The sequence below is a fragment of the Amia ocellicauda genome, chromosome 10 (genome assembly GCF_036373705.1).
Source record: "Amia ocellicauda isolate fAmiCal2 chromosome 10, fAmiCal2.hap1, whole genome shotgun sequence".
NCBI lineage: Eukaryota > Metazoa > Chordata > Actinopteri > Amiiformes > Amiidae > Amia > Amia ocellicauda.
The window spans coordinates 37,497,786-37,786,143 of record NC_089859.1 but is presented as its reverse complement, the minus strand read 5'-3'; the positions used below and the strand labels follow the sequence as shown (position 1 = coordinate 37,786,143).

Sequence of the window (288,358 nt, the reverse complement as noted above, 5' to 3'; positions counted from 1 at the left end):
ATAGGCATGGTGGGTGGTTTCAGATTTGTTGATTGGGGAGGAAGAGCTTTTGAGCGGATTGTCGACCGTGGGGTGGAAGCTGCAGCAAATGACAGTGAGGGGTTGGCGAATGGGAGGGGGTGTTGGAGCATGAGCAAGTGTGATTGTGTTTCAAAAGTATTTGAATATAGCTGCAGGAAACCCTGAAATGTTACGGTTTTTATTTTACTAAATTCAGTTTGTAGAATGTAATCATTATGTAATTATATGTGGATAATTACTGAGTTTCAGATGTTGATATGTAAATAATATACATACTTCTCATTTTTTATGGAGAAATCTCAATTCCCAGCAAACCAAAACTGCAACGTAGTTCACTCCTCTGCCACAGATCAAAGAGGTTACAGGCAGGCAGGATGCCCATCTGCAGAGGTGCTGAACAGGACCATCGCATCTCAGCAGGAGCCTGCCCCAACAAATCAAAGAGGATCTTGTAAACATTTGTCCCTTGGACAGATGGTAAAACAACAAAGCACCACTCTCCAGACACCCTTGGAATGCAGGAAGCACAGCCATTTAGCAGAGACCAGGATGAGGCTCACCAGGCAAGCCATTGACAACCAGCACAACCTTGTCTCATACCAACTATTACCTTAGAAACAAAGAATGGACAACATAATAGTTAGTAGCAAAAGTACCAGTTTAATACAGGTTCTCCCCCCTAAATTAATATTAAACAGGACAAGGGACCAAGGCACTCAGACCTCAATTCAAAACTAAAATAATGAAGACGACAAGAGTCAATCAATATTCAAACACATCTATATACAGTGGGGGGAAAAAAGTATTTGATCCCCTGCTGATTTTGTACGTTTGCCCACTGACAAAGAAATGATCAGTCTATAATTTTAATGGTAGGTGTATTTTAGCAGTGAGAGACAGAATAACAACAAAAAAATCCAGAAAAACGCATTTAAAAAAAGTTATAAATTGATTTGCATGTTAATGAGTGAAATAAGTATTTGATCCCCTATCAATCAGCAAGATTTCTGGCTCCCAGGTGTCTTTTATACAGGTAACGAGCTGAGATTAGGAGCACTCTCTTAAAGGTAGTGCTCCTAATCTCAGCTCGTTACCTGTATACAAGACACCTGTCCACAGAAGCAATCAATCAATCAGATTCTCAACTCTCCACCACGGCCAAGACCTAAGAGCTGTCCAAGGATGTCAGGGACAAGATTGTAGACCTACACAAGGCTGGAATGGGCTACAAGACCATCGCCAAGCAGCTTGGTGAGAAGGTGACAACAGTTGGTGCGATTATTCGCAAATGGAAGAAACACAAAATAACTGTCAGTCTCCCTCGGTCTGGGGCTGCATGCAAGATCTCACCTCGTGGAGTTTCAATGATCATGAGAACGGTGAGGAATCAGCCCAGAACTACACGGGAGGATCTTGTTAATGATCTCAAGGCAGCTGGGACCATAGTCACCAAGAAAACAATTGGTAACACACTATGCCGTGAAAGACTGAAATCCTGCAGCGCCCGCAAGGTCCCCCTGCTCAAGAAAGCACATGTACTGGCCCATCTGAAGTTTGCCAACATCTGAATGATTCAGAGGAGAACTGGGTGAAAGTGTTGTGGTCAGATGAGACCAAAATCAAGCTCTTTGGCATCAACTCAACTCGCCGTGTTTGGAGGAGGAGGAATGACCCCAAGAACACCATCCCCATCGTCAAACATGGAGGTGGAAACATTATGCTTTGGGGGTGTTTTTCTGCTAAGGAGACAGGACAACTGCACCGCATCAAAGGGATGATGGACGGGGCCATGTACCGTCAAATCTTGGGTGAGAACCTCCTTCCCTCAGCCAGGGCATTGAAAATGGGTCGTGGATGGGTATTCCAGCATGACAATGACCCAAAACACACAGCCAAAGCAACAAAGGAGTGGCTCAAGAAGAAGCACATTAAGGTCCTGGAGTGGCCTAGCCAGTCTCCAGACCTTAATCCCATAGAAAATTTGAGGAGGGAGCTGAAGGTTTGAGTTGCCAAACGTCAGCCTCGAAACCTTAATGACTTGGAGAGGATCTGCAAAGAGGAGTGGGACAAAATCCCTCCTGAGATGTGTGCAAACCTGGTGGCCAACTACAAGAAATGTCTGACCTCTGTAATTGCCAACAAGGGCATTGCCACCAAGTACTAAGTCGAAGGGGTCAAATGCTTATTTCCCTCATTAACATGCAAATCAATGTATAACTTTTTTGAAATGCATTTTTCTGGATTTTTTTGTTGTTATTCTGTCTCTCACTGCTAAAATACACCTACCATTAAAATTATAGACTGATCATTTCTTTGTCAGTGGGCAAACGTACAAAATCAGCAGGGGATCAAATACTTTTTTCCCTCACTGTATGTCATGTTTAGTCTCGATTGAAAAGGCATTCAACCAAACGAATGACTAAGTAACAGAAAACTAGCTCTGACTTTTTTTTACCTCAAACTATCTCCTAAATAAGGGACTAATCAAGTAAAAACAAACCCTAATCATCATTGATGCCAAAATGAAACATAGGTGCTCCCTTTTTTTGAGGACTAAAGTAACCCCTAGTGCCCAAGAGAAGAAGGACACGGCGACAGTCCTTAAATGGATACAAACGGACATTCTTATTAAATTCACAAATTATAAATGACTAAGATTGGAACCCTGCTCAGCACGTATACATCTGAGGATTCATGAGGATTCTAAAAGTTAACAATCCATCACAATTAAACTAGCACAGCAGCTGGAGACTAAAACTAAACCCCTAAGATGACAAAACAAGCCACCTTGTTTAATATCAAATTAAAGGGGATTACTTAAGGATCTCATAAACGTGAATACTAACCCTGCCATACTTATATGCAGAAAGTTATCCATGAAAAAACGATTTAGTGAAACTTTCTAAAACTCATGGAAGCTGCAACTTTCCAATACACATTATAGCAAAGGGGGCAGCAGACAACCCATCAACAGGACATTTGGATTTTATGAAACACGAACCAACCAATCAGAATCTGGAGGCAAAAAGATTAGAATCTCTTTGTCTATAACATATAATAACCATGGTTAGAAACTAGCAATTTGGAGAAGAAATCCAGGAACATTTGAGGAACCCAGGAAAAATTCTCAAATAACCTGGAAGCTTGGCAACCAAGTCCTCAAGTTGACGCAGTCTGCCAGCCCTCCCCGTTATTGAACATCTGCATAACTGAACCTCAGTAAACCACACAGGTAGTACATTTTGTGTACTATTAATTATTAGGTAAGTCACAATTACATAAAACCTAGTTGTGTATGGGCTTTAAATTGTAGGAACTGGTAGCATTATGCTTTTATATTATTTTACTTGCTTTGTGCCTCAAGTCAAAACTCATGTGATTGATCTCTCTCTCTTAATCTTATCCACCCTTCATTTCTCTATCCGATCTTTCAAGGTACATGTTGTCCATTTACATTTTATTAATAAACATATATCCTATTTGAAACTAAACAGCCTCAAGGTTAATTCTTGCAGAACAACCTCACAGCTAACCTGAGTTCATATTAGTAAAGTATTGTGGTAACTTGTGTATCAACCTGGTCTTGTTTTCAAAGGACTTGACCACAGTGTGTTATATGCAGGGTTGGGATTTAAAAAGACATTTTTAAAAAGTATTCTGTTACAGAATACGGATTACCTTGTTTTGGAAATAATCTGTAACCTAATCCAATATATTACTCCAAATCAGTAATGTAATCAGAATACTTTTAGATTACTTTTGTAATACTTTTTTTCCCTTTATTAGAAAAAAAAGCAGCCAAGTTCAAGAAGTGAAACAGAATGTACTAAACATTCTAATATAGATGACTGATTTAAATTGTTTATTTTTATCCACAGTACAAACAATTAAAATGGTAATTAAGATTTGAGTCAGTTTAATTTTCTTGCATATTTATACTTTGCCTTTTGTAGTAGTGTATGCATTTTTAAACAAGTGAAACTTCATTTTGATACCCTTATTTTTTTACAAACCAACATAAATCAGCCATATCAATAATGTGTTAATGTCAAAGAAGGTGCATCACATTCACACCATCATTTTAATGCAGGTGTTGGTTTCAGTTTTCTGCTAAACTTTCATTGTTCTATCCATGATTCAATTCACCAGCACCAAAAACACAAATTGAAATCAATTCAATTAGGGTGTTATTTTCAAGTATCAATGCGTAAGGAATGGTATGCATATCGGTAATCAGAATATAGTCTGACAGATACATGAGCAAGACGCACAACACATGATCAAGACAGCCTCATGTTTAGCTTATTAGTTTATGAATAGTTGCTACTATATTGCGGCAGGTAACAAATCATGTCATTCAAGTCACTTTAAGTTTTATATTTGTTATTTTTTTTAGTTATGTGTCAATATTATTGGGTCGAATTTGAGCCATCTCCTTGGATGGCATAACTGTACCTAAGTAAAGTTCAGCATTTGTCCTGTTACTATTAAGGAAGAACATCTGACATTTTAAAATAAGTAAGTACTGTGAAAACATACATCTTTAACATTGTTTTTTCAGTGTTGGTTGCAAAAATATCAGTATGTAATTTCCTTTCTTTACTTTTGCTTTTATGTGTGAATAAAGCTATTTTTGGATGTATTATTATTATACATTCTTTTACATATTATACATATCATTTTGGCAATTCTGGTTCAAATTAGCGATTAACAAAACAGAAGTCCTTTGAGTGAGCATTAAACAATCTGTTGAATGCAACTCTAAGAGCTAGTGTGTGTGAAGTTAGTTTGGCTGAAATATCACAAAGCAACACAATTTAGAAAGAGAAGATGTTTCATAACTTGTTCATAATGAATCACAGAATGTATTTTTTTTTCATGATGCCAACATTTAGAAGATAGTCTTAGTTACATGTATTAATCAATTATGGTACAGGTGTGTACAGCACAATTAAATATAGACAACTGTTGTAACTAAACTTATTTTGCTTTATTGTGAGAAACTGCAAAACTGCATTCTTAGTAATAGTCCTGAGTTTGTTTTTTGCCTTTGGATTTATACAACTCAATTTTCTCTCCTTATTCTGCCCCCCTTTATAGCAGCACTCTCACAAATCACTGCTTTTTCACTTTTTAAAAGTTGTGTGCTAGTTTACCAATGCCAGCCTTGCTTACTGACAATTTCAATGACTGTCTCAGGATTGGCTGCATAATGAGGGAGGACTGTACATGTTTTCAAATTGAAAATACATTTTCTTTGTCAAAACAAATTGTAGATCACAGATGTTCATCTCATGTGATTAAAAAAAAATGAGTAGATACAGTTCCATATTTGATCAAATTTCTTCAGCTAGGTTCTGCATAGTTATTATTAAAGTTAACATGACTTTAATAGGCCCAGAGAGACTGATAAAAAATATGTTGGTGCCAGGTATTGTAGCCTGGGAAGCCTGGGCTGCAAGCCTCTAATTCAGACAGGCTGTGTAACCAAGCATGAGCTAAATAATAAACAGATGTGAGTCACCAAATATAGCATGCTTAAGTCCAGACTACAAAGGGACACAAACTGAAATGATAGGGTATTAGCAGGAAGATACAATTTACAGGTCAACATGTAATAGTAACCTTTCACTGTGCAAATTGAAAATTAACCTTTGGAGTATTGAATCATTTGCAGCTGATACTGCACACAGGGCAGAAATGTATCTTGTGCAGCAAATGAAGGGATGAAATAATATAATCTTTAATGATAAACTTGGCTAATGGGTATAGCTTGGTGGGTCTTTTGTATACAAACTTTAACATTTATTTGATGAATATAATACATTAAAACGAATCATATAAATTGTACTCAGCAGAGAGTGGAAGATTCTGAGTCATAGTTACTGTTTTCTTTATCTGTCATGTGGGTTTACAGTACCACGGTTTATTAAAAGATAAGTAGCAAAAGGCATGACGGTTTTCATAACGTAAATAATGTGACTATTGACTTGAAGTGTTTTTTAAATGTTTTTAAAATGTGAAAATAGTTGTTTGAGTTAAATGCAGCCACAGCCAAAAGACCATTAGTTCATAGAAGTATTATGTGCACAAAATAAAATATTTACCTTTTCCCTTGATAAATATGGGTATACAAAATGTTAGTTTAGACCTACTGGAGACTAATGAATGATTACATTCTTAACAAGTCTTATAATTCTAACCTTGTCATATTTAGTGGCCGTCAGCAAAAATACCGCTTTATGAGGGGAGACACATAAAGTGCCCCATTCATTATGCTAATCTCATTAGTTAAGATCTGTTAAGTAGAGAGCAGTTTTAATGCATTCTTTACCGTTTTAATTATTGACCATAAATACGTTTTAGTACATTAGAAACCCAAGCGCAACACTGAGCATTTAAATAGATTAGGAGGCAAACACATTATCTAAATGTACATATTTATCTAATCTTGCATTTTAAGGATATACATGTAGACAAGACATAAATTGCAGTTTGCCATTTGACCCCAGCATTACCCTTCAAACTTCCTTTGTCAAAAAAGAGGTTTCATCATTACTGTCTGGGTCAGTGCCACATAAAAAAATTTAATACAGTATTTATGTATAATATATTGATGGGGAGGCTTAATCCAGCAGTAGGTCGATAAAGGCTGATGATGATGATGACTGATAATTATATATATACTGAGCAAATACAGTGAAGCTTTTCACATAATTATTTTTATTGGTATGTCCAACTAGAATTTTTTTGACACACTTACGGTTTCCATATAAAATATGGTGCATTGTGAAATATTTTGAAAGGGTTTGCATTCGTGATATAATGATACTTAAAATGAACCTGTTGAATTCAAGTTACAGTTTATCATATCCCTCCACTTTCTGTGGGTGAGTCACTTTACAGTTACTTCTTTTGTGTTGTAGTAGTTGTTCATAAAGGAAATGTACTGATGAAGGCATGAGTAATGCTATAATTCTTTGGATAATAAGGGATGGGTGGGTGACATCTGACCTTTCAGATTATGTATTTGGAAGCACGAAACCCTGACCCCGTCGGCAGTGTGACTTGCGACAGGAGTGTGTCTGACCTCTGACACTGTGTAATTGATGTTCTTCAGGTGGCACTAGTGCAGTGGACAGAAAGTGTGGGCCTGACGCTGGTTAACAGAGACCTGACCTCCATGCAGCTGAAGACCCCTGGTGGACAAATCCTCACATTTTATATCCTGCAGATTTTCCCATTTACGTCAGAGAGCAAGAGAATGGGGATCATTGTTAGGGTAAGGGATTTGTATAATCTAATGAAAAATAGAAAACCAAAGCAAATCTCTTGGTGTTTGTTTGTTTGTTTGTTTGTGTCCTTAGTTTAGTTTTTAGTTTTTTCACCCTTAAGAAAAACAAAATATCAGCTGTTGAGCAGTTGAGTAGGATTTAATAACTTAGAATGCTTCTGTGCATCCTGCTAATCATTCATTCAATCAGTTGTTGTAACCTGTGGATGGAAAACTAGTTCCAATTATTAAGCATGTACATTGATTTGCATGTCTGCAAAAGAAGACAGTCAAACAGATTAAATTGAGCTCAGCCACCCTTTACAGGTGTTTTTTGTTTGTTTGTTTTAGTTTTAATGGACTCATGTGAAGTTCCGAAGAAAATATTAAATAAGAAATGTTTTTATGAATAACATTTCATGAAAAGCAGAAATTCAAGCTGCATGTTAGGAAAAAATAATGAAACTGTTATGCCATGTTAATGCCCAAAATGTGGCAATATACTTCCCCATGTCTTGTTGTTTAAGTATCAAACCCATACTTTTAATTCCATAATTTATATATCCAATGCATACTACCAAGGCTCACTAATTACTTTATCACTAAATGCAAAAATGCAACTGCAGATGACAGAAACATGTATGCTTAGAATAACAAGAAGAGAGAAAAACATTATAATAAATAGATCCCAGAACAAACAAATATATGTGATAATTGAAAGAGTGAAACTGTTAAAATGTGTCCGGACACATTGCAAGAAAAACAGATCAAAGATGGGCAAAATAAGTGATTGCATAGATCCCAAGAGATGAAGAAATACCTAGATCCCATAAAGGATGGAAATAAATAATAATAATAAATAATAAACTCAAAAAGCAGGTGTGACATGGTAGAAGTTATAGGTCAAAGCAGGTGGAAATATCTTGAGGAAGCCTTCATCCAGCAGTGAATCATTATATCAAGGAGGAGAGCCAATAATTGAGCAGCAGCACGTCAGGTAGATATAGAAAATTGATTATCTTCTAATGGAAGAAGCATTCAAGGAAAAGATGGACAGCAGCTCCCATCTATAAACAGTCCACTATCATCAATGTAGTAAAAACATTCTTAATTTATTAGAGAATAGTGAACAATATGATGCCTATGCTTTTCGAGCATGCTCTGAGGAAGATATTAAAGTCGAAACACGTAGGCATCATATTTTTTGAAAATCGAAATAGATATTTTTAAAAACAGTAAGAGTGTGAAGTCTTTCTTTATGTATTTTCTTTTTCAGTGAGTTTTCTAATATTTGACTGGCATAATACCAGCACTGTCTGATTTCCTTCTGATATAATCTCACTCTTTAGGAAGAGGATACTGGTGACATCACATTTTATATGAAAGGGGCTGATGTAGCAATGGCAAGTATTGTACAATACAACGACTGGCTGGAAGAAGAGGTAAGCAAATTGTATTGCTTGAAATTTGCACCCACCGCTTTCTTTGTTTGAGAAGAAAATCATTATAGATGTATGACAAGATGCAATACACTGCAAGTGTATTTTATAACATAATTATATGGATCTATAGCTATTAAGTAGTTTAAGAGATTAAGCATTTCAGCATAATTGCATGCAGCACAGAAACATTATTTGATAAAATTATGTACTGTACATACTAATGAACACATCAGTAGTCTCTGGCTAGGGAAAGGCACATAATTGAGGATTTTAAATAATTATGCTAACAGAAGGCAAAGAATGATTCCCGGGTAGATAACATAAAGCATTATGTATGTATGCTTCACAATGTGGTACTTCACCCATTTCCTATATTGTTATATAGTGCAATGATTTTTCAACACCATGTAATTGTCTGTGTATGGTATATAAAATGAACCCATACTAAGCAAATGCAATCATCTAAACATTAATAATGGAAGCCAAGGAAAATCGAAAGATCTGTGTGCATATGTTCATAATTGTATTGGCAATATTTCAGAGTCAATAACTGCTGGAGGGCAATTTTATTTAATTAGTGACCTGAATAAACTTAGTTCCCAGGAGGCTGAATTAAATGTCATAACCATAACTGTGGTGTTAATGATGTACAATTAACTGTAATATCCGAGTTACAATTCAGTGGGGATATAAGGACGTGTCAATAAACACTGTGCTGCAGATTCACTTAATCCGATTTTTATATAAAACATAAACTGAAGACCACCTTTTATTGTATATTTATTTATATTACAGTACGATTTCAGTCACAGAGGCTGTGGTTAATTGGAATTTTGAAAATGTTTAGTTCAGTCCTCAGTTCTGAAACAGTCTATACTGAATCATAGACAAACAATTATTTTATTTTTTTTGCAGATGTCCTTACCCCAGGGTGACTTAGTTATCACAAAATGTATATTTTCTTGCATATTACAATAATAGCAAACTTAATACAATATACAAAATAATTTCTAATTAAAGTAAAATCATGTCAAAACAAATAGTGCAGACATTTTATATTAAATTATTACCAGCAGGACAGAAACATTTACATTAAGAGGATTCAATGTGCAAGACTATTTACAATAAGGAGCAATAGAGGAATCATCAATGTGGATAGATCAGTATGGTAGAGGTAGAGTTTGAGTGACAGATTGCCCAGGAAGCAGGGCAGGCTGAGGTGAGTCTGGAGACTTTAGCTACACATTCAGCTTCATGGTGTGGTGTCTTACTGCGCTGCCCGACATCAACAGGCAGGTGCTTTTTTTATTCTAAGATGTCATGGGCTCATTATTGTGTCATGCTGCCATCGTTTTCTCTTTTTTTAAGTGTGGAAACATGGCAAGAGAAGGGCTACGCACTCTAGTGGTAGCAAAAAAGCACTTATCAGAAGAACAGTACCAGGACTTTGAGGTAAACGCTTTTATATTCTCTTAAAATTAGTAATAAGTCTGATTTATTCTTACACACTTTGCCTCTTTGTACTGAACGTTCCAAGAGACAAGAGAACAATGAATTGAAATTTTAAATATTTATTCTAAATTTCATCAAAATGGTCTCGTGGACATTTTTGTGCTTAGTGTGTGTGTTTGTATGCATGTGTGTGTCAGACGCTGTCTTTCAGTATAATAATATACATAAAAAAAAAAAAAAGATATTGTTGGTTTCTCTTAGCATTGCCCCACTATAAATAAAAGGATGTTTCCCATTTGTCACTGTTTTAATAATGTATGTTTTGTTTGCACTTTTTTTTTATGTTTTTTTTTTTAATGTATTACCAGAATCGGTATAACCAGGCTAAGCTGAGCATACATGACCGTAGTCTGAAAGTGGCAGCTGTTGTGGAGAGTTTAGAGCGAGAGATGGAACTTTTGTGTCTAACTGGAGTGGAGGACCAGTTACAGGCTGATGTGAGGCCTACCCTGGAACTGCTCAGAAATGCAGGAATAAAGGTCTGTAAAATCAATATGATTAATTACATTTGAATGTTGTTGATAGACCGACCTGGTACTGGTATTTTAATAATCTGAAATTAAGATATCTTAATGTTTATTTATAGCTACCAATTAATATTTCATAGACTTTCTTTTAAATAAAAAATATAAATCTTATAAAGACTGGCTTACTGGCCCTTACTGGCTAATAGAACAGAAAACAAGCTACAAAATAAACACATAAGTTTTTTAAACAAGAAAAACACTACAACAAAAAGCTTTAATACTAATATGGGATTGTAAACCAAACCAAACAGAAACTCTAAATTAAGACTGAACTACCAGTCCTTGGCCTGGCATAAATAAGAGATGTCCCCCATGTGTCTGATCAACTGATTGCCTGACCAATAAGAGCACCATATGCAACCACATTCTCATGCCCGTCAATCGTCCAATTAGACCTTCGGAGACAACACTCCAGGCCTCAAATTTTGCTGCACAATGTCTCTTTGCCATGTATGTTAGCAGCTTTATTTTCCTCATAATAATTTTAACATTACAAAGTTGTTGTTTTTTTCCCCTATGCTCCCTTTACTCTAAGGTCAGGCCTATTGGTATATTGTTTACTGTTTTTGTTAAACAAACAAAAAATGAACAGTCTGTCATATTGACATTAAATTTCATGCAGAACCCCTGCAGTTCAGCTCAGCTTCAACACAAAACACTCCTGTACAGTGCTTTCTTAATTGCATTTTTAAGTAGTTAAAGCTAAAAGATTTGCACTTATATGCAGAATTTTCCATACCAATATCCTATGTCCTGTTTACTCCATATTTCAAAGAGGTTAATATTGGTTTGTCAGCTTTTCATAAAGCTTTTCCACAGAGAGCTCAAATTACTAGTTAAAGGAGATAACATTCTATTCATAATGCATTTACAGTAAGTGCAGTGTTGTAGGTTAGGCTGTTCGTGGTGCCTGTTTCATGACATTATGAATTGGCTTTCTTTCTTGCATTTTCTCACTGTCTTTCAAGAAAAATCTCTTCAGCTCTCTGTTGGACTTGGATTTCTGTATTTTATTCATGATATTGCAGGATACATTTTAACAGAATTAGGAGGTTGTATTGGAAGCAGATCTTAATTCACTCCACTCTCCATGTTGTTGCTCGTTGTGTACATAGTTTATATTACAGTTTCAGTCAGTAAGAGAATTTAGTTTTTACTCATGTATTGTTACATGCTTTTGTGACACATTTGTGAATTTTAATGCATTTCACTTGTCTTTGTCTCAGATATGGATGTTAACAGGAGATAAACTGGAAACTGCGACTTGCATTGCAAAAAGCTCACATTTGGTATCCAGAAGCCAGGATATTCATATCTTCAGACCGGTACTTTTGCATTTATTTTATTTTATTGTTTTACAAAATAAAATGATTGTTTCCATAAATAATTTAATGGCAGAAAACAGTTTATAAAATTCCAATTAGATTGTGGGCAAACGTGACATTTAGCCTTTTCACATTGTATTTTTCATCTTAGAACAGGGAGTGCAAGTATGTTCAAACAAGCTCTGAACCAGTGTATATTATAAAAGCCTTATCCATTTACCAACATAATTATTTAGATATAATTTACATATAAATGTGGTTTCTTATAAAATAAAAGGAAATAAATAAGATATATAAATAAACGAAATCAGAATAATAAATGACACCCTCCAGACTGCAATTTACAATTGAAATGTTAAAACCACTGATTATATTGTAGTAACATTTCTTCTTGACCTTTTGTGCTTGAGGAAGGAGAAATGAAGAAAATAAAATCCTTTCATGCATTAATTATTGAATAAAGCTAAGAAATAGTAGTTTTTTAATTTATTTTCCCTTTACAATATTTGTTTTTTCATTGCTTTATATGATTAAACTGCCATTTGAGGTCATGTTGCAGCAAAGGTGACACGTGTATTCATACTTATGTGGGTTTATACCAAACCAAAGAAAGATATAGTTGATTTAAGACTATACAGAATATGAGATGTACTGTATTTGGTACTCCCATATGCTGGATAAAGAGTATATATCTAATCATCTTTAGAAAAAATAGCTTGTATACACCATGTTTTTTAATTATACATTTGTATCCCTCTTCAATAGTCTCAATGTATATTTCAAACCATAAATCTGACTAGTGCTCAGACCAAATTAAAATGGTTTCTAATTAATGCAATGTACTCTGATATTTTATTTTGGGATGTTTGGGAGTTGTGATTTGGCTCAGTCCTAGATAAGCGTTAGTCCTGAAAAAATAAAACAATGATTTAAAAATATATAATGTATAAAAAGCTGAGTACAAAAATAGCTGAGTACAATTCATGCTGATAGAACTGAGTGAAAGCTGAAAGAGAGCCATAAGCACCATTCACACTGAAATGCCAGCAAAATTGCACCCCCATTCATACTGGCTTTGAAAGTTGGCAAAATGTTGGCTTGTACCCTTTCACACAGAAAAGAGAGAAAACTGTCATTAGCGTTGTAGCCTTGGGAACAAGATGCCACAGAAGCATGTGGATTCGGGAGAGGAGACACGGACCGATATTCTGGACGTGTTTGTAAAAGTTCGATAATTTCCCTGTTTTCCCAGTTACTTTCCGTTGTGTTAATGGGTTATTGGTTCTAAGCAGGGCGCTGGTTTGGTTCATACTCACTACCAAGAACAAATAGTGATGACGGAAACGCAAATGAGACGTCAATCTAGGGTGCATTTTCGTGCAATGACCAGGCCATCAGGTTGTAGGATTGTGTGTTTTTTGCAGTGTGGTTACAGATCATTTGAACCAGTGAACTCCGTTCATGGTCACGTAATGAGAGTCATTGTGTGGTGTCTAGACATATAAAAAAAAAACATGACATTACATTCTGTGTATATATCTACACCAAAAGTCTGGGTGTGCAGATCTGCAGTTGATTGATTGATCAAAACAACTTACGATTTTATTTTTTTAAGTTTGATATTACTGCCTTAAAATGTAATTAAATAATACAAAACTAACTACCATCAGTGTTCACTGTAATGTAATCGAACATGTTTGTCTATATAAAGAGAGATTATATGTACATTATTTATTGGTATATAACTTCTGACATATATTTGACAATTAGCATTATACAAATCACCAACCTGTTGGTTCATCAATAACACACAGAATTGCTGCGACTACACTGCGACTTTAACGATCCGGTAAATTTTTCGTCAGGATCACGGTCACAAGTACTTGGTCAAAGGTGGATTAACATGGTTATGTTGTGGTCAAAATGCCAAAAACCCACCCCTATTCTGATTGGTTACGCCAGTTAGCTAACGTACTGCGTCGACAACACAAGTACATGATGCATCATATGCCGGCATTCGTTTTCCTGCTCCATTCACACAGACCTGTTGCAGAATAAATGCTGGCAGTTAGACTGCTGGCATAAACCCTTTTACACAGACCTTGCTGGCAACATAATGCCATTAAAAAGCCGACATAACTTTCTCTGTGAATGGGGTAATAAGCAAAAAGAAATGCACAAACTATACAAAATAACATGCAGGCAAGACAATGGAGTCAGAAATCACTTTAATACCGTTAATTAAATATAAACTGCCTTTTTAGTGAATTATTTAATTGTGTTAATGCTTTCACCTATGCATTGAACTAGTTTCTGTAAGGTATTATACTTTACAGAAACTGCTATGCATGAGCAGAACTTTTTACAAAATTAAATGCTTCACTTCTATAAATTGTGAAAATTATATTTTGCTATGCAAATCATAATTGAAATATATAATGTTATATTTCTGTAATTTTTTTGAATTAAGTATATTTTAACTGTGTGGAGGGCAGATACTTGAGTCTTTCACAATATGTATGGTAACTGGGTTCCCCTGCATCATTAAAATTAATTAAATTACAAAGTATTTTTTGAAGGCCCTTAAAAGTAACTAAAATGAATGTCGTTGTCATTCAAAGTAATTTTTTATAAGCTACAATGTTAAAGTCTGTTTCTCCCTCTCATCTGCGCTCTGACTACCGCTCTCTGCACTTAGCCTTATCAGCTAAGAGTTCCAGGACTGAGAGAAGTCCTTTGGATTGGCTAGATATGAATAGACTCACGGTCTGTGATTGGGTAAATAAATATAACATCTCTAGGGATGATGACAGACCATAGTAACATCCTTTCCATTTGTCAATACCATGCCTATGTTCTGCAGTTGTGTAAATGCCAGCAAAGACACAATGTAAACAAACCACACATGGTCGTTTTCAGCAGAATCTCAGCTATGCAGCTAAAAAAAAGACACACAGACAAATTGTTTCCCATAAATTAATATTTTGTAATTTATGTTATTGATGAATACTTATCTAACACAATAACTTTGTTAAATAAATATTAGTCTATGTAAAAATACCTTCATATTAGAAGACATATGGAAATGGCATAATAATGGCAGCAATAAACAGACCTATCAACTCTCAAGCATCTCTTGTCAGACTCTCATATTATTATTGTTTCCTGATATTATCACAATTTTTTATGGTCATATTTTCAAATTAACTATAAAGGTTGGGACTTTTTGTATAAAGGAATATTTTGCAATTATAGCTGTAACTGACCGACGATACGTTTTTATAAAAAAAAAAAAAAAAAACGTATAATAGTTTAGCGATGTGAGTGCAACACAAATGCCCTAACATTAGCATCCTTGTGGCAATGTTTTCCAGTCATAACAGCGAAATACAAAATGTATTAGACCTCTCTATCTAGCTCATTTATACAGTCTACTTATTACTTATTACTCAGTTATTTACTTTTCCATGTTTCCAAACCACACTCACCACACAGACTGGTGGTGTACATTCAGAAACATACCTGTGCGTTCCAGTTCCAGTGAATAAAAAATAAATAGCAAAAGCTGGCTGTGTATGCAGTAGGGCTTGGTAAAAAGATTAATTTGGATTCTTGTTTGGATGTTCTGATATGGATTCTTAAAATCCTAGTTTTGTCAGTTAATTTCCATGGATAACTTCTCTGTGAGGAAGCCATTTCTAGTGTTCTTGTAGCACAGATTAACTTTGCCAATGCAACTGTTATACTTCTAAAACCAGGTCATTAAAAAGTCAGTAATTATGACTATGAAAAGTCATTAAAAGTCATTATTTTTCCATATCCTTAGCCTACAGGAACCTTGAGTCCATATCTGTCCATATCTGACCTTGCCTATATCACTTAAGTATTGGGCCTAACTAAAGATCTGTATCTACTATACATACATACATACATACATACATAATTTAAGTAACATTGCCATCTAGTGGAAAGAAAAACATAACCAAAGCTTTGGTGGCTGCAATACATTATTTCATAATGCTTGAATAAGCATAAATGTTTTTTTTTAATGCCTGTCATGTATTTCTAGTCTGTTCTTCCCTGCCTTATACAGTCTATCTCCACTCCCTAAGATGATGACCACACTGAAGTTTTGTTGTGCTGTTCTGAAAAATTAAAAATAAAACATAAAGAATTAGCAGGAGATTTGTATTATTTTTGTGTCTGTTAAGTAAAGCTTATTTTTTTAATCCTGTGAAACCCAAATCAATTCTAGTGGTGAATTACAAATATAATATTTTTTCTCTACAAGTATGCAATACCACTAGTGTGCTAATGAATGATTGGATTTATGTTTATGGTTTTGGGCTTTTTATAGCCAGAGCCAGAGGGTTGTAAAACTAAAGTGAAATGTCTGTTATAACCTGCTTTTATGTTGCTTTACTAACAATTACCTACAATATAAGGTTTAATAATAATGATTTGCCCCACTTATTACAAATAATACATTATTCAGTGCTTAACTTGACACATTCTGTTCAGGTCAATGACATGAGAACATAGTGCATGTTTGTTTCTCTCATGTGCTTACTTCTGTATCCTCTAGGAAGCAGGCAGATTGCATTAAAGCAACAATTCAAAGTGTTTTTGACCATAAAACATTAATAATCTCACTTACAGTAAACTATTGAAATGGGTTGTGGAATTTGATTACTTCGTTAGAAGCTTTGCTGATGACTGGGAAAAAAGTACTAAAGACTAAAGAATCTGTCAAAAAATTATAAATTATAAACAAATTATAAAGTTGTTGTAAAATGGCCTTTCTGACCTATTTAATGGCATTCTGTTTGTTTTCCATGCTTTCTGATTTATAGATTCTCAACTACTATTTCAATAGTGTTTTGAACTCAGCTGAAGTCTGAATAAACTTTTTCCCATCTAACTTTCAGTAGAGTCCCCTTTGCAAATATAAAGCTTTTTTGCTGTGTCTCTGCCATGTTGCAGGTATCAAACAGAGGGGAGGCCCATCTGGAGTTGAATGCCTTCAGAAGAAAACACGATTGTGCGCTCGTTATTTCAGGAGACTCGCTCGAGGTAAAGTGGAAAAAATAGATACAAATATGGTGGTTCACTACTGTGAACTCCACTGTTGTCTCACTATCAGTTCAGTCTGACATTAATAGCTGCATTATCATGTAAATCAACATGAATATCCAACATGTTTGGATATTGTAGTTCTCATGGTATGGACTAAGTGTTGGAATTTGTTATTGTTATTGTTTTTATGTGTAATTGGATTCTGTTTGCAATTACTTAAATCCTAATACTGCATATTAATACAAATAAAAGATGTTTTGGAAAATAAAATCACTGCTTAGCCTCCTATTGATATACATTAAAATGATAGAATGTTTTAGTTTTTTTGTCTACATTTCTAAAAGTGACTTGCTAGTAATATCTGAAATAAATAGATCTCTCAAAATTGACTATATCATGTACATATTTTATTTCACTGTATTTAAATAATGATATATAGTCTACCATTCTACAAAATGTAAGTTTTGCACTGTTACATTTTACAGTGTGTTTTTGTATGTGGGTTACATTAACCAAATAACTTAATTGTAATTGTGATTTTTCCAATGTAATGTATAGCCTTTCCATTTTCACAATATATTTTTGTTTATAGTGCATTTCTACTGAAAAGGACAGTGAATGGTTTGCCAGGTCCTAATTTGATTACTGTGCTTCCAAAAGCATGTTAAGTGACTGGCTTTGGCTTGGTCCTGTGTTTTTGTAGGTCTGCCTAAAGTACTATGAGCATGAGTTTGTGGAGTTGGCATGCCAGTGCCCAGCTGTGGTGTGCTGCCGCTGCTCTCCTACACAGAAAGCCCAGATAGTGAAGCTGCTGCAGCAGCACACAGGCAAGCGCACCTGTGCCATAGGTGAGCATGAAAATAGCTGAAAGTTAGGGAAAACATTTCTAGTTAATATTGTTTAATGTGTAATTTAGTATGCCATTGAAGGTTAGTCTTCAAGCCTGCAGTGAATTATATATTTATATTGTTATGTAATTCATATGGTAACTTTCTGTAATTGAGAAAACTCAATGATAAGGTACTTTAGAAAGAAAATATTTAATTTGACACTGTAATAACTGCAGTAGTCTTTGACTTTTCATAACCTTTAATATACTGTTTCTGGTAATATGACACAGATTGATTCCTATCTTACAGGTGACGGAGGAAATGATGTTAGTATGATCCAAGCTGCTGACTGTGGGATTGGGATTGAAGGAAAGGTAAAGAGACAGCAAAAATACAATTGTGCCCAAAATGCTTTAATTGGGACTACTTTTTAAAGCCTCTGCATTTATTAGTCATGGTTTAGTCTGTCAGTGACTGTGGGTTTGATTTAGGCAGTTGCTTATTACCCTTTACCTCTGCTCGAGAAATGCTGTCTGAACTTTGAATAATCAATTTAACCATGACTAAGTTTGATTATTCAGAAGCTATATCTAATTTATGTTAAACCAAATTAAGCTTTCCCCCCCACCCCGCTCCCCCCGATCATTTATTTATTTATTTATTTATTTATTTGTTTTTAGAATGTGGTCATTCATAGTAGGTCAGGCTTAGGTTCTGAAAATATTTCTATTAGGCTGCACTTTCAGATTAAGAATTAACTCCTTTATGATTTATAGATATTTTGTAAATGTCAAATCTCTAAATTGCAAAGCATTCATTTTATTTTAATGAATGTTATAATTTCAACACCACCATGAATTGCCATGCATTTTATAAGCTCCCATCCCATCATATCTTATGAAGAACTACTACTAAAGGTCTACAGGACAAAACATATAATATCTTTACTACAGGTATGTGAAAACTAGACTACCTATACTCAATAAAAAATAAAACATCCTTTGAACAATATGGAACAATATTTCAGAATAGCCTTACAAAAGCTAAAATGGTGGCTTAGATGCACTTGGTCCCAATGCCTGATACTAGACCACAGAATGGGTGTCATGAGCTTCAGCTTGCAAAATACTGGTTAAGTCAAATATGACAAGAATCGCCTTCAAAAAAAAAAAAAAAAAAAAAAAAATCATCTTCTCTGGCTCATGGGAGGACGATGCTGTGTGAGCAAGAAGACTCGAAATGATAATGGTACAGCAAAATTTTAGAGAAATTATAAGAGAAGAACAAAACACCTCAAAGGAAATCAATGAAAGAAAACGATCAGGTCAAACAAATATCACACATCCTCCATGCAAAAAACATTCCTCACACAAATCATGCTGTACAGCCACGTGTGAACCCACAACCACAGTTAATGGAGATTAATCAAAATGTGGTCATCATCAACAACAATCTACATCCATTACCACAAGCATCTTGCTGAAGAGAAGAAACATTAATTTCCCAAGAATTTGCATAAATGCTTTTGCCATCATTAGTCTGTTTTCAACCTTGTTTTTTGAAAGATGCACCTTTCTTGTTCAACCAGTTAAACAGATAGCATAATTCTCAAAAACATTGTGTCAGCATTTTTGTCTTAATTTTGGGTGAGAACAAGTATAGAGCAAGTGGTCAGACCCCAGATTTGAAACTCTTATCTCAGGAACACTTACAAGGGCCAGATTCGCAAGATCAGACAAGTGATAAAGCCACGACACCAAATGAGTATTGTGCACTGGGGGCTTTTCTCAGACTCTAGGGGAGTGACGTCACTGTAAGAGGCTTATGTACACATTATGCAATTTTACACTGCCATTTGATCAGGATCAACTTTCAGCCGCCACAGAGGTCTTCACATGGGCACTGACATGTAAGTCCAAACTTAGTCCTTTAGAACACGGCTATTTAAAAAACTGTTGTTTTATCTCACTACAAGTTAGTCTAACAAGTAAAACCAACGCACTTGCATATTTTTTCAAACAAAGCATTTCAAATAAATATGCAAACATTGTTGGCTAATTAAATTACTTTTCGCAGCCGAAATATTTTAAATACAAATACAGTTATATATTTTTGCTATCATAAAATAACAAGCCATTTATTGTTAGTTTTAACAATAGATTATTTATAATACAGGCAGTAGGGAAGTGTTCTCCTATCTACTCCACTAATGCCCCTAACACAAACACCGCAGTGCATGCCAGAACTTGAGCTGGTCATGCATGTACACTGCCAGGTTCAAATGCTGCCAATGTATTTGATCCGGATCTGTTCCATCTCCCTGAGAAGTGCATTTGATCCGATCACTGAGCATTTACACTGCCATTTTTGAGCAGGATCAAATGCTACCAATGCATCAGAAATGGCAGTGTAAAAGTGCTTAATGAGCCCAATAACACAAGCACAATACCAGAACTGTTGGGCATAGGGGTCAGAGTCTGTTTAACATCCTTTATTCACAGCATGTTAGAGCAGTGTATAATTTTCTTTGGTAAATAAAAATGAAAAAATTATGTCTGATACTGAGATACATTTTTGGTTTTCTTTCTTTTTTATAGGAAGGAAAACAAGCCTCACTGGCAGCAGATTTTTCTATCTCACAGTTCAAGCACATTGGCAGATTGCTGATGGTTCATGGACGCAACAGTTACAAGCGCTCAGCGGCCCTTGGGCAGTTTGTCATGCACAGGGGCCTGATCATTTCCACAATGCAGGTAGCTCCTCTGAAGCACAGATCTCTTAAAGGGATCAAGGGATTTAAAAGGATTGTATTGAGAAAAGTCACTATTTAGCCCTGTTGTATTTTTGATGGTCTTTCATCATTTTATTTCAACATCACCATCACTTGGAACCAAAGCAAATACATATACCTACCAAGAAATGCCACATCATGTTACATCCATAAATAAGTAAATACATACATTATAATTGTCAGTTCACTCTGAATTATGAATTGTTTTAACTATGACCCTCATGGATGTTTAACCTATTTTTGGTTTTGTTTTTCATTCCAGGCAGTGTTTTCATCTGTATTTTATTTTGCCTCAGTCCCCTTGTATCAGGGGTTCCTCATGGTGGGGTATGTGCCACTTTCCCTATTAAAATAAAACTTAGTTTGCTCTTCATTAAAAAAATGCTAGAAAAGGCTAAAGCCAAACAAATCTAAGAAATGTATTTTATAAAGGTCTGACAACATTGAAATGTTTGATTATTTCATAATTTATTTAATTACATAATGTAGTAATTTTGTTTAATAACTTGTGCATATATTTAGGTCTTAGATGGCAGACATTACTGTTCCATGACATTTAACTTATTTCTGGTTTCCTAGATATGCAACGATATACACCATGTTCCCAGTATTTTCCTTGGTTTTAGACCAGGATGTCAAGCCAGAGACTGCACTTTTATACCCTGAACTTTACAAGGATCTCACAAAGGTACACAACTTTTAAAAACCTTAAATGAAAGGGGTAGGGTCTGTGTGTTTTCATTGTGGAATACTAATTGTTTTATTAAGCATTATTTTTTTGTTTTGTAAAACTGCATTTTTGGAAACTATTTACTATGTCTAAAGGTGCTTTCACACCGGACGTGACATGCAATAACTGTGCAATTATATCAGGAATGGAGGAGAGCCAAATCTTAATTTTACACAAAACCCCACCTCCAATACTACTATCATAATCCCCCACACAATAACCTAAAATTACTCCATGCTCCATAGCCACACTATTGTGTGTTTGTTTTTATAATTGTTATTTTTATACATTATTAATATACAGTTAGGTCATCATTTGCCATCATCAGTTGTCATCAGTTTTGCTCTGTACGCCACCACAATGGATTTGAAAGGAAACAACTAAGATGTTGTTTAAGTGTAAACTTTCATCTTTAATTTGAGGGTAGTTACATCCAAATTGGGGGAACAGTCTAGGAATTACACCCATTTTGTGGGGCTCAAAATTAATTTGACAGACTTAACATAATAATGAATTAAATTGTGATTTTCAATACTTGGTTGCAAATCCTTTGCAATCTATGAAGTCTGGAACCCATAGACATCACCAGATGCTGTGTTTCGTCCCTGGTGATGCTCTGCCAGGCCTGTACTGCAGCCGTCTTTTGTTTCTGCTTGTTCTTGGGGCATTTTGCCTTCAGTTTTGCCTTAGAATGAAAACAAACCAATCAGAGAGAGAACAAAATCAATTTAATTACAGCTGTTTTATAATTAAACATATGCGGGTACATAATACTTTTTTATTATTATTTTATTATATTGTTTACATTATAATATCAAGCTAAAGTTTCTTGAACTCTTTCATTATCGAGGCAAACTGCGATCCTGAAAAGCTTCCTTATCAACCTGCTGCTTAATAGCACATCACTTTCTGGATTATATTGGCTTCTTTCATTGTATTGTCAGTTATCATTTAAATATAAAAATAATCGCTGATAAGTTTCTCCTCCATTTTAATTGTTTCAATATCTCCACTGAACCTCATACTTTTCCCGATTGACTGATGACTGTTTACGTCATGTCATGCCGCAAAAGTTGAAAATAGTTTATCTCTTGCATGCTGTTCCGCTTTGCCGCTTCTTAACTTGGCCCCTCTGCCGCACCACATCCTGTGTGAAAATTCCTCCAGTCCATCTAGCACTCCATCCAGATGAACTGTTGTACTCTTGGCTTGATGAACACTACAGAAATTATTATCAAATGAACTGTGGCTCTATCTGTGAAAAATAATGTAGCTTCTCATTAGGTCAAATTAATATAAAGAAAAGTTGTTAACATCATTCCAGAATATCTTGAAGAAAGGCTTAACTTTCTTTTTATTTTCAATACCTGTTGATGATTTGTAATCCCCATTTTAAGGGGAACTATAGCAGTCCCTACAGTTATAGTTTTGTATGTACTCATGTGTTAGTAGGTAAGTAAGTAAAGTATCAGTTTTTGTTCTGTTCCATTCTATCAATTTAGTAACTTTGAACTTTGGCGAATGCATTACACTTCAGCACTACAGCTGTCTCACACAAATGAAGCACATGTATAGTGCAGCAAATTGCTCAATTTTACATTTAAAAATTATAATGATCCTATAAAACCTATATATCACAAGAAATGTAAAACATTGAAGTTTTTCATTTTTTTCTATTAATTTATTTTGGGGAATGAATACAGAAATTAGCAAAGAAATGTATGTTATACAGACGTCATTTTTATTCTCGAAACAACGTTTATTAACAACCAGCTTATTAACACTTAAAAAAATCATGTATAAGAAATCACCAGCATGTTCTTTTTAAAATATAAAAAACACAGATGTTTACAAATAACTATTCAACAGATATAATCAGTTTTGCAAGGAGAGCAACTACACAGCAACAAAAACATTGTTACCTTCAAAAGTAATTTCTTCATATAAATATGTATACCAACACAACCATATATAATATATTATAATAAGTTCATGTTTATTCCTTAGTGAAAATAATAGTTTAATATAAAGTCTATACGTGTACATCTAAAAGCATCTTCAAATGTAATTATTATTGTTGTTATTACTACAAATAATAATTAGTTATAACAATAATACATTTATATTTTCATTGATTTTTATTTTCGTTTGCTCGGCTCGTTGCTGATGTGTTTTTATTTTTGCTGAGATATTGGCAGGTCAGGTTGTGCTGTGTTCAATAAAGGCCACCACACACTAGACCGACACGTTAAAGCACCAACACGATTTTGTCATGTCTGTGTCGTGTTGGTGTAGTGTGCACATTAATCCGACACTGACGTGATTTTGCTTGTCCGCACTCCTCAGCAGGTTTTCAAATATGTCGTGCCCATGTCCTATTGCGTCGTATAGTGTGCACGGCTTGGCGACAAGTTGAAGACACGATGGGTCACCTTACGTATACAACCAACCAATGAGGATGGTTGATGAAATGACATAACAGAATACAAATAGATCAACATGGCAGAAGGGTGTGTGTGGACCAGCGAGTTATTTTGAAGGCTTGAACACAAATGTTGTATAATGATGTTTTATATTGTGTAAAGCTATTTTATCTCTAGCATTAGGGAGAAAACTAAATAATATGTTTGTGTCTGTGTGTATAGATATATATATATCAGAGAGAGAGTGTTTAAAATTATTCTATACTAACACTAGCACTGTCATAGCCACATTTTGACTCTGCATATGTGAATTTCTTGCACATTTCCGTTCTTATGTGTTACTAAGTATTTGAATACCTGTATGGTGTTTCAGCTGTTTATTCATCAAAATGAACAAGTTTATGCAGTAGGTTATATTGAATATAATATAGTTGACAATCTTTGGGCTTTGTAATCAAATCAGTCATTGTGAAATAATTATAATTTTGTTGAGTGCTGAAACACATGAATTTCTACACATCATATATTAATATACTGTTATCATTATTTATTTTATTAACAGATATAATATACAAAATATAATTCAAGAATTGCAGGTGATATGGCTCTCATCTCCCTGTCCTCTGAGTCACTTCTACAAGTTTCTATCTTTCCTTTGGAATTCAATCTTGATCACGCTGCAAACCCAGGTCTTTGGATCAGTGCCTTGATCACTCACCTGTTTGATCATGTATGCAAATTAATTTGTATTATTAATACTATTACACTGGCATGAATGAAAGACAATGCCAGGTTTTTAAATGCAACAGCCTTGTTGATGTTTCATGGCATGTAAAGGCAGTTTGTGGCAAATGCACTGTAGTGTTGAAAAGTCAGTTTTCTGCAGTGATATACGTAGCTGTAATAATAGACCGTTCCATTTCAAAGAGCTATTGCAAAATTTGTCATGCTATTTTTATAACTGGTTATTTATGTTTTATAGTTGTGCATACAGATTTCTACACCTGTTTACACAGTTTACTGCATAAAGTTTATTTTATTCATTTTTTCAGGTATATTTATATGTGCTCGTTTGAAGAAAAAAAAATCCTTGAATTTTCAATGTAAAGCAGTTTTTCTGCATTGAAAATGTTATGCATGATGTTCATAATTAAAGCTTTATCCAAATGTTTGTTTTTTGTTTTCGTCTCAAAGCTGTTTTATAAAGGAGAAGTGTATGTTGCAGGTGTGCAGTGGCGCCTCCAGGATTTTTTTTATGGGGTGGCCAAATGGGGGCAGTAAACATTTTGGGGTGGCACACCACAAAGCTATGTATGCCTGAATCAAACGGCAACCAGTGATTTATTTGGCATTGTCATTAACACTGTGAGCATATAAAGTTATAGGATTCAAAACAATACTCAAATTCACTGTATAGAGCCAAATAGAAAAAACAGTGACTCCACAATTTATTTGGAGTGTAAATACACATGAAATTTCTCATTGACTTTTTTTTCAAGAAAAATAAAAAATAAAATAAAAATAATAATACTATACATGAACTCATGGATGTACAATTCATGCCATTTTTAGTGAGTGCAGCTCAGCAGTCAGTCCTACCTGATGGTTCAAAGTCTGTGAGAGCAGCTGACTCATCTATCTCCTGCCTGTCTGTCTCTTCCCTGCTTTGCTTGTTTATACTCTCTGTTTTCTCTGTGTAACTGTCTTGCTCTTCTTGCCCTCGGTCCTCCATCCTAACTGTGTCATGATCATCATCAGCCTCAGAGCATACTGCTCTTTTGCTGAAGAACGTGGAAATATCAACTGCTTTCCTCTTCATTTCTGTGTGTAAATATATTGTCAATGTGTAATCTAACTTACTATACACGATTACTGTTCTACAGTCATGTGACTACTTTAAGAGCAAATGAGAACAGCAGGGCCAACTAGTGATCGATCAACATGTAAACTACAACAGAAAGAGCTAAATTAATCTACTAAAACAAATATTGATCGATCAACTCGTGAACTACAAAAAGAGCTAAGCTAACATTAAATTAAAGCAGATATTGCTTTAATGTGACTAGCCAAAATTCAGTGCGAATTACCTGATTAATGACAAAACAGCAGATGAGACATACAATGAACTACGTTTTACTTACTTTTTGAAGTTTGTCTCTGTTAAATTGTTGCTCCTCTGACGAACACGTACACTCGAACAGGAATGCAATCAGTATCAATAGTGCAGCGGCTGCGCGTGCGCATATTCGCGGGTAAAGAGGGGGAGGAGGTGAGAGAATTTTACACATTATGCATGTTTAATTATTTTTTGATAAATGATTACTGTAATGTTGTCTTTCGTCAATGTGCATGTTTAAAAGATAAAATTATTCAACAAATAAATATGTACAGTGGGGGAGAAAAGTATTTGATCCCCTGCTGATTTTGTACGTTTGCCCACTGACAAAGAAATGATCAGTCTATAATTTTAATGGTAGGTGTATTTTAGCAGTGAGAGACAGAATAACAACAACAAAATCCAGAAAAATGCATTTCAAAAAAGTTATACATTGATTTGCATGTTAATGAGGGAAATAAACATTTGACCCCTTCGACTTAGTACTTGGTGGCAAAACCCTTGTTGGCAATCACAGAGGTCAGATGTTTCTTGTAGTTGGCCACCAGGTTTGCACACATCTCAGGAGGGATTTTGTCCCACTCCTCTTTGCAGATGCTCTCCAAGTCATTAAGGTTTCGAGGCTGACGTTTGGCAACTCGAACCTTCAGCTCCCTCCACAGATTTTCTATGGGATTAAGGTCTGGAGACTGGCTAGGCCACTCCAGGACCTTAATGTGCTTCTTCTTGAGCCACTCCTTTGTTGCCTTGGCTGTGTGTTTTGGGTCATTGTCATGCTGGAATACCCATCCACGACCCATTTTCAATGCCCTGGCTGAGGGAAGGAGGTTCTCACCCAAGATTTGACGGTACATGGCCCCGTCCATCATCCCTTTGATGCGGTGCAGTTGTCCTGTCCCCTTAGCAGAAAAACACCCCCAAAGCATAATGTTTCCACCTCCATGTTTGACGGTGGGGATGGTGTTCTTGGGGTCATTCCTCCTCCTCCAAACACGGCGAGTTGAGTTGATGCCAAAGAGCTTGATTTTGGTCTCATCTGACCACAACACTTTCACCCAGTTCTCCTCTGAATCATTCAGATGTTGGCAAACTTCAGACGGGCCTGTACATGTGCTTTCTTGAGCAGGGGGACCTTGCGGGCGCTGCAGGATTTCAGTCTTTCACGGCATAGTGTGTTACCAATTGTTTTCTTGGTGACTATGGTCCCAGCTGCCTTGAGATCATTAACAAGATCCTCCTGTGTAGTTCTGGGCTGATTCCTCACCGTTCTCATGATCATTGAAACTCCACGAGGTGAGATCTTGCATGGAGCCCCAGACCGAGGGAGACTGACAGTTATTTTGTGTTTCTTCCATTTGCGAATAATCGCACCAACTGTTGTCACCTTCTCACCAAGCTGCTTGGCGATGGTCTTGTAGCCCATTCCAGCCTTGTGTAGGTCTACAATCTTGTCCCTGACATCCTTGGACAGCTCTTTGGTCTTGGCCATGGTGGAGAGTTTGGAATCTGATTGATTGATTGCTTCTGTGGACTGGTGTCTTTTATACAGGTAACGAGCTGAGATTAGGAGCACTCCCTTTAAGAGAGTGCTCCTAATCTCTGCTCGTTACCTGTATAAAAGACACCTGGGAGCCAGAAATCTTGCTGATTGATAGGGGATCAAATGCTTATTTCCCTCATTAACATGCAAATCAATTTATAACTTTTTTGAAATGCGTTTTTCTGGATTTTTTTGTTGTTATTCTGTCTCTCACTGTTAAAATACACCTTCCATTAAAATTATAGACTGATCATTTCTTTGTCAGTGGGCAAACATACAAAATCAGCAGGGGATCAAATACTTTTTTCCCTCACTGTATGTAGTTGGAAATCTCAGCAGTTATAGTGCTAAGCATGTAATTATGCTAATTAAGAACTAATAAGCTGAAACCAACAATTGATTTTGAAAATGTATCAATCGAGAAATTACTTTAATACAGCATTCAATACAGGCTGTATCATTGGAATTAATATTGCCTTCTAATGTCGAAAAGAATGCTGCAAACCAATGTCATCTCATGTTGGAGGCTTATCACGTCGGTTCAGCGTGTTGGGTATAGCCACGACAGTACAAATCTCCCCACCGATAGGTCCCGATGACCCTGTCCTTTCATGTCGGGTCAGTGTCTTATCGGATCGGCCTAGTGAGCGCGGCCTTAAATCTCGGACTACTAACTTGTGTATTTCTTAATCTTAACTGTTGAAAAGGGGATTCTGACATTTAGTTTGACCAGCTGAATTACACTAGACGACATCTTCATCTGTAGTGTTACCTCCCCTTGCATCTACATCATCCTCATTTTCTTTTTTAACCCCCTTTTCCAAAAGTAGTCATCACTGTCTACAGTACTGATAATGTGCCCAATTAAAAGTTTACAATCCTCTAGGACAGTGTTTCTCAATCCTGCTCCTGGCAGAACACCGACCCTGCTAGTTTTTGTTCCAAACTGAGCTCCCAATTACTTAATTGAACCCTTAATTGAAGCAATAATTTCCTAAATCAGAGCCTTTTAATTATTTTATCAGTAGGGGTTTTAAGTTAATTATAAAATTGTATAAGGAAATTATCATCTTATTAAAGAGACAACTTTTTATCAGTTACACAATTTAAAGATTCAAAATAAGGGTTCAATTAAGTAATTGAGAGGTCAGTTGGAACAAAAACCAGCATGGTTGGTGTTCACCAGGACCAGGATTGCGAAACACTGCTCCAGGAGATGGTATTTTTCCCAATACAGTAAAAAAAAGGGAATAATTACATCTTAAAAGAATCATCAGACTCTTCAAACCCTGTGTCTCTTTGTTTACAGTTCTTTGCAGTCTTTTTGTTTTTTTTAACACCTTTTCTCATTTGTTCTTCTAGGGTCGTTCATTATCTTTTAAGACATTCCTGATATGGGTTCTGATAAGTGTGTACCAAGGTAAAAACATTTATACATCTAAATGTGTTTATTTTCCAATGTATTATTATTATTTTAACTACATTGTTTCCCAGTAGTTTCCTAATGTCATCAGCAGTTACATGCTGTTTTTGTCTATTTTAGTAAATCGATATTTCAGTAAGCAGGGCCGGCCCTTGACGTTTTGCTACCCTAGGCCCTGGTGCTGACGGTGCTTTGTCCGTGGTTCCAACCGGGGTGCAGGGGGGGGGGGGGGGGGGGTGCTGATGGTGTTTCTTTCTCGCTAGTGGGGGGTGCTGACGGTGTTCGTTGAAAAAAAAAAAAAAACAATTTGGGTGCCACTATGGGTGGACGGCGCCCCTAGCATTTGCCTATTCCACCTATGTCACGGGCCGGCCCTGTCAGTAAGCGCCGGGCTGTGCCATGTGCTGTAAGAATTGGTATTTTTATTGATGCATGACATCTCAACAGTTCTGTTTTTAATTAAGATCTAATAATAATGAAAAAAGACTGCTCAATTATCATGTTTCATGTATTACACATGAGTTTGTCGTGTGGACTATGTACAATGTTAGAAAATGTAATTATGTGATCAGTTAGAGGCCATTAAGCACAGTTTATGCAATGTTATAAAAAAATGAAAGATGATCAAAATACAGTAAATATTATACAGCTTCATTCTGTGGGACGATTTGGGGCTGCATTTCTTTTCTTTAAATCTGTAATTGTTAGTCTCGTGTTTCCACAATTTCCTGTATCCTTTTACCTCCTGCCAGATTTGAAGGCAGCCAGTAGTAGGAAATATAGTAGAGTCCTGACCACCACACATGTATTTACAATAGTGTGAGGTTGCCATCTTAGTGTAAAGAGAGAAGCTAAAAGGTGAATGCTTATTAAAATTAACTCTGTTTTTAAACATTTATTCATTGCAGTCCTTTTGAATCCTGCATGATGTCACTGTATTGTTTTTGACAATCAACGTTATATTCAAAAACTCCACCTTTGCATTTAGTTTTTTAATAATTGAAAGGATTGGATATTGAAGTTTCCTTGAAAGCAGGGGATTTGGATTGAATGTCACAAAAGTCTTGAGTTCATTTTTTTTTTTTTTTTTTTATGAAGACCTAACAATGTGCAGTCTTTAATACTGCAGTGGATAACATGACCCCAAAAAAATCAGATTTTAAGCATTTTTGTTTGTTTTCATGCTATTAGCATTAACAAAATTAACAAACAGCTAATAGTAACAGTACAGCTTCAAACTACAGTGCCAGAGACTGTTCGACATATTTTGATTGCAGTATTGACTCACCTCATACGGCTAGTACAGCAAAGCTTTATACCAGTAATATAATTCCATCAGCAGGAACTCTTATACACGCCTGTGTTAAACCTCCTATGGCTTACAAACGAGTGGATACTGAATGTTTTTCTGGGTGGTAGCACTTTTCATTCAGAAGGTTCTTGTTCCACACAGGGTGTACTGAAATGCGTTCTTCCTTATTCAGCTGGTAATTGCTTCGTAACGTTTCCCAGGTTTGACCAGTTTTTAAAAGCTGAACGCAGCTTGCAGAATTAAAGCTTCCCCTCATTGCAGCTTCAATAAACAGATGTTTATAAGGAGTGTTTTTGTATTATTATTATTATTATTATTATTATTATTATTATTATTATTGTGTATGTATTTTTAATCTAAGCAGCAGAAGCCTTCTAGGTTTCAGTGCACACAGATGGTGTGTATATAACTGTTTCTCCAGCTGGAATTCTATCCTGAAGCATGTACACAACAAAATAGAAATAAAACTACTCTCTTTCACATACACAGCTATAATCAGTTTCAGGAATACAATTAGACATGATTTTGCAAAATGAGAAATTATTAAAACAAATATCTGTAAAAGTTATATGTATTATTATTATTAGTAGTAGTAGTAGTAGTATATTTGGAATTGACTTATTGTTTTCTTTCATACCCTCCCAATTTTAAATCAACCATAGTTAATCTACTCAGCTTTGCAAAGCCTTTCTTTCAAGCTGTGTATTTGTATGTGTTTGTATTAGTGTTATAAGTGTTATAAGTTTTAGCAATTCAATAAATTGGAGGTGATGAAAAGCTTCACTGCCCTATCTTTAAAACAGATGTGGTGCTGGGAACAAATGTATCTGGGAAGTGATTAAATAAATGTTTTAAAACATGTAAGCTTATTTATGCTTCTCTCTCTTTGCAGGTGGTATTCTAATGTATGGTGCTCTGGTTCTCTTTGAGTCAGAGTTTGTGCATGTGGTAGCCATCTCCTTCACAGCGCTCATTCTGACAGAGCTGCTGATGGTTGCACTGACTATCAGGACGTGGCACTGGTTGATGATTGTGGGTGAATTCCTCAGTCTTGGCTGCTATGTGGCCTCCCTTGCCTTTCTTAATGAGTATTTTGGTAAGTGCTGTTGATTTGTCTCCTAAACTTTTATCATAACCTGTATGTAAACCTTGCTCTAGGCTTCCACACAACAGTGCATGTATGTGTGTGTTTGTGTGTATATATATATATATATATATATATATATATACACACACCATACATACATACATATATACATACATTTTTGCACAGTACTGTGCAAAAGTTTTAGACAGGCCTGGAACAGAGCCCTGATCTCAACATCATCAAGTCTGTCTGGGACTACATGAAAAGAAAGGTCTAGTGGAGTCCATGCCTCGACGGGTCAGGACTGTTTTGGCGGTTAAAGGGGGACCTACACAATATTAGGCAGGTGGTCATAATGTCATAGCTGATCGGTGTATAATCTATTAACATGTCTATTTTAGAAAGCATTCTTACTTTACAGCATTTTTTCACACCTGCCTAAAACTTTTGCACAGTATTGTGTATATATATTCTAAAAAAAAAAAAAAAAAAAAAGTTTTGAACTAGCCAGATCTCATATTTTTTTGGAATCACTGCTTTTTCCTGCCTGCTATTTCCTGGCTTCTTGCTTTATTTTGTGTGTACACTACTAGAAATTCTACACTAGAGGTCACTGCAAAGCTGTGTTTCCGTAAAATTAGGAAAAAGTAAAGAATGTGTTGGCTTTAGAAGAAAGGAGGGCATGTAAAATATGAATTGAGTATATTACATCACCCTCCAAAAAGCCAAAGTCTAATTATATTATTATTGCAACAATAAACTTTAGTCCACATTAAAAACAAAAACAAAAAACAAAACAAAAAATGCTCATTTTGGAACCTGTTTGAATATTCTCTGAACTGAGGAAAACAATTGGTTTGTTACTGTAGCTCAGAAACTACAGTTTAAATTCCCTCTGTACAGTAAATAGCATGTGGTTAAGATAATCAAAACCAGCTAAGTATAATGGACCCCCTAAAGCTGAGCTGCTGAGCAGGTGCATAAACAAAAATAAACTACTCGTATTCCCTGATTTCATCAGGCTCCAACACTCTTGCATGTGGAGTCTGATCAATGAAATTGTTATGAGGGGAGTTAACTTGGTATGGATCAGGCTGATTGAGTGTGTGCAGTAAGCTGCTATTGCATTTGAGTTTCCCCTGATTTTGTTTTAACTTCGCACAGGTTTCCCCCAGAAAATAAAAAAAAAAACATTTTCCAGTCAAGTTTACATCTCTTAATTGATTTGTGGTGTTCCCTTTGACCTATTCCAGAAAAATAAATACATAGGGATTCAAATAGTCATAGGGAACTTTTATTTTCTTTATTTTCATCAGTGTTCCCAAAAGATAGAGAACACAAGAGGGGATATGTCACATCATAGAACTCAATATAGTGATAACCTGTTTTTTTGTGAAAATGTAAAATTACACACAGTCCACATTTTCTAAATCCACTACAGAGATGTTATGTTAGATTATAGTTACTAACAGTATGAAAACAAGAACATATAGAAAGTTTACAAATGAGAGGAGGCCATTCGACCCATCGTGCTTGCTTGGTGTCCATTAATAACAAAGTGATCCAAGGATCCTATCCAGTCTATTTTTAAATGTTCCCAAATGTTCCCACCTAGTTCGTTTTTAACTAGCTGTCAAATAATATGCTTAATCTTGTTAAGATTCCAATCTTCTTTTTACTTTGGAAATAGCTTTACTGCTTTAATTATCCATCATTTCATAGTTTTTCGTATAATAAACAATTGCACATCTGCATGTGTCACCAATTTGATGATTCGTTTTTTAACCTATAAAGAATTGTACTTTCAGATTCAATGTGTACTGCTCTGGGCTCTCTGCTTGTGTTTGCATTTATTTTCCTCCTGCAGTAGCTCTTAAAATGTCTTTCTTTTCCATGCTTTTCCTTGCCATTTTGCCATTGAACAGGTATAGGCAGAGTGTCATTTGGAGCTTTCTTAGGTAGGTGTTTTACACTGCAGGAATGATATTCTCTTCTATTTCAATAATTTACATACATCAGTATGTATAAGGAATTATACAATGTCCACAGTTTGTGCTTTAAATAGTATACATGTGTTTGGATATTTATTGATTTGATCTTTATAGTGAGGTGCAAAAATAATAATAATACTAACTGAGTGACAAAAGTGAGTAGTTGTTAACGAGGGTTGTGTCAAGTCCAGGTGTTCAGAGTAATGTTCCTTTATTCCTTTCTCTAAACTGACAGATTTCAATTGAAGGTTACATTTTTAAATCAGTCATTCATGTTCTGCTGTGTGTAACATCTCTTGTGTGCTTTTGATTAATTCTAGAACTGCTGGACTTACAACCGGCATACCTACAACCATCATGAGCCCTCAATGTGGCACTATATTTAAAACAACAAACATTACATTGAAATATCAAACAATTCACAGCATTAATCTCCCCCCGGACACAAAACTACAAGCCTATACTTCGTAGCGGTTACAAATATTAGTAGAAGAAAAAATGATAAAGCTGTGTAATTATTATTATTATTATTGTCAGACGCCCTTACCTAGGCGTTATCTATTAGCGGGTGAATCAATAATCAATGTAAATATTTTATTCAGCGTCCACTTCCCAGCTAACACACGTTGCCACGATGCTGAATTCAAGCAACATGGTTGCAAAGTTGTGTTAGCTGGGTTATGTGTAGTGGTGCAGATGTGAGGCATCGGCTACAAAACTCATAGTGGTTACATTTATCATTGGAAGAAACTAGCAACTAAAAATAAGCCACAACTGTTCATTGGAAATCATCTGTTTGCGCCGCTATGCTGGAGTTTCTGTGCGAATTCATCAATAACATCAACAGACATTAGTGTGAGTCCTTGTGTACAGGTGCGCGGCCCATAAACACTTTCTTCTGTCATAGTGGAGCGCAAACATGTTTTAAGTAGTTTTAGCTCACTGAACATCACTTGTAATACGAGCACATTACAAGTGACATAACCCTCCGAATAAATAAGTACAGTGTTAAGCCGCCTGTTTCAATATATCTACCAGATTGGCCTGGCGGGTGTGACACAGTGTCGGAGCTCTGAGTGTCTGAGCTGCGGGTCCGCGTTTATTATTTTAAAAATTGCCATGGCACCGTGCCCCCCCCCCCTCTCCTAAATACGCCACTGCTGGACACGATGTGATATAAACGCCTATTGGAATTTGTATTATCATCACTTGAAAATGAACAGTGTACATCATTTTAATATCACTCGATGCCATCTACTGTACAAAGCAATAAGTACAAACTTTACGCTCGTTGTCTCAAGGTGCAGTACTGACAGTACAATCTGCGGTGCGGCGCGCCTGCGCACTCGCCATATCTCTCCAAAGAATGTGTGCACTGCGGCTACACTGATAAAATATGTAATGAAGAAACCAGTGTTCAATGTTTACACATACATGTTAAATATATGATCCTGTTACACAGATATATTTTCACTTGGTCCATTGTCTAAATTGCATGTCCATACATAAATACTTTGTACAGTACACCTTTGTAATATGTCCATCTGTCTCTGTGTGTCAATGTAACGTATAGTTATCACTTCCACTTCGTATAATGTGCCTGGGATGAAGGCAAAACGTTGACCACCCCCTTAAAAGATTATCTGTTCAGATTATTTTTCTAAGATGATATTTGTTTCCAGACCACTACATTGTGCAAGTTTGACTTTAACGGATTATTTATTTATGTATTTATTAATTTAATGTGCAGTGCACAAACCTCATACACTGGATGTGTACTGGCTTGCAAGTTACACAACCATATATGCCTGTACATATTCCATAAATATCATCCAGACGTCTCCATGCTTTACCTATTCGTGTAAATATTAATAATAGCAATTATACTGTGTTCACGCTACAGCCGCTTTGACAGCAGTGTCACTCGATGCAGTGTTGGTCTCTTAAAAGTTGTGTTCAGTCCATATAGAGATGCATGAATTATTGAAAACCTGATTTGTACTAACTTTGATTACAAAATGCATAAACTAGATACACATTCAATCCGCGGTGAGTGCGTTACTGTACGTGATTCTAGGTACAGATGCACTGTAAGAAAGGAGACTGATTTCTAGGCGGATTTCTAGCGGTATCTGGATGTGAGTGACTGAACTGCTGTAATGCTGATATATTTTAACAACAATATGTCAGCTAACCTAATATAAACGGATACTGGCCGCATTACCTTTGCCCTTGTGTTGGATATACCCGTCTGGAATAAACTGTTTTTCACTGGTGAGTGCATTTTCTCATTTTAAAATTGAAAGGAACACAGCCCACCTTTAGGTTTAAAACTTTAAACTAATGCCAAATGATTCATGCATGGAAACACCCCCCTTATATAGGATATAGTAGGGTGAATATACATAACGTTGTAGTGAGTACGAGTGATTATTAATATTTACACCCACGAAAGATGTGTTGAGGGAAACCATTTTTAACACATCAAATAGTTTTCATAACAAAGAACAAAGCAACACCAGATTAAATGAACGAGTGAATTAAACAAATAAGTCATGAAAAAATACGTAAAAAAACATAATCGAAACACTGACACATTGCTGAACAAAATATCATATAAAATGACATTCAGTAACAACATATTTTCCCTCTGTGCACGGACAATAGGCAACATTTCGTGTGTGTGGATGTTGGGCACAAGATGTCATTTGTTACCCGCACTGTACACCTGGATTTTAGTTACTGCAGCAATAAGCAGTTATTTCCACTGAACACAGAGCCGCGGAGACTGGGAATAAACCCGGAGCTGCGCCTGCGCAATCCTGTGCCGGACGGGCTTTCTTTCCACTTTGCCTTAACTGCGAGAGTTAGACAACTAGTGTCTAAAACTGGAGGAGCTGCGAGAGCATTTTCAGGTTGATATTTTATTGGTTTAATACAGCGAAAATGTAACCACTTCCACTGTATTGTTGGGCAGGATTAACTACAACTTTAACCAGACGCTAATGGAAAACGACACAACTGTACATCATGGGCTTTACATTAAAAAACATCTAACTAAAAATGAAAGCGCGACTGAGTACAGTGTGTAGTGTTGTAGTAGCGGCTGTGAAAGCTGTTTTATTCTCTCACGTTGTGCCAGAAAGGAGCTGCGAGTAGGTCGTTTTGCGGCGCAAATGGGCTCAGATTTAATACCGCGATAGTTCAGCAGCGCGATTTCCACTCGCAGACATGTGCTAATGCTTCTGCCAGCGACTCACAGCGCCAACATTTGTGATTTTAATCTGGCCCCAAGTTTGTAAAGTAAGACTAATATTTAGTTTTAGTTTAACAGAAATTAAAGAGGAAAAAGAAACCCAAACACTATTACAAACTAATATCCATGTAAACGTCACCCCTTCTGATTTTTATTTCACATTTCTTTTGGACAGGTTAAGGTTCATTACCAATTATATTACCATTAACATTGTTTACATTATTATTTCAAACTGATTCCCCTTAGCTTTTTACCATGCAGTACTTTAGTAATTAAGGTTTGTTCATCACTTGGTTGGATGGTCACTGTGCCACCAATTTAACAACAACAAAAATCTGAATGACAAGGTAGTGATATCCATAGTTTATAAATCTCTTTTAATTATGCTAGATTTAAACCCAGCAATTCCATCTGTTTAATTAAACCAGACTAAATTCACAGCCTTATTTACCTTTTGCTCAACTACTTTCCAATAACCGATCCTTGGCAACTGCATTTAGTTAATCAGTAACAGGTTAACCAAAACATTCTGCTTAGTCCTTAGTTTCTGGCCTCATGTTTATCTTTCTAATGCCACTTTCCTGTTCTAGATCCAAAATATAATCTTTGATGCTTCTGTCGTCACTTAAAACCGAAAATGTTGTCTGTGTCAAAGGGGAGTCAAGTTCAGAGGAAATCATGATAACACACCAGAAGTGAAAAAAAAAAAAAAGAAAAAAAAAACAATGACCATTAACAAAAGTACCAAATTACATTAATCAATTGAGTATGAACTGTATAGAAATCTTTTAAGTGGGATAAACCACAGTAAGTGTTGAATCAAGCAAAAATAATCCAGTGTCTTGTGCCCAACAGCAGTCGAAATGGTGGATTATTTTGCTGAATCAACACTTACCGTGGTTTATTCCTTACATAAACAGAGAAAGATCTCCCTCTTATTCCTCGATAGTCTCTTTCTATTGGGTTGTGCAATGAGATGAGATGTATGATATTAAAATAAATGGCCAGTAAAATGTTGTCAATTCCTTTTGAACAGAAAGCACACTGGGCACTATACAAGTCTGTCATTTTAGAGCAGAATTGCATTAAAATTAAATGTTTGGGTTCGAATAAGAATTTATTAAAAGGAAACTTATTAAAAATAGCTGGTCTTGGCACAGACCAATTTTTAACCTTTGGTGAAAGCATTTGCTTTGAACATCTTGCTTTGTGACACAACTCATGCTTTTTTATTTTATCTTTTTTAGATGTTGCCTTTATCGCAACCGTGGCATTCCTATGGAAAGTGTCAGCGATAACTGTTGTGAGCTGTCTTCCACTTTACATTATCAAATACTTGAAACGCAAGTTCTCCCCGCCGAGTTACTCCAAGCTTACCTCATGAATGTGATTTTTTTTTGTTTGTTGTTTTGTGTTTTTGTAATTCTCCTTCTTGTGCCAACTGTGGTGGAAACGTGCCTCAGATGCACATGGCCCGAAGACTACAGAAAAGAAAGTGGACTTTGTGTCAGGACATTAGGAATGCTGAAGTACTTTTGGAACACAGCACAAGCGAGGGAGAGAGGGGATAGGCTACAAAAAGGACAAACGTCCACTCCAGGTTCAGGTTAGGGTTCAGGAGGATTGTATTCCGATATGTATCATGCTACCACAGTTCTACCCTTTCTAACCAGTCCTTTTCTTTTTTCCCCACTTGAATTCATATGTAAACGAATACTTTGTTTGACTCATCTGGAAATGTGGATTTCTTCCTTGCATAGGATTGTTTTTTGTTTTGTTTTCTGCAAGGTTCTCAATTTTTTTTTGGTTCATTCTTTTAATCTGGGAACTCAGTCCATGTCACTGTAAATAAGGGTTAATATGTGCAGCATTTTAATGTCTTTAGACTGCATCTCCTGTACAGTACTTTGCTGCTGACATAATTCTATTTGTAATATACTAACAAATTATAATGACTCACTAATAGAATTTAGTGCAGCTGCTGTTGTAGTACAGTATTTGTTCTGGGAACAATTTACTTAGATTGCTTTTTCCAATTATTATTTGTTTCAGCACTGTTATGAACATCAACAGAAGCCAAATTGACAAAATTCCTTTGTACAATGAAACACTCATAATGCCCAGTATTACTCCATAATAAAACCTGGTTGTGTTGGGGGTTATATGTTGCCCTCTTCTGTATACAGTGTTTATCAGTTTTTCAAACTGGTTCAGAGCACCACACATAAGACTATTATATGGAAGTATCCTTATGTTGCATTTTTGTATTTCCTCATATACTGTACTAGCTTCCTAAAAAAGAAATGATGTGAATCTGGCTAATGAAATAGTTCCCTTCAAGGTTTCACCAAGTGTTCCTGCCCTCCCCCAAAATCTCCTTAAATAGGATTATGAAACAGGTTTTGACAAAACAAAGAACAAATTATAATTTTATCATCAGTTGACTTATGGGGATTTATGGGGATAACCAATTTTGTGTCTGTAGGAGCAACCCATGGCACATAAGACACAGTTCAGAGCTGTTTTTAAGTTTCATTTTTAGTTTTTTGAAGTCCTTTTTATTTATTTCAGTTTTTATGTGAAATAACCAGGAATACAGATTGCATGAACATTCTAGTGCTGTGTTCATACAGGTTACAAAATTAATAACATCTAGGAACACTTGTGTTGCTCCAAAGATAGGACACAACTTGAAATGTTAATTTGCTTTTGTTTTTTCAATACCAATTGAATAACATTCAATATTTTGGGGGAAACAAACAAACAACTTTAATATATGTGTGTGGGGGGGGCATTCTGAGCTCAATCACATAACTGAATCCTATTTAAAGCAGACTATAGATACTATAGATACCTACATATGTATGTGTGTGTATACATGTCGCTGCAGAAACGTATACAATTATTCAGACTCATGATGAAGTGTAACCTAAAAGTCAGTGTTTGTCTGTGTCTCAAAAGTAAACATTTTGATTAATCTGACTGATAAACTTGGCATTCCCAGTCAAGAAACTATAGCTTGTTGCATATAGATATTCCAAAAAGATAGTGATCTGCAACCCACCTCCGAGTCTACAATCAAATGGTTTAAGCACAAAATCATTGTTCTTCGTGAGCTGACCTCATTCCCTTAGAAAGTTGGTGGTACGAAATAAAAAAGGCCGTCCACAAGCACAAGACATGCTGCCGAGACCCTGGAGGACCTGGAGTGGTTCTGCATAAAGGAGTGATGGAATATCCCTCCTGAGGAGTCTACAGGCTCCATGTCTCAAAGCCAGAATGGATTGCCTGATTCTGAATTAATCTTAACATCATGCATTTAGACATAAGTATCATTTTCTGAAAATTATTCCTCTGATGCATACAGAATTGAACCAATACTCTACTTTTTTGTTTTAATACTGAGTAACTGAGTAGTTGCATATCATCAAGGGTCTGAATAAAAATGGAGGACACTACACTTTGTGTATAATAAATTGGAACTTTATTCAAGCTACTCACATTTATGAGCCAATGACCTTTAGGCAAAATGCTTTTGATGACATAACCTTTGTTTTTATATACAGTGTTATACAGTGTGTGCTCTGTAGAAGTTGAAATTGCTTAAGACCTAAAATAAAATTGCAAGGAAAGGAGAAATCACTGCAGTTATGTACAGTATACCTTTCTTTCCAGCATATTTATAGAGCAGCCTCAATATTAACATATCAGCATACACAGTTCACTATGACCTTTAGCAATCTATCTGACCTCTAGCAATTATTGTGAACACTCCAGTTCCACTGTAAAGATTTTTTACTTTTTATTCTTATTTTGTTTACACTCTTGGTTTGGTATACAGTAAATTCCATAAGCTTCCAATGTAATGTGCTCCACATTTCTAACACATATTCATTAAAAAGCAATAAATAATTTTTAATAAATAAATAAAGGTCTTGAAATAAGTGGACTGTTGATTGTACATTTGCACATTTCTTTGCTCTTCAAATTTCAATTCCATTGATGTGCCACAAGGAGGTATACTTTCCCTCCATTAAGATATATATATACACACACACACACACAATGGTACTTGAAACTATGAACACTAAAAAAACAATGTGACTCTTATATATTTAATAAAAAATGTTCTTCAAAGTATAATTGTATAATCAATTATATATTTTTTTCTGAGTTTAACAATGATTCATTAAATTACATTAAGATGGATTATACACATTTTAGTCAGCCACTGCATAGACATTAGTAATACATATCATACCTAATTATCACGCAACTTATTTAAATAAATAAATAAGACAACAGGCTGGATTAAATCAAAACTTGACCCACCCACTAATAGCAAACTAAAAACCTGTACATCATAGCAGTTACATTTCTGATTAGAAGAAAGTGGCATCTAACTAAAAATGATGCCGCAACTGAGTACAGTTCTGTAGTTTTCTATTAGCGGCTAGGTCAAAGTTTTGATGTTATTTTACATTTCAAAAGCAAATGATTGGATCATGTGGAATCAAATGGTTCTAGTGTCACTGATGTTTGTGGATCAATGAAATTAAAAATAAAATATTGCTGGTAAGGAAATGAGACCTCTCTTCTGTTGAATTGCTAGGGCTGCAAGATGTATGTTTAGTTTCCAGTCCTTCTGTGTTTACACTCTCCAAATTCAGTTGACCTTGATTTTGGACCAAGATGGCAAGAGGAAAGGATCTAAGTGAATTTGAAAGAGGGGTCATTACTGGGCAATGAATTGCAGGAGTTTCACTCACAAAGTCTGCTTAACTGGCTAGTGTTTCAATAGGAACAGTGACTAAAGTTACACCTGCATTTAGATCTATGGGAAAGACATCAGTAAATAGGGTTGGAAATTGTGGTTAAAACGCACATTTGATGAACGTGACGCAATATGTAAGGAAAAACAGAAGAGCAACTCTTTCCCAGGTGACTGAGAATGTCAATGCAGGACGTGATCAGACTGTGTCAGCAAGAACAGTCCGTCAAGAACGACACAGAGAGATATTGTAGTGGGGTGCAGTGCATAAACCCCTCATTACAAAGACAAATGCACATTTGAGAGTTCAGTGGTGCAAAACTCATAGGCACTGGTCTACAGAGATGTGGATAAAAGTGATATGGTCAGATAAGTCATCCTTTACCATATTCTCAACAAGTGGGTGCATGGTGTGGTGACAGTGAAGGGGTCCGGAGGCTCTTTTATGCTGTGGGGGAATTTTCCTGGCATAGTTTGGGTCCACTTGTCCCCTTAGAGGGAAGGGTCACTGCAAATCATTACAAAGTTATTCTGAGTGATCATCTTTATCCTGTGGTGACACATTTCTATCCTGATGGGAGTGGTCTCTTGCAGGATGCCAATGCCCCCATCCACAGGGTACGAGGGTCACTGAATGGTTTGATGAGTATGAAAATGATGTGAATCATGTACTATGGCTATTGCAGTCACCAGATCTCAACCCAGTTGAACCTGATTGAGATTTTGGACCAACGTGTTGGACAGCGCTCTTCACCACCATCATCAAAACACCAAATGATGGAATATCTTTTGGAAGAATGGTTTTCCATCCCTCCAGTAGAGTTCCAGTAACTCATACAATCTATGCCAAGGTGCATTGAAGCTGTTCTGGTGGCTCGTGGTGGCCCAACACCTTACTGAGACACTTTATGATGTTTTGTCCTTTAATTTGTCACTCGTCTGTGTGTATATATATATATATATATATATATATATATATATATATATATATATATAGTGACTCTGCACTGGGCGAACCGCACAGGCACCACCCTGAACTGCCCTGGACTACCACGGGGAAAGGAAGTTTCACCGGAATACCTGACCTGCTATTCCCTCCTCTATTGGCTCCCCTAATCCATAAATCCAGGCAGTGCACAGCTTCTGGGGTTTGGGAAGGCAGGAGGCAAGCCTTGAGGTGGGTGTGCGGGAGAGAGAGAGAGAGGTATTCTTGAGAGGAAGAGCGGGTGATATAGGATTTCTGGATAACGAACTTTGCTTATGGACAGTGATTACGACTTTGCTTAGCTCCTCCCAGCTCATCCCACAGATGTTCAATTGGATTCAGATCTGGTGAATGGCAGGCTACTGCAGTAAGTTGAATTCACTGTCATGTTTGTGAAGCCATTCCTGGACAATCCTTGCCTTGGGGCACTGCCCTGCTGAAAACATCCATTAGCAGATGGATAGCAGGAACTGTGATTGATCAGACCAGGCAATGTTTTTCCAATTCTCCAGTGTCCAGTGTTTTCATTCTTTTTCCTAATACAGCTGCAGTTTCTTGTGTTTTGTTGAAAGAAATGGAACTCAGTCAAGGTACGACAAGTTGTGCATTCTTTTATGGGTCTTTTGGCACCAATGTGGTACTAGACTGGCAGTTGACTAACTGTAGCCTGTCTGTTGCTCTGCACAATTCATGTCAGCCTCCTTTGGCCTCTTTCATCAGTGAGATGTTTTCAACCACTGGCCTGCTATTGGCTGGATGTCCTTTGGGTGGCAGACCATCCTTGATACACATGAGAAACCCCCCAAATCCTCTAACCTGTCTCCTCCCCTTTATCTACACTGATTGAAGTGGATTTAACAGGTTATATGAATAAGGGATCATAGCTTTCACCTGGATTCACCTTGTCAGTCTATTTAATGGAAAGAGTAGTTGTTCCTAATGTTTTGTACACTCAGTGTGTAGTTTAAGTAATTTAATTAATGCTTCATTAGGTCTGTGTTATAAAGGTCTGATTTTGCTTTCCCATAACAGGAAGGCATGAGGTGATGCTGTGCAAAATACACAATCCATTGGGTAATATTTTCCAAGCCATACTTCATTTTGGACTGCAGGTGGCGCCACAATCCCATTTTATTTTATAGAATCAAATGTATAAATATTTTGTTTCTGAAAACAGTAACCTGGACACTTTAATTTTATATTAACTATCTTTATAACCTACATAAAATAAAATTAAGGATAGCTAAGCAGTAAGCCTTTGATTTGTTTTGTGAGAACCCAAGACTTGCAGTGAAATGTACCATACTATAAATCCCAATCATATGGATAAAACAGAATTATCTGTTCAAATATTTAAGTATTTATGTACACTTAGTAAGTACACAAGAACCATATTTATTATTTGTTATGCCTTCAGTACCATATAGGAAAGCAAACTGCTGCTAAAAGTCATCTTTAATTATTAATAAAAACAAAATCTGTTATTTTCTCCTTTCCTTTTTTATTTAATGTTTTGAAGTCAAGGAAGAAAGAGACGTTTAATGAGTTAGTCACCTTCTAAAGAGTAACTTAATTAGCTCTTGACTGTATAGATTTAATGTGCCTCCAAGAATATGAGTTTAGTAGTACTGATGACTCTCCATGGGCATGATAAGTGGTGAACCTCCTTAGGGAGACAGAAACGGAAAATGTAGACAAGAGCCAGAGGTGTTCATATTTTTGTAGACTTGTGGTTGACCCCATACGGCCCTTTAGATATATAAATCACAACCACTGTGGGATGCCAGCAATTGTGAGATTAAGAAAATATTTAGACCAGCGGTCCCCAATCCTGGTCTTGGAGGGACAGAGTGTTTAATTCCACCAGAGCTCTAAATGTTTGTCTTCATAGAACCAATTCACCTCACCTATTTACTAAATATGTTTGACACATTTGGACTCATAAATTGAATTTAAAAAAATTAAGTAAAAGTGAGTAAAATATTATTTTGTTATTACTACAAGCAGTATATTGCAAAATGTAATATAAGGTATATCATGTATTCATTATATATTATATAATATATCCTTAATAACTTATTTAATGCCATTACTCGAACAATGCTACATGCTACAATTCAGATGCAACTAATATTACAAAGCCTAAGCAATTAATTCTGACCTGTTTTTGATTGCTTGTTTTTTTAATTTAATTTAATTACATAATTTGCATTTCGAGGATATGCACACCAATGCTTCACAGGTACAGTACAAAATCACTGAAAATGTGTTCAAAACAATCAATCTTACACACCAGATACAAGGTACACACTACTCAACTACTCAACCCAACTTTTGTGCTGACCAGCCAGGATTATGCTGTGAGTGAAAATCCATATGGCATGTGCCACTGGCACAGCCTGAATCTGAACCTGCAATCTCCTGCTCTTATACAGACAATTCTGTTATTTAGTCACCAGGGCTGTGTTTATTGAGTGTTTTCAGCTTTGAACAATGGAACCTAAAATGGAAATAATACATTTAGATATTGTAGGGCTTTAAGTTTATTGGTTTCGGATTGTCTTTAGCAATAGTTTGAGATGATTTGCTTTCTTACCAAAAAAAATACAAAAAAGCTTTAAATGACCAAACAAACTTGCTTGTTTGCCTTCACAAGTTGCTCATTTGAACACAGGAGCCAATCACCCCTGATCGTATTTTAACATTTTGTTTTAAAATGTTCTCCTGTGTTGTTTCTCATAATTAGGATGGATTAAGATACATTATTAAGATATATAAACAAGTAGTGATCAGAAAAACATTAGTTTAATCATTAGATATGAATGAGGCAGTTTAAGATGCTTTTCTCGATTTTTAAGCTGTGTGCCAACCTGTGAGATTGGCCTTTTTGGATTGATTTTATTTTTGTTGGTGGTGATGTTTTTATTCTTATTATTCTTATTATTATTTTACTTAATATTGTATTATACTTGATTTTCTATTTAACTTGTAGAGGATATGATATTTTCTCCCTAAATGCTAAATACAATTGTTTTTATTATTATCAAAGAATTACGTATTGATGTATTTCCAGCATGCTTCAAAACTTTCAGAAGGTCACAGAATGGCAAGAATTCAAAAGCTAATTTGATGTCAGACAAATGATGTCCAACATACCAGATAACCAAAGGGTGTGAGTGACTTCTCCACAATGAGCCATATTCTTAAAATTCCCTAGGCATTTTAAATGATTATTTCTCATTTATTTGAGCTGAAATAATTTTCATAAATATAGTAAATAATGCTTACAACATATACATTTATTTTGTGGTTTGTTTTTTGGTGCATTTGAAAGGTAGCGCAGTCAGACATTCAGCTGCCAATGTTAGTAGCATGCATGTGAATCACTGTGGCGCCACTGGCCTTTTCCAGTGACTGGAAGTCAGGTAGGTGATGCGTAAAAGGATTGTTCCATTTTTGGAAGGCCTGCGGTGGGTGACATGCTCTCCATTGTACCACAGCAATCAGTGTTGCTACCACAAGGTTCTGTACAACTCAGATCAGGCAGAAATATCAACCAAACTGTTTAACTCTTTTTATTAATACTATTTCAGTAAGAGATCACTTTAACCTGCCTAGCACTGCCTTTTGAATGTCTTTTTATTAATATCTCTGCTGAGTAAAAAAAAAACACTATTCTATGATTCTAATATTTTTCTAAGGAAGGCGAAGATATGTTGGTGAGATCATTCAGCATAAAAATCAACATTGATATTAATTTATCTGCACAGCAGTGTTTGAGGAATATGTGGATTAAGGTAACTGAGAAATTTTTCTGATGGTCTAATGGTTTTGGAAGTTAGACTAAAACACTAACCGATTTTATTAAGGTTCACAGGGACCAAGTAGTTTAATACCATCTCTTACTTAATTTTCACAAAATACATGATAATGGGTGACACATTATTATCACCTCAGCCATTTAATTATTACAATGTGGCACAGTGCTTATTAATGGCTTTGAGTCAGTAAATGTCTGTCCCATACTAATATGTTTTGTAAGCTGTGTCTAAATATTTGTCAATGCCAAAATGCTTCTGTGAGGCACAACATCCAGTATTTCCAGTGATGTCTGCTCAAAACTTTTCAGAAAAATACCCCAGATTAGGAAAGAAGGCCACTTTTTAAGATCTTAAGTACTAGTCTTGGTTAAAGTCTTGGGGCAATTACAATTTAAGAAGTGGGAAAGAAAGATTTTTGAATATCCAAAACAGCTGCTAGAGCCCTAGTGTGGTTTAAAATTCTCACTACATGAAGACATTTCTGTAAATGAAAGAAAACCCCTTTTTTTTTCTTATTGCTTGAAAAGCAGGTAGCGTCTCTCAGTCTGCCAGCCACTCCTGGGCACTAATGAATATTAAGAATCGTGTTCATTCCGTCCTTCCCTTTCCACTCTCCCAGCCCAGTCTTGTGTTTGCTCAGTAAATCAGCAGATTTTTGACTGTCAAATCTGCTTTCCCAGAATTCTGCACGCATTGTCCACACAGCACTAGCATCCTGCATTTCAGTAGCTATGCCTGTTTTTCCTGTTTGTGCTTGAGCACCAGAAACTTTATTTGCCTTTAGCATACAAAGAACAGACAGCACAATGGGTTCAGAGCTAATTTACATTCGTCCTAATATTTTAAGGATAGCCCTTATTAAGCCGCTGATTTGAATCTTCCTGAGCATAAGCTTTGCCTACATTTAGGCAGCTGTGAAAGGTAGTACATGAGTAGATGTCACCAATAATTTATTCATTCAATTCAGAAGAGGAAAAATCTTTTTTTTCATGTCTTTTAATTTAATCATATGGCTCTCTTAGGCCTGTTTTCAACTCCTCAGTCTGGGATAAATCAAAGTATCTACGCCCAGCAGTGACTGTGCAAATATGCTTTCTTACTTTGAGTAATATAAATGTTATAATCTGATGCACTTGTCTGTATATATGAGAATCTTATGTTGGTTGACAGAGCTGGTGGGGTATTCTGTGAACAAGCAGGATGTCTAGATTAACCACAGTTGTTGACCAGCCCACTTGTTTCTTGTCATCCTAAATTAGATCATTGCTCACAGTTTTGCAAGTGTCATTCATTTGATTAATTGCAGTATTGCACTGGGGGGTTGTACTAAAAACATTATCAGTCTGTTCATGCTGTTGTGTCTAAATCCACCCTTAAAATGTATGTTGGCATTTTTGACAATAATAATAAATCTTTGTATCAAATTATGGAAGAAAACACTGAAAAGCACTGAATTGTTAAACAGACCATGCTGAATTAATTTGGGTATTTGTTGTAATTGAACAAAAGTATTCATGCAATGACATGATATAATGGATAGGTAATTATACATTTTCAAGTCATATAATTAGTGAGTTAATTTGTGGGTTAAGAAGATTTGTATAATAAAGTAATACTTTAATAAAAGGCAAGACTACAGAATATAACTATTTCCACAGTTGGAACCAAAAGCAAAAAATATGCTAAATTACCTAACTTACTACCTAAGTCAAACCAGATCTATTAATGGCAAGTAAAAGCAAACTGATACTATCACCACCCTACCCAGATCTGGTGAAATATCTGTAAAAGCAGAAAATAGAAAAAGTTTAATTTAAAAAAAATGAAAATTGGAAGGCATGGTACAAGTTAGGTGTTTCCACTAGTGGCTTTAAAACTGGCACAATAACTTTGTTCTATCTGTGCATCAGTTTCTAAAAAGGCTCAGTTAATTTGCAGTGCAAAAATATTTGAGCATGTTTACAGTTTCCAACTTTCTCTTTTGTTTCAATTAACTAATCACATTGTTTTGAAGGTAGTTAAAAAATTACATAGCATGTTCTTAATTTGGACATGGTTTATTTTGGAGGGTGAATGCCATTGTCTTTGACTGCCTGTATATTTGTGGTGGGCCTCTCGTCTTCCAAAATCACATTTCTTTCCTGGAACCATGGAACCTGAGTCACCAATTTTAAAGCACGGGTCGACTCATCCACCCCAAACCACACTAAACACGTCACAAAGCAGGAGTGTCTATCTTCAGCACAGCTCTGAAGATTCCTTTTGACAGCACATAAGCCCAGCTGATGTGTGTGTGTGTGTGTGTGTGGCGGAGGAGGGGGGGAGGTGGCGTAGCAGTTTTTCAGGCTCTCCCTAAGTAAAACCATCTGAGGCAACCCATTCTCCGTTATTGCCTGATTGGATGTCTGGTCCTATATGTCAAGACAAATGGCTGGCTTCAAACCAGCTGTGGACCTTTCAAGCAGATCTCAAGACTACAGACAGAGGTTGGGAGCTACCAGGATTCCCTGTAGGCTGCTGCCAGGTGGACTGGCAGACCTACCATGCAGTTTACACAGTAGTCTGATGAGGAGGGTCCAGAGGCCATTAGGTTTCCCAGAAGCTCGATAGTTTGCAGACGGCTGGTAATTCATGACACATCCTGCTTCCTAGTAAAAGGCATGCACTACCAGACCTAAGAGGGGAAAAAAAATATATATATATATTTAAGTTGGAATAGGTTGATATTGTAACTGCTTTCAATACCTTTCAAATTTGTGTCCATATTTCCTCTGATAATTGGTTGCAGTTCCAATAAACCCATCACCCATTTTGGTTAACAAAAGTAGGTAAGAATGCCCCAACATTATATACTTTAGCATTATGTGTCCTTCATCGTTTATTAGTAGAGAAGAGATAAACTGGGCATTTAGCTTGCTCAATACCATGTGATCCCAAAGGACACAACTGTTACGTAGTGTACATTCCATTTCTATGATAAATTGTTACCTGATGCATGCCTGAGAAATTTTGAATATTTATTGCTGTTCATACATATACAAATGGATAATGGGTCATGTGTATTTTTCACAAATACAAGAAGGGGTGTCTCTTGCAAGTATTATATTGTATGTTGTCAGATCCAATTCATCTTGTCAAATATACTTGTATAACTATTGTTCTTGTTTCAATTATCTTTAGTTCAGATGTGAAACAATAATTTTGGCATTGCTAAATACACAATAATTAATTGTCATACAGTAAAAAAAAGTATTCAAAGTAAGATTATATTTTGTTTCTTCAACTATTTTATAATGTTCAAGAAAACACCAAGAAAATGAACCAGGGACATGCCATACCTAGTGTGGCTGTTTTTTTTTTTTTTTTTTTTAGAATGCTGTTCGGTTGCCTAAATATAGAGCTCCTTTGGTTAAGTATACTGTTCTCCTGACTCCATTAAATAAATCCACCCAGCTCTGAACTACCTATTTATTCTCAAACACAACAAATTGAATGTTGTATTAAACCTGACTGTAAGCTGTTTGACATGGTATGGAGAGATAGCATATCCTGTTTACTATAGAACTACTTTTGCACTCCTTCAACCTTTAAATCCTTGTTGATTACTTCCTTCTAGATATTTGCAATTAAGATGGCTTAAATCTAATCTGAGTCATGTTATGTCCTCAAATAAAAAAATAAAACTACAAAAAATATAAATATTCTATACATGATGTTTCCAAAGTAACTCTCATAATAATGGCACAGGCTATGTGTACAAGAAGAGAAGAACATAAGAATGGTTACTAAAGAGATGGGCGCCATTTGGTCATTCACCTTATCTTGGTTGGTTGGTTTTAGTAGTAAATTGACCCCAAATTTGCATTTGAAGGAACCAAACAACACAGCTTCAACTACATGGATGACTCCCATGTTTTTGTGTATGGATGTGCTTCCTTTTCTCAGTCTTATCAGATCAGTTAAATTATTTGATCTATCCACAAATACTAAATTAGAAAGTTGTACAAGGTTTAATTTATTATCAAGAACCTCCTTCTACTATTTGTGAATCCAAGGGAAACCACTGAAAACCAAGGTAAAACTACAGTAATAAAAGGTTAAAATTGTCAAATTCACCAGGGCAGGTTTGATGACCTTCACACAAATGTGACCCACTTTACAAACTGTCAATAATATACACAGTGGGCTAGCCAGGACATAGTTGTATACAGAGTTGGCAGCAGGAGAACACTCATGCCGCTTCTGTGCAGCACAGGAGCAAACTGAAAGTAAAGAGCGGCCAGCTCCACTGTGCTTGTCACAAACAGCTCATGCACCTCTCGCACAACACAAGGAGCAGTTGTCACCTGCCAACTTAGCACAGATAACGCAGGGCAATGGCAGCTCTACAATGTTGTAACAAAAAAACAATGTACACAGCAGGTCAATGAGAGCCAGCTTGGGTGCCCTTGGGTGCCCGTGGACTTCAGCGACAATAGCTTGAGGTCAGCTGATTGCAGTGGTTCAAATCGGGCCTTGGAAAGTGTGTCCAGCACCACATCTAGGTGCCATGCGGGCAGTGAAGGGGCACGAGGAGGCCACAACCTATGAGCTCCCTTCAGAAACTGAGCAGCCAGGAAATAGGACCTAGGGGGCTCGCCATCAATCTGGACATGGCATGTGGAGATGGCTGCCGGATACACTTTGAGTGTGGATGGGGACTTGCCGTGGTTCAACAGCTCTTGTAAAAATTGCTGGGCCAAGAAGAGGGCCAGTAGGCTTTCGGTATTCAGGAGGTGAGCCGCTTGGGCTCCAGCCTCGTAGGCCTTTCGGAGCAGTGTGGGGGCAGGGAGACAAGCACAACAATGGTGGAGTCTACACAGAGAAAGTCCACCAATCCCACACCTTGGGTCCTGCTGTAGACCTCCCCTGCCCGAGCCTGGGCAGAGGTCATCGCTGGGTGATCCCAGGTGGCTCACAGTTCGGCCAGGAGGTCCGGAAGCAGCGGGAAGCGGGAAGCTCATGGAATTACCGTAATTACACATCTCAATTACTGTATTTGACAGAAAAAGCTGCACTCATATAAGTTTTAAATATTTTGTAATATGTTGAATATTAAGAAGGAGCCCCACATAGTTTTTTGTATTGCAAATGGATGTTTTAGAAAATGGCAACATAATAGAATCATGGGAGAGATTATAAGACTATTAGAAGAAAAAAAAGCAGCTTGGTAACTGTACTGGCAGCCAACACATAATGGCCCTTAGTAATGACTGATGGGCATCTTGTGGTCCTGTGACCCTGATTTTGAGCTATTTCTACTCACTGTGATTGAAGCACCATAGTTGACTGCAGCCATATAGTGTCCTCAAACAGGTCCACTCAGCTGTGAATAACCTGACAAACACCCATTACAATGTCCCCCGCCAGCTTGCGCCTGCACTACAGCTCGACGCAGAGTCTGTAGGAGATCTCACTCTCTCAGCTTGCTGGGATTTAGTGGGTGGGATATATTAAGCAGTAAGTGAACATTTTGTCCTCAAAGTTGTCCTCAAAGCAGGAAAAATGGGCAAGCATAAGGATCTGAGCGACTTTGACAAGGGCCAAATTGTGATGGCTAGACCACTGGGTCAGAGCATCTCCAAAACTGCAGCACTTGTGGGGTGTTCCCGATCTGCAGTGGTCAGTACCTATCAAAAGTGGTCCAAGGAAGGAAAAGCGGTGAACCAGCGACATGAGGGTCATGAGCGGCCAAGGCTCATTGATGCACGTGGGGAGCGATGCCCATGCCTGTCCACTGCCGAAAGTGCCTACAATGGGCATGTGAGCATCAGAACTGGACCACGGAGCAATGGAAGAAGGTGGCCTGGTCTGATGAATCATGAGAGTAGAATGGGGGGCACCACAGGCATTTCCAGATATTTTATGGCATGTTACGTCACTTGTTTATTATACCTACGTCATATCCGGACGGAAGTGTACACCCATAGCGCCCTAACCCCCCACGATGACCCCGATGACCTCCCTTATCCTACTGTCCTTCTCTCACCCCTAGCCCCCCTCCCTCCACCCACACTGCTTAGTTCTGCAGGCCTTTGTTCTTGCCGGAGAGTGTGAATGTTCAGAGTGTGAATGTTTCAGGTCCTGGGGGGTTGTGAACCCCCCTAATAAGTTAGAATAGTTCAATTGTTTCAGTAATAGTTATCTATCTATCTCTCTCTTTCTCTCTCTCTTTATTTATCTTGTAGTGAATTCATTCTTTTTTTAGTTAAACACCTTCTAGTAAAGGCCTTCTAACTGTCTTAAAAGTTCATAAGATTTAAACTTAAGATATTGTTCAATTTCTTAACAGTCCTTTATCCTGGCTTACAAATGTTACGATATACCACATTATTTTCTTACATTCTTAATCTTTAGAACTCATTAAATTACTCTAGCCCTCTAAGTAAAGTGCTTAGAGGGAAAGTTTTTTTAAATTAATTTTAGCTCTCTCTCGCTCTCCCTCTCTCTCTCTCACGAAATGCATAACGTGAAGTCTGAGATTAAAATGAATGCTTGTGGGGATTGAGGTCTGTGTGATGTCACTCAATGTGACGTGGCTCACAATGAGGGGAGTGTATGTGTGTGTGTGAGTGGGTTGGGGGTTTTATGCTAATAGTCCCCTAGAGACAGGGTCTGACAGCTTGTTGAAATCAAAATAGTCTAATCCTTCTAACCGATATAATTTATCAAACGTGTATCAAAAGTCCAAATAACTCTTTTGTTTGATCTAAATGCTTTCTGATTAGTTGCTACACATTTTGATACCAAACACGCCTGTGTCCCATCAATAACCTCGGATGGACCAGGAAGTCATTTTAAACATCCTGAGGCTTAGATAAAGCTGTTGTTGAAATAATGATTTTAAAATGCTAAACATCCTAGGCTCTGTCTTTAGACTTAAAAGATAAAACAGGTTCCCTAAAACAGTGATGAGAAATACAACGGTTAGCTAGAAGTCTGGTGTATATAGTATTATAGTACTTTTCTTTGAGCTTGGGTTAATCGCTAGCTCGAATAAACTGTTGAAATAATCTTAGATCGAGTTTCTATAGGTCTAGCTGATTTATTTAATTAATTTTAAAAGTTTTTTTTTTTTTTTTTACTTAGTCGCCGACATAAAATCTTTTTTTTTGTTTTTTTGGCCATTGAGTCAGGGGAGGCACCATCTTGGCGCTCATTTGAATTATGCCACTGAGAGAGCTGATTGGTTGTGAGGGGTGTTTAACAAGGCGACTGAAAGTCTGGGGGGGTGCCCCAGAAATTTGACCCCCACCACAGATTCATAGGCATAAATATGTGGTTAGGTCTCTGTCTTGATGCATTATCCGCACCTCCCGAGTGAAGTGAAGTGAAGACCTCTGTTACTGAGGAACTACAATGGCCGGAAACAGCATCACAGACTTCGACTTGAACTAATTTTTCGGTAAGTCTTCAGATTCATTTCATTGTTACGGGATGTGTTATACACATGTTTTGTAAATAAGGCTTTAAGAACTGTAACCTTATTTTACAGTCAACAATCTTTAATACCCAATGCGGAGGCCATAATTTGGAACGTCTCTGTGATTAACGAAGGTAAGCTTTAATTGTTTGTATAGGAGCTCGTTTGTGTGTGTGTGTGTGTGTGTGTGTGCGTGCGTTGCTCTGCTTGTGCTTTAATTTAGCTGTTATATATATGTTTCTTAATGTTTTGAATTAATTACACAGAGGTTGCCGAAAGGATCAATGTTATCGAGATACTGAGAGAAGCTACCGTACCTATACGAGAGATCTACAGGCTACGTAAGAACTATATTATCTTACATCACATTATCGGTACTTATTTGTACCCATTTATACATAGTTTCATAGTTGTAATTTTTAAAACATATTCTTTTTTAAGAGCTGTAAGAAACGTGGTCCTAGACAACAAGAGACCATCCACTTCCAGAACGTGTTTGGTTTTACCATCAAGAGCCTGAAAAACAAAAGAAAAGACTATTCGCTGAGGGTCAGTAATGTCCTTCAAACTTTAAGTCTTAAAACAGGTTTGTTTGTTTGTACCGCTGAGGTACCGCTTTTTTTTTTTTGGGTGGGAGGGTGTGTTAGTCTGTTTCGTGGGTGGGTGGGGAGAGTCTTGTAGATGACATGCTGGGGCATGTAGCATGGCATTGTTTAGAAATGTTTGTTTGAACACTCAGTTGATTGTGAAGTTAAGCTTACCGTCACAGATGTTTTAGTGAGTTGTTTGTAATATCTCCCGTTATTTTGATAGTTTAAGATGTATAGAGATGTTTGTGATTGTATTTTATAGTGTTTGGGTTGATTGTAAATGACTACATGTTCATTTTTTTTCTTAATTTTTTTATATGTGTTATTATTATTTTTTTAGATGGTGAAAACGCTCCCGAACCAGGAATCTCCGGGGTCAGATGACGTTTAAACTTGGAAGGTTCGTTTAAAAGCTAATTGTTGTTAGTGGTCTATAAACCTGTGTTATGATAATATTAATATTACCGTTTATTATAACTTTATTTACGGTTTGTATTTTCTGTAGTTTTTACATGGTTCATAAGTTGTATAGCGAGCTGTATTTTATTAAGTGTTTGTATGTCTATTGTTTGTAATTAATAGCATCAATGTGTTTTGTTTGTTCCTAAGGCTAATTTTCAAAGGTCTAAAATGACCCTAGCATAGCGTTTAAATCATTTGATTTAAATTAAGAGTTTGGCTGTTTCTGTTGCCTTAATGTTTAAAGATCTATATATGATACTTTTTTTTTCTCCCCTCCCCAGACTCGTGGGACAGTGATTCCGTCGATGATCTTTTGGGTGCGATTACTCCGTCTAACTGGGGGCAAACCCCGACGACAACTAGAACCCTACCGATACATCCGGAGACACCTCCCCACCAGTGTAGATCACCGCATCCGCTGATAAACGCGGAGACCCCTCCCAACCAGCGTGGATCACCGCTAACCGAGGCTGATTCACCCTGCAACGCCAGGCGGGATTCAACAGTGTTCAGTCCGACCCATTACCGATCACCGAGAGGTACCCCCCGGCCCGTCCTGGAGACACCGCAACACCAGCTTGGACCGCCGCTAGTCAGAGGTGATTCACCCCTCAACGCCAGGCTGGTTTCAACCGCGTTCAGTCCACGCCGTTACCGAGCGCCGAGAGGTACCCCACGGCCGGTCCTGGAGAGTCCTCGACACCCGTTTGGACCACCGCGAGTCGGAGCTGCTACACCACCCAACGCCAGTCCAATTTCATGGTTCTCTTGAATTGCCGCTGAATCCTGACCTGTTGCAAATTGTTAATGATATAAATAACCTACCCCTACCAATGTCTCCTATAGAGCCCCGGCCCCCAATACATCCTGATTTACTAGAAATGGTTGATGCTTTGAATGCGATACCCTGTCTAAATTCTGTCCCTGTTACAAATGAATTGTGACCATTAGAACACCAGGGTTCTGCTGAAGCAGCCAGCGCTATAGAGCAGGATCTTGACATTAACCGGTTTGATATCTTTGAAGGTCTTTTACAGGCTTTAAATGAGACTCGTCAAAATGGTGGCTTTGCGGGTTGTGGGAGTGATGTGGAGGGTTGTGATACTGATAAAGTGGTAGGGGGCAGGCTCGGTGAGAACAAGGGTAGTGAGGGTTTTGGGCAAACTGTGGACAATCCTAAGAGGTTCGTTGATCCAGTGATTATAGATAGACCGGCCTATAACAATTTTGAAATTATGCAGCGTTTTAATTTTGCAGAACTTTTCAATTGCGATAATTATGCTGAAATATTCGTCAACATACACGATGCCTTGCAAAGCATGATTGAGCGGGTGGCTGATAGGGTTAGACCTCGAGATGTTGTCCTTTTAGAACTGAGGGGTGATGATTTGTTTAGCAACCTGTCTGTAATGCTGAGGGGATCCAGCTTAGATGTTGAGGATTTTTTGACAAAAATTGAAGCCTTGTTACAGAGTAACGATTCCATCTTAGCCGATGAAAGTTTGACCCTGGTTCTAAATGTGGTGTGTGACCCTGAGGGAGGGGCTCGTAGAAGACAGTTGTCAAAATGTTTGAAGAATGATATAATCCGGAATAAGATCAGACAGTTAGTGGTGAGCTCCGATGGGGAAAACAAAATCTGTTTTGCGTACAGTTTAATAAAACTGCTCAAGCCCGACACCCCGGAACCCCAAGCTCTGCAACAGGCCTTAATGCTTCATCAGAGTGTCGGATTGACCGACCAACAGATGGTTGCCTTTTCAGACACCTTCAAGTTTGAGGAGAAATTGTCTTTAAAAATTGTGGTGTGGTACCGGTGTGCGATAAATTATAAATTTCAGACGCATTCTGACCCCCACGAACAGACACTGTTTCTCTTCCTTAATGATAGTCATTACTTTGGAATAAAGAGTTTGATGGCTTTTTTGGGTTGTTCGTATGTTTGCCCCTTCTGTTATGCGGCGTTCAACGATAAGCTTAAATGCACCGGTTACTGCAATGTTTGTTTCAGCTCCCAGTGTCGTAAGGGGTTGTCCCCCACCATCCGCTGTAAAGATTGTTTAAGGATTTGTCTCTCAGCGTTCTGTTTTTCTGAGCATAAGGTGTCGAGGGTTAACAGCGAGGGTGTTGAACTGAGCGCCTGTGATCAAACAAAATATTGCCCCAAATGTTGTTTCCAATACCGGTTTCATAAGGGCAAGACCCACAAATGTTCGAAACAGCAGTGTCAGCTGTGTAAGGCCGACCTGACCCTAGAGGCCGAACACCAATGTTTTATTGAGTCTGTTAAAAAGGAGCCACTGCATAAAATGTATGTCTTTTTTGATTTTGAATGTCGCCAGGAAAAAGGGGTCCATGTGGCTAATTATATACACTGTATAGACATGATGGATTGCGAGTGGTTGGCCAGTGGTGAGGATTGTGTCAGTGCTTTCTTTATAAAATACCGTAGTCCGAAATACCTCAATTACACGTTTATTGCACACAATGCTAAGGGTTATGATTCTTACCTTTTGATGAAGTATCTGGTGGAGAACGGGGTGACCCCTATAATTATTGCTCAGGGGAGCAAGATAACGTGTTTCACTGATGAAACTTTCAACAAAGGTACATAGATTCGCTGAATTTCCTACCCATGAAATTGAGCGCTTTGCCTAAAGCTCTGGGTTTTGCATGTCAGAAGAAAGGTTGGTTCTGTCATTTTTTCAACACTCAGGCCACTCAAAATTATCGGGGACCCTATCCGCCCGCCTATTATTATGGGGTTCACACTATGTCTCATGAACGGGTAGATTTCTTTAAATGGTACAATGCTGTTAAGGGGTGTTTTTGACTTCAGGGAGGAGATGGGTGCCTATTGCAAAAATGATTTGGTGATCCTTAAAGAAGCATGTGTACGTTTTCGAGCCGAGGGTATCAAGACCTCTGGGCTTGACCCTTTACAATGTGTGACTATAGCATCTCTCTGTATGAAAATGTATCGAGCCAATTTCTTGCAGAAAAATACTATAGCTGTCACCACTTCGGACAACTATCGGACTAGACAAAAAAACTTTTCGACTGTCTCCATACAGTGGTTGGAATACCTGACTTCCCGGGATGACATCATGATCAGTCACGCTTTAAACCGTAGGGAGGTCAAAATGGGTTCGCTACCACTTAGATGGTTTTAGCGAGGTGGCTGGGGTGCGTACCGCTTACGAGTTTGCCGGTTGTATTTTCCACGGGTGTCCGCAATGTTTCGATCCAAACACCTTTAATCCTGTAACTCAAAAACTCTGTGGTGATATGCACTATTATTTTCAGGAACTAATTGGAATGTTAAAAAACACCTTTGGTTTGAACGTGGTGGTGATTTGGGAACACGAGTGGACCGCCCTGAAGCAGCAGGATAAAGGGGGTGTGGGTCTTCATGGAAACCTTTGACTTTCCAGAACGTCTTGAACCCCGGGAGGCATTATTTGGGGGTCGGACAAACGCCATCTGTTTACATTATGAGGTACAGTCGGGGGAGAGAGTAGATTACTATGACTTCACTAGCTTGTACCCGTTTGTCAACAAAACTAAAATGTATGCCTTGGGACATCCAAACATTATTTATCGTGACTTTCTCGACATCAGTCATTACTTTGGCTTGATCAAATTGACCATATACCCGCCCCGAGGTCTATTCTTGCCCGTGTTGCCTTACAGGTGCTCTGGAAAATTGAACTTACGTCTGTGTAGAACATGTGTGGAAACTGAAAATCAGACGCCCTCTTGTCCGCACAACGATGAAGAGAGAGCTCTGACAGGGGTCTGGTGTAGCGTTGAGCTTGACAAGGCGGTGGAAAAAGGTTACAGAATCGGTAAGGTGTATGAGGTTTGGCATTTTTCTGAAAAATCTGATAGTCTTTTTGCCGAAAAGGGAAGCAGGAGGCCTCCGGCTACCCCTCATGGTGTGCTCATGACGCGGACAAAGAGCGTTACGTTCAGCAATATTATGAAAGGGAAAGGATTCGGCTGGATCCGTGTAATATAACGGTAAACCCGGCTAAAAGACAGATGTCCAAACTGATACTGAACAGTCTGTGGGATAAGTTTGGGGAGAGAAATAATCGTCTAAATACCACCTTAAAATCCCTGAACAGTTTATAGAATTCTTGTTTTCCAAAGAGCACGATGTAGCCAACTTTCAATTCATAAATGACCGAGTGGCCCAGGTGCAATGGTGGACCCCGAAAGATTTCCCCACCCGCCAGGGTAACGTTAATGTGTTTATTGCGATTTTTACCACGGCTTATGCCCGGCTTGAACTGTACAACTTAATGGACCAACTACAGGAGCGCACGCTCTATCACGATACTGACTCTGTGATCTTTGTCACCAGGCCGGGGGATTGAGTCCTGCCCCTCGGGGACTACCTTGGGGAGTTAACAAGCGAGCTAGATCCTCAGGACCACATAGTGGAGTTTGTTTCAGGGGGGCCAAAGACTTACGCGTACAGAACAGCTGCTGGTAAGACATGTATGAAAGTTAAGGGGATCACTCTGAACCATTGTAACAACAAAATCATTAACATTAAGTCTCTGATGACCCTGGTCCAAAGTTTTGTAACCGAAAAAGACACGCCTCCTTGTGAGATTATTACTTCCGGAAACCGAATCTATCGGAATAAAAAGGGTTACATGTTGGAAAATAGATCACTAAACAAATGGTTTAGGGTGGTGTACAATAAAAGAGTGTTGATGCCCGACTATAACACTCTTATGGATATTAGCGGTGGTTTTGATAACAGACTTCAACATCCTTTTTCATGTATTATAGCCGGTCCCTCCAACTCGGGTAAGAGCTATCTTATAAAGAACGTCATAGAAAATGCGGAAGCGACCGTGTCCCAAAATCTCGACAACATAGTGTGGTGCTGCTCTTGCTGGCAGCCGCTCTACGATGCTTTGGCGGCGAAAATAAAAAATCTGAAATTTGTACAGGGAGTCCCCGACTCGCTGTGCGACGATGAGTTGTTCCCCCCAAGTCAAACTAATCTAGTGGTCCTTGACGACCTGATGGAACTGGCCAGTGACAATAGCGAGGTGGAAAAAGCCTTCACAAAGTACACTCATCATCGGAATTTAAGCATTATTTATTTAGTTCAATTTTTTTTTTTTCAAGGTAAAAAAAGTCGCATTATTAATTTAAACGCTAATTATATAATTCTCTTTAAAAATCCCAGAGATAAACTACAGGTTACCGTCTTGGCTCGTCAAATGTACCCCAAACAGACAAAGTTCTTTTTGGAGGCTTTTGAGGACGCTACCAAAAAACCCTACGGGTACTTGCTCGCCAACTTAAAAGCACAAACCCCGGAAGACTTTCGTCTCCCCTCCAGATTGGCCGGCCGTGTATGTGCTAAAGAAAAGGAAATAAATAAGCATGTCTGTTCGGATTAAAATAAATCTACCGCTTTTGCGGATGTTATTTGAAGGGAACCCGCGCCAGAGGAAAGCTGTGCTCTCCGCGGCCCCTTTGATAGAGTCCCTGTGCGTAATAGCTTTAAACATCTTGCGTGGAAACATCCCCCTAACCCCTTCTCAACATTCTAAACTCAAAAAACAAAAAGCTGTTATCAAGATCATCGATAATAAGAAGTATTCTATTAAAAGAAAAAGAAAGAAGATTAATCAAACCAGGGGTTTTATTGGACCGCTCTTGAGCATAGCTGTGCCTTTCCTTACCGATTTTCTGGCTTCGAGCTCGGTTTAATAATGGAACATGCTCGGAAAATGTTTTAGGTCCCTCAGGATCATCTTGAAAAACTGAGAAAGAATGTTGCCGGTCCAGAAACCCTCTGACAAACTGTTGAAAATAACTTGGACTCTGAAATGAAAGCTATATTAGCCAGGGTTGATTTAAATCAGCATTCCAAAGCCCAATTGTATAGTGCCACGTTACAACGATATCTCCGGCTGGTTCGGCAGGGGGAAAAAGATTACAACACTTTAACATTAAACATGGCCTCTCAAGAAAATGGGATTGCGGATAAGGGGACTATGGCTGATAAGGGTTTTGATGAGGTAGATGTTGTAACCGATGTTTTGAGAAACATGCCTTCCAGAAGCAAAAGAAATACTGAATATATCCTGCACAAAATGGTTCAGAAACCACGGGTAACGGCTTGGAATGTACAGGGTGAAATAGTTTTTAAAGGACAATTGATCAAAGGATCACATATGTTTGATCTGTTGAAAAGTTTCACTAGCACTAATAAGATCCCTGCTAGCCGCAGACCTATAGGCTGGAATTATTTCCTACATGCGATGGCCTGTCTGAACATCCCCCAATCAACAGTGCCTAACCAGGAGACATGCCAAAAAATACACATGTGTAAAGAGGGGGAGGCTGAATGGGAAGCTAAAACCCCAACTGCTCATTACTTACCCAGTGTTAAGCGAAGGATCTCAGGATCTAGTACACATTGGTTTGCTTATTAATAGCCTGTTATTATTGTTTGTAAAACAGTGAATGAAGACTGACAACCGATTGTAATTATTTATTTTATCTTTTATTTTTCGAATGTTGTACAAATGTGTTCTTTATAACATGCCCCGTGTCTTGTATAATAAGTGTGTTAAATAAATGATTTGCTTCAAAGACTGATTCCTGTTTTTCTCCTTAACATGAGTGACATCTTTTAAAATCCTCACAAGAGCAGCCAGTCTGTGTACAAGGGTTGTTAGCACCATACGTTACAGGTATATAAGGGTTCATATACATTGTCCTGACAAACTCTGTCACTTTTTCATCATTCTGTTCTAAATCATCACTGTACAGAGTCATAATGTCTGGATATGTTCGACCTTTAGCTCTATGATATAAGAAAAACACACAATGTTGGCCACAAGTGGTGGTCTGTAGACTCTGTACTTGACGCCCGTTGTAAAGGGTTGTAAAGAGCAAAAAGTTATGGATACTCCGGGGGAAAGGTCTGAAATCTGGGGGGTGACCGTAGGAATTAAAAAATTCACCACGTTGATCCTCCCTTAGATAAATAGCCAACCAGTGTTCTCCAGGCATATTTTTAGGGTGAGTATTGATTATGTACATCGCCGGTAAATCCTTGATCGTAAATTTAGGCAGCTGGTCACAAGCATAGACCCCTTGAAACAGTTTGCGGGTACATGATGTAGCCGTCATTATGTTGTTGAGCTCTATGGTATTTATTTTAATAATAATCATACAGAACGTTTCTTCTCTGATTCACCTCAATAATGTTGTCAAACACAACGTACACAATCATATTTACTGTGCGGGATAGAGGCTGCTTAAAACTAATCTCCAGACGCATGTTACTCGTTTTCACCAGTGAAAAATGTTGTCCACACTCTTCGTCGGGGGTCAGGTTGAATCCGTACAGCGTGTAGCCGCTGCAGTATTCCTGGCGATTGATCATCAGAGGTTGATCCTTGAGATGACGACCCGTAGCTAATACTAGACTGTAATATTCCCGAACAGCATTGCTGTTTTCAAAGTCCGGTTGAAAAGGCTTGGACGGCACCTGCACTCCGTCAACGTACAACGCTATAAATTCTGCGTTATAATGTTTAAAGTTAAAGGGGTTCTTGTTGTAAACCCCGGTAAAGGCATCATTATCCACTAGACCTATAATAACCTGTTTTGGGAGCTGCCCTAGAAAAAGTTTTTCTTGGTTCATCACACATGTCCCCGCGGGGATACTGTGGAATTTCATATAGACTCTTTCTATCGGGTACTTGGCGTTTGCCGTCATTAACACCTGGGCGTGTCCTAGTTTAACCGCTGGGGATACGGACACTTTTTTCATGAACAGCGAGGCCGATAATATATTCAGTTTATATTTTTCAGTATCGGGAGTCATCAGACAGAAAGCATTTTTGCTCCGTATAATTTTAATTTTAATGTCTACACCATTGAGCATGAGTTTTTCTTGAAAAAATATGTCCACATGAATATGACCCATTAGCTCAAAGGTCCGGCCTTCGACTGAAAAGGCTGCTCTTTTTTGCAAACCCTCATTGAGCCCATCTGTATCCCTGTCATCCATAGCTTCTGGGGTGTCTTTGAAGAACAGGCCAGGACTGAACTGCTTGCTTAGAGTCTCCTCACTATAATTAAGGATACACTCCATCATGGCTCTATAAGGGTAGGTATTGCTGCTTTGACTAATGAGTTGATCACCCAGGGTCACGTCCACTTGCGAAACCATGGTGGCCACAGGGTAATTGATGACACCAACGTTGGCTGCCTTCACTGTTGCATCCCCATCCTCCTCATCCACTCTGCAGTTGATTAAAATGACAGTGTTGTTCAAATCAATATAATCTTCCCCATTTCCTGCTATGAAAAACTCCAGAGGGGCCGTATCTGAAATTGTGGAAAGAGGCGGAATCTCTACATAGATGCTTTTATCTATACTCGTTAGGGTATATGGGACTGTAAACAGGTCCAGTTCTGATTTAACGCATTCTTCCGATAGGCTATGGACAAAAGACATGTTTAAAAGATGTAACCTGAGGTTCTATTGGTCTTTCTTTGAGACTTTCTTTTTGCAGGTTTTCTCTTCTGTTGCTTCCTTCTCCAAGGGTTTCTGTGGTGTGTTGGAGAATGAGTGAGTCTTCGCTGCGTTGTTGGGTGTCTGCTGCTTCTTCTTTTACCCCCGCCCCTTGACATCACCATGAGGCCCGAACCCTCCTGATGCTCATGGCTAGCCGAGCAATTCATAACATTGGCGAACACGTCACTAACAATGTTTTTAGACGCTGATTTCAAGTGGGGTCTGGCTATAGCAAAGCCTCTCTTGAGCAGGGGTACGGCCATTCTAAAAAGACCATGAAAGAGTCCACCTAGCCCGGCCCCATACATAGTGGGGGCTCCTACAAACTCGGGCAAGCCATTCCCGGCTTGCAATTTGTAATAATCAACATAGGCCCAAGGATCAACATAACCCCTCGAGATTTTAATAATGTACACACTGTTTCACAGGTCGAAAATGTAGTTTAACTATAACTTTACCGAAACGGAATGGTACGTTGACATTCTGATCTGATTTTACTTTGATTGTGATGTTGTCAAAGTGTGTCTTTGAGACTGGTACGTAGTGCGGCTTGTCATAAGTAATTGTGATCATGTCATTGCTTTTACCTTTAATAAGTACATTTCTCAAAAGAGGCACATAACTATCACCGACTCTCTTGTGGGCAATGATGTCCATATAGATGTAAAGAGTGTAAAAACCACCCCTGATATCGTCCGGGAAGGGGGCCACCAAGTCTGAGAATGAGTTCTCCGTGTCAGTATAGAAGCCTAATATATGTCCCAGGGCCCCGCTGGTTTGAATACTAAGGCCAGGTTTTGACACAATGTACACTCAGTTTTTAATAGGATTGTAATATAACTTGAGGGAGCGGTTCCCATCTGAGAACTGCTTATTCATCTCATCTAATATTTTATCCACGCTGTCGTAACAACCCCCTTGGATCGTGAATGACCTTTGACTCTTTTTAACATGATCAAAACCTGAGAAGTTGGCATCCTTATCTTGTAAAATAGACCAAGTGTAAGGATACTGTATTTCCACCAAACCCACTTCCCACGAACCCCTTAGATCTATAGATTTTCTAAATTGCACTGTGTAACTGGATATTTCATTTTTAGGATATATATCGAGAGAGGAGTTACTGGGTAGAGTCACGTAGAAGCCGCCTGATTCCATCTTGAAAAACGAAAGTAATGCAACACAGCACAACCACGGGCATCTTGTTATAAGGCTTGAATATCACAAACCTGTTGCTCCAGGACCCAACTATTGAACTTTTCAGGCCAACCTCTCCATTGCACTAACACACCTGGGGCGGTTCACAGCTCATTGGGTCACTCGGCGGGCTGTGGGTTGTTTCTACAGCCGCTGGAACGCCCCCTTCCTGAGACGAGTCCGCGATAGACAGTGCAGCAAACGCTGAACCGTTCAGGATCTCCTGAGCCTGTACACCACAGAGACCAGCTTCGACATCCATCGCAAAGCGTCCTGTTTCATCTTGCGGAATCGGGGGTTTAGGGCCCGGAGGGAGGCCGCAGTCAGAGGTTTCGGGCATGTATACAAAATCGGGTGAATAGAACCAAGGTAGATCCCGGGGTTGGAGAGGATTGTAGAGCCTGTCGACATCCATAGCTTTCGGGTAAGACATTCTCTTTAAACATTGATCGGGGGTCATGCGCTTTTTATACTGTCTCTTCACTACGTCACGATAACCCGCCCTCTTAGAAGAGAGTGTCCTTGGCAGCTCCGGGCCCACTACAAACCCCCCCCCCCCCCCCAGCATTCATTTTAAACTCAGACTTCACGTTATGCGTTTCGTGAGAGAGAGAGAGGGAGAGCGAGAGAGAGCTAAAATAAATTTTAAAAAACTTTCCCCCTAAGCACTTTACTTAGAGGGCTAGAGTAATTTAATGAGTTCTAAAGATTAAGAATGTAAGAAAATAATGTGGTATATCGTAACATTTGTAAGCCAGGATAAGGGACTGTTAAGAAATTGAACAATATCTTAAGTTTAAATCTTATGAACTTTTAAGACAGTTAGAAGGCCTTTACTAGAAGGTGTTTAACTAAAAAAAAGAATGAATTCACTACAAGATAAATAAAGAGATAGATAGATAGATAGATAGATAGATAGATAGATAGATAGATAGATAACTATTACTGAAACAATGGAGCTATTCTAACTTAATAGGAGGGGGGTCACTACCCCCCAGGACCTGAAACATTCACACTCTGAACCTTCACAATCTCTGGCAAGAACAAAGGCCTGCAGAACTAAGCAGTGTGGGTGGAGGGAGGGGGGCTAGGGGCAAGAGAAGGACAGTAGGATAAGGGAGGTCATCGGGGTCATCGTGGGGGGTTAGGGCGCTATGGGTGTACACTTCCGTCCGGATATGACGTAGGTATAATAAACAAGTGACTTAACATGCAATACAATATCTGGAAACTCTTATGGCGCTCCCCATTCTACTCACGAGTTCAAGGTGTTGACTTGGCCTCCAAATACCCCAGATCTGAATCCAATCAAGCATCTGTGGGATGTGCTGGACAAAAAAGTCTGTTCCATGGAGGCCCCAACTCGCAACTTACAGGACTTAAAGGATCTGCTGCTAACGTCTTGGTGCCACATACCACAGCACACCTTCAGAGGTCTAGTGGAGTCCATGCCTCGACGGGTCAAGGCTGTTTTGGCGGCAAAAGGGGACCTACACAATATTAGGCAGGTAGTCATAATGTTATGGCTGATCGGTGTACATTTAGGCATTTATTTTCTTATTATATTAATCTTATTTTTATCATTCTAGGCTATATTAATTTTGCCTTAATATTTAGTATTGTTATGAAAGGACCGGATGCTTTTTTGGGCTCCAACGCTTTGATAATGTGATCGGGTATTAGGCTACCATTGAAGAATTGTTGCGATCATTGTTAAAGGCGGACAAAGTCAATATGTTGGTATTTTTGGCACGGAACCTCAATACACAACTTAACTGAAAGCACATGTTTCTAAAACAATGCAATTTAATATTTTACACAGTTTAAAACCTGTATTTCAAATGTTCCTTTTAAAGTTGTAATTTTAAGTCAGAAACACTTGAAACAAACAATTTGCAATGGAGTCACATTGTTATTTTAAATGTTTATTGTATTCTGTTTGTTTGTATTTGTTAATATGACTTTTATTAAAGTTTGGTACAACCCCCCTCCCCCTCTCCCAGACGGTAATACTGGCCACTGAGGTAAATTCTACAATAGTATATCCATACTAAAAACCAGCACAGCCCTATGTAAGATTTTTATTTTAGATTTAACAGGCTGCATTGCAAGATCTGTTTAACATAAATATTCTTCATATAAAGATACTACCTATTACAAAAGGTTTATTGTGTAGAATCATTTAAGTGAATTAGTATTGTTATCCAACTGTTTATGAGTTTTGCTACTGTATGTACAGCATCTTATTCAAATATTACACATACACATATGTTCATTTTCCATAGTTTGTGTGTTAGTTGCAGAATTTACGTTTTTTCATTTAAACGTGACTTTATTAATACATATTTTTTTCCACACTCCAATAAATAAATAAACAAACAAATAAATAAATAAGTAATCCTGCTGTATTTATAGAAAGCTACAGACAAAATGTTGAAATGTAGCCCAAAGCAATGTTAAAGCATTTAAGAAGTATATTCTTCTGCACGTTCCACTGGGATACATTTGTATCATGGTTTTGTGTCCCCCCCTAAGTACATACATACATACATACATACATACATACATATAATTATGTCATGTAAACTCTTTCAGGGTTTCAGGATGTGTTCCTGGATAGCAAAAACAGCAGGAAAACTGGTGTAATCCATTCAGCACACTGTTAATTTATGTGCTCTACAGTCGCATACTGCATGCCATGCACTACATTTCTGGATTTTTTTCTTACCTATAAATACAGCATACTTGATTCAGTAATTGTATTTATTTTACCAAAGCTCTCAAGTTTTCAAAACGTGAATGCGTGAGATGGATCCTGCGTGTGAGACACACCCAATGCATGTTTTTCATGTATTTAAACTAATATAAAGAAACATGCAATTCATATAATCCAGTAAGAAAGTGATAAAAGTAGGGGATATTGAAACACTGCATTTTTTGTCATTCAAATTGATTAACAGAAAGTAAAGACCGTAGGGCAAAGACATTTTACTAAAATATGTATTGAAAGCCTGAGAGAAATCAATGGGATACATTTATGTCTTTATAGAAAACAAAACAAAAATGGTTTTGTAAATCTCTGATTCAGATAATTGTCTTTTTCCTGTTTTCTGTAGGTATTTCATCATGCTATTATACTATTTGGTTTCGATGAGGGGTAAACTGCTGGTACAGTGGTTTTCAACTTGATTAGATTCACTGTAGAATTGTAAAGCACCCTGTTTAAATTAAAGCAAAATAGCCTGATACAGATGGAATTACTAGCAATTATGGACCAGATTTTGGCAGTACTGAACAAGACATCAAAGTAGAATTTTTCTTGTGTTTTCTGAGGATATATCCCTCAGCATCTGATGATTATGCCCCTGTGAACTGGGAAATTACCAAGTTATTCATCTCATGAATTTCAAAGAAATTGTTTTGTACATTGTACACATGTGAATTTCTTTCTTTTTTGTTGCAACAATTGTAGTTTTTTTCAGAATACGTTCTGTCTAGGTTGTTTCTGAGGGAAGAATGCTGTTGTGGCATCTTTCAGATGTCAATGTGCTTTTAAGTGTATAGTTTAATTAAAAGAAAATGTAGGTCTTTTATTTATTTATTTATTTATTTATTTATTTATTTATTTATTATACTTCTTACTGTGGTGTGAGCTAATTTGGTCATTTTCCAGACATTTCCTCTAACCCGTCGTTAATAACTTAAAATGAGAAATTAAAAGTTAAAGGTCAAATCATGGATCCAAATCCATATTCAGATATTCAGAGCTCAGGTTTGCAAATTGTAATCAAATTAGCTGCAACCATGCTCTTCTGTAAGAGGCAATATATATATATACACTCACCTAAAGGATTATTAGGAACACCTGTTCAATTTCTCATTAATGCAATTATCTAACCAACCAATCACATGGCAGTTGCTTCAATGCATTTAGGGGTGTGGTCCTGGTCAAGACAATCTCCTGAACTCCAAACTGAATGTCTGAATGGGAAAGAAAGGTGATTTAAGCAATTTTGAGCGTGGCATGGTTGTTGGTGCCAGACGGGCCGGTCTGAGTATTTCACAATCTGCTCAGTTACTGGGATTTTCACGAATGGTGTGAAAAGGGAAAAACATCCAGTATGCGGCAGTCCTGTGGGCGAAAATGCCTTGTTGATGCTAGAGGTCAGAGGAGAATGGGCCGACTGATTCAAGCTGATAGAAGAGCAACTTTGACTGAAATAACCACTCGTTACAACCGAGGTATGCAGCAAAGCATTTGTGAAGCCACAACACGTACAACCTTGAGGCGGATGGGCTACAACAGCAGAAGACCCCACCGGGTACCACTCATCTCCACTACAAATAGGAAAAAGAGGCTACAATTTGCACAAGCTCACCAAAATTGGACAGTTGAAGACTGGAAAAATGTTGCCTGGTCTGATGAGTCTCGATTTCTGTTGAGACATTCAGATGGTAGAGTCAGAATTTGGCGTAAACAGAATGAGAACATGGATCCATCATGCCTTGTTACCACTGTGCAGGCTGGTGGTGGTGGTGTAATGGTGTGGGGGATGTTTTCTTGGCACACTTTAGGCCCCTTAGTGCCAATTGGGCATCGTTTAAATGCCACGGCCTAACTGAGCATTGTTTCTGACCATGTCCATCCCTTTATGACCACCATGTACCCATCCTCTGATGGCTACTACCAGCAGGATAATGCACCATGTCACAAAGGTCAAATCATTTCAAATTGGTTTCTTGAACATGACAATGAGTTCACTGTACTAAACTGGCCCCCACAGTCACCAGATCTCAACCCAATAGAGCATCTTTGGGATGTGGTGGAACGGGAGCTTCGTGCCCTGGATGTGCATCCCACAAATCTCCATCAACTGCAAGATGCTATCCTATCAATATGGGCCAACATTTCTAAAGAATGCTTTCAGCACCTTGTTGAATCAATGCCACGTAGAATTAAGGCAGTTCTGAAGGCGAAAGGGGGTCAAACACAGTATTAGTATGGTGTTCCTAATAATCCTTTAGGTGAGTGTATATATATACAGTGGGGAAAAAAAGTATTTGATCCCCTGTTGATGTTGTACGTTTTCCCACTGACAAAGAAATGATCAGTCTATAATTTTAATGGTAGGTGTATTTTAACAGTGAGAGACAGAATAACAAAAAACAGGATGGGTATTCCAGCATGACAATGACCCAAAACATACAGCCAAGGCAACAAAGGAGTGGCTCAAGAAGAAGCACATTAAGGTCCTGGAGTGGCCTAGCCAGTCTCCAGACCTTAATCCCATAGAAAAGCTGTGGAGGGAGCTGAAGGTTCGAGTTTCCAAACGTCAGCCTCGAAACCTTAATGACTTGGAGAGGATCTGCAAAGAGGAGTGGGACAAAATCCCTCCTGAGATGTGTGCAAACCTGGTGCCCAACTACAAGAAACGTCTGACTTCTGTGATTGCCAACAAGAGTTTTGCCACCAAGTACTAAGTAGAAGGGGTCAAATACTTATTTCCCTCATTAACATGCAAATCAATTCATAACTTTTTTGAAATGCATTTTTCTGGATTTTTTTGTTGTTATTCTGTCTCTCACTGTTAAAATACACCTACCATTAAAATTATAGACTGATAATTTCTTTGTCAGTGGGCAAACGTACAAAATCAGCAGGGGATCAAATACTTTTTTCCTCCACTGTATGTATATATATATATATATACATACATATATTCTTAAAAAAAAAATAGAGACCACTGCAATATATCAGTTTCTCTGGTTTTACTATCTTATAGGTATGTGTTTGGGTAAAATTAAATGTTGTGTTTTGTTCTATAAACTACAGACAACATTTCTCCCAAATTCCAAATAAAAATATGAATGGAATGGCTGCCATACATGTAGAGATGCTGATTTAAGAAAAATGTGCGGTGGTCTCTATATTATTTCCAGAGCTGTATATACACAGTACTGTGCAAACGTATAAGGGAGGTGTGAAAAAGTGCTGTAAAGTAAGAATGCTGTCAAAAATGGACATGTTAATAGATTATATTTATCAATTAACAAAATGCAAAGTGAGTGAACAGAAGAAAAAATTAAATCATATCCATATTTGGTTTGACCACCCTTTGCATTCAAAACAGCATCAATTCTTCTAGGTACACTTGCACACAGTTCTTGAAGGAACTCGGCAGGTAGGTTGGCCCAAACATTTTGGTGAACTAACCACAGTTCTTCTGTGGATTTAGGCAGCCTCAGTTGCTTCTCTCTCTTCATGTAATTCCAGACAGACTGCATGATGTTGAGATCAGGGCTCTGTGGGGGCCATACCATCACTTCCAGGACTCCTTGTTCTTCATTACGGTGAAGATAGTTCTTAATGTCTTTCATTGTATGTTTGGGGTTGTTGTCATGCTGCAGAATACATTTTGGGGCCTGTTCCGTGAATACACTAATTCGTGTATCACTGTCCAGCCCTTTGGTGAACAAACTGCCTTCTGCTACAGCCAAATATTTCAAATTGTTACTCATCATTTCAGAGCACCTGCTGCCATTTTTCTGTACCCCAGTTCCTGTGTTTTCATGCATAGTTGAGTCGCTTGGCCTTATTTCCACATCGGAGGTATGGCTTTTTGACCGCAAGTCTTCCATGAAGGCCATTTCTGCCCACACGTCTCCGGACAGTAGATGGGTGTACCAGGGTCCCACTGTTTTCTGCCAATTATGAGTTGATGGCACTGCTGGACATCTCCACAGGAAGGGAAGTAAGCATGATGTGTCTTTCATCTGCTGCATTAAGTTTCCTTGGCCGACCACTGTGTCTACAGTCCTCAACATTGCCCGTTTCTTTGTGCTTCTTCAAAAGAGCTTGGACAGCACATCTGGAAACCCCTGTCTGCCTTGAAATTTCTGCCTGGGAGAGACCTTGCTGATACACACTACCTTGTGTCTTGTTGCTGTGCTCAGTCTTGCCATGGTGTATGACGTTTGACAGTAAACTACTTAATTTCCTCTTAATTTCCATAAGTAAGCTTGTTTTTATCTTTTGAAAATATGTTACTTACACTGCACAAAGGGATGATTTGTTTATTTATGTTACTTAAGCATTGTTATTAAATTCAGTGCATATTTGGATGTCCTGTTATTATTATTATGATTATTAGTATTACTATTATGATTATTAAGTTATTGTTTTTGATTTCTTACATTTGATTAATGATCAACTCTAACTGGATATCAATGAGTTAATTTTCCTTGCATTGCCAACATTTGCTAGGAGTTAACGTTCCCTCATTGTTAACTGTGTACAATAAATATATTTGTATTATACCCTTCTGAGTCAGTGGTGTATGTCCTGAGATCCAGCCGAACCTGCACGGGGGAAAAGTGGGTGAAAGTGAGCTTAATAATATAATAAACGCCATAAAACACGTGGGGTGGTGTAGTCAATTCGTTAGTTGGCTCAGTTGTCACCATCACCCATGACATGTATATACAGGCATGTGCACGGTGGGGGTGAAAGAGGCGATGGCCTCTGCCCCTTTACCCTGCCACTCAGAAAGTGCACTCCTGTAGTGCTGCAGTGCCTCCCGGCCAACAATTAATCAGATCGTCTGCCCCCCCTGGGAAACACATCAGCAACACCAACTAACCCCACCATCCCGTCGACAAATCAACAGCACCCATCCCCTAACCCCCTCCCTCTTCAGTAGTGCCACTTTTTACAATTTTGCACCTACCCTCCCTTGGGAGCCAAAAACTCTTACCGAGTTATAGTTGAAACCGCGTTATATCGATCTTGCTTTTGCCTTGAGCATTTCCGATGTTAATAGTCAGCATATCATTTTTGTTACAACTAACATGGTATATGCAGTAAATAAATCTGCTTTTTTAATTACAATACTGATACTGGTGAAGAAAAGAACCAAGGGCTACTTCATTCAGCTGGGGAAACGGAAAGCTCGTGAGAGGCGGGCGAGATATTCCCATCTAAACGCCCGCCTCCAGCGCCTGAGTCTTTTACAGCTCAGAGGCTTCGACCTAGCTGAGGAGGTGGCCCGGGTCAAACTGAGTCTCTCCGCCCTCTATCGGGAGGAGCAAGAGAAGATCAAGGTCCTTTCCAGGGTCCGCATCATGGAGGACGATGAGAAATGCAGCCGCTTCTTCTTCAAGAAAACGAAGGAGAGGCGGCCTGCAATGTCCTCCATGATCGACTCCTCGGGGCAAGAGGTGGAGGGCAGAGAGGCTGTTGAGACAGTGGTGCGGGATTTCTACAGGGAGTTGTACGATCAGAAGGTGGTGGATCAAAATCTGATCCATCACATTCTGTCCCTGTTGGAGTCCCGCAATGAGGGGGACGAGGAGGAGGAGGAGGATCCAGAGATCACCACCACTGAACTCTCCCAGGTGATAAAGAGTCTTAACTCTGGAAGGACACCGGGTCCCGACGGGATCCCTGCTGAGTTCTATAAGATCTTTTGGGAGGTGCTTAAAGAAGATCTGGCCCAGGTCTTGGGGTCGATGTACAGAGAGGGCAGATTGGCCCCTTCTATGAAGAAGAGTATCCTCTCCCTTCTTCACAAGAAGGGAGACCAAAAAGATCTGAGGAACTGGCGGCCAGTCAGCCTCCTGTGCACCGACTACAAGATACTGGCCAAAGCACTGACGCTCTGGCTGCAGCGGCCACTCCCTCAAGTCGTGGGTCCCGACCAGGTCTGTGGTGCCCGGGGGAGATCGGCGGCCGACAACGCCATGCTGCTCAGGGATGTCGTGGCCTACTCGAACGAGAGAGGGCTTCCCCTGGTCCTAATCAGCTTGGACCAGGAGAAAGCCTTCGACAGAGTGGGCCACGAATACCTGCAGCTCGTCATGGAGAGGATGGGTCTCGCTCTTGGCCTGAGGAAGTGGGTTAAGATCATCTACAGCGGCCTAAGCAGCAGGGTCCTTGTGAACCGCCACCTGACCGAACCATTTCCGGTCAGGTCGGGGGTCCGGCAGGGTTGTCCCCTGTCGGCCCTGCTGTACGTCCTCTGCTTGGAGCCGTTCATGCAGGCGATCCGCCGGGACGTCCGGGTGACAGGTTTCCATCTCCCGGGTTCCGGCGGAGACCAACTGAAGGCCCTGGCCTATATGGACGACGTGGCCGTGGTTTGCACGGACGCTCCGTCCGTGGCCAGGGTCGAGGAACTGCTGGACGGCTTCTGCAGGGCGACGGGGGCCGCTGTCAACAAGGCCAAGAGCGAGGTCTACCTCTCCAGGGCATGGCCTGTCGGCCGGGGCCCGCCGACCGTGTTCCCTGTGAAGCCGTCTATCAAGGTCCTGGGAATCACGATCGACGGGACCAACACGGGCACCCGGAGCTGGGAGGAGGCCATAGCGAAGGTCCAAAGGAAGATCCACGGCTGGAGCACAAGGACCTTGACGATGGCTGGTAAGGTGCTGGTCGTAAAGGCCATCCTCTTCCCGATACTCCTCTACGTAGGAATGATCTTCCCCCCAGACAAGGTCATCGCAAAATTAGTGACCCGAATTATATTTCGGTTTGTCTGGGGGAGCAAAATGGAGAGGCTGAAAAGAGTGCAGATGGTGAAAGGTACCCTGGATGGAGGCAGGGGGGTCCCGGACGTTGTGCGGCTGATAAAGGCGCAGGGGCTGGCCTATGTGGTCAAGAACATCCAGGCTGCTGGCAAGAAAGTGAGTTTCATGAACCGCTTTTATTTTGCCAGCAGCCTGAGACCATTCGGCCTCTGCGCCATGGATAACACCAGGCCGCACTCGTGGGATCCCCCGCCATTCTACAGGGCGCTCCGAGCCTTTGCGCTCGAAGTAGGCCTCCATAAAGTCGTGCTGGCCTCCTGGGATTATAAGACCATCTGTAGCCAGATGAGATCTACCCAGGAGACCAGCCGGATAGAAGATTTCCCTCCCGAAACCTGCCGGTTTATCTGGGCTAACGCTACACACGTTTGCCTCACGAATACGCAGAAAGATGTCTCCTGGATGGCTGTGAGTCGGTGTCTCCCCACCCGAGTGTTCATGCACAGAAGGGGCATAGCTCCTTATGACACCTGCCCCTATAAGGGTTGCCTGGGGAAGGAGACGGAGGCTCACATCTTTAGTGAGTGCCCCTCCGCCCACAGGGTCTGGCTCCTGTTTTCTCCGTTCCTCCACAGGTTTGCCGTTCCTGCGCGGGCGACCGCCCAGCAGATCCTGTACGGTCCGGCCAGGGGATTATCATCATCTACCCTGAGGTGCTGGTGGCGTGTCGTCTGCGCAGTGAAGCAGGCACTGTGGGAGGGACGGAACATCTGTCTATTCAACAAGCAGGAGCTGGACCCGATTGTCATTGCGCGGAGGGGCATGGTGTTCGTAAGGGACTATGTCAATCTGGAGGTCCATCAGAGGGGCAAGGAGGAAGCCTATAAGAACTGGCACATACAAGATCTGGGGGAGCTCAGGATCCCATGATGGGACCCACCTCCGGGGACGGTCAGTTCCCCCTGCTGGAGCCCGAGTCCAAGATCTTTTAAATATTTTATGGATGATTGTTTTTAAAACGATTTTAAAAAAGAATCTTAATTGTTTTTAAAGATTTAGTTGCTTTTAAACCACTAATTGTTTAGGGTTTTTTTGGTTTAGTTTTGTTATATTCTTTTGTCAAATACATTGACCGTTTTGGATTTAATTTTAAATGCATTGGACCTTTTTTGTTTGTTTTTTACTTTTTACCTTTTTAATTGTTTCTTTATTTTGTCCAATGCATTTTCAGTTATTTTCAATGTATTTTACTTTTATGTTGGTGAGCAGTTTTTGCTTTAATCACGTTTGTTTTGTTGTTTTGGGCACGTTTATTTTGAAGTTAATTGTTTTGTTTTTTGTTAAAATCACAGATTTTAAAATTTTTAAGTGATTTTAAGAATTGGTTTTTAAAGATTTTAATCATAAGTATTAAAAAATTGAATTGTTTTTATTCATGAAATGTAAAATACTACACCAAATAAAACAGTATTTTACAATTTTGCACCTACCCTCCCTTGGGAGCCAAAAACTCTTACCGAGTTATAGTTGAAACCGCGTTATATCGATCTTGCTTTTGCCTTGAGCATTTCCGATGTTAATAGTCAGCATATCATTTTTGTTACAACTAACATGGTATATGCAGTAAATAAATCTGCTTTTTTAATTACAATACTGATTTTATAAGATTTCTTAAAAGATAGTGTATTAACAACACAGGTACTAAACACTGATAAATGAAACCATATGGGCTAGGTTCAATGATGTATGATACAAAACCCATGAATGAAGTTTCAAAACTACTAATAGAATTAATAACTTATTGGCAATGCAGGCCAGAGAGTAGAAATTATCATATATGTTCCATTGATAATTCTTAGTTCACTATATTGGATAAAGTGGTAAAACAGGCATATTCCCTTAAAATGTGTACTATAATTTCTGTTACTTGTGAATTACTTTATTCCAGTGATCTTCAAGCCTAATTTCTTGATTGAGTGGAATGACAGGTTTTAACGAAGCTCATAGTTGAGTATCTATTTTTACATATTGGGTACATGCCTTTGCATGAAAAAGCAATGACAGAACTTTTCTGGAATGTATATATTGTGAATGCAAGACTCAGAGCATTACCATAGAAAAATGTGCACTCTTCACACAGAGATGCACAGTTTGATTATAGGTGTGGCACAAAATGAAGCACATAAGTAATAATAATAATAATAATAATAATAATAATAATAATAATAATAATAATAGTTTAAACATTTTATATGTTAAAGAACATCACATTTTGAACAAATTGTAGACCAGGGCTTACGAATGAGAAATGCCTATGAAACCTTCAGAATTTAATTTATCCAGGACCAGGGTGAACTAACTCTGCAATACTTTAAAGTTAAACATGATCAGTGAAAGGCAAAAACACATTCAGGGGTGATTTGGGCTTTCAGTTCCTTATTTTCTGAACTGGTAAAACTTTAAAGGTGTAATTCCCTACTTCTAAATGCTAGAGCAAATTTCAACTGAAGCTAAAAAGAAAAAAAAGGAGATAAAATTAGAATTTCTTTAAATGTTGTCTAAAGTCTATACAGTCAAGTGATTAGTGGTTTTCACTGAGGAGAGAGGTGGCACTTGTAAATGAGGTGAAAGGTTGGCTTGGGTTACAGCAAAAACAAATAAGCTTTTAAATCACTGAACTGGCAGTAGTAACTTAGCCCAGGAGAAAAGCATTTGCTGTAGGTGTCCTTTGAGGACCCAGTGTAAGCAGTGATGTGTGTACAAAAACAGAAGGATTACAAGGAGCATGTCTCTAAATCTGCATTGATGTTAAACTCTAGGTTGTTAACTAGGAATCTAATATATTGCATGATATGAAAACATCAAAGAATACATAGTAGTTTGTCTATTTTTGCACCTATGTCACAGTAAGTAAAGTAAGAACATTATTAAAAACGGTTGTAAACAAAGCTTATCAGACTTTTACCATAACCAAAGACCATCATTTTAAAAGTGAGATTACAGTTGACAATTGTTATTGTTTTGTACTGTAGTGTTACTTTTAAACACCATAGTATGTCATAGTAAATAGCACAAAACACATACAGTGAGGGAAAAAAGTATTTGATCCCCTGCTGATTTTGTACATTTGCCCACTGACAAAGAAATGATCAGTCTATCATTTTAATGGTAGGTGTATTTTAACAGTGAGAGACAGAATAACAACAAAAAAATCCAGAAAAACGCATTTCCAAAAAGTTATAAATTGATTTGCATGTTAATGAGGGAAATAAGTATTTGATCCCCTATCAATCAGCAAGATTTCTGGCTCCCAGGTGTCTTTAATACAGGTAACGAGCTGAGATTAGACACCTGTCCACAGAAGCAATCAGTCAATCAGATTCCAAACTCTCCACCATGGCCAAGACCAAAGAGCTGTCCAAGGATGTCGGGGACAACATTGTAGACCTACACAAGGCTGGAATGGGCTACAAGACCATCGCCAAGCAGCTTGGTGAGAAGGTGACAACAGTTGGTGTGATTATTTGCAAATGGAAGAAACACAAAATAACTGTCAGTCTCCCTCGGTCTGGGGCTCCATGCTAGATCTCACCTCGTGGAGTTTCAATGATCATGAGAACGGTGAAGAATCAGCCCAGAACTACACGGGAGGATCTTGTTAATGATCTCAAGGCAGCTGGGACCATAGTCACCAAGAAAACAATTGGTAACACACTACGCCGTGAAGGACTGAAATCCTGCAGCGCCCGCAAGGTCCCCCTGCTCAAGAAAGCACATGTACAGGCCCATCTGAAGTTTGCCAATGAACATCTGAATGATTCAGAGGAGAACTAGGTGAAAGTGTTGTGGGCAGATGAGACCAAAATTGAGCTCTTTGGCATCAACTCAAATCGCCGTGTTTGGAGGAGGAGGAATGACCCCAAGAACACCATCCCCACCGTCAAACATGGAGGTGGAAACATTATGCTTTGGGGGTGTTTTTCTGCTAAGGGGACAGGACAACTGCACTGAATCAAAGGGATGATTGGGTGAGAACCTCCTTCCCTCAGCCAGGGCATTGAAAATGGGTCGTGGATGGGTATTCCAGCATGACAATGACCCAAAACACACAGCCAAGGCAACAAAGGAGTGGCTCAAGAAGAAGCACATTAAGGTCCTGGAGTGGCCTAGCCAGTCTCCAGACCTTAATCCCATAGAAAATCTGTGGAGGGAGCTGAAGGTTCGAGTTGTCAAACGTCAGCCTCGAAACCTTAATGACTTGGAGAGGATCTGCAAAGAGGAGACAAAATCCCTCCTGAGATGTGTGCAAACCTGGTGGCTGACTACAAGAAACGTCTGACCTCTGTGATTGCCAACAAGGGCCACCAAGTACTAAGTCGAAGGGGTCAAATACTTATTCCTTCATTAACATGCAAATTAATTTATAAAATTTTTGAAATGCATTTTTCTGGATTTTTTTGTTGTTATTCTGTCTCTCACTGTTAAAATACACCTACCATTAAAATTATAGACTGATCATTTCTTTGTCAGTGGACAAATGTACAGAATCAGCAGGGGATCAAATACCTTTTTCCCTCACTGTATAATGTATAGAAAAATAAGGCATTAACTTTTCTTGCACTTAATTTTGGACACATTTACAGAAGATACTCAAATCACAGTTTAGAACCAACAATTGCTTAATATGCAATAAGTTAATAATGTTAGTTTTCAGAGAAAAACTAAACCAGGCTATTATTCTTATTATTATTCTTATGTACATATGTTAATGAATCTATTTCTCTATATGTTTTAATTTAAACTATACTCAAAGCTGATGTATACACTCTTATCTTCTGCAGCAATCTTCAAGGAAATCAGAAAAAGCAGAATTAAAAAGGCTAATTTGTATGTCAGAAGCTATTGTCCTAAATAACAACATCTGGGGCTGTGCTGCAGAGAAAATGTACGGAGGCCTGTGCAATGTGGCCTTTGGGAATTGCTTCCTTAGAAAACTCCCTCAGAGCTGGAAGAATGCCACTGTGTCCAGGCAACAGCATTAAACACCAGGAAACAGACTGGGGGATTCCGTCATTTCACTGGAGAAAAAGGGAAGCATTGAAGAAGGAAAGGAAAGGAAAGGAAAATGAGAACAGGCCCTCCTCCCTGACCTCCTCCTTGAGGGAGAAATAAATAAATATGGACATATCATGTACTTCTGGATGAAATGCAGTCTAAAAATGAACTATAGCTCTTTAAAAGTGCTATAAAAAAGTAGTGTGACTCCTGTTTTCAACTGAGACTATACTGTACTAATATTGCATTGCTTTACTGGAGAGCTCCTGGGCATCCCAGGTGTGAGGACTGCAGTCACGCTCTTACCGGGAACTGTCTAGAATCAGCATATACAAAGTGGGGCTACAAAGGTCAGATCTTACGCCCTCCGCTTACCATAGCAAGGCCGGCTGCTCTACTAGTGCAGCTAGGAGCGAGGCCGTAATCTACTTACACAATATGGTGGCTCAAATGGGTCTTGGGAAAGTGCGTCCAGCACTACATCAAGGTGCCATTGATATACACAACCACCGCTGTGTTGTCTGTCCAAACCAGCACGTCTGTCCCATAAGACTGGCAGGAAATGACACAGTCTGAGAAGCACTGCTTATAACTCCATGACGTTGTTATGGAGGGCCCGTGCGGGCTCCGTCCATCTGCCTTGGTCCATCGCTGACTGTTCCCCAACCTTGTTTAGAGGTGCCTGTCGTCATGACTGCTTGGTGGCAAACTGGCCCCAGGGGCACACCAAGGGTCAAATTGTGAGGGCTCCGCCACAGAGTTACTGTCACTTGGCGTGCTCGATTGCCGCAAGAGTGCATCCTGAGAGACCTGAACCACCACTGCAGTGGCCTCAATTGGAGGAAGCCGAAGGGGAGGGTCTGTGATTATTATTATTATTATTTTTATTTCTTGGCAGACGCCCTTATCCAGGGCGACTTACAACATAAGTGCAAAACAAAGTACAAAAATACAGTTCGGTAAAGGCATCAATCATTACAAATTAAATTTACATATAACATAGCAATTCAAAATATAATACATTTTACAACTTCCAATTTACAATTTAAACAGGCAAGTAAGTGGACAGTAAGTGAGGTCCTACATCCTGGACGGTAAAAGCTAAGTGCTGTCAAGATGTAGGGTCACAGTCAATGGCTACGGGAAAGTGAGCAAGGAGGAAACAATCAAAAAACGCAAGAAGCATAATAAAACTCTGCAAAGTGCTATCTAACCGGGATTAAAAGGACTATTATTATAAGTACTGTCTGTAAAGATGTGTCTTGAGTAAGCGCCGGAATGAGGTCAAGGACTCTGCTGTTTTGACTTCGGTGGGAAGGTCATTCCACCATTTAGGGGCCAGGGATGAGAAGGAGCGGGCTCTGGAGGAAGGGGAGCGGAGAGGAGGTAGAGTGAGTCTTCTGGCACTGGATGAGTGTAGTGGTCTGGAGGGGATGTATGGAGAGACAAGTGTCTGAAGGTAACTTGGTGAAGTGTGGTTGAGACAGCGGTAGGTGAGGGGCAATGTCTTGAACTGAATGCGTGCCGGTATCGGGAGCCAGTGGAGGGAGCGGAGCAGTGGAGTAGCGTGTGCGAATCAGGGCAGAGAGAATACCAGATGAGCTGCAGTTCTGGATGAGCTGGAGTGGGTGGGTAGTAGTTGCAGGCAGGCCGGCCAGGAGGGAGTTGCAGTAGTCCAGGCGGGAGAGGACCAGTGACTGGACGAGCAGCTGAGTCGAGTAGTCGGTGAGGAAGGGACGGATTCGGCGTATATGTTGCTCAGGAAGAATCTACAGGTGCGTGTCATCGTGTTGATGTGCTGGGTGTAGGAGAGTGCAGGATCGAGGGTGACTCCTAGATTTTTAGCAGAAGAGGAAGGAGAGAGTGTGGTGGATTCCAAGGGGATCGAGATGGGGAAGTCAGCAGAAGGTGAGGAAGAGTGGGGGAAAAACAGGAGATCCGATTTGGAGAGGTTGAGCTTGAGGTGGTGTGAGTGCATCCAGGTGGAGATAGCAGACAAGCAGGAAGAGATGCGAGAGGGGATGAGAGGGTCAGAAGAGGGAAAAGACTGGAAAATCTGTGCATCATCAGTGTAGAAGTGGTAGGAGAAACCATGGGATGCAATGAGGGGGCCCAGGGAGCAAGTGTAGAGAGAGAACAGGAGTGGGCCCAGGACGGAGCCTTGGGGAACGTGAGGAGAGGTTGGGGGGTGGATGAGGAACCTCGCCATGTCACTTGGTAGGTCCGGTCGCTGAGGTAGGAGGAGAACCAGGTGAGAGCAGTCCCAGAGATTCCAAGGTCAGCGAGGCAGGAGAGGAGGATGGAGTGATTGACTGTGTCAAATGCTGTGGAGAGGTCAAGGAGGATAAGGACTGAGGAGAGGGAGGCTGCCCGGGCACAGCTGATGGAGTTAGTGACTACCAGGAGAGCTGTCTCAGTGGAGTGAGCTGTGCGGAAGCCGGATTGCAGAGCAACAAGGAGTGAGTATTGGGACAGAAAGTCAGAGAGCTGACGGTGGACTGCCCCCTCGAGAGTCTTGGTGAGGAAGGGGAGTAGGGAGCGGAAGTTCTGAGGAGAGGTGGCATCAAGGGTTGGTTTCTTGAGCAGTGGGATGACAGCAGCTTGTTTAAAAGCAGAGGGGAAACAGCCAGAGAGGAGGGAGGAATTGAGGAGGGAGGAGATGAAAGGGAGAAAATCAGGATTGGTCGCTTGGAGGAGGCGAGAAGGGAGAGGGTCCAGGGCACACGTTGTAGGTTTGTGATGTAGGAGGAGAGCGGAAACTTCAGCATCTGAGAGAGGTGAGAATGAAGAAAAGGAAGCTTGATCAGAGGGAGGTTTGGGTGTAATGGGAGAGGAGAGGGGAATGTTGAAGAGCCTGCAGATGTCTGCAATCTTGGAGGAGATGAAGGAGGCGAAATCATCAGCAGTGAGAGATGAGGGAGCAGGAGGGGGAGGGGGGGCAAGGAGGGAGGAGAAGGTGGAGAAGAGTTTGCAGGGGTTGTTGACAGTGGATTTGAAGAGTGATTGGAAGTAAGACTTCTTGGCTGAGGTGAGTTAAGAGGAGAATGTAGACAGTAGAGAGCGGTAGACTTCGAGGGCAGCTGGGAGTTTGGTCCTTTTCCACTTCTGTTCGGCGGCACGCAGACTAGTTCGGGTTGAGCGGAGAACAGCAGAGAGCCAAGGCTGAGGAGGGGAGGGACGGGCAGGATAATATCTGAATACAGACAAAGACAGTGCTAGACACACGTAGTTACATTGAAAAATAGCTCGTAGTAATGCTAAATAAATGCTAAATAATCACAGCCTACAGTGTAACGCTTCTGATTACAGACAGGGCGTGTCGAGTGCTGCTCCTGTGATGCAACAGCTAGGAGGCCCAGCAGCCTCTGGCAAAGGGACACCCCAAAACGACCTCTTAGTCGGAAGAGGGAGAGACACATGCATATGGAGGCAACTTTCTCTGGTGCCAGCGTAGCGAGCATGGCAACGGAATCGAGGTGTAGTCCGAGGAACTGTGCCTGTTAAGTTGGCCTGCTAAGTTCTCTTGATTGACCCGTGGGGGCTAACATGACATCCATGCACTTGGAAAAAGTGTATGGGGCTAGCGACAGGCAGAATGGGAGAACAGCAAACTCAAACGCTTGGCCCACGAAGGCGAAGCAGAGAAACTTCCAGTGCGCCTGCACAATGGGGATGTGAAAGTAAGCATTGAGGCCTGCACACACGGACGAGGAGGCGTAGCAAAGCTCGATCCCAGCAAGCTGAAAGCTAGGTCTCCTACAGCCATGGGCTGTAGTGTGGGGGCAATCTGGTAGAGGAGCCCCTCATGCAGGCGAGATCTCTTACAACACAGCGAGGCTTAGGCCGGCAGCCGGGCCTCGGATTTTAGTGCCACTGCTAGTGCTCCTGGTGTGGAGGAAAAAGCCCCGTGGACAAAGCACTATATAAACATGACTATTATTTTTAAAAGTGCTCTATTTGAAACGAAACTGTAACCGAAAGAGCAGCCAGAGCCCTAGTGTGTGGACAGAACAGAATCGGATTAGCTATCAATAAATAACTAATATAAAACAAATAGAGACACACACGGTAGTAAGACGGTGGTGACCAACACAGCTGTGAAGCCAACCAACTGAAAAACACAATAATAATAATAATAAGAAGGTATAGAGCATAGACAAGACACAGAGAGCTCACGTTCTCGGGTCCAGCGAAATGGCAAATGAGGACGAACTTGTGCAGACGTGAAGTTTTACAGAACAGGAAGTGGGAAGGGTCCTGTTTTGAGTGACATGTACTCTGTGGCAGCTTTGATAGGGTGACATTTTTGATTGGGTTCCTATGGAAGTGCACAGAAACCCCTCCCCCTTGGGCAGTGCTTCCGACTTGAAAGATAACTGAGAAATACAATTGACACTTGGCAAACAATCACCTGTAGTTTGCTATCCTCCTTGTCAGACTGTATAGCCTGTGCAGTTTGTCCCATTTACCATCTGTAGCTTGCTGGCACTGATGTTGCATGATCTTCCATCTCTGACCTTGCCATGCAGTGTACCGCTTTAGTCATGGACTTTCTGGACCTCCAGGAAGGCATTGGACATGCCAGCCATTTCTGTCAAAGCTGGATCACTGTTACAGCCTTGCTCTTGCATCCGAGCTTGTTCTGTCTAATAAGCCCCTTCATCAAGGTCATCGGGTTTCTCCTCCCTGGTTCTCTTTGAATTTCCAATTTGAAGCAAATATATTGGAGCGCCCCCTACTGGCCACTGGATCCCACTTCTCACACCATTTGTAAAGGTGTTCGGGTTGTCAGTGTAAGACTCCAAACAAATAGATTGCAATTGCAAAAAACTATTTTATTTAACAAAACAAAAACAAAACTAACAAACAAAACACTTTTCTTTATAGTAAATAATCATATGAATAGGATCTTTGTGCAATATAATTTCTCTAATCATTAAATACCCCCCACTCTCTCCCTCTCTCTCTCAGAACAGAGTTTATAGCTCCTACCATTCGGTTATACCATTGCTAGAATGTCATAGGTAAACATAATAAATAAGGATACAAATAAATCATTTATATTCAATTATACTACACTTGCATTTATAAAGGTAAAAAACATGCATACCAAAACATTTATGGGGCTAACAAAGTGCTTGAATACATATAAATGTATATTCACATATGAAATTCTATTATATACATTTACCCTCTGTTCTTTTACTCATCTGCTACTGGGAAGCTTCTACTCTGCAAGGACTGGAAAACTTCTCAGGATTGAAGGAAACATGGATGGTAGCAAAATACAGGCAAATACTAGAGGAGAACCTGTTTCAGTCTGCTATTGACTTCAAACTGGGGTGAATATTCATCATTCAGTAGCACCATAGGTGACATGACATTTCTGATCTGGATCAAATGCATCAGTACATTTGATCAGGATCAGTGGTATCACGTTTACACTGCCATTTGATCAGGATCAACTTTCAGCAACCACAGGGTTCCTCACATACGCACTACCCCGCAAGTCCAAACTTAATTATATGCATATATTAAATTGGTCCTTTAGAACACGGCTATATCAAAAACATTTTTTCTCTTTATAAATTATTCAACCAATGCGCTTGCATATTTTTTTCGCAGCCGAAGCATTTTAAATAAAAATACAAATGTAGCACCCTTTGGAATTACATACACAGAACCAACTACACAATTCCTATTAACAGGAATAATTAACAGTTTATCAAATTATCCACCATCACAGATCCATGGTAATTAGAAATGGGTCTTAATTTGCTCATTACCAAACACCACACCAACCATATGCAATCAAATATTTATTTATTGTCAATAAACTTAAAATCAAGCAAGAATAGATAGACAATTTTAAAGGCATCAACAAGTTCTAAAAAAATCAATTTAATTAGCACATAGAAATCAAGCATCAATTAATTATCAGCTCTGTCAATCACAGTACATCTCCTGTCATAGGGGTGAGGAACCTAAATGAATCAGTGGGCTGCAAGTCCGGATGTCAAATAAGTGTTTGGGCCGCAAGAACCATTTGTACCACCAATACAAGCCACAAATGCTACATTTTAATTTAAAAATAGCAATATAATGCAATAAATACATATCAACAATGTAATACATGAGTAACATGTTGATGCAAAATATACTACTTTATTGTAATTTTGTATTATTGTTGAGTGGTCATGTGCCGCATTTTGGGCCAGTCTATGTCCAAAATCCCAATACATGATTGCTTCAGTACTAATCTTACAAAACCCTTACAACCCAAGGAAACCCAACTATATCAGTGAGAACCGGTTTAATTAAATATTTTGCATCCCCTGGAATCCTGCATCCCCTGACTGAATGTGCATGCACATTTGAAGGAGAATTGCAAGTTCATTACTTTTTGCACTACTGTGCATGATTTATTACATAAAAAAGCTATATTATTTGCATCAATTTACAGGTAGTTTAAATATAAATCATACACATTTTGCCAATTGAAAATAAAGCTATGTACATTGTGAGTTCAAATCTATTTTAAAGTGAAAACTTCTCATTGCAGACTGTTGTATAAAGCCATATAACATGTCAAGTCAGTCGTATAATGATTTAAAAAAGTATTTTAATTATTGTTCACAGTAGTAGATGCACAATCATTCAGGGGATGCAGGATTCCAGGGGATGCAAAATATGTCATAACACGTGTTTCTATCACTCTAATGAGTGCCAAAGTCAATTTAACCCACCCAACCTGAAAATATGCTCAAACAGCTTCTTTACACAGCTGCTCTCTCGTAAATGGAATAACTCCGTGCCTTCCTTATGCAGCCACCCTGATTACAGTCAGATCATTATCTTTATTCAGCTGCAATAATCCTGAAGCTATGAAAAGGGGGTCTATGTCTTTTCATCACACACTTTTCATCATGCACTTTTCATCACGGGCATTTCATCACGCCCATGTAATGATGAGGTACATTTCATCACCAGTGTCAGCTCATCGCCAATTTGCATATTCATTAGCATTTTGCATATTCAGTTACAAACTACACACTCTTTTGATTTTGATCAAATATTCTTTAATGATTCCAAAACAGACTTTTATCAAATCATACAATTATGGCAGTTGTAGTCTGTTTTTCAACTCTTTAAATTAGTTATTAGCTAATGTTTTTCAACACATCAAAACTAATAATAATAACTTGTCGAGAGAGAGAGATGGGGGGTGTCTATAGCACAATTATTAGCACATTATATTTTACGATTTAAAACAGCTTATCCATATTATTTTATTAAGTCGAAATCTGAAATACATGTTTTACTTTTGTGAAGTGTCTATTACAGCTGTGTACATCAATGAAGAAAACGCACTTTTCAACATGGCTGTTTGTGTTGCATTAGTAATCTGGCAGTGTCTTAATCCTGTATGCCCATGGATAGCTGGCTGAAATGCGAGGGGCACCTTCAGTCCTGTATAGATGCTGAATTGCAGTGCCAACAGTAGTCTAATGCCAACACAAGCAAGCCTGCCCTACACCTAATATCAAAAATTGAATTCAAAAGGAAAGTTAGAAACTTGCTGAGTCGAAACCTACACTCACCTAAAGGATTATTAGGAACACCATACTAATACTGTGTTAGACCCCCTTTCGCCTTCAGAACTGCCTTAATTCTACGTGGCATTGATTCAACAAGGTGCTGAAAGCATTCTTTAGAAATGTTGGCCCATATTGATAGGATAGCATCTTGCAGTTGATGGAGATTTGTGGGATGCACATCCAGGGCACGAAGCTCCCGTTCCACCACATCCCAAAGATGCTCTATTGGGTTGAGATCTGGTGACTGTGGGGGCCAGTTTAGTATAGTGAACTCATTGTCATGTTCAAGAAACCAATATGAAATGATTTGACCTTTGTGACATGGTGCATTATCCTGTTGGAAGTAGCCATCAGAGGATGGGTACATGGTGGTCATAAAGGGATGGACATGGTCAGAAACAATGCTCAGGTAGGCCGTGGCATTTAAACGATGCCCAATTGGCACTAAGGGGCCTAAAGTGTGCCAAGAAAACATCCCCCACACCATTACACCACCACCACCAGCCTGCACAGTGGTAACAAGGCATGATGGAACCATGTTCTCATTCTGTTTACGCCAAATTCTGACTCTTTTTTCCAGTCTTCAACTGTCCGATTTTGGTGAGCTTGTGCAAATTGTAGCCTCTTTTTCCTATTTGTAGTGGAGATGAGTGGTACCAGTGGGGTCTTCTGCTGTTGTAGCCCATCCGCCTCAAGGTTGTACGTGTTGTGGCTTCACAAATGCTTTGCTGCATACCTCGGTTGTAACGAGTGGTTATTTCAGTCAAAGTTGCTCTTCTATCAGCTTGAATCAGTCGGCCCATTCTCCTCTGACCTCTAGCGTCAACAAGGCATTTTCGCCCACAGGACTGCCGCATACTGGATGTTTTTCCCTTTTCACACCATTCTTTGTAAACCCTAGAAATGGTTGTGCATGAAAATCCCAGTAACTGAGCAGATTGTGAAATGCTCAGACCGGCCCTTCTGGCACCAAAAACCATGCCACGCTCAAAATTGCTTAAATCACCTTTCTTTCCCATTCAGACATTCAGTTTGGAGTTCAGGAGATTGTCTTGACCAGGACCACACCCCTAAATGCATTGAAGCAACTGCCATGTGATTGGTTGGTTAGATAATTGCATTAATGAGAAATTGAACAGGTGTTCCTAATAATCCTTTAGGTGAGTGTATATCACCTGTGATTCTTCAGTTGTTTATCAAAATGTGCAGATATAGGCTACATAAAGAAGAAAAAATAATAATAATAAAATTTACTTTTCGCAATAAACTGTGTAAACTGTAATCAGTATGCACATATCTTAGCAGATATTCTGCCTTTAAAACAAACACTGCCGCAGTGGAACTTGAGCCAGAGTATTTACACTGCCAGGATCAAATTCATATGATCCGGATCAGAAAAGGTGTAAAAGCGCATAATGATCCAAAGCACAAGGCTGTACTGGAGCAGCTAAAAAATAAGAAAGTGAATGTACTTGAGCGGCCCAGTCTAAAAACGCATTTACATTGCCATTTCTGATCCGGATCAAATGGCAGTATAAACGCTCAGTGATCAGAATCAAATGTACAGTGAGGGAAAAAAGTATTTGATCCCCTGCTGATTTTGTACGTTTGCCCACTGACAAAGAAATGATCAGTCTATAATTTTAATGGTAGGTGTATTTTAACAGTGAGAGACAGAATAACAACAACAAATTCCAGAAAAACGCATTTCAAAACAGTTATAAATTGATTTGCATGTTAATGAGGGAAATAAGTATTTGATCCCCTATCAATCAGCTAGATTTCTGGCTCCCAAGTGTCTTTTATACAGGTAACGAGCTGAGATTAGGAGCACTCTCTTAAAGGTTACCTGTATAAAAGACACCTGTCCACAGAAGCAATCAATCAATCAGATTCCAAACTCTCCACCATGGCCAAGACCAAAGAGCTGTCCAAGGATGTCAGTGACAAGATTGTAGACCTACACAAGGCTGAAATGGGCTACAAACCATCGCCAAGCAGCTTGGTGAGAAGGTGACAACAGTTGGTGCGATTATTCGCAAATGGAAGAAACACAAAATAACTGTCAGTCTCCCTCGGTCTGGGGCTCCATGCAAGATCTCACCTCGTGGAGTTTCAATGATCATGAGAACGGTGAGGAATGAGCCCAGAACTACACGGGAGGATCTTGTTAATGATCTCAAGGCAGCTGGAACCATAGTCACCAAGAAAACAATTGGTAACACACTACGCCATGAAGGACTGAAATCCTGCAGCGCCCGCAAGGTCCCCCTGCTCAAGAAAGCACATGTACAGGCCCGTCTGAAGTTTGCCAATGAACAGCTGAATGATTCAGAGGAGAACTGGATGAAAGTGTTGTGGGCAGATGAGACCAAAATCGAGCTCTTTGGCATCAACTCAACTTGCCGTGTTTGGAGGAGGAGGAATGACCCCAAGAACACCATCCCCACCGTCAAACATGGAGGTGGAAACATTATGCTTTGGGGGTGTTTTTCTGCTAAGGGGACAGGACAACTGCACCGCATCAAAGGGACGATGGACGGAGCCATGTACTGTCAAATCTTGGGTGAGAACCTCCTTCCCTCAGCCAGGGCATTGAAAATGGGTCATGGATGGGTATTCCAGCATGACAATGACCCAAAACACACAGCCAAGGCAACAAAGGAGTGGCTCAAGAAGAAGCACATTAAGGTCCTGGAGTGGCCTAGCCAGTCTCCAGACCTTAATCCCATAGAAAATCTGTGGAGGGAGCTGAAGGTTCGAGTTGCCAAATGTCAGCCTTGAAACCTTAATGACTTGGAGAGGATCTGCAAAGAAGAGTGGGACAAAATCCCTCCTGAGATGTGTGCAAACCGGGTGGCCAACTACAAGAAATGTCTGACCACCAAGTACTAAGTCGAAGAGGTCAAATACTTATTTCCCTCATTAACATGCAAATCAATTTATAACTTTTTTGAAAAGCGTTTTTCTGGATTTTTGTGTTGTTTTTCTGTCTCTTACTGTTAAAATACACCTACCATTAAAATTATAGACTGATCATTTCTTTGTCAGTGGGCAAACTTACAAAATCAGCAGGGGATCAAATACTTTTTTCCCTCACTGTACCTCTTGGGGAGATGGTACAGATCTGGATCAAATGCATCTGTAGCATTTGATACTGGCAATTTGGACGCTTGAATGGCTCAAGTTCTGGCTCGCACTGTGGCGGCACCAGTGGAGCAGATAAGAGAACACTTCCCTACTTCTCATATTATAAATTAAATATTATTAAAATGAACATTAAATGGCTTATTTTATGTTAGCAAAAATATATAATTGTATTTTTATTTTAAATGCTTTGGTTATGAAAATGTACTTATTTTATGTTAGCAAGAAATATTTGTATTTTTATTTAAAATGCTTTGGTTGCAAAAAAAATATGGAAGTGTGTTCATTATCTTTCAAGTCGGAAGCACTGTCCAAGGGGGATGGGTTTCTGCGTACTTCCGTATGAACCTGATCAAAAACATCACTCTCTCAAAGCTGCCATTGGCCCATGCACATGTCACTCAAGCAGCTCCCTTCCACTTCCTGTTTGTATAAAAGGTGACTTCTGCGTAGGTTCGGCTGCTTTCAGTTTCGTTTCAAATAGAGCACTTTAAAAATAGTCGTGTTTATATAGTGCCTTATATATTCCAACTGCTTGCTGTGTTGGTTTTTTGTCCACAGGGCTTTTTCCGCCACAGCAGGAGTGCTAGCAGCGGCAGTAAAATCCAAGGTCCGGCTACCCAGCCTAAGCTTCGGTGTGTCGTAAAAGATCTCACCCATGTGAGGGGCTCCTCTGCCGGCTTGTGCCAGCACTGCAGCCCGCAGCTGCAGCTGTAGGAGAAATCGCTCAGCTTGCTGGGATCGAGCTCTGCTACACCTCGTCCCTGTGTGCAGGCCTTGGATTTAGGCCCGCCCCCCTACACCATAACACTCCACTGCCGACCCAAACTGCACTGCTGGAGTCTGAGGGGAGTCTCTCTGCCCCATCCCCAGATGAGGGTAGCAGACAGGCCACCTGGGAGGAGGACCACCTGTCTCTGGGTCCGCACCTTACAGTTTCAAACACGCCCATGCCCCTTCTGAGGCGTGGTGTGGACGTGAGTGAGGGACCTGTTGCAGTGTGCTGCGCTTCGCGTCGAAATCGCCGCTCTCCTGGAGAAGCGAGCAATCCGTGAAGTGCCCCCTCCGGGGCAGCACGAGGGATTCTATTCCCCATACTTTCTAGTGCCCAAGAAAGATGGCGGTTTCTGCCCCATCTTGGATCTGAGGCGCCTGAACCGCCACCTCAAGGTTTTGCGCTTCAAGTTGCTCAACCTGCTCAGCATATCCCAGGCCATCAAGCCCGGCGACTGGTTCACTGTAGTGGATGTGAAAGAAGCTTACTTTCACATCCCCATTGTGAAATGTATTATATTTTGAATTGCTATGTTTTATGTAAATTTAATTTGTAATGATTGATGCCTTTATTGAAATGTATTTTTGCACTTTGTTTTGCACTTATGTTATGCCCTGGATAAGGGCGTCTGCTAAGAAATAAAAATAATAATAATAATAATAATTGTGCAGGTGCACAGGAAGTTTCTGCACTTCGCCTTTGAGGGCCAAGCCTTTGAGTTCTCCCCTTCAGCCTGTCGTTAGCCACACACGTATTTTTTCAAGTGCATGGACATCGTGTTAGCCCCCTTGCATTGCCTCAATTATGTAGACGACTGGCTGGTTTGTTCTCACTCGAGGGAGCAGGTTCAGAGCCACACATACCTGATTTATTCGTCCCTTTCCGAATTGGGCCTCCAGGTCAATTGAGAGAAGAGCCTGATGCCAACTCTTGGCAGTTCCTTGGACCGCGCCTCGATTCCGTTGCCATGCTCGCCACGCTGGCACGAGAGAGAGTTGCCTCCATACACACGTGTCCCTCTTCCGACTGAGAGCTCATGTATGGGTGTCCCTTTGCCAGAGGCTGCTGGGCCTCCTAGCAGCTACATCACAGACCCTCCCCCTCGGCCTCCTCTAATTGAGGCCCCTGCAGTGGTGGTTCAAGTCTCTCAGGATGCACCCTTGCTGCGATCAAGCACACCCAGTGACAGTAACTCAGGCGTGCTGGACGGCACTCCATTGGTGGCGGAGCCCTTACAATTTGATCCTCGATCTGCCACCGAGCAGTCATGATGACAGACGCCTCCAAACAAGGTTGGGGAGCAGTCTGCGATGGACGCTGTGTCCAAGGCAGGTGGACAGAGCCTGCACGGGCCCTCCATATCAACATCCTGGAGTTATGAGCAGTGCTCCTCGAACTGTGTCATTTCCTGCCAGTCCTACGGGACAGACGTGCTGGTTCGGACAGACAACACAGTTAAGGTTGCCTATATCAACAGGCAAGGAGGTCTCTGGTCGCGCAGACGTTACTGTCTAGCACGCCATCTGCTTCTGTGGGCGCAGCCATGGCTCCACTCCATCAGAGCAGTTCACTTCCTCAGCCTATGCAACACAGAGGCGGACCTCCTTTCTCGCGGAGGCCCCCCAGTTTCGGAATGGCACCTCCACCTTCTTGTGATACATTAACTGTGGAGCCGGTTCGGCAGAGCGGAAGTGGATCTCTTTGCCTCGGCAGAGTCCACCCACTGCCCACTATGGTTCTCCGTCCAAGGTCGCTCAGGAACCCTAGGAATCGACACGTTAGCGGGACCACGCTTGGGCTTTCTCTTTTATGCATTCCCAACATTCCCTCTTCTCCTAGTGGTCCAGGAGAAGGTCAGGAGAGAACAAGTGACAATTCTGCTGATAGCCCCATGGTGGCCTCGCAGATTCTGGTTTGCAGACCTGATTGTCCTCCTCAATGGAGAGCTTTGGCAATTCCCAGTGAGAGCAGACTTGTTGTCCCAGGTGCAGGGCAAGCTTTGGCACCCCAATCCAGGACTCCTCCAGCTCTGGGCCTGGCGAGCGAGAGCGTTTGATTGCCTGGGGTCTGTCAGATGTGGTAGTAGCCACTATTCAGTTGGCTAGAGCTCTCTCTACGAGGTCGCAGTATTCCTACCGCTGGCCGACATTTAGCACCTGGTGCCAAGATGGCGGTCAAGACCCAATTAATTGCCCCATTGGGGTCATATTACAATTTTTACAAGAGCAGTTGGACCAGGGTTAGTCCCCATCCACGCTCAAAGTGATCTGGCAGCCATCTCCGCATGTCATGTCCGGATTGATGGCGAGCCCCCTGGGTCTCATTTCCTGGCTGCGCAGTTTGTGAAGGGAGCTCAACGGCTAAGTCCTCCTCGCTCCCCTTTACTGCCCGCATGGCACCTTGATGTAGTGCTGGACGCACTTTTCCAAGCCCCATTTGAGCCACTGAACTCAGCTGAGCTGAAGCTAATGTCATTTAGAACTGCGTTCTTGCTGGCAATCACCTCTGCAAAATGTGTGAGCGAGTTACACGCCCTGTCCATACACCCATCATGTGGCCGTTTTATGGGACATGGCTCCAGGGTTATGCTTCGGTCTAACCCTGCATTCCTCCCGAAAGTGCCATCTCCATTTCATGTCAAGAGGCCCATTGAGTTGATGGCTTTTCATCCTCCTCCCTTCTCTTCGGCGCAAGAGAGTCAGCTTCACCTGCTCTGCCCTTTGTGGGCCCTCAGGTGCTATTTGTAATGCACTAAGGACATTAGGCACTCAAACCAACTGTGACTGAACACCTGGTGGCCCATTCAACTCGAGGCGTTGCCACATCGTGGGCCCTTTTTCAAGGCGCCCCCTTGGCAGACATCTGTGTGGCTGTAGCTTGGCCCTGTTAAGCGCATCCTGGATGGAGCTATTTGAACTGCGTCTTTCGCTTCCACCGGACTATGCCTTTCAGTCAAGCACCGATGCAAGCTACTCTTGGATTTGCTGACAGCCCTATCAATATGTTCCCAGAGTCTGTCATGCAGCCTCCGGGTACATTGCCTTATGAGGCCACCCTGTATATAGTTCATTCATTATTGCATTGTGTTGCAGTGGTGCATGCTTCTGGCCTGTACCCCGCTATGTGTATATAATATGTGTAAACAGCAGGACTGTGGCTCCTTTCTAGCTTGTGTAGATTGGAGCTCACTGCTGCTGTTCCCAGCTGATGGCACTAGAGCTGTTCTTTCTGCCTCGCTGAGTATATAGTTCCTTGGTCAGCAGGTCTGTGGCCCACTCTGGTTGTGTGCCATAGAGCAAGAGCTGTCCTGCTGCTGTCCTCAGCGGTAAACTCTTGAGTTGGCTCTCATGTTCCGCTGTGTACATAGTTCATTATATTGTGCAAGTAGATTACAGCCTCGCTCCTAGCTGCACTAGTAGAGCAGCTGGCCTTGATATGGTACGTGGAGGACGTAAGATCTGACCTCTGTAGCACTGCTTTGTATATGCTGATTCTAGACAGTTCCCAGTAAGAGCATGACTGAGGTCCCTAAGGTGCCCCTGGGATTACTGCCTGGAGTTGTGTCCCCTAGCGGTCACCTCAGGGCAGGCTCCTTTATCAGCTCACTGCCTCCTCCCTTGCGACAGTTTTGTTATACAGTAACCGCTCCCCCTTGGGCAGTGCTTCCGGCTTTAAAGATAATGATAGGTTGCGAATGAAAAAAGAGGGGGTTTTAAAATGAAAAAAGAAGCACTGCCCAAGGGTTGCAAGGTTGCGTGGAAGACAAACCTGTGCAGATGTCACCTTTTATATAAACAGGAAGTGGAAGGGAGCTGCTTGAGTGACATGCACAGGGGCCAATGGGAGCTTTGATAGAGTGATGTTTTCGATCGGGTTCCTATGGAAGTGTGCAGAAATCCCTCACCCTTGGGCAATGCTTCTTTTTTCAGATAACGGGGGTTAAACCAGCTTAAAGGTCTGTTTTTCTTTTTTTCAAACCTATAGCACATTATCTGCAATTTTTATGAAGCCTTTCAAGAAATTATTAAATAATTAATGTGTTTAAATGCAATAAAGCCTTTCAAAGCTGTAATTCATATTAGATAATTCTCTTGTACATAATTTATTATGTTTTTACTGTTTTCACTCACTCTAATATTGAAGTTCCTAATACAGAATGCCATATTATGTTGTTTGCTTTTTATTATGATCTGGTTAACATTGTTACAATTGCATGTACAGTGAGGGAAAAAAGTATTTGATCCCCTGCTGATTTTGTACATTTGCCCACTGACAAAGAAATGATCAGTCTATAATTTTAATGGTAGCTGTATTTTAACAGTGAGAGACAGAATAACAAAAAAAAAAATCAGAAAAACGCATTTCCAAAAAGTTATAAATTGATTTGCATGTTAATGAGGGAAATAAGTATTTGATCCCCTATCAATCAGCAAGATTTCTGGCTCCCAGGTGTCTTTTATACAGGTAACGAGCTGAGATTAGGAGCACTCTCTTAAAGGGAGTGCTCCTAATCTCAGCTCGTTACCTGTTTAAAAGACACCTGTCCACAGAAGCAATCAATCAATCAGATTCCAAACTCTCCACCATGGCCAAGACCAAAGAGCTGTCCAAGGATGTCAGGGACAAGATTGTAGACCTACACAAGGCTGGAATGGGCTACAAGACCATCGCCAAGCAGCTTGGTGAGAAGGTGACAACAGTTGGTGCGATTATTCGCAAATGGAAGAAACTCTCCCTCGGTCTGGGGCTCCATGCAATATCTCACCTCGTGGAGTTTCAATGATCATGAGAACGGTGATGAATCAGCCCAGAACTACACGGGAGGATCTTGTTAATGATCTCAAGGCAGCTGGGACCATAGTCACCAAGAAAACAATTGGTAACACACTATGCCGTGAAGGACTGAAATCCTGCAGCACCCGCAAGGTCCCCCTGCTCAAGAAAGCACATGTACAGGCCCGTCTGAAGTTTGCCAATGAACATCTGAATGATTCAGAGGAGAACTGGATGAAAGTGTTGTGGGCAGATGAGACCAAAATCGAGCTCTTTGGCATCAACTCAACTAACCGTGTTTGGAGGAGGAGGAATGACCCCAAGAACACCATCCCCACCGTCAAACATGGAGGTGGAAACATTATGCTTTGGGGGTGTTTTTCTGCTAAGGGGACAGGACAACTGCACCACATCAAAGGGATGATGGACAGGTCCATGTACCGTCAAATCTTGGGTGAGAACCTCCTTCCCTCAGCCAGGGCATTGAAAATGGGTCGTGGATGGGTATTCCAGCATGACAATGACCCAAAACACACAGCCAAGGCAACAAAGGAGTGGCTCAAGAAGAAGCACATTAAGGTCCTGGAGTGGCCTAGCCAGTCTCCAGACCTTAATCCCATAGAAAATCTGTGGAGGGAGCTGAAGGTTCGAGTTGCCAAATGTCAGCCTTGAAACCTTAATGACTTGGAGAGGATCTGCAAAGAGGAGTGGGACAAAATCCCTCCTGAGATGTGTGCAAACCTGGTGGCCAACTACAAGAAACGTCTGACCTCTGTGATTGCCAACAAGGGTTTTGCCACCAAGTACTAAGTCGATGGGGTCAAATACTTGTTTCCCTCATTAACATGCAAATCAATTTATAACTTTTTTGAAATGCGTTTTTCTTAATTGTTTTGTTGTTTTTCTGTCTCTCACTGTTAAAATACACCTACCATTAAAATTATAGACTGATCATTTCTTTGTCAGTGGGCAAACGTACAAAATCAGCAGGGGATCAAATACTTTTTTCCCTCACTATAGTTATTCTGAAGCTAATGTAAAAGCCTCCGTTTCTAGACTGAAATTCCTGCCCAAACACACCTAATCTGTTGCAATGTATCTTTTTAAAATGGATAAATGGTGACAAATTTACTATTAAATTAAATCAAGAATAGGGGGAAACTCTGGTACTTAATCTGCTAATATTTTAATTGTTACTGCTTGTCTGAAAAATAAAGTATGACAGATTTGTATACTATTTGTATGCATTATTTTATATAACATACACGCTAATTACGAGATTACCAAAGAATAATACATTCAATGTCTTGATTTATTTGTGTTACTATATTTATCACAATTTGTATTTGAAGCAATTATATCTGTCTAAGATTTTGCAGCTTTTATAGATTTTAAAGACTAACTTTGCTATATCATTGTTTATGTATTAAAGATGTATGTAACAGGTATTTAATAGTAAGACATAATCCAAGTTTGAATCCATACACATAGTGAATAATATATATTTTCAGTATAGAAATCTGATGCAAATAATATATTTGCAGAACTGTGTTCCACAAGATGTGAAAAACGACTGCAGTGTGAAAATGAGTGGGGGTGGGGCAGAGGTGTGTAAAGTGGTGCATTTATTTCAATGACTTGACAAATGTGTCAGGACAATGACACAGACGGGAGCTTAGCCAATTCACATGTACTTTAAAAGTCAAATAAAATGTGAATATTTTATTAGGGAAATGTGTATGAAGGTCACATTACATTACAGTTCAGTCTTCAAAAAACAAAACAAATATGTCAACATCATCATGCCTCATCAGGTTCATTTTCACTGGAAATGTATTTAAAAACAACTACATTTGGCGGGAAGATCTGCCATCTCAAAGTCTAGATAACATACAATTTAAATACTTGTTTGTTTCTGGATCTTATAGCTTTGCTGTCAGTTGCACTAGATGCTTACACTTTCAGTTTTACGTTGTATACTTTCAAGTGGTTAGATGCTGACACAGTCGACTTCTAATCAAAACCACTCAGAACGGGTGACATAGCCTACAGGGTTCCAAGACAGCAGGAGAAAAAAGTTTTATATTTATCTTATATTACATTTGGAAAGGTTTATATATACAGTCAATCCATTGGAGTCACAACTGCTTTTGAAAATTAATCTTTTTGAATAAGAAAAGGTTGAGTTTCCTTTGAAACCTCAAACTGGTTTAGTATATATGTGATTTCTTTCTGTGATGATGTTTCTGCATATCTAAAGCTGAATAACCCATAAGGAAAATACATTTAAATATTGTAATGTGCTAAAATGGACACTATTATTGAATATTGAAATGCATTTTGAAATAATAAAATAATTTGTTGTATAATATAAGAAATATGTATGAAAGTATATTTTGGCAAACATTTACCTATATTTTATATAATTAAATACATATCAATGTGTGCCTAAAATATGTTTATTGGAGAGGGGTTTTAAAATGAAAATATCCAAGATAATAAATAAGCAGCCTTGATGTATAGAAAATGATGCATGTGACAATAATCTTAAACAAAATAGAGCATACAATACCACAACAGCATGAGGAGGCTTGGCCTTTTTAAACAGGTAAGAAGATGGATGTTCATTCAAAAAGTTGTATATTTAAGCCACAGGTACACAAGTATTGTTGGAAAGCTGTATAATTTCACTTTGACTGAAGATGATGATTTTAAATGCCATGTACAGTTTAACAACTTCTCTTTTTGAGTGTGTGTAGTCAGTTACTAATTATCATGTGACAATAATTTTCCTGCCGTTCCTTTATCAGCTGCATACAGATGATCACATTGCTTGAAGAAAAAAAAAATGCTGCTAAACATACTATTCCAATACGTCCAGACATGCCAAAGATAGCCTCCTCATTGTTGATGTTAAGTCTATTAAATGCATGTTTAAAAATAACTACACATGGCTGAAAAGAGAAGTTTGAAAATACCCAGGTCTCAGTTTTTGTGAGTGGGTGTTTCTGTCACTCCCAGTGGCAGTTTTGAGGAAATTCAACTGATGCTAATCTGTGTTTAAAAATTGCTTTCCATAACATGTAAATAATACACATTAACCTTATGTGTTATGTAAAAGTTAATAGACACAACTAAAGATAAAGTGACTCTTTAGAAATCAGACAAACTGATCCATGTTAGCTTTTTCTCTCTTTCAGTGATGTCACATATTTTGCTTTGTTCTTAGATCCATTCATTTATTTTTCTATTTCTTATAATTTCAAGCATACATCTTTTCATGCATCTTTCTGTCATCTGCAGTTTCTGAATAATGTTTTGCATTAAGTGACCGGGTTTCATAGCCAAGTGAAATCCAAGAAATCTTTTGATTTCTTCTCTAATATCCAAGGCAGACAAAACTTTTGATTTCTTCGAGTTCTGTTGATCTACTTTAATTCTCATAGATTTAACAAAGCTGTTAAACATGGCAGTTTCATCTTAAGTCCAGTTTTCATGCTTGCATCTGAGGGTTCTTGAAATTGAAGCTGAAGATTGTCAGGTGTTTTTGCAAATATGATGATGTCATCGGCAAATTGTAAGTTGTTCAAATAAGCTCTGTTTAACTTTAATTCCTTTTTCTTCCCCTTAAACACTTCTTCAAGACTTGCTGCAAAGAGTTTTGGAGAGATTGTTTCACCTTGACATACTCCTTTACAAATCTTGATCTGGTCAGTGTTTTGTTGGAGTCAGATTGTTGATGTATCATTGTAGATATATTTAATACGAGTTATAAAGATTTCCTCAATGTTTTGATTTTTAGATCTCTGATGACTGAGTTTGTATGTATTGAATCAAATGTTTTATCATGGTTTGAGAAAGCATGCATATATATGTGTGCATGTGGGCACTTACTACACGCTCAGACTAGAAAATATGTCTAGTTCATCTAGGTGAAAAACAAGCATGGTGTATACTTTGATAATGAAAATCAGTGTTTCTCATCATAATTAAGATGTGAATAAATGCAAACTTTGGTAGCAGTCACTTAATTGATGAATGTGTTTATAACAGACAGCAATAATAATTATGCATTGACACATTTGTGAAGAATCCAATATTTTACAGTTAGACACTGTTGCATTTATAAACACAAATATTGGATGTGTAGCTGATGTTCCTGGAACAATATAACCTGGACCTAACTCAAATCCTAAACTTATAATACTTGTAATATTTTTCAAGGAATAAGGTGTCACACCACAAAATCAGATTATGCATGTAGGGCTTGTTCTGCAGCAATGCTGTTTCACCAGTTGAGGCACTATACATTAAATTGTATATCTTGGGAAAGGTATCATTATGTAAAATTGCAGTGAATAGTGTTGGATGTATATATGTTCACCATTATTATTAAATTGCTTATTTAGTTAAAAGTACAAGGGCATTGACTTGTGACTGCACAGATTAAATAACACAGCAATCAGAAATACTGTTAGTACAAATGCACTAAATATTGTAAGTACTAAAGCACACAGTTGCAACTGAGCTCAAGTATGTTTGCTCTGTAGTCTGTGCCAAAAGCAGAATCTATGCTTTTTCATGTGAACATTTTCTTCTAACATAGATTTTCTCTCAGTTTTTTGTTTGAGAAGATAAGGCTTTTGCATCTCTGCTCTCTAATACATCATCTGTCTATCCACCATTCTCCCTTCTCTGGTGTTAATGGCTTGTGAAATCTGTTCATGATTATTTATGTGATGCTCATTTACTTCAGTTGCCAGCTGCTTTTTCAGGTTCAGAGGAACCTAGAGCTCTATTACCAGCTTTGTTTCCAAATGAATTACTGTCCAAATTATTAAAACTGTCACTAATTGCGCAGCACTAGAAATTAAATGCTGGTTTTGATATTATTAACTATAAACCTCAGCAGTTGTATATTCAGCTTCAAGTGGACAAGGGGAAGGGCTTTTGCCCATTAGTTATTACATGAGTTTAAACAGATTGGTTTTATAGAATGGTGAAAAACAGAGCTGCCTTTTGTTACACAAGTTTTCCTAAAATGTCTCACTGCACAGGGGAATGTCTTCACAGACCATTTTCCTTCATAAAAAAAATACCCATAAATGTTTTCAATGGAAAAACAAAAACATATGTGTTATATTTCCAACTGCTTTCCTCTCTTCTCTTTTCTGGGGTATTGGAAACCAAAAATGGACCGTGGAAGAGTAGCTTGCCAGATATGCACCAGAACCTTTCAGATTTTTCCATTTAATCTGACAACTATAATTAACATTTCCACTTGATTGCAAGTACCTAGATTACGTCCTTAGTATATGTTTTGCTTTTTAGACATTAGTTAGAAAAATAGGTAGCTTAATAAAGCAACCTTTTGATTCATGCCACCAACTGAAGATCACATAGCACATAAGGTCTATCAGATAATCCAACAGGCATATCACTGGATATAAATCAAGTTCTAGATATTGTTTTCTTCAGTGCAAGATTTCACAAACTAATGTATTAAATATTAGACTCAAATAATTTATATCAGACAGTTCCTAGTCTTAAAAAAGATGACCTTCACTACAGGTCATGCCACTTAGCAAATCTTTGTTTGAATTCGTATTTAATAATGTAAGGGATATTCAGCAGCAGTAACAGTAATCAAGTAGCTAAAAGTCAACTAAGTGAATACAATTGTGGCTTGATAATAATTCAACACTGGAATGGAATGTAATGCAAGTGCAAAAGTTTGGTCATTGTGGATTTACATTTCATGGTAACGCATATTAAGGCTGTTAACTGCACTAAGTTCAGTTTTATAAAGAATAAAACCTATTTTTCACATGTAGTGTTAGCTGAAGACTACATTGCATATAATATCAACTCTGGGTATATCATTTTGCACGGAATAGCAAAATGAGGCCGTGCAAACGTTTAACACCTGGCTTTCTATTTGTGGTAACAGTGAATTACATCACATTCATTGCACTTAAAGAGAGTAGATTTCTCCAACAATCGGCGACATGAAGTAATGTGCAGTTCATTCATTCTGCAAACTTTTTCTACAGTCAAACAAAATACAAAATAAATTAAAAAAGGCAAGTTTGTGTATGCATGGTGGTGGGCATACAATCTTTCGTTTCGCCAATCCGAAATCAAACCAACACACAAAAAGTTACTTCTTGAGATAGAAAGCTCACTGCCCGCTGCACTAGTTTTTCATTTGTGCAGCTCTAAATCTCGGTCCACTCAGTAATTCGTTGAAGAGTTGGCAGGGAGTGGGTAGCGTCACTGCTACAGGGCGGGGGGAGGGCTGGAGGTGTTTTCCAGCTTTAAAAAGGCAGGAGTTTACTCTTGACAAGCTCTGCGTCATACAGATCCAGAGTCACAGAAAATCTCAATTACAATATCACCAGAGACAGAATAACACACCACACCATTCCCTGTCTCTAAGAAGGGAAGGCAGTCACGTAGCACAAAAAGAGAGAAAAACTTTAATGCAGTAGCTATGTCACATATTCCCTGTTCTTAAATCTTAATCTCCTAATACTGTCATTTGGATTATAAAGATTTCTGTTATTTCTCTGAATACTACTTTTTTAATCTGATTATACATTAATCTAACTATCTATTTATCTATCTATCTATCTATCTATCTATCTATCTATCTATCTAGATAGAGAGAGAGAGAGAGAGAGAGAGAGAGAGAGAGAGAGAGAGAGAGAAATAATTCCGTATTTAAAATTAGTTTCGTAGAATTTACCTTTTTTCTTTTAAATATTATTAGCAAGGAAACCTGTCGCTGCATGAATGCAGGATACTAACTGCCTGAGTGTTTCTTCAAAGTTCAACTTCGGACAACTCGTTTCTTCTGCTGTGGGAAAAGAAACTTTGGAATTGCACTTATTCACGCCCTTCGCCAACATGAAATCTGCCGAAGAAGGTAAAGTAGGTAAAGTACAAACACACACACACACACACACACATATATATATATATATATATATATATATATATATATATATATATATATATATATATATGTGTGTGTGTGCGTGTGTGTGTGTGTGTGTGTTGTGTGTGTGTAAAGCAGCATGCAGTGTATGTTCCTGTTATTTGTAATTTAGCAGTTGGTGATCTATATGTTTGAGTTCTGAATTATGGAGTGACTTAGGAAAATTCCTAATGACGAGTAATTGTAAGGTCTCTAGGCTCAAATATATGATGTTTCGGAAGATGATTTGCCTCCCCAGCATATATTGTTTCCACCCTGCAGGTTACTGCCTATAGGTGTCTCCTCTGTATAACGCACTCGCTGTACTTCGAGCGCTTTAAGTTTTACCTGAAGAAAACAAGTTATTAAACCTCTTACACAACTCTCAATCAAGTCAAAAAGTATCCCAGTGACAGGATTAGATGTTGGGGATGTTTAAAAATCTGATGGCAAATGCATTATAATAATGAATGGGTAAGAAGATGTGCGATGGTAACTTTAACATACTGTACTGTAGTTATATTTCAATGGTCCAATTTGCTTATCAATTCATCACTACTACTACTACTACTACTACTACTACTACTACTACTACTACTAATAATAATAATAATAATAATAATGCACTCACCTGAATAAAATTAATCAAGTGTATTAAAGTTGTTGTTGTTAGTAGTAACAGTAATATTGCTTAATAATCGAAAAACCTATAGACTATCTATTGTTTATACTTTATATTATGTTGAACTTTGAATCGGCGTTAGTGTATATTGGGAGAGGAGCCAACGATGTGCAGCCTCCCTAGTGGCAGACAGTCTTATTTCATTAAGCGTTTCCACTTGTTGACTAGCGGGTCTTGAGGAAAAAAATCTTTTAGATCTGAAATGTTACTTAATTCTAATTTAGCATGATGGTGTAATGAGTTTGTTGGCGAAAAAACGGCAAGTTTCCACTTCTAGCAAGCCCGTCAACCGTGTATGAATTATGAAGTAGTCTAGGTGGCACTGGGGACGTATAGGGGGTTAAGAGGGCTTTCTAAGAATATGAGGATTCCAAACATTACTTTGCCATTCCTGCATTGCCCTTGTAGTCCACAGAAAGACATAAAGAGTGATTTGCAAAATAAGCAATATTTCCCCTCATGTTTTGCTATGCAATTACAAAAGGTGCAAATCTAGCAAAATACGTAGTAGATATGGCTTTATCTATTTAGTTATCTTTGTCTTAAAACTTGTAATTGAAATTGTTTAAAAGTGATCATGATAACCTATGATCACGATAACCAACAACATTTAAAGTACTAATGTTCAATTATAAGTAAATACATACATAAATACATGTATATTTTGAATGACAGCAATAGTATTTTAGTAGAAAACAGTCTGAATAAAGGAGTATCTTACAAATACTTTAAATGTGGCCTGCATTTGCTTGGTTGATACATGGAAATACTGGCACAGAGTCTACACAGACATGCACTGCATTAACATGATCCAATAATTATTTAATGCAGTAGCTGATGTCATGGACTCTAGGGGAGGAAACCTATTATTACTTTCAATTTCTTAAATGTCGACTCGCATGTCTTCTAATTGATAGCAGACTGTGGCACTGGCAACAAAGTGTCTCCCCTTGGCTGGTGGAAACACATCAGCACTCCATATTGCCAGCATGCTGACTATAGCAAGATGTTTAACCCCCACTATTTCTGTGGTGACTTTATGCTATGGGAAAGACAGACTGTTGGTTAAATTCTGAAGTCAATGCTGTGGTGGCAAATACATCTGAGGTGATCCCATTTAACTGACAACCGTGTAGAGATGTGGATTATAAATCAGCTAGTCAATCCATCAATCAGTTCGAATTTTATATAGCAAGAGTTTCATGGTGAGCACCATCAGAAAGTGCTTTGTTGGTCATTTTACAATACTAAAAGTGCAGTAGATACTACATTTATAAGGTGCAAACAAGTGATAATCATAAAAAAAAGGACATCAAATAGATTAACATAGTAAGGACATATCTACACAAAATGTAAATTACACTGGTAGTGTGATTATTATAATCTGTTCGAATTATATATATATATATATATATATATATATATATATATATATATATATATATATATATTTAAATTTTTGTTAATTAATCAATTACTTTATGCATTTCTTTTGTCATTTAGTAATGGTACCCTTACTAGATTATATTACGTAATATTAACTCTCCAGTATACATCTGGTTGTCTAACTTTGTTCATGTTCTGTATAAAAACAACAAGTATTAACTCATTTAAATTATGTATAATAATCAGAACATAATTTCTCATTGCTTGATCATATTTCCAAGAATGGAATAATACTCTCAATTCATAGATAGCAGTTTGATGCATTTCTTGTTTTTCAAGATGCAGGCTATAACTACATGCATCTACAATAAGGTAACAAACAACATATTCAAACCTTAAAAAATGTAAACCTGACCAGACACAAGGTGTGTGTTTTGCACATCTTCTATAGAAATATATATGTACAAAAAAAAAAGCAAAGATTGCCTTAAATGTATATTTAGATTTACAAAAACACTAAACTATTCTGGAATGGGACTATTGAGCAAATTGTTTCTTGAAAACTGCTCATATCAACAAACAGTAACATAGGCAAGCATATTATGAAACAACAGACAAATAGGTGGCAGAACAGAAAAATATCTGGAGTGAGAAATGGAGCTCACATATAGGTCAGGGTATGGGGGCCACCAAGGCCCCCATTGGGGTCAAGGGGCAAATATTGCTATTTCATGGGTGTATTTTTCATTTCAATGATACAAAATAAAACATGAACAATGTCAAATATCATTAACCTACAACTACTTAAAGTAGTAGAATAAAACACATCCCATACACTTCAAGAAATTATAATCCCAAGAGCCAGTTAAAAGTGTATTGCAAATTATAGAGGAAATTATAAAGCCCAAAAATAGGAAAGTGGACATTGGATAGTAGTACTAGTACCTTAATAGTATAGTTTTTATACAACAAACCAACCAGCCATCAACAAAAATGTATTTTTTACAATAACTTCATTATCAAATGCATTTACGTTTTCAATTAATAATATGTGCATTTGACAGGTACTATTAATAATTTTCAAAATAGACCTACATTTTGATTCCATTAATACGTTTAAAATTAGATCTAAGCATAGACCTTAACCTACATTGTTTACATCATATACAGTAATGACAAAATATAATTAATGTAACCAGACATATACAGTGTAACTGATCAATTATGTGAACGAAACCTGCCTCACACTCAACTCGCAGATTGCTTGCAATAGATATTGTTTTATGCAGTCACCGATTTAAATGTGAGTTGCTTTGCCTCCACTGCTTTGTAAATTAACTTCAATTTCTTCATCTAACCAGGACCAGCGGAGTGTATTGTTAATCTTAACAAATTCATTTAGTAAAAATAAATTAATTAATTTAAAAAAAAATGATATTTTTTTCCAGTTATAGATGTTGCATGACATCTTTCATCCACTGAGTATGTGGATGCAGGTGGCACAATCTGCTTCCTTTACAATCTGGTGGCAATGCTCAACCACACAGTATTAAATTGATTAAAAACATTAAAAGAAACTTGGCAGATTTCCTTAGTGGCTCATGCACTACTATAGAAGATCTAGAAGAAACTATATAAACTTGCTAATAACAGGGAAGGAATTAAACCATGATTTGATCCAGTAAGGTACTTCTAGTCTTACAGATCAGACTCTCCAAATTTGTTTTATGGAGTCACACAGTCTTATTTCACAATTAATTCATGCATTACCTAGCTTGGATACAAATAGTACATTTAGCCTGTACCTTTACACAACACTAGAAAACCTCAGCAGTGTATCCATTTACAGTCCACTTAGAATTTCAGATGAGAGTAGACTTTGTAAGTTACAGTAGGATAGGCAACTATCAACGTTTATGAAAAGTAACATTTTGCTTGATTGTGATACTTTTAATGAATGTACAGACTTTAAAGATAACATTTTTTTTGGTACTGGGTGATTTTTAATTCATAAATGTTTAATTATATGAGTTACTAAATAAATCAACAATTTATTTGCAATAAAATGGATTTCATGAGAGACGATTTTCTCTTGCATATCAGAAAGCAGTATTAATGATGCATATGTGTCATTTGATGCCAATCTGCAAAACAGGGATGTGCTGTTGCTGACAAAACATGCTTGTACTTACATAATTTCTCGCCAGGTGCTTGACAGACTTAACATTGAAAATATTTATAATAATATAAAATATATAGTACAAAATGGTGCAAGGTAATCTTACACTTGTTAATAATGTAATGGTTAATAAAAAGTCATATTCCCAGTTACAGATTATTATGGTAATAATAATAATATTAATAGCTTTCTTCAACAGAAAATACTGCAATTCAAAGTTAGATGAGATTTCAGCTAATTATTATTATTATTAGTAGTAGTAGTAGTAATAGTAGTAGTATTTGAATTATTATTGCTGTGTGGTGTTGGGTATTGGGCATTCAAGGTATTGGGGAATTCCCACCCAATCTGTTGTTTTATTACTCTGACATCCTCCTCCCTTGTTGTTTTAACAGACAAACAACAACATTCAGTTTTAATAGGCAAGAATACCATCCAGTTATAGAGCATACTATTTGAAATGACAGATCATAGGCATAAACAGATTACCCTTGCCTTTCTCTGTCTTCCTTTTTTCTTTCTTTTTTTTCATTGGTTTTGCAGACCCGGAAATGCAAAGTTTTACATTTACAGATATAGCAGCAGATAGTGCAAGTGAGTGAAAGTCACCAGTGAGAGAGAGGGAGAGGGCTGAGACACCCACCACAAGTTACAAAGCTTGCAACTCGAAAGCTTGTTCATTATCTAAATAGCCACCAGCCATTGCTTCCTCTGTCACATTGAGTATTGTGAGCAATATCAGCTCTAGTTTACCAGCAATTAGATGCTGGTGATACTACGGGTTTACAGGATTTATTTGGCAGCAGTTGGTAGATAAAATAAGGCTAAAAGATGAGCTCTATATCTGAAGAACAAGAATTTGACTTTGGTTTTCTATTTGAATACAACCAAGGTGAAGAATCGAACAGCAACAAAGGTCTGTAACAGGGACTGCTGGGGGGGTGATTTGTGTTAGAGTGTAAAAAAAAAAAGTTATACAATTTACATGCTATGTATTTGAATTTAATAATATGCTCTAATACAAATGTGGGTTTCAATTGACAACTTGGAGTTGATAAAATGATACATATTAATTAGGGTAGACTAAACTAAAAGGATTATACCAGCAACTTGCACATGTTTGTTGTAAGTACAGGAACAAGAATTGAGCTCTGCTTCGGTACTATATCAGCTATATCTGTATCTATACCAGTTATCTTTGTGTCTTCCAACCACCATCTGAGGCACTGCATGTTTATTAATTTGACAAACTTGTGGACTTGAACTGGTTTGTCAAATTGAGGCCTGAAAGTTCTGCAATATAGCGGTAGTCTTGTTTCTATCACTGTCTTCATACCAGACATATTAGTATACTGTGTGAATGGGAACGTGGTCTATATCTTGCGGTTTTTTAATCATCATACACTTGTACTTAATTTCAGTTGTAAGTGATGTTTTAAAAACATATTAGTAATTTTGTAACCATGTCACACATTGGATTATTATTCTGAAAGACAAATATGAATCAATGTATGTTTAACTAATGGTATTGGTCTGCATTATGTAGTATTGGTGAGCAGGACATCAAATGTTACTATAATTGAATGAGACAGTAACACTTTCTTTTATAATATTTAATAATCGGAATGGTGGCAGTTCTTTTCTTTTCAAGAACTCAGGATTTGTTTTAAGAAAAGAGTGTTTTACTATGAAACTCCTACTACAGTACTATATTACTGCAGTAATGTGTTAAACAGATATTCATTTCTTTTAAATTTAAATGTATTATAAGTAGTGATAGTAGTAGTAATACTTAAAGTAGTATAAAGTAGTGAATACATGTGTACGATTGTAATTAAAGAATATAATGTCACCAAATGTCTGCCTTATGAAACTCACTTCTCCACAGGACAAGTGTAGGCTGCATGGTAGAAGATAAATTATTGCACTTTTCTCTAGCTAGCAAAATGAGCCTCTGTGTGATTGAGCATTATGTTTATTTTTCAGTATGTGATATTCCAAACAAATATGCTGTATTGTTAAATATCAGACTTTAAGTTCTTTATAAAGTCTTCAAATGTCAAAAATGTTCAATTTCAAATGTGTCATTGGTGCTTAGCCTGCTGTAAATGTAGGGATTTAATCAAACATCTACCAAGAAAAAAACAGTAGCTTTGAAGGAAACAGTCAGGCTATATAACTAGAAGGGATCCTGTGAAGTAGAGCTCTGAAATCATGAGATATGCATACCAGTATCCAGACTTATTGTATTGTTTCTACAGAGGGAAAAGGGCTTTTTTGTTGGAAATCATATTAATGTTCTTTGGTACCACCATCTGTTTACTTGGCCTTAGGCACACAGACACTACATCACATATATTTGAATGTCTTTTTGTGTTGTTTCAAACACAGTCCTTGAAACATGCTATATGTTTTGCTTAATTTATTATTATTATTATTATTATTATTATTATTATTATTATTTATTTATTTATTTTTTTATTTTTTTCTTGGCAGACGCCCTTATCCAGGGCAACTTACAACATAAGTGCAAAAATACAGTTAATTACAAGGCATAGTTATTGAATTAGACCTTGTCTTTTAAATAGTTAACCATTCTTTAATGAATAGAGAAAAATCTAGATTTCAAGAGTTGATTTTTTTTTAAAGGTTTATTTAAACTGATTTGTATTTCAATTAATGGCTTGAAATGGGGGCGGGGTGGCGGGGACTGTATTCAGGGGTCTGAAGTATCTACTTGGGAGATTGAGGTTACACTGATTCATTCTTCTTTATTTTTCAGAGGCTTTCAGCTATACTCCAAATGTAAGCCTTTCACTTCCACTCAACATGGGAACCCCCTGCCTAGCAACCACACCTTACCACAGCCTCCAGTCTAGCCCAGTTATCTCTGTGTCTTCCAACCACCACCCTGGGTACAGCGGGCATGAGGACAATGGAGCCTCGGGTTATTATCTATCTCCAAATATGAGGCTGAACGGAGCCCCGGCATTGGAGAGCCCACGCATTGAAATCACAGCCTACACCGGTCTGCACCATGGTACTAGCCAGTTCCCAGAGGATGAGATTGAAGAGAACCTGCCTAGCACTAAAAGGGTGAACTCCATTGTCACTCTGACTCTGCCCAATGCTGACAACTACAGGGACCCTAGCTGCCTGAGCCCGGCCAGCAGCCTTTCCTCCCGTAGTTGCAACTCAGAGGCCTCATCCTATGAATCGGGATACTCTTACAACTATGACAACTCACCACAAAACTCGCCATGGCAGTCACCTTGTGTCTCCCCCAAGGGTGAGGTCTACCACCCCCAGGGGCTTGTTCCCTGTGCTCTTGTCAACTCACCTCGTCACTCACCCTCCAACTCTCCAAGGGCCAGCATCACCGAAGAGAACTGGATGGGTAATAGGAACTCCAGGCCTTCCTCCCCCTGCACTGGCAAGAGGAAGTACAGCTTCAATGGTGTTCCTTGCAGGCATCCATCATACTCCCCCAACCACTCCCCAACACCCTCACCTCAGACCTCCCCACGAGTCAGTGTGACAGATGAGACCTGGCTGCCCAACACCAACCAGTACACCAACTCGGCCATCGTTGCAGCTATTAATGCTCTTACCACAGATGGGGTTGCAGACCTCAGTGAAGGCATCCCCATCAAGTCCCGAAAAACTACCATTGACCACAGCCCCTCCATGAGCCTCAAAGTGGAGCCAGGTGGAGAGGAACTCCATGGCGAGCTCCCTCAAGAGGACTTTTCTAATTCTTGCTTGCCCTTCAAAAAAGAAAATTTCTGCGGGGACTTCTTAGTCGTGCCTCAGAACCCTTATACTTGGACCAGGCCAAAGCCATACATCAGGTAAGAAATCGTCATAACTGACTTTGTAATGAACCTAGTTGAAAATATCGTTGTATTGTCAGTCCTATTTTTTTACATCTGGACAATCTGGACAAATTAAGGCAATATAATAATTAAGGTCACATAAATTTTAAAGAAACAAAATGTAGAACAAAAACTAAATGAAGATATAAACAACAAAAAGAAGTATACAAAACTAAAGAGTATATATGAATTGACAGTATTGTTATGTGTCTTAGTAAAATATCAACAAGAATTTAGCAAATCATTTGTTTTAATAATTGTTTTTTTTAATGATGCTATTAAGTGGTATGTTTGTCAAATGTGTTTGGTAGTATACCTCTTCAGAATAAATTATGTGGTAATAATATCTTCAGATATTAGTAATTTATTTTAAAATGAGACTTATTTACATTTATGATATATCATGAATAATTTTAACCGAATATTGCCTAGTATGCCTTATCTGGGACTGAAGATACACTACATGGGGGCGGATTAAATCAAAACTTTGACCCACCCACTAATAGAAAACTACAAATCTGTACATAGTAGCAGTTACATTTAAGATTAGAAGAAAGTGGCATCTTACTAAAAATGAAGCTGCAACTGAGCACAGTTCTGTAGTTTTCTATTAGCAGGTGGGTTTGATTTAATCTGGCCCATGGCTAAAAGTATGTGGACACCTGCTCATCGAACATCTCATTCCAAAATCATGGGAATTAATATGTAGTTGGTCCCCCCTTTGCTGCTATAACAGCCTCCACTCTTCTGGCAAGGCTTTCAACTAGATGCTGGAACATTGCTGTGGGGATTTACTGCCATTCAGCCACAAGAGGAGTAGTGATCTTGGGCACTGATGTTGGGCGATCAGGCTTGGCGTTCCAATTAATCCCAAAGGTGTGAGGTCAGGGCTCTGTGCAGCTCAGTCAAGTTCTTCCACACCAATCTCAACAAACCATTTCTATATGGACCTCACTTTGTGCACGGGGACATTATCATGCTGAAATGGGAAAGGGCCTGCCCCAAACTGTTGCCACAAAGTTGTAAGCATAAAATCCTCTAGAATGCTCAGCCATGGAAACCCATTTCATGAATCTCCAAGCAAACATTTATTGTGCTGACGTTGCTTGAGGCAGTTTGGAATGTGGTAGTGATTGTTGCAACTGAACATAGACAATTTTTACATGCTTCAGTACTTGGCAGACCCGTTCTGTGAGCTTATGTGGCATATGACTTCGTGGCTGAGCTGTTGTTGCTCCTAGACGTTTCCTCTTCAAAATAACAGCACTTACAGTTTACCGAGGAAGCTTTAACAGGCAGAAATTAGCCGAACTGTCTTATTGGAAAATTGGCACCCTATGACGATGCCATGTTGAAAGTCACTGAGCTCTTCAGTATGGCCCATTTTACTACCAATGTTTGTCTATAGCATTATAGACCATTCCAAGTTCACTTTTAATTGTAGATCCAGAGGCAACTAGTTATTTATACTGAAGCCCCTCTATTAAACTTTTTTTTTGTTGCTGTCCCATATACAGGAGGCAAAAGGGTAAAGCTAATTTGAAAGTAAGCTAAATGGTTTAAAAATCACACCAACACAAGGAAACATGATCTACGTTTTTACCACAAATGGCAAATATTACTACATGATTATATATTAAGTATCAATTAATGACTCAATGTTTTTTTTATTGAGTATGAAGTACAAATGCCTCCATAATTAAGAGTTTTATCCTCAAATGCTAATCAGCAACTGATTTTGAAACCTAAAGAAACCTTTTGCTATAACTACTAGATATTTCAGTACTTAAGTTGGTATTTTTAATGCGTGTGATAAACTATGTCACTGATTCAGAAAAAAAAACATATCATAAGATAAAAATAAATATTTAAATGTGGTTATTTAAAATTCTAATGTTTCCAAGTGATAACAAAGTTTCGTAGCATCAGTTACTTAAATATGTACTTTTTGTTTTTACAGTAGTAGGCCCTACAACATTTATTCCTTGATTTTTTTTTTAATTTGTATATATATATATATATATATATATATATATATATATACAGTGAGGGAAAAAAGTATTTGATCCCCTGCTGATTTTGTACGTTTGCCCACTGACAAAGAAATGATCAGTCTATAATTTTAATGGTAGGTGTATTTTAACAGTGAGAGACAGAATAAAAACAAAAAAATCCAGAAAAACGCATTTCAAAAAAGTTATAAATTGATTTGCATGCAGGGAAATAAGTATTTGATCCCCTATCAATCAGCAAGATTTCTGGATCCCAGGTGTCTTTTACACAGGTAACGAGCTGAGATTAGGAGCGCTCCTAATCTCAGCTCGTTACCTGTATAAAAGACACTTGTCCACAGAAGCAATCAATCAATCAATCAGATTCCAAACTCTCCACCATGGCCAAGACCAAAGAGCTGTCCAAGGATGTCAGGGACAAGATTGTAGACCTACACAAGGCTGGAATGGGCTACAAGACCATCGCCAAGCAGCTTGGTGAGAAGGTGACAACAGTTGGTGCGATTATTTGCAAGTGGAAGAAACACAAAATAACTGTCAGTCTCCCTCGGTCTGGGGCTCCATGCAAGATCTCACCTCGTGGAGTTTCAATGATCATGAGAACGGTGAGGAATCAGCCCAGAACTACACGGGAGGATCTTGTTAATGATCTCAAGGCAGCTGGGACCATAGTCACCAAGTAAACAATTGGTAACACACTACGCCATGAAGGACTGAAATCCTGCAGCGCCCACAAGGCCCCCCTGCTCAAGAAAGCACATGTACAGGCCCATCTGAAGTTTGCCAATGAACATCTGAATGATTCAGAGGAGAACTGGGTGAAAGTGTTATAGTCAGATGAGACCAAAATCGAGCTCTTTGGCATCAACTCAACTCGCCGTGTTTGGAGGAGAAGGAATGACCCCAAGAACACCATCCCCACCGTCAAACATGGAGGTGGAAACATTATGCTTTGAGGGTGTTTTTCTGCTAAGGGGACAGGACAACTGCACCGCATCAAAGGGACGATGGACGGGCCCATGTACCATCAAATCTTGGGTGAGAACCTCCTTCCCTCAGCCAGGGCATTGAAAATGGGTCGTGGATGGGTATTCCATCATGACAATGACCCAAAACACACAGCCAATGCAACAAAGGAGTGGCTCAAGAAGAAGCACATTAAGGTCCTGGAGTGGCCTAGCCAGTCTCCAGACCTTAATCCCATAGAAAATCTGTGGAGGGAGCTGAAGGTTCGAGTTGCCAAACGTCAGCCTCGAAACCTTAATGACTTGGAGAGGATCTGCAAAGAGGAGTGGGACAAAATCCCTCCTGAGATGTGTGCAAACCTGGTGGCCAACTTCAAGAAACGTCTGACCTCTGTGATTGCCAACAAGGGTTTTGCCACCAAGTACTAAGTCGAAGGGGTCAAATATATATCAAAACATTTCCCTCATTAAAATGCAAATCAATGTATAACTTTTTTGAAATGCGTTTTTCTGGATTTTTTTGTTGTTTTTCTGTCTCTCACTGTTAAAATACACCTACCATTAAAATTATAGACTGATCATTTCTTTGTCAGTGGGCAAACGTACAAAATCAGCAGGGGATCAAATACTTTTTTCCCTCATATATATATATATATATAAATCCTTATAGAGTAGATAGCAAGTCAAAGTATGTTTCTGTGTGTTTCCATGTATTCTTTGAAGATCAAAAACAAATAACTTATATTTTTAGAGAGCGATAAAATACTGGTAATTTACTGGTATTAAAAAAAAGAGATAAAAGAATGTAATTTCAGAATATACGTAGTTTTACTTCCCTTTACATGACAGCTCCCTTTTTTATAGCATGATTTATCCTATAGTGTATTTTCATATTGACATTTTTTCCACTGGCATATTTTCCTGTAGGAAATAAAGTGTTTGATGAAGATAATCTCATATAGGAAATGATCTTGACAGCCAAACAGAGGGAAACAGTTGGTGGAATAATTGCATCGCCTTGTGCTTTCAAGTTGACCTCTTTAAGCTACTAATGTGATGTCATGATCTGACTGGGGCAATAAAGAAAAAGGGAAATCGGTTAGTTTAGGGCAAGGCAAGAACTCCAGGAGGATACAGTAGAACTTTGTTGCATACATTTAGGTCAGGAGTTTTTGTTCAGAGATATGGTTTTGTTACTTTAAGGCATTATACTTCTTATAGTAGGTTTCTGTTTCGTTTTTACTATCTTTTTTTCAGTTTGGTGTTGACACAGGTATTTTTTTTCCCCTCTTTGAAACTGTTCTATAGTCAGAACCTGAAGAAGTATTTTGCTTACTCCTGATGTAGGTTAATTGGTTTCAAAGTATTATTTAAACATGTGATTTGCCTGTTTCCCCTAAAATATATGCTACTTAATATCTAGCAGGGGAGCCCTGAGTAGGGAGTGTTTGTATAGCTCAAACCACATGCAAAACAATTAAAATCCCCAGAAGAGTTTCTTCTTCTTCTTCTTCTTGTTCTTCTTCTTCTTCTTGTTCTTCTTCTTCTTCTTCTTCTTCTTCTTCTTCTTCTTCTTCTTCTTCTTCTTCTTCTTCTTCTTCTTCTTCTTCTTCTAAGCACAGTTTATTCAAGACATAAGAGCAAAATTACAACAATAAAGAGAATGAGCCTTAAAGGACAATATTCAAAATGTAAATTCTTGTTGTATAAATTATGAAAAACAACTGAAAACAAACCGGTTGTGGAATCTTCACTAAAAACAAGTGAGGTCACATTTATAAAGTACATATGGTGAATATGGACAGACTTTTAACATAAGTAGGCTACATAATAAAGGTTTATATGGAAAGGCTTATCAGTTCATTCTTCTAGTTTATTTGTATATAGCTTTTTTATCAAGTGCTTCTTGAGTGATCCCAAAGGTTTGCACTCTATCAGGGATGGGCTTCTCCAGTCCTCCAGGATAAGATTCCTGTAGGTTTTCAACATACCTTTCCATTAGCAACTGATTAATACCAGATAATACCTGATTTATATGAGAAACAAAGTGTGGTATATTTTCTGTAGATATCTGTAGATAGCTATCCTGACTCCAGAACAAAATATCTACATTGTTATGAACTCTAATTGAAAGTCATTTGTTTTCTCAGAAGCCTAACACTAATTACAACTTTGTAACATAGTTTTTACCTGCTTAATTTTTTGTCATCATTATAATGGTAAGGGACACACTTAACTAATCAGTGAATACACCAACAAATATTTTCTCAGCTCAATTTGAAGACATCACAAGTCTATTCATCTTCATTTCAAAGCCACTGCTTATATATCTTGGCCTTTGAAATTACTTGTGTCATGGTATGATTATTATTGATGATATGGAATATGGTGAGGGATGGGCTGTCTTCCATGGTCTCAAAAGTAATACTACCATGCTCTTCTGTGGTCTGTGTTTTATCTACGGCATCATAAATGTTTTATGTGCACTACCTTTCCATTTCAGCCCTTCACTGCCAGCCCTTGACTGGCAGCTACCATCCTGTTCAGGGCCTTACAGCCTGCAAATTGAGGTACAGCCCAAATCCCATCACCGCGCTCATTATGAGACGGAAGGAAGCAGAGGGGCGGTGAAGGCACTGGCAGGAGGACATCCCGTGGTGCAGGTACCATTGTTTTATAGTCTGCATCATTATTATCATTATTTGTATTATTTTAACCAAAGCACCATTACTGAGTTCGCAGATCTAAACTTTATTATTAATTTTGTCAGTTTATTAGTTCTCCACTTAGCTTAAATGATGCACTTCTGAGAAAAAGATAATCAGCTGGATTTTAAAAAGGCATAAATTGTTGCATGTGCGTAACAGCATTTGTGCTCCACTAAATTTTCAGTGTCAATTTTTAGAAGTGCTTACATCTGGCATAAAGGTGCGCTTGTCTTGGCTGTGCCCAATCCCACCGAATGAGGTCAAACTGTTGGTTAAAATATATTAATGAGAAGTGCAGGTAGTCTGCATTGGTAGTTTCAATTGTAAGCATGATGTATCGTCCCTCGCAGCCTGGTTATGCTAAGTCATGGTAATAGGTGATGCAAGTCCAAGCTGCAATTCTTGATTTCTACTTTGTTCCTGTAAAATAGCTTTACAGGTGGTTTGGCGGCCAAGGTGACTTAGACTATATCCTGGAAACAGAATTTACAGAACATTTAAAGTACACTTTAACTTTTTGTGCATATTGGTAAAGGAAATACATCATTAACCTTGAGTAGGTCCACCTAGTAGAACAGAACCTCTTTTATCTAATAAGTACCTCAGCACTTCATCACAGCCATGTATATGTTATTAATGTCTCCTGAGCAATATTCTGGATATTAAGCTCTGGTAGAATTAGAGTTACTCACACTGAGACAATTAATTTCACATACGACCATCACCATTCAATATTGTGTTTGGCAATGGTAGTACTGTTTGAGTAATTCTAGTGGCAACTCACCAGAACAGTATCATTGAGGACTTTAAGCAGATGCAGTGTTCAGCAAGTGGTGTTGTCTAGACTGAATACATCTTTGTCTACTGAGCATGGGGTGACAAGTCTTCATTGTGGCATATCTTACATTTTTCTCACTTTATTTATCAGTGTTGTAAGACATTTTCAGTGGCAGTGATTTACTCTTAAATATACATTGTATTTTACTTTCAGAGATTATATTTATGTGACGTAGTTGATGAAACCACTAGGTGTTGTCTGTTTGTGCGCTCATGTGCATGTATGAGTTTGTGTGTTTGTGGGTTTGTACAGAAGACTGTTCTAAAAATATAGGCTATATAATATAATCCATGAATGTTGTGGAGCACATCCATGACTGGCAAGTGTAGGGTTGTGAGCCCTCCAGAATTGCTTTGGAGTCTATAGAATGTAAAGATCAAATTCATTCAGGAATCTATCAGAAAAGTAATCTAAATGTGTATTGAATAGTTACTGTTATGCCTGTTATTCACTAGTTGTTATTCACTACTTGTAGATGTTTCATATATTGTGTCAATTGTGTTGGTGTTATATAAACTTTGGACAAGGGTTAGCCTACACTGGATTTTGCTAGGGTTAGGATTAGGATTAGATTTACCAGTAAATTATGTCTTCTATTAAGATTATGATTGTGTTTCTATTGGGTCATCTAAAACTATCTCTTATCGTGAGCCAACCTGAACCCCACTGCAGCTTATAACAGTTAATCATAAGTGAGATATAATACACAGCAGACTAATTTTGATCCTATTCACAATTGGTTCATTCATAAACATTACATTAACTCTGAACGTGATCCCTAATTTAGTGTATATGACTGGATATATACTGGATAAAGTATATGACTAATTATGGTTTTGTTTAATTAATAATACATGAAGATAGGAATGATCTGACTAGAGTTTCCTCCTGTAGCTTACCATACACACTAAAGCCCACAGTTTTATTTGGTAGAGCTGCATTAATCCTTCTCTCATCTCAGCTGTTCTGCACAATTGACTCAAAGCGTGAAAATAAGTGTAGATGATGGAAGTGCACATTTTGAGGGACAGATGTTAGATGCCTACATCTCTACTGTATTAAGCACAATCATAACATCAGACAGCCACATTGATTATCAATTGCAATTAATTATTCCATGTTGGGAGTTTATAGAAAATATTCTACATGCGTAATTCTGGTTCTGCATGTGGAATTCATCCCTGTTAACTACATATAGTCTTGAATGCCAATAGAGATTCAAACTTAATTTTGTAGTAATTACAAATCTCAATGTTCATTCACCCTTGGCAGAATTTGAACTTAGTAAATCATGTCCTATGATTTGTGCAACATATACAATGTAACAGGCTTATTCCCTGTAAATCTCTCCTAACCACAAAATAATAAATTAGCCCCCCTATTCCCCAGTTAATTGGAAATCATAGCTTCTATGGCTCATCTTTTCTCAGATAAAGAATCAGTCTTTGACCTTTCTTAGAATATTGTAGCATCACACATCATCAGTGATGCCATCATAAAAGAACAATCAGGGCCTCCTTCTTTGACAAAAAACAAACTGACAGATACAATCTGTAACCAATTTCTGTTTGTTGCATCACTTCACTGTTTCTTAATTCCCATTAGTGCTTTCAATCATATTCATAAGATCCAGGAGTGTGTGTGTGTCATGGGATATGCATCTTAATAATTGTCAGTTTAATTCATTTTATTCTAGTATGGTCTGCCTCTAAGAAATACCAAGTACCATAGAAAGCTTAGCTATTGAGATGTGCTTCTAAATGCATCACAACAACTTGTCTATTATCCTGGTTGTTAGGTAATACACATTTTAAAGTTGACAGTTTATCAGCTATTAAATATTCATTTAAATAAGGACTAACTCTGAAATTAATCTTTCAGGTACTAGTGATAAAATACATGTTAAATATTGATCATAGTACTCCTGGATACAGTTAAAAGATAACAAATATTTTACATTTGCATATTTGTCATATTGAAAAAATATATTGATATACATTTTGAATATATAGCAACACACACACATACATATACAATAGGTATACCCCCACTATGCACAATTCCGTTAAAGCACAAATTAAAATATCAAAACTTAAATGCAACACCTTGCATAGATAGATGGCATATATATGTATATATACACTCACCTAAAGGATTATTAGGAACATCATACTAATACTGTGTTTGACCCCCTTTCGCCTTCAGAACTGCCTTAATTCTACGTGGCATTGATTCAACAAGGTGCTGAAAGCATTCTTTAGAAATGTTGGCCCATATTGATAGGATAGCATCTTGCAGTTGATGGAGATTTGTGGGATGCACATCCAGGGCACGAAGCTCCCGTTCCACCACATCCCAAAGATGCTCTATTGGGTTGAGATCTGGTGACTGTGGGGGCCAGTTTAGTACAGTGAACTCATTGTCATGTTCAAGAAACCAATTTGAAATGATTCGACCTTTGTGACATGGTGCATTATCCTGCTGGAAGTAGCCATCAGAGGATGGGTACATGGTGGTCATAAAGGGATGGACATGGTCAGAAACAATGCTCAGGTAGGCCGTGGCATTTAAACGATGCCCAATTGGCACTAAAGGGCCTAAAGTGTGCCAAGAAAACATCCCCCACACCATTACACCACCACCACCAGCCTGCACAGTGGTAACAAGGCATGATGGATCCATGTTCTCATTCTGTTTACGCCAAATTCTGACTCTACCATCTGAATGTCTCAACAGAAATTGAGACTCATCAGACCAGGCAACATTTTTCCAGTCTTCAACTGTCCAATTTTGGTGAGCTTGTGCAAATTGTAGCCTCTTTTTCCTATTTGTAGTGGAGATGAGTGGTACCCGGTGGGGTCTTCTGCTGTTGTAGCCCATCCGCCTCAAGGTTGAGATCTCTAGCTGAGATCTGATGTGAGTTTTGCCACTCTCCCATAAAAGCCACTTTTGTGAAGCACCTGGGCTATTGTTGCAGTATGCACAGTGTCTCCCAGCTCAGTCATGGTTGCCTCTTGGTGGCCTCCCTGACCAGTGCCCTTCTTTCCCAGCTACTCAGTTTTTGAGGATGGCCTGTTCTAGGCAGATTTATTATATCCTACCCCTGATTGGTGCTTTTGAAGAACCTTATTCCGGATTTGCATTGAATGTTCCTTTGTCTTCATGATGTAGTTTTTGTTAGTAATTGTACTAACCAACTGTGGGACATCCCAGGGACAGGTGTATTTAACCTGAAATCATGTGACACACCTTAATTGCAGAGGTGGACTCCATTCAACTAATTATGTGACTTCTAAAGACAGTTGGTTTCACCACAGCTCAATCAGGTGTGTCATAGGAAAGGGGGTGATTACTTATGCATTCAATTATTTTCTGTTTTGTATCTGTAATTCGTTTAGATCAATTTGCAAATTATATTTTTCACTTTGACATTATCAACATTTTCTGTGTTGATCAGTGGCAAAAACACCTGAAAAAATCCATTCTGATTTCATGTTGTAAAACAATGAAATGTGGAAAAATCCAAGGCCGGTGAATACTTTTGAGAGCTACTGTGTGTGTGTATATATATATATATATATATATATATATATATATATATATATATATATATATGATCTATGTTCAGTAAATAAAATAATCTAAAGTACACTCTCCTTGGCTGCAGTCAGAGTAACTCTTCCTCCCGTTGAATATTGAATAAGCAGAAAACATTAAAAAGGAACAAAAAATATGAAGAATATCAAAAAATATCAAGAAAATGTTAAATACATAAAATCATAATTCTGAAAAAGTAGGCTAACTCAAGCATCATGGAGAGTGAACAGATAAAAGCGGAGATATGTTTTCAATTGCACACTACCAAAGAGCTGTGCTGCTGTAATATCAGACATTACATTTTTGACCTTTAGTATTTTGAATTCCAGATGGAAATCATCAGTCTTCATACTAATATTTGGCAGTTTCTAAGGGACAGTGATGCTTTTGTATTCAACACAATGAAAGTGTATGAAGTGGAAATAAAATGGCTGGAAAACAACTAGATCCCCTACATAAAAACAATGTAACAAATACATAGAAAACACTGCTTCCCACTCCCCTTCATAGCATAGAATGTAAAACCAGTGACATATTAAGAAATATAGTGCTAACAGAAAATAATAAAATGCTCTTAAGTCAACAGTAGTGACTTGACTGAGTGGAGAGAGAAGCCAGCAAGAAATGAATACTGTTTCAAAGTCAAACCATGGTGCCAAATATATTTAAGACACTCTACACTTCTCCAAAACAAGAAATCATTAGGGGGATGCCACAGACATTTCACTCTGTAATACCAAACAGTCAGATAAATCCCATGTGTCTTGCAATAATGAGTTCCAGGCATTGGGTGCAGCCGTAGAGAAAATAAAATAACCATACAGTGAGAAACGAGGGACTCAACAGCTCAGCAGGGCTGAGAGTTTGGCTTACCTGGGAGAGTCTGTATCTTTGTGATTAATCTTAGGTGTCCCAGGGGATCTCTGGACCTAGCTGGTAAACCCAGAAACCCATCTGATGCACACTACAGATAAGGCTCGCTTCATTGCTGATGTCAGCTCTAGCATGGTACTCATTCTTCAAATCATGCTCCTGCTTATGCTTTCAGGGACTTTGGAGCTAACAATAGAGGTCTTATGATAACACTATATTTACTGTGGTCTGCTGAAAAAAATATGATACTGCATATAGATGTATTTTTTATTGGTTTCATTGTATGCAGAAATCAATTAAGTATTAATGGAGCAGTCAAAAGTTTATTTTGGAATCCTATTTTTTTCTAGGCTGAAGCAAGACACGTATTTATCATTGATTTATCATTTGTATTTATCATATGTTGTAAGTCTCCCTGGATAAAGGCGTCTGCCAAGAAATAAAAATAATAATAATAAAATAATAATAATAAATAAGTATATTTTAATTAATGATACAATAAATCATTATTCAACATGATTAATTATAATGTGCTTCTCTAGGACTGTATTTTGATTAGGGGTGGGTGATATGGCCCACAAAATATATTGCAGTATTCTAGACATAAGAGGTGATATACAGTATCATGATATAGTGAAATTTGATGTATTGCCTCCTTGTACTGCCAAAGCTTTCAAACAAAGCAGTATGAATCTTTACTCTATATCTGTTGTTTTGAACCCCCCAGTGCAATAGAACAAGTTGGACTTGACCTGTTAGATTAGATGGTTTAATGAGAAGTTTTATATAAAATATTAGTATGATTTTATTACAAATTAAAATAGTGTAGTACAAATGACAAAACAATACCAATTTCTAATCCCTATATGCAGTTTGACTTGGGTCAGACCATGAGACTTAAAATGAGCATGTGGTCAAAACATGTTAGAACATAATTTATATTTATAATACTTATATTGATTAATATTATAATACGCTCAAATTAATAATTGTTCTTCCTTTAAGACACTTATGCTTATTTTGGTGAGGAAATTGTGCATACAAAAAATACCGTTATAATTATTTCCCCCCCGTGATATTTTAATTTTCATGAAAAAAATACAGCTACAACTATGATACCAGTGTATCGCCCAACCCTAATTTTGACAACCCCTATTCTTTAGATTTTATATTGTTTCCTTTTTTGTATATGGCATAAATCACTTTAAGCTTTTATGAGATTCTCCCTAATATAAAAACTGCATTTGTAAGGGAAAGTTTAATACTGACACCACATTGAGTTAGGTCCCACAAAACAGTCTCAGCCACACAAGCCTTTGGCAAACTTTTTCAAGTTGAGTTGTCAGTAAAAACCTTTAACAAGCTGCACAATCATCAAAACCTCCAGATTACAAGGTGTGGCATATCGTAGACACTTTGCAAATGAGCCTTTTTGGTATTTTCCTGTGTTTTACCAAAGTTGCATGATATGTTCTCGATTCATTCTGTAAGTTCTGACCTTCCAATATATGAGCAAATTTTTGTATAGTATCACTATTTCCCTTATTACAGACCACACTTTTATTATAGGGATGGCAGACTGAAAGCCTTCCCTAGCTATGAAGTTTCTAGTAACCACAGCTATATACATGGTATGCTTCACTCATTTTTACCCAGTCAATAAGAACAACGTTTTATTTCTTTCATCAAGCAAGGCCAACTAAAGCAGCTCAATATACGGTCATTCCTCGACTTAAGTAGTCTCATCTTACATCATTATGGATTTACGTCTGCAACATTGCACCGAGTAGGTGCATGTTGTTTTTAGTACTGCTGCTAAATGCCTAAATCACATCCTCAAAACTCAGACTCTGCAGCCTCTGACAAATGTAACCCATGATCTTCTCAGAAAGATGTCTATGAACGTGTGACTCAAATGGTCTACTTCTGAGCATAATCATCCACAAGACTTGTGTACAAGACCTACCTCACACTCTATAGTATAGCAAGTCAGTACACTCTTTGAAATTGCTTTATCGGGGCTGCTGATTTTATTTATTTTAATTAATATTGATTTACGTTGGGTTTGTCAAAAACAAAAAAAACAAATATATACACTCACCTAAAGGATTATTAGGAACACCATACTAATACTGTGTTTGACCCCCTTTCGCCTTCAGAACTGCCTTAATTCTGCGTGGCATTGATTCAACAAGGTGCTGAAAGCATTCTTTAGAAATGTTGGCCCATATTGATAGGATAGCATCTTGCAGTTGATGGAGATTTGTGGGATGCACATCCAGGGCACGAAGCTCCCGTTCCACCACATCCCAAAGATACTCTATTGGGTTGAGATCTGGTGACTGTGGGGGCCAGTTTAGTACAGTGAACTCATTGTCATGTTCAAGAAACTAATTTGAAATGATTCGACCTTTGTGACATGGTGCATTATCCTGCTGGAAGTAGCCATCAGAGGATGGGTACATGGTGGTCATAAAGGGATGGACATGGTCAGAAACAATGCTCAGGTAGGCCGTGGCATTTAAACGATGCCCAATTGGCACTAAGGGGCCTAAAGTGTGCCAAGAAAACATCCCCCACACCATTACACCACCACCACCAGCCTGCACAGTGGTAACAAGGCATGATGGATCCATGTTCTCATTCTGTTTACGCCAAATTCTGACTCTACCATCTGAATGTCTCAACAGAAATCGAGACTCATCAGACCAGGCAACATTTTTCCAGTCTTCAACTGTCCAATTTTGGTGAGCTTGTGCAAATTGTAGCCTCTTTTTCCTATTTGTAGTGGAGAGGAGTGGTACCCGGTGGGGTCTTCTGCTGTTGTAGCCCATCCGCCTCAAGGTTGTACGTGTTGTGGCTTCACAAATGCTTTGCTGCATACCTCGGTTGTACCGAGTGCTTATTTCAGTCAAAGTTGCTCTTCTATCAGCTTGAATCAGTCGGCCCATTCTCCTCTGATCTCTAGCATCAACAAGGCATTTTCGCCCACAGGACTGCCGCATACTGGATGTTTTTCCCTTTTAACACCATTCTTTGTAAACCCTAGAAATGGTTGTGCGTGAAAATCCCAGTAACTGAGCAGATTGTGAAATACTCAGACCGGCCCGTCTGGCACCAACAACCATGCCACGCTCAAAATTGCATAAATCACCATTCATTCCCATTCAGACATTCAGTTTGGAGTTCAGGAGATTGTCTTGACCAGGACCACATCCCTAAATGCATTGAAGCAACTGCCATGTGATTGGTTGGTTAGATAATTGCATTAATGAGAAATTGAACAGGTGTTCCTAATAATCCTTTAGGTGAGTGTATATATAGGGCTAGTTTTGGGCTACTAGTACATTTTTATTTCTGGCAAAACTGTCCAGAGCTTCATTCTGCAGTCGCTTATATCGAAATCATCTCCCTGATCTCTAATTTTGTTTTTGGTTAATTTAAATATTTACTGTTTACTCCTGAATTTTCAGGAAAGCTTCAAATTGGGATGCTTCTGTTTAAGTTTACAGTGCTTCCTCCTCCTTCAGTTGTCATTTGTCAGATATCGTATTTTATGTAAATTATTAATAAGTATACATAAATATTTTTAAATCTGTCTCGAGTAATGTCGCTGGTCTCTCAACCAATTATGGCGTAACTTCAGTGGATCACTCTAAACATTCACATTTTAACAGTGGTTTCAGTGGAGTTATCAATATTGGGTATGGTTAAGGGTGTCTGCTTAAAAGTAAGTAATAATAATAAGAATAAGAATAATTGTATATGTCGTTAATCTATACATTTTGACACTTAAATGCTTTTAGGATCTTATATGTAAGCAATACACCTGTTTTGACATAACAGCCATTAAGCTTCTTGACTTGAGTGCAAATACAGTGATACCATTTTCTTCCCCCTCAAAGATGTGTTTCTGGCACACAAGGCCCAGTCAGTTCTCTCCAGTGTCGATGTGTCAATGTTAGCCAGCACACTGTGGTGTTTCTGGGGAAGGGGGTTCCTTTCTCATAGCCTTGGGTAACTAATAATTGATGCAGAATAGCAACTGGAAAATACAACAAAATAGCTATGTTTACAATACTTTGAGGTGATGACTAGAACTAACCACATTCATGGAATGAGATACTGGCCTGCTTCGTCTTATAACATAAGTAACTCTACCCAGAATTTTTCAGCACATCTTTTTTTATTATTTTCTTCATGTCTGTATTGTAAGTCTATTACATGCTTTTCTGAAACACTTTTTTTTTTATTCCTTCAGCTATCAAGTTTTGGGTGATAGCACTGGTAACAAATCAATTTATATATATATAATTTAAAATCTCAGTCAGTTGATCTAAGTTTGAGGACGGTACTTGTAGTCAATTAGTGGAGACCTGAAAAACAACCTGTCCTAATTTAACAAATATCTAGTCCTATTAAGTAATTCAAACCTCAGCTGTATCAAACATCAGAGGACCCAATGGCTCTACAAGACCATGGCACCAGACCCCTGGCATTTTATCTTGTGAAGCACATAATATACCTAAAATGCTTCTGCATTGCTCTAAAGAGAATAGCTGCTTTTAGTTTTATTTGTGTAGGGCACAACAGAAAAATAAAAGTAATGATTTTCTGCATTTTTCTCAGCTGGAATTGTGCTTTAATACTCTGTTGTAACATACCAGCCAAACAATGCCACGTGGAGAAGTGCTCTTGAAATTCCTCCATGTGGTGATAAAATGTTTCAGAGAGAGGGAGTGAGGCCTATACAGTGAGATATTTTATCACACACACATACATAGTAGGATAAATAAACAGTGCCAAGCAGCAGCTAATTTTCTTAAACAAATATCTGCTTTGCAAGTAGTTAACCCTAACTTAATCAGGCTTTAAAGCCTGTCATATCTGAGGCAAAGACCTAAAATGAGAAACAGAAGTGCTGTTTGAAATGTATTATGGCGAATTGGACAAATGTTTTCAGAAAGTCAAGGTGTTTGTCCCAGATACTTAAGGTTTAAAAAATATTTTATATAATAATCTTAATTACTAGTATCACTAAAGAGAGAAAAATCATAACTGCTATTAAATAGACCTTTACAAACTGTCTTTTGTTGAGTGTTGACTTCTGTTAAAGAAAATACATGTTTTTTAGTTGTTAGTGACATTAACATACAGCTAAAACATGAGAGGACTGAAGCCTAGGAGAATTCCAGCAAGTGCTCTGCCATAAATAAATCCATAGAATCTCACCATAATAGATTAAATGAATAATAAAAAGATTATATTTTTTCAGCATGATAATCCAATACATACATTTTAAAAGGCAAAAAAAAACTAAAAACAAACCATGCAAATCTGAGAATAATTCAGTACTTAATTTCACAGCTGAAAGTGTAATTTCGAATCCTCCTGTGTATATTATTATGTTAATGTAGGAAGTAATCTCCAGTACAATAAGTACATGCTTTTAAGTAAAGAGTTTCAAGCATGTAAATGAGTTATTTTCCCCACATATCTACACACCATATTCCACACTGTTAAGGGGGAGAAAGTGTTTATTGTGAAAAAAAAAATACTATACAAAACTGAAATATCATAACTCACTTTGAGTTAATACTTGGTGGAAGCACCTTTGGCAGCAATTATAGCTGTGAGTCTGTTGGAAAAGGTCTCTACCAACTTTGTACCCCTAGATTTGACAATATTTGGCCATTCTTCTTTTCAAAGTGTTTACGCTGTCAAGTTCCTTGAGGAGCGTCGATGGACAGCAATTGTCAAGTCCTGACACCATTTTTAAATTTGATTTATGACGGGACTCTGACTGGGCCACTCAAGGACATTTACCTTCATGTTTCTTATCCACTCCAGTGTTGCCTTGGCTGTGTGCTCTGCATGTAGGCAATCCCAGGCTAAATAATACTTAATATCCACTGTAGAAACAGGCAACATCCCAAATGTAGCTCCCATTTCTCTTCTTTTCTCCATTTTTTATTTTAGCATTGTCATTCTGAAATGTGAATTGCTGTCCCAACCTTGCAGAGGGCAGCAGGTTTTCCTCAAGGACTTTTATATACTTTCCAGTCCCTGTCGATGAGAATCATCTCCATAACATGATGCTGCCACCAAGTGATGTCACTCAGCACCCCATCAATGTCAATGTCAAAACCAGCACAAATCTACCACAAATGAAAGAGACTATATGGCACAAATGTTTATTTTAATGGTACAAACCAGCACAAACACAGCACAATCAAAAGATACTATTTTGGTGCGCTTTGGACTTTGATGGGGTGCTAAGTGACATCACTCATTAAAAAAGTAATGCCTAATAACTTGATTAATAAAGAACACAAATGTTTAATGTTTAATATCTCTAGAAACATACTGGCACACACAGCACAAACTAATGGAGATATTTGTATTCATATTCTGAACACATGGGTTGCCAACTTCATGGAGGTCTTAGGATATTGTTGTCACATGCACACTTTGACCAATATTGGCTATACAATCCTCGTTCTTGCAAAGTTCCAGTTGGCCTCTTGATAACCTCTCTCATGAGTTTCCCCACTTGTTTGGTCATCAAGTTTGGAAGGACGGCCTGATCTAGGTGGTAATATCCACCTTCAACTTGATCATGCTCCAAGGGATATTCAAGGCCTACCCTTTTTGTCTTTTTAAAGGAACTTGGTGCTCATATTTGAGTCATTGCTTTGATATATAGCGATTAGCCATAACATTATGACCACTGACAGGTGAAGTGAATAATACTGATAATCTCGTTATCATGGCACCTATGAGTGGGTGGGATATATTAGGCAACAAGTGAACATTTTTTCCTCAAAGCTGATGTGTTAGAAGCAGGTAAAATTGTGATGGCTAGACAACTGGGTCAGAGCATCTCCAAAACTGCAGCTCTTGTGGGGTGTTCCCGGTCTGCAGTGGTCAGTACCTATCAAAAGTTTGTTGCGTATGGGGCTGCGTAGCTGCAGACCAGTCAGGGTGCTCATGCTGACCTCTGTCCACTGCCGAAAGCGCCTACAATGGGCATGTGAGCATCAGAACTGGACCACGGAACAATGGAAGAAGGTGGCCTGGTCTGATGAATCACGAGTTCAAGGTGTTGACTTGGCCTCCAAATTCCCCAGATCTCAATCCAATCGAGCATCTGTGGGATGTGCTGGCCAAACAAGTCCGATCCATGGAGGCCCTACCTTGAAACTTACAGGACTTAAAGGATCTGCTGCAAACATCTTGGTGCCACATACCATAGCACATCTTCAGAGGTCTAGTGGAGTCCATGCCTCGAAGGGTCAGGGCTGTTTTGGCAGGATTGGTGTATATAGTGGCTCTCAAATGTATTAACCCCCTTGGACTTTTCCACATTTCATTGTGTTACTACATGAAATCAGAATTGATTGAATAAGTTTTTGCCACAGATCAAAATGTCCATAATGTCAAAGTGACAAATATTATCTGCAAATTGTTCTAAATGAATTACAAATACAAAACAGAAAATAACTGAATTTATAAGTAATCACCCCCTTGATTGAGCTATGGTGAAACCAATTTTCTTTAGAAGTCACGTAATTAGTTGAATGGAGTCCAGCTCTGTGCAATTAAGGTGTGTCACATGATTACAGGTTAAATACACCTGTCTCTGGGAGGTCCCACATTTGGTTAGTACAATTCCTAACAAAAACTATATCATGAAGACAAAGGAACATTCAATGCAAATCCGGAATAAGGTTCTTCAAAAGCACCAATCAGAGGTAGGATATAAGAACATTTCCAAGGCATTGAATATCCCCTGGAGCACAGTAAAGTCCATTATTAAGAAATGGAGAGAATATGGCACAAATGTGAATGTCTAGGCCTTCCTCAAGAACTGAGTATCGATGCATGAAGGGCACTAGTCAGGGAGGCCACCAAGAGGTCTATGGCAACTCTAAAGGAATTAGTCTTCCACGGCTGAGCTGGGAGACACTGTGCATACTGCAACAATAGCCCGGGTGCTTAACAAAAGTGGCCTTTATGGGAGAGGCAAAACTCACATCAGATCTCGGCTGGAGTTTGCCAGAAGGGATATGGGAGACTCTGAGACCAAGTGGAGGAAGATTATATGGTCTGATGAGACCAAAATAGAGCTTTTTAGCCTCAACACTAAGTGCTACGTTTGGCGCAAGACCCGCACATCATCCTGAGAACACCATCACTACCGTGAAGCATGGTGGTGACAGCATCATGCTATTGGGATGCTTCTCTGCATCAGGGCCTGCAAACCTTGTAAAGATAGAGGGCAAACTGGATGCAGCAAAGTACAGAGAAATCCTGGAACAAAAAAATGCTGTTCACCAAAGGTCCCCATCCAACTTGATGGAGCTTGAGCAATTTTGCAAAGAGGAATGGGCAAAAATGGCTGTAATTGCTGCCAAAGGTGTCTCTACCAAACTGAAGGGGGTGATTACTTATTAATTCAATTATTTTCTGCCTTGTATTTGTAATTCATTTAGAACAGTTTGCTGACACACACAACTAGGCATGCAATTACCTCAGCTGCTGTACCTTATTACTTTGATGCCTCTGTGTTTTCAAATAGGGGCAAGCTCAAATTGATCCAAAAGTGTTTTTTACAGCATGATTGATGTAACTAAATCTCTAATTCATATTTTGAATGGTGTATTAATTATATATATTTTTATAAATAACCAATTTATGTTTTGTGCCTCTTAAAAATCATGCTGATTGTCTCCATAGCAATTAATGAGGGTGTCTAAATGTCACTGAGGTGTAGTAATTTAGATGAATCAATTGTGCCACTGGGACTTATTATCAGGTTATTCCTGCTTTGACTGAACCACAGGACCACAGCACTTGATTGATTGAATTCTACTGTATAGATTTAAGGAAGGCTCCATGAACAAAGTTGAGGTAGTAGCTGACTGTGGTACAATGTCCTCAGAATTATTCTACAACAGCTGCATATTACGTATCCTTGTAATCCTTGCACTTCTGTCCCCAAAGATACATCTACTAAAATTAATCAAGCAGGTTACATGTCTTTCTTTTTTCAATCATTTAGTTTGAAAAGTAGTGTTGCACAGGCAAAATTAGGTAATTGTATATTTTCAGTTAACTTGATTTATCCTAGAGTTTATTTATTTTTAAATCATTAATAGGCAAAAAACAGCCTGGTCAGTTTATAATTTTAACAACGCAAAAAAAATATTTTTATGAAAGAATGAAGAAATTTGGAATTCAATCTCCTGTCTCAAGTGACACCTAGGGAGAGGAGTAATGTGTTGTGCAGCATGTAGCAATGCAGCCAATTTAAGCGCTGTGTAATTAAAACATTCAACCTACTTACCATTTGCAAATGTCATTTTTATCAGGTCAAGAAAAGATTAGAATTGACTTCATATTTTAATTTAATTAATTCCATTATGCTTGTTCCACTCTGTGCTATGAGAATGTCTGCTGTCCAATATTTAGAAGAATATTGTGATATTTATAAAACATTTAAAGAGATCAGAATACAGTATAGTAAACTTTAACTGTCAAAGCTTTGGGATACGGTTCACAACCCCAAGTAAATCATCTGAAATTTACTGGTTAAGTCTGTCATCTTTTTTTTTTTTTTTTTAATTCAGTACTTGTATAACCATGTGTAGCTCTTCTTCACACATGACACAGACCTTTTTTAAACAAGTAAGATTTTCCGGTTCTAATCCTTTGTTGAAAGCTTTGCTTACATTGTACCAAAGATTTTAGTTTTATGGTCTACAATTTTACATAGATTATTTTTACATACTGGCTTTTGTGCAAGAAAACCACACATTTAATTAAGACATTTTATGGTCAATATACATTCCTGCATGTAGGCATTCCCTTGCTAAATAATATGTAATAACCACTGTGGAAATAGGCAACATCCCAAACGTACAGTGAGGGAAAAAAGTATTTGATCCCCTACTGATTTTGTACGTTTGCCCACTGACAAAGAAATGATCAGTCTATAATTTTAATGGTAGGTGTATTTTAACAGTGAGAGACAGAATAACAACAAAAAAATCCAGAAAAACGCATTTCAAAAAAGTTTTACATTGATTTGCATGTTAATGAGGGAAATAAGTATTTGATCCCCTATCAATCAGCTAGATTTCTGGCTCCCAGGTGTCTTTTATACAGGTAACGAGCTGAGATTAGGAGCACTCTCTTAAAGGGAGTGCTCCTAATCTCAGCTCATTACCTGTATAAAAGACACCTGTCCACAGAAGGAATCAAACAATCAGATTCCAAACTCTCCACCATGGCCAAGACCAAAGAGCTGTCCAAGGATGTCAGGGACAAGATTGTAGACCTACACAAGGCTGGAATGGGCTACAAGACCATCGCCAAGCAGCTTGGTGAGATTATTCGCAAATGGAAGAAACACAAAATAACTGTCAGTCTCCCTCGGTCTGAGGCTCCATGCAAGATCTCACCTCGTGGAGTTTCAATGATCATGAGAACGGTGAGGAATCAGCCCAGAACTACACGGGAGGATCTTGTTAATGATCTCAAGGCAGCTGGGACCATAGTCACCAAGAAAACAATTGGTAACACACTATACCATGAAGCACTGAAATCCTGCAGCACCCGCAAGACCCCCCTGTTCAAGAAAGCACATGTACAGGCCCGTCTGAAGTTTGCCAATGAACATCTGAATGATTCAGAGGAGAACTGGGTGAAAGTGTTGTGGTCAGATGAGACCAAAATCAAGCTCTTTGGCATCAACTCAACTCACCGTGTTTGGAGGAGGAGGAATGACCCCAAGAACACCATCCCCACCGTCAAACATGGAGGTGGAAACATTATGCTTTGGGGGTGTTTTTCTGCTAAGGGGACAGGACAACTGCACCACATCAAAGGGACGATGGACGGGGCCATGTACCATCAAATCTTGGGTGAGAACCTCCTTCCCTCAGCCAGGGCTTTGAAAATGGGTCGTGGATGGTATTCCAGCATGACAATAACACAAAACACACTGCCAAGGCAACAAAGGAGTGGCTCAAGAAGAAGCACATTAAGGTCCTGGAGTGGAATAGCCATCCTCCAGACCTTAATCCCATAGAAAATCTGTGGAGGAAGCTGAAGGTTCGAGTTGCCAAATGTCAGCCTCGAAACCTTAATGACTTGGAGAGGATCTGCAAAGAGGAGTGGGACAAAATCCCTCCTGAGATGTGTGCAAACCTGGTGGCCAACTACAAGAAACATCTGGCCTCTGTGATTGCCAACAAAGGTTTTGCCACCAAGTACTAAGTCGAAGGGGTCAAATACTTATTTCCCTCATTAACATGCAAATCAATGTATAACTTTTTTGAAATGCATTTTTCTGGATTTTTTTGTTGTTATTCTGTCTCTCACTGTTAACATACACCTAACATTAAAATTATAGACTGATCATTTCTTTGTCAGTGGGCAAACATACAAAATCAGCAGGGGATCAAATACTTTTTTCCCCCACTGTAGATCCCTTTCTCTTCTTTTCTCAATTTTATATTTCTGCCAAATCCTGGGATTTCAACATACTGACATCCCCAAACTTGCACTGTCTTGTGTTGTATTTTATGTGGGACAGCACATGCTCATTATGCTTTATATTTTACACAGCTTAGGGGCACAGAACACTAAACACAAACAGCCCCTATGGACAGAAACCACAGAATGTACAAAAATCCCCCAATAAGGTGTGTCACCATGTGACTGGCAAGGTTATTTCTGTGCTCTAGTACACTAAGAAGCATGGCTACCTCAGCAATAGTTTCAGGTCCTTCAGTTGTTTGAGTGGAACATGTGATATGACTTTAACAGCACATGGCATTCAGGAGATGTAAGTTGGACCATAATATATGCATTAATCATTGTCATGTAAATAGATAAAAATATATAATCGTTAAAATAGAGCAAATCATTGTGCCTTCTTTCTTTTTACGAACCGCGTCACTAGATAATCGACATCTCTGCCCTACTTTTGGTTTCCACCCCCAAACATGCATTAACCACAGAAACAAATGTATAATTGGTTGTTTGTTTACATATCAAGTGTATTTGTGATTACAAAATAAATAAATACCTATAATAAAATTAATAAAACAGAGCTGGTACACAACAACAGAGCAAAGGCTGTGGTTCCTTGATTTTGGTTTGGGTAAGTTGAGTTTAGAACCCACCTCCCTTACTCACCCCCACCCCCACCCCCACCTTCCTTCTTTGTTTGGAACTTCCTGTAATCATATTGGTTTAACCTAATGAGCAAAGTGTCAAGTCTGCAAGATACTCATCATGGTGGTGAAAGGACATGTGCATAAATAGGACAGATGCAAAATAACATGCATTGATCTGCTTTATAAGCATGAAAACAATTAATAAAGCCTCATGAGAACATATTCTTCAGTTATGAAACTTTCATTAATATTTACACCCTACTCCCAATCCTTCTTATTGTGCTGCCCGTAAGTATTGTAGCTATTTTACTGTTGTCGATATACTTTACATTTACACATTACATTTTTCTCTCTTCTGCTTTCATAACCAGGTCTGATTTTATTTAGGGTGTAAATTCAGAAAGCAGTGGGATTTAAATATTGAGTAATCAGAGACAGACTTATTGCATTTAGTCATTCTATTAAAAAATGTTGTGTACATTAAAATAATTATAGTTAAATATACATATCAATGTCATATGTAGCTAAGCAGATTCATCATATTACCATGCATTGTTCTTTCCAGTTTACAAGTAGCCACAGATGGTTAATCTAAAGAAGAATTAGAAAGAAAAACAGCTTATTTATTTTGTGATTTTCAGAAAGAAAGTTAAATTAAATGTTTAGCTGAAGGGATGTAAAAAATGAGTAAACATGCAAGTGTGGCAAGCCACCTGCATTTGTCATATCCGCCGCACTGAAAGCTTACTTGTGGTGAGGAAAGTAAAGATCTCCACCATTGACACTATTGATTTATAGAGGGAGACTCACAGAGCTAGAACTCCCTACTGTTTGCCTTTTTTCCCCTCTTAAAACTTCCAATAATTTGCAGTAATAATAGAAATGTTTTGACAAAAATTAAGGATGAACAAACAAAACTCAAGTCTGGAGTAGAGAATATAAGAAAGAAGCCTTTACAATTGTCTTTAATATCTTATGACTATATACTCTTCATTTTAAACAATGTAGGCCAACTCCTAGAGAAAACTAAACATTCCAGATGATTGAATTGCAGTCAGTCAGTGTACTCTCAGTTCAATCAACTGGAAGTTTTAGTCATTTAGTCATGCTGAATCACTGTTCAACAAGCTCTGAAAAAATGTAATTGATAATTATTCTATAATTTCATTAACAGTATGTTAATATACAATCTCAAACATATGATTAACAAATATCAATTCACTGAAATAAAATGGAGGATTTTTAAAAGGAGAAACAAAGGATGGGTATTTATACAGGTAGAGAGAAATACAGTGCCTTTTAAGCTAGTTGGTCTACTCAGACATCTGTAATGTGAAAGCTGTGCATTGTGGAATAAATACATTTGGCACAGATATACATGTAACTATTAAGATGAAAACAGTATACAGCAGTTACTGGCACAATGTGACCTCAATGTGTGTCCATGAGGGCTTGTATGCAAGGAAGGATGTGGTACACAGTGCCGGAAGAGAGCAATATGATGTTGGATCTCATGCTCTCTGTGATCCCATTTGTATGTGTTTCACATTTTACTTCTCCATGGTGTACATTTTTCACCTATTCATCTGAATAGGCCCACCAGCCTATAGCCCATAGATCTGCAGATAAATAAATACCTAGTCAATTTACATTATTCTGGAAGGTGGGCATTTTATGTTTCTTTGTTCCTGTAAATGTACACACAACGTAATACCCTTGCTATGATTTGCTGTATTCAATATTCTGTATAACCCTGCAGTATTATTGAAGTCATAGTTAATACTTTTGGTTACCTTAATGGATTCCCCCTTTTTGTGTGTGTATCAAAATGCTGTGAATAACTAGATGAATAACTAGCCCAGTATTAGTGGAAGAGGCTGCAGTATATGCAGTTTTTGTTTATTTTTTTTTACATTTGGCTGAGTGGGTGTGATCATCTTAAGCAGTGACATCATACCTTTTGTAAGCTAAGGAGTGAGAGCTTTCCTGTGCGTTTCACAACTTACATTTCTGTGAACACAATGAAGCCTTGGTAATCTTTATTTGCTGTTTATGGTATACACCGATCAGCCATAACATTACGACCACTGACAGGTGAAGTGAATAACACTGATAATCTCGTTATCATGGCACCTGTTAGTGGGTGGGATATATTAGGCAGCAAGTGAACATTTTGTCCTCAAAGTTGATGTGTTAGAAGCAGGAAAAATGGGCAAGTGTAAGGATGTGAGCAACTTTGACAAGGGCCAAATTGTGATGGCTAGACGACTGGGTCAAAGCATCTCCAAAACTTCAGCTCTTGTGGGGTGTTCCCAGCTGCAGTGCTCAGTACCTATCAAAAGTGGTCCAAGGAAGGAAAAGCGGTGAACCGGCGACAGGGTCATGGGCGGCCAAGACTCATTGATGCACGTGGGGAGCGAAGGCTGGCCCGTGTGGTCCGATCCAACAGACGAGCTACTGTAGCTCAAATTGCTGAAAAAGTAAATGCTGGTTCTGATAGAAAGGTGTCAGAACACAGAGTGCATCGCAGTTTGTTGTGTATGGGGCTGCGTAGCTGCAGACAAGTCAGGGTGCCCATGCTGACCCCTGTCCACTGCCCTACAATGGGCACGTGAGCATCAGAACTGGACCACGGAGCAATGGAAGAAGGTGGCCTGGTCTGATGAATCACGAGTTCAAGGTGTTGACTTGGCCTCCAAATTCCCCAGATCTCAATCCAATCGAGCATCTGTGGGATGTGCTGGACAAACAAGTCCGATCCATGGAGGCCCCACCTCAGACTTAAAGGATCTGCTGCTAACGTCTTGGTGACACATACCACAGCACACCTTCAGAGGTCTAGTGGAGTCCATGCCACGATGGGTCAGGGCTGTTTTGGCAGCAAAAGGGGGACCTACACAATATTAGGCAGGTGGTCATAATGTTATGACTGATCAGTGTAAATGCATATTATTGCACTTTGTATTGCTTTTATATTTTGTAAGTCGCCCTGGATAAGGGCGTCTGCTAAGAAATAAATAATCATAAATAAATACAGTTAGATCCATAAATATTTGGACAGTGACACAATTGTCATTCTTTTGGCTCCGTACACCATCACAATGGATTTGAAAGGAAACAGTCAAGATGAGCTTTAAGAGTAGACTTTCATCTTTAATTTGAGGGTAGTTACATCCAAATTGGGTGAATGGTGTAGGTGTTCATGATCCAAAATCGTGGTCAAGTTCCATAAGGAAAGTCTCATTAATTAAATGCAATCCTTCTTCAGTATTTCACGCACAATACTCTACAACTCCTCTCCACACCAGGAAGTGGATCACTCCCTGTTTTAATGATGGGGGAGCCAGCAGTCGAGCAGCAGCACATCAGTTGCTGCTCTGGGTAAATAGCCTCCATCTGGGGAATGCCATAGCCTCATGGGGTGGTCTCTCGCTTTGCCGTCCAGAACTGCATCACAATATATATATAGTTAAAATGATCAATTTACTTTGTGGGATGGAATTGGGAAAACATTTGTTTTCTCACCTTTTGTTATGAGTTATGGTTCAGATCGAATGCAAGTTTCTTTCTTTTTAATTACTTGATTTAGACTTTCTCTCTCCCAGTGTGTACATGTGAATGATTGGGATATAAAAAATCTGAGAAATGAATTTTGACAAGCATGAGACCTTTTCTCACTAGTGGTCCTGTTATTATTACAAAAGAGAATGTACGGTAATCATAATCATCATCATCATATCAATAATGATTATCCTGCAATGTATTTTGATCAGTTCTTAAGGGATATAGCAAAAGCAATTTAATGATTAAAGCCCGCACTTAATGGTTTTAGTTGATGTCTGATTGTTTTTTGGAAACTGGTAGCTGTTAATAGTTACCTATAGTGCGGAGGTGCAGAGTCCTGGTTGTTTGAAGTAGTTGTTCAGATTCAGTAGCCCTTTCATCTCCATACAATATTAACTCGTGTTTATAAAACTAAATAAAAATGCTAATGTGTGTCACCTTCCATATTCAAAACTGCAGACTGCAATAAGAGAGATTTGACATTGTTTTGCAAACAATTTTTGCTAATTAAATGTATTAATGAAAAATAATTTTGGATATTCCAAGAATAAAATATGTTAAAATGTTTTGCAATGTTAAAATACATAATTATTGCATTTGTTTTGACTTTTCCCGAGTCACAACAGAAATTGTATTTGATGAACTCAATTATCTTGCTGTTTGAAATAGAAGTTAATAATCAAAACAATCAGCAGTATTTTGGCTGTAATATTTAGGAAATTCTTACAACACAGTACAGACATCAATGTAGTGTGATGCTAGCAAAGAGGCTATTGCAGAAGATCGTCCCTGCTTTAATGCAAGTTGCTATGTATAAGGCATCTGTTAACATCTTTTTGGGTGACTCACTAAATATTCACACACTGACTCACATTACTTGCTGGGTCAGGGCAGATAGAATCATCCAATGAAAAAGACCGTTCTGGAATACACAGAAAATAAGAAATTATCTGAAGTAATCTGAATTTGAAAAAAGTCACCAAGATCTTAAAACCAGCTTCCTTCATAGATAATTATTTGTACTGAACACATTTAATAAGCAAAAGAAACCCACTTCAGTAGTGAACAGACCATTTTGTTGATAAGCGTTCTGAAGGACTGGCCCCAAAGATCAAAAAGGAAAATGCCTCCGGGTTGTAGTGTATTAATGACAAGTTGCATTTGCCAGATTTGCTTCTCAATTAATGTTCTTTATTTCCACAAAGATAGACTCAGCAGTCAGTAGCTGACATTATATCTTTTTTTATTACAGGCCTCTGCCTATAAAAAAACAAAAAGTCTAAATTGGTCCTTAGCAGTTTACGTATATTCGCTGCCTAGCTGGAGTTTTCTGTTCTCTTGCCAGCTCCATGGTTATATGGAAAGTGAGCCGCTCACCCTGCAGCTGTTCATTGGGACTGCAGACGACCGCCTGCTGCGGCCCCATGCCTTCTACCAGGTTCACCGCATCACCGGCAAAACCGTCTCCACCGCCAGCCACGAGGTCATGCTTTCCAACACCAAAGTGCTTGAGATCCCGCTACTGCCTGAAAACAACATGCGAGCTATGTGAGTATGCATCACGCCCCCTTTTCTGTATGTCAACATAGACTTTCAAAAACAGTTAACTGGACCTGTTGCCAATATGCAAGCCCATTTGCAAGTTCTTTCCAAATCGATTCAAACAATACCCAACAAATCAGTGGAAAAGTTCTAAACAAACTTCGGCCATAACTATCACAATTTTATAGCTGCTATATCTGTCATGATAGCTCATCTTGAAATGAGCTGCCCCCTAATGCACAGTAGTACATTTCTTCCTAATATAATAAACTCAGGATCTCAGTTTCTGATACACCCTGTTCGGGAGCACATCAATTCATCCACATCATTTCGCCCAGTAACAACTCAACCCCCCATCATACTTTCTCCACATGAGCATTTACTGTAGAGCCCTAGAACATATACATATATATACAATACTGCAGTTCAATAGTTCAGTTAAGCAGTTCAAGTCTAGTGAATAATCTGAAATGATACAAAGGTAAGCGGTAACCTGCCAGAGGTAAAAAAAAAAGTTTAGGTTACCAAAAACTGAAAAATAATGTACATTTCAGAGTTATAAAAAAGGCCTTTTTCAGGGAACAAGTAATGGGTTAACAACTTACAGCTGTTCTGCAGCAATGGAAGTAAATTAAGATCTGAAAGTTGATGCTAACAATTCATACAGATGTCCCAACTTTTGTTGATTACTTACAAACCCTTTGTCTGTATAAAAGCAGTGTTGGAACAGACTGTGTTACTACACCCTCTTAAGCATTATTTGGACAGTATTGCACTGCAGGAAGAAGTATATTGCTGTCATAATGGTGAGAAAAAGGCAATTAACAAAGGAAGACAGACAGACCATTATAACCATTAAAAGTGTAGGTCTTTCCTTTAAAGAAATTGCAAAGAAAGCCAAGGTGTCAATGAGTACAGTTTCCTACACCATCAAAAGGCACTTGGAAACTGGAATAAACTCTGACAGGAAGAGACAAGTTTCTGAGAGTCAACAGCTTGCGTGATAGGCAGCTCACAGGACAACAGCTTCAAGCACAGCTTAACACAGGTTGAAGTAAGCAAGTCTCAGTTTCAACTGTGAAGAGAAGACTTCGAGCTGCAGGTTTGATAGGTCGAGTGGCAGTATGAAAGCCATTGTTAAGATGGCAAAATAAGAAAAAGATGCTTGCCTGGGCCATGTGGCACCGCCAGTGCACTGCTGAAGACTGGAAGAAGGTCTTATGGACCGATGAATCAAAATCTGAAATGTTTGATTCATCATGCAGGGTTTTTGTACGCTGTCGAGTAGGCAAAAGGATGGTTCCTCAGTGTGTGACACCAACTGTCAAACATGGAGGAGGAAGCGTGATGGTCTGGGGCTCTTTTGCTGGATCCAGAGTCCAGAGTTATTTGAGACTAACTCCAATAATTCAGTCATATACAGCTAATTAGTACAGTTGGCTGCAGCAGTACGCTAATTAAAACAGGTTTCACATTAAAGCTGGTATCTCTGCTGGCTTAGTGGTTAAGGAACACCGCTGTGAGCTGGGCATTGTAGGTTTGATTCCAGACAATGGGGATGTTATTTCTTCTGTAGGTATTTAGCCCTGTTTTTAATGCTATATACATTAGGGCTGTCAGTTGACTTAAAATAAGTGAAATAGTCTTTAAGTTGTTGTGATAAACAGGTATTGATATAAGGGTAATGTATATATTTTTAAAAACAAAACTAAAACTAAATCATAGCTCTCAAGTTTTCAAAATGCCAATGTGTGAGATTTAAGCGACAATGTGTGAGAGCGGGTGGGGGGGCACAGATTATTCTGGCAGCGTGACATTGAGTCTCAATGAGGGTTATGCTAAATTATGCTAAAGTATAATTATAATTCAAAAACAATTATTCAGTGAAGCACTCTCGCGTTGCCTGTTGAGCCACAACGTGGCTAGAGGATTCTCCTTCCCCGCTCACTACAGCAAACGGGTGTTTTGCTCACAAATGGTAGTGTAAACTACTCGCACTGCCCTTGTCAGAAAACCATTGCTTGCAAATGAAACCGAAAACCTTTCCTTCCGAATCCAGTTTGACTCCAACCAGTCAAAGACTGCAGTTTTCACTTTAGCGGTTTGTAACCCTCTATTTTGTGAGCGGATACTGTACTGTAGCTCTTATGATGTGATGTAATTTCTCACATGATTTGCCTACTTTATTATTTAACCGTATAATCACCAGTCTTTATAATGATAAAAATAAATATCTGCTCATTTAAATACAGAAAATATTGATCGTTAATCAATTCATTAGTTGATTAATAGGTCAGATTAATCAATTAATTGTGGCAGCCCTAATATATATATATATATATATATATATGTGTGTGTGTATGTATATGTTCTATGGCTCTACAATAAGTTAAAGCACTAATGCTCATGTGAAGAATGTATAATGGGGACAAATTGTTACTGGGATGAATTGTCATGGGGTGAATTGTCACAGGAATGAATTGTCGCTGGGACCAATTGTGGTGGGGCAAATTGACTGGGACCAATTGTTTGTTTTGATCCTCAAGAACTTGTTACCAGGGGATTGGTTCAGTCTTTGCTGTAGGCAGTAGCACGTGTTACTTAGCCAAGTGGCTTAGATTTGCCAACAATCATTGTGGGTCAGTTCGCCCTTGCTCAACATTGTTCATAAGGAAGAATGGGTTTTATAAGTTAATTGTAGTTATATAATGGCATCTCTTAAGATTTTTTTTTTTTTTTGCATTGAAATACACATAGCTTAAACAATTGTGTTTTTGTAGTTTGTGTTTATTTTCTTAATACAATTCTAGAATTCTCTTCACTAGAGAGTCTGATTGCAGTTGGGCAATCACTGCAGTTGTGTTTTTTCTGACTGGAAGAAGGAGATTAAATAGATTTAAATCGATTTTTTATCAAAAGTTTTTCATTGCTTTTGCTGTTTTCACAGCAGATTTAAAAAACAACACCAGTATGGAAACAAAATGTAATTTCTTGGCTTCTCACCACGAGCAATTTACACACATTCAAACATCTCCTTTGTCTTTTCCAAGAAGAATGTAAAATAGGGTGTTGGTAAGCTCAGGTAGTATTTCTGCTTCTGTGTCATTGATTTAGTAATAATGCCTGTTCACTAATTACATGTGGTATTAATACAATAAAATAAATAAAAACTTTCCATAATTGTAATACTTCAAAAACATTGTTAGCTCTGCTGTGTTACAGATTAACACTTTTTCAGTTCATAGAATGTTGCACACTGTATCTAGTACTTACTCAGAAAAGTAACCATGACCAAGTTTTGATCACACTGATCTTTTAAACTGATGGGGGGAAAAGTAAAAATTAAAAGTGAAGTTTTCTCCTGGGCTTCAGCAGGAAAGTGTAGGCTGGTGGTAGCTAAAGGTTATGCTCCACTTAACAGCTGTGGTGGAGATTTTCCATAGGTTGCTAAAAGGCTAGTTCTAGCTCTTTCTTATTTTACATGCTGGTACATAAGCAATGTGTCGGATGAGGACTGTTAAAAATAACTTTTACCCCTCTTCTTTTGTATTAACAGTTACAGACTACTATTCCATCACTAATTCAATAATGGCCTATAATTATTGACATATTTTAATGAAGCAGAGCAAGTTTAAACAGATTGAAATTTAGAGGAGCTACATTTAGTAATGCAATTAAGGTTTCAGGCACAAACTACCAATATATGTAGCTGAAACTGACTCGGTAGTGTGATTGATCAGTTGTTCCAGTCAAATGGATGAAAACTATAATTGATTCTAAGCAGGGCCATTTGGGTTAATATGGAGACAAAAGGATGCATCTACAAGGAACACTTCATTGTACCTACTGTCAAGCATGGTGGAACTACAAAGTACCAAATCTGACTGAAATTATATCACCACAACAACACACACTACACAGACAACAACAGGATATCTTAAGAGGAAATTGATCAAAGTACTGGAATAGACATTACAACCACATGACCAATTGAATCAAATTGACATGTAATGGAAAATCACCCTCTAAATGCACTGAGTTTCTGGGTTGAGGAATGGGGAGAAACTTTACTGGAAAGAAGCAGACAACCTATTCAAATCTTGGAAAAGAATCTGAACCCAGTAGAGGACACTGGAATACTTATATAAGGATGTATAAGGATATACATTTTTACAATGTATTTATTTTTAGATACAGTGTATACATTTTTTGTTTACATATTGCTCTGGTTTTGATTAGTCATTGATTAATATTCCTTATGTTCTATGAATATCTTTGTCTTTTAATAGAAATGCCTATACTCACGTTTTATAGGAGTATTAAGAAATCTAATGCTTGTCTTAACACAAATCAAATACCAGTGCAATCATCTTAAGATGTCAAACATTATTAAACATTACCAGCCACTGTTGTATGTAAAAGCCTTTATCTTAAGCATATTAAATTAATTTGTTATAGTATTGAAGTTAATGTATTGTTAATAGAATGTAAATTCAGACCAGTTTATCTTTGTTAAGGCTTTTACAAGTCAGTCAGGTTTTATGTAATTTCATGAAAGTGTACAGCTTCAACTGAAGGATTTTTCCACTGAATACTTCTGCAGTGGAAAACCCCAGACAAAACCTTTAAAGACAAATGTGGCATTCGTTAAAAATGTTGAAACTGTAATATTGCAAACACTGAAAATATCCACAGTAGAGTGAGGAGGGGAAAAACATTTAAACATTAATACATTTCATGATGAATGGCAGAAGTGGGTGTAAAACTTTTTGTCTGAGCCAGCAGGCTCCTCTGTTGGAAATATCTATGGAGAGACCAAGTATGTAAAAAAGATCTCGTGGGAACCTCCTTTTTGGACCATTAAAACTTATATAAGCAATTAATGTCCAAAGCAGTACTTTAATAAGATTTGGATTAAAAATGGAGATGTAGCTGATGGGAGTTTTCATAGTACATCTAATTTTAATACTTCACAGTCCTAATAGTTTGTATTTTAAACACTTTTATACTTTTTGTTTAGTGTTTGTGAGTCTGAAAATAAATTATACTGTTTCCCTAAACTACATTCACTCACTTTATTAAGAGTTTGCCTTTCTCATAGTCAATATTTAATTTAATTTGGACGTCTCTCAGCTGTATACAGCCCTACTCACAATTTCCTTCGACCACCTCCTGCAGTCCTTCATGAATCACGCCTAACTTTGTGAAGTGAATTGTGCATGATAACTGTGCTTGAGGGCCTTTCTCCATCTGTGTCTTTGTTGTGCTGACAGAATTGATTGTGCTGGAATCCTGAAGCTCCGCAATTCTGATATTGAACTGCGAAAGGGTGAGACAGACATTGGACGCAAAAACACCCGTGTAAGGATGGTTTTCCGTGTGCACATCAATCAACCCAATGGCAGGACCATCTCCCTGCAGGCGGCGTCCAACCCAATAGAGTGCTGTGAGTATATCATGCATGCTTTGTGTTTTATCACAGAAATTAGTGGTGACCCACCCAACCTGGAGGACAACATTATTGCATCACCCTCATTTGGATACAAATACCACGACTTTAATTTATTTCACACAAATGGGGATGCAGAAAAGATATAGGTCACTCATACTTTATCAAGGTATACTCCGGATCCTAAAGAGCAGGTTAATGCTGACAATCCAAAATCATTCTCAACAAATGTATCTTCTAAGGCAACTCTATGCCCCATGCCACTAGGGAATGGATGTGAGATTTATAACTCCATGTTGTCTTTAATTTCATCAGAATTTAACAATGGCATTTGCCAGATTTAATAAAATTATCTAAAATGTTCAGGTTTACCATTTCCTTGGGATGTGGATGCCCTGCTCAGCATGAACAACAGTCTTCATAAAGAGTAGCTCCCTGTTTGTATATCCGTCCCCTATACTTTACCCTTCGATGACTAGGAATGGGAGCTCCCTATTAAAAACACATTATTCACAGTGCTTCATGGTTTATATTACATTTAATTGAGGACATTTACCATTATGTAGTCAACAGGTGTGAAAAGGGTGAGAAATACAGTGAGGGAAAAAAGTATTTGATCCCCTGCTGATTTTGTACGTTTGCCCACTGACAAAGAAATGATCAGTCTATAATTTTAATGGTAGGTGTATTTTAACAGTGAGAGACAGAATAACAGCAAATAAATCCAGAAAAACGCATTTCAAAAAAGTTATAAATTGATTTGCATGTTAATGAGGGAAATAAGTATTTGATCCCCTATCAATCAGCAAGATTTCTGGCTCCCAGGTGTCTTTTATACAGGTAACGAGCTGAGATTAGGAGCACTCTCTTAAAGGGAGTGCTCCTAATCTCAGCTCGTTACCTGTTTAAAAGACACCTGTCCACAGAAGCAATCAATCAATCAGATTCCAAACTCTCCACCATGGCCAAGACCAAAGAGCTGTCCAAGGATGTCAGGGACAAGATTGTAGACCTACACAACGTTGGAAGGGGTTACAAGACCATCGCCAAGCAGCTTGGTGAGAAGGTGACAACAGTTGGTGTGATTATTCGCAAATGGAAGAAACACATAATAACTGTCAGTCTCCCTTGGTCTGGGGCTCCATGCAAGATCTCACCTCGTGGAGTTTCAATGATCATGAGAACAGTGAGGAATCAGCCCAGAACTACATGGGAGGATCTTGTTAATGATCTCAAGGCAGCTGGGACCATAGTCACCAAGAAAACAATTGGTAACACACTACGCCGTGAAGGACTGAAATCCTGCAGCGCCCGCAAGGTCCCCCTGCTCAAGAAAGCAGAAGTACAGGCCCGTCTGAAGTTTGCCAATGAACATCTGAATGATTCAGAGGAGAACTGGGTGAAAGTGTTGTGGTCAGATGAGACCAAAATCGAGCTCTTTGGCATCAACTCAACTTGCCATGTTTGGAGGAGGAGGAATGACCCCAAGAACACCATCCCCACCGTCAAACATGGAGGTGGAAACATTATGCTTTGGGGGTGTTTTTCTGCTAAGGGGACAGGACAACTGCACCGCATCAAAGGGACGATGGACGGGGCCATGTACCGTCAAATCTTGGGTGAGAACCTTCTTTCCTCAGCCAGGGCATTGAAAATGGGTCGTGGATGGGTATTCCAGCATGACAATGACCCAAAACACACAGCTAAGGCAACAAAGGAGTGGCTCAAGAAGAAGCACATTAAGGTCCTGGAGTGGCCTAGCCAGTCTCCAGACCTTAATCCCATAGAAAATCTGTGGAGGGAGCTGAAGGTTCGAGTTGCCAAACGTCAGCCTCGAAACCTTAATGACTTGGAGAGGATCTGCAAAGAGGAGTGGGACAAAATCCCTCCTGAGATGTGTGCAAACCTGGTGGCCAACTACAAGAAACGTCTGACCTCTGTGATTGCCAACAATTGTTTTGCCACCAAGTAAGTCAAAGGGGTCAAATACTTATTTCCCTCATTAACATGCAAATCAATTGATAACTTTTTTGAAATGCATTTTTCTGGATTTTGTTGTTGTTATTCTGTCTCTCACTGTTAAAATACACCTACCATTAAAATTATAGACTGATCATTTCTTTGTCAGTGGGCAAACGTACAAAATCAGCAGGGGATCAAATACTTTTTTCCCTCACTGTATGAGGGACCCTGGGATTCTTTGTGTTTTTTTTTTACCCATTTTAAATAGGTGTATTTTTGTTTTATTTTGGAAGATTTAAATACTTTTTTAAGAGAAATTAAGTATTAGGTGACTTAACAATACTTTCAGCGTAACATTTAAAATATATAAGAACTGAGAGATTACTTCTACCACTGAAAAAGTTATGAACCATAAAAGTTATAGGGTACATTTCTTTTAAGAATATTTTGTCCTACTTGCTTTCCTTCTTCCCTGCATCCTCAGATTAAATTCTCTAATTGTCTAGTAGTAAGTAGCATATGATTGCCTCAAATTTTTCAACAGAGATTTGGAAGTCTGATACGTTTTTCTCTAACCAAGGAGTTGTCAGCATCTGGGAGTAATCTGCAACTAAAATTGTCCTTCTTGGAACAGTTTTGATGTATTATTTTTTATTTTATTTTTTATGTCGCTTAATAAATTTAGCATTTCAAAGACATTGTGCAAGATAGAACTACACCAAATTTATTTCAAATGTTTGGACAAATTTCGTATTAAGATCACTATTAAAAAAGTAAATAAATACTAAGACTAAGTGAGGTAAATGATGCATAGACTGGGAGTGATGAACATTGCTTGGGAATGATTCCCTTCATATTGTTTTGTTTTCCAAAAACAGTTCTTACAATACTGTTTATAATTATAAAGTAATTCAGAAAGCTAATGAAAAATAATATCCAGAATTATCCCATGCATGTCTTGTAATCTTAGTGTCAAAGGCATTTATCTGCAGTAATAAAGAAAAAATACACCAGGCATACTTTAAAATGAATGTGCTTCCAGTAAGTTGTACAATTACATTATGTTTAAGTTACCAAGTCCTGCCAAAATCAAAAGAAACACATTCTACAATAATAAAGGGGGGGCGATAGTGGGACTCCTCTTGGTGACGTACGCATTTAAAAAAAACTGCTTGGAGGTTCAGGGGTGGATGGGGAGTGGGTTTAAAGGCATACAGTAGTGAGGAATTATTCCTTCTCCCACACAGCTCAGAGATCTGCCCAGGAATTGCCTCTTGTGGAGAAGCAGAGCATGGACAGCTACCCTTTGACAGGAGGAAAGAAGATGGTTCTGAGCGGGCACAACTTCCTGACAGACTCAAAGGTGGTGTTTGTGGAAAAAGCCCCAGGTAGGCTGACCGCCTGACAGCAGCCAGCTAAGAGAGAAAATCCTTCTGTGCCTTCTTGCTCCCCCTCTGAACCTTGAAAGTGTGTGCTCTCCCTTTTCTCTCTCTCTCTCTCTCTCTCTCTCTCTCTCTCTCTCTCCGCCGTCAAAATATTGCGCAGCCTGCCAGAAAGCCACATGTGGTGTACATTAAGGCACTATATTTTTAACCAAATGTATTTACATTTGCAGAAGTTTCCATTGCCTGTTCGCTGACGGTTGCCACAAGTAAAGAAATGAATCACAACACGGCATGTGCAGTTTCTCTAGAGCTGGAACATTTATTTTGATTTTTTTTTCCATTTTCCTTTGGATGGGAAGGAGAAGTGACTGCTCTAAGATGTAGATAGGAGAAGTTTACAAACAGCAATTTCCTTGATTAGCTTTATAAAGTTATGGGCAAGGCTGAAGTGTGTAAACATAGGCACTGGTTTTCAATGTGATCGGGTTTTTTTTAAAGGAAAGGGAAGCCAGTAAATCTTTCCACCTGTGACTTTCATGGCTTCTGAAGGGATGCAAAGACAGGCCCTGATGTTTTTTAATGGAATTAAACTGCATCAAATTGTTTGCAGCATATTCCATAATCATTATTATTATAGTATTTATTGTTATTCTTAATAGTAGAAGTAGTAACGATAGTAGTAGTGGTAATAATAATAATAATAATAATAATAATAATAATAATAATAATAATAATAATAACCACAACCAAATAAATGCCACTGATAACATTTTGTCTTGCACTTTTCCCCCCAGCATGAAATATTTAAGTGACAGGGGTCTATGATTCATATTGTAGCATTTTTTTTTCTTTTTTTAACTTGCACTGTATCTGACTGTATGTGAGTTGTTAAATAAAGCAGAAATGAATTAACTTAACAGTGACTGTACTGAGATTCAGAAATGATTCATTGCTTACAAAGACCCAAGTCTCCACAAGTATGTATCCGTGTCTGACATTTTCAACACATTATCAGCACCTTTTTTTCTCCCAATTTTCTGAAAGTAAATATTAAAGTTTGAAGCAAGAGATTTAAAATAATATATGGGAATGTAGTAAAGTGTTGTTTTTTAAAATAATCATAGCTTTTGAATATAATGTAAGCTAGACTTTTGTAGGAAATAGGAAAAAGTTGAACTGGAGCAAAATGTTTTAACAATCATCCTTTCTATATCCACACAAGCAAGGGATACAATACAGTTACTAAATTACATGCTTAAAAACATAAGAACTAAGTTAGTGTTTTAATTTAAAAATACACTTTACCAATATGATTTTAAAAAGGGACAAGATAAGAGATTGCAATGTGATTTTCAAAGCCTGATTTATACAACAGAATCACTTAATTATTATTACTAAATATGCAGAGCGTGGATAAATGACACAATTTACATAAACCCTTTGAATTAAGTTGCTTAAAATAGTATTATAGTATTCAGGCTTATTATTTGTTATACACACAGAATGTATCTCAGTAACTGCTCTAACTTCTTTGCACAGTAATACATTACCAATACTAAAGAGACTAAATAAGTTTTAAGAAGAGTTTTAAAATACAGTATATTATTGGTTTATGCATACTTTAGGATAAATGTTGATGTTTACCATATATTTTATAGCACAAGGTCAAATGCAGCCACATAAATGACTTGGCTATATATTTTTCAAAGGTTAGCACACAAAATATTGTGAAACTATTACACTGCCAAAGTTGATTGACATGAATAGAAACTTAAAAAAAGAAAGATTTGAGAAGAAAACAACAACAAAAACAACAACAACAACAACAACAACAACAACAACAACAACAACAAACAAACCCTGCATTCACAATAAAAATATTGAGAAAAGGAGTTTCCATACAAATAAATTAAATTTTTTGTTTGTATATGTGAAGCCATAGAAAATATTGACCTACAACATTGCTAAATCAATTAAATACATATTTATTGTACTATTGATTCTAGTACCTGCAACCTTGCTGTACCAATTAAGGAAGATTAAATTATACAACCAGCACAGTGTTTCCTAGTGCCCATGCGGTTAAAGCCTTTGTGCTAGTATTGACCTTGTAGCCTGGTTGCTGGTTCAAATTCACACTAGGCTGCTGTACCACATGCCACTGAGGGTTTGGTGAGATGGAGTCAGTAGCTCACTGTTCCTAAGTAACATCTGCGCATTATCAGAGAGGTCAGTATAAGTTACCCACTGTGAAAGCCTGTTTGCACACTAGGATCACAGTCCAAAAAGAAGAGGATGTTTCGATGATGCAAATGTATATGGAAGCATATTTTGTTTTCACCTTGCTTGGTTCGTTAGTAGTGCATCAGGTTAAAGGTTGTATTAGGCTATTCTGAAATTGATTTAAAAGGGAAAAAACTATTGCTGAACAAAATAAATAATCTTTCATATTCTTTTGAGTATGTATTGGGATAAGCTGGCTTCTGCTCAATTTCCTTGTTAGTATTAAGTTCCTAAAATATAAAATAAATATTTTAATGTTTACTTATTAACTAACAAAGTAATCAAGTTTTTAACACTGATATCTCAGCTGCAAGGTTAGGCTCAGCAGGATGCCTTTAAACCGTCGGACAGAAAATATTTGGAAGTTTCTATTACAATACCTGGAATCTGAAGTGTTAACTTTTACATCTTCAGCAATTCAAAGTCATTGAATCCCAAAAAATGTATAACAAATATAAGCTAAGAGAAACTGTTACAGTTACGGTGTCTGCAATAGGAATCCCATTTGTACAAATGTATAATTAATTAAATGATTACAATTGATTGATTCTTCTACTTTGAATTAAACACAAACTGTGTGTAGAATAACTAAATATTTATTTATTATTATTCTTTATTAATTATTTATTGTTGAAGAAGGCTGGAGGCTTTTACTTTTAAATAAATGGCTTAATTAAAGGCCAGTAAGTCTATTTGGGTATGATGAACTGAAAAGGGCTGGCTCTAGGGCCCTGCTGGACTGGCCTTGGGATGTGAGCTCTCTTGTTTTTCAAGAGGGTTTCCCTGAGTCTGGCACTGGCCTTGGATTCCACAGTGAGCCTGCCATGGAAACACCCCTTGCTCCCCCACCCCCCTCTTCTTTTTGCAGTCTGTCTTCAGAGCAGCAGCACTTGAAACACTTTATTGCCTTGACATCCTGACTGATTAACCCTCAACATCAGCAAGCTCCAGAGAGTCTGCAATTGACTCCCCTCCTGTCCTTGTTAATGCACTGGGAGTCGCTCTCTGTTAACGGAGTCAGACTAAAGGGAATCCCTCAGAGGACTCAAGTGCCTCTCTCTCTCTTTCTCCCTTTCTCTCTTTCCCTTTCTCTCCGTCAGCCAACTAACCTTATTAGCTGAGCACAGGGAGAGAACATTAGGTAGCCTATGTTATTGGCCTTTTGGAGCCACATTTATGTTCTGTGTTCTGGGATTGCAGAAAAGGTGCCAAAAATATGTCCTTTAATGTCGTCTGCCCTCCATTGTAATATATATTTTAGTTGTAATACAAAAATATGTATTATTGACTTTACCTTTAATGTCCATAATGCCAGTAAGACTGGCAGAGAGGTTTGTCGATAAGTAAAGTATATACCTTGTCTTTAAATAGCTAGTTTTACATATGAACTATGAATATATGTAATGATAATGTAATCAGAATACTTGTCAATATTGACTTAAATCTTTGAACTGTTAATCTACTCATCCACAATATATGACTATAAAAATATATATATTTTTTATTTTTAGCACTTTGTTCCCAATACTTTCTGAAGCCCCAGACTGCTCGCAAAGACTAAAATAAGCATTTTCACTCCCTGCCATACGAACCAGCAGCACATTCGTTATTCTTCATCAGAGTCCAATTTTTTTTTTTATAAGAAAGTTTTATGTCATGATTCTGGAATTGTATTACCTTGGAAAGTTCATGAATAAGGCTTATAAAAACTCTGCATTCTGCATAATATCCCCTAATTTTGGGTTTCTGGAGTTCTGACAGACATTACTAGTCCAATAATCGAAGGTTAAGCAGGCTATTAATTTTCCGAGATGTATTCCAATAAACACCTCCCAGAAATACCAGGATTTTAAGTAGCAACAGACGTGACCTGCATTCCAGTAAGAAGTATAGTTGAGAGTAATCCATTCCACTGGGAAAGAGCGTTGTTGGGGGAGCAGAGGAAAATACAGCACATACTACGAAATGGGGAGAATTACACATCATATAGCACAACGCCACTACTTTAGAATAGTGCCATCTGACCAATTTATAAGGATTACTTAGCTTTTTAAAATTGTATCATCAGCCCAAACTAGATTTCATTAGTGTGTGAACATACAAAGACTCTGTAGATCTGAGGTGGTAAGTAGCTTATTAAATTAAAAGACCTTGTAGTTTTCCACATATTTTTTCACTGCTTCGTATGGTTCCAGAATAAACAGATTTTGCTGTCTATTTATTTCTGTGTAATGTACACTGTACACTGTATTACCAAAATGTATGGTTTCCCAAGCTTCCCTTCACCAGTCATAGAATGGAATAGAGGTGATGTGAAATGCAGTTTGTTAGTTGTTTTTTTTTTAAAGGAATCTTGATATTTTGATAATAGGATTGGTAGAATTGTACAATGGGGGCTTGTATGTCTACCAACATGATAAAGCATTGTGCCACAATGCTGGGAGTATAACACAATAGTTAAATCCTATAAAAATATTCTGTGATGAATAGAAACAATGGAAGGAATAGCAAAGACCAACCTTCTCTGCTGCTCTTGAAACTGCACTGTAAGAGGTATGGCACAGAATTCATACTTATTTTTTCTATAAACTATCATATAAATTGTAAACACCAGCTTTTTTGAATGTGTCAATCCAATCCCTTTGGTAACACTATATATGTGGCAAGATGTAATCTTTGGTTCAATCTGCTTTCTGCACATTGTCTAAAATTGTCTGCAGCGCACAGATATGTTAAGTCAGTTCTTCATATGTGCCATTAAAAACTAGCCTCAGGGTGTTTGTGTGTATGTAGGAAGTGTGCCTTGTAGACTGTGACTCATCAAGGAGGGAATCCCTGAAGAGAGGTTGAGCATTACAAAGATGTGTTTTGGAGCAATTTGTTCACTTTCCATTGATAAAAGCAGTATCATCTGATGCACAATGTAAGTGTATAACATGCAGATCCTATTTTATTCTATGTAGTACAAACAGAAAAGGACTTTTTGTAGTGGCTCACAATGTATGTGTTAGTTGCCTTTATTTTCCTGGCTGAAATTCAGGCACTATATCCATGAGTGCACACATTCTCAGAAATGTAGCTGAAAATGATACCTATCCTCACAAGCAAATCTCTTCACTGTAGAAATTAAAATAAGTGCAAACAAGCAATTGGGATGTGAATACAGTAACATTTTCAAAGTCATTATACTCTTCATTCTCCTTTCCAAGGTACTTAAAATGATACAACGTTGTTAAATAGAAATCATTTTAGAATTAATGTAAACTACTTTTGGCTATGCTTGGTATCTTCTAACCTTGACCATGCAAACGTTTTATAATGCCCCAAATATATAAAATATATAAAATATATAAAAATATGATGTGTTGGCTAAAGAACTAAAGCTCATAACATAAGGTGTGTGTATATAAAATAACAAAACAAACTTTTAGCACATTTTCACTGGGAGGTCATTTTATACAATGAGGGCTTTGTATCATGAAATTAACATGCCTTTCCTTGCTTTTCTTGAGCAGTAGAGGAAATTAATTCCATCTTGAAATACTGGTTATTTTCTGTCAGACTTTTTTGTCATATGTGGGCAGCAGTAAGCTTGTTTATTGATCCTGCTGTATTTTGCCCCTGCTTGGTACCAACAAAAACATTTTTCTGTCCTGGCATGCAGTTACGTACCTCTAAGAATGCAAGATTGTGTGTGGGAAGGAGTGGTGGGGAAGCCTCTGTGTGACTCAGACAAAAGGGAATTCCCTTATGAGTAGGAACGGTTTTACATCTGGGTTGATTGGACTACTGCCTGGGATGCTGAAGGAGCAGTCTGAACTCGTATCCACAGTGAACAGCTCAGTGCCACAGGACAATGGCAGATTCAGAATCATTGTTTGCTGCACCCTGCTTTACATGTAGGAATGTTCTTTAAAGTGCTCTGTTTCCATTAGTGCAGTGACACTTAACAGAGGTAAACCAGGTGTCATGTTGAGAAAGAAAAGGCAGATCCAGACATGGATGATTGTTTTTGGCACTTAGTATTGTCTACTGTAAGATCCAAGTTTAATTTTGAAAGATTATGATAATGAGAGTTTATATATATATATATACATACATACATACATACATACATACATACACACACACATATCTAGATAGAGAAAGAGAAAATTGATAGATATTGAGAGATATATACCTCTAAAAAAATAATAATCTTAGATCAGGTATATCCATAATTAGCATGTGAATATGATTTTCCATTCAATAATCACAAGAATTAAGCTATTTAAATATGTTTTAAAATTGTTGTTCCTCCTTATTCCATCTCAGCCTTTTCTTGACAGTGAAGAGTTTTGCTCTTATTATTTCTGAAAGCTGTTAAACCATACATTATGTTAGAATCATGGAAACATGAGAACATGGAAAACATCAATAGTTCTACTGACCTCATGTTAGAGAACAATTTGTTGTTATGGATGGGAGGATACCAACAGCTGAAAAATTCAAGCAGAAATATGTGTATATATATATATATATATATATATATATATATATATATATATATATATATATATATATATATACAGTATATGAATATATATTATGATGGTGTGCTATGACTCTCTGCAAAGATGCAGCATCACAACTTAAATAAAATGAATAAACTACTTAGCACACAGTGTAAAAACTGAAAACTTTTATGTAACTCACATAAAATATGCTGACTATGTAACTGTTTGGCTGTTGGGTAACTGGATCCATAGGGAAAAAGGAGTGATTAAATTAAATATGTCTTCTTTCCTATAAGACACACAAAATAATTCAATGCTGTAGACATTAGTCTAAACTGGAACTGAAGTCTGTCTTCCCGGGGGAACACAGCTGGCCCACATCAGTTAGTCTCAAAAACCTGCTTGCTTCAGTGTTACCACAATTACAGCCGATTGCACACAAGCATGCCGTACCCACACTACTGGAAACACAGCAGATCAGATGCTGTATATATCACAGTCAACCACTACGAGTACAAACAAGCACCTTTAAGTGACATATGAGGCCCTTTCTAACCATCTGTCTATATTTACTGTATATATGCTGTTCAGTACACCTCCCCGCTGTTTATTGTGGACCCTTTGGTTTCTACACACCAATTAAAAGCAAAAGCAGCTGTTTGATTTCTGAAGGAGCAGTGTATGACAAATGGCCAGATTGTATATGTTCTGATCCCCACAGGCAACCATTAAGGGAACATTGTAACATGTCTCCAGCTACTTTATGTTATGTCTATGAGGGTAATTATTTGCTTTAAGGAAGGTAGGAGAAATATTGCTAGTCTGCCTGCAAATCTGGGCAGCTGCCAAGGCAAGGGGTGTTGCCTAGGGTTTCAGAATTAGAAGCATTCTGCAGATGCTACTGAGAGCCAGTGGAACATTTTGTGGTTTATCAGTCCTCAGGCACACACTCTGACATGAAAAAGGTATCCCACACGTGGCGCCATCCCAATTCATCTGGAACAAAAAAACGTATTTTCCTTCTCTTTTTTTCTGTCTTTCATTTTTCATCCTGCAAAGCAGTTTCCCTGACCAGGGCTCCCTAACATATTATTCCATTTCAATTCCAGTTCTGCAGTTTTTACAGTTTAAGAAAAAAAAAAAGGAAAAAAAACCTGCAAAACATGTTTACTCCAGGAGAGTTGACGTAGTGGTCTAAGGTTTCCCTCTTGGAGAGTTTCCCAGTGCGGAGGCGGCGAGATTCCCTCTTGGTTCTCCAGACGTAATATGAGGAATCATCTACCCCTTTGCCTCTGCCACATAGCAGCCTATGTTGGCCAGCCCCAGCGTCATTGCCTTTTAATAACTTGTCTGCTACTCCGGCTGTTTTTATTGTCAGTATGCAGCTCTGTGTTCCCTCACAAGGGTATAATGAACCCAGTCGAGTTGCTGCTCATGAGTTTTTTAAGCTGTAAACCATCTGCATTTTTCATCTCCAACATTTACAGGCCTTGGAAATCGATACTTAGTGGTTCCCATGAGGAACAGTACAGCAGGTACCAACCCACTCACACCCTCAGACACTTCACCCATGGCATGAATACTTATTTTCTCTTAACGTTTTTCGATTTTAAAAACGTACCTCCAAAAATGTAATGCTTGAGCCCTATAACATTGATCAGGTATTTTGTTTCGATTCTCACTCAAAAATATTTAACAGTGTGTGGACACTGACCAGCATCCTACAACAGTTCTTGGTATTTCCAAACAGAAGAGTAGATATTCCTCATGAGACTGATGTTAGAAACAGAATGTTAGTATGCCACACCCCAAATACAAAGGTGCCCTGGTCTAGTATTTATGTATATATATTGTTTTGAACAAAGTATAATATCCATTAACTATACAAAAGTGATACTCTAAGAGTTTCAGACATTTATTTTAATGATATTTCCTTTAATGACCTTTCACCAGAGTTGGACGATATCATAACTGTTACAAGCAGGCATACTACTTATAGCCACATTTCCAGGTTGAGAAAAAGGCAAGCCCTACTTTTACAGCCACAACTTGCAGTGTCTGAAACTGCTGGAGATACAAAGAGACTTGTGTGTGCTGTAATTTCTATTTCAGACAGTGCTAATGAGTCATTGGTGTAAACGTATAGTGGTTTTCTAATGATTGTATAAACAGACCAAAAAAAAGTGTATTCATTGAAGTATGATATAAAAATAGCAATGAGCTTTTTAACCATTTAAAAATGTGTGTTATTGATTTCAAACAGATGGATTTTTTATTGGCTAGCATGAAGGCTGTATGTCGCAAGATTTTTTCAGTAAAGTAAAATATTATACAAATGTCAGAGCTGAGACGTAAAAAAAGTATGATGTTTTAATGAGGAAGACAAAAGGATGTAATATATGGGGTGGGTGAACAAATATATTAGAAGTCACTTTCTTGTTATGTACAGCTCAGCTTGTAAGACTTTATTGTAGAGAACTTTTATACCTTAATTTATGTTCTGAAGTCCTCACTTTATGGTTTATTTTGTGAAGTTAGGTGTATGAAGGGCAATTAAGTAAAGGTGTTTTAGTCCCAGATAGGTCACATAAAATTGCGGATGTTTGCCCATGCCATCATTTTCCCTTCACCTCAAGTGTGTCCAACCTAAAATTTAGAACTCAAGAAGCCTTCTTGAAGGAAATTAGCTCAGATAAGTTTGTGTTGTGAGAAGTCTGCCCAAGAATATTGTCCATAGGTCAGGTTGTGGAGTTTTTAGGCTGAGTGCTTTGTGAAAATGTGTACTGTAACTTTCACTGGCAGTGACAAAGACTTTGTGAAGCAATATTGATTTACAGACTCTGTTTAGGCTACACTTAACCCCAATTGCCTGGCAATGTTATACCAGTGTCAACTCAAGTATACTAGCCACAGTGAGAACCATAATAATGAGGTTATGAGGATTGCCAGAGCCAAATCAAGTAGTACAACATAATTATCATTAAAACAAAATGACTGACGTGACCAACATTGATAGGTTACTGATTATTGATATGTAAGCCTTTGAATTACTTTTAAGTTAAAAGACTGGCTGTCAACTTCAAATAAACTGCAATATCCACCCAAGACATGCTGGTAATCTGGATAAAAGCAAAAACAAATATATTCTTAGAGAAGGGAAGGTCTCAACACGAAAAAAAATAAACCACCAACAATGTAGAGGACTGTATATAGGAATAGGCATTCACAACAATGCTGTTCTTGAGTTATTATTGTAAGAATTGCTGGCTGGTTTTGTATTACCAAATTAAAAGTAATAATGGAGAGAACAGGAGTACTGACAGCTTAGTGAAGAAGGCAGAATCCATGTTGTGGTGTAGCTATTGTATTTCAACAACATTATTTCAGTAATGAACAGCTAATTTATCTCAGGATTTTATGAAGCCACTTTTCTGAAGGATACAAAGGAATCTGCATCAACAACATGCCTAGGTAGCTTGTTCTCATACCCCCTGTTTAAAGAAACTTGTATTTTGAGTCCTATAAGCACATACACTTAATTTCCATCATGTTTACTGAATAGGTCATACAATTATCATTGTACTTTTTTGGGGGGAGGGGGTTAAGCTGATTTATTAAGCTGGGCTCATACCATCTCCTATGAGAAAGACGTTTTTGAAACATGGATCCCTCAGAGCTGCTCTGACAATTGTTGATAGCTTTGCCACAGAGGTTCCACCCAGCAAGTAGCACCAAATAAGACAAGACCATGCATATACATGTTGATACTGTCATCCCATTTCACTCTATTTCTTTATTTACAATTGTGTGGGTTAAAGAGAGTTGGGTCTTTATTGTTGAGTCACATTAATAGGAAATACCTGGTTTTTTTTTGTTTCTGTAGAGTGCTCTTTATACTCTCCAGTCTATGCCAGGGCTTCTTATTCTGCAACTTTTTCTAGACCATTCCATTATAAGATTTGGTTTCCATTCATGCTTTGACATATACTCCTCAGCTGAAGTTAAGCGTACTTTAAATATATATGCCAGAAAAAAAATGGGGAACATCTATTAAATATTATATCTTTGAAAAAATAAAATGTTTTATTTATGTGTTCTTTTAACTTTTAAATTATTTAAATAATTTAATTTAACATATACTCACATCATGATATTTAGTGTAATCAAAGGAAGACACATTTTTTAAGTCTTTCTTTTTCATAACTCTAAGATAGACCTAAGCAAAACATGCAAATTGCAAATGACAACGTTGTGCTCAATAAATACATGTGATATGGTACAGGATTTACCTTTAAGAGAAATACGTTAATGTAAGAGGCCTTTATTACAGTATAACCTCCATATTAAACGCACGCGCGCGCACACACACACACACACACACACACACACACACACACATATATATATATATGCTTCTTGTTTTTACTTACTTACTTTGAGATCATGCACACACTGAATAGATGTGTTGTTCATTAACAGATTGATGTGTTACGTGATTGTTTGTTTGTTTTATTTTTCAAGATGGCCATCACATATGGGAAACTGAAGCAAAAATTGACAAGGACTCATTCAAGTCTGTGAGTAAAGTTGTATTAACTATAAAACATTCACATCTAATTGTGCCACTTGTTTATGAAAGGAGAATAAGGACCTGGGTCTGGGGAACTAGCATGACATGTAGTGACATTTAAACAAATTGTTAGTGGGTAAACATTTTGGCTTAACGATTTGAAACATTTCAAATAAAACTGTAATATAACAATTGTTTACCCCAGTACATCAAAGTCCATCAATGTCCATCCGGAAAGTATTCACAGCGCTTCACTTTTTCCACATTTTTTATGTTACAGCCTTATTCCAAAATGGATTCAATTCATTATTTTCCTCAAAATTCTGCAAACAATACCCCATAATGACAACGTGAAATAAGTTGGTTTGAAATCTGAAAAATTTATTAAAAATAAAAAACAAAAAAAGCACATGTACATAAGTATTCACAGCCTTTGATCAATATTTTGTTGAAGCACCTTTGGCACCAATTACAGCCTCAAGTCTTTTTGAGTATGATGCTACAAGCTTGGCACACCTATTTGTGGGCAGTTTCTCCCATTCTTCTTTGTAGGACCTCTCAAGCTCCATCAGGTTGGATGGGGAGCGTCAGTGCACAGCCATTTTCAGATCTCTCCAGAGATGTTCAAATCGGGTTCAAGTCTGGGCTCTGGCTGGGCCACTCAAGGACATACACAGAGTTGTCTTGTAGCCACTCCTTTGTTATCTTGGCTGTGTGCTTAGGGTCGTTGTCCTGTTGGAAGATGAACCTTCGCCCCAGTCTGAGGTCCAGAGCGCTCTTGAGCAGGTTTTCATCAAGGATGTCTCTGTACATTGCTGCATTCATCTTTCCCTCGATCCTGACTAGTCTCCCAGTTCCTGCCACTGAAAAACATCCTCACAGCATGATGCTGCCACCACCATGCTTCACTGTAGGGATGGTATTGGTCAGGTGATGAGCGGTGCCTGGTTTCCTCCAGACATGACACTTGCCATTCAGGCCAAGAGTTCAATCTTTGTTTCATCAGACCAGAGAATCCTTCAGGTGCCTTTTGGCAAACTCCAGGTGGGCTGTCATGTGCCTTTTACTGAGGAGTGGATCCGTCTGGCCACTCTACCATACAGGCCTGATTGGTGGAGTGCTGCAGAGATGGTTGTTCTTCTGGAAGGTTCTCCTCTCTCCACAGAGACACGCTGGAGCTCTGTCAGAGTGACCATCGGGTTCTTGGTCACCTCACTGACTAAGGCCCTTCTCCCCCAATCGCTCAGTTTGACTGGGCGGCAAGCTCTAAGAAGACTCCTGGTGGTTCCAAACTTCTTCCATTTACGGATGATGGAGCCCACCGTGCTCAGAGGGACCTTCAATGCTGTATAAATTTTTCTGTACCCTTCCCCAGATTTGTGCCTCGATACAATCCTGTTTCGGCGGTCTACAGACAATTCCTTGGACTTCATGGCTTGGTTTGTGCTCTGACATGCACTGTTAACTGTGGGACCTTATATAGACAGGTGTGTGACTTTCCAAATCATGTCCAATCAACTGAATTTACGACAGGTGGACTCCAATCAAGTTGTAGAAACATCTCAAGGATGATCAGTGTAAACAGGATGCACCTGAGCTAAATTTTGAGTGTCATGGCAAAGGCTATGAATACTTATGTACATGTGCTTTTTTTGTTTTTTATTTTTTTTTAATTTGCAAAGATTTCAAACAAACTTCTTTCACGTTGTCATTATGGGGTATTGTTTGTAGAATTTTGAGGAAAATAATGAATTGAATCCATTTTGGAATAAGGCTGTAACATAACAAAATGTGGAAAAAGTGAAGCACTGTGAATACCTTCCGGATGCACTGTGTATATATATATATATATATATATATATATATATGAACAAACTGCCAATTGCTACATAAACAATGCATTAATGAAGTATATAATGTTGATGGTTTGGTTTAAAGCATATTTCCACAGTTTTGTTTAAGTGCTTTTTGTTTATTTAGTGAGAGCATATGTATATCAAAAGTATATCGAATCTTAGACTGCTAACAGAATAACCGGTATCTTGTTTTCAATCCAGTGTATAGCTCACCATGCATTGAATGTGATTTGTTTGAATCTTTGGAAAGCAAATTATTAAATAATAATAATATTATTATTATTATTATTATTATTATTATTATTACTATTAATTAAAATTAAAAAAATAAAAGCCAGGGCTATTAGCCTACTTCTACAATTAAGCAATGTTTCCAGGCTCTTCTTACCCGGCATGAGTCCACGATGTCTTTTTATTTAAAAATGTTTAATTCAAACTCCAGTCTTCAACTGACGCCGGGGCTTCATGCAGTTATTTAAAATAAATTGAAGGTGTGTATATATTAGAGCTTCTTCGATTAATCGAATAAGTGGGTCTATTAATCAACTAATGAATTGATCAACAATCCATATTTTCTCAATTGAATCGAGCAGATGTATTTTTCCCCCTTCTTTATAATAACTGACGATTATACGGTTAACACTAGAAGCGCTAGAAGCGCCGATAGCCCTTTAACGCTGTGGTATAATGGATGGCAAACGATCGAATAAAACTAGCACAAATGTAGTATTTAAATAGAAATATTAACATAAAACATTACAATGATTGGTATAGATAACATCAAAGCAGTTTTTTTTTTAAACGCGTCACTGCGCATCAATGAGACCAGTGTTGGGTAATCACTGTGTACACTCAATCTGACTCCAGTTGTAAGAAGAAACTTGTAATGCTATACAATGCGTGTGTTTTTCAAACACATGAAAAACTTTAGACTGTAGGTGAGGTAGAGATTGGCAACTTGAACTTGATTTGGGTTTATGCAGCTAAAACGCTGTAGGCATATTTTATACATATATTTAGGAAAAGTCAAGAACGGGTATGCAGAGTGTATTCAGGTACACAGAGTAATTAAAATCAAATCGTTAAAACTGACCAGCCCTGCCCTTCTGTAGTGTTACATTATAAAGGCGAATCACGCAAGAGATCACATCACAAGAGCTACAGTACAGTATCCGTGCACATACTGCAGGGTTACAAGCCGCTAATAGGAAAACTACTGCATAGCTTTAGATTCAGAAGGAAATATTGAAGACAAAGGTTTTCTGTTTGATTTGAAATAAATGCTTTTCTTAAAGACCATTATATATATAGAGAGATAGATAGAGAGAGAGAGAGAGAGAGAGAGAGAGAGAGAGAGAGAGAGAGAGAGAGTATATTGTATGTTTTTTGAACAGACAAATGGGCAGGAAAAATAAAAATTGAGTTGTGGTCTCCTAACACCTCAGAGCATCTTGGGCCTGATATTCAAACTTTATACACTTTCCGCAAAAAAATTGTGCCTCAAAAAAAAAGTGTTGATTCCCCCAAAATTTAGAGATTTTCAAACATGGTGCAAATCTTTGCATTATATTGGAATATAGCATTTTCCATCCTTTTCCACGTGTTATTGCATGTTGCAAACCTGTTTTTTTGCATGACACAGAGGTAGAAATATAGCAAAATCACTCATAATTTCAGCCACTCCCCCGATATTGCGCCATGTATACAATTAAAGGGTGAATAATATAGAATGGGTGGTATAGTGGTTAGTGCTGCTGCCTTATAGCTCTGGGGTCCTGAGTTTGAGTCTTGGCTTGGGGGCCTGTCTGTGTGGACTTTGCATCTTCTCTCCATGTCTGCATGGGTTTTCTCTGGGCACTCTGATATCCTCTCACCATCCCAAGACATGTGGATTGGTTACTCTAAATTGGTGTCTGTCTGTGGATGTTGCCCAGTGATGTACTGGCATCCTATGCCTGCCAGGATTGGCTCTGGCTTCCCCCTCACCAGGATAAGTGATTTTGAGGATGGATGGTACAGAATGGATTGTTTTGAATATGGCAAGTAATGCACACTTTTGCATGATAGCCATTTGCGCAGTATCGGGCCCCTTATCTTTTTCTTTAGCTGTTCTTTAGCTGTTTATCTCTTTGGAAATACTTTGTGAAGTGAGCTGCCTTTAAAAGTTGCCTTCTGTGATGCCTCATCCAGTTTAGCTTTTTATGGAAGGAAATCAAAATACACATTTTGTTTTGCACAATATTTCTTGGTGGTAGTCACAGCTGCTCCTTTTCTTGTCTTTGCAATTCATGACCTTACTCCTGTCTGGCTTCTGAAACCATCTTCCATTAAACAGTGTCTGTCTGAAATACAAATGGATTCTAAAACCTACTGTTGTAATGTTGGATGTTAACCACAGTAAATATTGCTCATGCCAGCTACAACCCCTGTAATATATTATATGAAATGCATTTTCTTGTTTAATCTCAACACTTTATCAAGATTTTGTTACTATTAGTTTTGTTTGTTTTGATGATCCTGTTTTATTATGATTTGTCATTCATCCAAAATCTGAAAAATCCATAGATCTTAAATATCTTATCTGATTTGAAAACAGATACATTGTCTATTGCAGAAGAGCCCCCAAAAAGTATATCATACCTTCACTTAAAACAAAAACATGTATCTTGAACTATTTCAGAAAAAGTTAGTTATACATTTGTAACCAATAAGATAACTGTTCCTGTCAGACTGGATGTTGGAAGATAATGTCAAAGTACATGTTCCAAAGGCTGTTTGTATTTTGTACTTAATTGGTGGTGGTGGTGCGGGGGGGTAATCTATTTTGTATAGTAAGGATCCTCCAAAGTCTTATTTCATTATGTTGTTATAATGGGATCTTGCCCATTAATGTGTTTAAGATTGTCTATTTTTAACTCTGTATATGGTTGATATTTTCAACGACAGCGTTCATTTTTGTACATCTTGTTAAAAAATCCCATTTACTGGGATTCCAAGCACAAATATTTCCATATAATCTGGTATATTTATTTCTGTTCACATGTACCATACCACATCACTTGCATTGATAAATGTATTGCATTCCTTAATAATACTTAAAAAGAATAAGAACAGAAGAACAAGCAAAAGCAGAAGAATAAGAATAAGAATATTGTATACATTGTTTCAGTAGTTAATTCATTTGTTCATTCAGTTAAGATTAGGCCTCATAGATAATCCATGCAAATTGAAATAAATAACTTTATACAGTTAGGTCCATAAATATTTGGACAGTGACACAATTGTCATCATGTTGGCTCTGTACGCCACCACAATGGATTTGAAAGGAAACAATCAAGATGTGCTTTAAGTGTAGACTTTCATCTTTAATTCTTTAAATCTTTAATGTGGCCCCCCAAGTTTATGGTCTCAAAAATATTTGGACAAACTAACATAATCATGAATTAAATTGTCAGTTTCAATACTTGGTTGCAAATCCTTTGCAGTCAATGACTGCCTGAATTCTAGAACCCATAGACATCACCAGATGCTGGGTTTCTTCCCTGGAGATGCTCTGCTAGGCCTGTACTGCAGCTGTCTTTAGTTCCTGCTTGTTCTTGGGGCGTTTTGCCTTCAGTTTTGCCTTCAGCAAGTGAAATGCATATTCAATTGGATTCAGGTCAGGTGATTGACTTGGCCATTGCAGAACATTCCACTTCTTCGTATTGGGTTGCTTTTGCAGTAGCTTCAGGTCATTGTCCACCTGCACTGTGAAGTGCCGTCCAATGAGTTTTTAAGCATTTGGCTGAATCTGAGCAGAAAATATAGCCCTGAACACTTCAGATTTCATCCTGCTGCTTTTGTCATCAGTCACATCATCAATAAATACGAGGGAACCAGTTCCCTTGGCAGCCATACATGCCCATGCCATAACACTACCTCCACCCTGCTTCACAAATGAGGTGGTATGCTTCGGATCATGAGCAGTTCCTTCCCTTCTCCATACTCTTCCCATCATTCTGGTACAAGTTGATCTTTGTCTCTGTCCATAGGATGTTGTTCCAGAACTGTTCCAGAACAGGGTTCTTTAGATGTTTTGGTAAACTTTGACCTGGTCTTCCTGATTTTGGGGTCTACCAATGGTTTACACCTTGTGGTAAACCCTCTGTATTTCCTCTGGTGAAGTCTTCTCTTGATTGTTGACTTTGACATAGATATGCCTACCTCCTGGAGGGTGTTCTTAATCTGGCCAACTGTTGTGAAGGGGTTTTTCTTCACCAGGGAAATAATTCTTCTGTAATCCACCACAGTTGTTTTCCATGGTCTTCCGAACCTTTTGGTGTTCCTGAGCTCACCAGTTCGTTCTTTCTTTTTAAAAATGTACCAAATAGTTGATTTGGCCACACCTAATGTTTTTGCTATCTATCTGATTGGTTTGTTTTGATTTCTCAGCCTAATGATAGCTTGCTTCACTTGCAGTGGCAGCTCTTTGGACTTCATATTGAGGGTTAACAGCAACAGATTCCAAATGCAAATGCCACACTTCAAATCTAGACCTTTTATCTGCTTACCTGTAATTGAACTAATGGGGGAATAACACACCATGGCCATGGAACACCTGAGACAGCTGAGCAGCCAATTACTTTTGAGCTCCTAAAATTGGGGGGAACAAATATAAAAATGGGTGTAATTCCTACACCGTTTACCCAGTTTGGATGTAACTACCCTCAAATTAAAGATGAAAGTCTACACTTAAAGTATATCTTGACTGTTTCCCTTTCAAATCCATTGTGATGGCATACAAAGCCAAAATGATGACAACTGTGTCACTGTCCATTTATGGAACGTAACTGTACATATACTACAGTTATTTTATTAAATTTGCATGGCTTATCTAAAAGGCCTTATCTTAACTGAAGGCACAATGTCCTGATTCAGGTTTCTTCATTGTTAAAAGATTCCCTTTTCTGGCTTGACATTGTGATTGCATACTACATGTGTCTATTTGTAGACTACATTGGTTGTGGAGATTCCGCCATACAGGAATCAGAGGGTGACCAGTCCTGTTCCAGTGAATTTTTACGTCTGCAATGGGAAGAGGAAGAGAAGCCAATACCAGCGCTTCACCTACCTGCCAGCAAATGGTAATTTTCTAATATTAACTTCCTACTAATTTGGATTACATTCTGCTTTCCTTCTCTGTTCCTGTTACCATTATAAATAAAAAAATAAATAAAATGGTGAACTTTCATAAGGATAACACTAACAATTGCAATATCTCAAAAACATGTCCTCACCTAACCGTAGGTGTTAGTTTGAATACTCCTTCAGATTAGTGAGGTTGTGTTTATCAATGCATGTAAGGGACTGGAAAGACTTCTTATACATTTCCAGGCCAGGCTCTCGAAGTCCAAGATGAATAACCTTATTATAGCACAGGCATGCAGTGTTTCCCAGGGCCCAGGGCAATGATATAGATTTTCATCTAACATGTTTCTTTCAATATATAACTCCACTGGGGAAAGCTTATGCAGTTTCACAGTTGTTGTTTTTTCTTTTTAAATCCAAGATGGTGTTTTGGCCTTTAATATTAGTCACGTATGTGGCTTATCATAATCTGGTGCTTTATGACAATTCATATTCCTATAACAATTATGGATCCTATCCCTCCTGGCTTAACAACAAACACTTTGCTCTTTACAGTTATATTTTCACTTTGTGAATATCTGTTCTTCAAAGCTTCTGAACTCAAAAGCTGTTTGAGTGTAGACTGCTTTAAAAATTCAATCATATCCAAAAATAACAGTATGTACCCTTAAAGGGGTCATTAACTGCCTTTTTTCATTTTGTACTGTTCTCCGAGGTCCACTTATAATGTTATCAAGATTTTTACATAAAAAACATCATAATTTAGAAGTAATAGGCTATTTTCTGTCCTGTTTTGACCCCCCTCATCGGAACACACCGTTTGAATAGGCGTGGCGGATTGTAGACTCAGAAGTAAATGCCGGCTGGTATGATTGGCTAACAGTTTTGCATATTTAAACATTTTCAACTCCCCGTCAGTACACGTGTGGAATTGTTTTGAAAATTTCCGATGTTGAGAAATGGCAGCTGGTGAAATTCAGCCAAACATGTTTGATCCAGAGTCTGATCCCGAATCAGAAGACAATGAACCTGCACCTCAAATGGCAAGGATACTACAGCCTGCGACAGTGTGGTAAATAATTATCTTTATTTATATTTATACTTTATGTATTTGTAAGGTAGTTAGCCTATTACATTATTTAGCCGAAGACGCTACAAAAAGCAGTTTGTGTCGTTATGTTGTTAACATTTATGCATATTACACATTTTATATTTCATTGGTTGTTGCATATAAAGTTTAGATTCTAGGCATTAATACAGTTATATTTGACAACGGATAATTCGCGCTGCTTCATGTAAACGAAGTATAAATTAATGTACCATCGTTTGTCAAGCTGTCGTTCTTATATTCATCATCCATCATTTTCATTAAAGTAAAAAACTTGGCAATTGTTGTCTTCGGAGCCATCTTTATCGTTTGGTTTCTGCGTAGACCTGCGTTTGCCTCTCTCGTTATTTACCTACTATATGCGTTATTCAGTGGGCGGGGCTAAGTAGTCAGTAATGTAGAAGCAGGCGTTGATCTTCTTCTGCGGAGGCGGGGTTTAGCCACACTATTACGTAATAAAGTGGCACATTCCAAATCCTGTTGTTTTTGCAGATTGACTTCAATATAAGCTGTTTTTAGACAAATGATAAAGTTTTGAGTTCTGAAACTTACAGGATGTTTTTATAGTACAATTACCTCTTATATGTCAAAAGATCAAGGGAATTTTGATTTCTCAGTTCATGACCCCTTTAAATCAGAACATACAGTGGCTCTCAAAAGTATTCACCCCCCTTGGACTTTTCCACATTTCATTGTGTTACAACATGAAATCAGAATGGATTTAAATCAGGAGTTTTTGCCACTGATCAACACAGCAAATGTCCATAATGTCAAAGTGCAAAATATAATCTGCAAATTGTTCTAAATGTATTACAAATACAAAACAGAAAATAATTTAATGCATAAGTAATCACCCCTTTGCTGTGACACACTTGATTGAGCTGTGGTGAAACCAGTTGTCTTTAGAAATCACTTAATTAGTTGAATAGAATCCACCTCTGTGCAATTAAGGTGTGTCACATGAAAGCCACTGTAAATTGTATAGTAATGCAATATCTACTGTATAAAGGACTCCAGATCAGGTTAAAATCTAAACTTTGATTCCATCATGTAAGATATTATTTGTTATAATGTATTTTTCTATGGGAAATTCTAAAAGGAAAAACAAAGAGAATTTTAGTTCTCTTAACTTCTTCATTCTGCAACGAGACACAAGAGAGAGCTGGAGGGAGACAGAGAGAGACACACCGCTTCCTGCCTGACCAGATTGGCCTATAAGCTGTACTGTGAGGAGAAAGAAGAAAATGTGTATTATCTGTTTCTTACTGTAATCCAGCAGAAGCTTAATATTACTTGTTTTCAGTAATATAATTGAATTATATTAGTTTCCTATTTTTGTCAAAATAAATGACTTGACCGCATCTTCCCTCTAAAAAGAATCTTAAAAGCGAAACCAATTGACCTATGAGTTTTCAGTTCAACTATTTATTTAGATTGACTGAAAAACCAAGCATAATCAAATTCTCTTACAATCAAGTCAATAGAAAATGTCAAATTCTAATACTTGATGGCAGGGTTTTGTTTGACAGAGCATTCGTCCTTTGACCATCACTTACAGTTCTCTGTTTTTAATTTGTGATTGGCAGTTGGGTTGTAGTTTTGATTTTGACAAGTCCTGTGCTTCATAAACTTATGTACTTGTACTGTGCTTTTTAGTTAACTTTATTAAATCAGGAAAGGGTGTAAAGCCACATTGCATTCGAATACCATAGTTTCATATAATCTAAATTTGCTTTGGGGCAAGGTCTATGCTGATTGACATGCCCCCAGGTTTTTACTATTGTTGATGTCTTAAAGCAAGGTTTATCATAGCTTATGGTACACAGTACATAATTTCATTTCAGGCATCCTAACTCATGTTCAAACATGAAGACACATAAACCTACAGACAGGTGACAAATTAAAGGGAAAAACAACATAAAGTATCTCAGTAAGGTGTTGGGCCACCACGAGCCGCCAGAACAGCTGCAATGCACCTTGGCATAGATTCTATGAGTCTCTAGAACTCTACTAGAGGGATGGAACACCATTTTTCAAAAATATATTCCCTCATTTGGTGTTTTGGTGATGGTGGTGGAGAGCGCTGTGTAACACGTCGGTCCAAAATGACTGACTGTACATTTTTGACATTGAGGCAGAAGAACTCAAATTAGATCCCAGTAATGAAACAGAATCCTTGTGGGTCAAACTTTTGAACAAGAGATCCAGAGGATTAGTGGACGGAGTGTGTTACAGACCGCCCAACTCAGATATTCAGCACGATGTTGTATTGTACAATGTAATCAGGACTGCATGTAGTAAGGATGTAGCTGTTAAAATGGGGGGTTTCAATTTCCCAAACATAGACTGGGAAAGCCCAGTCAGGACTGCAGAAGCAGTAATAGAAATGGTTGAGATGGTAAATGACTGCTTTCTAACTCAATTTGTCAGGGAACCAACCAGGGAGAGCACATGCATTGACTTGATCTTTTCAAATGACCAAGATAGAGTCAGAGGGACACTAGTTAGCGAACCAATGGCAAACTGTGATCACAATATGGTTAGCTTTGAGGCATTCAAAAAACAAGGACCAAGTCTAAAACAATGGTCTACAATTTTAGAAATGCAAACCTTGAAGGTATGAGGCGGCACTTAGAAGAATTACACTGGGGCACACTGGATACACACTGGATACAGATTGAGTCGAAAATGGATGGTTATATTTTAAGAATATACTACTTGAGGCTCAGTTGAAAGTTGTACCAAAACTTACCAAATTGAGGACCAAAAAACATTGGCCAAAATGGTTTAATAGAAGTATGCAAAAAATTATCAAGAGAAAGAAAATGCTGTATAGCGCATACAAAAGGGATGGAGATGAAACAAAATACAAAGAATATGTTGAGCTACAAAGAGATGTTAAGAAAGGGATCAGGAAAGCAAAGAGGGAAATAGAAAGGAACATAGCTCTTGGAGCTAAAACTAATGAAAAGAGCTTTTTTCAATACTACAACAGCAAGAGGTCAATAAAGGAGGAAGTGAAACAGATAAAGGGCAAAAATAGAAGTATCTTAGAAAACGAACAAGATGTGGCAAATGTTCTAAATGAGTATTTCACAGAGGTTTTTACAAAAGAAAAAACAAATAACATGCCACAGGTTAACAATCAGTCCAGCCAAATCCTAAGAGAGATCAGGGTAAATGAGGAGGAGGTACTAAAGGGACTAGCAGCGTTAAAATCAAACAAATCACCTGGGCAAGATCGTATATTTCCAACATTACTTAAAGAAATGAGGGAAATAATTTTTAGGCCGCTAACTCAAATATTCCAAAAGACACTTAGAACAGGGGATGTGCCAACTGACTGGATGACAGCAAATGTCATACCAATCCACAAGAAAGGGGACCAAACTGAGCCAGGAAATTACAGACCTTTCAGAAAATAGAGGAGCACCTTAATGAAAACCATATTCTTGGAGATAGTCAACATGGGTTTAGACGAGGCAGATCATGTCTTATTAATTTATTAGAATTTTTTGAACATGCAACTGCATGTAGATCATGTGAAAGCATATGATATGATATACTTAGATTTTCTAAAAGCTTTTGATAAGGTTCCACACCAAATACTGATCCTCAAATTGGAAGCTGCAGGCATTCAGGGTAATGTAAGTAGATGGATTATGAACTGGTTGATGTATAGGAAACAGAGGGTATCGATTAGAGGAGTTGACTCTAACTGGAGTGAGGTTGTTAGTGGAGTTCCACAGGGATCAGTACTAGGGCCTTTGCTTTTTCTAATCTATATTAATGATCTGGACTCCGGGATAGTTAGTAAACTTGTAAAATTTGCCGATGATACTAAAATAGGTGGCTCAGCAAATACAGTCTTTGCAGCACAGGTTATTCAAAGGGACTTAGATAATATTCAGTCGTGGGCCGACACCTGGCAGATTATATTCAATGTGGACAAGTGCAAGGTAATACATGCAGGTAACAAAAATGTCCAATATAATTACACTATGGGAGGAATAGAACTAGATGAAGTAATGCATGAGAAAGACCTAGGAGTCTACGTGGACTCCTCACTCTCCCCATCCAAACAATGTGGGGAAGCAATAAAAAGGCAAACAGAATGTTAGGGTATATTGTCAAAAGTGTAGAATTTAAAACAAGGGAAGTAATGTTAAGACTGTACAATGCACTAGTTAGATCTCATCTGGAATACTGTGTACAGTTCTGGGCTCGACACTTCAAGAAGGATATTGCTGCTCTAGAGGCAGTTCAGAGGAGAGCAACCAGACTTATTCCAGGTTTGAAGGGAATGTCCTACTAGGAGAGACTGAGGGAAGTGAAACTTTTCACCCTGGAACAGAGGAGACTACATGGGGACTTGATTCAAGTCTTCAAAATCATGAAAGACATCAACCACTTCAAACTAGAGGAGCTTTTCCAGATCAGCAGGGACACACACACCCGGGGACACAAATAGAAATTGGGCTTCAAGGCATTCAAGACGGAAAACAGGAGACACTTCTTCACATAGAGAGTTGTCACAATCTGGAACAAACTCCCCAGCAATGTGGTAGAAGCTGAAAATTTGGGGACATTTAAAATCAGACTGGATAGGATCCTTGGATCACTCAGTTATTAATGGACACCAAATGAGCACGATGGGTCGAATGGCCTCCTCTCATTTGTAAATTTTCTTATGTTCTTATGTTCTACATAGGGGACAAATTGCATTAACCTCTTGGCTTCTGAAGAATGTACATATCTGTGTACCAGGGATAAGTGTTTGTTTTTTGGGTATTATAACTTTTACATTGCCAAACAGACAGTATATATATTGTTTCCTGCATCCCCCTAAGTTTGTAAACCAAGGGAGCTGAGCACTATTGAAGTGACTACTAACACACTGTCAGCTTCTACTTTCCATACATGTTACCTATTTTAAAATCACAGTACTCGACACGGATGTGGTTTATAGGGGAATAACTTAACTGATGGAACAGAGCACTCATTTCATGAATTGTTTTTGTTACAAATGAAAACAGTCAGCCTTAACTGCAAAGTAGGGTAGATTTGTAAAATTAAAGCTAACATATTATGCACAATAACACAAATGTTGCAAGAATGCTTAACTATACAAGTTCTTATCTTGAACAACATTATTTTAATAGTATATCTTTTTGTGCAGGATTGTGTTTTATAACATGTTCACTGGCAGTTTTTTAAAGGATTATTTTCCAAACTAATTAAAAGATAAAAAGATAGCTGTGGTATAACATTCAAACAATTGAGTCTAGTCTCTTTACTCTTTAAAAACGGGAAGATTTGATTGTTTCTTCTGACACTGCAAACACACAAACGGAATCTTCAGTGACTGATACACAAAGATAAGCAGTGATTTATAATTAACAGCTATTCGGGAAAATATTTATGTCTACCTTGATCTTTAAGGTCCATTTTTGGAGATTTGACTTCTGCTCTTGGCAAATCATGAGAATCAGTGGATACATGTCATGGGACAATTTATGTACACACAGCATCTGCCCACATACTACACTTAACAACTTCCATTGTATAAGGCATGATCTTCATCTGGACTAATGAAAAGATAACTGCTCCATTGGTGTCACAGAGGCATTATTAATACCACAACAAAATAATGGAATGAAGTACACACATTTTTAAAGCAAGGGGACATATGTTTGCAGTTATGTACTTATTTACATAAATATATTAATTAAAAAATGTGTAGCTATTATAGAATTGGAAAATAGAAAATAAAACCAAAAAATGATCTTTGGAGTAGAGTTCTGTCTAAAAAAATCCAATGAACATCCAAGTAAACACAAGCAGCATTTTAGGTTTCTCTGTGGATTTTGAATGGTCAAAAACAAAAATGATGTGGTTCTTATGAAAATTAATTTGGTATATTTTAACAATACTATTCAGACCTACCTTTTTTGTGTGCTTGTTTATTTATTTAATTAGTTTGTGATACAGACATCACTTTAAATTAATAGCATCTTGTTTGTCCTCAAAGATTCCCATAATACATACACTAACAATGTGATTAAGGTTTTGTAGTCTATAAGTACATAAAGATAAAGTTGTTAAAAATGTCAACAGGAGTACTATGTTCAGTATGGTTACAGAATAATTGATTGGTGTAGTTTCACACCTGATAATTATGGATAGCAATTCTATATTTATGGATAGTGAGTATTTGGTGAATATTTCATGTGGATGTAGCAGTAAATTACACTGATAAAAAAACAAATCAAGCAGACAAATGGTGTGTACTTACATGCTACATCAGTGTACTATTTTGGAACAGAATATGTTCAGTTAATTTACTAATACCTGCCTTAGGTCCTGCACTACTTCTATCTTTGCTGTATTGGTATTTCATTAGCAATTGCAGTGGCAATTCATAAAAACAAAAACAGAAAACGAAAGGAAAGGGTTATTTTTAATAAAGCATTTAAGTGGAGACCATAGGATCTAAAAAAGACAATAACATTTTCAACAGTTAAGCCTTAAACTATTTATAAACCCTCAAACAATATATGTGATTGTTTTAATGCAAATAATTTTGTGATTGATGAATTAAGCAATAATTAGACAATTCCTATTACTTTTTACGTTCCTTAGGGCATGCTGGGTAATCGACAAATAATAAAATTTCATGACTGTGCTGGGAAGTCAGGTAGTCAGCCTATCATGTCACAAAATAATAAACATTTATTGTATTTGTTGTTTTGTTGTCAAACAAAACTGACGGAGTTTGTGGATTTAGTGTTCATGAAAAAAGACACCACAGAGAGAAAAACTAAAATAGAAAAACTTTGCTGACAAAATGGGAAATTGAACCTGAAAGGTGGGTGGTTAATCTTGCTCCTTTAACGTTTGTCTTTTTTCTTTGAATCATTTTGGAAAACAGTTTAATTTCACGCCAAAGCTTACCTTTGCAGGAAACAGAAGCAATCTTCCCACTCTTTTCAGTCAACCTGCTCTATTCGTGGTATAAAGACAGCATGCTTTGCTGTTTCCTCTTTACTCATGTATTGAGTATGTAATAAAGGAAACCTGGCCATAAACACACACACACACACATGCACACACACAGAAAGCTTATTTAGTGTACAGAAAATACAACAACAAAAAACACATATTTCTTCCCAGTCATCTAAATATGTTATGTGGCTATTCTACTGTACTGTCTGCAGTGATGACATTTTAAAAGCACAACTCATTATCACTCAGGCATTGTAACTTCCACCCTCTAAATATATATATATATATATATATATATATATATATATATATATATATATATATATATATATATATATATATATATATATATATATATATATATATATAATAAACATGTCTATACAAAACAGAAGCAAAGAGTGTATGACTGTGTATTCAAAGAAACAAATGAACAAAGTTATCATCCATGTATGAAATCATAATCCTTTAAATCTTGTCTCTTTTGAGACAGAGGCACCCCAGTGTCATTTTGGTGTAGTTACCTGAACTCAAAAGACAAGAAATATGTGTAGAACCAGAACAAATTATGAAAGATGGAGTATCTCTCTGAATGGCCATCATTTAGTTTAAAGATGGATCTGAAGGATTACAAAGCCATGGTATTCCATTTTTTAAAATAAATATTCAGATTATATATATTATTAATGTATTTGTTCAAATTGTCTGAATGTGAAAACATGTCATGTTCTCTTACAGGGTCTGTATTATTATTGTCTGCATTGTAAAACTGTCTATAGAACACATATCGGAAACCATATAGCCTCTGTCCATGAATGTCCTTGAACTTGACCTATGACCTCTCTTCCAAGGTCAAACATGAAATTGTATGATTCTTGTGTTAAAACACTTGAAATGCCACGACAGGCATCATTCCACATATAAATCAGGCCAAATGTGTTATTTGGATAAAATTGAGTTTGAACCGTTCCATTAGGCTTCAAAGGTCAATGTAATGTTTTTTTGCCTTACAGTAGAGATACAGTCACTATTACTGTTGGTCACATATAAGAAACCATAAGTGGGCTGTCTATAATGCCTAACAGAGAGGAGATAGGCCTTTGGTCATTATAGAACATAAGAACATAAGAATGTTTACAAACGAGGGGAGGCCCTTTGACCCATCGTGCTCATTTGATATCCATTAGTATCTAAGTGATCCAAGGATCCTATCTAGTCTATTTTTAAATGTTCCCAAATTTTCAGCTTTAACCACATCGCTGGGAGTTTGTTCCAGATTGTAACAACTCTCTATGTGAAGAAGTGTCTCCTGTTTTCCATCTTGAATGCCTTGAAGCCCAATTTCCATTTGTGTCCACGGATGTGTGTGTCCCTGCTGATCTGGAAAAGCTCCTCTGGTTTGATGTGGTTGATGCCTTTCATGATTTTGAAGACCCCATGTAGTCTCCTCTGTTCCAGGGTGAAAAGGTTCAGTTCCCTCAGTCTCTCTGAGTAGGACATTCCCTTCAAACCTGGAATAAGTCTGTTTGCTGTTTGCTGTTACATATAGGCATATAGACATATATGCGCCATCTAAAAGGTGAAACTCATATTCTGAGTCAGGAAATCCAAATTTCACCGAGAAGGAAGGCCCACAGCTCCAATCATGGGTTTACTTAAGAAATTTCTAAATATCCTAGACTTTGACCTTTGACCTCTGTTAAACTCAATTAAATTATAAAATAACTTATTGTGCTGTAAGCAATGCAGGTAGGATACTGCTTCTTATACACCGATTGGAAGTAATATATAGTCTATCCAATAATTTAGCTCATTGTGACCATGATGCTCAGACTCATGACAGTGTAAGAGAATTCCATATGTTTGGTTTTTCAGTCAATCTAAATAAATGGTTGAATGGAAAACTCATAGGTCAATTGGTTTCTCTTTTAAGATTCTTTTTAGATGGAAGATGCAGTGAAGTCACAGATGTGCAATAATCATTTATTTGTGACAGAAATAGAAAACCAATATCATTTAATTATATTACTGAACATAAGTTATATAAAGTTTCTGCTGGATAACAGAAAGGATAGGATATTACTTATTTTCCTCACAGTGCAGCTTAGGTCAGTCTGGTCAGTTCGGCAGCGGGTGTGTATCTCTTCCTCCTGCACTTCCCTTCTTCTTGTCTCTGAGTTCTCTCTTCTTCTTCTCTATTTGTCTTTTCCTTCTGTTATAAGGTTTCTCTTTAACCAATCACATTTCACCAACATCACACCATATTTCGATATGGCAGTAAGAAACCTAACTGTTTGGCCTCTTTGAGGTGTTTGGCCTTGTACTCTTATCTCTAGTTTAACTGCTAGCAGGGCCCCTCGGAATCTCAGGAACTAGGCAAAAAGAGGGAGATGACAATTTTCCTGTATCAAACCAGACAGCAAGATATTTCCCATAGAAAAATACATTCTACCAAATAATATCCTACAACTGTCTTAAAACTACTACTGATATAATGCAAATATAACAACTGATTGCAATTAGTGTATTTTTTAAGATATTTAAGCTTTTAAACTGTATTTGCATTCTATTCTATTATACTGGTTCAGCAGCAGTGCTTTAATACAGTGTACAAACTATCCTTATACAATGCAGATAAAGTTTCTCCAGAAACTTCCATTCTAGTTAGTCTGCATTGTTCTCTTACAAATACTCCTCCTACAGTTCTTACCCTACAAATACCATACTTCACACACTTATACATCATGATACCGTTTAGGTTGCTTGTGCTTTTTGTATGGCTAGGATCTATAGTTATTGAGTTATGAGCAATCGAAAACACCAAAAATCCAATTGACTTAAATGGTGGAATGCATTCTCATGCAGACATTCCAAGCTGTACCGTCAGTAGCCAATCAACATTGGATATGCAAATTACAGCAGTCAAGGTTCCAACATTTATATTTTTTTCAACCCAACGGTCAGACTCCACTTCCCTATCTCTGCTGTTCTCTCCGCATTTCCATGTTGTTCTGGGATTTTCCATGCCGTCCTCATATCATGTATTATTTGATTTCTGCATTAATACTGTATTATACGAATACTTATACCAGTACTACAACTAATAATAATTATACTACATTAAATTCTTATATACAGGACTTTAGTACCAATTGTTTGTATTGTAATTATTCCATATTATGCACTCTTGCCACAACTTTGTGCTACGAAATGTCAGACAACTCCCTATAATATAGCATATTTTGTATGATTTGACCACGATTTAAACATGCTTTTAAGAAAGTAATTACAATATGTTTTCACCTTATAATACCTTATGATACTAATACTTCTACCACTTGTACTACATTCAATTCGTAAATTTAAACTGACCTCTGTTAAATATGTTTTCTAACTTTGCGTTTAATATTATTTACAACATCTACACTACTATACTAATTATACTACTACTACTACTATTACTACTACTAATACTACTACTACTTCTACTACTACTACTACTACTACTACTACTAATAATAATAATAATAATAACAACTTACATTTACTTATACAAACTTACATATGAAGACTAAAAATATGAGCATTGCCTACTTTCACATACTATTACTGATGCTCCTATTCCAAATTACTGTGTGGTTATCATATTAACCTGCAGAGTATTACATATTTTTTTTGTCATACTTACATAGACCAAATAATAATAACTTTATTTATATAGTGCCCCATCACATTATATTTTCACTGTACAGTATACAACTCAAATAGTACTGAAAAATCAAGAGAGTCAAGAGAGGTGCAAGCCCTTGTTCTGAAAGTATCTATGTTTATGTTGTCAATTGGAAAACTATTTTATATGATAATTGATAGATTTTATTTATTTATTTATTTATTAGCAGACGGCCTTTTCCAAAATATACAAAATATAAGAGCAATACAAAATGCAATAATACAGTGCAGTTCAGGCATAATACATTTTACAAATTTAGAATTTACACAAGTGTATATGAGATACATTAAGCAATATATAAGGTCTTATATAAGGCAAGAGTATGACAAAACGTTTTAAAAGTGCAATCTTACAGGAGAATGAAAGACTAAATGAGAAGTACAGTCTGAAAAGATGTATCTTGAGTAATCGCTGGAAGGAGGTCAGAGACGCTGCTGTTTTGACTTCAGCGGGAAGGTCATTCCACCATTTAGAAGCCAGGGAGCGGGCTCTGGAGGAAAGGGAGTGGAGAGGAGTCAGAGTTAGTCTTCTGGCCCCAGAAGACCGCAGTGGTCTGGAGGGGATGTATGGAGAGAAGAGGGTCTGAAGGTGCAGTCTGGTCGAGACTGCAGTGTCTTGAACTGAATGCGTGCCAGTATTGGAAGCCAGTGGAGGGAGCGGAGCAGTGGAGTAGCGTGTGCGAATCGGGGCAGAGAGAATATTAGACGAGCCGCAGAGTTCTGGATGAGCTGGAGCGGGTGGGTAGTTGTTGCAGGCAGGCCGGCAAGGAGGGAGTTGCAGTAGTCCAAGCGGGAGAGGACCAGTGACTGGACAAGCAGCTGAGTCGAGTAGTCGGTGAGGAAGGGACGGATCCGGCGTATGTTGCTCAGAAAGAATCTGCAGGTGCGTGTCAGCGTGGTGATGTGCTGAGTGTAGGAGAGCACAGGATCGAGGGTCACTCCTAGGTTCTTAGTGGAAGAAGTGGGAAAGAGTGTTGTAGTTTCCAAGAGGATTGAGATGGAGAGGTCAGCAGAAGGTGAGGAAGATGGGGGGAAAACAGGAGATCCGATTTGGAGAGGTTGAGCTTGAGGTGGTGTGAGTACATCCAGGCGGAGATAGCAGACGAAGAGGAAGAGATGCGAGAGGGGATGAGAGTGTCAGAGAGGGATAAGACAGGGAGATCATCATCAGCGTAGAAGTGGTAGGAGAAACCATGGGATGCGATGAGGGGGCCCAGGGAGCGAGTGTAGAGAGAGAACAGGAGGGGGCCCAGGACGGAGCCTTGGGGTACACCTGTGAGGAGAGGTGGGGGGTGGATGAGGAACCTCGCCATGTCACTTGGTAGGTCCGGTCACTGAGGTAGGAGGAGAACCAGGTGAGAGCAGTCCAAGAGATTCCAACGTCAGAGAGAAAGGGAGAAGGAGACTGGTGGTCTGAGATGTCCAGCGCTGCCACAGAGAGTGTAGAAGGGAAGCAGCCATTAGAGAAGATGAGATCTAGCTGGCGGCCTGCCCTGTTAGTCGGGGGAGATGGGGACAGATAGTTAAAAGAGTGGAGGAGAAATCCGTCAGAGTGGGAAGGGTTGGAGAGGTGGATGTTGAAGTCTCCCAGGAGGATGGTAGATGAGGACAGCGAGGGGAGGGAGGAGAGAAGAAAGTCAAGTTCGTCTAGGAAGGAGGCAAGTGGACTGGGAGGATGGTAGAGAACTTGAAGGAAGAGGTGAGAGGGAGAGGTGAGTTCCACTGCATGGAATTCAAAGCTGTTAGTCGTGATAGAAGAGAGAAATGGGGGACTGAGAAGAGAAGAGAAGAGAAGGAGAGGGCAGGAGCCCTGTTCCGCCTCCCTGTCCAGTGAGACAGGGGAAGTGGTACAGGACAAATAGAGGGGATAGGGCAGCAGGGGTGGTTGAGTTCTCAGGGGAAATCCATGTCTCGGTGACAGCAAGGAAATCCAGAGAGTGGTGGGAGGCGAAGGCAGAGATGAAGTCGGCCTTGTAGGAAGCTGAGTGGCAGTTCCACAGGCCTCCAGAGAGGGGAATGGAGGGAAGGGAGGAGGAGGGGAGAGGCAGTGAGATGATGTTAGAGGGATTAGGGAGGCAATGGCGTGCAGGTGCACGCCGAGAGGAAGGAGAGAGCAGGACTGGAATAGGAGAGATAGTCATGATTGCCTGCTGTTGCTGTGCGGCGTCTCCTCGCAGTCTTCTCCTCGCTGGAGTCCCACAGCTGGAGTTCCTGGCCTTTGGAATTGTGGCCCTTCAGAAGGGGGCACTGAGGCTGTTGGTGCTGACTGCTGGCGTAGAGGTCCAGGGGGCTATTAAATACTCCACCTGTAGTTAATTAGGAGGGTACACACTTGTGTGGCATTAATGACACAAGGCTGTCGGGATGACACAATCCCGAAAAGTAAACACATAAACAATCGATGTATCTCTTAACTAAACTAGTAAACACATGAAAAAACTATACTCAGCTGGGGTGAGCTAGGCGACTGCTCTGCTGCTTTGCCTGACTGTCCAGTGGCGAATGACAACAACACACTGCGAAATAAAGGTCAAGACCGGCTAATTTAAATTGGAATTAGACAATAAACTCACAAGGCTGTTGGGATGGCACAATCCCTCCCAGGCAGGACTGCTAATAGCACAATTAATGGCTGCTTTAAATCTAAATACAGACAAAGACAGTGCCAGACACAAGCAGTTACACTGATCAATAGCTCGCAACAATGCTAAATAATAACAGCCTACAATGTAACCGCTTCTGATTTACAGAAACTGCTTGTCGATCTATGGACAAAGTGCGCTATGTCAGTGTGCTAATTAACTAACAAACAGTCACTGCTGTTACTACAATACAGGTGCAAAATATATATAACTCTTAGCTAAACAAGTAACCACGTAAATGATCAATGTATCTCTTCACTAAACTAGTAAACACGTGAAAAAATGGTACTCAGCTGGGGTGAGCTAGGTGACTGCTCTGCTGGCTTACCTGACTGTCCAGTGTCGAATGAACACATTGTACATCGCAAAACAGGTGTTTCATTCTTTTCACCCACACACACAAAGTTGTGACAAAACATTTCCCCTCAGATTATTTTAACTCTCTATATACAGTCTTCTTTCAGAAATTATTCAAGGGATATAATGTGTTTGTATGAAGTTAATGTGTTAAATAATTAAATAATTTCATTTCATGAGTATTAAATATGTGTTAAACACTTTTGACATGTAATGTAAAGCATTGCCATTTTAATGGAATCATAATTTGTCAATAATGACACTAATATGTGCAAATTGGGTATGTAAGCAAAATGAGTCAAAAATCATTTTAAGCTGTTATTTCCATGTGTCAGCCATATGGGATTTCAAAGAAAACATAAGTTCAACCTGTATTGTTCTGAATGTTTTGGTTAAAATAGGCTAAAACAATGTTATCTTTATCAAGGTTCTTTTCTGTTGCTGTTAACAAGACATTTTGTACATAGTCTGTATTAGTATTAGTATTTGTATTAGTCTTGTCAGATATAGATAAGCCTGAGTGACATATTCATGCCTGAATCAACAACCTATCTTTACCCTAAGAAATTAAAGAGTTGCATTATTTCCTTTTGCGTTTTTATCTAGAATAATAACTTTTTGTGTGTTAATTTCAAGACTAGGAATAGGAATTAGCTTATAAGACAAGCAGTGCAAATCTATTTATAAATTATATGATGCAATAGCTTTATTCTATTTATAATAATTTCAGGACTTATATCACTTATGAATATTTACTTATACTTTGTTGAAAGCACATCCATGTTTATTCAATCACAGAAGAATAATTGTAAATGCCTAGGCAATTATATAAAAATATGACAAAGCATACAATAAAACATATTGTAACAATATGTTTTATTGTATGATTTGCCATACATTTATATAATATTATTGTTAGATTTGTAAAATCATGATGAATTGTAAAAAGTTATATTAAATGCAGTATAGTAGCCCAGCTTTTAACATTTAACATTTGTCTAGGTTCTTTATTTCTTTAAGAGTTTATTAATGCAATTTAAATAGTTTACCTTTATTATTTCTTAACATTGCTGATTTCTATAATTTTCTACTTTCAATAGTGTCTATTTCACAGACGTTTTTTAAGTATTATTTTATAATCACTTTGGCATAATGTTTCATGTATTGAAAATGCTATTCCCTGTTTCTACTTACTGCATTTGTTATGAATGATTATCAATATCTCTATTGGGGTTTTATTGATGTAATTTAATAGTATTTGTTATTTATGATTTATTATAGAGCTATTTTAGCACAGCTTATGATACATTGTGATTTCTATGAGAAACTTGTTGATATATATATTTTTTGTCATTGAGGTGACTTACTGTCTGTAATGAATTGTTGGTGGCGAATTGTCATACCCTCCACAAGTAATTGTACCTGGTGATTAATTGTTGGGGACGAATTGTTGATGATGAATTGTTGGTGATTAATTGTTGTAGACCGACTTAATGTTCTACAGATTGACTAGAAAGAGATCTTTCATTGGATAGCATTCTGAATTGTTATTTATACTATATGTGGCTATGTCCAATGTTTATTACAAAATCTTAAGGTAATTAATATTTAAAATACAAATACAAAAGATGAAGCCTTATTAATCTAAACAACAGACAGTAATTAGTTCTAGAAGTGAATCTTCAATGAAAAGCAAAAAGGTTCCTAAGCACAATCAAACATAACTGAGGGAAATAGCTTTTAGCGGCAGTTGTGTTTACATAGTTTCAGCTTCTGGGACCACAGCGTCTAGCCACTAGTGATGACATAGTTCTAGCACTGAAGCTTATGTCTGTTCCTCAAAACCACCTCTGAGGTTGAGGTATATAGGTCATGGAGCTTTTTAAGTAGCGTGTTTTTTATCAGTGTGCTTAAAATCATGCAGAAATGTATTCAAGGCATATGTAACACCCATTGTAAAGCCAATGTTGCAATGGACCACATGGTGTTCTCTCTGTTGTAGAGCATGTTAACTGAAACTATCTCTAGATAATTAGTTGTGTCCTTTAGAATCCATTGCTTATAGTTCTATGAAAGTAAAATTAATGTTCTCAGTTGTTGCAAATGTGACGATTTATGCATGAAGACATATGGAGGTGGAATACAAAGCAACATTTTAAATGGTGTGGTGAATACCTTTAAATACTGTGAAATGTGTTGTCATACATTGAAGTTGCTTCTAATACTGCAATCTTTATTATAATGATTTTCACTCATTAATGGTTACAGCTGGTGCATGAATGCGTGTATGTAGGCTGAAAAGAAGATTACAGCATTTTATAAAGATACTTGAATACATACATCAAATTCAATGATGGGCTCACATTCTTAGTCTTTGGGGGATTACTATCTGTATCATGAGCATTCCTCTTTGCAAGAACTGAGATGTACTCTTATGCCAGCAAACATTTTATATTGTTCAGCATGTCATTATATATTGTATGTAAATGAACTGAATGCAATAAACCCTGTAGGCACTGGGAGACTGGGATTTTCCATGCAGGCAGGCTGAGCAAACTTTGGGGACACTTACCTCAGTCAAGTTCTTCTAGGTTCCAAAGCAGGCAGAGATGACGTTAATGCATTTCTCAGTGACAGTCCCCAGCTCTATTAGCATAAAGACTATAGAAGCTTGTCCCCCTCCCTCCTTTTCTGCAGTAGAATAATTATTATAGGCTCTGCTTGACAGTAGTGCATTCAAGCTTTGCTCTTTAGCAGTGGTTCTCAAAATTTTTGCCAGGTGGTGGACCACTTATCCATCTGAAAAAAAACTGTCTCAGCTCCCAGACAGCAGCCCCGCCCCTCTGCTATCGCATTTCCAGCAGGCATGCGCAGCCCGCGTCAGGAGGATAAATGGCATTCCAGCAGCCTCTGGCCCACCCATACACCCCCCAGTGCTCAAAACTATAACAGTTGGCTACTCCCTACAGTTTTAGACATGTCCAACCCCCTTTCCGAGGCGTGGTGTGGACACAAGTGAGGGACCCGTTGCAGTTTTTGGTGCTTCATGTCGAAATCGCCGCTCTCTTGGAGAAGCAAGCAATCCACGAACTGCCCTCTCTTGAATGGAGAGCCCTGGTAGCTCCCAGTGCGAGCAGACTTGTTGTCCCAACCCGGGCTAGCTCCAGCTCTGCATCTGGCCCCTGAGCGGGATTGCTTGATTGCCTGGGCCCTGTCAGACACGGTAATAGCCACTATTCAGTCTGCGAGAGTGCCCTTTATAAAATCACAATATTACTACCGCTGGCAGACGTTTCACACCTGGTGCCAAGACGGGGGTCATGACCCAGTTAATTGCCCAACCAAGGTTAAAATTTTTACAGGAGCTATTGTACCAGGGCAAGTCCCCATCCATGCTCAAAGTGTATCTGGCGGCCATCTCCACGTGTCATGTCCGGATTGATGGCAAGCCCCCTGTGTCTCATTTCCTGGCTACGCAGTTTCTGAAGGGAGATCGTAGGCTGTGGCCTCCTCTTGCCCCTTCACTGCCCACATGGCGCCTTGATGAAGTGCTGGACGCACTTTCTCAAGCCTCATTTGAGCCAATGCAGTCAGCTGAGGTGAAGCTGGTGGCACTTAAGCCTGCATTCTTGCTGGTAATCACCTCTGCAAAACGTGTAAGCAAGTTACATGCCAAGTCCATACACCCATCCTGTGTCCGTTTTGCAGAACGTGGCTCTAGGGTCATGCTTCAACCTAATCCTGCTATCCTCCAAAGTGCTGACTCTTCAGAGCAGGAGAGTCGGCTTCACCTGCTTTGCCCTGTGCGGGCCCTCAGGTGCTATTTGTGGCGCACTAATGCCTAGGTCACACTACATCATTTTAAGTCTGATTTGAGCCAGATTTGGCCCTCCCGACAAATCTGCACTGATCATCACGAAAGCAGCTTGGTCGGTGCACGTCCCCGCTACCAATGGTCATGTAGTGTGAGACAGTCGTAAGCTAGTCGGAGCCCCTATGATTGTATTAAATATGTTTAATATTTACGACTCGACCGGCATCGATAATCAGCGTCACACAGAGACCAGCAGCAGCCAATCAGAGTTGAGCTGAATGAAGAAGAAATAAGAAACAGGAAGACTAAACATGACAGAAGAATAATATTTTCATACATATTTATTAAAATACTTGTTTTGGGACAGGTTATTTAAAAATACTCTAATACAGGGACAATAATATTTTCAAATACAAATACCAATCACTATCTGTAATTAACCCAGGTCTGTGCAAAATATTGATACCTACAATGCGATGTTGTTCACCTCCAACTCTCACAGCAGAGTACAGGCTATTGCCCTCGCCTCCCCAGCCATGTCTTCACCCACATCCTCTTTTCTCTTTTTGTGTTTGTCCACACAGACAAACCCAAACAGCAACAGTGGCTTGTGGTCACGTTCTAATTGTGCAGATTTCTGCAGTTCTGCACTGATTTGCAGATATCCACTGATCCATCGGGGGGACATCTGCGCTACAAGAATGTGACCTGTAAATGTCCCCATCCATGCTTGTTTACCTTTTCTCTGGATGGATCACGTGTTTCCACAAGGTTTGGAGGCACGACAAAGGATTTCAGATCAGTCGTGAAGTGTGTGACCACCTGTATTTAAGCTATTGTGTAGTGTGCACTCCTTCACGATGCAAAATACATAAATTCGGTGCAAAATAGTGTGCCCACCATTCACAAAATCAGGTCTGATAGTAGAAATCATGTAGTGTGACCCCAGCTTAAGGACCAGGGGCGGGTTTGTCAATTTTGTGTCCCCAGTCAAAGCTTAGGGGCCCCTCCACCTCTACCTGTCATGACCATTTTCGCTTCACCACACACACAAGTGTCTGCAACAATCCTATGTCATTATAAGGGTGGGTTAGAGTATCATTAGTGCTCTAAGCACTAAACGTTTAACCAACCATCATTGTCTTAGTTTATGCCTTTTATTATATTTGCATTTAATGAAAACACTTTAGCCCATATTCATTAATTTTTAACATGCTGTTAAATTTAACATTTCTTTTAAATTTATTTTTAAATCAAACAATCAGTTGTACACAGTATTTACTTTAAGTTAGCCCATTGAGCCTGACACAGACAAATTGAGTTATTACCATATTTCATTGAATTGGTTTTGAGAACAGTTTGCCATATATGTAGCTTTTTGTTAGCTGTACTTCAATCCAATAGTTAACATTTTCTCACAGGGTATACCCACATGACATAGCAACAGAAATTGTCAAAGTTACAGGTGTCACCAGTTAAAAAGTAAAGTTTTAATATAAAGGATTCATTAAAAGAGAGATATGGCCTTATTATAGAGTATAATATATAATCCAAAAAGTCAAAATGCTGAGGCTATAATTTTTGTAAACTTAAGTAACCCTTTAGACCACAACAAAAAGCAATTGCTCAAGCCACTAGAAGCCAATGATTTTTGCAATGATTTTGTCTTCTACAATGATTCTACATCCTTGGACTCGTAATACATTTACTCATTAAAACCCCTTCTAACTTTAATGCTGTTAATTCACCCAAACACATTTGAGGGCTTTTTGGCTGTGGCAAACATCTGCTCTCCCACTCATATTTCTTTGTGCAGCAAGTTTATGTGCTGATAAACACACTTCCCCATTTTGCTCCCAAAATAGACATGCTTGCTATTTAAAGACAGAGTTGCTGTGACTTGCATCACCAGAGTCCTTGTTCAAACACTGAATGGAACAGCAGCCTGAAACCATGAGCCTTTTTGAAAGAGTGGGCTGGGTCATTGGCTAATCTTGTCTGTGTGTAAGGGCTTTACCTGGCTGAGCTAATATGTGCAGAGCTACGAGGGATGGGTGAATGGGAGGGGGTGAGAATGAAAAGATAGCTCAGTGGTCTCCAGTCTCAAATGTTATTGCAGGGTGTTAAATAGTTAGTATTAAACTATTATTTAATAAGAGCTATTATAGAAAGTCAGGAAACAAAAACTCCAGGATAGAGTTGATAACAATAACACAAATGTGGCTTAAATAAGCTATACTGGCAAACTAATGCTAAGCTTATGACCTGTAAAGGCTCAAATGTTAAATGCACAAGATGCAATATTAGAACAGAAGCCAGTTCTGCCATTTTAAATTGTCAGATACAAAATCATCAAGACCATGGGAACAGGGAAGTACTGTACACAGCAGAATTTAAAACATATGCTATTAAAGATTTTGTGCTTGTCAGATAGTTTAATAAATAATAGTTTTTTACATTAGTTAGCATCTATAGACTTCCGTTACAATAACATTAAATCAATTAAAATCAAACAAATCATGTAGGCCAGTCTCTTGGGCTAAAACACCTTGTGACTGGCATGAACTTTATTTGCAGAGAATATAAACTGCTTTAAAATATTAAATTGTATGACTTTACAACTCTTGTTTCTTTGGAGCCAGACCCAAACCTGAAACTCAATTACCAGCCAAATGTTGGGTGTTGGTAGCATTTTTAAAGAAAATTAGGTTGTGGTTGGTGGAGAGTGGGGGATGATGGGTGGTCTACTGTGCCCATTTCTTCAAACTGGAACTAGGCCTGTTTGCTCAGTAATATTTTACTTACACTGTTTACTTTACAAGATTTGCATGTTCTTGGGTCTTTGGTTGTTGTGTGTTCTAATTCTTAGTTTACTTTTATTACACTACGTTGTGAAGGTTGTGTTGTGAAAATACTTTATATTACTAAAGGAATTAAACATTTACTATCAAAATTGTATACATGTTTCCTTTTTCAGACATGCATTTTTTAATAGACTTAAGTCTACTATGCAACTTTTATTCCCAGCATTCAGGCAAGGCCATAATATAAAAGGTTTTCCTAACAAATTGAATCTATCCTTGCCTGTGACAGAACTCTCTTTTGCCTCACTCCACTAAAGCAATCCATCAATGCTCTTCTAGGTATCAGGTTTTAAATCATTATAAAACCATCAATGCTTTAATATCCATTGATCTGAATATTAGTTATTTTGATAAAGAAGCAAAGCTTATGGTTTTCTGGCCTTGGAAATTAAATTGTGTTCTGCATAACCCATCAGAAATGTATGCTTTTGATTCAGAAGTAAAATGCAAGAAAATGTATGTTTTTGGTCATATAAAACCGAGAGAACAAAGTAGTCTGCTTAATTCCAGACCCTATTTACTCGGTTTACTCTGAATTAATTAAATCCACTGGCTGAAGCAGGTGTTGGCAAGAGATACTAACTATGTGAATTTTGTAATGGCAAAACCCCACGCTTTTATTTTGTTTTGTATTTAAATTTGACATCTGTTCAACTTTGTTTACAATTAACTCACCTGACTTCCCTTCAGACCAAATTATGTTTCCTGGGACCTATTCAAATAAACAGAACTGCTAACTTTCTGAGAAGCACAGTTTGTCTTGTAGTTGAGGCCTTGTGCTTTTTTCCCTCTTTTTTGAGAGCAAGTAATTAGTTCAAAACCATGGAGCCCTTGGGTCTAAGGCTCCTGCTGCAGCAAAATGTTTAAAAATACGATTTTATAGGATATTACAGCTGTAGGAGAATCCAAAGAAAATAGGCCTTTTCAATATTAGAACCAGCTGTGACTTTCTTGTGCTGATGAGTCATCTAGCTTTTGTTTTCTTTTTCCTTTTTTTATTCTTCAACTGGGTGGGAGAGCTAGGCAACTGACACACAGAGTCTCATTCAAGAGCTTGTTTGTTTTCCTGAGGGTATCCTAGCCACAAGCCCACTCACAAAGTCACATGAATTCTGAATGTGTGTTTATTCAATTTTTTGGTATTTTTTGCAGTGCCTATAATAAAATCCGAACCGAACGATGACTACGAGCCCACCCAGCTATGTGGACCGGTGGCGGCTGGACTAAGCCCAAATTCCAAATCCTACTATAGTCAACAAGTTCTGACCTCTATGATACACCCAGACCCTGGCTCTTGCTTGGTGTCCGGTTTCCCCTCCTGTCAGCAGAGACATGGCACAATACCATCCTCTTCTCCTAGCTCCAGCCCTAAGCTCCACGATATCTCCTCTTCAGCCTACTCGAAGTGCATTTCTGGAGGCCAGAGCCAGCTGGACACCAGCATCCAGCAAGGGACATCAGGTGTTGCCACGATCCAGGAGGTACATACTCGGTCGGTAGTTGTGCCTCCTAATTCTCCTGACCAGTCATCACTTCTCCTGCTACAGCCCCAGGTGAGTCAGCATCTGACCAGTAGCTGTTCTCATGGTTACCAACAGCCAACAGTCTATCCCAACAGTCCTTCTTCTTCCCCGGTTCCCCCTGCTGCCCAGGAACCCTCATACACTGAACCCTACAGTCCACCACAGCCAGTTGCTATGGGGCAGCGTCTGCAGAAAGCACAGCAAAACGGATCTCCTACAGAACAGCCAGGGCCTGTGGTACTGTTGCACGAAGAGAATAGTCAGTCTTCATTGCCTGTCACAGTCAAGCAAGAGCCCCAGGAGCTGGACCAGATGTACTTAGATGATGGTAAGTGGAAAATAATGTAAGAATGCTTCCAAGTGACACAATCCTCATTGTCTGCTTTTAAGGAAAACATTGAAATCTGTCCTTTGTCCTCTACAGATATTCTGCAAGTTCATTGGTGTTTTAATGAATAAAGGGGGCTGAGTTCCCTGCATGTGACAGGGCATAGAGAGGGGAAAGTCTTCTTAGCCATTTCTTAGTGCTGAAAGCCACAGAACATGATTAAGCAAGTTTCTTCATACTGAGCATCACATTTTATTCAGTTGATCTTTAAAGAGCAGCAAAGAGACAAGATACTCATAAAATTTTACAAATGTGTCTGCTTTTTCATTTCTCCTCCTCCTTTCAATTTTTCCTTTATATACTTCATTCAGGTTACAAAAATGTCTTGTCAAAACAAGTAAAAACAAGGTTCTTTTATTATATATAAAAAAGGAAAGAAAAGCAATGGCACGTGCATGGCATTACAACATGTTTAAATAAGGACTAATGAAGGAAATAAAACAATGGAAAAGGGATCCTGGAATGTTGTTTTTACTATTTGGAGAAAATAAAAAAAATAAAAACATTTTGCTTTGGTTAGGGCTGACAAGAAGCAGGTTAGCTTTTTTTTATTTCTTGTAGAGACTCTGCAGTGTGGTTTTCTTCATTGGACTCATGGGTCGGAAAATTGTCTGACCTCCATTCCAGGTCAACTAGAATGACTACTGTATTTTACTGTATCTTGCTGTGCAAGTCATTCCAGTACTGGACTTAGAACATGCATATACAGAACAGGCAAGGAAAGTCCATATTTATAGTTATCAAACGTGCTATCATTGAATAATAAACATTGCAGTGCAGTGTGTTATACTTGACAGCTATTGGAGAGATGACGTTTGTTAAGTGTAAATGCTGTAAAAGTCTGGTGTAGCACATTCTGATTTTAAGTTGTGCCTTTACTATCAGTCCACATACATCCAACATAAATACTATTGAATCATAATGGATTTAGTTTAATAATAATTACTTTTATGGGTCTCAACATTAATAATATATTATATTATTATTATTATTATTATTATTATTATTATTATTATTAATAAAAACACGTACTTATCCTTTGCTGATAAACTGCAGTTATGTGCAGTCCAGCAATTGCCAAACAATACAATCTGAGCAATATCAATATTGATATCCTGCTCTATTTTATATTATTTTTTTGGCTGTAATGCCTTTATATCTCTTTGTCTGGATCTGTGGAACAACTGAACCATTCATGCTATCTCCCCTCTTCTGTATTTTTACCGTCATTTAACGGCTGCAGGAATTCAGACACGTGGTTCTGATCAAAGGTTTTGCAGTTTGTATTTGAAGCCATTGAGGCAGTCAGTCTACTACTACCCAGGATATACAAACTGACACATGTGCTTATGTAAGCATGTTTGAATACAGAATGCAGCATTCGTCCAAACAAAATAGTGAATGCCTCACTTGTGCAAATGTATTTTTTACGGGATTCAACTATGCTTCTGTATTAAGGTATAGAAACAAATCTTACATTGATTGTACTATATTTTGCTGACAATTCTTGGTGATTTTGCTGACAGAATACAGTAAACTGTATACATCTTGAAAACCATGGAGGGAAAAAAATAAATATTTTACAAAAATGTATCTAGTGTATAGTCTTAGCATTGCACAACATGCATAAAACACAATATTTGATACAAAGTTTTAATAGGTTTATCATAATAAATCAACTAAATCAATAAATCAAATAAATTAACTATTGTGGTTGTAGGAGATTGCATTAAATGATGGGAATTGATAATATTATCATTTACAATTAATCTCAATTAAGAGGCATGGGGATTACTAACAACAAAACTGTCTATTCAAATGTATTATGCTTGATGCAACTTGTTAAAATTTAAATTTAAAAATTATAGACACAAAATATTTTAGAGCTTTCTTTTTTAATGCGATACAGTGAGCTAACAGCTAACATTTATATTGGTTGTGTGAAGGATGTATATTATCAGCTAAAATGTTGCACTTTTTGAGCATGACTGCAAAAAAAAATCAACTGCAATACATCTAAAATTACAGCATTACAATGTGTGTGTGTGTGTGTGTGTGTGTGTGTGTGTGTGTGTGTGTGTGTGTGTGTGTGTATGTGGGTTGTTTTAGGCCTCCCTGACATATGTTTCTAGCCCAGCTCTAGTCATAGTAAGATTAAGAACCCTGGCATGTATCCAAATCTTTCAGTTGACCACCATCCCAGTATCAAGTATTCAACAATTGTGTCACACATAAAAAATAAACTATGGAGGGTGTCCCTAATACAACATATGGACATCATTCCAGCAGTACTTAATCTGTCTCTGCTAACCATAAATGTGTGGCATTGAAAAAACTGAGAATCCTGAGGAGCTGTAAGTTGTCAGCACAGCTGTCTTTGTGGTCACTACTTTTTTCTTCACCTCATAAAAAAAAACACTGAAATTAAGGATTATTTTTTAAGTCGGAAGCACTGCCCAAGGGGGAGGGGTTTCTGTGCACTGCCGTAGGAACCTGATCGAAACTACACTCTATCGAAGCTGCTATTGGCCCCTGTGCTCATCACTCAGAACAGGTCCCTTCCCACATCCTGTTCCATAAAACATGACGTCAGCGCAGGTTCGTCCTCTTTTGCCATTTCACCTGGACCCGAGAACGTGAGCTCTCTGTGTCTTGTCTGTGCATTAGACCTTATTGTTGTTTAACAATTATTATTATTTGGTTGGTTGGCTTCACGGCTGTGCTGTCACCACAGTTTTTTACTGTGTCTATTTCTATTAGTTATTATTGATAGCTAATCTGACTCTGTTCTGTCCATGCTCCGGGGCTTTGGTGCGCTTCGGTTTCAGTTTCGGCTACAAATAGTACACTTTAAAAATAATAGTTGTGTTTATATAGTGCCTTATATTTTCCGACTGCTTGCTGTGTTGGTTTTTTGTCCACTGGGCTTTTTCCTCCACAGCAGGAGCGCTAGCAGCGGCAGTAAAATCCGAGGCCCGGCTGCCCAGCCTGAGCCTCGGTGTGTTGTAAAAGATCTCGCCCACGTGAGGTACTCCTCCGCCGTCTTGCGCCTGCACTACAGTCCGCAGCTGCAGCTGTAGCTGTAGGAGATCTCGCTCTCTTAGTTTGCTGAGAATGAGCTCTTAGCCTCCTTGTCCGTTTGTGCAGGCCTTGGTTTTAGATCCCGCTACGGCTGGTGGTCTACTATCCTCAGCCCCCTCGGACCCCAGACTCCGCATCATCCGGTGTCCCCAGGCAACTCTGCACCCAAGACTCTTCAGTGCTCCAAATTGTATCAGTTGGCTACTCCCTACAATTTCAGACATGTAAACCCCCCTTCCAGGGTGTGGTGTGGATGTGAGTGAGGGACCCGTTGCAGTGTGCGGCACTGGCTCCTGGATACATTTTCCCCATACTTCCTTGTGCCCAAGAAAGATGGCAGTTTCCGCCCCATCGTGGATCTGAGGCGCTTGAACCGCCACCTCAAGGTGTTGCGCTTCAAGATGCTCAACCTGCGCATCATGTCCCAGGCCATCTAGCCCGGCGACTGGTTCACCACGGTGGATCTGAAAGATGCTTACTTTCACATCCCCATTGCGCAGGCGCACAGGAAGTTTCTCCGCTTCGCCTTCGAGGGCCGAGCGTTTGAGTTTGCTGTTCTCCCCTTCGGCCTGTCGCTAGCCCCATGCACTTTTTCCAAGTGCATGGACGTCGTGTTAGCCCCCTTGCGTTGTCAGGGGATCCACGTCCTCAATTATCTAGACAACTGGCTGGTTTGTTCTCACTCGAGGCAGCAGGTTCAAAACCACACAAACCTGATTTTAGGCCACCTCTCCGAATTGGGCCTTCGGGTCAATTGAGAGAAGAGCCGCCTGACGCCAACTCAGCAGACACAGTTCCTCCGACTGCGCCTTGATTCCGTTGCCATGCTCCCCACACTGGCGCCAGAGAGAGTTGCCTCCATACACACGTGTCTCGCCCTCTTCCGACTGAGAGCTCATGTCAGGGTGTCCCTTTGCCAGAGGCTGCTGGGCCTCCAAGCAGCTGCAACACAGACCCTCCCCCTCAGCCTCCTCCAATTGAGGCCGCTGCAGTGGTGGTTCAGGTATCTCAGGATGCATCCTCGCCACGATCCAGCACGCCGACTCACAGTTATTCCGGCGTGCTGGAAGGCGCTCCGTTGGTGTCGAATCACCTAGGGGCAGGCTCCCTTATCAGCTCGCTGCCTCCTCCCTTATGATGGTTTTGTGATACAGTAACCCCTCCACCTTGGGCAGTGCTTCCGACTTGAAAGAATGCAACCCTGGTTATCTGAAAAGGGAAGCACTGCCCAAGGGTTGCAAGGTCGCGTGGGAGTCCTGGCTTCCGGCAAAAGAGGATGAACCTGCGCTGACGTCACATTTTATGGAACAGGATGTGGGAAGGGACCTGTTCTGAGTGATGAGTGCAGGGGCCAGAGTGACGTTTTGATCAGATTCCTACGGCAGTGTGCAGAAACCCCTCCCCCTTGTGCAGTGCTTGCATTTTCAGATACAAAATAATTCGCAACCTATCATTCTTCAGTCATCATGCTATGGTCAATTCTGTCAACATTATGTATACAATTCTTAGTCAATTCTGTATCTTCTTTGGGGAAAAAAATAAGCTTTGTTTGACAAATACAATACTGATATTCAGCTTCTGGTTATATCCACATGTAGAATGTTTGAGTGATAAATTCAGTGTTAAGCATAACATATTATCCCTGTAGTTTTCTCTCATTCAAGATATTGTTGTAAACTTAGTTTTGGTGCCTGGGTTTACAATCAACATCGTTTTTTGCCCAAACCTTTATTAAAACCTGCACAGTATGTGCTGGTGGATGAATAAGGTGAGGGCAAGGACTAAATGTATTATTTCCTTTTTTTTATCAGATTAAAATGCATTGAAATAGAATATATATATACAGTGGGGGAAAAAAGTATTTAATCCCCTGTTGATTTTGTATGTTTGCCCACTGACAAAGAAATGATCAGTCTATAATTTTAATGGTACATGTATTTTAGCAGTGAGAGACAGAATAACAACAAAAAAATCCAGAAAAATGCATTTCAAAAAAGTTATAAATTGATTTGCATGTTAATGAGGGAAATAAGTATTTAACCCCTTCGACTTAGTACTTGGTGGCAAAACCCTTGTTGGCAATCACAGAGGTCAGACGTTTCTTGTAGTTGGCCACCAGGTTTGCACACACCTCAGGAGGGATTTTGTCCCACTCCTCTTTGCAGAGCCTCTCAAAGTCATTAAGGTTTCGAGGCTGACGTTTGGCAACTCGAACCTTCAGCTCCCTCCACAGATTTTCTATGGGATTAAGGTCTGGAGACTGGCTAGGCCACTCCAGGACCTTAATGTGCTTCTTCTTGAGCCACTCCTTTGTTACCTTGGCTGTGTGTTTTGGGTCATTGTCATGCTGGAATACCCATCCACGACCCATTTTCAATGCCCTGGCTGAGGGAAGGAGGTTCTCACCCAAGATTTGACGGTACATGGCCCTGTCCATTGTCCCTTTGATGCGGTGTAGTTGTCCTGTCCCCTTAGCAGAAAAACACCCCCCAAGCATAATGTTTCCACCTCCATGTTTGACGGTGGGGATGGTGTTCTTGGGGTCATTCCTCCTTCTCCAAACACGGCTAGTTGAGTTGATGCCAAAGAGCTTGATTTTGGTCGCATCTGACCACAACACTTTCACCCAGTTCTCCTCTGAATCATTCAGATGTTCATTGGCAAACTTCAGACAGGCCTGCACATGTGCTTTCTTGAGCAGGATTACCTTGCGGGCGCTGCAGGATTTCAGTCCTTCATGGCATAGTGTGTTACCAATTGTTTTCTTGGTGACTATGGTCCCAGCTGCCTTGAGATCATTAACAAGATCCTCCCGTGTAGTTCTGGGCTGATTCCTCACCGTTCTCATGATCATTGAAACTCCACGAGGTGAGATCTTGCATGGAGCCCCAGACCGAGGGAGACTGACAGTTATTTTGTGTTTCTTCCATTTGCGAATAATCGCACCAACTGTTGTCACCTTCTCACCAAGCTGCTTGGCAATGGTCTTGTAGCCCATTCCAGCCTTGTGTAGGTCTACAATCTTTTCCCTGACATCCTTGGACAGCTCTTTGGTCTTGGCCATGGTGGAGAGTTTGGAATCTGATTGATTGATTGCTTCTGTGGACAGGTGTCTTTTATACAGGTAACGAGCTGAGATTAGGAGCACCTCCTAATCTCAGCTCGTTACCTGTATAAAAGACACCTGGGAGCCAGAAATCTTGCTGAATGATAGGGGATCAAATACTTATTTCTTATGTTTTTCTGGATTTTTTTGCTGTTATTCTGTCTCTCACTGTTAAAATACACCTACCATTAAAATTATAGACTGATAATTTCTTTGTCAGTGGGCAAACGTACAAAATCAGCAGGGGATCAAATACTTTTTTCCCTCACTGTATATATATATATAATTACGGGGTTAAAACTTAGTTATTAAAAATAGGGAACTAGCCATGTAGCAGCCTGCAATAAAGTAAAAAGATGAGCAGTGCAAATAAAAATTAAGATTTTGAGAAGGGATGAGATAATATCCAGTGCAGCCCAGGCAACTGCCACAGCTTAGCCCCAGTTGCTGCTCAGGACAAACACTGTTAGTATTTCCATAGATGTGGACTTTTCAACAATGCACTTCACAATTTCTTCAGCCCTGCTCTATTGGCTATCCACAGGGTGAGTTCGCTGGGAGTTCCTGTTTGATGTCACTCCAGTTCTCTCCCTCTCCTAGCACACTCTTCTTGATCTGTTGTCATTCTACCAGGGTTCTATCCACTCAAAAGTCATAATATGTTCATAAGAGTGTGTTCCAGAGGTACTAAAGTGTTGTAGTGGTAGAAGCAATCCAGTTGCAAATGAGCCAGAAATCAAGAGGGAAATATAATAAACAAGCACAATGGTTTAAGCAACAGTTTAGGATTGATTTCATCAATAAAATAATATATAATTGCTCTATAAATCCACAAAAATAGTCTGAAGAAAGTGTAGATGAGATGTACTAAAGTTACTGAAAACTGCACTACCATGGAGACAGAATGAAAACAAGGCATTTTAATGAATGAACTGCCACAGTAGTACAATCTAACCTCACAGACAAAATTACTGGGTAGTTCTGTTATGTGATTTGTTATTCTGTGATGACACCTCTCCATTCTCTGCAAGCTCTCTCAAGATACTATTGTTTTCATTGCTTTTTGTACATTATGGTTAAGTTTAGGGTTAGGATTAAGCAGTGTTTTGAATATGAAATCAAGGGACAGTGTTCTAGAGTATTGCAATTATTAGCTCACAGTCTAGGATGTAGGATTTAACTGTATATTTTCTTATATGTATTCATTGCATCACATTCTGAAGCATCTCTAATGACAGAAATCTCTGGAAGTTGCAGTGTGCAATTTTGAGGCAGTCTCAACATCAGCACCTGTGAAGCTGGTGTCTGGCCTTTAAACTCTTTCTTTTTCCAGTGAAGCCGACTTTGACTTGAACCATTCTGCCTGCGCAGTGCTGGGCCAGGCCTGTCTTCACTGTTGCTACTCTTGCTTTCTCTCTGGCTTTCATCCTCACTTTCTCTGTCACTTGAAAAGTCCTGATCCTTACCATCCTGTACTATGCTTTCTTTTGTATCGTCAGTTCTCTGTCACGGTCCTCTGATTCAATCTCAAAGTCACTTGTATCTCCATTAACAATGGCCTCCACATCCTGAACTGAGAAAACTTTTCCTCTCTTTGTCAATGGCATTTTGAAATGTAAATAGTGAATTATTATAGTAAGAAGTAAACAATGGTGTTATGGAACTGTAATTACAGTAGCCATACCATCCTACATCTCAACACCAATACTACAATGAAGCAAAGCAGGTCTGGGTCTGGCCAGTAGTTGGATGGGAGACCTCCTGGAAAAATGTAGTGAAAAACACCTGCCCCTAATAATAATTAGTACAGAAGACAACATTACTTTATCTTGAAGATTACAGCTACATCAAAAAATCATAATAGGCTCTATTCCTCTTAGAATAACATTACAGAAAGGCAGAGTATTTGGCATAAATGTACCCATGATTCAGTGATGGGGCCTATTGTATGTAAAATATGTGAAAATGGCCACCGTTCATGCCCAGTGTTACATTTTTGCACAATCATGTGTTTTGTATATTTTTATAAAAAAATATAAAATATAACAATATAATAACAGGTCAAATGTATTTGGAAATTTGACAAAATTGGTCCAAAAGAGGGAGCAGGGGAGTCAGAGGGAGGCAGTCATGTTGTTTGGATTTTAAATGCTGGGTGATTTTCCCATCAGAAGTGTTGCTATGATATAGTTTAGAGTCTAGGCTGCTGGAATATGTAGTTTCTATTTACATTTAGTCAGGAATAGGTACTATTTCACTGTTTTAAAGAAATGTTGCACTGTTGCAACTGTGGGTCTCAGGAAAGCATTTAAAATGTGAATATTTGTTTCAAAGCCAAATAGCATAGTTAACCTGTTTCAGCTCTGAACCTGCTGTCACTTTAGCATAACGGATTTCTATAATACTAAAGATAGATCTATGCAGTGCATGATAATAGATGCATTAGGGATTCTCCGGAATTCATATTGATTGGCGTAGGATATTGGAGTACCTCTTGCTGACCACAATAAATGGCACACTTACGTCATCTAATTTAGAAATTAGTATATTTGGCTAGTTCATGGAGACCCAGTAAGTATGTGGTGGTAATAGCATACTTTGAATGCATCCACCAAATGAGGCATTCCCATTCTAAACTTGATATATATACGAAAAAGTAAGGTTTGCCTTTTAGAGTCATTACTCTATATGCTAGTAAGGGATCCTCTGAAATGTGATTATATGACTTCACTAGACTGTGATTTAGTACTCACCATTAAGAGTCCCAGTAGTGTGCTGGTTCTTTAACATAATAGGATACATGAGCTGCCCTTGAGCTCAGACATGTCATTTTGTTTCATATATTAGAGAAAAGGTCTGCATGTAAAACACTAAGCAGTCCCCAACAAGTCTTTATTACCTGAACTACTAAACCTTGAACACTTTGACTAAGAAAGGATTCCACTTTGTTGACAAAATGGCAGACACTGTCTCATATTCTTGAACTAACATTAATCAGTTACCACTTAAGATTTATGACCTAACAGCTTTGAATGTTTGCTACTAAAATGCTAAGTACACCAAACCTGCCTGATTTATTTATTTCTTTGTCTAGTATTGACTGAGATCATACCCAATTTCTTTTGTATTGAGGTTTTCACATACAGTTAAGTACATAAATATTTGGACAGTGACACAATTGTCATAATTTTGTCTCTGTACACCACCACAATGGATTATAAAGGAAACTAACAAAATGTGCTTTAAATGTAGACTTCCATCTTTAATTTGAGGGTAGTTACAGTGAGGGAAAAAAGTATTTGATCCCCTGCTGATTTTGTACGTTTGCCCACTGACAAATAAATGATCAGTCTATAATTTTAATGGTACGTGTATTTTAACAGTGAGAGACAGAATAAAAACAAAAAAATCCAGAAAAACTCATTTCAAAAAAGTTATAAATTGATTTGCATGTTAATGAGGGAAATAAGTATTTGATCCCCTATCAACCAGCAAGATTTCTGGCTCCCAGGTGTCTTTTATACAGGTAACAAGCTGAGATTAGGAGCACTCTCTTAAAGGGAGTGCTCCTAATCTCAGCTCGTTACCTGTATAAATGACACCTGTCCACAGAAGCAATCAATCAATCAGATTCCAAACTCTCCACCATGGCCAAGACCAAAGAGCTGTCCAAGGATGTCAGGGACAAGATTGTAGACCTACAAAAGGCTGGAATGGGCTACAAGACCATCGCCAAGCAGCTTGGTGAGAAGGTGACAACAGTTGGTGTGATTATTCGCAAATGGAAGAAACACAAAATAACTGTCAGTTTCCCTTGGTCTGCGGCGCCATGCAAAATCTCACCTCGTGGAGTTTCAATGATCATGAGAACGGTGAGGAATCAGCCCAGAACTACACGGGAGGATCTTGTTAATGATCTCAAGGCAGCTGGGACCATAGTCACCAAGAAAACAATTGGTAACACACTATGCCATGAAGGACTGAAATCCTGCAGCGCCCGCAAGGTCCCCCTGCTCAAGAAAGCACATGTGCAGGCCTGTCTGAAGTTTGCCAATGAACATCTGAATGATTCAGAGGAGAACTGGGTGAAAGTGTTGTGGTCAGATGAGACCAAAATCAAGCTCTTTGGCATCAACTCAACTAGCCGTGTTTGGAGAAGGAGGAATGACCCCAAGAACACCATCCCCACCGTCAAACATGGAGGTGGAAACATTATGCTTGGGGGGTGTTTTTCTGCTAAGGGGACAGGACAACTGCACCGCATCAAAGGGACGATGGACGGGGCCATGTACCGTCAAATCTTGGGTGAGAACCTCCTTCCCTCAGCCAGGGCATTGAAAATGGGTCGTGGATGGGTATTCCAGCATGACAATGACCCAAAACACACAGCCAAGGTAACAAAGGAGTGGCTCAAGAAGAAGCACATTAAGGTCCTGGAGTGGCCTAGCCAGTCTCCAGACCTTAATCCCATAGAAAATCTGTGGAGGGAGCTGAAGGTTCGAGTTGCCAAACGTCAGCCTCGAAACCTTAATGACTTTGAGAGGCTCTGCAAAGAGGAGTGGGACAAAATCCCTCCTGAGATGTGTGCAAACCTGGTGGCCAACTACAAAAACGTCTGACCTCTGTGATTGCCAACAAGGGTTTTGCCACCAAGTACTAAGTTGAAGGGGTCAAATACTTATTTCCCTCATTAACATGCAAATCAATATATAACTTTTTTGAAATGCATTTTTCTGAATTTTTTTGTTGTTATTCTGTCTCTCACTGTTAAAATACACCTACCATTAAAATTATAGACTGATCATTTCTTTGTCAGTGGGCAAACGTACAAAATCAGCAGGGGATCAAATACTTTTTTCCCTCACTGTACATCCAAATTGGCAAACGGTGTAGGAATTACACCCATTTTTTAGGTGGTCCCCCCAATTTTAGGAGCTCAGAAGTAATTGGACAAACATAATCATGAATTAAATTGTGAGTTTCAATACTTGGTTGCAAATCCTTTGTTGTCAATGACTGCCTGAAGTCTGGAACCCATAGACATCACCAGATGTTGGGTTTCTTCCCTGGTGTTGCTCTGCCAGGCCTGTACTACAGATGTATTTAGTTGCTGCTTCTTCTTTGGGTGTTTTGCCATCAGTTTTGCCTTAGAAATCAAAACAAACCAATCATAGAGATAGCAAAAACATTAGGTGTGGCCAAATCAACTATTTGGTACATTCTTAAAAAGAAAGAACGCATTGGTGAGCTCAGGAACACCAAAGGCCCAGAAGACCATGGAAAACAACTGTGGTGAATGACAGAAAAATTCTTTCCCTGCTGACGAAAGGTCCCTTCCACTTCGTGTTTGTATAAAAGGTGACCTCTGCACAGGAATTTGCTCTCTTGCCTCTTCGCTGGACCCGAGATGTGAGACTGTCTGTATCTGTGTATTTTGCAATAGACCTTAAAAATGTTGCATATTTTTGGTAGCTAGCTTCAATTTATAGTGCTGTCCTGCGCTACACCCTTGTCTGTGTGTGTCTGTGGTTAATATTATTTAGTATTAACACTACCATTCTGTGCCATCCACGCACCGGAGGTTTCAGTTTCGGTTTTCACATCACAGAACATTAAAATCTAGCCATTTTAATATAGTATAGTGCCTTATGCATATTAATTTGTCTGGTTGCGGTGTTGGTTTTGTCCACAGGACTTTTTCCTGCTCTGCGGGAGTGTCAGCTGCGTCAGTAAAATCCAAGGCCCAGCCACCCGGCCTAAGCTCAGAATAATAATAATAAGAGACCTCGCCCGTGAGGGGGGCCCCTCCGCCGGCTTGCACACACACTACAGCCCACAGCTGCGACTTTGCGGCTGCATCACAATTGAGGCCGCTGCAGTGGTGGTTTAGGTCTCTACAGCTCCCTACAGCTATCTATTAGTCTTCTCAGACTGTGTCACTTTCTGCCCGTCCTACGGGACAGACATGTGCTGGTTCGGACAGACATTTCAACAGACAACGAGGTCTCTGGCTGCACAGACTGTATTGTTGCTTCTATGTGTGCAGCCCCGGCTTCACTCCATCAGAGCAGTTTACCACACCACCCTGTTCAACACAGCGGCAGACCTCCTCTCTTTGGCCTCAGCAGAGTCCACCCACTGCCCTGTATTGGTTCTCCATCTGAGACCACTCAGGAACCCTGGGGATCAATGCGCTAACCCACATGTGGCCACGCTGTCTGCTCTATGCATTCCCAACTGTCCCCCTTCTCCCGTTGGTCCTGGAGAAGATCAGACGAGAATGAGTGTCAGTTCTGCTAGTAGTGCCCCAGGAGTCTTGCAGATTCTGGTTCCCAGACCTCATCTCCTCTTGAATGGAGAGCCCTGGCAACTCCCAGTGTGAGCGGACTTGTTGTTCCATGTGCAGGGCATGCTCTGGCACTCCAACCCAGTCCTGCTCCAGCTCTGGGCCTGAGCAGGATAGCTTAATAACCTGGGGTCTGTCAGAAGTGGTAGTAGCCACTTTTCAGTTGGCAAGAGCTCCCTCTATGAGGTTGCAGTGTTTCGTACCTGGTGCCAAGACCAGCTAATTGCCCCATTGGGGACATATTACAATTTTTACAGAAGCTGTTCGACCAGGGCAAGCCCCCGTCCACTCTCAAAGTGTATCTGGTGGCTATCTCTTCATGTCTGGAATGATGGCGAGCCCCATGGGTCTCATTTCCTTCACTTCAGTTTTTGGAGGCTGCGGCCTCCCCTTGCCCCTTCACTGCCCGCATGGCGCCTTGATGTAGTGCAACCTCTGCAGTCAGCTGATCTGAAGCTGGTGTCACTTAAGACCATGTTTTTGCTGTCAATCACCTCTGCAAAATGAGTGAGCGAGTTACACGCCCTGTCTGTACACCCATCATGTGTCCATTTTGTAGGAGATGGCTCCAGGGTTACGCTCCAGCCTAATCCTGCATTCCTCCTGAAAGTGCTGTCTCCATTTCATGTCAACAGGCCTATTGAATTGATGGCTTTCCATCCTCCTCCCTTCTCTTGGGAGCAGGAGAGTTGGCTACACCTGCTTTGCCCCATGCTAAGGTGCTATTTGGAGCACACTAAAGACCAGTTGTTTGTATCTTATAGAGCGCGGACATAGGCCAGGCGCTTTCAAAGCAGTGCCTCTCGCATTGGATTGTGGAAACTGTTACCATGGCCATATGAGTCTGGTCTCCCACTCGACTCGAAGCGTTGCCACATCGTGGGCCCTTTTTCAAGGTGCCCCCTTGGCAGACATTTGTGCAGCTTCAGCTTGGGCCTCTCGGTTTACATTTGTCCGGTTCTACAGGTTGGACGTGACGGGACCGGCCCCTTCTATTGGGAACCCAGTGTTGGCTTCAGTTGATCTCCAGTAGCCTATGGGCATGGGCTCCTGACCTTTATTCCCAGTCTGCCCCTCTTAGCATATCCTCGATGGAGCTATATTGAACTGTGTTTCACTTCCTGCCAGACTATGCCTTCCAGTTGAGCACCCACGTGAGCTGCTCCTGGACTGCCCTGTTGATGTGTTTCCAGGGTCTGTCACACTGCCTCCACGTATGTTGCCTTATGAGGCCGCCCTGTATATAGTTAATTTATTGTTGCATTGTGTTGTGGTGGTGCATGCACCTTGCCCGTACCCCGCTGTGTAGTATGTGTAAACAGCAGGCCTCTGCTAGTAGACTGGAGGGCTGCTGCCGCTGTTTCCAGCTGATGGCATTCGAGCTGTTCTCGCTGCCTCGCTATGTATATAGTGTATATAGTTTGTTTATGACAGCACAGTGGAGCTGGCCGCTCTGTACTGTTCAGGAGCGAGATTGCTCCTGTGCTGCGTAGAGGTAGCATGAATGTTCCTGCTGCCCGCGCTGTATATTGTTATATTCAGCTTGGCTACTCCAGTGTTCTGACTAGCGAGCTGTGTATTTATGTTTGTATGCAGGAGCTGCGGTCCACTGCCTCGATGTCATGCGGAGGGCGCAAGAGTTGTTCTGATTGCCCCGCGCTGTATATTGTGCAAGTAGATTTACGACCCCGGTCCTAGCTGCGCTAGTAGAGCAGCCAACCTTGCTAAATGGAGGGCGTAAGAGTTGACCTCGGTAGCCCCACTTTGTTCATGCTGGTTGTAGACAGTAAGTGCGTGACTGTGGTCCTTGCTCCTGGGTAGACCAGGTGTGGCCCAAAGTGGCCCCTGTGGCTCCTATCTGATGTTGTGTTGATGTGGCCCCCCTAACAGGTTCGCCTCAGGGCAGGCTGCCTTATCAGCTTGCTGCTTCCTCCCTTGCGACAGTTTTGTTATACAGTAACCCCTCCCCCTTGAACAGTGCTTCTGACTTGCGAATGCAACCCCGGGTATCTGAAAAAGGAAGCACTGCCCAAGGGTTGCAAGGTCGCGAGGGAGTCTTAGCTCCTGGCAAAAGAGGAAGTTCCTGTGCAGACATCACCTTTTATACAAACAGGAAGTGGAAGGGACCTGTTTGAGCAAAATTAGTTATAGGTCTAGTTTTTAAAACAGTTTTTCCTTTTTTGTGCTATTTACTTTTCTGTGAATTAATTGTTTAATCCTGAAAGTCCCTTACCTTATTCCAGAATTTACATGTTTGTTTGTTTCAGTAAGTAGGATGCATATCTCTTTTATTCCAGCTGTCACTAAATCCAGGCCCTCTATGTCTCCCTCTTATAACAAGGCAGAATTTTACAATTTCTGAGGATACCCATCTACCAAGGGAGGCAACAAAAGGCTTTCCTCATGGAAACTTTGACAAATCTGGCTAGTTGCCCAGGACCAGGTCCTCCGCAAGCCTAATAATGATTGAGAACTTACGCTCTGCGATAAAACATGCTGAGTCGTTAACATTTCAAGGGTAGGAGGTTGGCGCTGTGACTGGGAATTAGTGAGGGAAAGGGGAATCATTAATTAGGGTGAATACTTTAATGTAGATGGCAATGCAGTTTGTGGAAGTGGTAGACCATTTGATGGGATGGTTTAGTTCGTGGTTAGAGGCTTTGCTTTTACAATGCTCAACCTGTGACCTCAGGACACTTCCCCCGAAAGAGGGGCCTCACTACACCCCTAATAGATGCTGACATTTAGTGCTCTCTGTTGGTTAAGTGCAGTGTCAAGACAATAATGTTCAAAAAGTTATAGGTTGCTTGTTGCTTTATTGGCAGGTAAATGCAAATTATTTCATAATTTATGCTTTTAAAAGGGATATAGATTTTTTTTTTTTGTATTGTACTGTTTTAATATTCTGGATCCTGTATTCCTGGCATTTGTTGAACTCACTTAAAAAAAATGTACTTAGGGATTTCTGAATTTTTAACCATTTGTAGAGAAGATATTATTGTGTGTCAAGTTAGATAGATAGATAATTATATATATATATATATATATATATATATATATATATATATATATATATATATATATATAAATGTACAGTACTGTACAAATAACTGATTATGGAATAATTATGATTAATTTACCATACCAGTTTAAAAAACTACCACATAACAAAAAAAATTATAATTCTAGAAATCTAAATAACTCGGACAATGTATTCCAGGGCCGAAAGTGTTATGCTGATGCCTCAGTAGCAAAGGTAATGCATTTCTAATGCTAGCTTGTCATATTTTCCCTGGGATTGTCAAGCCAAACAAACTGCAAATATGCTGCTGTTCTATGTGCATATTGTTACAATTATTTGAAACTTTCTGTAATCACACTAAATAGTGCTCAAAATTAACTCTGGCCTGGCACAAATTTCCCTAGAAACATTTCTCTCAGTATTGTTATTGCCCAATCTCTCCTTTAAAGTGTTTGATGCAGAGGTGTCACTTTAAACCATAACAATAGTTTCAAGACATTATAATTGCGACATGAGTTTCTTCATAATTTTATTCTCAATCCACACATTTGTATTTAATAAGACGAAAACATTTTCAAACACCCTAACTAGATATTTTGTCAGCAATTTGTTTTTCTATTTTTTATCTTCAAAAGACGATTCTGAAATAACAAATATTGAGTGAAATCTTACTGGGAAATTTGAACTCTTTGTGTCCATGTGTGTTTCCAGATGTGCTTTCAAGCTTCCTATTGATAGAAGCAGATTATATAAAATGAAAATAATGCTCTCATTTAGAATCTACATTATGTCCCCGGTACAGATATATATATATGAATAACACTGATAATCTCGTTATCATGGCACCTGTCAGTGGGTGGGATATATTAGGCAGCAAGTGAGCATTTTGTACTCAAAGTTGATGTGTTAGAAGCAGGAAAAATGGGCAAGCGTAAGGATCTGAGCGACTTTGAAATTGTGATGACTAGATGACTGGGTCAGAGCATCTCCAAAACTGCAGCTCTTGTGGGGTGTTCCCGGTCTGCAGTGGTCAGTACCTATCAAAAGTGGTCCGGCGACAGGGTCATGGGCGGCCAAGGCTCATTGATGCACGTGGGGAGCGAAGGTTGGCCCGTGTGGTCCAATCCAACAGACGAGCTACTGTAGCTCAAATTGCTGAAAAAGTTAATGCTGGTTCTGATAGAAAGGTGTCAGAACACACAGTGCATCGCAGTTTGTTGCATATGGGGCTGCAAAGCCGCAGACCAGTCAGGGGGCCCATGCTGACCCCTGTCCACTGCAGAAAGCACCTACAATGGGCACGTGAGCATCAGAACTGGACCACAGAGCAATGGAAGAAGGTGGCCTGGTCTGATGAATCACGAGTTCAAGGTGTTGACTTGGCCTCCAAATTCCCCAGATCTCAATCCAATCGAGCATCTGTGGGATGTGCTGGCCAAACAAGTCCGATCCATGGAAGCCCCACCTCGCAACTTACAGGACTTAAAGGATCTGCTGCTAACGTCTTGGTGCCAGATACCACAGCACACCTTCAGAGGTCTAGTGGAGTCCATGCCTCGACAGGTCAGTGCTGTTTTGGCGGCAAAAGTGGGACCTACACAATATTAGGCAGGTGGTCATAATGTTATGGCTGCTCGGTGTATATATATTTTATAATATTATGTCCCTTATTGTTGATTTCTACAATATCCATAATTGGGCATACTAGATGACTTATAAGATTATATTTTTTTGTTTTGCTATTCAATCTACAGACTAAAGGAACCTGCAATACTTTTACTTTTTTGTGACAGAACTCAACAAGACCATAAACTTTCAGGACTAGCTTTGTTGGATGTATTTTAAAGCCCTGGTAAATGCTTACCAAAATCTTGTTTTCAACTGCGTGGCAACTCCATACTTTCATCTTTAAAGTTACATGATATCATTCAAACAAACAAAATCATCTCATGATGTCAATTTTTTGGTTATTTTATCTTATGTAATAGCAAAAGAATCATCTGAGTAACTGCTACACTAACGAAATAAATAGGGGTTTTCATGTATAAGGCTTGATGCAATTAGATGCAAATCCAGATTTAAAAACAGATTTGTGTATTTTTTGAGGAATGTAAAAAAATCTGGGATGTCTTGACTTATACTGCCTTAGTGAAAGTATTAGGTTCTAATTCATTCATGCTGTGAACTGCTAGGCATGACAAATAAACAACATACCCAGCCATCAAATATTCCAAGCCTTTGAAGACTGGGAACCCTGCAGAATCTGCCAAATGACAATCAGAAAATTACATTTAAATAATTGTGTTTAATTTGTTGTGGGATTTTTATTAGTTTATAGTTTAAGGCCTGCCCTGACGCATTAATAAGAGGCCAATAGGACTTCTGGGTACTGAAATGCTCTGAGAAAAGACTTGTATAGCAAGGAAGAATGGTGTGGTGGAATTAAATTGCTGACCTTGATCAGAATTAGAAAGCTATGATTTAAATTATTTGCCTTTTTATTAAATCTAACCCTAAGTAAATTAAACTTATTTTATAATGTACAGTGACTCTCAAAAGTATTCACCCCCCTTGGACTTTTCCACATTTCATTGTGTTACAACAGGAAATTAGAATGGATTTAATCAGGATCAACACTGATCAACTCATAAAATGTCCATAATGTCAAAGTGAAAAGTATAATCTGTAAATTGTTCTAAATGAATGACAAATACACAACAGAAGATAATTGAATGCATAAGTAATCACCCCCTTTGCTATGACGCACCTGATTGAGCTGTGGTGAAAAAATTGTCTTTAGAAGTCATGTAATTAGTTGAATGGAGTCTATCTCTGTGCAATTAAGGTGCGTCACATGATTTCATGTTAAATACACACGTCTCTGGAAGGTCCCACAGTTGTTAAGTACAATTCCTAACAAAAACTTGATCGTGAAGACGAAGGAACACCCAAATCAAATCCGGAATAAGGTTCTTCAAAAGCACCAATCAGGGGTAGGATATAAGAACATTTCCAAGGCATTCAATATCCCCCGGAAAGCAGTAAAGTCCATTATTTAGAAATTGAGAAAATATGGCACAACTGTGAATCTGCCTAGAAAACTGAGTATCCGGGCAAGTATGGCACTAGTCAGGGAGGCCACCAAGAGGCCTATGGCAACTCTAAAGGAGTTACTGTTTTCCATGGCTGAGCTGGGAGACACTGTGCAGACTGCAACAATAGCCTGGGTGCTTCACAAAAGTGACCTTTATGGGAGTAGTAAAAACTCAAATCAAATCTCAGCTAGAGTTTGCCAGAAGGGATGTGGGAGACTCTGAGATCAAGTGGATGATGAGACCAAAATAGAGCTTTTTGGCCTGAACGCTAAGCGCTATGTTTGGCGCAAGACGAACACCGAACATCATTCTGAGCACTCCATCCCTGCCGTGAAGCACGGTGGTGGCAGCATCATGCTATGGGGATGCTTCTCTGTGTCAGGGCCTTGAAACCTTTTAAAGATAGAGGGCACAATGGATGCAGCAAAGTACAGAGACAATGCTGGAAGAAAACCTTGGCAAGAGACCTGGGACTTGGGAGAAGATTCATCTTCCAGCAGGTCAATGACCCCAAACATACAGCCAAAGCCACACTGGAGCCCTGCATATAATAATTTGCTTAAGATGAATTTCACTTAATGTAGAAAACGCTCAACGTGACTCAACATGACTGTGCTTAAAACATAGCCATTTACATCCAATCTATAAATGACAAGACTGACACTTTCAAACTGTTACACAAAACATTGGATTACCAGTCCTATACAAAAGAAGAGGCACATAGTCAATATCAACTTCACATCAGTCTTGTCATTTATAAAATTTGGATATCAATGGTTAAGTATAGTAAACCACATTAAGCACAATTCAGCTTGGCTACAAAACAATAGGGCTTAGAAAAGACAAGGCAGTTATGCTTTTAATGTCACTTTAAACATCGATCTTTTGCGTGACAGTCAAAAAGAATTGCAAGCATGTAGAGAGAACTGCAATTGCGCAGCAAGAACTGCAAATGTGTAAATGAGATTAAACGAGCGCAGACAAGACTGCAAATGTGTAAACGAAACTGTAAATGTGTAAACGATGTTGAACGAGTGTAGAATTGAATTGCAAGCATAAAATAAAAACCGCAAGTGTAGTTTTGTACATACAAGTTGTATTTCTGTGCTCACTAATTTTGACAGTGAATTCACTCCATAGTCAATGTCCTGGAGTGGTCCAGTCAAAGCCCGGACCTCAATCCAATTGAGAATATGTGTAAAGAGTTGAAAATTGCTGTTCATCAAAGGTCCCCATTAGAGGTCTTCACCCGAACCCAAGGACCCGGGACCCAACCCAGGACCCGTACGGGTTCGGTTCCATATTTTAAACGGTCAGCCGGGTGCGGGTCGGGTCCCATTCTTGTACTTCAGGTCCCGGGTCTGTTTAACATTGTGTGTAATACCCGAGTGATGCAATGACTTTACCAATTGACGATTTTTTATTTAGAAGGCGGGACTTATTCCGCCATATGGTGTTTGACAGATGATGTAAACCGAAGTACATCATTGGCGTCAGCGTGATTTGTGAGATATTGTGGTTGGAGTTTGTTTGCTTTGTATATCTAAAATCTATGGCAGACATTAGTAATGCTAACGTCAGCGGCCGTACACTGAACGAGCAGTCGAAGTTATCGTATTATGCGAGATACAGAAAAACTGCAAAGCTGCAAAGTCGTGTTTGTCCTCCGCCACCGTGACAGCAAGTGGACTTTTGAAGCTGAAATAATGAGTAGATTATACATGTGCTTTCAATCAGCAAGAGAGGAACAATATGGATGTTATTTTACCAACTTTCTTGGCAAGGAGGATGGATTGTATGGGTCACGGTCAGGTACAGGAGAGAAGCTACTGTACCTGACCGTGACCCATACAATCCATCCTCCTTGCCAAGAAAGTTGGTAAAATAACATCCATATTGTTCCTCTCTTGCTGATTGAAAGCTTGATCCAACTTGATGGAGATTGAGCAATTTTGCAAAGAAGAGTGGGCAAACATTACCGTGTCCAGATGTGCAAAGCTGATTGAGACTTATCCACATAGATTCATGGCTGTAATTGCTGCCAAAGATGCCTACACCAAATATTGAATGAATGGGTGATTACTTATGCATTCAATTATTTTATGTTTTATATTTGTCATTAATTTAGAAAAATAAGATTATATTTTTCACTTTGACATTATGGACATTTTCTGTGTTCATTGGCAAAACTGATTAAATCCATTCTGATTTCAGGGGGTGAATACTTTTGAGAGCCACTCAAAGTTGTTGTTTTATTACAGAACATATGGAAAAACAAATGGCAGCATTAGAACATTATTGTACAATTGTTTTATTTATCTCCCTAGAATGGAACATTGTTGTTTTTTTTCTTCTCTAACCCTAACCCTAACATCAGTGCAACAAATAGGTATTGGATGGCCCTGACTGCAAAACAAATATTTTTTTTCTCTATCATTTACATTGTTTTTATTTCCGTCCCATCTGTAGAACTCTCAAATCAGGCAACCCCCTAATCTCTATCAGCCCACTGCAGCTGTTGCAAATTCTGATAGGCCAGGAAATGGGTTCCGGAAGATAGAGAAGGTTTACTCCAAGCTACAATAGAAAGATGTTAAATATTTACCTTAGTGCTTTCTCTTTTTTTTCAGCTTCATCTCCATTTGTTAAATCAATGTTTTAAATCTACAACAGTTGGAGGGCTATAGAGATGATTGGCGTATGGTGGTTTCAGTGTAAAAGAGGATTTCACTGCTAGTGTAAGGGGAGGGAAGGTGGGTTCTTAAGCAGTTACTTTATATACAAGACTACTGCTGGGTTATTTGATACTGTTGAGTATAATTATGAAGTGCTTGGCTCTCAGAAACTTGCATTAATTTGTTAAGAGGTGGAGTTGACACGTGTGTAGTCAAAAAGATGAATTTGTTGGCATTTAGAAAATAGAAAAAGAAGAGAACATTTGATCTACATTTACTTAAATACATGTATTTGGTTGTTTGTTTCTTTCATATTGAGGAATGTGAATACATTTACAGGGCTATTGTTTACATGATTTGCATATCATTTATATATCTATGAATTTGTGGATGTTTAAATTGAATGCTTTAGTTCTGTTCTGCTCAGTTTTCTAGGTTCTGAAGTTAAATGCTCTATGGTCTGAAGTGTAGTTTGTATCATTATATATTTCTGGCATGCTGGCTTGGTTTTTTTGAGTAACTTTTAAATGGAAAAAACAAAACAAAAACAATTGAAATGCTGACATTTTCTTGTGATTTATCTGAAATGGATGCAGAAATGAACTGACTGATACATAATATTTCCACCCCCACAAGGTCAGAATGATTATTGTTTAAAAGCAAAGCTCCATAAGGTAACACTTTACAATAAGTACCCCTTATCAGACATTAACTAATATGTTAGCTAACATGAACAAACCAGTAACTAATGCATCAACAAGTCATGAAAAGTAATTTGGTAATGGTACTAATGAATACATGTAATGGTTTGTCTGAATATTCGGAGGAAGTAACTAACTTGAACAAATGACTTATTTAACATGAATAAACATGACTCATTTCAAGGATGACATATTTAGATGATTGTTAATCCTAAGAGTTGTCAAAATAGTCACCAGAGTTTCCACAACGAATGTAATGATCTTATGAAATAACATTAAATACCTTTGTTAACATATTGATATTTTTACTAAACATGATAAGGGCTTATTCATGTTAATTAATTCATCAGCAAATGGTTTATTAGATGTTTTCTGGGACCTTTGTGCATCATTGTTAATGAGATAATTATGAATATGTGGGGCAATGACTTATCCCAAATATGTAACAGGAATTATTATATTCTCACAACAAAGTTGTAGTAGTAAGTGTTGAGATGAATAAACAGGGCTTTAATGGATGTATGACCTACTTGCTCAACTTCATGCTGAGAAGGGTGGGTACCATCCAGGTCATCTGTGTGTGTGTGTGGTGTGCTTTACATTTATGATTTATGCCTTATTAATGGCTTATGTAAGCTAATTAGTGAATTATTTAACCCTTTTGGAAGTGCCTGATGTATTTGGAAACTGTTCATGACCTTCCAAATGCATTACTAGTACTCCTTATGCATTAGTTAACATTAATAGGGTCTTGTTAACACATTTTGGGGTACCTATAGTAAAGTGGAAACTGTTCATGAATTACCAATGCATTACTAGTGTTCCTTATGCATTAGTTAACATGACTAGGGTATTGATAACACATATTGGTGTACCTGTGATAAAGTGGAAACTGTCCATTCCAAATCAATGGTTTGCAAATGCTTATTAGGGCAGTGTTTTTAATGTTTTCATTTATATTTAATTTATTTAACTATACTGGTATAAATAATGCAACCTAGTTGCACGAGAGAAAAGGTTAACAGCACTGTTTTCTGCTGGAAACATGACACCTGGACCCTGGAAGAAGGAATAAATGTGCCAATAGAAAGCTGCATAAACCTACAGAACTGAAGAAATTGCTAATTATTATTATTATTATTATTATTATTATTATTATTATTATTATTATTATTATTATTATTATTATTATTATTGTGTTTTGGAATGGACAGTTTCCACTTTACCACAGGTACACCAATATGTGTTAACAAGACCCTATTAATGTTAACTAATGCATAAGGAGCACTAGTAATGCACTGGCAAATCGTGAACATTTTCCACTACATCAGGCACTTCCAAAAGGGTTAACTAATTCACTAATTAGCTTACATACGCAATTAATAAGGCATATATCATAATTGTAAAGCACACCACACACACAGATGTCCCCAGATGGTACCTACCCTTCTCAACCTGTTTTGCAGAGGAAGATGGCAACATGGAGTTTAGCAAGTAAGTCATACATCCATTAAAACCCTGTTTATTCATCTCAACACTTACTACTACAACTTTGTTGTGAGAATATAATAATTCCTGTTAAATATTTGGGGTAAGTCATTGCCCCACAAATTAATAATTATCTAATTAACCATGATGCACAAAGGTCCCAGAAAACATCTAATAAACCATTTGCTAATTAATTAATTAACATGAATAAGCCCTGATCATGTTTAGTAAAAATATCAATATGTTAACAAAGGTATTTAATGTTATTTCATTAGATCATTACATTTGTCATGAAAAATCTGGTGACTATTTTGACAGCTCTTAGGATTAAGAAACATCTAAATATGTTAAATCCTTGAAATGAGTCATGTTTATTCAACTAAGTAATTTGTTCACCTTAGTTACTGCCTCCGATTATTCAGACATGAAGAAAAACAAACCAATACATTAATTAATGCAGTCATTAATTCATTAGTTACCATTACCAAATTAATTTTCATGACATGAGGGAGATCACTGTCAAAAAGATTAATATGTGTAAATATAATTTGTACTTGTAAATACAGGTACTGGGCATATTAAGGGCATACAAACTGAACATTCCAGTCTTCTGAAATATTTATAGGGAATTTCACTTTTTCATGTGGAAACTTTGCAAACATTTTGTAGAAACTTTTAGGCAAAAATTAAAATGATGGAATATTGTAAAAAAAAAAAAGACAAACAAAATTGTTTTAAATTGGATGTATAAAGATGATAACATCATAACAACATAAAATACCTTTATTGTATTTTACAACTGACATTTAATAGTCAGTGTAATAATCTTTGTACATCCAATTAAAAACTATTCTGTTTGTATAGGTGAGTTTATTTATTATGTAATTAGTCTATATTTTGTTTATCTTAAACTTTCTACAACATGTCTGCAAAATGTCCACTTGATAGGCTGAATAGTTTTTCAAAATTAGAAACTGGGACATATTGAAAACATATTCATAAAACAATTACATCACTTAAAATTATGGTATTTGTTAAACAAAAGTGTTAATTTCCAGATATCTGCTGCCGTTACATCTAGTTACCTTTCTTTTCTTAGCAACATGTTTAAAAAAATGACTCCCACATGATTAAAATCCGGGACTGATTTTATCATGGTACGAGACGTATGGTCACCCTACCATTGAGGAAGTCAAACGAGCTATTAACTTCTCAAAAGACATAGCAAAATGTTTGGTTAGTGAGCCCTGCACATGCGTAGTTTTTACAATAAGGATATAGCATCATTATAATTATGACAAGATTAGCATTGACTTATTAAGAGAGCAAAAAGCAAAAGAAAAAGAAAAAGCTGGCATTTCAAATGCGCATTCACATGTCACAACACTGGCGTAACTGAACGCATATGCCATTAACCCTCATCAATTGTTCCACAATCCACAATCTTGGCCTGTGACCTTTGTGACGTATTTTTGACAGTAATTTAACATTCTATCCAACTCACAAATATATGTGAGTGCTAACTCACAAATATGCGATCTGTTCATAATTTTCGGATTTGTACTTTTATTTGTGATTTGTACCTACATTTACAAGTACATATTATTTTTACACATATTAATCTTTTTGACAGTGATCTCCCTCCATACCCATCTGCTTAGGTCTCTGCAGAAAATATTTGGGAATCCAAGGACACTTCATGCTCCATATAAACAAAGAAAGAGTGTTCAAAAAATATACTGGAATAAAGACTGGGATACATTGAAAGAGATACAGAAATTTAGGAAGTACATTCATTTTAACTGAATTAATACGACAATTAGCGAAAGAGGTAATGTAGACCAGCATGCAAAATCCTGTTTTACCTGTTCAAATAAATAGGATTTATTTTTTATTTTTTTATTTTTTAAGATCAGCAAAGGACTTTGTAACAGTAATTCCAAGGTATGTGAATTTGTATGTCTTAATCTTAAATGGCAAATCTGAATATTGAAAATTCACATGAGCCAGGTTAATTGGGAATTATTCACTTTTGTGGAAATTGAGTCTGGATCTATCAACTGATCCAAAATGAAGAAAAGCTTGAGGTAAAGATAATGCTGGGTTGGATAAATAGAGAAGAAGATAATCAGCATAAAATTTAGTCTTTGTTCTTCTCCCCCACGGACCACCCCCTGCACCTGTTGGCTACAGCGTAATGAAGCTGCAAGTGGCTCAATTGCAAGGGTAAAAAGAAGTGGAAATAAAGGACAGCCCTGCCTAGTACCGCAATGTAAAGACAAATATTTAGAGTTTATGTTATTAGTGTGCACCAAGTATGGCGATGCATGAAGCAATTTCACCCATGAATACAATTCTCCCCAAGTCCAAACCTTTTAAGTGTATAAAATAAGTAGCCCCACTTCACCCTATGAAAGGCATTCTCTGCATCTAACAAAATATCAGGCACAGGTTGTGAAGATGACATATATAGAATATTAAATAAGTGCCTTACATTTAAAAAAAAAGTATTTTCTGATAGAACCAGTCTGATCAAAAGAGATACGGTAGAACCTATTCAATTCAATGCCAGAATCTTGACATCAGTGTTAAGTAATGAAACTGTACGATAGGAACTGCATTCAAATAATTTATTTTCAATAACAAAGATATCGATGCCTGATGAAATGTAGAGGGGAGAGAATGTGCCTGAAATGATTAAGAAAAAATATTGATAATAAAGAAGTAGAGAGCTGGGGGAGATAAATCAACTGGGAACCCATCCACACCTGGGGATTTTCCACTCTGCATTGATTTAATTGCCTCTGTTATCTCCTCAAGAGAGAGACTTCTCAATGTAATTTAGTAATTGAGGAGTTATAGAGGGGATGTTTGTGATTGCTCAGCCACAGATTCAGAAGCAAAAGTTTTAGGCAGGTGTGAAAAAATGCTATAAAGTAAGAATGCTTTAAAAATAGATGTTATATTTATCAATTAACAAAATGCAAAGTGAGTGAACAGAAGAAAAATCTTCATCAAATCAATATTTGGTGTTACCACCCACCTTCAAAACAGCATCAATTCTTCTAGGTACACCTGAACATGTTTTTGAAGGAACTCGGCAGGGAGGGTGGCCCATACATCTTGGAGAACTAACCACAGTTCTTCTGTGGATTTAGGCAGCCTCAGTTGCTTCTCTCTCTTCATGTAATCCCAGACAGACTTGATGATGTTGAGATCAGGGCTCTGTTGGGGTCATACCATCACTTCCAGGACTCCTTGTTCTTCTTTACACTGAAGATACATCTTAATGATTTTCGCTGTATGTCTGAGGTCGTTGTCATGCTGCAGAATAAATTTGGGGCCAATCAGATTCCTCCCTGATGGTATTGTATGATGGATAAGTATCTGCCTGTACTTCTCAGCATTAAGGAGACCATTTATTCTGACCAAATCCCCAACCCCATTTGCAGAAATGCAGCCCCAAACTTGCAAGGAACCTCCACAATGTTTCACTGTTGCCTGCAGACACTCATTCATGAACTGCTCTCCAGCCCTTCAGTGAAAAAACTGCCTTCTGCTACAGTCATTTTTCTGCACCCCAGTTCCTGTGTTTTCATGCATAGTTGAGTAGCTTGGCCTTGTTTCCATGTCGGAGGTATGGTTTTTTAGGGTGCAAGTCTTCCATGAAGGCCACTTCTGACCAGACTTCTCCTGGCAGTAGATGGTTGTACCAGGGTCACACTGTTTTCTGCCAATTCTGAGATGATGGCACTGCTGGACATCTTCCGATTGCGAAGGGAAGTAAGCATGATGTGTCTTTCATCTACTGAAGTAAGTTTCCTTGGCCGACCACTGCGTCTACGGTCCTCAATGTTGCCCGTTTCTTTGTGCTTCTTCAAAAGAGCTTGGACAGCACATCTGGAAACCCCTGTCTGCCTTGAAATGTCTGCCTGGGAGAGACCTTGCTGATGCAGTAGAACTACCTTGTGTCTTGTTGCTGTGCTCAGTCTTGCCATGGTGTATGACTTTTGACAGTCTTCAGCAACCTCACCTTGTTAACTGAGTTTGGCTGTTCCTCACCCAGTTTTATTCCTCCTACACAGCTTTTTTTGTTTCAGTTAATGATTGTGTTTCAACCTACATATTCAATTGATGATCATTAGCACCTGTTTGGTATAATTGTTTAATCATACACCTGACTATATGCCTACAAAATCCCTGACTTTGTGCAAGTGTACATAGAAGAATTGATGCTGTTTTGAAGGCAAAGGGTGGTCACACTAAATATGGATTTGGTTTAGATTTTTCTTCTGTTCACTCACTTTGCATATAGTTAATTGATAAATATAATCTATCAACATGTCTATTTTTGAAAGCATTCTTACTTTACAGCATTTTTTCACACCTGCTATCTCTGTAGTCCAGTGCCTATGGTGCTCCAATAATGACCCCTCTTTCAAAGTCACTTATGCCCCGTTTCCACTAGCCACGTTTAGCTGCACCTCAGTGTGGCCGTGCCGGTCCAGGGGGTTTCCACTAGGGCTCAGCTGCAGCTCCGCCTGTGCCCGAACTAGTTTCAGGCGGCACAGTCTCGTACATCATATCAGAGTGCCAAACTGGTCCGGGGCACGTACTGTGACGTCCCTTACGCAATGCCACTGCATTTGGAAATTGTAACTACAGTGATGGCGGCCACTCTCAATGCGAAAGATGCGGTAGAAACTTTTCCAAAGAAGGAATATGTGTGTTTACCTTGGGAAAACGATTAAACTGGAACAGTTATTATTTACGGTGGAAAAGTGCCACACAGGATTAATTGCTTGGAGCAGGAAGACATTTAAGAGTGTTTAAAAAGATCGTGAAAATCCTGCTGGAGAAGGGACTGCATCGGACTGCAATACAATGTGCCGTGACGAAATACATTCCTTTTTTTTTGTAATAAATACACGCAAATATGAAATATTCGTCCTGGATTTAAATTAAATGTCACAATGTCTTGTACATTCTCTCAAGTTTTTTTAAATGGCACGGTTTTTAGCTTCCCCTGTTTACACTATCTTAAAACTATTAAAATGTTTAAAACAGAGGCTAATTTTGATCAATCGCATGAGGAATCATATATTTTAATTATATTTGTTATCCCTCATTATCACTATAACTATATGTTAATGGTAACCCAAGTATAGACGCTTTACTGACTGCAGAAATACAAACCTTACAACCTTACAAAACCTAGCGATTAATACAACTGATCCATTACGGTGTCAAAGGTATTTTTTAAAGGAATCCCATTCAAAATAAAAGTTGATGCCATGTGTGATGTTATTGAGGTGTGATTCTTTTATTTTGCGACATTGCTAAAGCTGTAGGTATACAGAGAAAACATTCTAACACTGAATTTGTGGAAAAAGTGTTTGAGTAAGTTATGGATCCCAGAGTGTTGTAGCCGTATTTATATCTACATGTATTTGTTTTGCTTAAGACTGCTTTGCTTGTGACTGTCATACTGTATATTTCATGATTTAGATATGTAGTGGCAACACGGGACAGATTTAAACCCATGCACACTGTATTTAATAATGCAACGCAGTTCATTCTCCCACAGACAAATAATAAGGGAGAATATCTAGGATACTTAAATTAAGCTATATTGTCAATGTTTATCGGATCATGATACAGGGAGAAGTAACACGGTTATTTACGATGTGCTGGTAAACAAAATAAACTAGATGACATTGAAACTGGAGAGCAGTGGGCCCTGTCAAGCTTGGCAGGGGGAGACAACACCTCACCCCCAAGCAACTCCCCCAACAAATCCGTGACCCCTCAATTTGTTCAGGCAGAAAAATGATATGAAGATTTTGCCTCTGAGAGCACCCTTTGAGGTCATACAGCTTCTCTTTAAAAGCCTTATTATCTGCTGTTAAGGTGGCAAAGCATGCTACCAATTGAGCAAGATGCTCTCTGGTATCCTCCGCACTATGTTCAAGGCTGTCGATTCGCTGACCCTGGGAAGTCACCGTGGACTGAACAGCATCAAGCTTAGAACAGCAGCTTCTCCAACAGTCATCACGGCAGCCACAATATCCACTATCACTATTGGTGCAGGCGTTACTGCATCAGTCGCAGCTGCATCAGTATCGGGAACAGATTCAGTATCTGCAGTGGTCTTATGTTTAAACTTTGCCTTAGATATCGTATATCGTGCACAAGAAGGTTAGAAAATTAAATTAAAGTTGAAAACAAATGTTTTAGAGTCAAATAAACTGAGCAAGGCACATGACTGCTCCATTTACTGATCCACCGGAAGTCTATGCATTATGTTTTAGTGATAGTCATAGTTATAGTTATAGTTACTATTAGGGGATAACATTTTTGTTCGTTAATATGTATTTTCAGAAAAAACTTCTCAAATAAATAACATTAACATGAAGTCAAATAAATAAATCCAAATTAAATAACTCAAGCATTTAAACATCCAAATTTTTACTGTATAGTTCAGTATGTGTGTGTGAGTGATTGAGAGTGAGTGATTGAGAGAGGCCTTTTCCCATACCATGTTCTACAGAATGTACGGTTGTACAATTTTCCCCTGTTGCTGCTTTATTGATTTATGGTTTGGCTGATCCAGTCCCAACTCCTTAATCTCAAATTCTCAAGTTCTCCATTCAAATGGATTTTGCTCTCGAGACAGCACAGCGTTCAATTGCCTTTCTTGTTCAGTAATCTTTTATGTTCTAAGAACAATGGCTGTGAGCTACAGCATAGTCTTGATAAATATGACAATATTTTTTACACCGCCATCTAGTTTTTCCATGTGGTAAATTCATATGGGCATTACATTTGGTGCCCCAAATGGGATTAATGGTTGCATTCGCATTGCACAGATTTCCCATGTAGTTTTGCACAGTTCTGTGCTGAAATTGGGAGATGCATGTTCTTTGAAGGCCGCTGCATGACATAACTAAGACCCACCCACAGAAATCTGTGCAGAATCGCTGCAGCCCACCACAGCTCTGAAAAGTTGCTGGAGGAGGCTAGCTGTTGCTGTGAAACAAAGAGAAGATGCAGAGATCAAGAGGGACATGTTAATCTGAATAAAAATTGCAACTACTGTTGCCCCCTTGTTAGCGGAGGCGAACTTCAACTTATCATTAAACAATGAAGCCGTGAACAGCATTGTCAACACCACAGATGTAGAATTCTTCATTGACCTCTTTAGCATTGTCAATGTTTTATAAAAATAAAAAATAAACATTATTTTTGTCAGGACAGTCATGGTGCACTGACCAGGCGAACAGGGACCCTGGTACGGAGCGAGCTCTATCCAGGCAGGGAGGTCGGGGGCCAGTAAACAGGAGTAGCAGAGACAGTTACAAAAACGTGGTCAGGAGAATCCAGATACGTAGTCGAAGTAAGGTAAGAAAAAGGTCAGCAATCCAGGAAGCAATACCATAAGGAGATCCGAAGAACAGTGGTCAAGGGGAAGCAACGGTCTAACACAAAGGAGCGAGGAACTAGGAAAGGCTTGGAAATTGAGGCAAGAGCAAACAATGAATTCGCGTTGATCCGGGGTTTCAGCTGGGCTTAAATACCCTGGGAGTTGAGTGAGGGAAATCAAGAACAGGTGCTAGGGATAATGGAATAATGACATGAGAGAGGAGAAGGTTGACATCTTGCGGTGAGCTGGGGAAGGTGCAGGCAGACAGCATGACAGTACCCCCACCCGACGGTCATCCCGGGACGACCCCAAATCACCGACGGCGAGGATGGCCACGGGGCCGAGGAGTGGTCTCGATGGAAATCATCAATCAGGGCAGCGTCAAGAATATCCGCAGCAGGCACCCACGAGCGCTCTTCCAGACCGCAGCCCTCCCGTCCACGAGATATTGTAATCGTCTGACACTGCAAGATCTGAGCAGGGACCGGACAGCATAAGCGGGACCATCCTCAAGGTCTATGGGAGGAGGAGGACTGGTTGCGGCGGTGGCATCAGTGGAGGAAGGATGAATAGGATCAGCTGTGGACGGATTTGAGGAGAGAGACATGAAAGGAGGGAGAGATATGGAAGGTAATTGAAGGCGATATATCACTGGATTGATTTATCGTAGAATCGTGTAGGGACCAATATACCGTGGTCTTAACTTGTGAGAGGGATATTTCGGGTTGAGAGCCATACCTTTTGATCAGGCTGATATTGCGGCGTCCGACGTCTATGGCGATCTGCCTGTGTCTTCTGCTGCCGGATTGCTCTTTGCAGCCTCACATGCGCCATCTGGCAGACTGTGTCGCTGCGGCGATACCAATCATCAACAGCTGGAACATCTGTATGGCCTCCAGTCCCAGGGAACAGAGGTGGCTGATATCCTAGGACACATTGGAATGGGGTGAGACCTGTAGAAGAACTGAGAAGGGAGTTCTAGGCATATTCCGCCCATGGGAAATATTTACTCCAGTCTTGTTGATGCAGGCTACAATAGGTGCAGAGGAAACAGCTGATCTCCTGGTTGAGGTGTTCAGTCTAGCTGTTGGTCTGTGGATGATAGCCTGAAGAAAGACTGATATTAATGTTTAGGGAGCGGAAAAAGGCGGACCAATATGAATTGGGGACCCCTGTCCGATACTATGTCCTCAGGTAGCCCTTAGAAAACTTGGGAAAAAAGGAAATTAGCAGTTTCAAAAGCAGTGGGGAGTCCTTTGAGTGGTATTAATCTGCAAGATTTTGAGAATCTGTCAACTGCGACCAAGATCGTGGTATAACCATGGGAGCTGGGGAGGTCAGTGAGGAAATTGATAGCAATGTGTAACCAGGGTCACTGAGGAATGGGGCATGGCTCGGCAGGAGACCGGCAGGAGCTTGGCGAGGAGTTTTCGACTGTGCACAGGATTCACAGGAATTAACAAAGCAGGTTACATCAGAGACCAAAGTCAGCCACCAGAAAGTCCTTTGTACTAAGGTTGTGGTGTGTTTTATTCCGGGATGACCGGAGGCAGGGGATGAGTGTCAAGTAACTGAGAGCGTACAGAGGTGGGTACGTAGGTGCGATTGACTGGGCAGGCAGATAGGGTTGGTCCAGTGGCGAGAGCTTGCTGGATCGAATCTATAATGTCCCAGCGGATAGGAGCCACTTTGTAGGTAGATGGGTTCTGCGGAGAAGGGAATGGAATGGCTGTCAAACTGTCGGGAGAGAGCGTCTGCTTTTGTATTCTTGGATCCAGGTCGATAGGTAAGATGAAACTGAAACCCTGTAAAGAACAAAGCCCATCTAGCCTGATGTTGCTTGAGATGCTTTGCCGATTTAATATATTCCAAATTACGGTGGTCCATTAGGACGAGAAAGGGGTGTGTAGAACCCTCCAACCAATGCCTCCATTCTTCCAGTGCCAATTTGATTGCTAGGAGTTCCTGGTTTCCGATATCATAATTCCTTTCCTTGGAGGAGAGTTTTCGTGAAAAGAAGGCGCATGGATAAAGTTTGGGAGGCAGACCGTGATGTTGGGACAGCACTTTGCCTACTCCAGATTCTGATGCATCCACTTCTACCACAAAAGGCAGAGAGAGGTCAGGATGTTTTAAGATAGGAGCCAAGGTGAAAGCCATTTTGAGTTGAGAAAAGGCATCTAAAGCTGACTGGGTCCAGGAAAGGGAATGCGCAGCTCCTCAGAGAAAGGAGAGGCGAGGCAATGGTGCTGTAGTTGTGAATGAAGCATCGATAGAAATTGGCGAATCCAAGAAAGCGCTGCAACTCCTTGATTGTGTGAGGTTGTGGCCATTCTGTGTCTGCTTGCATGTTGTCTGGATTAATGTGAACTCCTGTAACATCAATTATGTATCCCAAAAATGCGATATGTTGCCTGTGGAATTCACATTTTTCACCCTTAACAAACAGTTCATTGTCGAGTAGACATTGGTGAACAGTACGGACATGAGAAATGTGCTCAGAAAAGGTTGGTGAATAAATTAATATATCATCTATATAAGCAATAACAAAGCGATTTTGAAAAGGGCGCAGTACCTCGTTGACGAAGGCTTGAAATACCGATGGTGCATTTACCAGTCCGAAGGGCATCACCAGGTACTCGTACTGTCCATTCTGGGTGATGAAGGCCGTCTTCCATTCATCGCCCTCTCGGATTCGGATCAGGTTATAAGCGCTGTGCAGATCCAGCTTCGTAAAGTATCGGGCTCCTCGAACTTGTTCCAGAGCTGCGGGCACCAAAGGCAAAGGATATCAATATTTCACAGTTATGGCATTAAGATCCCTATAATCAATACAGGGCCGAAGTCCTCCATCTTTCTTTCAAAAAAGAAGCTGGCTGCCGCAGGTGATGGGGACGGTCGAATAATGCCCAGCTCCAAAGCTTCCTTCACATAATTCTCCATGGCCTGGGACTCCGGGAGAGAAAGAGGGTATATTCGCTCCGGAGAAGGAGGTGTGGTACCTGACAGCAGATCAATTGCACAATCCCACGGACAGGAATAGTTTTCTGGGAGATCTGACCTGAACCTATTGGCTGATTATTGGCTCGGACTCGGAGTGGAGGATCGCATGACAGAATAGGGATTTGTAGTCTGGTTACTGTTGCTCAGTCGATGAAGTTGCCGGCCGACCCCGAGTCTATTAGTGCAGAAACTATAGTGTCACCAGAATGTAGTCAAAGTTTAACATAAATACAACATTGATCAGAAGAAACCGGAGGGCATTGTCTTGTACTCACGTTCTTCACTGGATCTTCTGGGTGTGTGTTGGGACGGACAGGACAGTACCCTCGAAAATGACCAGGCTGACCGCAGTACAGACAGTCTTGGTTGAAATCTTCTCTGTCTTTCTTCTGACGATAAATGGGTTCGGCCAAGTTCTATAGGTTCGGGTCCTGACTAAGAGTTGAGTGAATGAGCTGCGGTAGAACGAAGATGAAGAGACTCGGAAGTGTCAATCCATTACATTGATTGATGCAGGGATTGTGTAAGGTGGTTTTTCGATGAGATGTTTGTGATGTCAGACAGATCGTAGCCAAGAGCACAGCCAATAGTGACCAATAGGAGCAGCACAAACCTACACTACAATTCCAGCATAAAATCATAACTATACGTGCTCATAAATACTTTTTTTTCTCCATAAAATGCACATTTGCTGTGGATAATAACAACTAAGTAATAATTCAGTTATTATGCTTTGTATTTATTTATCATGTCCTGCTATGGAGGGAGAGTGACCTAGCATCCCTAATGGATGATCCACCCCTAGTTGAACTGCTCCAATTTTAATTATAATTTTTATTTGAATTATCATTATTCACATTGATCATGAGCCCCAAGGGAATCTGGAGCACCTGTTTAAAGTGATTAAAATTAGGATGTCTTCATCATCCATTCACTTTTGATGTGGATTATATACACTCACCTAAAGGATTATTAGGAACACCATACTAATACTGTGTTTGACCCCCTTTCGCCTTCAGAACTGCCTTTATACGTGGCATTGATTCAACAAGGTGCTGAAAGCATTCTTTAGAAATGTTGGCCCATATTGATAGGATAGCATCTTGCAGTTGATGGAGATTTGTGGGATGCACATCCAGGGCAAGAAGCTCCCATTCCAACACATCCCAAAGATGCTCTATTGGGTTGAGATCTGGTGACTGTGGGGGCCAGTTTAGTACAGTGAACTCATTGTCATGTTCAAGAAACCAATTTGAAATGATTCGACCTTTGTGACATGATGCATTATCCTGCTGGAAGTAGCCATCAGAGGATGGGTACATGGTGGTCATAAAGGGATGGACATGGTCAGAAACAATGCTCAGGTAGGCCGTGGCATTTAAACGATGCCCAATTGGCACTAAGGGGCCTAAAGTGTGCCAAGAAAACATCCCCCACACCATTACACCACCACCACCAGCCTGCACAGTGGTAACAAGGCATGATGGATCCACGTTCTCATTCTGTTTACGCCAAATTCTGACTCTACCATCTGAATGTCTCAACAGAAATCGAGACTCATCAGACCAGGCAACATTTTTCCAGTCTTCAACTGTCCAATTTTGGTGAGCTTGTGCAAATTGTAGCCTCTTTTTCCTATTTGTAGTGGAGATGAGTGGTACCCGGTGGGGTCTTCTGCTGTTGTAGCCCATCCGCCTCAAGGTTGTACGTGTTGTGGCTTCACAAATGCTTTGCTGCATACCTCGGTTGTAACGAGTGGTTATTTCAGTCAAAGTTGCTCTTCTATCAGCTTGAATCAGTCGGCCCATTCTCCTCTGACCTCTAGCATCAACAAGGCATTTTCGCCCACAGGACTGCCGCATACTGGATGTTTTTCCCTTTTCACACCATTCTTTGTAAACCCTAGAAATGGTTGTGCGTGAAAATCACAGTAACTGAGCAGATTGTGAAATACTCAGACCGGCCCGTCTGGCACCAACAACCATGCCACGCTCAAAATTGCTTAAATCACCTTTCTTTCCCATTCAGACATTCAGTTTGGAGTTCAGGAGATTGTCTTGACCAGGACCACACCCCTAAATGCATTGAAGCAACTGCCATGTGATTGGATGATTAGATAATTGCATTAATGAGAAATTGAACAGGTGTTCCTAATAATCCTTTAGGTGAGTGTATACAATATAGAGATACGTGTATATATATATATATATATATATATATATATATATATATATATATATATATATATACATATAGTGAGCTGGCACCCAGGAGGCAGGAAGCAGAAACAGGATTAAGGTCAAATTAAGCACTTTATTTAAATACAATCAAAACAAAACCACCAGCACATTGGCCTGAAATACTAAAACTCAAAGGTTCACTTTATCTCTCTCTGGCTTACAGTCCTTCTGTTCTCTCTCAGCTCTCAGACACTCAGATCACAGCTGTTCTCCATCTCTCTCTCCTATGTCCATGTCCATGTCTAGTCCATGGGAGCTGAGTCTCCTTAAAAATGTGTTGCATTCTCATGGTGCCCAAACAGTCAATTAAGACTGGCACAGCAAGTCTGTGTGGCGGGGAGCTCATCCTGTTACTCTTCTTCCCCCACAAGAGTAAACCACCCACGCTAAAATACCAAAGGGGTGGGTGGGTCGGCCAAACAGGGAGATGGCCAACACAGAAGTATTTACAAGTTGCCACAAACAGACACAGGAGAGTACAGGTGAGAGGCAGCCATCTTGTTGTTTTCCTAATTTCTTAGCATTCCTCATTTTGACTTAATTGAAGTTAATCTTGTTTGTAGTTTGCCTTAATTGAAGTTACCATTGTCTGTAGTTTGCCTGAAGTCAATTCAGTTCAGCTGCTGAGTTGGTGAAAGTAAATAGGTTGTAGAAAGGTGATTTAGTCAAGGACTAGCAGGAATTCTGTTCCAGGTGGAGCCAGGTGGGGCCAGTTAGGTGTGAATCGGAGGCAGGTAGACAAAAGCTACTTAAAGCAGCTGTTGAGAAAGAGCTGTGAACAATCTCATGTTTCCAATTACTTAATTACTTAATTAATGAGTTATTACCATATGTAAATAGAGCTACAGCATTAAAGGAACATTATTCTGCAGGTGGATGCAGGTGTGCTGGACAGAGGTGAGTGCCATGTTGCTGCACTTGTTTGTGACATTTATATATATATATATATATAACTTTTTTGAAATGCGTTTTTCTGGATTTTTTTGCTGTTATTCTGTCTCTTACTGTTAAAATACACCTACCATTAAAATTATAGACTGATCATTTATTTGTCAGTGGGCAAACGTACAAAATCTACAGGGGATCAAATACTTTTTTCCCTCACTGTATATATATATATATATATATATATATATATATATGGGGTGGGGATCACGATGTGTACATCAGACATCAGTCAGATTGTTCAGTGCATTCGAGTATGACACATCCTGAATGCATACCTCCTCTAATATAGTTTACACCTCTATGCCATTGACAGGGCATACAATGGGGCTCATACACGTAGTATTGCAGTACAAACACAATATTATGGACATTGTAGTAATAAATATTCCCCCGATAATTCCAAACCCATAATTGTCTGAATGCATGTAGGTCATCCTACTGCAGGATAATACACATACACAGAATCAAACAGAATGCTGTATTACGTACATTACTACAACTGTATGTCCAACATGAATGTGTCTGGAACCTACTGCAGTGGTTTGTAGTCGCAATATCCTTAGTGATTTACCTAAGTAATCTATTTATTAGCTTTTGCTTACTTATTTTTATCTTTTGAAAATACAGTGCTTACAAATCTTTCTGACAAACATAATGGATGATTTATTTTACTTAAACATTGTTATTTAATTCAGTGAATATTTGGATGTCCTTTTATTGTTATTATTTCTATTCTTATTATGGTAACACTTTACAATAAGTACCCCTTATCAGACATTAATTAATATGTTAATTAACATAAACAAACCATGAAAAGTAATTTGGAACTGGTTAATTAATTAACAACTGCATGAATTCATGAATTGTCTTTCTTCATGTCTGAATATTTGGAGCCAGTAACTAATGTGAACAAATGACTTAGTTAACATGAATAAACATTACTCATTTCAAGGACTTAATGAAAATGCAATAGTACGATACAGTATTTATTCATGTAAATATATAAAACAGTATATTTTACTTATATTCCACTGTTTGATGATGAAGATCTTGCAGTCTGTTTGCATAACATTCTAAAACTCCAGAACTACTTCCTTCCGGGTTGTTGTTTAAAATAATTGGTTGTTTGCCTTATTGGGTCTGATTGGATAATTTACTCCTTGAAGGCAGGATTAAGCACAGTAACAGCCAGAGAGCTGGACTTCCGAGTACATCACCCAATCAGTCATGTTGTATTTGTCGCACCTCCTAAAGGCTAGTAACCAATCAGACTTCACAAGCCTGTGACAAGAACCTGGGAGGAAGTAGTTCTGGAGTTTTAGAACGTTATGCAAACAGGCAATTGGCTGCAAGATCTTCATTGTCAAACAGTGGAATGTATATATACAGTACTGTGCAAAAGTTTTAGGCAGGTGTGAAAAAATGCTGTAAAGTAAGAATGCTTTCAAAAATATAAATTTTAATAGATTATATTTATTATTATTATTATTATTTTTGTCTTGGCAGACGCCCTTATCCAGTGCGACTTACAACATAAGTGCAAAACAAAGTGCAAAAATACAGTTAAATAAAAGGCATTAATCATTACAAACTCAATTTATCTAAAACTTAGCAATTCAAAATAATACATTTTACAAATTCCAATTTACAATTTACACAAGTACAGTAAGTGAGGTCCTACATCCTGGACGGTGAAAGCTAAGTGCTGTCAAGATGTAGGGTCACAGTCAAGGGCTACGGGAAAGGGAGCAAGGAGGAAAACAATCAAGAACGCGAGAAGCATAATAAAAACTGTTAAGTGCTATCTAGCAGGGATAGAGGACTAATATTAATATAAAGTACTGTCGGAAAAGATGCGTCTTGAGTAAGCGCCAGAATGAGGTCAAGACTCTGCCGTTTTGACTTCGGTGGGCAGGTCGTTCCACCATTTAGGGGCCAGGGATGAGAAGGAGCAGGCTCTGGAGGAAGGAGAGTGGAGAGGAGGTAGAGTTAGTCTTCTGGCACTGGAGGAACGCAGTGGTCTGGAGGGGATGTATGGAGAGACGAGTGACTGGAGGTAGCTTGGTGCAGTGTGGTCGAGACAGCGGTAGGTGAGGGTCAATGTCTTGAACTGAATGTGTGCCGGTATCGGGAGCCAGTGGAGGGAGCGGATTAACTAAATCAATTAACTAAATGCAAAGTGAGTGAACAGAAGAAAAATCTAAATCAAATCCATATTTGGTATGACCACCCTTTGCCTTCAACCCATCTGGAATCAAACCCACAAGTCTAGGCCCGCAGCACTGTTCCTTATCCACTATGTCAATGGAGATATTAGGTTAAGGGTGAAACATGTTTTAAGTAGCCTACTGTCCTGTTTTAAGTAGCCTACTGTAAATAGCCTACATAATTAATAATAAATAAGAACCAATATGTGTATACACTCACCTAAAGGATTATTAGGAACACCATACTAATACTGTGTTTGACCCCCTTTCGCCTTCAGAACTGCCTTAATTCTACGTGGCATTGATTCAACAAGGTGCTGAAAGCATTCTTTAGAAATGTTGGCCCATATTGATAGGATAGCATCTTGCAGTTGATGGAGATTTGTGGGATGCACATCCAGGGCACGAAGCTCCCGTTCCACCACATCCCAAAGATGCTCTATTGGGTTGAGATCTGGTGACTGTGGGGGCCAGTTTAGTACAGTGAACTCATTGTCATGTTCAAGAAACCAATTTGAAATGATTCGACCTTCGTGACATGGTGCATTATCCTGCTGGAAGTAGCCATCAGAGGATGGGTACATGGTGGTCATAAAGGGATGGACATGGTCAGAAACAATGCTCAGGTAGGCCGTGGCATTTAAACTATGCCCAATTGGCACTAAGGGGCCTAAAGTGTGCCAAGAAAACATCCCCCACACCATTACACCACCACCACCAGCCTGCACAGTGGTAACAAGGCATGATGGATCCATGTTCTCATTCTGTTTACGCCAAATTCAGACCAGGCAACATTTTTCCAGTCTTCAACTGTCCAATTTTGGTGAGCTTGTGCAAATTGTAGCCTCTTTTTCCTATTTGTAGTGGAGATGAGTGGTACCCGGTGGGGTCTTCTGCTGTTGTAGCCCATCCGCCTCAAGGTTGTACGTGTTGTGGCTTCACAAATGCTTTGCTGCATACCTCGGTTGTAACGAGTGGTTATTTCAGTCAAAGTTGCTCTTCTATCAGCTTGAGTCAGTCGGCCCATTCTCCTCTGACCTCTAGCATCAACAAGGCATTTTCGCCCACAGGACTGCCGCATACTGGATGTTTTTCCCTTTTCACACCATTCTTTGTAAACACTAGAAATGGTTGTGCGTGAAAATCCCAGTAACTGAGCAGATTGTGAAATACTCAGACCGGCCCGTCTGGCACCAACAACCATGCCACGCTCAAAATTGCTTAAATCACCTTTCTTTCCCATTCAGACATTCAGTTTGGAGTTCAGGAGATTGTCTTGACCAGGACCACACCCCTAAATGCATTGAAGCAACTGCCATGTGATTGGTTGGTTAGATAATTGCATTAATGAGAAACTGAACAGGTGTTCCTAATAATCCTTTAGGTGAGTGTATATATGAACACAAGTTTGGGGTCACTTAAAAATGTCCTTGTTTTCCACGAAAACATACATGAAATTAGTTTGAATAGCAAATATAGGAAAATTAATAGGAACTATAGTCATTGACAAGGTTAGAAATAATGATTTTTAATTGAAATAATAATTGTCTCCTTCAAACTTTGCTTTCGTCAAAGAATCCTCCATTTGCAGCAATTACAGCCTTGCAGACCTTTGGCATTCTAGTTGTCAATTTGTTGAGGTAATCTGAGGAGATTTCACCCCATGCTTCCTGAAGCACCTCCCACAAGTTGGATTGGCTTGATGGGCAATTCTTACATACTATACGGTCAAACTGCTCCCACAAAGCTCAATAGGGTTGAAATCTGGTGACTGTGCTGGCTACTCCATTATAGACAGAATATCAGATGACTTCTTCTTCCCTAAATAGTTCTTGTATAGTTTGGAGCTGTGCTTTGGGTCATTATCCTGTTGTAGGAGGAAATTGGCTCCAATCAAGCGTTGTCCACAGGTTATGGCATGGCGTTGAGTGATAGCCTTCCTTCTTCAAGATCCCTTTTACCCTGTACAAATCTCCCACTTTACCACCACCAAAGCACCCCCAGACCATCACACTGCCTCCACCATGCTTGACAGATGGCGTCAAGCACTCCTCCAGTATCTTTTCATTTGGTCTGCATCTCTAAAATGTTCTTCTTTTTGATCCAAACACCTCAAACTTAGATTGGTCTGTCCATAACACTTTTTTTCCAATCTTCCTCTGTCCAGTGTCTGTGTTATTTTACCCATCTTAATCTTTTCTTTTTATTGGACAGTCTGAGATATGGCTTTTTCTTTGCAACTCTGCCTAGAAGGCCAGCATCCCAAAGTCGCCTCTTCACTGTTGACGTTGACGGTGTTTTGTGGGTACTATTAATGAAGCTGCCAGTTGAGGACCTATGAGGCATCTGTTTCTCAACTAGACACTAGACTGGGGCCTCCCACTCCTCTTTCGATTCTGGTTAGAGCCAGTTTGCGCTGTTCTGTGAAGGGAGTAGTACACCGCATTGTACGAGATCTTCAGTTTTTTGGCAGTTTCTGGCATGGAATAGCCTTCATTTCGCAGAACAAGAATAGACTGATGGGTTTCAGAAGAAAGTTCTTTGTTTCTGTCCATTTTGAGCCTGTAATCGAACCCACAATTGCTGATGCTTCAGATACTCAACTAGTCTAAAGAAGGTCAGTTTTATTGCTTCATTAATCAGCACAACAGTTTTCAGCTGTGCTAACATAATTGCAAAAGGGTTTTCTAATGATCAATTAGCCTTTTAAAATGATAAACTTGGACTAGCAAACACATTGTGCCATTGGAACACAGGACTGATGGTTGCTGATAATGGGCCTCTGTACGCCTATGTAGATATTCCATTACAAATCAGCCATTTCCAGCTACAATAGTCATTTACAACATTAACAATGTCGACACTGTATTTCTGATCAATTTGATGTTATTTTAATTGACAAAAATGTGCTTTTCTTTCAAAAACAAGGACATTTCTAAGTGAGCCCAAACTTTTGAATGGTAGTGTATATGTTTATGTTCTATGGCTCTACAATAAGTTAATGCACTCATGGTTACATATGCTCATGTGGAGAACATACAGTTAGTGCCATAAATATTTGGACAGTGACACAAATGACACAATTGTCATAATTTTGGCTCTGTATGGCACCACAATGGATTTTAAAGGAAACAATCAAGATCTGCTTTAAGTGTAGACTTTCATCTTTAATTTGAGGGTAGTTACATCCAAACTGGGTGAATGGTATAGGAATTACACCCATTTGTATGGGCTCAAAAGTATTTGGACAAACTAACATAATCATGAATTAAATTGTGAGTTTCAATACTTAGTTGTAAATCCTTTGCAGTCAATGACTGCCTGAAGTCTGGAACCCATACACATCACCAGATGCTGGGTTTCTTCCCTGATGATGCTCTGCCAGGCCTGTATTGCAGCTGTCTTTAGCTCCTGCTTGTTCTTGGGGTGTTTTGCCTTCAGTTTTGCCTGAACAAACCAATCAGAGAGATAGCAAATAAATTAGGTGTGGCCAAATCAACTATTTGGTACATTCTTAAAAAGAAAGAACACACTGGTGAGCTCAGGAACACCAACAGGAAAACAACTGTGGTGGATGACAGAAAAATTATTTCCCTGCTGAAGAAAAACCCCTTCACAACAGTTGGCCAGATCGAGGACACCCTCCAGGAGATAGGCGTATCTGTGTCAAAGTCAACAATCAAGAGAAGACTTCACCAGAGTAAATACAGAGGGTTTACCACAAGATGTAAACCATTGGTAAGCCCCAAAAACAGGAGGACCAGATTAGAGTTTGCCAAAAAAACATCAAAAGAACCCTGTACAGTTCTGGAACAACATCCTATGGACAGATGAGACAAAGATCAACTTGTACTAGAATGATGGGAAGAGAAGCGAAGGAACTACTCATGATCCAAAGCATACCACCTCATCTGTGAAACATTGGCATAGTGTTATGGCATGTATGGCTGCCAAGGGAACTGGTTCCCTTGTATTTATTGATGATGTGACTGCTGACAAAAGCAGCAGGATTAATTCTGAAGTGTTTAGGGCTATATTATCTCTGCTCAGATTCAGCCAAATGCTTCAAAACTCATTAGACGGTGCTTCACAGTGCAGATGGACAATGACCCGAAGCATAACTGTGACAGCAACCCAAGACTTTTTTAAGAACATAAGAAAGTTTACAAACGAGAGGAGGCCATTCAACCCATCGTGCTCATTTGGTGTCCATTAATAACATAGGATCCAACGATCCTATGAAGTCTATTTTTAAATGTTCCCAAATTTTCAGCATCTACCACATTGGTACTCTCTGTGTAAAGAAGCGTCTCCTGTTTTCTGTCTTGAATGCCTTGAAGTCCAATTTCCATTTGTGTCCCAGGGTGTGTGTGTCCTTGCTGATCTGGAAAAGCTCCTCTGGTTTGATGTGGTCGATGCCTTTCATGATTTTGAAGACTTGGATCAAGTCCCCACATAGTCTCTTCTGTTCCAGGGTTAAAAGGTTCAGATCCCTCAGTCTCTCCGAATAGGACATTCCCTTCAGACCTGGAATAAGTCTGGTTGCTCTCCTCTGAACTGTCTCTAGAGTAGCAATATCCTTCTTGGAGTGTGGTGCCCAGAACTGTACACAGTACAGTACAAGTGTACAATGCAGCATTACTGTCCAAATGTCCATGGACACACTGCATGCTACTAACTACAAGATTTTTTTTTATGTATGTATGTATGCATGTATGTATTGCCATTCAGTAAAAAAAACAGAGACATTGTTGACTGTGTGCTGGACTGGTGCTGTGAGCGGAAATAACGCATTTTCAAAATGTTATTTTGCGTGTTGCAAACCTGTTTTTTACCTACGAATATAGCAGGCATCACAAATCATTTCAGGCACTCCCCTCATATTGTGTTTACAAACATTTACTTGGGACTGTGATATGTCTGTGATTCTATAAACAAAATAGGTTTTCCATCCTGTGAAAGCTATTGAGAGTCTGTGGAATACATTTCTGAAGTTGATTTTACTTTGTGTTGTACATTTCACGGTGTACACAGAATGACATCTCTAAACATATAGAACACAACATTCAGTTGTCTACTGTGAAATGTTTCCTATAGTGACGGATGTCAGTAGAAAGTGGTGTGTAGCCAGGCAGGATGGGGAAACGGTGTTTGTTGGTTTTGGCAAGGCTGCCCTTTACAATCTTCAGAAAAGTCACAGTTCTTTAAAAAGCCCTACTTTCTTTACAGTAGCTGCTGTCACCGACCAATAAACTACTGTATATCAACCATGTTTAAAGAGTACATACTTTTACACAAGTCATCCTGATGTTGATGTTGTAACTGAAAGTACAATATAATTGAAGACTTGGTCAAATTAATGTTTAACTTTTCTCTACTTTACTATCTACTTTACTTAATTTGTTTATTTCTGTCTCTTTTTCTTTATTAATTAATTCCTTATTTTTTTCTCTGTCTCTTTCTGTCTTTCTTTTTTCCCTTCTTGTCTGCCTTTGCCAGACTCACATTACAGGAAAGTTATTTCCTTTTGGCAGATGTCTGCTAGAATACTTGAAGGAGAAAATTATGTGGCAGATGCTGTTCAGAGACCAAAGAAGGGGGAAACTGTCTCCCCATCAACTGCAAATATCCACTGGCCCCTTGGCATGCACTGCCCCTGATTTATGAATAACAGGTTTAATTTATAAGGGTAAAAGAAATGAGACAGAAAATACAAGGAAAAAAGGGTAGTGCACACAAGCACTGGCAACCTCTTAAACCTTACCTCTTTATAACACAAAGAGAAACAGAGAGGGAACGTTTTTAATCCAGCCCTGGCTACAGGAATAACCTGTCATCTATGACACACTAGGATGATATATTTGCAATAAATATAAGTCTCCAAACATCCAACTGATGTTTTAGCAATATTACAATCTACATGTTCATGTAGTTCACTGTGAGCTTTTTCATTAGAACGTTCTAACATGTTTTCTTACAAGAGTACAATACAATACAATACAAGAGTGTTGTTAATTCATGTATTCATTAATTTAAATTTAGAAATTACAATTATTTGTAAAACGTTTGTACCGAAATTTGAAATTGCCAACTTCTGAACAAGACTTGCAGCTATGACCTCCATGCTGCTACAGGAGTAATGACACAAGGTCCACGCCATCCGCTATTTTTCACACTGCAAGTCCAGAATGCGTGCAAGGAGGATATGATGTATTTGATGCCATGCTGGGATGCTTGAGAAGCCACAGGAGTTGCTTGTGTGTGGAAAACCAAATTTTCTGCCCACCTTCCCCAGCACCAGGGACGTTTCTAGACATTTGTTTCTGCTAAATAGGGTCTAGCGACGCCCCTTCCCAGCACTCTACCAAAATGTTGGTAAAAATTATGTAGATAAATAGATAGTAAGTTTTAGAACTTTACAGAAGAAACAAATTGGTTCAATCTGTTTGAAGCAGCTACTATATGGAGATAACTGACAATTCCACAGAGGGGGCTGTTTTTTTAATTGTAGGTAGAAATCACTACCTGATTCTAAATCTAATTCTCCTTAAGACAAAAGGGTAGTTAAGATGCTCAAATACTAAAACATCATACTGAATACACTGCGATGATGATAAAATCTGGGGGTGATAATTTTTTGTTATTGGGTGGGATGGCCACAGCTAGGATTAAGCAGTAGTATTTATAGATGACATTAGCAGCAGATCCTTTATGTCCTGTAAGTTGCGAGGTGGGGCCTCCATGGATTGGACTTGTTTGTCTAGCACATCCCACAGATGCTCGATTGGATTGAGATCTGGGGAATTTGGAGGCCACGTCAACACCTTGAACTCGTGATTCATCAGACCATTCATTCATTCTTCCGTGGTCCAGTTCTGATGGTCATGTGCCCATTATAGGCGCTTTCGGCAGTGGACAGGGGTCAGCATGGGAACCATGACTGGTCTGTGGCTACGCAGCCCCATACGCAACAAACTGCGATGCACTAAGTGTTCTGACACCTTTCTATCAGAACCAGCATTCACTTTTTCAGCAATTTGAGCTACAGTAGCTCCCCACGTGCATCAATGAGCCTTGGCCGCCCCCTAAACCCTGTCGCCGGTTCACTGCTTTTCCTTCCTTGGACCACTTTTGATAGGTACTGACCACTGCAGACCGGGAAAACCCCACAAGAGCTGCAGTTTTGGAGATGCTCTGACCCAGTCGTCTAGCCATCACAATTTGGCCCTTGTCAAAGTCGCTCAGATCCTTACACTTGCCCATTTTTCCTGTTTCTAACGCATCAACTTTGAGGACAAAATGTTCACTTGCTGCCTAATATATCCCACCAAAATGTTCACTTGCTGCCTAATATATCCCACCCACTGACAGGTGCCATGATAACGAGATTATCAGTGTTATTCACTTCACCTGTCAGTGGTCATAATGTTATGGCTGATCAGTGTATGTAAAATAGAATTTGTTGTTTTCATGTATATATACATCCTACCCCACAACTTCAAAGAAAACTAAATATTCCAGAAATAAGTAAAAATAAATAGAAATAGCTTGGTTGGATAAAATGACCGTAGCCTCAACCTGTGTTAAATTGTAGTGATTCAAATGATTTCAGGATAAATTCAGCAGTTCCAGTAGGTTCCCTCAGCTGGATAGTGCATTTTATAGTGCTATATTTTATGAGCTGTGACGTCACTCAGCACCCCATCAACCTCCAAATCGCACCAAAATAGTCTCTTTCATTTGTGCTACATTAGTGCCGGTTTGTGACGTATTTGTATCGTATCAGTGCAGTTATAGTTTTTTAGATATCCTGGTTTCCAATGTTTGTTTGTGATTTTGTGGTAGGGGTTTAGGCTTAAACCTATACACAATGATGTATTCCTAAACTAGGAAAATGAGACATGGAGATGTGTATGCACTGATGACATGTTTAAGTATTATTAAAGCAAAACATGGCTTGATTGGTGTTGTCAGCAGTCCAAAAACAACTCTCCTGTTGTGCTGTAGGCAGCCAAATAAAGACCCTGTTGTGCAATTGCACTGCAACGTACGAGCAGAATTATATTGAAGCAGGATACACGTTTGAAGCCGGATACGGCCAAAATAGCCTGTGCATTGTACAGCACAAATCATCACAATCGTAGCATAAAGGACAGAGACCACTGTTAAGTGATTAAAATATAATGTGTAATATCTCGAGAACCATGTTGGTACAAACAATTATTTTGTTTGTGCACAAGCCAGCACAAACGTAGCACAAACCAATGCCACCATTTCGGATCGATTTGGAGTTTGATGGGGTGTTGGGTGACGTCATCGCTGATAATTAAAAAAATGAATATCTAAAAAACTGCACTGATGAAAACAAATACGGCACAAACTGGCACAAATGTAGCACAAATGCAAGAGACTATTTTGGTGCGATTTGGACGTTGATGGGGTGCTGAGTGATGTCACTAATTTAAAAAAGTATCGCTTAATAACTCAAGAAATAAAATAGCACAAATGTTTCTCTTAATGGCACAAACCAGCACGAACGTAGCACAAACAAAAGACACTATTTTGGTGCAATTTGGAGGTTGATGGGGTACTGAGTGATGTCACAGCTCATAAAATATAATCTTTAATATCTTGCGAACCATACCAGCACAAACGATGATTTTCACGGCACAAACCAGCACAAATGCAGCACAAACAAATGCATATATTTTGATTCATATTCTGAACACATGGGGTGCCAACTTCACGGAGGTCAGCTGAAGATGTCACAAATTTACCCGCATTAGCCCATCAGCACACAGCCTGCACCTTCCCTTCTTCATGAATGAAGGAAAGTCAGGCCTCCCTCTCCCCAATAATAATAATAATAATAGTATAATTAAACTACTAATTAATAATTATATTGATTATATTGGCATTATCAATTTGCCAACTTGCTTTTTTTTTCTTGAATTCAACTTGACCCAGTCAAATTACTGCCTAACAATAGAATTTGAAAGGTATTATACTTAAATCATGTTAAGAAATATATAAACAAAATACAATTTACCATACTGTCATCCCCACATGGAGCTGAAGCAGCCATGACAGTACCTGTAGTGATCACAGATGTATAGCCTATTCAATAGATCAGGTGTCCCTGATACATATTCAACCAATAATAGCCTACTATTTACTAACAATGCGTAGTTTAAGCTGTTCAAAGTCCTTAAAACTTACTAAGCTTCGCTGCACTGGAGCTCTAAAATGGTGCTGGTGCTGTGACGTCATGTAGTTGATACATGTGTATATGCTGTATACGTAAACTAATGTAAACAAAGTACTGGCAAGTACTAAGATTGTGATAAAATAAACAAAACTAGTATACTATGCTAAGATTCTGCTGAAAAGAAACATGTGCAGTTTTGTTTACATCGCATACTTCCTGGCTTTAGAAATCCAATGCATATCTGTGGAACATGGCCATGGACCAATGGAAAGGACGTTAATATGGTATGTCATCAGCCTAGAGATTTTTTACCCAATCACAGACCGTGACTTTACGGATATCTTGCACAGCTATCCTGGCATGAATATAATTCACTGAAAATTCCGCCTGAGGGCTATCAATGACAAAACGTCATATTGACCTTTGACCTGGGTAAATAAATGGCAATATGGCGGCACCCTCGAGTGTTACTTGACCTGAAAAGTTGACAGAAACTTAAACCATTCAGTTATCCATGCTTTGTTGACATTACCAGCACGATCAAAAGTAATTATTCTATCTGGGTGAAGTGTCTAGCAGCTTTTTGTTTTTGACTACAGGTACCCTTTAAGGCAATGCAAGAATACATTGTAAAAGCATGGTAAAAATGTGATCTTGTAAAAATATGGTATAGATATTGTACAAAATTTAGTAAAAACATGATTAAATCATGGTAAGAAATATGGTAGATACTTCTTAAAAGCATGGTAAAATTGTGTTAAAGTCATAGAAAATATATTATAGGGAATGGAATTGTACTCATTGCATCATTAAGATCAATGGGAAATATGAGGTTTTTGATCAGGTGTATTTACTGGCACGGCAAACCTCCACCCCCTCCCCCTTCTGTGCTGTGGCCCTGAAGCGTTCCAGCAGCCTCTGGCCAACCCATACACCCCCCACCAACTCTCCAAATTATATCAGTTGGCTACTCCCTGCAGTTTCAGACACACCCACCCCCTTCTGAGGCATGGTATGGACATGAGTGAGGGACCCGTTGCAGTGTGCGGCAATCTGAAATCACCACTCTCCTTGAGGAGTGCTCAATGTGTGAAGTACCTCCTCCAGGTCAGCATGAGGGATTCTATTCCCCATACTTCGTAGTGCCCAAGAAAGATGGCAGTTTCCACCCCATCTTGGATCTGAGGTGCCTGAACCACCACTTCAAGGTATTGCACTTCAAGATGCTCAACCTGTGCACCATGTCCCAGGCCATCACATCCCCATTGCACAGGCGTACACAAAGTTTCTCCGCTTCGTCTTCGAGGGCCAAATTTTCAAGTTTGCTGTTCTCCCCTTCAGCCTGTCGCTAGCCCCTGCACTTTCACCAAGTGCATGGACGTCGTGTTAGCCCCCTTCCGCTGTTTCCATCTGATGGAGCTCGAGCTGCCTTGCTGTGTATATAGTTCCTTGGTCACCAGGTCTGTGGCCCACTCTGGCTGTGTGCCATGGAGCAGGGGACCGCTGCTGCTGTCCTCAGCAGAGGGCACTCAAGCTGGCTCTTGTGCCCCGCTGTGTACATAGTTCATTTGTTTAACACAGTAGAGTGCCTCCCCCTTGGGCAGTGCTTCCTTTTTCAGATAGTTGGGGTTGCATTCGCAACCTATATTTTTATTTCTGTTACTGCATATTTGATGAAAAGCCAACATAAACGCCAGAAGGCACTTTTTGTTCTGTACACCCGGTTCTATATGTTTTCCTTTCAAAAACCCTCGTCACAATGAATATGAACTCGCTACACTGAATACAGTATTACTGGAGTAAATCATCTAATTTTGTACTTTATAAACTAAATGACATTTTGACCGCTAATAGCAAATTACAAATCAGACCAGGGTGTATGTCTCAACTTTTAATGTTGTTTAGTTGTTTTGTTAGTACTCAATAGTGTTCTGAAGCAATTTAATAGGCTATTCAGCTTGATGGCCTTAGTGCCCTGGCTGATGGCCTTGTGCCCTGGCAAATTGGGCAGCCCCTTAAGGCCAAGTGGCCATCCCCTAAAATCACGAAATTCTATGCCTACCACCTGCTCTAAGCAGATTTTGTGTGGTGCCATATGCCTTCAATTTTTAATCCGTAACACTCCGCCCTATTTTTCCTGTTATTTTCCTGTTTATTTACAGTGCATCTGGAAAGTATTCACAGCGCTTCACTTTTTCCGCATTTTGTTATGTTACAGCCTTATTCCAAAATGGATTAAATTAATTATTTTCCTCAAAATTCTACAAACAATACCCCATACTGACAACGTGAAAGAAGTTGGTTTGAAATCTTTGCTAATTTATTAAAAATATAAAACAAAAAAAGCACATGTACATAAGTATTCATAGCCTTTGCACAATACTTTGTTGAAGCACCTTTGGCACCAATTACAGCCTCAAGTCTGAGCCTTCGCCCCAGTCTGAGGTCCAGAGCGCTCTGGAGCAGGTTTTCATCAAGGATGACTGTGTACATTGCTGCATTCATCTTTCCCTCGATCCTGAATAGTCTCCCAGTTCCTGCCACTGAAGAACATCCCCACAGCATGATGCTGCCACCACCATGCTTCACTGTACGGATGGTATTGGCCAGGTGATGAGCGGTGCCTGGTTTCCTCGAGACATGAGTTCAATCCGTTTCATCAGACCAGAGAATTTTGTTTCTCATCGTCCGAGAGTCCTTCAGGTGCCTTTTGGCAAACTCCAGGCGGGCTGTCATGTGCCTTTTACTGAGGAGTGGTTCCGTCTGGCCACTCTACCATACAGGCCTGATTGGTGGAGTGCTGCAGAGATGGTTGTTCTTCTGGAAGGTTCTCCTCTCTCCACAGAGACACGCTGGAGCTCTGTCAGAGTGACCATCGGGTTCTTGGTCACCTCCCTGACTAAGGCCCTCTCCCCCGATCGCTCAGTTTGGCTGGGTGGACAGCTCTAGGAAGAGTCCTGGTGCTTCCAAACTTCTTCCATTTACAGATGATGGAGGCCACTGTGCTCATTGGGACCTTCAATGCTGCAGAATGTTTTCTGTACCCTTCCCCAGATCTGTGCCTCGATACAATCCTGTCTCGGCGGTCTACAGACAATTCCTTGGACTTCATGGCTTGGTTTGTGCTCTGATATGCACTGTTAACTGTGGGACCTTATATAGACAGGTGTGTGCCTTTCCAAATCATGTCCAATCAACTGAATTTACCACAGGTGGACTCCAATCAAGTTGTGGAAACATCTCAAGGATGATCAGTGGAAACAGGATGCATCTGAGCTCAATTTTGAGTGTCATGGCAAAGGCTGTGAATACTTATTTACATGTGCTTTTTTGTTTTTTTATTTTTAATACATTTGCAAATATTTCAAACAAACTTCTTTCACATTGTCATTATGGGGTATTGTTTGTAGAATTTTGAGGAAAAAAATGAATTTAATCCATTTTGTAATAAGGCTGTAACATAACAAAATGTGGAAAAAGTGAAGCGCTGTGAATACTTTCCGGATGCACTGTATTATGTGTAGCTCCTTGATAGTTTGTGCTATATGCATGCATCTTATATCAAATTAAAGACAATGTTCTGGCCTTTCATATTATAAAGGGCTAATTGGCTGACCGAATTGGCTATATACCCAAGTAAGACATCGTTTGAAAGCTCACAGTCTCTAGTTTGATGATTCACATCTGCACATTTTGTTGTTTTGAAAAAAATACAACTTATTTCTTGGATCGCGGATTATCTGAAAAGGGAAAGGGAATGATTGGCTTCACTGTGCTCCAGGGTATATTTCATTTATTTGAAATCTTTTTATATCCATCCCCTGATCTGTGCCTTTCCACAACCTTGAGTTGTTTTGAAAGCTCTTTGGTCTTCATGGTAGTATTTCTGCCTTGAAAGCACTACCCATCCATGGGACCTTACAGAGACAGGTGTATTTACTCTGAAATCATGTGAATCACTTTTATTGCACACAGATAGAATCCATTCAACTTATTGTATGAATTCTGAGTGCAAGTTGTTGCAAGCAAGCTTATTTAGAAGCGTCATAGCAGTGATGATGAATACTTATATTATGAAGAGTTTACAGATTTTAATTGATTTACCCACCCCACTCCCAATTTGTGCAGACAATGAAAGTGTGGAGGAGGTTGTGTAAAGCAGGGGGGAAACATTTAAATGTTCAGGATGTAACACAAAAAAATTGAAAAGGTCCAAGGGTGCGAATATTTCCTATAGCCACTGTAGATAGATAGATATATAGATACATTACTTCTGATGTATTATTAAATATTCTCAAATTAAACAACTAGTACCAACTATAAAATTACTATGATTCTCTGTCCTCCAGTCACATGTATGTGAATGCCAACTAAGGTGTCCCAGCATATATTCAAAGAAAGGTATTTCAGTGTCCTTATGGAATAGTCTAGGTTGAAGGCAGCTTATATTCTCTGAGCCATGGAAAGAGTAAAACATAATACATATATTTTTAATTGCATTTCATGGAGCTGCCTGCTCAATTATTTTGTGAGGGAATACCTCAGCAGCTTCCAAGGCCTCAGTTTCTGCCAGCGTGGCTTCGTATACAGTTCACCTTTTTTCCTATTGTTGTACTTGTTGGCGCTTGACAAATTATCTTGGCCTGCAACCGAGGCTGAAAAATATCTCCACGGCCCCACAGCTGCTGGAGGTCATTAAATCATTTTGGAGCAGTAAAGTTAACTTGACACCAAGTGAAAACACATTCTGGAAGCCTTGTCAGCCAACCATTGCTGAAGGATGCATCAAGCTTTTCCACTCCAGCCTGTCTTGCTGTGTTATGCTAATATTGATTTAGCATTGTCCAAGTTCTGTTTTTGTTTCTTTCACAATGTAATATTTATTTTTTATTTAGAAACAAATGTTTGCCTTTTCTACATTATATAAATTACAATGTATTTTTGTTTGTTTGTTTTCATCTGTACTGTAAAGAGGTAACACTTTATAATAAGGTGCTGTGACTCCTCATGAATTAATATATGAATACCACAGGAGTAACATATCGATACATCTTGAACATCATCATCTTGAGTTCAGAACCTGCACATACCCTAACCCTAAAACCTAACCATAACCCTGTAATACATGTGATACATGAAGTGCATGACATATGGATGTGTTTATGCTCTATATTTGAAAATGTTGGGAATGTTACAATAATTTGCCACATGCAGCAGTTTTTGAACTTAGCAACTTAGACTTGTTGTGTACCTTATGCATTTGTAACAATCATGGATTTTTAAAACTAATTAAAGTTGTTTATAAGCAACGTAGTTATACAAAAGAATGTCCCTACAGAATACAGTGAGAAAATCACATTTATGTTTAAGTTATAACAGAACAATTAAATTAATATATTAATGTATTCATGTTAGAGTGGCTTGTTGTGTTCTATGACAAAACTCCTGTCATAGTAGTTAGTAATTGGAGAAACAATTAATTTATTTATTTAGTGCATCTCAAGACTAACAGTACCCAATGTTCTCTGATATGCACATTTCCTTTCTGCTTGCATTCCACCCACAGGCTGTGGGGTTCCACATTTACAGGAAGCTACCTCAGAGAGTATGCTAGTAGATTATCACACAATTTGCACAAAATACATTGAGATGAAGAGGGAAAAAAACAAAACAGGCCTTGTGTACATTGACATTGACAATTCAATCAGTGGAATGGAATATGATAACCTAAATGGTAGCGCCCTTCCTTCTGATGATTTCAAGATATGTGTGGGTGGTAGTAAATTGTCCATAAAGCATTTATGCCGAAATTGAGAGCAGATTTGATATTGTGGGGAAACAAAACGAAAAACATCTCAGGAAATTAAATTTTCTCCGATAAAACTTCATGGTGAAAAATACATTTCAAATATATGTTTTTATGTTTCAGCAGTACACTCAATTGGTTTAAAAAAGTTTAAATTAATAATATTATTATTATGAATAATAGCATTATTATTATTATTATTATTATTATTATTATTATTATTATTATTATTATTATTATCTTTTGCTTGGTTGTTAAGTGTGTTTAATATTAAAAGGTATTGCTTTTCCTTATTACAAAGGTTATTATATGAAACATACATTGTATGAACCATTATCCAACTAGCCTACAAAATGAGAGACAACTAAATTAATGACACAAAATGTCCTTAAATTGTAACCTCAAACGTGAAGTGTTTTCCTGTTTTGAAATCTCTCAGTTTGAACTGTTTTTCTATACTATTCCAGCTTCTTACAGCTCATCATGGATTGATTATAGAAAGGCTGAGAGAAGGACAATGGCTGGAAATGGATGTTTATAAAGACCAGTTTCCAGAATAGGGTTCACACTTTGGAAACACAGATATAGGAAATACAATTCAGGTGGGCATTTTTCCGTTTGTACAGTCTGGACTTCCACCATATCCAGTGTGGTATGAATGTAAAATGGCAGTTCAGGAAGTACATTTATCTTATGTTATGCATTTGCCCCTGTGAACCTGTCCACTATTACGTATAACTCACTGATTAAATGTTCTTTTAACTGTTACTTTTTACTTTTAAAATGTTTACATTTAAAAGTTAAAATTTGCTTGTGATAATCCAGGAATTAAACTTGGATCTCTACTCAGGGCAGCAATGTCCTTCATATAAAATGGTGACCTTGAACCTGCATTCTGTTGCCTAGAGGGAGACAATGATGAATACATATACACTCTTAAAAGCTTTTTGTAGGTTGCTATTATTTAATGTATCATATTATAATGTACATTCCTCTGACTTAAGCAGTAGGCTGCACTTGATTGTTTTTTAATGCTACAGGAAAGCAACTCTAGTGGGCAGTGAACTGTCAGCTCTTTCTTGCATGTGAAAAGTAGAACTCTAAGTCTGTTGGAAAGTGAAAAGGTAGTTGTGACTCAACTGTCAGATGTATGCACTGACATTACTGATTTGTTGGTGTACAGTTTCTGCCAAAAAACGCAACTGCCACAGAGTCGTTGTTACACTTGTAATGGTAAACCATGTTAATTATGTAAACTTGAAATTGAAAAATGTTATGCAATTAACTTAAGTATAAATAGGATGTGCCCTAATTGACAACATGCCCCATCATGAAAACAATGAGTTGAAACGCATCAAGTGTATGTGTGTAATTGGATCAAAATGAGTTTTACTTCTTTTGAAGTTTGTTTCTTAAAAAAATACATCTTTAAAAAAAAAAAAATTCTAAATAGTGTGGATCATTAGGAATAAGTGCAAAGTTTCTCCACAATCTCTTCTGGGATGAAGTGAGTTGGGAGACATGACTACCTTTTTCAATAGACATTGCCTTATATTGGTCAGCACCTTTGTGAACCAACAAGCATTGCAGCGAACTAAATATTTTAATTTTTTGTTTAAGAATATATATATATAGTATATATACTGTATATATAACTAGGTCTGGATTTCTTTAGATGAAGTGTATGTTTAAAATGAAAACATTGGGGATGAGATGTTCATTTCAAATCTATGTTCAACAAATTAGAAAGGTGTGTGTATTTTTTCAAAGAGCAGGATCAAGAAGGAGCTGCTAGAAGTTGTGCCTTTATTGGTAATACAACACTAACTGTGTCATTCAGTGACTAGAACTCCCAGATCAGAATCCACTCCTTTAAAAAATATAAAGAAGGTATTATCTCTGTACACAAATATTTGTGTCTGCAATTCTGGGTATAATTTATAGTTTCACAACAGCTGCAAATTTGATACATTGAAAAAAATCGCCCTTCTTGTGGAATGTGGACAGGAAAAAAAAAAATTAATAAGGAGGCTGTTTCCTAGTGAAGGCAAAGTTGAGTGTCATTGTACACGTTAGGTCTGTTGTTTCTTTTGGATGCATAGAAGTGGTAGTCACCAAGAGAAATGGGTGCTGGAGGTAGGAAAATTATCCTATGGTAGAGTGTGACAGTTACTGGGAAGAACACTATTCATCACCGGCAGTCTAAGGCATCGAGGAGAGAGGATCATATTTTATTAAAGCCTGCTATTTGTTGTCAGTCAGAGGCACTTTCCAAAGATAGAATAGCCCATGGTTCTTTGTGATTACAGATAAAAATAAGTTTGGGGTTTAAACAGATCAGAGACATTCAAGGTAATAAAAGATACATCTATTTTTTGTTGATGATTTATTTGTTTTTATTTTCAGCAGAGGAACCTGCTTGGTTCAATTTTCCATTGCTTCATTGTTTTGTTTTGTTTGTCAATGCTCAACCTTGTGCTGTTGAAGAATACAATTTTTATTTTATTTTTATTTTTGTAATACAACATAATAAGCACTGCAGGCCATTGCAAAATGAACAGGTAAAAAACTGAAATAATTAATAAAAGATGACATAAGAACCTTTTTAATTTTGATAAAAAATAATAATCTGTTAAGCAGTGTATCTTGACAACTAAAATGTTTTTGCTCCAGTGCAACATTCACTTAAAATATTAGCCAAATAATTGCTGAAGTATTTTCTTTGTAATTTTCTTTCCCTTTTCCATACCCATGTTGTCTTTCTACACCTTTAAACAGATACCTGTAAACTGATGTCCCTTAACTCTAAACTGAAGTATTGGTACAGCACAGTACAGAAATAATTTCCTTGGCCTGTAGCATGCAAAACAAAATCCACATCAGATCAATCTTTCTGTGGTGCAACACAGTAACTCTTCAGAGAGATATTCTGATGAAAATGCTTTATTTAAAAAAAATGTATATAGGAATAGAAGTTATTTAATATTGCAATGCAGGAAAATAAATACATACAATACAGTAAATACAGCTACAAGAGTCCAGTTTAATAAGTATATGACATTGCTGTTACACTTACTAAAGCATATTTGGAAAAATCTAAATTAATGAGTGCTTTGGGACTGGCTGATGGTTGTCACAATATTACTTGTAGTTTCTATGCACCTGATAACCAGCATCCATATAATTTCAAATTTTGTTTGCAGTAAAGTAAAAATTGCAAGGTTAGTACTTGTAGAAGACAGATTTAGAGGAAATCAGTTTGCTTCTAGAAGTGGTGTTGGTGGATCTGACTTTCTCTCCAAATTAACCCCCAATGTGATGACGAGGGGCCTTGTGCTGTAAGAGGTACCTTCTTATGAAAAACATTTAAATCTTTGCATTATTCACAAGTGTAAAGGCATTGCTTTTTTTTTTTTTACATTCTTTTTATGTTTTTGTGTTCATAAAGTGTTATGCCAAATGTTATGCCATGCTAGGACCTGGGGAAGAAGTGAGGAAGAGAGCACATTGATTACAGTCCAGGACTTTGCTTTTGGATATTCGGACTGAACTTGGATTATGGACTGGATAGTTTGCTGTATTGTCTTTGTTTGTTGTTTTTATTAGTTATATGTTTAGCAAGGGACCTGTGTGATACATGTAGTTTAGGCTTGAGAGGAGCTGGGGTTTTGTTTACCTTTTCAGTATGTCTATTTTGGTTTCAAGCACTTTCTGTAAATAAACCTGCATTTTTAGCCCCTACAATCCCCTACACTGCCACACAAAGTATGTTGAATCTGATGTGCTGTCAGTTTTAATTCAGAAAACACCACACCGTAATATAGTACTGTACTCTATTATAAGTTTAGATCAAATGTGTGAAAACTTGTTGTTACTTAATGGCATTTTACATTTTTTTGTTTACATTCATTCCATCATCTCACAAGAAAAGCTAAACAATAAAATCTGTCTTTAAGGCTAGCAAAAGAGATTTTTTTTTCCGGTCTCAATAAAATAAAATTCCAACAGGTTGTTGTGTAACTGAAGAAGAATGCAAAATAAGGATACTGTTTGACCCCTTTCCTTGTTCTAGTCATTTGCAAAGAATGCTTTTCACAAACATTTTCAGGGGTTGCTGATTCACAATCAGCAATGTGTCATTTTTATTGCTTAAAACTACCTGTGGACTAATGCTGTGCTGTTTATGGTAGCTTTGAACTTACTCTACCTGATACTGTAACACTCCATACTACAAGTCAGTACTGTGGCATTAGGGTTAGGGCTCTGATTCATAACTGGAAGGTTGTGGGTTCAAATCCCAGGTGGGGGAGTGCTGTTGTACCATTGAGCAAGCAAATGTAAGGCACCCTGGGTAAGAGTGTCTGCTAAATGACAAATAATGTAATGTAATGTACTATTGTTGTTATTTACCATGAACTTAACTGAATATGATAAAGATAAATAAGTAAGACTGGAGTACAAAATTAATCTGGTAGGATTTGCTTCACTTTTCTTCATACAATAAATAGGTGTTTCTTTAGTTTTGCTTTCACAGTTATGTTATAGTTTGAAAATCACTTAAAATGTGAATAGACCATAACTTTTGTGTCTGAGCTGTACAGTAAATAAAAAATGTATAGAAAACTGATTTTAATTTTAACACATTGTAATGTGTCGTTAGAGTTCTCCAACTTGCTCTGACAAATTAAACAATAAAATATTGAAAAGATTGATAATAAAATATATAATGAATAATACACTTAATAACACCATTAGCAAGTTATAAATAGGCTTGTCTCAATCTTTTGTGGTCTAACAGTTTGCCACATCCTGTTTCAGTGGCTTGCTATATTTAAAGGGTAGAATGCCCTTATCACAAGACTCAGAAGGTAGTCAAATTACTACCTATGGAACTTACTAGAGTGTGCATGTTTTGTTTTTGTTTTTTTCTTCAATTTTATTTTTGTGTCAGTGGAAAAGTTGAAGGTGAAAATGGAAAGTATTAGTTGATAAAGAAAAACACTGTGGTTGATATGTAGGTGTCAATGTTCAAAGCCAGAAAAAAGGAGCAAATTTACCATGACTCATAAACAATAGTGGTTACACAGCTTCTCTGTTTAAAAAACATTTTTCTCTCTTTTTTTTTTTTTCAAACATCCTGCCATTTTCCAAAGTCAAATTATACAGGTAATACATACTATAGTGTTATTCAAGTAAGGCTTAAATTAAATAAGACAAATAAAATAGTTGGAGCATCTGTTTTTATAGCATAGTGCTTCTAAAAATAATTATTTGAAGAACATAAATTCTGGTTTGGCCTTAGGCACTTACAGGTATGGAAGACATTGTTCTTGGCTCCCGTGATTTTTTTCCACTGGGAGTTGCACATTGCGTCACCCAGGAAGAGATTGCTGAAGTGGAATTCATTTTTTCTGTATTACCGGTGCTACAGAGGGTAGTTGTTCATATGTTTTACAGATCATGTTGTGGTTTTGCTTTTCATACTACTTAGAAAGCAGCACAAAACTTATTGAGACACTTTAAGAAAGGGACATCTAACAACAGTGAATAGTAAGTAAGTAAGTGTTATTGTTTGTTTTTCAAAAAAATACCCTTAAGGGGAAATTTCTTTGAGATCACCCAGTATAAATGTGCCTGTCACAGTGTATGTTTAGAAATATGTGTAATATAACCTTTAAATTGAATTCAGCAAGTGAAGATGGTAGATATTTTGAAGACATAAATTATACTATTTTTCCCAAAGCAATTTTACTGCTGAGATCATTAGTTTTATTTTGAAGACACACATGATTAGAAGGAGGCATATTGTGAGCATTTATGCTAAATATTTTCCCTTTATTTGCAAACTCTCTTAAAAACATGTTTATATATATATATATATACACTCACCTAAAGGATTATTAGGAACACCATACTAATACTGTGTTTGAACCCCTTTCGCCTTCAGAACTGCCTTAATTCTACGTGGCATTGATTCAACAAGGTGCTGAAAGCATTCTTTAGAAATGTTGGCCCATATTGATAGGATAGCATCTTGCAGTTGATGGAGATTTGTGGGATGCACATCCAGGGCACGAAGCTCCCTTTCCACCACATCCCAAAGATGTTCTATTGGGTTGAGATCTGGTGACTGTGGGGGCCAGTTTAGTACAGTGAACTCATTGTCATGTTCAAGAAACCAATTTGAAATGATTGGACCTTTGTGACATGGTGCATTATCCTGCTGGAAGTAGCCATCAGAGGATGGGTACATGGTGGTCATAAAGGGATGGACATGGTCAGAAACAATGCTCAGGTAGGCCGTGGCATTTAAACGATGCCCAATTGGCACTAAGGGGACTAAAGTGTGCCAAGAAAACATCCTGCACACCATTACACCACCACCACCAGCCTGCACAGTGGTAACAAGGCATGATGGATACATGTTCTCATTCTGTTTACGCCAAATTCTGACTCTACCATCTGAATGTCTCAACAGAAATCGAGACTCATCAGACCAGGCAACATTTTTCCAGTCTTCAACTGTCCAATTTTGGTGAGCTTGTGCAAATTGTAGCCTCTTTTTCCTATTTGTAGTGGAGATGAGTGGTACCCGGTGGGGTCTTCTGCTGTTGTAGCCCATCCGCCTCAAGGTTGTACGTGTTGTGGCTTCACAAATGCTTTGCTGCATACCTCGGTTGTAACGAGTGGTTATTTCAGTCAAAGTTGCTCTTCTATCAGCTTGAATCAGTCGGCCCATTCTCCTCTGACCTCTAGAATCAACAAGGCATTTTCGCCCACAGGACTGCCGCATACTGGATGTTTTTCCCTTTTCACACCATTCTTTGTAAACCCTAGAAATGGTTGTGCGTGAAAATCCCAGTAACTGAGCAGATTGTGAAATACTCAGACCGGCCCGTCTGGCACCAACAACCATGCCACGCTCAAAATTGCTTAAATCACCTTTCTTTCCCATTCAGACATTCAGTTTGGAGTTCAGGAGATTGTCTTGACCAGGACCACACCCCTAAATGCATTGAAGCAACTGCCATATGATTGGTTGGTTAGATAATTGCATTAATGAGAAATTGAACAGGTGTTCCTAATAATCCTTTAGGTGAGTGTATATATATATATAATCTGTACACACACACATTACATATATATATATATATATATATATATATAGAAGAGAGAGAGAGAGAGAGAGAGAGAGAGAGAGAGATAGAGAGGGAGAGGCAGAGGCAGAGGCAGAGGCATTTGCTTTCTTTAAAACTACAAAACTCTTAGGCAAACAATTATGTTGCCGTGTAATTATTATTTTAAAGGTGTGGTGTGCTTGTTTGTTTCTTAATCAGCACAATACCTTTAAATAATACAGGCCTAGTTGAGGGTATTGATTTGGTCTGTGCCATACTTTTATCATTAAATAATAATTATGCAGCATGGAAGCTCAACCCATCTCAACCCATCTACCAGCTGCACATTTTAACTTCAATATTTGATAGTGGCTTTTTGTTTGACAGAGGGTTCGATCGTATGGTTGGAAACAGTGTTTTTAAATTGTGATGGACAAGTAGGTCAGGTCAACTGATCTATATCATAGTTTTACTATATTAGTTTATCTCTGTACAACACTGTAGATTTTTATGTTCCATTTTAACATGTAAATATAGGCATTATAAGAATCTTGGGAAACCTAACTAAAATAGAGCTTAGAAAATAATAATCACCTTCAGTTACTTATTTATGTTAGCATTTGTTCACCATGTCCAAAGAAGTCTGAGAATATTTTGTCAGCATATTAATGCAAACATTTCTCATTCCCCATTGTTAATAATCACAAATGCACATACTCTAAGCTTTCTGTCACACAACTAGTGCAGTGTGTCCTTGTTTATCCTTGTGCATTCTGTTACAAACTAATTTAGGTAGGTGACTTATAGCACTACCACTTGTTGTTATTGCTTATGATGTAAGTAATTTAAGTAAGCAGCCTGAGTGTGATGTATTTTGGCTTATTACCAATAATCACTCACAATGTGCTTTCCTGAGGATATTGCAACAGCAATATATCTCTTCATATATGATAATACCATCTCCATACTAAACTGTAGCAACATTCTGACAGTTTTTCACAGTTGCCACTAAAAGGTTCAGACATTGTTTCATGAACCCATAACATGTTTGGGTCACAAAAGGGAGCTCTGAAACTGAGCAAATGCTATATTTTAACCTTATCAAACTTTGAAAGACAACATTTAGAAAAGAATAGACCTAAGCAATTAATTAGTTAATGAAAAGGTTCAGTCAGTCTACCATATGAATAGCTCAGTTGGAACAAAAACTAGGCAAAAGGCAAAAGGTTTCTCTAAAATCAGGATTAGAAAACACTGGTTTACTTGTTTCTGGGATGCATAAGCAGATGGTGGTGTGGTGCATAGCTCACAGAGAAAGTTGCTTCCTGCTCTGGCTCCATAAAGCTGACTGCATTCATACTGAGGATTCTAGATGAACTTCTGAGACAAGAGTCTGCCTTGAATGTGATATCTGCCTTTTATCAGAAGGACCAAACATGTTTGTTTAACTCCAGCTGGTCCTTGCCATGTTCAGTAATTTCCTTTTCTTCTCTGCCAAAGAACACAGCTGATAAAATGACATGGCTGTGAGTGTGGGAACATTGTGGAGTTGACCTTTTGCAGGAAAAAGGGAAAGACAAGAGTGTGATGCATCTCTAAGAAGAATACCAGCCATGGACATTCTCACTCCCTTAAAATGTATTTGTTGCAAATTAGGAGGTCTCTTTTTGCAGTGCCTACATGCATAAAAAAATTATAAAATAATATAACCTTAAGTCATTTTAAAAGTGCATGTAAAAGTACAACATTATTTGAACAACAATAATACATTTGAAGGGAATTCATTTGTAATAAATGCATGCAGGTTGTTATTTGGTCTCAATTACCAAAAAATGAAATTGAACTGCAGCAACTTCTTCCATGTACATTATTTATTACAAACATTTGTGTGTTGGCATGCATGTGTACACACAATGGGGTGGGTCTGTCCAGATTTTACCTGGTTTGTTTCAGACCACATTTGTTTTTTTGCATCACAACCTGTCAGTTGTAATTTTTTTTTTCTTTCTCATGTTTGTCTTTTTTACAGTTAATGAAATAATAAGGAATGACCTATCCAGCATTTCTGTCCAAGGCCATGCATAGCTGTATGCTCTACATCTACAGGACTCTTCCTGCAGTGAAACTGGACAAAGGAAGGAAAGGAAATGTTTTATACCACATTTGCAATGATGACAAGGGACTGATGCCCCCAACACAAACACACCTACCCCCACCCCTCAAAACTCCAACCTCTATGGAACTAAGACTATACATTGTAACCACCACAATCTAGCATATAATGTGACTGTGGACAAGATATTATGTTAAATATTACTTTTTTATTGTGATTGAATGTCAAAAAAGTCTTTCCTCCAAGATGAAGCAACAATACCCTTTGCCTTAAAAGGATGATCTTCCAAAGACCAAGAACTTTATTTTTAATTTTTTTAAATATATTTTTTTATTTTGTTTAGCTTTTTTTAACATAAGAACGGTCGCTGACTGACTTTGCGTGGCTACAATTTTGCACCAAAGTCGACACTGCCAGGGATGTGCCTTATACCACGACCAACCCAAGATGCAAGTCTTATAGGTTTTTATTATGAGAAGTTTACATAAAGAAAAAGCTGGAAGCAAATTGTAAGAATTTTACTTATGTTGCCGTTAGTCATCTACCCTGTGATTCAAAGTATATAAAAATGTTAAAGTTTAATTTATACATACTAAACTTAATGTATGCTTTAACCCTTAGTGCAAAGTGTTAGTTATTGTGCGTTTCTTTGGTTTTACTCCTTCTTAATAATGAAATAGTCTACCTTGCCACGCAGTACACTACAAATCCCAATCCCTTTGAGACACAAGATAGTTTTTTTAGATAGTTTACTAGATAGTTCAGGAACTAAAACAACAGAAAGGCCCAGAAGTGACACATTAGAGAAATTAAATAACCGTGTAAACGTAAGCCACACAGAGGAAGTCATAAAGCATCTGTTTTCACCGTTCCTGGACTCATGCTACTGTCTGATATCAAAAAACGACTTTGTTATTTCAACCAATTTTAGTGTAACTTGAAGATATTTTTACTATTTCTGGTTTGATTAACTGTTTCCCTTATTATTATTATTATTCCCTCTGCTAGTGTCAAACATATGAACACATGCTTTTTGAACAAGATTACATATGTAACGGGGCTCATATGGTATATGAGCACGTTACAAGTGACATAAACCCTCAGTAAAATCAGTACAGTGTTAAGGCTTCCGTGGCGGGAGACCCGGTCTTTTGGCATAGCAGAATTAACACTCTACTGGGTGGAGCTGCTATGGTGCAAAGGGCTTGGAGGGCTCGGAGGGGCAGCTATGGTGCAGGGATCTCTGACCGCACAGGCTACATATATTTATTTAAATAGATTGCAAAATAGAGGAATTATTGAGGATATTTCCCATTTCCATTCCATAAATAAATAGATACACTACCGGTCAAAAGTTTTAGAACACCACCATTTTTCTAGTTTGTATTGAAATTGAAAGTCCAGTGAATCCCTGAAATGGTAAATGGTACAAAGGTAAGCATTAAACGGTAAACTGCCAGAGGTTAAAAATAAGGTTACCAAAAACTGAAGAATAATGTACATTTCAGAGTTATATACTGTGTTACTACACCCTCTTAAGCATTATTTGGCAGTGTTACACACATAGCTCCTGTGCATAGAAGTTACACTGTATTACTACAATGTGCACATCATTTGAAACCTTATTCTTTTGGCTACCAGCGCATTTTGTTCTCAAACACATCCGATTTACAGTTTCCGTGTTGTCCGCCGTCATTCAGAGCCCTGGAGGTAAACGCGTAGGCTGCTGTCTCATTCAGATGGTCACAGATCACTCAGTTTTGATCAAATTTCTATGCAAATTTCTATGCTATGATTAATCCAGTATATATTAATTGATAAGAAAGTTTACAAACGAGAGGAGGTCATTTGACCCATTGTGCTCGTTTGGTGTCCATTAATAACTAAGTGATCCTAGGATACTATCCAGTCAATTTTTAAATGTTCCCAAATTTTCAGCTTCAACCAGATCGCTGGGTAGTTTGTTCCAGATTGTGACATCTCTCTGTGTGAAGATATGTCTCCTGTTTTCCATCTTGAATGCCTAGAAGCCCAATTTCCATTTCTGTCCCCGGGTCCGTGTGTCCCTGCTGTTCTGGAAAAGCTCCTCTGGTTTGATGTGGTCGATGCCTTTCATGATTTTGAAGACTTAAATCAAGTCCCCACATAGTCTCCTCTGTTCCAGGGTGAAAAGGTTCAGTTCCCTCAGTCTCTCCAAGTAGGACATTCCCTGTCCATTCCCAAACCTCAAATATGTCTGGTTGCTCTCCTCTGAACTGCCTATAGAGCAGTTGTTGTTGTTATAGAGCAGTATATCTTTCTTGAAGTGTGGAGCCCAAAACTGTACACAGTATTCCACTAACTAGTGCATTGTACTGTCTTAAAATTACTTCCCTTGTTCTAAATTCTACTCTTTTGACGATATACCCTAACATTCTGTTTACCTTTTTTATTGCTTCCCCATATTGTTTGGATGGAGAAAGTGAGGAGTCCACATAGACTCCTACGTCTTTTTCATGCGATACTTCATCTAGTTCTATTCCTCCCATAGTGTAATTATAGTGGACAGTCGTATTGCCTGCATGTAATACCTTGTACTTGTCCACATTGAATTTAATCTGCCAGGTGTCGGCCCACAACTTAATATTATCCAAGTCCCTTTGAATAACTTGTGCTGCTGAGATTGTATCTGCTGAGCCACCTATTATAGTATCATCTGCAAATTTGACAAGTTTGCTAACTATCCCAGAGTCCAGATCATTAATATTGATTAGAAAAAGGAAAGGCCCTAGTATTGATCCCTGTGGAACTCCACTAACAACCTCAATCCAGTTAGAAGCAACTCCTCTTATCGACACCTTCTGTTTCCTATACATCAACCAGTTCATAATCCATCTACTTACATTACCCTGAATACCTACAGCTTCCAATTTGAGGATCAGTCTTTGGTGTAGAACCTTGTCAAAAGCTATTTGAAAATCTAAGTATATAATATCATATGTTCAAAAAATTCTAATAAATTAGTAAGACATGATCTGCCTTAATAAGGTTTTCATTAAGATGCTGCTCTATTTTCTGTCTAATAATTTTTACCAACACTTTACAAGTAATGCAGGTGAGACTGATTGGTCTGTAATTTCCTGGCTCCGTTTTGTCCCCTTTCTTTTGGATTGGAATGACATCCCTTTTTGTATGTGCTATACAACATTTTCTTTCTCTTGATATTTTTTTGCATACTTCTATTAAACCATTTTGGCCAATGTTTTTTGGTCCTCAATTTGCTATGTTTTGGTACAACTTTCTCCTGAGCCTCAAGTAGTATATTCTTAAAATATAACCATCTGTTTTCAACTGAATCTGTATCTAGTGTGCTCCAGTCTAACTCTTCCAAGTGCCGCCTCATACCTTCAAGGTTTGCTTTTCTAAAATTGTAGATCATTGTTTTAGACTTGCTCCTTGTTTTTTGAAAGTATACCTCAAAGCTAACCATATTGTTATCACAGTATGCCATTGGTTCTCTAACTAGTGTCCCTCTAACTCTATCTTGGTCATTTGAAAAGATCAAGCCAATGCATGTGCTCTGATGTTCTATCAAACACAGAGAAGTTCAATCCAATTATGTAAAAATAGTTATGTATTAGTACACTGTAATCAGAGTTTTCCATCTTGACATTTTGAGCCTCTACCGGTGTGTGTTGCTTCTACCAAAACATGGATGGTCTTGTTTTGATCAGTAGACTGTCTGGTTCCAGAATATGTCATAATTGTCAATATTTTCTGAGATATTGTATTCCTACTCAGACCAAGTATGCCCCCACCCCCCCACCCCCATTTAAACACTTGGCAAACAACACAACAGTGTAGAGTACACATGGGATTAAAGAGAAGCACACGGATTTGGTGCCCTGGGTACCTGAGGGGTTTGTCATCTTAAGGGGTTAAATGTTGTTAAACAAAATTATTCCATGATTTATTTTTAATCTCCAATTGTTTATTTGTTCTATGCTCTAATATCAGAGTACACTGAGACATTAAACTGCGTACATTTCAATAAAAACTGTTAAAATTGAGGTGTTCTAAAACCTTTGACCGGTAGTGTATATAGATACCTAAATAAATAAATAGAACATGTTATGTTTATGTTTAAATGTTTTTCTGTTCCTCGTCTATATTCTTCAATACTGGGTTATAAATAGTAGTGAAATATTAGTGTACTTGCCTGTAGGATGAAATAAAAAGAGAAATCAATATGTTCAGGGCTTAATGCATAATCCCTTTTTCAAGACTAAATGCAAATATGTGTGCATGTAAATACATAGTTTAAATATGTAATTCACATATCGCAGCCTCCTTGAGAGAAGAAAAATACTGAAGCAGACAATAATAGAACTCTGGATACCAAAGGGTTAGGGTTAGATTTTGTTGAATTATGGCTCAAGCTATAAACATTGCCTGTATTAGATGATAGCAATAGTTAGGTATGATTCTTAAATCTTTAAGAATGTACACACTTTAGATAGTAAATGCAAACATTGTGCGGATTTCTGTATTTTAATTACCACAGTGTGTCAGTAGATTAAGGAGTACTGACAAGAAAAAGTTAACTTCTAGATCTTTTTACTGGGTGATGATTATGGATCTTGCACAAAATCTTTATTTTTTATTTTTCTTTTAAATCAACTGTTGTACATTTATAAATGTCTAGCTTCCTAAAGCATGTGATAATTATGCATATTATAGCTTAGCTTAATATAACATTAGAGGCTTATTATATACTATAGAATAAGATTCTCACTTGTAGTGTTTGTTTTAGCATGATTTAATACATATATATATATATATATATATATATATATATATATATATATATATATATATATATAATTATGTATTGTGCCTTATCCATTAATGTCTCAAATAGATAAGATTGTAACTTACTAACTCATGCCATGCCAGGCACACAGTGAAATGTGTTTCCTTTGAAATATTAATTATTTATGGGAATTTAAAAGGGTGTTTATGCATACATATTGTGTCTTTAAAAAATATTTGAAAATAAAAGCCATATTGGTAATATTTGTACATCACTGTGAATACAAGGATATAATATGGCTAAAGACTAGTGAGTAAGCATTTTACCAAGCAAACTACAGTTTGTGTTAATCCTAGCTGTTTTATATTGCAGACTTTGCTACATTATATAATCCATTAACACTTTATTTGTTTCATAAATATTTAGCTTACGGCACACAAATCCACAGTAATGCTATCTTCCACATTCTGAGGCAGATGACACAATATTCTGAAGTAGCATGCACATTTTCTTGAACCAGGACATAAATCTTTCCATGCAAAACTAGTTGTTAATTGAAACCATTACCCAAAACCTACTCTGTATGGTGCATGATGAATTTTATTTATGCTTTTTCACCAATTTACTATATGGCTATAATTTAGTCAGGTGTATTTCAATAGCTTTAGAAAAATCAAATATGTTTGGGATCTTTTGATCCACTGTTTGGTATATATAGAGCAAGAGATGTATAGTATATCTATTTTTTTTTCTTTTTCATTATTATTTTATGTTTTCCACATAGGGGTTCAAGACCCTTGACTCCAACTCTTAATGTTTTAAGGTTTCCTGTATTTTCTTCTTAAACGATATGAAATAGCTTTCCAACTGAGCCTACATTTTCTTTCAGACTAAGCAGCAGTTAATCCATATTTCACAATGCAGAGGTGTATTTTCTTAAAACAAAACAAAAAATTACTTATATCACTTTAATGATACCTTTCTATTAAGAACAGAACTGGGTGGTCCTGGGATTAGCAGTCAGCTGACAATGGGGAAGATGCCATATCTTTGCCTCCCACCTTTAACCTTTTTCCACAATCCTGAATTCCCAATATACCATCTCCATGGTGATGTACTGCAGCCTGGGTGGGGTCATCCTGCCCATCCATACTCTTTATTAGCATTTATATTTAAAGATCCTGCCACATTTTTTTTCTGATACCCATCCCCCTCCTTCTTTTTAATCAAATTGTTATACTATTTAAATATGATGGTAATTACCTCTGACACATAATGTAATATTTGCAAATATTCTGTTGTTGCTGTTATTGTTTGTTTTGTTTTGTGTGTATATACAATAAAGAAGCACAAACGTATTCAGAGCACTGTTGTTGTTGTCATTTCTGTGTTGACTACTTCACTTGAGGTGCTCAGGGATTCCTGTCTAATGCCCTGTTTCTACTGGTCACGTTTATGTGCTCGGCCTGTATGTTTGAGTCCTGGTGTTTCCACTAATGCTCAGATGCACCTTCGCCTATACCCAAACTAGTTTCAGGAGGCACAATTTTGTACATCTCACCCGCTGAGTGCCAAACTCGGACGTACTGTTACGTCCCCGAATGTAGGCAGACGCAACATCACTACATTTTGAAAATGTAAGTACAATAATGTATAAATACATGCAAACATGATAGACTAAGACTATCTCTTAGACATCACAAAATAATTTCACTCCAAAGTTTTTAATTTTTAAGATATGAATAGTTTCAGCCTACAGGTTTTGAACACTAAATCCCCGAATGCCAAGTGTCACTATTATGAAATGCCAAGCTTCATAAAATTGGTTTCCATGGCCAAGTAGCTGCACACATGCCTAAGATCACCATGCAAAATGCCAAGTGTCAGCTGGAGTGGTGTAAAGGTAGTCGCCATTGGACTCTGGACCAGTGGAAATGCGTTCTCTGGAGTGAAGAATCACACTTCACCATCTGGCAGTCTGACGGATGAATCTGTGTTTGGCAGATGCCAGGAGAATGCTGGTCTGGGTCTGTTTTTCATGGTTCAGGCTAGGCCCCTAGTTCCACTGAAGGGATATCTTAATGCTACAGCATACAATGACATTCTAGATGATTTTGCACTTCCAACTTTGTGGCAACAGTCTGGGGAAGGCCCTATTCTGTTTCAGCATAACAATGCCCCTGTGCACAATGCGAGGTCCATACAGAAATGGTTTGTCGAGATCGGTGTGGAAGAACTTGACTGGCCTGCACAGAGCCCTGACCTCAACCCAATCGAACACCTTTGGATGTATTGGAACACTGACTGTGAGCCAGGCCTAATCACCCAACATCAGTTCCCAACCTCACTTATGCTCTAGTGACTGAATGGAAGAATGTTCCAACATCTAGTAGAAAGCCTTTCCAGAAGAGTGGAGGCTGTTATAGCAGCAAATGGGGACAACTATAATAATGCCCATGATTTTGGAATGAGATGTTAGACGAGCAGGTGTCCACAGACCACCCAGAACTGTTGCTTTTATTTTACATGATTACTTTATTCAGGGGACTGTTGTGTAGGCTACAGCAGAGTGCGAACTGTATACGCTCTTTGGAGTATGTGTGTGCAGTTCGAATTCCACTGTAGCCTACATGGCAGTGCATGGAACAAAATAATCATGTAAAATAACAGACAATTTCTGGGTGGTGAAATACACTTTACATGACTACAAACTGATGGATTTTTTGTGAAAAAAAAGAGTTTGGGGCAATTGAGCGTGCATAAAATGTAACTTTTTAATGATTTTCGTGACTTTTCTGATTTCCCCCATTTTCTCCATTGACTCCCAGCAAAGCAGCTCTACAGTTAGCAACCTCTTGATGTCAGGGCATATTTTTCGATCTCTGATTTCTGGTAAATAGAATGAGCTGGAAATTAATAACTCACTTCACAGAATATGTTTCTACTTATAGAATAACTTAAGAAAATATGGATTTTCAGTGGAGTTCCCCTTCAAATAAATAAGGTAAATGATTTATAGGCTGCTCACTAAAATATTCCAGTTGACACAGGGAATGTGCCAACTGCAAATGTCATACCTATCCAAAAGAAATGGGACAGAACTGTGCCAGGAAATTACAGATCAATCAGTAAAAATGATATGACAGAAATAGCATCTTAATGAAAACCATATTGTTGGTGATAGTCAACATGGGTTTAGACAGGCCAGTCTTACACATTTTTGAACATGCAACTGCAGCTGTACATCATGTGAAAGCATATGGTATGATACAGCTTTTGACAACGTTGCACACCAAAGACTGATCCTAAAATTGGAAGCTGTAGGCTGTAGGTACTCGGGGTAATATAAGCAGATGGATTATGAACTGTTTGATGTAAAGGAAACGGAGGGTGTCGATAACAGGATTTTCTTCTAACTGGAGTGAGGTTGTTAGTGGAGTTCCACAGGGATCAGTACTAGGGCCTTTGCTTTTTCTAATCTATGGTAATGATCTGGACTCTGGGATAGTTAGCAAACTTGTCAAATTTGCAGATGATACAGTAATGCCAACGATTACGATTTAGGCATAATGATTATGCTTTTATAATGCTGATTATGCTATTATGCTTGAAACTGCCATTATTACATTCAGGAATACAAAAACTGTCCACCAGAAATAGAAGGAAGACTATAAGAAACTCCCCGTCATTTAATTTATAAAACATCCAACCATTTAGCATTGCATAAAACTAAAATATAACATCTAATGCAACGTGAAGCAGTTTAAAATGGCTCTGTCTGTGTAGATGCACATTTTTCAACAAAGTACCATTGCAACAGGGCTGTTTGTGTTGCATTTAGCAGCCTGGTAGTGTATTTATTCCATGTGCCCATGGGCAGCACTGACCGAAGGCTGAGGGGCATCTTCTAATAGTCCTGTATAGATACTGAAATGTAGTGCCAATAGCAGTCTGATAAACGATAAATTAACCTGTCCCCCACCCTACACCTAGTGTAGGAATTAGACTTAAAACACAAAATAATTAGCATAGGCCAATGATCAAATTAGTGACTGATCAAGGCATTGATCCAACGACCTGCGTTTGCAATGTGATCAAGATTAAATTCCAAGGAAAGCTGAGCCGAACAGAGGACAAGCAGATGAGAGCTTTATCATAATATCACAATAATAATAATAATAATAATATAACAATATATGTTGTGTAGAAAATCACGTTTCAGCAATCAACATAACTCTCATAATAAACATAAAAGATCACTATGTTTGCACCATCGCTTCAGTAAAGCACCACTCACTCGCAGTCAGTCAGCCTCTCCACTCCCCTTGTGCTCGAGAAGAGAGCGGGCCTTACAACATCGTTTCAGCTAATTATCTATTCGCTATACCTCCATGTGAATGTGGTTACAATGGTTTAAAATCAGGATATGCATGACAAATATTTTGACTATCAATAATGCCACAGCTGTTGTCCACAAAAGTATTCGAAGTCGCCCGCCTGCCCCAATTCAAAATACATTAAATGCGAAATGATGCAATGTGACATTTTTTGCAATTACCAAAAGTGCTGAACTGTATTTAAAAATACTTATCTAATTCAACAACTTTATTAAATATACATTAGTCTATGTAAAAATACCTTCCTATTAGAAGATGAATTGAAATAAGCAGACATGTCAACTCTCACGCATCTCGTGCCATTCTCGTATTATTATTACACCATACAAAATTTTAGTAAGTGGGTAGTAAGTGTTATTTCTTAATTGCTTATGCCTCAAAAGTATAGAAAATCGCTATTATTCCCCACAAACTTTGCTTTAGTGACCAGGACAGTGATATTTTTAAATTTAAGTATTTCCAATGAGAAAATTTGCGTCTTTTCGTTAACATAAAGTCAGAAAAAAACATGTGAATTCAAATTAACAAGTAACATAATCGTAAATTTTGAAAAACTACTCACTTCTAAATCTTTTGTTGTCATTTTTGTATTACTTTAGTATAAATACATGTTAATTTGGATCATATGTTGTCGGCTAAGCTTGATCTGCAAGCACCCCCGACAATACGCGATCCCATCCACCACCCGCGCTAATTTAGATGTATATAATTAGTTTAAAATTAAAGAATAATGAAGTTTGTTTGCATTTTAATACATTTTAAAGCAATGCAAAAACATGCAGAATGTTTCATTAAGTGGTACCAGTTTTAATTATTATTATTATTATTATTATTATTATTATTATTATTATTATTATTACACCTGCTGTACCGGTAAGCAGAATCGAAACGCGACAGTCAGAGAGGAAATGTACCTGTCTAGCAGATGTTAAATGAGCCACTATAAACCCGGATGTTGTACATCTACCTGAATCTATAACATTTTACAGCGCATGTGTTGCGTGATTTCTATTACTTGTGTTATTGTTGTTATGTGACAGTAAATCATACTGTGTATATGTATCCCATAACAACATAACACACGTAATAGTAATCACACAACACTTGCGCTGTAATGTGTTATAGAAATGAGCAGATCTGCAGAATTCCAATATATATATATATATATATATATATATATATATATATATATATATATATATATATATATATACTATCTAATGTTGGATTCACATGTCGATATAGTGGCCATATTTAACTAATAGAGCGAATACGTGTGATGTCGTCAGTACCTGTCACCGCCATCTTGGTAGACAAGAGAAGCATTCACCAATTAACAGGTAATAGTTTGGAGGTCAAACATTTTCAATATTTTTTTACATTTACGAAGCATCAACAATCGATAAACATGCCATCGTTTTGTGCAGTGTTTGGATATTCAAATAGACATGACAGGTAAAATGATAGCTCATATTTTATATTACCTGATTTCACACCAAGTAGAACAGACCAAGGAGATTTCACAGGCTCGCTGTGAAAAGTGGTTGACAAATATAGGTCGATCAGACATAAAACTCTTCAGCTATGACAATCTCAGAATATAAGTATGAGATCTGATCACTTTATCAGTAAGTTGAATTTGTTGAGAGTTGTGTGGTTTATTTAATGTTAATTTAAATTAACCTTGACTGTACATTAAAAAGTGTCACTTTTTAAAAATCATTTATGTTTTCTGTGACAAAATATTATTTAATTGTTTATACTATATAAGAACTGATAACTGTGCAACTTGCATATTCAGTTTTACCCATTTTTTACCTAGTGTAAATATGGAAGTAAAAGCTCATGGCAATTTACCACGTCACATATTGCAATCAACTGCTTATATCTAGAAACTCAAGTTTCTTTGATTAAAAAAAAATCATACAGTTAGGTCCATTAATATCTGGAAAGTGACACAATTGTCATCATTTTGGCTCTGTATGCCACCACAATGGATTTGAAAGGAAACAAACAAGATGTGCTTTAAGTGTAGACTTTCATCTTTAATTTGAGGGTAGTTAAATCCAAATTTATTTATTTATTGGCAGACGCCCATATCCAGGGCGATTTACAAAACATAAGTGCAATACAAAGCATAATACATTTTACAAATTCCAATTTACACAAGTGAATACAATAAATTAGGTCTTACATCCTGGATTCTAAAAGCTAAGTGTGGACAAGATGTTAGGTCATAGTCAAGGGCTATGGGAAAGGGAGCAAAGGGCAAATCAAAATAATATGAGTACAAGTAACGGAAGAAGCATGTTAAAACGTAAAGTGCTATCCTACAGGAGAGTAAAGGACTAATATTACAAGTATTGTCTGAAAAGATGTGTCTTGAGTAAGCGCCGGAAGGAGGTCAAGGACTCTGCTGTTTTGACTTCAGTGGGAAGGTCATTCTACCACTTAGGGGCCAGGGACGAGAAGGAGCGGGCTCTGGAGGAAGGAGAGTAGAGAGGAGGCAGAGTTAGTCTTCTGGCACCGGAAGACCGCAGTGGTCTGGAGGGGATGTATGGGGAGACGAGGGACTGAAGGTAGCTTGGTGCAGTGTGGTCGAGACAGCGGTAGGTGAGGGTCAATGTCTTGAATTGGATACGTGCCGTATCGGCAGCCAGTAGAGGGAGTGGAGCAGTGGAGTAGCGTGTGCGAAGGGAGAGAGAATACCAGACAAGCCGCAGAGTTCTGGATGAGCTGGAGCGGGTGGGTGGTAGTTGCAGGCAGGCAGGCCAGGAGGGAGTTGCAGTAGTCCAGGCGGGAGAGGAGCAGGGACTGGACGAGCAGCTGAGTCGAGTAGTTGTTGAGGAAGGGACGGATTCGGCGTATGTTGCTCAGGAAGAATCTGCAGGTGCGTGTCAGTGTGGTGATGTGCTGGGTGTAGGATCGAGGGTGAGGTTCTTAGCTGAAGAAGAAGGAGAGAGTGTCATGGATTCCAAGGGGATTGAGATGTAGAGATGAAGGTGAGGAAGAGTGGGGAAAAAGAGGAGATCAGATTTGGAGAGGTTGAGCTCGAGGTGGTGCGAGTGCATCCAGGCGAAGATAGCAGACAAGCAGGACAAGAGGGGATGAGGGGGTCAGAAGAGGGAAAAGACAGGAAGATCTGGGCATCATCTGCATAGAAGTGGTAGGAGAAACCATGGGATGCGATGAGGGGGGCCCAGGGAGCGAGTGTAGAGAGAGAACAGGAGGAGGCCCAGGACGGAACCTTGGGGTATGCCTGTGAGGAGAGGTTGGGGGGTGGATGAGGAACCTCTCCATGTGGTCCCCCCAATTTTAGGGGCTCAAAAGTATTTGGACAAACTAACATAATCATGAATTAAATTGTGAGTTTCAATACTTGGATGCAAATCCTTTGCAGTCAATGACTGCCTGAAGTCTGGAACCCACAGACATCACCAGATGCTGGGTTTCTTCCCTGGTAATGCTCTTGCCAGGCCTGTACTGCAGCTGTCTTTAGTTCCTGCTTGTTCTTGGGGCGTTTTGCCTTTAGTTTTAGTAATGCATGCTCAGTTGGATTCAGGTCAGGTGATTGACTTGGCCATTGCAGAACATTCCACTTCTTTGCCTTAAAATAGTCTTGGGTTGCTTTAGCAGTATGCTTCTGGTCATTGTCCATCTGCACTGTCAAGCGCTGTCCAATGAGTTTTGAAGCATTTGGAACTTTGGCACACCAGAATTCATCCTGCTGCTTTTGTCAGCAGTCACATCATCAATAAATACATAGTCATACATTACCATACCATAACATGCTTCACAGATGAGGAAATCATGCTTCAAATCATGTGCATTCTATAGATGTTTTTTGACAAACTGGTCTTCCTGTTTCCTGTTTACATCTTGTGGTAAACCCTCTGTATTTACTCTGGTGAAGTCTTCTCTTGATTGTTGACTTTGACACAGATACACCTACCTCCTGGAGGGTGTTCTTGATCTGGCCAAACATTTTCTAAGGCAAAGCTGAAGGCAATTGGCATGTCTGGAAGATAATAAAATAGGTGGCTAGACAGCACAGAATATTCAATGGGTCTTAGATAATATTCAGTTGTGGGCCAACACCTGGTAGATTAAATTCACTGTGGACAAGTGTAAGGTATTACATACAGGAAATAAAAATGTCCATTATAATTACACCATGGGAGGAACAGAACTAGAAGAGGTAATGCATGAGAAAGACCTAGGAGTGGACTCATCACTTCCCTCATCCAAACAATGTGGGGAAACAATAAAAAAGACAAACAAAATGCTAGGGTATATTGTCAAAAGTGTAGACTTGTAAAACAAGGGAAGTAATGTTAAGACTGTACAATGCACTAATTTGACTTCATCTGGAATACTGTGTACAGTTCTGGACACCACACTTCAAGAAAGATATTGCTGCTCTAGAAGAGAGAGCTCAGAGGAGAGCAACCAGACTTATTCCAGGTTTGAAGGGAATGTCCTACTTGGAGAGACTGAGGGAACTGAACCTTCTCACCCTGGAACAGAGGATACTAGACTTTATTTAGTCTTCAAAATCATGACAGACATTGACCAAATCAAACCAGAGGAGCTTTTCCAGATCTGAAGGGACACACGGACCCGGGGACACAAATGGAAATTGGGCTTAAAACAGGAGACACTTCTCCCGATGTGGTTTAAGCCAACAATTTGGAACATTCAAAAATAGACTGGATGTGATCATTGGATCACTAATACGCCATTTCCACTGGCCACGTTGCACCTCCACGTGGCCGGTCTGTAACCGTACAAGTAAACTTTGCTTCTAGCGTTTCCATTCATGTTCGTGAGGTACAGCTGCCCTAGGAAGTGAATGTGAGACACAAAACACATTCTGGGACACTTGGCATTCTGGGATTTAGTGTTTGAAACTGGAGGCTGAAATACCCTAAACATTAAAGTGTAGTTAAGTTTGGACTGAAAAGTGTTTACAATATCTAACAGATAGTCTTATCGATATTCATAAGAAGAAAATGAGTCATATTGAAAAAATGCTTATAAAACAAATTACATCAAAAATATGATACTATCTGTTAGAAAATGTAGTGTTATCGACATATCTGCTCCCGTTTAATTGTTTATTTATTTTTTAAATCTGTCCTGTGTAGCCACTTAGCTACAGAAGGGAAATATTTTGTTGTAAAGGGAAAAGCTTGATCTAGAAATCAAAATGTTAAAGTTAAAAATGGTTACAAAGGGATGGGAGACAGTATTATTATAATTATCAAGAGTTGTTGGTTGTTAATACATTTTACATTCTTTATAATAGATACTAGATAATAGATTTTATTTTGTATTGTAATTAGGGCTGAACGATTAATCGAAATTGAATCGCAATCGCGATTTGAAACGTTGTGATTAGCTAATCGCAAAGGCTGCGATGTGGATGCGATATGAAAAATATGCAGCGAGTCTGTCCCAGAGCAAAAGCATGACTGCCCTCTTTGTGTGGCAGTCTTACTAACCAATATAGTGAGCGCACCTCCGTCCTGCCCAATCAGCGCTGCCCAGCCAACTGCGTACACGCCCCCATTAAAAACAAACAGCAAAGCACGGTGCAGTGGGATTATGGCATCTGCAGAGTCGGAGCGATCATTAGGCGAATTAATACCAAAGACACTTCGGTAATAGGGTATTATTTCGGGGATTATTTTGGCTTCGAAGTGACAGACACCGAACAGAAAGGTGATTTGCAAGAGCTGTGCTGAATTGTTGCTACAACCCGCGGGACACAGCTCACCTGCACCAGCACTGGAAACAGCGCCGCGGCGGCTATTCGAGGAGCGCGTTGCTCAACAGTTGACTGAAGTCCTGCCAGTGAAACTCAGTCTAGCAGTGAGCAACAGCAAAGTACAATTTCAGAAAGTATAACTGGCCAGTCTAACAGCCAATCTCTGTTCTACACTTCCCAGGTTCGCCCAGGTCTGCAAATGAGAAAGGGGGTTATTATCAGTGATCACTGTGAAGAATGAGCTCATCAAATACTCATGGAAATTGTCAGTTATAGCACATTTAAATAATAAAAACTCTAGTTTGAAAGAACTATAATTCAAGTAATTCTTGTCATGAATGAAGGTTTTGACTGGGATAAACGACTACTTTCTCTGGTGCTGGTGAGATGGGGTCTCTATAGAGGCAGCATCCTGGATTCCAGACCTGGGCAGCCTGAGGAGAGAAATGTTCAGTACACCACATTATAACCAGCTGTTGTGCGTGTTCCTTTCCTGAGCCCCCTTGTTCTTTTGTCTCTCTTCTGGTCTGGTCACTGTGCCATGGAGAGGAACCCAGCTATAGAGAAGGTGCTTTGCATAGTGGGACCTGCATTGCCAGCCTGTGACGGCACATGGAAGGAGACTGTGTGGACACTGCACACACTGTGGACTGTGTGGACTCTGTACTGTGAAATCCTTTTCTCTCTTGCTGCTATTTGTTGGATTTTTTTAGGGCAAAATTTTAGGACATTTTATGATTAGTTTTAGGTAGTTGCATTATAGTATACACCGATCAGCCATAACATTATGACCACTGACGTCATTGATAATCTCGTTATCATGGGACCTGTCAGTGGGTGGGATATATTAGGCAGCAAGTGAACATTTTGTCCTCAAAGTTGATGTGTTAGAAGCAGGACAAATGGGCAAGCGTAAGGATCCGAGTGACTTTGACAAGGGCCAAATTGTGATGGCTAGATGACTGGGTCAGAGCATCTCCAAAACTGCAGCTCTTGTGGGGTGTTCCCGGTCTGCAGTGGTCAGTACCTATCAAAAGTTGTCCAAGGAAGGAAAATCGGTGAACCGGCGACAGGGTCATGGGTCGGCCAAGGCTCACTGATGCATGTGGGGAGCGAAGGCTGGCCCATGTGGTAATATCTGACAGATGAGCTACTGTAGCTCAAATTGCTGAAAAAGTTAATGCTGGTTCTGATAGAAAGGTGTCAGAACCAGAACACACAGTGCTTCGCAGTTTGTTGCGTATGGGGCTGCGTAGCTGCAGACCAGTCAAGGTGCCCATGCTGACCCCTGTCCACTGCCGAAAGCGCCTACAATGGGCACATGAGCATCAGAACTGGACCACGGAGCAATGAAAGAAGGTGGCCTGATCTGATGAATCACGAGTTCAAGGTGTTAACTTGGCCTCCAAATTCCCCAGATCTCAATCCAATCGAGCATCTGTGGGATGTGCTGGACAAACAAGTCCAATCCATGGAGGCCCTACCTCGCAACTTGCAGCACTTAAAGGATCTGCTGCTAACATCTTGGTGCCAGATACCACAGCACATTTTCTAGTGGAGTCCATGCCTCGACAGGTCAGGGCTGTTTTGGCCGCAAAAGGGGGACCTACACAATATTAGGCAGGTAGTTATAATGTTATGGCTGATCGGTGTAGTTTTAGATATATATATTTGTGAAGATCAGGGCTTGCTTTTTATCGCCCATCACTATTAAAGACGATTTTAATAGATATATTTTAGTATTAGAAATAGCCTGTGATTGTAGTCATTAGACTGTGTGCCCTGCTGACTGTTTTTTTTTATTGTTGTGCTACTGAGTGTCATAATAAATACCTTTGCCCATATTTGAATGTGTCCGTGGTGCATCACTGAATGATCTCACTGAACCTGCATGGGGAAACGGGTGACACTGAGGTCCCCATCTTAGCTAAAATCAAACTTAGGGTGGCGAAGCCATTTCGATTTTGGGTGCTGTGGTCACATACAATGGTGACATATATATATATATATATATATATATATATATATATATATATATAATTAAAATTTCAAACTAAGAAAATCTTATGATTTGAACTGAGACCTAATTAAAATATTCTGGTGCATATAGCAAATAGATGCTCCCTCTTCTCTCTATTAACAATGGGTGGGATAGTAAGCAAACTTACGTATTAGAATTTATAACCAATCAAAGTTGTCAGAAAAGTCATGTGACTACCTGCTTTGCCACAAGAAAATATGAATAAAAATGGATGAAACCGGTGTGGGACACTTTGCCAGGGAGACTCTCCTTATCGTTTTTTCAGGGTGAATATATATGTTTTGTATTATGTATTTGTACTTATAAGTAGTAGAGGCCACTCAACACATCTTTTTAATACATCATTTTAGTTAAACTGGAATCAATATTGTCACTAATCATGTATTTTGGGATATGTTAATTATGTTGAAGCGGTTTTCGAAAATGTATGGATGGATTAATTATGTTGATTATGTTAATTACATTTTACCACCAATTATTTTAAACAGCAACAGCACAAGATATAGCACACAGCACAAGTGTGTATTTCTGTTGCATTTGTGTCTATGGAAAGTAAACAAGTTTACTCATACTATACTATTTTATGGTCCTACTAACTAAGAGTTGAGAGCTAAGTTGGGACAGAAACCAGCAGAGCAAGGGCTCCAACATAACCAGGATTAAGAACCACTGTCCTAGGACAACACATGGTGCGCAACAATAGCTTATGCATTGCCTTGTTTAATGATTGTCACGAAGCACTGCCATGGAGGGGAACCCTGGTGCAGAGAAAAAGGTAGTCAGAGACAGGCTAGGGTCAATGCCGGCGAACAATAATGTCCAGGAGAATTCAGAGGGTGTGGTAGTTAAGGCAAGCAGGAGGTCAGAGATCAGGTAAACAGAACAATAGGGAGAATCCAGGTCAAAGTCAAGGACAGGCAATCACAAAGGGTCAGGAGAATACTTAGAGATGTAACTGGAAGGTTGACAAAACTTAGCAATGATAGAGAGTCACTGAGGGGTTTATATGTGGAGCAGAGGGAAGCAGACAACCATGTTGGGAGGTGCAGGGCAAATGGGAGTAGAGGGTGATTGAGCAACTGCACAAAGTGTTTAGGAATGTTGATTGGGTAATTGCAGGAGTGGTGGAGCCAGGGTTTAGAATTCAGGTGAAGATGACCTCTGGTGGCGAACTTGGGAATTGCATGATGTGTGAGTCGAAACAGGTCATTGGACTATCCCCGGCTGGTTGTGGTGGGCTGGTCTGGGTTAAAGTCCAGGGCTGTTTTTTAGTTCCAGTCCGTCCCTGGCTACGTGACCAAATTGAAAAGGGTTTTGGTTAAGGCCTTCTTCTTTATAGACATATATGATGAAGAGCTGTGTACTGTCACTTGCATCCATGATGCATAACAAATGAAGAAGAAATATTATCATGATTCTACAAATATGCTTATTTGTGTATTTACTTGTTTATGGATATATCATTGCTGCTCTAAGAAATGTTGAGGATCTAGAGGTTTAAAGTGATCCATGCCATTAGCTTTCTCTCTGTGACAAGATGAGTTTGCAATGATCGGAAGAACCTTTTAAGGCTTCCATGATATTCAATCTTCATTCCCATGACACTGATCTAACAATTAGAACCCCCAAAAAAATATGGCCATCTATTAATTGTCATGATCTTTCATTATTGATTGCCAAATTGCGGGGGAAGGGAGATGATAATTCATTTTTGCTAGTCTATCACTTCCACTGATGAAATAATATACTAAATAGCCTGCTAATGGAAAAGCAGGATAGGGGGCAACTGACCTCTTGCTGACATAGTATATCACCACATGTTGTTTCCAGTAACAACTGAGATTTCATTGCAATAAATACAAAACAAAAACAACCATTCCATATTCAATTTTCCTCCTCCAACTCTGTTGCAAAAAACACATCTGACATCTCGTGTCTCATAACTACAAGAAAAAAAAAATATTTGGAAAACGATTAAATAATATTTCATTATTTAGAGATTCTGAGATGTAAATAAAGGTATTATATATTATATGAATGGCTTAATTTTAGTAATATGAATATATTTATATGAACCTTTTTAAGGAACCAATGAGATGGAAAAAACTGAGCAGCAAAACATCCTAATCTGTGAAGGAGGTGTTTGGATGCCCATTTGGCTGCCATGTAAAACGTCTGTGCACAACACCCAAACGTTTCCGTGACATGGATTGTGGTCTGTTCAAAGAATTTCAGCCAGTACAGAAATCGAATCATGGTACACATCTCACTGTAAGACCACATTTTCACAAAGCTGGCTATTTTTAAACAGATAGGTGATGGGCATCCAGGGGCTCATGATGATGGTGTTACAATGCTATACCTATTAAAACTCATGGGGATCACTTGTTTTCCTTTGTCAGATGACTTGTTTATTGATAAACCCTTGTGTCTACACCTGAACCCTTTACTGTCAGCCACACCATTTTTTTTAAATGTATATTCAGTTGTACAATAAAATAACAGATGTTACTTTTTCCATACATTTTCTAACAAAATCCTAAAATCTGGCAATGGATGACACAGACATATATTGACTAAAATTAAAAGTCAGAGACTCCCTATGTAGCACACAATTATTTGTTTATTCTTTTTACTTAGAGCCAATCCCTGAGTTCCCTTTGGACTTACCTGCATGTTTTCACTGAAGCATCCACCTGGAACACACAGAGAGGAAAAAGGAATAGTTGCAGAGAGACATGGGGATGGAGGTCAATGGAGGTGGCACATCCCCCCAGGCAAGGGCAGGGAAGAGAGACATCTGGAAGAGTGACCTGGCTCTTTGCCTGGGGATGAGTGGGCGGAATATAGGTGAGCAGGAGGTGGGTGCCGACCCTGACCGATCACGGTACTGCCTGTGGCGGCATGAGGAGAAGATGGGTAGCCCCCTGCTCACGCAGGGGCCTGGGAATGGGCGGGTAGGAGTTGGGTGCTCTAGAGCTGCATGCTCCTGCCCTCCGAGTCTTGGGACCACGGGCTGGGAGAGAGCACCACAGTCGGGGGGTGAGAGAATTCTAACAGCAGCAGACAGCCACCACAGCAGCACCGCAACAGAGAGCACCAAGTAGAGAGAGAAGCATTGCCAGGAGCACCAGCCAGGTGACTTTGGATTACTGGCAATAGAGGAGGGGGTGACAGCAGTGTACAGCAGCATACAGGACAGGGATTAACTACTTTGGAAAAGACTTGGCGATCGGCAGCCGGAGTAAGCGGGAAGGACTTCCCTGAGCTGATCTAAGTAACTGATCTAAGCAGTGGCCGATTGCACATTTTATTTATTGTTATTTTTGCAGTGGTGACCTTCCCCTCCCGCCTCTTCATAGAACTTAATGCTGTGTGTGCAGTACTTGAAAGACATAAACAAGCAGAATACCAGTACAAGAGACTATACATTCCATCTACAAACTGCTGCTTATCGTTAGGTTCCAATTCTGGTGGGTGAGCATCTGCTTCCAATACCTGGAGGAAAGAGACATTTGTTTATTTGCACAGTTGTTTAAATAGGGAAAAGTACAATATTAGAGACTTTTAGAACTGTTTTACTAATATTTTACTTAATTTTGATTGTATTTTCTTTTTGTTATTTAGGTTCTGGTTTTAGCTTCTTTTATCAACCATTATTTTAGTAAAGGCAATTGTAATTAGGTTTTATCAGTATTTATCTATTGCCTGTTGTTTCCATCTGCAGCTTTCATGCCGTGTATCTGTGTGTTGCCTGTACAAATAAATGTGTTAATAACTTACCTGAGCCTGTTGTGGTGTCCCGGGGTCCTGATCCGAACCTGCACGGAGGGGAGTTTGGTGCCACGAGTTCCCTCCCTCGAAAAATCGAAGATGGCATAGTCAGTTAGATGAACAGCTATTAGGCTTCCCATAGCATGTGACACAATTAGTCCAAAATTCCAAGTAGCACATTCTGCAAATTAGTCATATCCCTGGTTCCATCAATACAAATGACAGTAGATTTTCCTAAAACACACAAATCATCCACATCATTTAGCACCCACAGAATTATTGGGAAAAAAATGAAAAAATACATATAATAATAAAAATATTAATATTCTCATTCAGTGCTGTCTTGGATACATCTTACTAATACCTATTTTTTTGATAGACCATGGGATGACACGTTTTCTTTTTCAGTCTGATGATCTGCTGCAGGAGCAATCCCAAAATCTGTAGTTTCATTTGAACACATACATGTTTTTTCTTTAAAATTATTGACATAATAATTGCCTATATATATATTTATATATATATATATATATATATATATATATATATATATATATATATATACTGTTGTGAATAACAATGCAAACAGCACTACTGAAGTTCCATTAATTTCTACACATAAATTTATACTCCCAAAATCCAACATGTTCAATTTTACTAATCATATAAAATATGTCAGGCACACTATCTGTGGTCATAAATAGGTCCACTTGATAAAAGCAGGCACAGAAGAGTACATGAACCCTTCACCAGAAATGACATAATCCTGTGTCAGTGTGTGGCTCATCTCTCCAGTATAAAAGTTACTGTGTACCTATGGATTTCCTGGTATACCATTGCAAAATGGTTAATTGTGTCTGAAGTAGAACTGTGGGCTCTTGATGGCTCCTAAATGGTACATACAGTGAAGACCTTGGCATGAAGAACAGGATTAATTCTACATCTTGAACCCAGGCTATGTCACTGCCATTATTAACTAAGAGATCCAAGGGAATGACACACAATTGTCCCAGTGGCATCCGTCAGGACCTCCAGGGTATTCTCTGCTGACCATTCAGAGCCAAGTAAACCATCAGGTATTTATTAATTTATTACCCAATAAACTCTGCACATTTTCTCCCCAATTTTACCCCGTTAATCTCAGTTCACTGCTATAACCAATCCAGGAAGGACGCATTAGTCTAATCATGACTTTACATTGCTTCACTCACTTGCGTACAGCATGCTTCCCGAGTGAGCAGAGGTGGGTCACAGCGGCTCGGGTGACTTTGTAAACGCTCATGTTTTGAGCTGACTGTTATATCTCCAATTCAGTTGAAGGTCCAAAATTTAGCAATTTGAGGATCAAAAAACATTGAAATGGTCAAAATGGTTTAATAAAAGTATGCAAGAAAAGATCAAGTGAAAGAAAATGTTGTATAGTGCATACAAAAGGGATAGAGAGGAAACAAAATACAAATAATATGTTGAACTGAAAAGAGATGCTAAGAAAGGGATCAGGAAAGGAAAGAGAGAAATAGAAAGAAATATAGCTCTTGAAGCTAAAACTAATGCAAAGAGTTTTTTTCAATACTACAACAGCAAGAGGTCAATAAAAGAGGAAGTGAAATTGCTAAGGGCAAAAATTGAAGTATCTTGGAAAACTAACAAGATATGGCAAATGTTCTAAAAGTTTTTACAGAAGAAAAAACAGATAACATGCCACAGGTTAACAACCAGTCCAGTCAAACCCTACGAGAGATCAGGATAAATGAGGAGGAAGTACTACAGGGACTAGCAGAATTAAAAACAAACAAATCACCTGGGCAAGATTGTATATTTCCAACAGTACTTAAAGAAACGAGGGAAATTATTTATAGGCCGTTAACTCAAATATTCCAAATGACACTTAGAACAGGGGATGTGCCAACTGACTGGAACACGGCAAATGTCATACCAATCCACAAGAAAGGGGACTAAACTGAGCCAGGAAACAACAGACCAATCAGTCTCACCTGCATTACTTGTAAAATGTAGGAAAAAATTATTAGACAGAAAAAGAGGAGCATCTTAATGAAAACCATATTCTTGGAGATAGTCAACATGGGTTTAGATGAGGCAGATCATGTCTTACTAATTTATTAGAATTTTTGAACATGCAACTTCAGCTGTAGATGTAAAAGCATATGATATGATATACTTAGATTGTCAAAAAGCTTTTGATAAGGTTCCACACCAAAGACTGATCCTCACATTGGAAGCTGTAGGCATCCAGGGTAATGTAAGTAGATGGATTATGAACTGGTTGATGTATAGGAAACAGAGGGTGTCGATTAGAGGAGTTGCTTCTAACTGGAGTGAGGTTGTTAGTGGAGTTCCACAGGGATCAGTACTAGGGCTTTTGCTTTTTCTAATCTATATTAATGATCTGGACTCTGGGATAGTTAGCAAACTTGTGATATTTGCAGATGATACTAAAATAGATGGCTCAGCAGATACAATCTCGGCAGCACAGGCTATTCAAAGGGACTTAGATAATATTCAGTTGTGGGCTGACACCTGGCAGATGAAATTCAGTGTGGACAAGTACAAGGTATTACATGCAGGTAACAAAGATATCCACTATAATTACACTATGGGAGGAATAGAATTAGATGAAGTAACGCATGAGAAAGACCTAGGAGTCTATGTGGATTCCTCACTTTCTCCATCCAAACAATGTGGGGAATCAATAAAAAAGGCAAACAGAATGTTAGGGTATATTGTCAAAAGTGTAGAATTTAGAACAAGGGCAGTAATGTTAAGACTGTACAGTTAGACCTCATCTGGAATACTGTGTACAGTTCTGGGCACCACACTTCAAAAAAGATATCACTGCTCTAGAGGCAGTTCAGATGAGAGCAACCAGACTTATTCCAGGTTTGAAAGGAATGTCCTACTCAGAGAGACTGAGGGAAATTAACCTTTTCATCCTGGAACAGAGGAGACTATGTGGGGACTTGATTTAAGTCTTCAAAATCATGAAAGGCATCAACCACATTAAACCAGAGGAGCTTTTCCAGATCAGCAAGGACACACACACCCTGGGACAAAAATGGAAATTGGGCTTCAAGGCATTCAAGACGGAAAACAGGAGACACTTCTTTACACAGAGAGTTGTCACAATCTGGAACAAACTCCCCAGCAATGTGGTTGAAGCTGAAAATTTGGGAACATTTAAAAATAGACTGGATAGTATCCTTGGATCACTTAGTTATTAATGGACGCCAAACGAGCATGATGGGTCGAATGGCCTCCTCTCATTTGTTCTTATGTTCTTACATTCTTATGTCTTGAGCGAATTCAACCAATAGGCGAGTCAAAGAATATCCTTTTTTTTAAGACAGGTGACCAATCAGGAGTGAGCAGAGGTGGGCCATAAATCTCCCAGGGAGTTTTCTGCCTCACTTGAAGGCCCTGCATTAGCAACCAATGGGAAAGTCAAATTTCTGACTGCTGTCCAGTCATTAGTGAGTAACTGAGCAGCTGTCAACATCAATATTCCTAACTAACTGTCAATCATTTTGCTTGATATTTAAAATACAAATACAACATAATTATTTTACATTTTATTTTACATTAAAAATATGTCATTTGATGATAGAGACATCTTAGTCAACTTGTTTACGAACCCTTTTAAAAGGAGAACTTTCTCTGAAAAGTTGGTCCCCAAGATCCCTGAGCTTACACTGAATGGGAAGGGATATACTCACACTTTCACAGTTCTAACTATGAAAGGTATCTATGACTTACAGGTAGCCAGTAGCTGTACTGCTGGAACTGTATTTTGTTCAGTACAGAAATGGCAATTTTGCTTAACAGTGCTGGACAGCAATCTTGGATCTCTAACGAAGTCAGCTCAAAAACACGATCAGATTTTGTCAACAAGTAATCTTATTTAATCTAATAATTCTATATTTGTATATTTTGAAAAGTGTAAATTAGTAAAAAAAATATATATATATTTATGTCTATCTCATTAACAAAGTAACTTAGCTCTGTTAATCTTTTGTATCCATAATATGTACAGTATATAATGCAACATTGCAATACAGTGTCTCAAAACAAAAGGGTGAAATCGGTGTGAGGGGGTGAGGGTTGCGAGGACTCGGCTTCCCCACTTGATTTTGTCACGACATGCCACTGAATTGTCCATGGGTTGGGTGGGCATATGTGGGCTAGTGACTTGTAAAATCATAGCACACCAAAACTCCTGCAAATAATTTGATGCCTGCAGGTTAAGATAGCTAGTATTCACAACCGTGATAAAAATAGCAGATGGCCTGTATGTGCACAGTCATAGTGGTGATCATATTTCAGTAATCAATAATCACAAATTGGGATGGAAAATGGTTAACAATAATGGGTGATTTCAAATAAAAGAAGAAAAAGAAAACACATTTCTGAAATCCCATTCAATTAGTCTTTATCAATCAATCTTTGTTTGGTATAGCGCCCTTTGCAGAGTTGCCACAAAGTGATTTACACATTTAAATCAACATAAGTAAACCATCAGGCATGGAGGAGAGAAAAATAAAAATTCCAGAATGACAGACTGTTACATTAAAAAAATATCTCTAGCGACACAATGCTAGGGCCTAGGACTAATGGTTGAAATGGAACAGAAGCAATGAAGATCAAATTAAATCTCTGTATAATGTAAATATAGATAAAGCTTGTAACTAATACAATTCCAGGTGAAGTAAGATCAGAAAAAGTACATACATTTGATATAAATTTATGGCAATGTTACTTGGTTGTTATTGTGTGAATATTTTGATGTTCAGCTTTTTTGCTTTTAGCAACAGACACTTCATCATGAGGTATTTCACAAAATACATTGTTTTGGAATCCAACCCCGTAAGAACAGTATTTAGCATGGACAATATTCCATTAGATATCAGGCAATATCTCATTATATCACACATGTTCAATTGGAAGTTCTACAAATGTTAGCCATTTCAGCAATCACTGACAAGTACATGAGAGAACTGGCTTCTGAACCATTACTAGCACTAATGGCAAATCTTGAGCAGAACTAGAGGGAATTCATTCAATACACTGTGTGCCAAAAAGCAAGCAGTCAGCACTTCTCTAAGGCACATCATCTGAAGAAAGCAGACTGACCTCTTCACACTGTAAAATGTAGTTGTCTGCTCAGTGCACTGCCGAAATCTGGCTTGTCTATAATCAGACCATACGAAGACATCCCCTTGCTTTCAGCGCTGTGCTAGAAGAGAGAAACCACAAGCACATTAAATGGAGAAGTTAAGAAGCTGTTCATTTCATAAATGTTTTATTATAAAATGATTTTGTCAAGGACTAGTTGTGTTGCTTTTAAGTGTTTGTTATTTTATTATTTATTTTGCTACGTAAAACTTTCTATGGCTTTATATTACTGTAATATAAACATGTACTGTTGTCAGATGCTCTGACTGTTTTATCTATCAACAAAGCTAATGCATTTGAGGGAAATCATATACACATGAAACTATTTTAAGAAACAACTTCATACATTCTCGATCAATTTGATGTCATTGTCCTGACAGGGCATACAACAAGGCTCATGCGTGTAGTATTGCATTACAAACACAATATTGTGGACATAGTAGTAATAAATATTACCCCATAACCATAATTGTCTGTATGTAGGTAGGACATCTTAATGTTGCATAATACGCATACACAGAATCAAACATAATGCTATTATGTACATTACTATTGTTGTGTGTTGTAGGGAATAAAACTGAAGCTTTGGAAATTCCACCTTGGTAATATTACACAGTTTAAAGTCTTCTCCTCAAATGTTCTTGAGTGTTGTCGTCATTCACAGGAGGTAAACGAAGATGGTTAACAGCAACAAATTCCAAATGCAATGCCACACTTGAAATCAAATCTAGACCTTTTATCTCCTTACCTGTAATTTAACTAATGAGGGAATAACACACACCTGGCCATGGAACAGCTGAGACAGCTGAACAGCAAATTGTCCAATTGCTTTTGAGCCCCTAAAATTGGGGGGACCACATATAAAAATGGGTGTAATTCCTACACCATTCACCCAATTTGGATGTAACCACCCTCAAATTAAAGATGAAAGTCTACACTTAAAACACATCCTGATTGGTTCCACAATCCTGGTGGGCTGAAGATGTCTATTAAGGGACTGTGTGTCAAAGGATGGATTGGTTATCTTATTTGCTTTCCTAACCAGTGTTACCTGCATCCTGCTAGTATCCTGTTCGGCCAATGGAGCGCTGGTCCGGTTTCCTAGGTATGAAGGACACGACAGTACAAGAGCTTCGAGAGGGAGTCTGTTCTATTTTTCATCCCGAGTCACATCTACCTGTGGTGGTTGTTATGTTGTATCTGGAAGGGAGAAGGAAATGTGTTAATGCTCTCATGTTTGTTAATTAGTTGTATGGGAATTATTGGGTTTCATAATCTTTTATTAGCTTCCTTTTCATTATTTTCTTATGTTATTTTCTGGATAGGGTTTTTAGTATTTTATTGCCAGATTGATTAAAGGCAGTTTTATTTAGGTTTTATTCATAAACAATGATATTCCCTGTTATAACTGTTATTGTTCCAGAACAGACTTAGTGCACTGTCTGGATTGTGTTTGCACAAAAATATGTGTCTTGGGGTCCTGAGAGAGTGGTATAATGAGGTCCTCTCTCATTTTAAAAATAGGTGGCGTTGTCATGTAGCATGTCACCCCTATCACCCACTAGACGGTGACATTTGCAGCTGATGCTTTCTAATATATAAAAAAAATACATGACAAGAATACATGTAATCGGTTTAGCAGCAAGGTTCAATAGGGAATCAAATTAATACATTACCCATTTCAAATGTCTGTATCTTCAGTTCTAAAAGTTTAACAGTGCTGTTATATAATTCACCTGAGCACATTTAGTAGGGCATCTACATGACGTTAAATAATAATTAATACTTAGTAGAATAAGAAAAAAATCGATAGAATGTTTACCCGCTATGCTCTTTATTTTCATTGACCATTGAACTGTTTTCTTTATAACTCATTATTAACCCATAATTTTTTCTATGAAGATGTGAGCTAGCAAAATTCATGAGTACTTTTGAGTACATATGACTAGAAAGATATGACAAAAATGAAAAATACTGTTTCCTTGTGAAGTCATCTAAGCTATTTTCGGTAGACTGTATTTTATTTTGTGTTGCCGAGAGGCAGCATTTTATTTGAAAGAGTACAGTTGGGCACTCGAGTCTCTAGGGGCATGGTTTGAGTTGTGTCACACACTGATGGGTTTGGGTTAGCCCAGGGCCCGCTGCATTCACATATACAGATTGACCGACCCTAGGTCAGCATTTAGGACTTTAGGCTACCTTTTCTAACTTTTCACCAGGACCGCCTTTTCATTTTTGAGCGTTCACATATGAGATAAGGCGGCCCTGGGCTGGGAAATGTGAACATGGTCTTTGCCTTGAACGCAATGGCACAGTATTGTTTTGAACATCTATTCAAAGGAAAACAGCAGTCATTAAGGATAAAGGTGGGCCTACAACATATTAAATACATAGAAAATAGTTATTACACCCTTATTCCCCACTTTTTAATATAATGTGTATGTAATATTCATTGCAGTGAATCACAAATCAAATAAAAAGAAAGGTTAATTGAACTATTATTTCATACGTACACAGTAAGCAGTAAAAATAAGGCCACATATCAGTAAGCATATGTTATTTTTCATGAAGAGCATTTAAAGTAGCTCAGTAGGTGGAGAGAGACAGATTCAGACATGATGTTACCAGCTGAATAATAAACCAGAGGCAAAGAAAAAGCCCAATAGAATCTGCTTTACTTTCGGGAAAACATAGGATTTCTGTCATCGTTGTATGAAAAATACATATAAAGATAAAAATCTGACAGTAACAGTTTTGTATTGTCAGAAGAATGTAAACACAGTAAACAAAATACAAAGAACTACAAATATTTGCATTTGTTTCTATGTATTGATATACAAAATAATGTATTACATTACATATTTATTAAAATTACCTATATATTACAAATAATATTACACATTTTACATTTTAAATAATTTAGCTGATATCAAGGAAACAAAAAGCTTTATACAATTTGGTTGGTTTAATAAAAAAAAAACAAAATAGCTCTCATGTTACTCACGAGAGTGGAAGGTAGCTTTCCTTCAAGAACTAAATGGAGAATTGAACTTATCTTGCTGTTTTGCCTGTGTGTATTTTGCTTTACTGTGACTTCATATTATTGCAGAAGAAATCTGCCACAGTAGTAGACATGCAGTATTTATATATCAGTTGTGCATTTTACTGCCTTCTCTTCAATTTCAGAGAGAAAATATTTTATATATTCATTAAGAGTGTTCCTAGACTCACACAAACTCATAAAGCTGTTTCTCTGTGTTTGGGTGAAAACAAAAACTGCAAGAAAAGAACAAATACATTTTTCTTCCTGCTTAAAATCCATAACCAGATTTTAATATGTAAAAAAAATGAAATGTCGAATAACTGATACAAATATTAGTTACATTTGGATGCTTATATACCAAATATAGTTTCTCCTAGTTATAAGATATGTATTACTGATAAAAAAGTAAGGTCTTAACTGAATTCTCAATGTGACAGCACAATGTGTGATGTTTAAGTTTGGAATTGAACATGGAATTGCATTATTTGTTATTTTAATTCCAAATATATTGTTATAATAAAGTTTTTAAAATAGTTTTATTGGATTGTGTAAAGCAGTTTGAGACACTGCTATATATAAAGTGCTATAGAAATGTGCAATTGATTGATTCATAATACAAACCAAAATGTCTGTTAAACACTAGGTATACAAATCTATTCAAGGAGAAGCTATGTAAAATGCTAAAAAAAAAAAAAACTAAACTCTTCAACACTTTAGTCTTCTTGTAACCAACTAACACATTTCTCTCCACAGTATATTGTAGCAAATTGGCCTGTGTTTGCCCTCTGGGGGTCATGAGGTGGCCTGGCATAGGGGAGGTATGGGTTTTCTGGATAGAAGACCAAGTATCTTTGAGTATCACATTGACTGTCAATGGTTGATGGAATCATTAAAAAAAATATATTGTTGCTATAGAAGCTTTAAGGATATGATGTGCTTGCCTGTTCCCTACCAGTGTGCTTATGTGATGCCCCTTGTGTATGTCTATGACTCCTGTTTTTCACAGTAAGTGTTAATGCCTGGTCTTCCTGGCCACCTTAAAGAAAACCACTGATTAACCACCTTTAGTGTTTACCACAGTATATTGTTATCTGAAAATCACTGAAGTGCTACAGCTTTCATTTTCTGTTTAATACTGAAAATCTTATATAAAAATTATATCTGATTCAATTTCACTATCAGATGTCTAATGTAATACAAAAGACAGCACCATACCCAGACACATTTGGAATATAAAAAACTGCATTGCATTTCTCAACAAAAAGATCTTCCATTTACAACTGTGCATTGAGCCATGACTAAGCTTCATGACATGGTGAGAAATGATCAACTGGTTGCTTAGTCACTGATTTGCTTGGCAAAAAATATCCTCTAAAACTACGTCAGAGACCCAGAGTCATTATAGACACCCTGAGGGGCAAAAGCCTCTGCCAATTGTTATTTTTCTATTTTTCCCCAAAGGATTAACATGTAGAGAAAATGAACCAGCACTCATCTCATATGAATTAAAATTTTCATATGGAATTTAAAATACTGTCTAGCCATGATAGATGTTTGGTCATTCCTGAATGGCCCAGATACTTCAATTCAGCACCACTTACATATAATTGGTGAACTCAACATTGCAGCATGCAATAACAGTACATTAAGAAACATAATTGGCTTTTGAAAAGTAGGTTTGGTGTGTCATTGAAACATGTTACAAATTATCTGTGCCTAAAAAAATATGTAATATTATTTGTTTTGAGTAATATCCATTGTATTTTTAAATGTATTTTACACAATATACATTACAATACTAGAATTTAAATGTTTATGACATAAAACATAGCAGCTATCTTATTTACTACGATCAACCATTTTTAAATCAAATCAGAATTGCAATCCCATAAAATGTCAAGGCAGATTAGCTGCATCAGTTTACAATGGAGAGTTTTTGTTCAATTAATTAAACACTGAGCGACATCTAGTGGGAGTATCATGAAAGGGCAAATAGTTTTGTTTTGGTAGAATATTACGGAAGCTTCCGTAGTGTATAAGGAATTTTCTCTTCATATAACTAATCTAATTTGTATTTGATTTAATTTTAATTCAGTGTACTACACAGTGGACTACCTGACTACGGTCAAGTGAGGACCGAAATTATAATTTTAATTATTTAGTTTAGAATTGATGGATTGTGGTACCTATAACTTCAATGTTTGTCAATTTACGTCCTTGTGAGATACATGGTATCCCTTGCTGGGAAATGCGTGTAGGATTAGGAAACATTTAGACAACACTTTATTCCTGTGAAGTTCATTAATGTAATAGACAAGTTTATTGTTAATTTTCTATACGTAATTATCTATAAATTTGTTGCGTTGTCCTGATTGTAAACAAGACTAATCCAACCTCTGGGTATAATTTTGATTTAATGATTCCAATGTAATTACATTTTGAGTATTATTTGAATGTAGTTTGGCAAGAATAGTTTTCAATCAAATAAAACAACAGTTATGGTTCCATTCTAAAAGAGTGTCCAGCTTTAGCCAGGAAAGCTTTTTGAATATTGATGTCAATATTCAACCCCTGAATGGGTTGAATAATTTGTTTTATATCAGATTTTAAAACACTTCAAGGTAAGTGAGTCTTATTTTTATTTTTTTATTCAAAATAATAAATTCATATTATTCACAAAATATTATTTTAATTTGTTGTGGTTTTCTAGGAACAATTTGTACCATCTACTTTTGCTTGTCATTTAATGTATTCCTTGTTTTTCATATCTTGCTGTATATCTTCAGTATGATTTTATGCTGTGGTGTCTATTTTAGATTGCTGTTAATTAACTATCTAGCTCGTGTACAAGTTTAACCTATAATTGCAGTGACTATAATCTCAGGAATGTTTTCCTCCCATCACTCTGCATTAAATGCAACATTTATTAAAAACTTTTATATAACTTTATTTAAGCATAAGGTAGTTCATACTTGCTTTAGTACTGATTGTTTTTCTTCCTCAATCAGAATTACATGACAATGTAGTTTTTGACTAAAAAGTCATGTACAAAATTTCCATGTCTTTCCATGTAAGCTTTACTAATGTTAGCTTTCTTTAACGATTCCTCTTCTTGAATGATCTGTGCTGGCTTTTGGCCTGGCACCCTGAAGGACAGACATAAGCGGGTGAGGGGCATGCTTCAATGGACAGCTCCCCTATTACCAGTTCAGCCATGATTCCATTGTCGAACATGCTGAGGCTGTCCACCCTCTTCTAGAGGGTCAAGCTCTGCCACCGCTGAGCACTCTCGTGGTCTGCGGTTGCACAAGCACAGACACCACTGTTCACCTCCGTGCTCAGGTGGACACTAACCTTCTGTTTCTCATCTTCATCCCCTGCCACATCATCAGGTGCTGTAGACAGAGAAGCACCTCATAATCCTCAACAGACATGTCAGCCTTCATGTGTTTTGCACTTAAGCAGCAGGAGATGAGGTCTTCTTTCTTGCTTCCCAAAGAGATGGTCCCATGTGAGGCCTGGCTGTCACAAAGCCGAAAGCGTTGGGCCCTCTGCCCCTATTCCACCAGCAGTGTCACAAGTTATGCTTCTCAACAAGGGCTGAGTGTCTTGATGCATCAAGAGCTTTGAGTCAGAGAGTCAGTCACACTCCTCATAGTGGTACCCTGACACTGTATCTCTCAAGGCTTTGGGAGGGGAGTGTGACTCCAATGCATCTGAAGAGGAGACAGAGACCATGGCCATTCCAGGGACTCCACCCTCTTCAGACAATTTTCAGTCCAGGGTGGGCCGTGCTGAATAGCATTTTGGCATATCTTGGGTGGAGGATCCGGACTAATGGCGCTCACTTTTCTGGCGTGCAATTTGCTCATTTCCAAGGGGCGGACACTGGGGCTGGGTGCTTTTCCGGTGGTGCATCCTGCCTTTGCAGCACTGGTCTCCTCCCCCTCATTCTGAGGGACTTCGTCTCTCTCAACCACCAGTAAAGGATGAATGAGGTCTTCCTCAGGAACATAGAAATATGGGCATGAAGCACCAATGCCCCCAACACTTTTAGGGACCATTGGATGGTTCTCAGGTCTCTCAGCCAACAATTGGCTTTCTAGTAACAACAGTAAAAAAAAGTGGTGGAATGACCTTCCCATTGAAGGCAAGACAGCAGACTCCCTGACCTCCTTCCGGCGATTACTCAAGACACATCTGTTAAGACTGTACTTCTAGTCATTTATTATGCTGTAAAATAGCACTGATTCAACATAATGTTTTGACCCCTTGCTTTGCATTACTACATATTGTTTATTTTGATTTCCCCTACGCCTCTTTTCCCTTAGCTCTTAACAATGCCTGCACTAGCTTTTACTATCTAGGATGTAAGACTTGTATTGTTTACTGTATATTTCCTATACACTTGTGTACATTTTATTGCACTTTGTATTGGTCTTATGTTTTGTAAGTCACCCTGGATAAGGGCATCTGCCAAGAAATAAATAATAAATAATAATGTGTGGTTGTGTCACAGGGGATCAATGACAAGCAAAGCCCCTGGCTGCACACACTGTGAGCTGAAATCATCTCTTGTTCTTCTTACTACTGAATTTACTTTTTGATCCATACTGTCTCGATGGAAGCAAATTTAGCAATTTGACCAAATAAAAATGTAGTGTGAAAATATATTTTTTAACACTAGAACCGCCATAGCCGCTTGTTTGTGCCTTTTGCAAGTCAAAAGTAAATATCTCTGTGTATGTGAATTTCTCCCCCATATCTGTAAAGTTATAAATACTGTAGTGACCTCAACTTTTGAGGTCAGTAGTTCAATAAAGAAAAATAAAGGTTTTAAACAAAACTGAGGCTTTATTAAGCAAACCGGGAGGTACATCCATTTTGCCTCCACTACGTCTTAGTCGCACAGCACTCAGGTGTTCACTCAATCACACTCTTACTACTACTCCCCGAGCGATGGGTCACTATGCCCTAATATACCCCCCCAGGCCAATCTCTGCCATACCATCCCGGAGAAGGGTGTAGCCACACCCCTTGTACCCCATAAACATCCCTCCCTAACCCAATACAAGAATACCCCATAAACACATGCATACACACACATGGTCCCTGAACTGACCTGCGCACCCTCCATACACACTTTTACAACCCCCCCTATCCCTTAGACTGCCCTACTGTCACACACACACAGCCTACCCACAGACACCCGCCAGGATAGCTACAATACTTTCTTCTCTAACCGCCTGACCGGCAGTTTATTCGGTAGGCTATACTGAATATAATATAGCCAACAATCTGGACTTTGTAATAATATTAGTCATTTTATTAGCAGATTTGCACCTGATATAGTTCTTGTCTGGCTGTCCTGATCAGCTAAGCATTCTAGCTTTGCTTTGTAATTCAGTCTTGATCATGTTGCAAACCCAGGTCTCTGAATCAATGCTTTAATCAATCACCTGTTTGATCATGGATGTGAATTATTGTGTATTAAGTGTAGGGCACTGTTGTGTTGAAAAGTGCATTTTCTGCACTGATGTTGGCAACTGTAATACAGATGGAGCCATTTCATAGCACTTTCACATTGCATAATGTCATATATCAGTTCTATGCTATTTTTATAACTGTTTATTTATGTTTTATAATTGCATAAGTCTGCTGAGATATGTGCATACTGATATATACAGAAGTAAAGTTTGCATAACGTTTATTTTATTATACAATTTTTAATGTGTATGTATATACTATTTTGGTTAAAAATAATAAAAACACTTCTATGTTTAATGTAAATGCAGTATTTCTGCCGTGAAATGTTATGTATGATGTTCAGATGTAAAAGTATTATGTTTTATCCAACTCTGTTTTTCATTTTCATCACACAGCTGTTTTATAAAGGAACTGCACATGCAAAATTCTAGCCTATATTGTTCACTGCCGAAAAAATGTAGTCGTGCCATTGTCTATTCTATATTAAGCCTTAATTTGATCAATCTCGTGCTCTACAGTGCTTAAGGGTTGGGTGCTACAGCAACATTCCATTCTTGGTGCTGAAAAAATAAAATAAAATATGGCATGTTTTCTTATTTCTTATCCGTAAATGTTATTTATTTTGCACATATGACCTGCTTCATGCAATATACAGCGATATAAATTATTATGTTGTTGGGTTTTTACAGTCAATGATTTGGTGGGGGCATAAACCCTCGTTCCGCCCTTGACACCACCCCATGTTATTTAATGAGGAGGGGACGTGACACTATCATTGGCACTGTACTAGCAACGCTAAAGTTAAAGTAGTTTGCTAACTTAGCTCGGTTAGATTGCTAGTATATTTTTCTACAGTCAAGCAAATTGAAAGTTATTTTGCTTGAAAAGGTGTCTATTGTGAAGTCTCATTTGTATTTAAAAATCTACAAATGTTAT

The 288,358-nt window shown here is 38.6% G+C and overlaps 2 protein-coding genes across 7 annotated transcripts in view; both read left to right on the top strand.

Moving 5' to 3' along the window:
* Window positions 1-40,624, top strand: part of atp9b (ATPase phospholipid transporting 9B) — a 234,371-nt gene extending 193,747 nt beyond the window's left edge. For 3 of the 4 annotated variants that reach the window (XM_066716058.1, XM_066716057.1, XM_066716055.1), the window contains 15 exons: window positions 7,142-7,303; window positions 8,644-8,736; window positions 10,105-10,188; window positions 10,557-10,727; window positions 12,002-12,100; window positions 17,084-17,173; window positions 17,880-18,024; window positions 18,316-18,380; window positions 20,604-20,759; window positions 21,060-21,124; window positions 21,377-21,485; window positions 28,969-29,026; window positions 31,234-31,437; window positions 33,354-33,386; window positions 37,923-40,624. In XM_066716058.1, coding sequence (XP_066572155.1) covers window positions 7,142-7,303; window positions 8,644-8,736; window positions 10,105-10,188; window positions 10,557-10,727; window positions 12,002-12,100; window positions 17,084-17,173; window positions 17,880-18,024; window positions 18,316-18,380; window positions 20,604-20,759; window positions 21,060-21,124; window positions 21,377-21,485; window positions 28,969-29,026; window positions 31,234-31,437; window positions 33,354-33,386; window positions 37,923-38,059 — 1,671 coding nt within the window. In that variant the 3' untranslated portion in view covers window positions 38,060-40,624. The remainder of the gene's footprint in view (window positions 1-7,141; window positions 7,304-8,643; window positions 8,737-10,104; window positions 10,189-10,556; window positions 10,728-12,001; window positions 12,101-17,083; window positions 17,174-17,879; window positions 18,025-18,315; window positions 18,381-20,603; window positions 20,760-21,059; window positions 21,125-21,376; window positions 21,486-28,968; window positions 29,027-31,233; window positions 31,438-33,353; window positions 33,387-37,922) is intronic. The other variant, XM_066716056.1, reaches the window with a different exon arrangement.
* A 61,168-nt stretch (window positions 40,625-101,792) lies between these two features.
* Window positions 101,793-257,710, top strand: nfatc1 (nuclear factor of activated T cells 1). Of its 3 annotated transcripts, XM_066716054.1 has the most exons (11): window positions 101,793-102,333; window positions 109,414-110,482; window positions 115,987-116,146; window positions 138,597-138,799; window positions 144,067-144,239; window positions 147,452-147,592; window positions 158,890-158,945; window positions 165,785-165,917; window positions 188,593-188,993; window positions 189,093-189,291; window positions 252,848-257,710. In XM_066716054.1, the coding sequence occupies exons 1-11, from the start codon at window positions 102,201-102,203 to the stop codon at window positions 252,901-252,903; spliced, it is 2,724 nt and encodes a 907-aa protein (XP_066572151.1). In that variant the 5' UTR covers window positions 101,793-102,200; the 3' UTR covers window positions 252,904-257,710. The 3 variants fall into 3 exon arrangements, with proteins under 3 accessions (XP_066572151.1, XP_066572149.1, XP_066572150.1); XM_066716052.1 differs by having other exon boundaries at window positions 188,593-189,291; XM_066716053.1 differs by lacking the exon at window positions 101,793-102,333 and adding an exon at window positions 107,280-107,547 and having other exon boundaries at window positions 188,593-189,291.
* The last annotated feature ends 30,648 nt before the right edge of the window (window positions 257,711-288,358 follow it).

Excerpts from the sequence above, each read along its gene's own strand:
- nfatc1 (XM_066716052.1), top strand. The coding sequence starts at position 102,201 with ATGCAGGATACTAACTGCCTGAGTGTTTCTTCAAAGTTCAACTTCGGA. Across the intron at positions 110,483-115,986 it reads AGGCCAAAGCCATACATCAG|CCCTTCACTGCCAGCCCTTG; the intron begins GTAAGAAATCGT and ends TTTCCATTTCAG. Across the intron at positions 158,946-165,784 it reads ACAAGGACTCATTCAAGTCT|ACTACATTGGTTGTGGAGAT; the intron begins GTGAGTAAAGTT and ends GTCTATTTGTAG.